Source organism: Phocoena sinus, chromosome 8 (genome assembly GCF_008692025.1).
Source record: "Phocoena sinus isolate mPhoSin1 chromosome 8, mPhoSin1.pri, whole genome shotgun sequence".
NCBI classification, from domain to species: domain Eukaryota; kingdom Metazoa; phylum Chordata; class Mammalia; order Artiodactyla; family Phocoenidae; genus Phocoena; species Phocoena sinus.
Window position 1 is genome coordinate 96,087,067 of NC_045770.1, and position 288,358 is coordinate 96,375,424.

General features: G+C 42.6%; 5 protein-coding genes and 1 long non-coding RNA gene across 44 annotated transcripts; 2 read left to right on the forward strand and 4 right to left on the reverse strand.

Moving 5' to 3' along the window:
* Positions 1 to 12,298: 12,298 nt before the first annotated feature.
* On the forward strand, positions 12,299 to 21,788 carry MAPK8IP1 (mitogen-activated protein kinase 8 interacting protein 1). The gene is made up of 12 exons (XM_032641191.1): positions 12,299 to 12,369; positions 13,542 to 13,647; positions 15,645 to 15,956; positions 17,517 to 17,598; positions 17,901 to 18,713; positions 18,880 to 18,955; positions 19,503 to 19,675; positions 19,891 to 20,000; positions 20,103 to 20,219; positions 20,314 to 20,384; positions 20,504 to 20,602; positions 20,967 to 21,788. The coding sequence occupies exons 1-12, from the start codon at positions 12,299 to 12,301 to the stop codon at positions 21,037 to 21,039; spliced, it is 2,103 nt and encodes a 700-aa protein (XP_032497082.1). The 3' UTR covers positions 21,040 to 21,788.
* C8H11orf94 (chromosome 8 C11orf94 homolog) lies at positions 19,391 to 22,994 on the reverse strand. The gene is made up of 4 exons (XM_032639717.1): positions 22,462 to 22,994; positions 22,231 to 22,304; positions 20,126 to 22,015; positions 19,391 to 19,957 (listed from the first exon to the last, which is right to left on the reverse strand). The coding sequence occupies exons 1-3, from the start codon at positions 22,563 to 22,565 to the stop codon at positions 21,912 to 21,914; spliced, it is 282 nt and encodes a 93-aa protein (XP_032495608.1). The 5' UTR covers positions 22,566 to 22,994; the 3' UTR covers positions 19,391 to 19,957; positions 20,126 to 21,911.
* Positions 19,391 to 34,663, reverse strand: PEX16 (peroxisomal biogenesis factor 16). Of its 7 annotated transcripts, none has more exons than XM_032639710.1 (14): positions 34,413 to 34,662; positions 34,268 to 34,330; positions 33,029 to 33,129; positions 31,509 to 31,597; positions 30,872 to 30,907; positions 29,959 to 30,035; positions 29,478 to 29,611; positions 29,240 to 29,340; positions 28,217 to 28,297; positions 27,923 to 28,069; positions 27,761 to 27,833; positions 27,512 to 27,631; positions 26,013 to 26,077; positions 23,043 to 25,222 (listed from the first exon to the last, which is right to left on the reverse strand). In XM_032639710.1, the coding sequence occupies exons 2-14, from the start codon at positions 34,325 to 34,327 to the stop codon at positions 25,080 to 25,082; spliced, it is 1,227 nt and encodes a 408-aa protein (XP_032495601.1). In that variant the 5' UTR covers positions 34,328 to 34,330; positions 34,413 to 34,662; the 3' UTR covers positions 23,043 to 25,079. The 7 variants fall into 7 exon arrangements, with proteins under 7 accessions (XP_032495603.1, XP_032495601.1, XP_032495602.1 ...); XM_032639711.1 differs by lacking the exon at positions 23,043 to 25,222 and adding an exon at positions 25,346 to 25,507 and having other exon boundaries at positions 34,413 to 34,656; XM_032639712.1 differs by lacking the exons at positions 31,509 to 31,597; positions 33,029 to 33,129; positions 34,268 to 34,330; positions 34,413 to 34,662 and adding exons at positions 19,391 to 19,957; positions 20,126 to 22,304; positions 31,108 to 31,502 and having other exon boundaries at positions 24,793 to 25,222.
* A 694-nt stretch (positions 34,664 to 35,357) lies between these two features.
* Positions 35,358 to 40,734, forward strand: LARGE2 (LARGE xylosyl- and glucuronyltransferase 2). 5 transcript variants are annotated; one of them, XM_032639676.1, is made up of 15 exons: positions 35,358 to 35,483; positions 35,578 to 35,737; positions 35,822 to 35,937; positions 36,280 to 36,362; positions 36,542 to 36,665; positions 36,915 to 37,086; positions 37,214 to 37,318; positions 37,803 to 37,915; positions 37,984 to 38,109; positions 38,208 to 38,363; positions 38,490 to 38,650; positions 39,067 to 39,345; positions 39,674 to 39,823; positions 39,926 to 40,121; positions 40,376 to 40,734. In XM_032639676.1, exons 2-15 carry the CDS (start codon positions 35,641 to 35,643, stop codon positions 40,583 to 40,585), a joined length of 2,088 nt encoding a protein of 695 aa, XP_032495567.1. In that variant the 5' UTR covers positions 35,358 to 35,483; positions 35,578 to 35,640; the 3' UTR covers positions 40,586 to 40,734. The 5 variants fall into 5 exon arrangements, with proteins under 5 accessions (XP_032495567.1, XP_032495569.1, XP_032495565.1 ...); XM_032639678.1 differs by having other exon boundaries at positions 38,208 to 38,293; positions 39,135 to 39,345; XM_032639674.1 differs by having other exon boundaries at positions 35,578 to 35,937.
* LOC116757680 lies at positions 37,337 to 38,976 on the reverse strand. Its single transcript, XR_004351053.1, has 3 exons — positions 38,747 to 38,976; positions 38,227 to 38,309; positions 37,337 to 37,683 (listed from the first exon to the last, which is right to left on the reverse strand). It is a non-coding gene; the product is annotated as an uncharacterized LOC116757680 (long non-coding RNA).
* Positions 40,735 to 40,976: 242 nt separating the features above from the next.
* On the reverse strand, positions 40,977 to 236,155 carry PHF21A (PHD finger protein 21A). Of its 29 annotated transcripts, none has more exons than XM_032639686.1 (20): positions 235,624 to 236,133; positions 232,576 to 232,696; positions 205,376 to 205,416; positions 203,906 to 204,017; positions 198,296 to 198,439; positions 194,145 to 194,177; positions 191,902 to 191,988; positions 96,732 to 96,932; positions 90,247 to 90,498; positions 88,898 to 88,987; positions 84,520 to 84,813; positions 65,856 to 65,954; positions 63,001 to 63,052; positions 62,174 to 62,253; positions 61,644 to 61,704; positions 58,915 to 59,078; positions 49,126 to 49,281; positions 47,764 to 47,839; positions 47,261 to 47,364; positions 40,977 to 45,925 (listed from the first exon to the last, which is right to left on the reverse strand). In XM_032639686.1, the coding sequence occupies exons 5-20, from the start codon at positions 198,347 to 198,349 to the stop codon at positions 45,656 to 45,658; spliced, it is 2,073 nt and encodes a 690-aa protein (XP_032495577.1). In that variant the 5' UTR covers positions 198,350 to 198,439; positions 203,906 to 204,017; positions 205,376 to 205,416; positions 232,576 to 232,696; positions 235,624 to 236,133; the 3' UTR covers positions 40,977 to 45,655. The 29 variants fall into 29 exon arrangements, with proteins under 29 accessions (XP_032495577.1, XP_032495593.1, XP_032495597.1 ...); XM_032639702.1 differs by lacking the exons at positions 58,915 to 59,078; positions 235,624 to 236,133 and adding exons at positions 59,153 to 59,175; positions 233,375 to 234,995 and having other exon boundaries at positions 232,576 to 232,799; XM_032639706.1 differs by lacking the exons at positions 58,915 to 59,078; positions 235,624 to 236,133 and adding exons at positions 59,153 to 59,175; positions 233,375 to 234,993 and having other exon boundaries at positions 90,247 to 90,495; positions 191,902 to 191,967; positions 232,576 to 232,799.
* Between the last annotated feature and the right edge of the window lie 52,203 nt (positions 236,156 to 288,358).

The following is a 288,358-nucleotide window of genomic DNA, read 5'->3' on the forward strand; positions in this document are numbered from 1 at the left end:
ACTGTGGGGCAGGTGCCTGCCGCTCCTTTCTGAGTGCTAATCGAAGGGTCGTGCCACTGGGTGGCACAACCAATGGACAGTCTAGATTTGCAAATAGGATTCCACAGCTGTGAAGCAGTTTGCTCTGCCCCTTCTTCAGAAGGACAGGACCTCTGTGGTTCTCAGCTGGCCAGACAAGCCAGTGAGGATTGGCCAGAGGCTCTATGACCCACCAAAGCTGGGGGCCTCGCCGTGGCCAGCAGCCCGAGTATCCAGAAGTCCATGCTCTGTGAAAGAGCTCACAGGCTTAGTCCTCTTAGGGGAGAGAAGACCAGGAGGAACCATGGCCCAAACCTAGCAGGGGCAGAGGTGCTGGGAGGAGCAGGAAAACCACCGGAAGAATCCCAAGAAGTCAACTGTGGGGGCAGGAGGACAGGCCCCAAGTCTGAGAACGTGAGAAGCTGGCTATGGGGCATCTGGGTGCACAGAGGGGGTGCTCGGCAGGAAATGCAACTGAGCTGCTAAATGAGAGGGAGAAAGCAGAAAGTCCTGACACAGGGAGGAGAAGCTGAGAGTCAGAAGCCAAAAGGAAGGGTTCAATTCACCATTAGAGGTGTTTGGGGCTGAATGGGGGGCTTGAGTCAATCTTTAGTGAGGAGACACTCTGAGGAGAGTTCTTGGGACAGAGGGTCCCCTCAAGGTAAGGGGACAGGGTGGGGTTAGCCCTGGTTCCCAGCTGGAGGTGGGGCGTTCCCAGCCTCCAGTGACAACACATTTGTATTACATTTCATCCTCACAACCGTGAGATGGACCATTATTGTCCCCATTTCACAGATGAGAAAAATCAAACCTTAGGACTTTTGTCACTAATGCAAGGCCACACCACCTATTCACTTGGAGAACCAGGCTGTGATTTCACACCACCTGACTCCAAATCTGTCTGCTCTAGGAGCCAATTCCCAACACCCACTCGCCTTTCTCTGCCTTCCTCCGTGACGCTCATTTCCTGACCCTCATTTCCTCGCCTGCAGCGAGGGAGTCAACTAGGGTCCTAGGGACCAGGGACCCACCATTAGTTATTCGATACCCAGGCGCTAGGCCCACACCGAGAAGCAGAGACCGCATGGGCATGGAGGGCTTTGAGGGAGGAGGAACTGGGCAGAGGAGTCGGTGTGGGATTTAGGGCGGGGCTGGGCCAAACCCGGGGACCACGGGGCGGAGACTTCAGCACCTTGGAGAGCGCGCGCGGGGGGGGCGGAGCTCGCGGGGCAGGGGGCGGGGCGCACGAGACCCCGGCACGGAACCCGGGGGCGCGCGCGGTGGCGCTCGCGCCAGTCCCGAGAGCGGTGCGCGGTCTGGAACTGCGCCCTGCCCTGCGCAGGTGCGCCCGCCGCTCCCTCCCCAGCCCTTTACCCGCGGCGGCGGCCTCTCGCCGCGCCCCCGCCTCCTTCCCCTCCGCCGCCGCCGCCGCCGCCGCCGCCGCCTCCGCGCCGCGCTCCGCCCGGATGGCCAGGGCTGTGCGGGAGAATGGCGGAGCGAGAGAGCGGCGGCCTGGGCGGGGGGGCCGCGTCCCCGCCTGCCGCCTCCCCGTTCCTGGGGCTGCACATCGCGTCGCCGCCCAATTTCAGGTGAGAAACTCCGGCCGCCGCGACCCGCCCTTCGGCCAGGATTGACCTGCCCGGGCTCCCCCACCCCAGCGCCCCCAGCTCACAGACCCCGGGAACGAGAGGGCGGCGTGGGGATGGAGTCTCCTTCTGAGACAGAGCGCCCAGAGACCCCCCTCAGCCTCAGGTCCAGACTGATGGCCGCTGCATATCCGTGGTGCGGCTGCCTCCGCCATTCCGTGTCCTAGGCGAGGAGATCGTGAGCTGGAATTGGAGGAGTGGGCGCGGAGGCCGCCTTCTCCCCGACGTTGGGCTGCGGCGAGGCCTGGCGTGCGCGTTGAGATCCCGGAGGAGGCAGGCCGTCTGGGGCTTTGCCTGTGCCCAGTCAGAAGGCTTCTGAATAGAGATGGGAGCAGGCCGGGGTGCCCCGCGGGTCCCAGTTTCCTGGGGCGACCGACAGCCTTGGTGCAGGAAGGAGGGAGTCGTAGGCCCCTCCCCCAGTCCTGCTTGGCCAGAGGGGCCCAACTCCCAGGCCTGGCGTGGCCAGGACCCTCCGTGGACTGGGGCAAGCCCTGATCTGGTCAGGTGTGTGCAGGTGCAGAAGAAGGCCCAACCCCGAGATCCTAGGCCCGGCTGTGGGAGAGAGGGAGTCTGGTTTGGAGCACCCAGGAGTAGCCAGGGGTATTGGTGGGATGGTTCCTGCTGGGGTAGCTACCCAGGACCCTGATCTGAGCTGCTCCTTCACCTCTCTCCCTGCCCCCATCTGGTGTTAGGCAGTTGGGAGGTGGAGTTCAGAGAGTGGCAGAGGGTGTTGTGGGAGAAGGGGTGAACGTCCCTCCCTCCTAACCTGGCCCTCCTAACCCGGCCGGTTGGAGAGGAGGAAAAGGAGGGTGTCACTGCTCCAGAGCCTCCGAGAAAGAGGACTCGGCATTCCCCATTGTTTCTCCGGCTAATGAGCTGGCGCCTTCCCTTCTCCTGGGGCCCCCACCCCAGCCAGGCCCCAGCTGGGCTCTGGCGCCAGCCCCTCTTCAGACCAAGGGGTTGCTGGCTCCCCGGCCCTCAGGTGGGCGGGGACCCCTGGGAATCTCTAATGGCATCATCAGGACTAGAAACCTCCCCCAAGGCCCTGAGCTGGGCTGGAAGAGCCCAGAGGGAGGGGACCAGATGGAGGAGGCCAAGCCTGAAGGCTCCAGGGCCGGGGGCTTTGGGGTTAGTGCCTCAGTAACGGGGCTGAGGTCTGAGACTGACCCCACTGACATGAAACACCGCATCGACACAAACGCTGCCTCCCTTCCAGGAGACCCCTCTGTAGTGGGAGAGCACCGAGCTCAGACAGGCCTGGCTTCAAATCCTAGCTCCACCACTTTCTAGCTGTGTGACCTGGGCAGCTTCTTGTCTTTTCTGAATCCCATCTGTTAGGTGAGCTAATTAATATTGATTCCTTAATGTGCGTCAAGCGGGCGCTCAACAAGTGTCAGCCCTCCACACCAGCGGGCGTTTAGATAGCTCATTACAGCTCAAAGCGTGTTCCCTGTGCTGGCTCAGGTCACCCTCACAACCACCCTGGGCATGGGCATGGGCCCGCCCATTTTGTAGATGAGGAGACTGAGGTTCAGGAAGGCAGGGTGGCTTGCCCGAGGACCCCAAGGGAGTCAGAGCCTGAGGCTGCACTGGAACCAGGGTCTGCATGTTCATTCCACTCTACCTCCAGGCCCTGCCTCTGGCCCAGAGGACAGCTTGGCCACCCCATCCCCAGGTGACAGTGCTTCCCGTTCCGCCCCAGCCCTGGCAGGCAGGTTACCATGGACGCCTTAGGGAGAGGAGCTGACGAGGCGGGCCAGCCAGGGAGCGTGTCCAGCCCTGGGCCCGGTGGGCGACAGCGGCAGTACGCCAAGGCTGAGGCGTGGGCCCGCCCTCCAGGACTCCTCGGCCTGGCCGCGTGTGGGAATAATAAGGGCAGTGTCTCCAGCCCCTCAGGGCCCGCCCCGCCGGCTCCCCCTCCCGCCTCTCCCAGACCGCTGGTGTAACCCCTGGTGGGGACTGCTCTCCAGTGGCTCTGGCCTGGGTTTCAATCCTGGCTCAGTCCTCTTAGCCACGTGCCAGGAGTGGGTGCTGAACGGCCTGAGTCTCTGTTTCTCCTCCACAACGCCGACTTTGGCCCCTGTTCAGGGCGGTCCTAAGACTTGGATGAGACAACACGTGCTGAGTGTTTCAAGGGCTGTGAAGAGCTGCGTTCACGGAGGGCTGTTCTTATCGTTGTTATTATTGCGCGTGTGTGTGCGTGCGTGTGTGTGCCCCCAGCACCACTGTCAGCTTCCAGGAGGCAAAAGGAGTCAATACCTAAACTTTGGTTTGCCCAATGCCCAGCATAGAGTAGGTGCCCAATAATGCCGTAGTGGTTTCTCATTTAATTCAAGATAAAATTGGAGAGTTCAGAGAACAGTGCACACTGTCAGAGAAACGCGCTGTAACCGCCACCGCCGCTTTGGGAGGCCCTCACTTTGCCCAGCTGCCAGTCTAAGCGCTTTCTGTGTAAGAGCATCTCGTCCTGCCCAGAACCGCGTAAACAGAGTGTTACTGTTATCCCCACTTCGCAGATGAAGAAACGGAGGCATGAAGAGGTTAGATAAGTGGCAGAGCTGGGGTTTGAACGCAGTCTGAGTTCAGAGCCACCCTGCAAAGAGAGGGCCTGGAGGAAGAACGACAGAGGAGAGTTTGTGGAGGGGGACACATGGTGTGGATTTGGGAGAGTGGCGAGCGTTTGTTCGTTGATAGTTGGTTTAAATAAACATGTGCTTTTCTTTTTTTTTTTTTCCTGATTTTAGAAATACTCCAACCAGTTACTAGTAGTTACCTTTGGCTGTGGTGTCGGGGGAGGGATTTTCACTTACTTCACATACTTCTGTATTCTTTGACTTCTTATTTTTACCACAAGCATAGGTTACTTCTGTAACTTACAAAATAATAAAAGAAAATTGAACATGAAAGTGATACATGTTCATTTTAAGGAAATTCTGTGAGAGAATTTAGAAACTTAGCAACGGATGCCTTGAGCTGGGACGTAGGAGGGGGACAGTGGGACGTAGGAGGGGGACAGTGGGACGTAGGATGGGGACAGCCCACATGGGAGGCTCGTGGGGAGTAAAGTGAGCAGCTGCCCTGGGTGTGTGGAAGGGGAGCGCAGGTGAGAAGGGCCTTAGAGGTCAGCTCGTCCAGCCCATCCTCCTCCCCTTTTACTTAGAAGGAGACAGAGAGGGTGAGTGGCTTCCCGAGAACACACAGCAAGTTGCCACAGAGCTGGGGCAGCACCAGGGCCTCAGGACCCCGTGCGGGGCAGTGGTGTTCTTGCTTCCACACTGCCTGGGGCTTGAGAGACAAGGGCCCTCCCTACTCATCTCTTCACAAGGTGCTATGCACTCAGCTGTTCCTTCGTTCATTCAACAAGTACTTGTGGGATTTCCCTGGCCATCCAGTGGTTAGGAGTCCGTGCTCTCACTGCCGAGGGCCTGGGTTCGGTCCCTGGTCAGGGAACTAAAATCCCATAAGCCGTGCAGCACAGCCCCCCAAAAAACTTACAAGTGCTTGCACTTTGCCAGGCTCACTGAGACACTCCAGAGCCACTGACAGGGGCCTGGCCCGTCGTGCAGACGTGTGGTCAGTGTAGTCAGACAGACAGACAAGGCCTTACCAGATAGGCGGTAGGTGTGCGGGTCAGGGGCCTGGAGGAGCCCTGGGTCAGGGAAGGGTCAGCTCCGCCCAGGCCTGGTGGGTGAGTGAGTGTCACCCAAGAGGAGGAAGGGTGAAGAGGGAAGAGAAGAGGGAGGGAGCGGCCCGGGGGGAGGGCCCAAGGCAGGAGCGAGCCAGCAGGGTGTGTGACGCCCGGTCTGGCACAAGCGCGGAGAGAGGGCATGCAGGAACGCGAAGGTCGTGTTGGGAACCTGGCCTGTCCGCCTGCAAGCAGGGGCAGCCAGCAGAGGTCCAGGGAATGACGGTATCAGGTGGTATCTCGGGGACTTCCCTGGTGGCTCAGTGGTCAAGAAGCACCCTGCCAATGCAGGGGACACGGGTTTGAGCCCTGGTCCAGGAAGATCCCACGTGCCACGGAGCAACTAAGCCTGTGCGCCACAACTACTGAGCCTGTGCTCTAGAGCCCGCAAGCCACAACTACTGAGCCCATGCGCCACAACTACTGAAGCCCACGTGCCTAGAGCCCGTGCTCCGCAACAAGAGAAGCCACCGCAATGAGAAGCCCATGCACTGCAATGAAGAGTAGCCCCCGCTCACCGCAACTAGAGAAGGCCCGCACACAGCAACAAAGAACCAGTGCAGCCGAAAATAAATTAATTTTAAAAAAAGATGGTATCTCAGCTGCCAGGTAGAGAGTGGACAGGGAGGCTGGGATACTGCTGGGAGGGTAGATTAACCCACTTTTGAGGGACCTGGTGTGAGGGGGGAGGAGAGACAGGAGTCTAGGATGATGCTAGGTCCCGAGGGAGGGGGTGCCTTGCAGGAGATGAGAGGTTTGGCGGGCAGGGTGGTGAAGTCACTCGGAGGCCTGCTGAATCTGAGCTTGGCGATCACTGGGGGAGCCAATTGGAGTGTTCAAGCAGGCAGTTGGTTTGGGGTCTGGAGCTCAAAGGAGAGGATGGGGCTAGGGCCAAAGACCCTGGGAGTCTCCACGTAGAGAGTGCGCGATGGTCTGAAGCCTCAGGGAGAGCGTCACACCCAGAGATACAGAGAGAAGGGTGAGGCCAGGGGCCAGCCACGTTTTGGGGTGGGGCGGGGCGGGGGGGGATGAAGAGCTGCGGCTGCCGGGGCCACTGCGCCCCAGCCCCTGGGCAGTGCCCCGGCCAGCTGCGATGAATCTCCAGTGCAGGGACAGAACGTGGACTCGCCTCACACAGCCGGTTGTGGCCAGGGCAGGAATTCAACCCCCCTTCTTGGATGTCAGAGCCTTAAATTTGGTCTCTGGATCCCTGGGGCCCCAGTGGATCCCACAGATTGGTTCCCTGGCCCCGTCCCCACTCCAGGGGCTCTTGCCCATCCTGGGTGCCACCTCTGGCCCCTGACCCTGCTCTTGGATTCGTTCAGGAAATCTCTGGGAGCGTCGACCGTGGGCCTTGCCTCATCCGGCACCAGATGCTCTCTTGGAACACCCAGGGCCTGGGTCAACCAGCACTGCCTCTAATAGGCATTTATTTAGTGCCTACAGGGTACAGGGCCTTGGGTCTCATGCCCTCAGGAAACCCATCTCTGTGAGGGGCCAGAGCCAGGCCCGGGAGGCAGCTGGTGGGAGGTGTGACCCAGCAAGGACTAGGAGAGGAGACCCCCCCAGATCCCACCACATCTCACAGCTGTGTTTGGTCAGTGTTTCTTCCTGCGTGTGAATCATCACGTGAGCCATAAGGTGACATGTTCCGTCTTCTGCTCATTGTATTGGTTGCCATTTTCTACATTAATACGCAGACTTTATTTATTTGGCTGCGTCGGGTCTCAGCTGTGACGCGCAGGCTCAGTAGTTGCGGCGCACGGGCTTAGCTGCCCCGCGGCATGTGGGATCTTAGTTCCCCAACCAGGGATCGAACCCGTGTCCCCTGCATTGGAAGGCGGATTCTTAACCACTGGACCTCCAGGGAAGTCCCAGTTCACAGACTTTATAACGTTCATCCCAAAGGAGAGTCATACCCGCTCTGCTGTTTGCCGTTACCGGGACACACATCCTTGTGTATAAAGGTCTTTCCCTGGGTGGGATTATTTTCTCAGGATAGTTTCCTGAAAGTCAAGTCACCAGATCCCAGGGTTCTTGCTCCATATCAACACCACAGTGTTTAAACAGACGGGACACACGATAACCCCAAGTAAGGGTTTTCTCCTGAGACTTGTTTCTTGGGTTGGTTTCAGTTTTCGGTGAAGATGACCTCAGTGTGGACACAGTTGAGAAGGGAATTCCAGACCAGAGGAACAAACCCGGCCTGACCCCAAGGTCAACCCAGAGCTGGGGGTGGGATGGAGAGAGGGCTCTGAGGGTGACGCTGGGCCTGGCTCGCCCCCATTCCAGCCAGTGCCACCTTCCCCGAGGCCTCCACATCCCACCCCAGACTCTGATGCAGGTGAGGGGTGGGGACACAGGAAGTTGAGTTGAAAGGGGAACTGACACAAAGATTTCCAAGGGCGAAATCTAGAAAGACCTGGGGACACCAGTGGTTCATTCATTCAACAATGTTCATTAAGTACCTGTTGTATCAGGCACCACCCATTGTTGGTCAAGAGACACGATCCTGCCCTCAGGGATGGACTGCCTCCAAGGGGAGCCCACCACTGGTTGCAGAGCCCAAAGGCAAAATTACAGTGACCCAGGACACCAGCAAGAGGGACCCAGCCCATAGGAGGGCTCTTCGGCCTGATCTGGGAGGTGAGAGGAGGCTTTGTTAAGGGAGCCTAGAGAGTTGGGGGAGGGGGGGCAATGAACTAGGCCAGAGGGGAAGGGAGGGGCCACAGGTGAGAATTTTGGCCCCTTTCCCTAAGGGTTGGGGGAAGCTGTTAGGATTCTGAGCTGGGGAGGGGTGACAAGACCAGATTTGCATTTCAAATGTTGGTTTTGGTGGCCCCTGGGAGAATGGCCTGTAGGGGAGCCTGAGGGAAGTGGGGAAGCTGCTTAGAGTAGGGCAGCCTGGGCATGTGTCCGAGAGCCCACTGGGCAGCTCTGCTCAGCACTCAGAAGGCAGCAGAGGGACAGGCTGGACCTTTGGACCACAGATGCCCCCTGTCATGAGAGGGGCCCGTGGGACACCATGGTCAGGACCCAAGGTCACTCCGCTGGCATCCTTACCTCACTCCAGGAGGAGAGCCAGGAGCAGGAAGACAGGAATGGCCTCTGAGCAGCCAGACGCCTGGCTCTGATTGGCCTTGCTCAGCTAAAGCCTCAGCACTTTACCACTTAACCCTCACTTCGCATGCACATCTAACTCCACCTACTACTGGGTTGAAACAGCAGATTAGAAAGAGCTGCTGTAGGTGGAACAAGGCGAACAGGGACATGTGACAGCACGTGGCAAGGGAAAAGGCCATGACATGAACGTCGGAACACCAGAGGCTTGTCTGTTCACTTAGGGGAGCTCGGCTCAGGGAAGGGGAGCCTGAGGATGGCATGTTCAGAGTGCAGTGAGGGGCCAGCTTGGCCAGAGGAAGGGACGGGGGCACCGGAGCAGGAGGCGATGAGGTTAACGTGGAAGAGGGGGCCTGGAATATAAAGATAGACGCCAAAGGTCAGGGAGGTCTCCAGAGACCAAACCCTTGACATCGAGTCACCAAATGCTAATGTGGATGAGACCTCAGGAACCATCTCACCGGAATGGGCAAGCAGGTCTGATGGATCAGCGACGGCTGCCTCCGAAGGGCTGGGGTCTCCAGATCTAGAGGTGGCCTCGTGGCGCTCAGGGCTCAGGTCTCCATGGGGAAGGTGGATCAGTGGCTTCAGGAGGGAACTTCCTTCCTTCCTTCCTCCCTCCCTCCCCTCCCTCCCTCCCTTCCTCCCTTCCTCCCTCCCCCCCTCCCTTCCTCCCTCCCCCCTCCCTTCCTCCCTCCCCCCCTCCCTCCCTCCCCCCTCCCTCCCTCCCTTCCTCCCTCCCCCCTCCCTTCCTCCCTCCCCCCTCCCTCCCTCCCTCCCTTCCTCCCTTCCTCCCTCCCCCCTTCCTCCTTTCCTCCTTCCTCCCTTCCTCCTTCCTCCCTTCCTCCTTCCTCCCTTTCTCCCTCCCTCCCTCCTCCCTTCCTTCCTTCCTTCCTTCCCCTCCTCCCTCTTCCCTTCCATCTTTTCCTTCCTCCCCATAGTTGCCCTTCTTGAGCTTGGAGGGACAAAGGGTCTGTTTAGTTTTCCCTCCATGAAGGGTATCCCAGGGCTTCGGTGGAGAGACCCAGAACACCTGGTGTCTGGAAAAGCAGGAGGAAAGGGCAGAGCTAGGGCTGGGGCTGGGGCTGGGGGATGGGAGGTGGGGGGAGTATGACTTGCAAAGGGGACTCCATAATCAGTAAAGCCCCTTGATCCTTGGTTGTGACCTCCTGACAGCACCTTGCAATTCACAAACACTCCACTCAGTTAAATTTACCAGCACCCAGACATGGGGAGGGTTCATTTTATATATGGGGAAACGGCGGGCCTGTGGCATCTTAAGTCTGAGCCTTAGTGCTCCTCGTCTGTAAAATGGACAGAATAAAAACCCTCTTCCAAGGCTGGAGTGAGGATGAAGGGAGATGCAGAGCATAAAGGAGGTTGGTGGCCAGGGCACAGCAGCTGCTCAGGAGACGGGGCAGCTGCTTCTCATAAGCGAAGGAATCAGGGTTTGATCTCAGGCCTCCTGCCTCCGAGCCTGATATGGCGGCCATTCCACCATCTTGCCTGCTTATGAGAAAAAAATAAGATTAAGGAGCTCCCTTAACCCACCCCACCAGAGCCAGGGATCAGGTGCAGGTTTTTTTTTTTTTTGGCTGTGCTGTGCCTGCATGTGGGATCTTAGTTCCCCAACCAGGGATCGAACCCATGCCCCCTGCAGTGGAAACTCAGAGTCCTAACCGCTGGACCACCAGGGAAGTCCCAAGTGCAGGCTTTTGAGCCCCAGCCCGGTGCTCTTTCCACTACTGCCCTCAGTTAACCTCATTCCTCATCTGATACAGCTGTCCCTGCCTGCCCCCAGACCTGCTGTCCCAGGAAGTGGGAATATCGGGTGATGCTGAGATCAGGTGTGTAGAGATGAGCTGAGAAGCCCCAGCCCAGGTCCAAGCCAGACCCTGCAGGTCTGCCCTGAACACTTTGGTTTGAGAGGAGCCCGTGGGGGCTGAGGTTGTCCTTGACGGACATCTAGCAGACACGCACTGGGTGCCTGGTGTATGCAAGATGACCTCACCAGCTCTGCCCTCCAGACCTCACTGGGAGGGAGGGGACCTTTATTCACCACCGGCTGGGTGCAGGGTGGGGGCAGGGTGTGAGCACCATCTATCTCTGGAGCCTCCTGAGAGGGGAGGGAGGGCATCTGATGCAGGCCTCATCCTGTCTGCTCCCCAACACTGCCTCGCCTCCACGCAGAGGGTGATGCCAATCACGAGCAAGGGGAATGACAGGGGCCCAGTGAGTGCTGCCCGGAGGGCTGTAAGGCACTTACACAGGGGGCCAGGAGGGCTTCCTGGAGGAGCAGGCTTAACTGAGCCTTCTGCCAACGAGCACAGGTTGAGAGCCTGCCATGTGTGCCATCCAAGCGCTGGGTTAGACACTGGGGAGGCGGGCGCCAGAGGCAGGCAGTCGCACAGGGAGCTGCAGATCTTGATGCCAGGCCGAGGAGTCGGCCACTAGCAGGGCATCTTGGAGGGTTTTGAGTCGGGGTCGAAAGGGCGGCATTTCGGACAGCTCCTCCTGATAGCGGCGGGTGGGGTGGGACGGTGCTGGCATGGGGAAACTGAGGCAGGCAGGCCAGTGCGGGGGTCTGGGACTGCAGAGGCAGGAGCTAGACCAGGCTGGGCAGTGAGGATGAGGAGATGCAGATGTGTGCAGAGGTCCCCGGCAGAGCAGGGGGCGTCTGAGGGCACCTCTGGGTTAGACACCCAGTGGTCCTGCAGCTGCCTGGTGCTGACTGAGTCCCGGAAGTGACTTCTCTGTGACTGGCCAGGCAGCTAGTGTGTGTATTAACCATTTGCTTAGTGCCCGCCACTGGGTTCTCATCCCAGGGCCAGAGATGCCGCCCTGTGCTGCTCTGGCTTCTGGGCTGGGCTGTCCTCCCCACCCTACCCCTACTTCCACACCACACCCTCCCCCAGCCCTGGGAACCTACCACCCTCGGGCTCCAGGTCAGGAGAGGCCTTAAAGAGCACAATGTCCATCCAGCTCCCCACCCCGCCCCCGCTGGTTCTCCAGGGACCTTCCAGCTTCTGCTTACGCCACCCCGCAGTGCCAGGAGGCTCATTAGCTCCCCAGCTGCCCTTCCTGCCCTGCTGTGAGATATCCACATATGATCTGGCCTTAGCCCTGGCTGTGGCGCCTCCGGTGCCCATAGGCACTTCCTGGATGGGTACTGAAGGATGGAGCCCTGGGGAGGGGCACCCAGGTGGGCAATAGAGGCAGCCCAGACCCACCTCAGGCAGCGCTGTGTGAAGAAACCTCTCTGATGAGGTATGGGGGTGAGCGAATAGCTGTGCGGATGGAGCGTCCATTTGTGGAGGATTTTGGAAGCCCCTCCATCTTGCTACCAGGAGCCCTAATTGTGGTGCTGGCCCTTTAAAGCAGATCAGGGGCTGGCTTTTGCGGGGAAACATCCCAGATTTCTGCTGTCTGCTTACAAGCCTGGGCCAGGGAGGGGGGCCACCCCAGCCCCCGACAGGGGCATTGGAAGGGCAGGTGGAGCCGTGGCATCGATTGCAGTAACCTGATCCCGCGGCGGGGAGGCTGACGGCGGCGGCAGCGCGAAGGGCCAGGGGAGGAAGCTGCCTGCAGCCGAGGGTTGGCTGGGAAGAGCTGGGACCGGGGCCGGGTCGGCAGCCGCTGCCTCTTCTCCCAGCCCATCTATTTTTAATGAGCTCCCCAGCCTTCTGCAGCGGGCTGGACTCAGAAAGGCAGACCCAGGCGGTGGAGGCCCGAGGCCCCAGCCCTGTCCGGAGCCCTGGCACCTCCACCCTTCTGGGCATGAGAGGGCGGCCCCGGGGCCCCGCAGCCCCCCAGCCGGGCTGGGCTCTCCATGCAGCTGGTGCTGAAGATGGATTCCAGCCCAGACAAAGACAGCTGGTTGGAGGATCAGTGGGAGAGCTGGTAGGGGTGTGGGGACCGGTGTGGGGGAGGGGAAGTACTGGGGCAGCTCCATGGAGCTCCGGGTCTCCGTTTGGTCTGGTTGAGGTGAGAGGCAGAGGGTGTGGTCTCCTAGGATCCTCCTGGGGCTGAGCCCACCACCTCTCCTGGGTGACCTTGGACTAGTGGGTCTCCATTCTCTATGCCTCCGTCTCTTGGTCTTACTGAAGAAAAGACTCAGAATTCTCCCCAGCTTCATTAGCAGAATTCTCCCAATGTCCCACCCACACCAAACCGGGCAGGGTCCCCGGGGCAGGGGCTGAGCAGGTGAGGGGACCAGCGGGCACCTCAGGGGATGGCACAGTCCTGCGGTCTGGGGTTGGGGCCCAGGGTTGGCCTGGGGGGAGAGGGTTCTAACACAGCCAGTTAGCGTTCCCTCGCTGAAGTGCTTTGATCTGCTTCCTGCGTTCAGGACACATCCCCCTGTCCCTGCCCCCAGCTGGGCGGCCTCCTGTTCGGGGCCCACATGCCAGGCAAGAGGATTTTGTGTTCGAATTGATAAGACCAAGGACACAGAACAGGGGCATGGTCTCTCCTAGAAGAGGCTGAAACTAGACTGACACAGACTCCCCTGCACTTGCTCCCAGGGCTTACGAGGCATGGGACTTCCTGGGCTGGGGACATGGAGCTCTCCTCGGAGGCTGGGGTGGGGCCTCTGCCAGCACCTTGGGGGTTTTGTCACTGCCGTGCACAGGGAGCCCCCCTCCAGGCATCCCTTGGAGTCTCTTCTCAACTCTCTGCCTCTTCCACGGGTGAACTGGCCTTGGCACCTGCCTTGACCCTGGGAGCCGTTTCTCTGGCAGAGCCAAGGCTCTGACCAGCTGGGCCTTCTAGGCATGGCCTCCTGATTGGCAGCAGGGTGGACAACTCCCAGTTGGGAAGAGCTGGGGTAACCTGGAGCCTCCTCTTCCACTGCCACCCTAGGAGGCCTGCCTTTTGACATGAGCCCCAAACTCTTTCCCTGCCTGTTCATTACCCCTTGCACTGGCACAGGTAGACCCCAGGTCCCATCCTCTGGGGGTTGTGATGGGCCTTCGAGGGGCTGCCCCTTGGAAGAGGTACTAGGGAGGCATCAGGGGGCCTCGGCCCGCTGGCAGCAATCCCGAGTGGTAACTTTGGCTTCTTGTCCCCACCAGGCTCACCCATGACATCAGCCTGGAGGAGTTTGAGGATGAAGACCTCTCCGAGATCACCGATGAGTGCGGCATCAGCCTGCAGTGCAAAGACACCCTGTCCTTACGGGTAAGGGTGGGCTCCCTGAGTGGAGTGGCAGGATGGGTAGGGACAGGACTGAAGGCGTCCATATCTAGAGGGGCTTTCAGGGTCTGTGTGGCACCCTCATTAAATGCAATAACATGCAGGAAACATCCAGTACAATGCTTGGCACATCTTGAGTGCTCAGATTCTTCATTTATTATTTATTTATTTATTTTGCCAGGGGCTAAGGCAGGAGATAGCTCCTTCAACTGCCCACAAGAAGGGAGAGAGCAGGAAGTCTTGAGGCCTAGGACAGCAGCAGTTAGGGCCAGAATTAAGGGAAGCCTCAGGACTACCCTAGATCCTTTCCAAAGCTGCCTTGGCAGAGGGCCTGAGGCAGAGCAGGGTGGAGTCTGGTGGAATCTGCAGTGCTTTGGGGCAGGAAAAAAGAGCCAGGGCACTCACTCCCTTGGCTACCATTGCACCAAACACACCACACAGCCTCGAAGACCCTCTCTGGCCCACCGTCCTAAAGGTCCCTCTAGAAGGTTAATCCAGCATTGCTGCTGCTTTGGGCCCCATGGCTTTGTCATAGGACAGATGGCTCTCTCGGCTCCCAAAGTTCTGACTCCTGCCAAGAGGTCCCCAGCATCTGGAGAGACTGAGTCAGATAAGGATTCCCCCTATGTCTTTTTTCTTTTTTAAATTGGAGTATGATTGCTTTACAATGTTGTGTTAGTTTCTGCTGTGAAATGAAGTGAATCGGCTATATGTATGCCTATATCCCCTCCCGCTTGGGCCTCCCTCCCACCCCACCCCCCACCCCACCCCCAGGAAGAAGGGGCCGCTAGCCAGGAGATGGAAGGCAAGTGTGGAGCTAGGTTGCAGAGCCCAGAGCTTCTCTCAGCCCCCTAGAGGGTGGGTAGCCGAAGTAGACATGGTGTTGGGAGAATGGTTAGCAAAGGAGAGCTGCCATGTGAGCTGGGATGGGGTGCCTCTATGTTGATCTCCTTTTGCCCCCAGAGATTCTGTAAGTTCTGCCAGGCAAGAGGAAACCAAGGGGTGGGGCTAACCCTCCAGTACCCTGTACTCCAACCCGCCACCCTCTGGCCAGGCCAGGAAGCGCTGGAGGCAGGGGCCACTGATTCTGGACTAACATAGCTTCTCGACTTTCACTTGCACAAGCAGAGCCTTGGAGAGGGTGGTCCTTGCAACGAGCAGGACCCTGAGGCAGTACTAGCTCGGGGCGTACCCTGTGGGGCCTTAGACAAGCTCCAGGGGGCCATCAAGTACTTTTGCCAGTGAGTCCTCACCTCTCAGGGAAGTGGGGAGACAGTTAACTGGTGGGGAAATTGGAGAGTCAGAGGATCTGTCCAAGGTGCCAGGGAGTTAATGGTAGAGCTGGAACTAGAACGGGGCTCTGAACGGGGTTCTCAAAGTTAGGCTGGCCTGAGAGAAAACCTCAGGTTGGAGGGGCCTCAGCCTGAGGACTGAGGAAGGTGGGGTGCAACTGCCTCGTCCAGGTGCCTGCCACTTGCTCCTCCCCCTCAGCATCCCTCTTCCAGTCGCGCTCAGGTCCTCCTGTCTGCACTGAGGCCCTCCTGGCTGAGACTGTTTCCTCAGTTTTCCTCCCTGCCCCCTTCAAAACCCTGTCCCCATCCCTTGTGGGGCCCGAACTCCTCGGCGACCCTGCGTCCCCATGGCAACAGCGGTGACCTCACTCTGGGCTCGGCTTACTACCCGGGTGAGGTCACTGGCCGTTGCCAAGGGAACGGAAGGGTGCAAAGAGTCGGGAAGGGGGGACAGTGGGGAGGGGAGAAATGTGGACTGCAAAAGGCGCCGCCTGACGTGGGGAGGAGGCGGCCTCGCGCATTCTCGAAGGCGCGGGAGGGCACGGTCCTCTCGCGGGGCTCCTGCTCCGTTCCCTCTGTCCCCCTCTTTGCGGCCGCGGAATGGACTCGCCCGCGTGGGGGGGCGGTGCGCGGCGGCCTTGGCCCCGCCCCTTCCCCGCCCCCTGACGCCCCTCTGTCCGCGCCGAGCAGCCCCCACGCGCCGGGCTGCTGTCTGGGGGCGGCGGCGGCGGCGGCGGCGGGGGCAGCCGGCTGCAGGCCGAGATGCTGCAGATGGACCTGATCGACGCGGTGGGGGACACCCCTGGCGCTGAGGACGACGAAGAGGAGGACGAGGAGGAGCGTGCTGCGCGGCGGCCGGGAGCGGACCCGCCTGAGGCGGAGCCCCGCCAGGAGACGGCGCCCTGCGGCCAGGGTCAGGGCCAGGGCCCGGGCGGCGGGGATACGTACCGGCCCAAGCGGCCCACCACGCTCAACCTCTTCCCGCAGGTGCCGCGGTCTCAGGTGAGGAGCCAGCGGCTTGGGGGCGGGGCTTAGGGGGCGGTGCCCCGGGGCAGGGCCCCGGGAGGTCTTCGGGGCGCCGGCCGTCTCAGGGTCCAGGCCCGGACGGGCCGGGGAGCAGGAGGGGCTGCGGAAGAGTCACTTGCCAGTCCGGAGGAGGGAGAAGTCTCGGGCCTGCGGACACCTTCCGTAGCTTCCCACGGGGGAGGTCCCTGGGGAGGTGGTCGCTGAGAGCAAGTAGCGTCTGTCCTAAGTGAGAGGGGCCGAGCGGGGCTGGCAGGGTTTGGAGCCTTGAGAGGAGAGGCTGAAGGAATGAAAGGGCTGAGAGGGGCAGTGGAAGGATTCGGGTGAAGAGAGAAGTAGGGAAGTAAGAGAGCAGGGCTTTGAGGGTGTGCAAAGATACGGGGTTCCCGGTGAAGGTGGGTCAGAAGCGGGGTCTGAAGAAAAAGTCATGTGAAGTGGTCAGTTCGGGGGAAAGTCATGGGAAATTGTGAAGAGCTGGGGATGGGGACCAGCAGCCAGTTTGAAATGTGGGCAGCTGGGGATTCCCAGAAGGCGGGGAAGAGAAATGGGAGGTGGAGCTGCTTGGCTGGGTTGGGGGCCTAGGGCCCCTGGACTGGGTGGCTGGATGCCAAGAAGGGTTGAATAGGGTGGGGGAGAGCTGGCCGGGCCCATTGTCTTCCAGGCCCAGTCTGGAGAGGTACAGAGGAGCGGCTCAGGGAGCTGGGCCTGCTGGTGGAGGGTGCAGGGGCTGCAGGGAAAGGATTGGTCCCTTTCCCAGGATCCTCTCGGGTGGGTTTTGGCAGCCAGACTCATGCATGCGAGAGCCTGTGAGGGTGTCCTCAGGGGAGGGGGCTAAGTTGTGTGCAGGGGACCTTATATGTAGGCATCGTGGAGAGGGGTCCCAGGGGGCTGAGAATGTGGGGTGGGTGGCCCCGAGATCCAGGAAGGAGGCCTCTGACAACTACATCTGTCACTCCTCTATCACGTGCTCTCGGGGGGGTGGGGAAACCATGTTCTGGATTCGTTGTTTGTATGATTCATCCCAGTCCCCCAAGCCAGGGGAGCTGCTGGGGAGAGCCTTCCTCCTGGCTCTCCTAGAATGTCCCTGCCCCTTCCCTAGGCCATAGGTTCCTGAGCTCCAGGGGAGTTGGGCTGGAAGTGGGCATCTTCCTTGTAAACCCTCCATGTCTGGGACTGGCGGTCTGGCTCTGTCCCTGGATGGCTCTTGCTTCTCCCCGCCCCTCCCCCCACTCACCACCATTCACATTGGCCATCACCACCTTTGTTGAGGCTGATGAGAGCATCCCCCTGAGCGTTGGCCAGCTTCCCTGAGCCAAGGGGGTGGTCTGTCTCGCACCAATAGCCCTGGCTGGGAGGGCTGTGACTTGCCACCCCTTCCGCCTGCTCCAGAGGGTTGGGGGTGAGGCCCTTGGCAAGTATTAAGGGGTGGGGGGAGCAGCAAATGGCCTAGGGATGGCCTGATGGGGGCAGGGCCAGGGCCTCCCTGTGCCGGGCACTGTTGAGCGCTGCTGTCACAAGGGCCTTTTGTTCCCTGCACAGGACACACTGAATAATAATTCCCTGGGCAAGAAGCACAGTTGGCAGGATCGGGTGTCGAGATCATCCTCACCACTGAAGACAGGTAAGTCGTGACCCTTTCCCTTACCTGGACCTCCACGTACCCTCAGTTCCCACTGCAGAGAGCAAACCAGCAGTCTCCAGCCTGCTGGGTAGAGGTGAACTACCGGTCGCACAGGTCTGAGCAGGCCCAGCCGCTGTCGGCTGTGGCTGGCGTGAGAGGACTGGCCTCAGAGCCTGCCGTAGGCCTACTGCCCCGGAGGCTCTATCTTGGTGTCTGTGTCCACATGCTGAGTGGAGGGAGCAGGTAGCCTCGGAGTCAGGGGCCAGGCACCTGGCTTCAGCACTGCCCTGCCTGCTCTCCAGGGGAGCAGACACCTCCACATGAGCACATCTGCCTGAGCGATGAGCTGCCGCCCCCAAGCAGCCCCGCCCCCACCAAGGATCGAGGCACCTCCACCGACAGCCCTTGCCGCCGAAGCGCTGCCACCCAGATGGCACCTCCTGGTGGCCCCCCTGCTGCTCCACCGGCTGGCCGGGGCCATTCGCATCGAGACCGCATCCACTACCAGGCGGACGTGCGGCTGGAGGCCACCGAGGAGATCTACCTGACACCAGTGCAGAGGCCCCCAGACCCTGCAGAGCCCAACTCCGCCTTCCTGCCGCCAGCTGAGAGCCGGATGTCGGTCAGCTCTGACCCAGACCCTGCCGCTTACCCGGCAAGTGCAGGGCGGCCACACCCCTCCATCAGCGAGGAGGACGAGGGCTTCGACTGCTTGTCGTCCCCGGAGCGGGCCGAGCTGCCAGGTGGAGGATGGCGGGGGAGCCTGGGCGAGCCGCCGCCGCCTCCACGGGCCTCGCTGAGCTCGGACACCAGCGCCCTGTCCTACGACTCGGTCAAGTATACGCTGGTGGTGGATGAGCACGCGCAGCTGGAGCTGGTGAGCCTGCGGCCGTGCTTCGGCGACTACAGCGACGAGAGCGACTCGGCCACCGTCTACGACAACTGCGCCTCTGCCTCCTCCCCCTACGAGTCGGCCATCGGGGAGGAGTACGAGGAGGCCCCCCGGCCTCGGCCCCCCGCCTGCCTCTCTGAGGACTCCACGCCCGATGAACCCGACGTCCACTTCTCCAAGAAGTTCCTGAATGTCTTCATGAGTGGCCGCTCTCGCTCCTCCAGTAAGTCGGCAGCAGGGAGCCGTGTGGGGACCGGGGTGAGGGTGTCCCCGGGAGGTGGCCTCAGGTCCATCTGGTTCAATGCGTTAGGACCAAGCGCTCTACCTGCCCCGCGAGCCTCAACCGGAGCTGGGACCACCCTCTCCTAGCCCGCCCCCCTCATCTACAGGTGCGGAGTCCTTCGGGCTCTTCTCCTGCGTCATCAACGGGGAGGAGCAGGAACAGAGCCATCGGGCCGTTTTCCGGTAAGAGCCCCAGGGCCAGGCTGGGCAGGCAGCAGCTGGGGACAAACCCTCCCTGCCTCTGCTGTCACCCCCTGGCCTACACCCAACCCCACCACTCAGCCCCAGGTGGACAGTGTCCACCCTCTAGGAACTCGGAGTCCAGGGACGGAGTGGATGATTTCGGAGCAATGTGTTATGCTGCCCAGAGCCCAGGACTGAGCACCTAATCTGGCCGGGGCAGGGGCCTGGGAGGGTGCCCAACAGACACCTGACCACACAAAACCCACTACCCCTCACCCTCCTCCACGTGGAAATACTCGCTTCCTGTGACCTCTCACAGTTTATCAGTGGCCCTGGTCACTTGCTCCCTGGGCTGCAAGTTCCTCCATGGCAGATGCATGTCTGATTGACCTTGGTCTCACCCCCCCACCCCCAGGGAGTGACAGGCACATGGGACGCTGTGCAAACGTTTATTGAACCAGTGATGCCGACGCAACCCCCTGACCTCAGGTGGGGAGCAGATGGCTGGCTGGAGGGGCCTGGGTGGTGAATTCCTTGTTGGGGACAGGTTTGTGCCTCGACATGAAGACGAACTTGAGCTGGAAGTGGATGACCCTCTGCTGGTGGAGTTGCAGGCTGAGGACTACTGGTACGAGGCCTACAACATGCGCACGGGTGCCCGGGGCATCTTTCCTGCCTACTACGCCATCGAGGTCACCAAGGAGCCTGAACATATGGCAGGTAGTGTTCCTTCCCCCCACCTGGTACCACTGGGTCCCCATTTGCTGCCGGGCGGACCTGTGCTTCAGATCTCAACCACCCAGGGAGGGGGCCGGGCAGTGGTGACTTCAGGTCCATTTCACAATCGAGAAAAGTGAGGCCGCCAAGTCGGGGCAGCCCTGGGTGGTACATCCTCTGCTGGGTCTGCCACTCCTCACTCCACGCTTGCTTTCCAGCCCTGACCAAAAACAGCGACTGGGTGGACCAGTTCCGGGTGAAGTTCCTGGGCTCAGTCCAGGTTCCCTATCACAAGGGCAATGACGTCCTTTGTGCCGCTATGCAAAAGGTACCTGCTCCACTGGGGAGGGTGCCCACCCCCGGGCCGGTCCCCATCCTCTCCTGGGGAGAGGGCCACCCAGCACCTCATGTTCCCATCCCTCACCCACAGATTGCCACCACCCGCCGGCTCACCGTGCACTTTAACCCGCCCTCCAGCTGCGTCCTAGAGATCAGCGTGCGGGGCGTGAAGATAGGCATCAAGGCTGACGACTCCCAGGAGGCCAAGGTGACTGCCCCGGCCCGGTCCCGCTCTCCCGTCAGACCTCCAACCTGTGCCCCTGCAGGCTGATGACCACCCTCTTCTCTCCTCCCTCCTGTAGGGGAATAAATGTAGCCACTTTTTCCAGTTAAAAAACATCTCTTTCTGCGGATACCATCCAAAGAACAACAAGTAAGAACACGACGGGGAAGAGGTCAAGGTGTGGGTGGTGGTTCAGGGCGTGGGTCCACGCGTGTGCCTGAGGGTTCTGAGCCCCCGTCCCGCCCAGACAGACTGCTGTCCTCCCACAGGTATTTTGGGTTCATCACCAAGCACCCTGCCGACCACCGGTTTGCCTGCCATGTCTTTGTGTCTGAAGAATCCACCAAAGCCCTGGCAGAGTCCGTGGGGTATGTGTGTGTGTGTGTGTCCTGCCAAGCACCCAGCCCTGTAGCCAGCCCCGGTCTCAGGCCCCGAACACGTTCCTCATGCTTGGCAGCATCCCTCAGTCCTCCCCGGCACTCGGCATGGCGTCCTTGGGTCACAGAGGCCTGGAGAGAGGGCTGGGTGGTCTTGAGGTCCGAACTTCTTGGTTGCTGGGCCCTTTCTTCAGTTGAAATCTCACTCAGGAAACACTGTGCAAAGAACAGAGCTGAGCAGCTCTGGCTGGGGGTGGCGCAGCCCCATCTGGGTACCCCGAGGCTCCAGTGTGAAAACCCTGGGTCGAGATCCTGTTCCTCCCCAGTCATTCTGGTGTGTCTGCCTGCCTCCTAGGAGAGCGTTCCAGCAGTTCTACAAGCAGTTCGTGGAGTACACCTGCCCCACAGAAGATATCTACCTGGAGTAGCAGCGCTGCCTTGCCCTCTGCATCCCCTGGGCCCTGGGGCCAGTGCCAGGACGGCTGGCTGCTGACAGGACATGGCACTGCTTGAGGAGGGGCACCTGCCACTACCAGAGGATGGGGAAGTGGGGGGCTGTTGGCCGAGGGTGGGGGAGGGTGGGGGTTATGGGGAGAGGCAAATGCAGTTTATCGTAATATATGGGATCAGATTCATCTATGGAGGACGGAGCAGGCTGCCCAGGGATTGGGAGGGAGTGGGGCTGGGGGGTGGTATTAAGCCTCTGGCCAGGAAGGGTGCCCATCCTCGGAGCGGAGGGTTCCGTCTCTTCTTGGGCCTCCCTCACTTTCCCTGCCAGGGCCTCCGGGCCTCTACAAAGCTCACGCCACCTGTGAGTGCCCACCCCCACCCCCGCCCCCAGCTCCCGAAGGGCCCTGAGCTGAGGCTGAGCCCAGCCACCTCCCGAGGGCTTTGCAGCAAGGAAAACGGCAGCAGGCAGGGGTGCAGCCCCTGTCCCCAGCCCTGTCACTTGTGTGGCTTCTGGATGGCTCCTACCATCACCGGCATGCCGGCCCCTGGCAGGGGTGCGGCCTCACAGGGAGGGAGAGCGCCGCAGGGGGCCCCGCCTCAGCAGGAAAAGGAGGCTTCCGCCCCAGCCTGGGCCCGCCAGACCCCTTGGCTGCTTCGGCGGTAGCCCCATCTCGGTCCTGTTATGCTGGCCACAACTATTAAAGTGCCATTTCCTGTTGGGACCGCAGTGGGTCTCATCTGCTTGTCTACTTGGACCCCCTCCCTTGCCCGCTTCGTTTCCATCCCAGGAAAGCCCAAGCCGTTGCTGCACAGAAGAGCTTTATAAGGGGTTCCCGTCACAGGTGTGCATCTAATACTCAGCCATGTCCAGCCCGTCCCGCTTGCGCTGCTGGGCCCAGGAGAGAGGGGGTCGAGGCCGTCGTGGCCATGGGTGCTTGGGTCGCACCCCATAGTCTAAGGAGAGAGAAGAGGGTATGAGTGAGAGAAGAAGGTACGAGTGGGAGGGAGAATCTGTTCTGCGTCCACTGAAGACGTCCCCAGGCAGATGCCGTTTGGGACGAGAAGGCCCTCAGGCTGGACCTGGGCGCCCTCTCCTAGGGCATTTCTCCCCCATCAGGTAGGGCTGGGGGCAGAGGAGGGGAAGGGGTAGGGGAAGGAGGAGATACTACCGTCCACCAGGCCAGGAAGTGGCTCCAGGAGTTCCAGGGGGGCTGAAAATTCCTCAGGAACAGATCGCTGAGGCCTGCGGGAGATGTGGGGTGCTCAGCCCAGGCCCCAAAGGCAAACCACCGCCTCCCAGCAGAGGGGGGAAACGGGCCAGGGTGGGGCCGCACTGCAGAGTCCCCACCTTCCAGGCCCCTGGCCCTGTCGAGCCCTGACCCCGTGTCCCCAGGAGTTACCTTAGCGCCTCAGGGCAGAGGAGCGCAGCCGCCAGGATGAGGCTGAGGAGGCAGCGGCTCAGCGCGGCCCTGGGGTACAGAGCCCCCAGCATGGCGAGAACCATCTTCGACTTGTGTCCCTGCTCCAGGCTTCTGCCCGCCCCTCCCCCAGCAGGACAGAACCTGCTGCCAACTCCCAGGGCCACCTCACAAAGGGTGCCCGTTCCGGGGCTCCGCGTCAGCACCAGCGCCGGGACTAGGCTGGAAACCTCCACGCTGAGGTTGGTTGTTTGATTTTACTGAGGCTATGGACCCGCAGGGGCCACACCACACCGTGTTGCTGCCATCACTGGTTACGGGCACAGGTCTCAGTTCGGACCCTGACCTCGCCTCCTGCTAGGCGGACACATCACTTCATCTCTGTGGGCCTCGCCTCCCTCACCTGTGAGGCAAGGTACACACGTGTGTACCTAGGGACTGGCACACAGAAGGCCCTGAGCAGAGGTCACAGTCACCGAACCCTCACACCTGGAGTCCCCATGGATCCCACTCAGCCTCATCCCCTCCTCCCGCCCCCACCACTGCCCCACCTCTCCCTCCCGTGCCTCCACAATCCCAGGAAGGTCCTGCCAGCTAGAGGGCCCAGAGCAGGCCACTGAGCAGAGCCTGCTCTGAGGGCCTTCCCCACGCCGCTCCCCGCAGCTTAGAAAAGCCTGGCCCCGGGACGCCACAGGCCCTGCCACCACCCCTGAGGCTGACAGGGATTTCAGGTTAGGTGGCAAAGCCTGGGACCTGGTCCCCTTGAGCATAAGCTTCCCCAGGGCAGGGACTACAGGAAGCCCAGTACTTGACACCCAGTGGGTGCTCAGTAAACACTTGTTGAATGAATAAATGCAGCGTGACGGTAGGCTGGAGACCGAGTCTCTTCACAGGCCTGCAGCAAGGCCGTGCGGCCCTCTAGTTCCTGCCCAGCCCGTTCACGCGGCGTGGACCTGGCTCACGTTCGAAGCCGCACACTGACTTCCCACTGACCACCTCCCTTTCTGTGTCCTGGACACGGCTGGCTCCCACAAGCCTGCTCAGCATCCTCTGTCCCCACCAAGGTTCCCTCCACACCCCCCACCCCCCGACCCGGCCAGGAACCACAAGTTCCAGACGTTCTGGCTCTGCCTAACTCCAAACCCCTCATTTCCTTGCCTCCGAGACGCCCGTTCTTCCTCTCTATCCACAACCAGTCCCCACGGCCTGGCTAGGTTACACCAAAACCCCTCTCCCTCCTGCCATTGTCTTCATTCAGCCCCATCCACTGTGGCAGGTCTCCAGCCACAGCGTCCTGCTCCATTTTCCACCCCTACTCACGGGCCACCCTGCACACCACCAACGCTGAGATGAGCTTTGAAACAGGTCCCCTCCCCACCGCCTCCTAAAGGCAGGTCTGAGTTTCTTGCCTGGTATTCGACGGCCCATTGGATTTGGCCCTGACCTCCCCCTCCAACCTCATCCCCTCTGCTCCCGCCGACTCCCCTCCGCTCCAGCAGGGGCTTCACCCCACTGCAACACTACGCGTGCTGTTTCTGCACACGCAGCCTCTGCTCCCAGTCTGCCCAGTGACCAACAGATGAAGTTTTACCAGTTTAAAAGCCTGCTTAAATGGAGGGTTCCCTGACCAGCGTACCCTCCGGCTGGTCCCAGCGGGCAGGCAGCCGCACTTGCACAGCTCCAATCTGACCACTTTCCCTGCACGCTTCCACCTACTGCAACAACCCAGGGCACTGATGCGTCCACACATCTGTCTCCCCTATCGTCAAGAGTGAGGGCAAGGAGCTGGGCCTGACTCATTTCTGACCGCACATCACAAGGCACAGAGCCCACTACACGGCAAGTGCCCAGCAACGCCTGCTAGGCAACCCAAGGTCACGGGTCTCGAGCGATGACCGCCTGAAGGCTCAGTACCTTCATCCCCGAGCCCAGGCCCCGAGTGGGGCTTCTCAAGAGGCACTTGGGGAAAGCAGTCAGGGAAGGGCCGGCCCCTCCCGGGGTGGAGCTGAGGCAGAGCCAACACAGTGCAGATGGAGCCCTCTTAGAACCTAAGTGGCTGCCCGTCTGGCTAGAAACTCGAGCAGGAGCATATGGTCTGCTCACAGCACAAAGGCAGCAAAGGCCGAGGAAGGGGGAGACCAGGCAGAAAGAGCAGCTGCACCATCCAAACCCCTCTCCCATCCCCAGCAGCGCGCATGGCTCCACGCAGGCCCGGCCACCAGGGAAAGCATGGGGGAGCCCCAGCTCATACCACGTGAACCTGCACCCGGCTTTCCCCGGAGCCTCTCGGGCTCCCATCCCTGCCAACCTTACCACCGCCCCGGTGTCAGCCCCAATGCTGGCTGGTGCCTGACGCTCCTTTCCCACAGCAGAACAGCCTTTTGCTCTCAAGCAGGAGTTCAGGACTTGAGGTGCCGCTCTGCACTGAGCCGGGCCCACCTTCACCGGGCTCCACCACGGAGCGGCTGGCAGGCAACAGGCCCCGGCAGGGGGAGGGGCAGACAGAGGCTCCGGCCAGAAGACACAGGGGCAGCTGTCATCCACTGTCTAGGCTCAGCCTTGTTTGTCGTCAATAGGGACCGGTGAGAGAGAAGCAGCGTTCACTCCCGCAGCTGCGGTGGCAGGCAGGTTCCCATGCTCGGTGAGGTGAAACGCCAGCTTTCTGTGGCTGGAGGAGCCCAGGTCCCAGTCCTAGCGGTGGCTTCCCAGCTCAGTGACAAGGTGCAGGCTTGTGTCTCCATCACTGGAGGATGCAAAGTCAAAAGGGTATTAGGGGAGCTCTAGTGGTGACCAGGGCTGTGTGCAGAGCCTGGCCAGGGTGGGAGCGCCAGGCACCCTGGGCAGTGGGCACGGAAAGGTCACAGGCTTGGACACTGCCAGAGTCAGTTTTATTAGGGCAGAGGGGACCAGGGGACTGAAGGGTTGAGGCACCCCCTGCCCTTCCCCACACCCCAATTGTGGAATGTCTGTCAGCCCCAACTGTAGAAATAAATTTTCTGCCAGGTAGGCAAGTAATCCATGAGTGGCCCTGCAATGACAGAGAGAGGAACAAATTCAGGGCTGAGGGCCAGACTCCAACCTGGCTCTGCTCTACCCAGGGCCCTTCTGAGCCACTGCTGCCCCAATACAGCTGCTCCCATCCACATGGCAGGAGCCCCCAACTCTCCCACCTCTTCCCCCAGCATTGGCAGCAATATCTGTCCTCGTTTACAGACAAGGAGTTTCAGGCTCAGAGCAACCACACGGCTGTCCAGTTGTACATGCTGACGGCCCCAGCCCAGTGCCTCTCTGCTGCGGTGGGATCTCCAAACAGGCTTCTCCAGCAGGCTTCATTCCTGCCATACAGTCTCCACCCACAGAAGCCAGTCTCTTACCACTCGAGAAGCTGTCACCCACCCAACCTGACCTCCCGGGCTCCCTCTCCCAACTGTGCCAAGAATCATATTACAAGGAGACAAAGAGAAAACAGGGTGATGGGCCACACGTGAGATCCGACACACTCAATAATCATCACATCTCCGCCCCATGCTTACTTGTGACCAGGCCAATGCCTGGGACATGGTCTGCCAGCAGCTGGAGCAAAAATAGGATCTTGGCCCTGCAAGAAAGGAGCAGGTTGAGTAGGCAGTATGGGTCCCTGCAAACCAGGTGCTAAGAAGCCTCCACTGACTACCTGACTAAAGGCAGCGCATCTCCGAAGACAGAAAGTCACTCTGTGGATCAAGGACATCCTCCAGGACAGAAGGACGAGACCTCTGGTCCTGCCATCCCCCAGCCACAAGCCTGGAAAGCTCACACCTCAGCCCACAACTGGAAAGCAGCCGGGCTCTAGACACTATACTGTGTGACAATAAAAAAAGGGGAAGGAAGATGCTCTCTTCCCAGCCTACACCCCAGAGGCCCCTCAGCACCCTGCTCCCTGTTCTCTGGGGAAACAAATTTCTCTGACGGGTTTCTGGACCACCCTTCTCAGTCCGGGCCACTGCCCTAAGGGTGCTGGACTGGCAAGGTCAGCAGGAGACCGAGCCAAACTGGAGGTCTGCAGCCTGGGAAGCCACCTCTGCCATTACCATCTCCCAACCCCTCAGTTTAATGAGATACTGGGGCTATAATGTTTCCTCTGCAGAGTGCAAGCAATCTGTAGCGGGGAGGTCATATGATCCAAATAAGTCTCCAGAATGTTTCCTCTAGAGTATGGAATAGGACTTGGCTTTAGCACCTTATGAGCTTTATAAACTTATCTGAAAATAGGAACTGCCAGGCAGTTACTTTCACTCAGGTGGTTATTAAACATGACCTAAGCTTACTTTCTATTGTCTCAGAAAGTAAACAGAGGTTGTACGGACAAAACGTTAAGTACGATTGCAACTGAACACTCCAGACTTTAAGCAGCATACTTGTCGTGACCTGGACAGAGGGGGTCCCGGGAGCCTCCAGTCTGTCTCACAGCCCCAGTCGCTGTACAGGGACCCCTCGTCAAATCTCGGTCTGACCTCAGGAGAGGTCTTTGGGAGACTCGGCCCCAGCAGGCCTCTCTCTGTCTGGCTGTGGCTGAGAGCTCTGGACCCTCACAGGGGATGGAGTGAGGGCTGGGCAAGGCAGGGACGGGTCAGGAGAGTACACGGACGTGGAATCTGGCTCTGCCACTGGCTAGTGGTTCCGTTTCAGTTTCCCAACCTCTTTGAACCTCAAGTGTCTCCTGTGAGAAGTGGGGTAATTCCAACTATTTGAAAGGACGATGGGCAAGCGAGCCGAGGATGTACTGACAGAAAGTTCACGCCCATGATCCCAGTGGCCCTGCCCTCAGCGAGCTACCTACCAACAACAGCTTAAGCTGCACCCAGGGCGGACGGCCCCGAGAAATCAGGGAGTGACCGCACCAGGAACAGCACGTAGTGGGTGCTCAGTGAACCCAGATCAGGAAAGGAGGGGGGAAGGGAAGGCGTGAACAGGGGTGGGGCACCGTGACCCACTTCCCTCCCCTCTGCTTCGCCGAGGGTGGGCCCTGCCATTCTAGGGGCCGGATCCTTACTCGGAGAAGCGGTCGTAGAACGGGGAGCGCAGCAGGTAGTAGAGCAGCAAGATGGTCCGGCGCCGCAGCTCCAGCCGTTCCCTCCGGGTCAGGCCCTTCCTCTCACTCAGGAGGCTCAGGCTGGGGGGAGCGGACAAGGTTAGGACCAGCAGCAAGAGGAACAGGGACCCCAGCCTGCCCAGGTGAGGCCAGGCCTGCAGCACAAAGCCCGGCAGAGGGAATGGAGCCCCCAGGCAGGCCCAGGCTCACCTGGTCACATCCACGACACCAGACAGGAGCCAGGGTGTCCACGACCGCTGACCCCATAGGCCCAGGCTGAGCACTGACGGCCAAGGTGTCAAGGATGTCTCCAGCACGTGGCCCGGCCCTGCCCACTCCCGTCTATTCCGCCCCACCCCAGGCCAAAGATACAATGCAGCAGGGGCCGGGCAATGTACAAGGACTCTGCGATGGTCTCCTGCAGTCCCAGCGGGGTGGGGGTGATGCTCAGCTCCTCGTGCTGCTGCCGTCCCTCCCGCTGCTGGGGGGCTCCCCAGTGCCTTGAGTGCAGGGACGGAGCTAGAACACAAACAAGGGCAGCAGATGAGCAGCCAGGCCCAAGCCGGGGCGGGGCAGGGGGAGGGTGAGCAGTGACGAAAGCCAGGCCCTCAGGCCCATGCTGACCTCAGCACCGAGGTGCCGCATCCGGCTACATCCTACACTTACTGTCCTGGAGAGTTCGCACCACTCGCTTTGAGCGCTTCCCCACATATGACTGCTCCCGGCTGCCCGGGCTGCGGTCACCATCTAGAAGGAACAGACACAACGTCTTACTGTCAGAGGGACATGTTTCCAGCAGAGCCTGCAAAGAATGTGCGCGCAGTGAACGCCTGTGGGCTAAGGGAAGAATGGATACGCTTGTACTAGAGCAGAAGCTAAGTCAAGGACACCACAGCAGAAGCTGTGGCTGGGACCTGTCCACTGTGGGGAGCATTCTGCAGCCCTCCCCAGCCTGAGGAAAGGCCGGTAATCACCTGTGGCAGACGAGCCAGCCAAGAAGCAAGGCTTCCCAGGCTCTGGAACAAGGCAGGGAAGACCCTTGGTCTATGGGGACCACAGCACCAAAGTGGCCATATTGGCACTTCCCTGGCAGTCCAGTGGTTAAGACCCTGCACTTCCACTGCCAGGGGCGTGAGTCCAATCCCTGGTCAGGGAACTAAGATTCCGCATGCCGCGCTGCACGGCCACACATAAAACAAAAAAAACGAAGGGCTGTATCTTCTCAGTGCTTTGCTTTCAACATGACCATGAAGAGAAGGGAAGAGAAAGAACTGCCCCCACCCAAGGTCAGGAGAGTACGGCCCAGAGGCCAACAGCTGATGGGCCCAAAGCCTTGAAGGGACAGATCTGCTGGGTACCCCGCCTCATAAAGCTGCGCTCTTGATACAGAACCAGGCCCAGAGACAAGACTGGCAAGACCCCTGCCTCCCACTGATGCTCTGTGCCCTCTTCTTGCAGCCCACAAAAAAGAATGAGGATTCTGACGTCAAAAGTCCTGAGTTTAAGATCTAATCCTGCCTCTGACCTCATCATTCTTTTTCTTCTCTAAAATACAGGGTGATGAAAACAAAATGAGTTGACGAGGACGGATGTGCTCCACAAATGACAATGCCATATTCATGTTGGTCAGCTCTAATCTACAGATCAGTCCCATGCCCCGTTTCACTCCAGAGCAGGGAAGCAGCTTACCCTGGGACTGTGCCTGGGTCTCCCTGTCCAGCGGAACGATGGGGGGTGAGGTCTGGAGACCAGCCTTGAACCAGATCAGCAGGAACATCCGCAGTACAGCCCTGGGTTGGGAGTACGGCGAGGCTGGCGTGGGGAGGTGGCTAGCCAGCAGCGGGTCAGGATTGCTCTGCTGAACACCATCTGTACAGCTGGCCTCAGGTACCCCACCCAGGGCTGGCCCCCCACATTCCCAACGTACTTGGCCAGCTGGATGAGGGCAACGACGAGCCAACGTCCCACTTCGCCCCACACCTTGGCAGCCCCCATCTCCATGAACACCTCCACGCACTCCAGCACGCTCAGCCATGTCAGCAGCTTTTGCTGGGACAGGGACTGCAAGAACCCCAGGCCAATAGGTCAGGGGGCACCCCCTAGTTTCAGCCCCTCCCCCTAGAGGACACCTCTGACGAGAGATGTGCATTTTCCTCCTTCCAAGACTAAGTGTGTAAGCCTGAGTCCTCCTGCTGGGAAAGGCTATCCTACCCTCCGACACCCAGTCTCTTCACCTGATAAGGGCACCTGAACACTTCACCAAATGCGACGGCTTGAGGCTCAGACGGATGCAGCCTCATCTTGTAACTCTATGAGATCATAACATGAGCTACCCACAGGGGCTGGTGGTTACTAGTTTGTTCCCGAGCCCCATGCTTCCCACCCTCAGGGCCTGGCCCAATTCTTACCACAGGTAACTTTCTTCGAAGCTCCTTCCGTAGGATCCCGTCGTTGAGCAGCACAAGCAGGTTAGAGGCAGAGTACACTGAGAGGTAGAGTGTGGCCTTGAGAGGCTGGCTCTGTAGCCTCTACCCCCTCACCTTCTCCCTAGCGCGGCAGGGATCACCTGTCACCTGCTGTGCTCAGCCACCCACACACTGTGGAAACCAACATGTCTCCACACCCACTTCCTCAGAACTCCACACTCCCCAAAATGATCTCTCAGGTGGGCGGCTGGAGCAAGAAAGGATGGTTTGATCTCTATGACAAAACAGCTACTGCCCTGCTGGATAGCACTGGTCATCCAGCTGCCCAGAAGTGCCCATCATGCTCCAAACAGACACAGATGTGCAGTCTCACTTCCTGGCCTTTGCTCTCTCTCTGCAGCCTGTCCCTGAAAGTTTGTTCCATCTCTACCTTTCAAAAGCTAGCTCACCCTTTCAGGACCTGTACCTCCTGTACTCACTGGGTGAACACCACTGAGGCAGTTACAGTCTGCGGAGTCTGGAATCTGGGAGATCTGGGTTTGAATCCTGGTTCTGGGACCTTCAGTGGCTGTTCCTTAACCTCATTTAAACTTCTGTCCCCTTAACTGGACAATGAGGACCACAGCAGTACCCACCTCACATGACTGTAGAGAGGATTAAGTGAGCAAAAGCAGAAAGGGTGTTTCGCTCAGCCTCCTGACCAGTCAAGGTCCCCAGACACGTCTCTCAACTATGGAGACATACATGGAGGACCTAGGATAGTGGACGCTATACCCTTGTCTGATTCAGTCACTGAACAGGATGAGCTAACGGGAAATCTGAAACGGGGTGGTCACCTCTCTGGGAAGCCCTTCCCCACCCTACCGCCCCCCACTCTCCCCAAAGCCCGGCTCACCCAGCTCTGACAGCTCGTGCGAATCTGCGAAACGACCTGGGGAGAAAGCACAGAAGGAGGCGTCGATGAGAGTTTGCCTCACCACGCGGCTTCGGGTCCCTGGACGTTCCCGCCCTACGCCCTACGGGAACCTGGAAGGAACTTCTCAAACAGAGCTATCACTACCCTGACTCCGCAGGGAAGGGGGCCAGTGGGGTCAGAGTCCCGAAGGGATTGGTCAATGGTCAGGGTGGCACCTGCCAGCAGGTAACTGAGGCCCCGCACTGCCGTCTCCAGCTGGGCCGTGGCAGCCGGGTGACGAGTCACGTACTCCTGGTAGAGGAGGCCCAGGAGCCGCAGCTTCTCCATCCTGCCCTCGGGACCGATAGACCCACGGACCTACAGCGCGACTGGCTACGGCGCCCTGCTTCCTGCGCACTCCTTCCCGCTTCCGGTCTTAGGCCCGCCTCTGCGTTGCTTAACTTCCGCGGGCCAGAAGAATGGTGACTTGAAGGGCCATTGAACCACTCTTCACCCCATTTCGTAAATCACCCCCCACCAGGGTAGCGTTAACCAACTCCGGGCCTAATCTCGCCCTCCCTACTCCTTCAGGTCATTGGTTAACACACTCTGCGCCCCCGACCCCAACTTTCCAAACCGGCTCTTCCGCCTTCCGGGTTGGCTGTCCTTGCGCCTGCGCAGTTATAGCTCCAGGAACGCTTCCCGCGGCAGTCTGAACAGTTCATTCTAGAGTGGAGACCAAAAGCCTAAGGTCTTTCCAATAGAACGCCGACAGGCTCGAACGGGAGGACTGGATTTTCAAGAGCTGCGAGGTAGCGCGCAGAAAGGAGCCTCCGTCAGACTTGGGGAGGTGCGGGGACAGCCTAAGGACAGTCGGACTGTGTGCAGGCGCGCGTTTGGCAAGTTGCCTTGTCTCCCGACCCCCACCAGAGGTAGTGCTGGGGAAACTGAGGCAGCGAGGAGTCCAGCCTCTCACGCACTCACGATCCCCTAGCCAGCACCGTTAGTGCCTCGGCTTTGGCCCCAGCACCCACATGGACTGTGCCCCCCTCCAAAAGCGCCCACCCGCAGACCCATCTTCACAGAGAAAACCCTGGCCCGGGCTTCTGCTCTCGGCTCAGGGTGACCTTAATCAGGACTTTCCCTTCCTTGGGCCTCAGGTTTCCCCATCTGTAAAATGGTTAGAGGGCAGACTTGGTCCTCGAACTCGGGATCAACCTCAAAGCGCTTTTCGGCACTCGGGTGCACCTTCCGGCTCTCAGTTTCTCCCCAAGAAATAGAGGCTTCTCCAGGGAATCTCTTCCAAAACGGGACAGCCTCCCCGAAAGGGGCGGCGGCGGGAGAGGAGCGCGCAGAGGTAGAGGGAACGGATGCTCTGGAGAGGCAGCCGCCGATTGGCTGTGGGCAAAGGGGCGGGGCATAGCTGGGGCCGCGGGGCTGCGCCGTTCTGGTACTCTGAGAATAGTACTGTACTACATTGTTTTACCTAATCCGCTCCACCAGATACTATCTCCACAAGAGGAGAGGATCCGCTTAAGAACGCCCAGTCAAGACTGGAATCCTGGTCTAGTCTGACCACAGAATCTAGGCATTTTAACACAGCCACCAAGAAACCACAGGTCATCCTTGCATTCCCTCCTGCAAGCCTCTTCCCCAGCTTAGTTTTCTTCTATATCAGGTGGGGAATCGAATCGTAACTGCCCTCCCCACCCATGCCAAGGAATGAAAACTCAGAGCCTAAGGAGAGGCAAAGGTCCTGGAGAACAGAGGTGGCGGCCATGGGCATCATCTACACCATTTTTCACCACTTCCTGGGTGCCAGGTTCACTCACACTTGACTCCTCCTAGCAACCTGTCTAGGTTGGTGTGAGCTACTTTTCACAGATGGGGAATAAGAGGCCCAAGGAGGGGAAAGGACTTGTCTCAGGAGGTCACACACAGCATGGCACTGGCCAAACAGACCACAGTGAGAGTCTCCTGTGATAGGGCCCTGTCTCCTACTGTCCACAGCTCAGCAAGAGCAGCGACTGTTGAGGCCACTTGGTCATGAGTCAAGTTAGCAACTGGGATTAAGACCAGTGCTCAGGGCATTTAGCGTGGGGCTCTTTCTCCCTTCCTCCCTACATCTCATCATCTTAATGAACTTGTTCCCCAAACCTCATCAGTGGTACTCCTCTAGCCCCTCCGTCTGCGGCTGCGGAGAGAATGAGGAAGGGAACGGTTTCTTCCGCACTCCCAGGGCTGTTGGTTCTGTGCTTCTGGGGAGGAGAGAGGCACGGAAGACAGAGGAGCAGCACACCGCCCCCCCCACCCCACACCCTTGAACAGAATATAAGGGACACTGGGGCTGGAGCCTCTTTCTCTTCCCTCCCTCAGGCTGGTAGCAGCAGGGCTGCCTGAATTTCCTCTTCAGATCCTGTGCCTGATTAGGTCTCAGAGACAAAGAGTGGCCGTGTGTGCAGGAGGTTCCCAGGGCAACCCCGCCCTACTGGGCCCCTGCCTGGATTTGGTCACCTGGCTGGGCTTTGAAGGGCCTTTGGGCAGGTTGGACCTGATCCTGCCTCCTTCACTCTGCCCTGAACCACAGGGGAAGAGAGCTAGACCAGTCCGACAGGTCTAGCTCAGATGTGGACATTGAGGCTCAGAGAGGGGGCCTGACTAGTCTAAGGTCACACAGCAAAGTCCTGGGCAGAGCTGGGTCTCGGGCCTAGAAGACCAGCACCCTTTCATATACCCATGCCTATCTTGCTTTCCCCCTCCACACCCCAGAAGAATTTCTCAGAGGCCCAGCAAGCATCTCAGCACCTCAATGTCCCCTGAGTGGTAAGGTTGAGCAAGGGGTGGGGCCAGCACTGTGAATGACTACCGTCACTCTGCAGACCCAGCTCCCTCCACAAACTCCCTGGTCAGGCCCTCCCCTGTACCCTATCTGCTCTCTTACATCTAACCCCCCCAGTCTCTGTTGAGGGGCTTGGGGAGGGATTCACCCACACCCACCCCATCTCCAGGCTAGAGATGAGGATTAGGGGACTGGAGGCTCAAAGCTCCAGACGCATGGGTGGACCCTACATCCCCTCATGTCCTCTCAGTTCCTACATGTTTGAGGAGCCACATCAGTCTCCATGGTAACCACTGCCCCTGGCCTCCAAAGGCCCAAAGCCAGACCTTCCTTGCAGACTCCCCATTTCCCAGAGAAAGGCATCCTGGCCTCAGAGCAGGAGGCTTGGGGGGAGGGAGTCTCAGGCTGGGCTGCTCTGCCACAACTTCTTTTGCGGCTGGGGCCTCTCAGACCCTCACTTTTTATAGCTGGAAGCTGGGCTGAAGGATACAGCCTGAAACCCTTTCCAGGTCACAGTGAGGTCCAGTGAGTCCCATCCATGTTCAGCACATACTTACAGGCCCTGGTTGGGTGCTGGGGTCCCAGTCCAGGGAGCAGCTACCTTCTAGGGGAGACATAGGCTATAAACAAGTCAATAAGGTCAACTTGTAAGGAGTGCTAGGAAAACAATATAAATCAAGGGATGTGAAAGGAGAGGCCTACCTTGTGAGAATCTGACAGAAGCCAGGCAGGATTCTAGGGCAGGAGACCCTTATGGAGGAGCAGCTCTGGAACTCTGTCTGAAGGGTAGAGCCGCAGGAGGGGCCAGAGGGTGTTCTAACAGGTCACTTCAGCTCTGCGGGGAGAATCATGCCTGTGTCACAGGACTGATGTGAGGGTTAACTGCAATGAGGCTGTGGAACCTCAGCATAGGTCCTGGCACAGAAGCATACACGCTCAGTCAACCGTGGTTGTTTGTTCGCAGCCCAGAACGTCCCCTAACCTCTCCAGGGCGGAAGGTCGGGGGTGGGGTGGGGGGGGAAAGGAAGAGATGCAGGCCGGGCGCTAGGCACATTCACGACGGTCTAGTGAAGGGTTGGGGATCCCCGGCCCTGCCCGGGAAGCCCAGGCCGCCTGAGTCAGTGAGGCCCCTCGCCAACTCTTGGGCAGGAGGCGACCTTCACAAGGCCGCTTTATGCTGCCAGGACACCTGGACTGAGTGGGGGTGGAGCAGACGGGGAGGAAAGCGGGGACTCCAAGTGCTCCACTGCTCTCCTGGGCGAGTCTCGGCCGGCCCCTCCTCCCGCCCCCTGAGCAGGTGTCCGGACCCGTGAGGCCCGGCCTTCCAGCCCGCCCCCTCCCTCTTAACTCCGGCTACTCCTTTGATCCCGGGTCTGGGGATACAGCCCCTCCCGCAAGGGAAGGTTCGGGGGAGGAGATGGGGCAGGGAAGAGGGGGATGGGCTCAGAGCAGGTAGTTGGGACTGGTCCTTCCTGGGTGGCTGCCCCCAAGCCCTCCAGCCATCCTGAGGGTTCCCGGGTTTCGTCCCCCCACTGTAGGGGTCCTCGTAAGCCCGGGCAGGGGCGGGGCGGGGCCTCCCTCTCCCCCCCACCCCGGGGAGGGGTCTCCCCGCCCCTTCGGATTCAGCCAAGCGGAGATGAAACCTGAACCCAGGTTGGGGGCGGGGCTGGCTCCCGCTCCGACCGGGCTGGCCTGCTCCTTCATCTCCGCTTTGCCTGCACCCCAACCGTCTTCTGAGAGAGTAAGGTCGGGATCCCCAAGACGCTGGAGCAGGTGAGGTGGCGACTCAGCGCGGGAGAGAAGATCGGGTGGCCGTCGGGCCCCACCGCCCAAGGCTGACTCTCCTCTCTCCCTCCTTGGTCCACAGGGCCCGCGATGGAGCCCACAGCCCGGGGTCGCGCCCCGCCGTGAGCACCCCCTGCCCACAGCCATGCTGCCCCGAGGGCGCCCCCGGGCGCTGGGGGCCGCAGCACTGCTGTTGCTGCTGCTTCTGATCGGTTTCTTCCTGTTCCGTGGGGACCTGGACTGTGAGAGCTGCGAGCGGGAGGCGAGTGGGGGCGGGGGTGACCCGGGATCCTTACCCAGGTCGCTAACGCCACGTGTACTTCCAGACGAGCGGCCGCGGCCGCGGGGGGCTGCTGCCTTCGACGGAGACCCGCCGGCAGACCCCGGGGGCCACAACGGCTCGGATTGCATCCTGCCGCGGCCGCGGCCGCCCAAGTGCGAGGTAGGTAGGTGCGCACGGCCCCTGGCGGTGGGAATCTCAGGGGCGCCGCGCCCCCAGCCCAGGGACCTGGACACCTGTGGGAATCCCGACACCTGGTGTGGGTTCTGGCACTGACCGGCCAGCTGGGGGCGCCTGGAGTTCACACCTCCCCTTCTCCTGGCCTGGCTTCCCCATTTGTGAAATGAGGGGGTGTACTCCCACCCTGCGGAGTCCCCCTCGACACTCCTGCCTAGCTCTGATGCCGGGTGGGGCTACACTGCCCTGGGCCAGGTGAGCCCAACCATGGGTCCTTACCGTCGAGGGGAGGAGGAGGCTGCTGCCGACCTGGTGTCCCCTCCCCAGCTCTTGCAGGTGGCTATCGTGTGTGCGGGTCATAACTCCAGCAGAGACGTCATCACCCTGGTGAAGTCCATGCTCTTCTACAGGTACAGCCAGGAGTGTCCCTCTCCTCCCTTGAAGGTGGGTGTAGGAATATCCGGAGCTGGGTACAGAAAAGCTCTTGGCAGAAGTTGGTGCTGCCACTTCTGAGACCCTCGAAGGGTAGGGCTTCTCCCGTGTAGTTCCTTCTGGGGCCTTCAGCTTTCCTCCCTTGTCCTTCCTGAAGGAAAAATCCACTGCACCTCCACTTGGTGACTGACGCCGTGGCCAGGAACATCCTGGAGACGCTATTTCACACATGGATGGTGCCTGCTGTCCAGATCAGCTTCTACAACGCTGATGAGCTCAAGGCAGGAGCCCTGACCCTTCTGCACCCATCCCCAGCCATACCCAGCCCCCTCCTTCCTCCCAGGGTTGTGGGGGATCACGGGGAGAACAGGTTAGAGCTGCCTGGGACCTCCAGTCCCATCACATCTACTGAAGCTCAAATCCCTCACCCTCCTGGGGCCCACCCCTTCTTCCCCCTGTGTCACCTCAGTATGTTCTGGCACTCGTAGGCCCTTCTCTTGCAGGCTCATGCCCTGTCCTTCCACCCACAGCCCCAGGTCTCCTGGATACCCAACAAGCACTACTCTGGCCTCTATGGGCTAATGAAGCTAGTGCTGCCCAGCGCCCTGCCCCCTGACCTGGCCCGTGTCATTGTCCTGGACACAGATGTCACCTTTGCCTCCAACATTGCAGAGCTCTGGGCACTCTTTGCTCACTTTTCTGGTGAGAGGCCTGGGACCCCACCCCAGTCAGCCCCTTTCCCTGGCCCATGCAGGCCTCCCTGTGGCCTAGCCCTGAGCCGAGGTCCAGTGGCAGCCTCAGGCAGCTCCCTCGTGCCCTCCCCTCCCAGACAAACAAGTGATTGGTCTCGTGGAGAACCAGAGCGACTGGTACCTCGGCAACCTCTGGAGGAACCACAGGCCCTGGCCTGCCTTGGGCCGGGGATTTAACACAGGTGGGGACAGTTGGGGGGGGCGGGGGAGGCAGGAGGGGTGGCCACTGGTCCTTGGGCCCCAGGGGCTGGCTAGGGCACAGAATGCTTGGAAGACCCCCCAGGAAGAACGGTTCTGTAGAAGGAACACTGGGAGAAGAGCCAGAAATCACAGTTCCAACCTTGTCTGTACATGCTGAATGACTATGGCCAAATCACTTGGTTCCTCTGAGCCTCAGTTTTCTCATGCATTAAATGGCGGTGACTTTAGCAGCCCTGGGATCACCAGATTTGAGAAGATGGTTGTGGAGGTGCTCTGTAAGCTGTGCTTTGCCTCCCCTTCACCCCCGAGAGGATGAGTCGCTGATAGAGCTAGTACATGCTCACGTCTGAACAGTGAGAAAACACCAACACGTCACAAAATAAGCATTCAAAAGACACTTTCTTGAGCCCTGGCCCCAGAAGCTGGTCGTCCCAGGTGGGCATGACGACCTCTCCCCATGAGCAGGCGTGATCCTCCTGCGGCTGGACCGGCTCCGGCAGGCTGGCTGGGAGCAGATGTGGAAGCTGACAGCCACGCGGGAGCTTCTCACCCTGCCTGCCACCTCACTGGCTGACCAGGTCTGGGGGAGCTTTTGACGGGGGTGGGGCAGGCTCTGGGCCGGGATGTGATGGCTGTCTCTGCCCAGGACATCTTCAATGCCATAATCAAGGAGCACCCGTGGCTGGTGCAGCCCCTGCCCTGCGTCTGGAACGTGCAACTGTCAGACCACACGCTGGCTGAGCGCTGCTACTCAGAGGCGTCCGACCTCAAGGTGAATGGGGTAGGGGGACCGAGTGGTGGTGATGGGCCCAGGATGGGGACTCCTGTTCCCTGCTCCCATCCCCCCGCTGATGCCCTCCCTGGTCCCAGGTGATCCACTGGAACTCACCAAAGAAGCTTCGCGTGAAGAACAAGCATGTGGAATCCTTCCGCAACCTCTACCTGACCTTCCTGGAGTACGATGGGAACCTGCTGCGGAGAGAGCTCTTTGGGTGCCCCCGCCCGCCCCCTCCTGGGGCCGAGCATGTGAGAGGGAGCCGCCGTCCCTTCCCTCGGGGAGGCTCTACCCCTCTGCTCTGGTGGGACCCGGCCTTGTCTGGGGCTTGTCTGCCTGCCCCACCCAGCCCGTCCTCCTCTCCCCCATCCCCTCAGTTGCAGCGGGCCCTGGCGCAACTGGACGAGGAGGACGCATGCTTTGAGTTCCGGCGGCAGCAGCTCACTGTGCACCGTGTGCACATCACCTTCCTGCCCCACAAGCCACCGCCCCCCCAGCCCCACGATGTCACCCTGGTGGCCCAGCTCTCCATGGACCGGTGAGGGTGCCGAGGGCAGCCCCAGGGAGCACGGTGTGGTCTGGGACTGGGGGTTTCGAGAGGAGGGTTCCACTTGGTGGAAGGAAGAGCTCTTACTGCCTGATGCTTGAGGAGTTCCAGGAGTTGGAGACACTGGAGATGGTGGAAGGAGCTTGGGCTTTGGGAATCATTCAGATGTCTGGAACTGCCCCTCCGTAGCTGTGGGACCATGGGCAAGGCTTAATATCTCTGGCCCTCAGTTTTCTCATCTGTCAAATGAGAAAGTACCCACCTTGTGGGGTAGTCGTGAAGATTAAATAAGAGCATGTCAACAAGAGCCTGGAAGGTGCTCAGCAAGTCACTTGAGGGGGTGTCTGTGGCAGCTAACGCGGGAGGCATCCCAGCCCTCCCTGGGCTGACCACTCCCCTCACCCCAGGGTGCAGATGCTGGAAGCCCTGTGCAGGCACTGGCCGGGCCCCATGAGCCTGGCCTTGTACCTGACAGACGCAGAGGCCCAGCAGTTTCTGCGTTTCGTGGAGACCTCGGTGGTGCTCTCCGCCCGGCAGGATGTGGCCTACCACGTGGTGTACCGTGAAGGTCCCCTCTACCCCATCAACCAGCTTCGCAACGTGGCCTTGGCCCAGGCCCTCACACCTTACGTCTTCCTCAGTGACATTGACTTCCTGCCTGCCTACTCCCTCTACGACTACCTCAGGTGGGCGGAGGAGGGAGAGGAACGACATGTGAATGGGTGTGGATGGGGCGGGGGAAGACCCACAGGAGCCTGGCGAGTGTGTCCCTGCTCCCTCTGGGCTGCAGTGTCCTCTGTAAAGTGGGGGCCGTGTCGTTTCTCTGGGATGCCTAGGAGAGTGACAGTCTGGGACCTGCTCCCACAGCAGCTCCACGTGTGTCCAGTGGGCTTCAGGGTGAGCTGGCCCTTGAAGTCAGGTCCTACATCTAATAAAAGTAAGAGAACCACTGGGCCCAGCGCTGGAGGCAGAGCCTTCCTAGCTCTCTCCTGTTCATGGGTGCCCCATCCTCAGGGCCTCCATCAAGCAGCTGGAGCTGGGCAGCGGGCGGAAGGCAGCGCTGGTGGTGCCCGCATTTGAGACCCTGCACTACCGCTTCAGCTTCCCCAGTTCCAAGGCCGAGCTGCTGGCCTTGCTGGACGCTGGGTCTCTCCACACCTTCAGGTAGGAGAGGTCACTGCCCTGCCCTGGGGTTCCCCACACTGACCCCCTCCAGCCACGAGCTCCTAGCCTCAGCCTGGCTCCCCACCCTATCCTGCCCCACAGGTACCATGAGTGGCCCCGGGGTCACGCGCCCACAGACTACGCCCGCTGGCGAGAGGCTCAGGCCCCATACCACGTGCAGTGGGCAGCCGACTACGAGCCCTATGTGGTGGTGCCACGTGACTGCCCCCGCTACGACCCCCGCTTTGCGGGCTTCGGCTGGAACAAGGTGGCCCACGTCGTGGAGCTGGATGCACAGGTAAGGGTCACCTCGTTGTCTCCAGCCTTGATTTGAATACCTCCAGGCTCAGGGAGCTCATTATACCGCAGTGGGGCACGCTGCCCCGTTAGGCGGCACTATCGGGCATTCCACCCCTCTGCAGAACTAAAGCCGTCTGCCTTTGGCCCTGACTTTGGCTCTTAGCGGCTATCGAATAAATCTGCTCCCCATTCCCCAGAGCTGCCATCTCCCCCCAGCCCAGGCAGCGACTGTCCGCATGCCCCACCCCCCAGGAATACGAGCTGTTGGTGCTGCCGGAGGCCTTTGTCATCCACCTGCCGCACGCCCCAAGCCTGGACATCTCCCGCTTCCGCTCCAGCCCCACCTATCGTGACTGCCTCCAGGCCCTCAAGGACGAGTTCCACCAGGATCTGTCCCGCCGCTACGGGGCTGCTGCCCTCAAATACCTCACCGCCCTGCAGCAGCCCCGAGGCCCCACCTGACCTCACACCTGCCCGCCGCCCCCCCCAACTCCCTGCAGCCAGCACACTCCCTGCAGACACACAAGCGACCTTGCTGCCGCCCCACCCTCCCTGCTATTTAAATTATTTATGGTCTCTGTGGGAAGGGCTGGGGCGGCGCCTCCCTTCGCTGCTATCCTATGGCTGGGGGTCTAGTGATCCTCTGCCCCAGCTGGTTTGGGGCTGGTTCCTGCATCCTCACCTGTGACACCCCTTTTTCACAAGTAAAGTTTTAACAGTTCCTTTTCATGTTCCTCTTGGTTTGGGGCATGAGGAAGTGAGCCTGGGGAGGTGCTGAATCTGGCACGGAGGCTGCCGGGACTGGAGTGTGTCCTGTCCACCCTCCCCTGCCCCAAACCCAACACCATGAGTCTGAGAGACTTTATTTGGCTTTATTTAGTAAAATGTTAAAATAAATAAATACAAATTGATCAGCTGCTCTGTATCCCCCCCCACCCCCTCAAAACAAAAATCAAACAAACAAAAACAAAAACTTTGAAGCACAAAACTCCAAATACAAGTTCTACCAAGACTGAAATCACAAAGGGCCTGGACAAGAGACAGGTTGGGAGCTGGCTGGCTCTTTTCTGCTCAGAGCTTGCTGACCTCCGGCTGCCCGTCCTGTCCTGCCTTACTGCAGCTTACCCTGGGCTGAGGACCCAATGACACCGGAGAGAGGAGCAGGGGCCAGAGACTGCTGAGGGGACAGTGGAGTCCTCAGGGAAGAAGAGCCTTTGGGAGTGGGGAGTGAAGTGAATTTGTGAGCCCTGCTCTTCCTTTACAAGGGCTATTTTCAAGAGCTCCACCGGGGTCAGCTTCCTTCCCCTTTACTGTGGTGGGAAGGCCAAGAGGAGTCTTCTCAAAGGCCACCCCTCACTCCCTGGAAAGGAGCTGATACTGAAGACAGCTTGAAGTCAGGGTGAGAACGGGTCTCCTGTTTCCTGCCAAGGGTGCCCAGCTGAGGGCTGGGTGTGAGGTCCCCAGTCTTTTAGACAGAGCAAGGTTGCCTCCATCCAAGAGAAGCCATGGAATCTGGAGAACCCAGGGCCTGGAAAATGTACCTGGGCCACCATCCATCCTGCTACCAAAGAGCCTTTTGCCCCTTGGGGTAAAAGTCTCCTAAATTAAGCCCTTTGGATAAATAAGAAAGACCAAACCCTAAAAGGGAGGGAAGGGAGGAAGCCACTTTTGAGTGTGCTGTGTGAGTCGTGGGTTGGCACGAGAGCGCAGGCAGGCTCCACTGGCCCCAAGAGAGTAAGTGTCAGAGATGGCTGGAGAGACAGCTGCACACGCAGAGACTGAGGTGAGCAGGATACGCGACCACCCTCACAGGAGACGTGTGGGGCGAGCAACTGCGCCCATGCATACCACCTGTCGAGCCTGAGCCAAGCAGCAGCGGGGACAGAGGCGGGCCTGTCGGGAAACCGGGCACTCACATGGCGCCGGCTGGAGGCTGCCACGGCCATGTTACAGGCCCCACACAGGTAAGGCCCACGAGGGGCTGCCCCGAGCTTGGTCTCCCCGCCAGGCACAACCAGCAGGCTTGCGCCAAAAGGGCCCGATAAGGAAGGAAGAAAGCGGAACTCTGGATGAGCTCAGCAGCGGTGAGACAAGACCCAGCAGGCTCCGCGAAAGAAAAGGGACCCGCAGGCCACACTGGCAAGAACACGAGCAGGGATGATGACAGCAACATGACCTCACTGTTTCCAGGGCGCGTCACCTGAGCCACGGGACTGACAAGGGGCGTCCTGATCCAGGGCCCGGGGGGCAGCTCCTTCCTAGAGCCAGACCAGCCGCTCCCTGGCCTCTGAAGTGACTGCAGGCCAGCTGCTCTCAGGTGTGTCTGTCAGCAGCTACACTGGGGCACGGGGAAAAGCAGCAGAAGGGAAAAAGGGGGAGGGAGGGAGGGAGAGGCAGCTCCGGTGGGGCAGTCATGAACGTGTGTCTCAGGCGTCCACAGGGACCCCACAGGTCTGGAGGGACGGAGAGGGTCTTCTCTTGGCAGGACAGTGAAGGAGGAGGAGACTGGGTGACTAGGGCCCTTTCTCTGCAGTAAGGGGTGCTTGGGAATTTTGAGTCCAGAATGCGGGTTCGGGGGCAGCGTTGCCTCGTTTACTCCATACTCGCTGACTTGCACAACAGCTTATGTCTGAACCTGAGGAAGAATCCACACCCAACCCTAGGCAAGGTCAGAGTGTGACTACTCACAGCAGCTGGCAAAACCCTGGTCAATTCCTAGCCCTGCCTCCCACCCCCAAGAACCTCCAGGCAGCTCCTTTCTGAGCAAAGGCCTCTAGTGATCACAGTTTCCCACTGCTTTCAAGAGGATAGGTATTATGTGGCAACCTCCAGCCTCTGGGCCCAGACAAGTCAAATGGGAGGGCTCCAAGACAGGGCGTACAGCCCGCCTCTGGGCTCTGAACCTCTGCCAACTATTCCTCCAACTAGTCCAGGCATCTCCCAAAGCTCCCTGACTAGACATAGCACCTGGGTTTTTGCATGAGGAAAGGGAGCTCCTTTCTTTCCCCCTCAGGCAACCTTGCAGCCAGGTCCTGACTCTGAGGCCTGTGCAGCCCCTCTTAATCCCCTCTTCTAACATCCCAGGAAGATGAACGGAAATGGTTGGTAGAGATGAGACACGTTTTACCTAAGGAGTATTTCTCTGTTGCAATTGCTTTCAGGATCCATCTCTGTCTCTCTGGGCCTAACTAGGTGAGGGATAAACTACTGGGCCCTTTTCCGCCCCTCCTAGACTCTGGCCCTTAGGGGGCGGGCTCGGGAGAGATGCTCCGGGAGTGCCCGGGGTTGCAGAGCCCCCGCCTCCCTCCTGTGGCCAGATGCGCGCAATGGGCTAAAATAAAGGTCTCCAGCGGGAGCGCACACGTGACAAAATTTATTTCCCACAAGGCAAGATGATAGAAATGGTCTGAGCCTTTCAGAACCCCGCTTTTCTCAAGAAGAAGACAGGCCAAGCCAAGGCAAGCACCGCATTCTAGCCAAAGGTCACCCAGGAAGCTTGTGGGTGGGCAAAGTGGAGTAAACTCCCATCTCCGGTGACTAGAGCCAGCAGGCAGAGAAAGCAGCTGGAGATTCAGACCTCTCTTCGAAGACAAGAAGACACAAAGGCCACCCTGGGCTCTCTGTCTCAGAGACACCATGTCCCCTCAAGACATCTCACTCCCTTGTTCTTTCTAAGCACCAAGGGCTGATGCAGCCTGCCCCCTGCACCCTTCCACCAAAGCCGGGGTGCGTGCGCACCAATGAGCTTCAGTGGCCATTTCCTTCAATGCTGTCCCCCAGGCGCTCAAAATGCTGGTGGCTGAAAGACCAAGAGCAGCACCAAAGGAAGGGATCTTATTTAGGCACCAGCCTTCTGCTCTAGCAAAAGCCGAGGAGACAACACGGAGGGCCCTGACACCGTCCACACTCCATGTGGGCTTCTGAAACAGGAGCCCAGATCCCTGCACCAAGAAGACAGGACAGTCTTTTCTGAGCAGGGGAGAAGGGTGGGAGAGCTCTGCCCCTGCTCGTCAGGGCCGCAGCCGTCAGGAGGACAGAAATCATGGAGACTAGCCCACCAGTCTTGAGACACAAACACAGCAAAATGTCATCATGTTCAGCAGGTTCTGTGCTAAAAAATTATAACTACACAGCATTTTCTCCAGTTCTGACACCTTTTTAATAGAAATCACTGTTTTTAGGAAACAAATAGCACTTTTGTAATTTTTTTTTACAATGTTTCTTACCTTGATCTTAATTTAAGTAACACTAGGAAGACCTCAATCTCTTTTATTTTCCTTTTTAATTAAAAAAAAAGTTGTTGTTGTTTTCCCCCAGATACAAAGATTTTTGCCCTTGCATAAAAAAACAGTGCCCCGAACGATGACACAAGGACTCACACAGACTCACTGGACCTCACTGACACTATGATTCCTATTCTACCATGCAAGGTCTCGACTACCCTTAATTGGACTGTCAGCCTGAAAAACAGCTTCTCTATTCCTTATTTTAGTTTTTGTTACCAAAAAAAGTAAAATAAACGACAAAATAAAACTTTTTTTTAAAGAAGAAAGAACAGAAACAAAAATTTAAAAAAAAAGAGAAAAGCAACGTCTCCATTCAATTCACACACACCTGGGTCGCGTGCTGCTTCGCTCAGGATCTTCTCTTCTTATAAATATAGAAAAGGGATGGAGCTTGTTTTCAAGTAAAATCACTGATCCACCTTTTTTCCTTCCTCGACACACACACCCTTCTTCCCTGCCCCGGGCAAGGGCCACCTGAGGCCTGGGTCTGCTTGTTCTTGGAGAGGGAAGGTAACCGGACGGTGCCGATTTGCCAAAGCAGGAAAGGAGCTTGGGGAGGGGTGGGGGAGCGGAGTGCTCCGGAGAAGACCCCGGTGGCTGTTCTTGGTGTCCATCTCTCCGTGCACTGTGCCCGCCCCAGACAATATGAAATACTGCTTATCTGATATACTTTTCCCCACCCCGGCTCCCTCCCATTCCCTCCCCATCCCTTCCTCTGGGCACTGGGGTTGGTTAAATCTCGATTTCCTCTTTTTGGTTTTATAGTAGTGAAAGTTTAGAAACAGGAAAGCCCACGCACTCTTTGGACTTGTCTTCTCTACCTAAACAAACAGCTCAGCAAATAAGGGTCTGGAACCTGCTCCCCCCCACCCCGCGGCCCGTCCCCGCTCCCCACCCAACAAAACAAAAGCGAGCCCACGGTGGTGGTGGGGGCTGCCGCAGGCACACACTGGCGTGTAACAGGGAGAGCAAGTGTATTATCCACTCGGCGTGGTGCTGGCCCAGAGCCTCCAGCTGGCACGGTTTCATGTGGCGTGGTCCAGTCTTTGCATGTACACACAGAATAAGAAGGATCAATTGGCAAACTCTGGTGCCACCCGGCACAAGCATCTTCTCTCTCTCTGGAACCAAAGAACCGAAAGAATTCTGTACTTTCCAGAAGAAATCCGGCTTTGCTTGTCTAGAGTCTTCAGTGTTTTGCTCTCCTTGCCACTGGGATCCCGTGGCTTCTCCTAGCAGGGCTCTGTTATTTAGTCTCTTCCCCCTGGTTACAGTTCGCTGTGCAGCTCTGGTTGGAGGAGGAGGGGGGCGGGGAGGGCGCCGGCGTGGAGGTGCTGGCGTTGGCAGGGGGAGTGCAGTCCGGGCCGTTGGAGACGGCCCCCAGAGTGGCCTCAGAGTCTACGGGTTTGGAGAGGTCGATGCCGTGGATGAGGCGGATCAGCTGTTTTACCTTCTCCAGGGAGCTGTGCATCTCCTTCTGCCGGGCCAGGATGGTGTTCTTCATTTCCATGCATTTCTGCAGCCAATGAGAAGGGCAGTGGCACTGAGCCTCCGGCTTTTCTGACAGGCCTGGCAGCCCGCTCCAAGACAAAAGAATCCCTGTTGACTAGTGTGCGGCCCCTAGACCTTGTTCTGCTCCACACCGGAGTGGCTGCTGCTACCCAAGGGAAGGAGGAGGCCCAAGAGGCAAGAGACAGAGGGCAAGTGAGTGGTTTAAAAGCCCGCTACTTGACACTAGGACTTAACACCAAACATGAACTACCACTATAATACTGCAAAATAAAAGCCATTAAGAAAAAGCTCTCACAGCTGGGCTGAAGCTGGTTTGGGCAGGTCTGGGTACGCATCTACCTTGCTAATGGCGCTGATATGCTCAGGGCTGGGCTGAGCTTCTACAGGGCAGACACAAGCCAGTGGTATCTGGATTCAGTCTGAGGGCCTGCTGAGGATCATGGGGTCAGCAAGATTTTAGAGGCAGGGCCTGGGGTGGTATACTTAGTGATATTTAGGAGAATCAAAGACTGCAGCCAACAGAAGGCCTTCTGCTTGGTCAGGGACTTGTAGTCTTTTGCCCTTTTGTACTTGGCCTCCCACACCTGCTGGCTTCTGTTCTAGGCAGGAAAAGCGATGTGAAACCTGCCAGCCACGGGCAGCATGATGAGGAGAGACAGCGTGACGGCCACCAAGTCCAGGGCACCACCTGGCGTCCATGAGGGCGGAGGCCACCTCACTCCAAGAAGGGGACCTACTCAACGGAAAAGAAAGCCTGCTCCTGTCAGGAGAAGCCTCTGAATCCCTGCTGCAAACACAAACCCCTTTCCCACCTGGTCAGCCAGGGGTAGTATGTACTTCCAGTACTTGTCTCTAGAAAGCGCTCTTCCTCAGGCTGGTCAGATAAACCTGGAGAGGCAATCAGCAGGGCATGGAAGAGGGGGCGGGAGGAAAGAGCCATGCAGGTGGACCCACTAGCTAGGGTGACTGGGAAGAATTACACGCGGGGGCCTGGTCTGTGTCAGGCGGCTCCACACCCCTCCCATACACACTCAGGAGCACGCAGGGGTGCTGGCTATGCTGCTGTAGCTGCTACTTGATCTCTTCAGCCAGAAGACTGAAAATCTTCTCTCAGGTCAAAGCCAAGAGGATGTTCCAGAGCTTGGCTAAGGCACCGTATACCAAATGGCCACCTGTACCTGAGGGCCAAACTCTAACTGGAAGCAAACTGCAACCACCCAGGTTAACAGTGTTAATAAGCGGAAGGCATGGATCAGCGCTTGAGAGCCACACGCACTGTTATGTACACAGAAAGTTCTGTACCTCTGTACCTATCACCGAAAGCATGAGGTTTACTTACACTTATAGAATTGCTGAGCTGTTTCACCTTCTGCTCTAGTTGTTCTCGTTCTTGTTTTAAATCTGAACTCCATTTAAGTAATTTCTGTTTTTCTTCTTCTTTTGCTGGGAAAAAAGAAAAAGGATCTTGTTTTTGACAATAAATTCTGTGAAAAGGCCACTATGTTCAGAAGGCTTGCCAAAGAAGATATCTTCCTCAAAGCTCCCCAGGCCCCACAGCCAGTGCACAGAACCTGCCCACTTAGACTCTCCCTTTTATATGTAAAGGGACGCTAAGAAAACTGTCCGTGGTGGCTTGGGCCTGGCTTTACATAAATATCACTTCTCATTTTTCCCCCCCAAGAAAGTGCTACAACAAACTTTTTATTTCGTTCAATAAAAGCTTTTCATTTTTAAATTTATAGTTCCTTTTGAAAACAAAACAAATACTGTCTCCTAGTACTTGTTTGTTTTTTTTTAAACAAAGGGAGACTTATACAAAAGGCAGTATGGATAACTCTTTACCTGCTTTATAGGCAATGTAGGAATGAACAATTGCTAAAGTTCCAGGCCATGGAATTGCTTCTTCCTTCTTCAGCATCTGAAAAGATTTTTAGAATTTTACCCTTGAGAAAGATATGTAAACACACATCCACTGTGTAGTAACAAGCAACAGTGTCTGTAGCTATTGGCAGACAAAATCCAGGAAGGACTTACGGTGGCAGTGTTGCAAAACCCTGGTCTATAGTTTCTGGACTACAAAGTCCCAGTTTATCAGCCTGAAAGAATGAGGGTCAATGGCAGGAAGAGCCAAGCCACCTGAGCCCTGGCTTAGAAAGAGGCTGGGACTTGGCTAGGCATTCCCGTCTTTTCATGCCTGCTACACGACCCCCAACTACTCCCAACCGTCAGAAACATCAGCACAGAAGCTGCAGGTCTGCATAATGGCAGCAGCCACTGGCAGCTTCGTCCTTCGCCTGACATGGGCTGCCTGTCGCAATTTTAGCTTATATGTGCCTCAAAGACAGCCTGACCAAGGAAATTAAGTATCAGTTCCAAGTACTGAAGTGTAATCTAGACCCCGAGTAGAAAATTATCAGAGGGTCACAAAGCAGCATCAGGAAGAGAACAGAGAGAACTGTCTCTGCTACATCATGGAGACAGTAAGGGTGAAGACCAAGATTTAAAGGGGAAAACCAGAATTCCCTCAACTCAGGATTCCAGAGAACCGAGCAGGACCCCAAAGCTTGCTGAGCTACTGGGCTTATTATCTATTTAATATTTATACTTTTGCCTACTTCCAAAAAGGTCTCAAGACAGCTTATAATAAAAACATAAAGACATAAAGATACATGGATAGTTTAAATAAAAAATCAGAAACTAAACAGAAAAGGGAGGGAAGAGGCTTTCTCTTCTTTCAAATCCATGAAATATTAAGACAGTACTTTTATAGTTAGTCCTCTGATCCTGACGATGACACAGGTTAAAAGTAAAACTGCTCTTATTTGAATTAAATGGTCAATTGGGCACTTCCCTTTAAGGATTTTATTTCCAGAGTTTCAACCATATGCTGAGTTTGGACCATTTTTAGAGAATGAGGCAGACAGTCTTATGGACTTTTAAGGGTAAAGGTAATGAAAAGATAAGTCATTTCAAATAGAGGGAAGCAGTTAGGGTCTCTCCACCTGTACATGAGTCACTGCCTCATGAACAGAGAACCTCTGAGAGGAGGGATGCTGTGGGGGTGAGTGCTGTGCTGTAAACAGGGCAGATGTGGCTCGGAGAACTACTGGAGAGGAAAGAGACTCAGCCACTCCCTCAGCTTAGAGGGGAAAGGAGGTCCTTCTCCTCCTCTGTCCCTCATCCTTTCTGACGCACCCACAGTACCTGGTCCTGACATCTGGGACAGATCCACATGCCCTTGGGAATCGTTTTCAGGGGAGGGTCCAAGCAGTCCAGATGATATACACGGGAACACGTGTCACACATCAGCAACTGGCCACTTTTTCTGCAAACACTGCAAAAATCCTCATGGATATCACCCTATGAAATTGAGAGGAAAGGTAAGAGAAAGGACAAAAAGGTAAAACTGGAATGTTAACGTGCACATTCTGGATACATATAAATGTTTTAGGACAATCAGCGGTGCCCCTCCAACTCATTGCAAGAGTGTTCAAGAAAAGCAGGAATTACCAATGGTGCAAGCCTGCTCTATAGAGTTGAGGTTCCCCAGGTGGGGCTAGTATTCTTAACCTTAAAGTAGAGTTTACAAGCAACTGTAACTGTGGGGTCACCTAGGCCAAAATTAGCTTTACAGGTGATAACTCAGCATTTAAGTCTTGGTACAGTCCAACTCACAAATCATAAAGTTTAAAGACATTGAAATCCATTCATCATCATTTCCCATCATCAATGGGAAAGAAGACAGACAAGAAATGGAGGTTTTCGCTAAACTCTTTGCTTGCTCTGGGAGAAAAACTATAGCCAAAGTTCAAACAGGAAAGTATTAAGTCAGGAGCAAAGTAAACTCCTATGAGTTTTCTAACATGAAGAATTAAAAAAGCCAAACAGCTGGCAGTGTTCTCTTAAAACCAGTATTTGGCATTCGCTGTTCAATGGACCGTTCTATTCCGGGAGGTTTTATTCCTCCCTGTAAAATGCTTCACCAGATAGATAAAGAAGAGCAGCCTAAGTGCACTCTGCTAGTCTCTCCCGCCTCCATCAGTGATGGTTCTGGTACTCAGGTGAGTCTGTGGGAGCCCTCTCAACAAAAGGCACCATCAGAAAAAAGCAGATCTATTTAAAATTTGGACAGAACATATTAAAAAAAAATGAGGTATTAAAGAGGTGTGTTTCAGTAAGTCAATCCCTGGCCTGTTCTCTAAACAGGATTAACGCTGCTGATAAGGACACCAGGGAAGGGAAGACTGAAGGGTCAGGCCAGAGGTTAACTAACAAGGCAGCACCTCAGCTTGGAGTAGACCCCGGCCTTTTCACTTCCAATGTGTTGTTTTAGAATTCTAGGCTATTCTGACAGAAGGCCTATTACAGAAATTTTGCACAAGAAGCAATGATACAGAAAGCGATGCCCAGTTCTTCCTTTCTATGATATAACCCCTCAACCACGATTGCTGAAAGGAACACATCTTCCCAGACCTACTACTTCTATCCAAAGGAAAGGAAAGGAACTATCTGGCAGTATCTACATATCTAGGGTATCTGGTGGCCTAGAAAACTGGCTGCAAAAAGTTGTAAGCTACTTCAAAGTGTGGATGGATGTTAATCTCTTTTAGTAAGACAATGTTACCTCTGGGCAGTCAAAAAATAAGATACTTAGTACATGTGTAAAAATACTACATAAGAATGCAGCCTAACAGTGTAACTTCAAGGCACCAAAAGATGTTAAGGTTTCATCCCTAGATTAACTGTGACTTTCTTCTTAAAATCAGCCTGAGGGTGGCTCTCCTCTAGAGACCTAGTCTTTCTTGAACCTTCGCCCCATGTTGTAAGTCTGCATCTTTAATAAGTTTATAATAATTTTATGGCTTCAGAAACTCTTTTACACGAACCACAGGTAAAATTATCACTGATGAAGTAAATGAGACAAACTGGACATCTTATTCCAAATACCTATCTTATTTGTTGGGTAAAGAGCTCTGCTCACTTTCCTTTGCTCCAGAGTAAGGAGAACATCAGGAAGTGGAAGGTGGAGAGTACATAAAATAAAGGTTAAATAATTTCTTTCAAGTTCCTAAAGGAAAGAAAACTTCTATCCTATTTACATATCCTGTAGCAGCAGTTCATAAGCTTTTCAGTGTCAGGACCCCTTAGTAACTCTTAAAATTACTATAACCACCTCAAAGTGCTTTTGCTTATGTGAGTTGTATCTATTGCTACTTATTGTACTAGAAGTTTTAAAACTTTTCTATTTTGAAATAAATAACAGAATCACAGGAAGTTACAAAAATCATGTATTGAAGAATGTTAAAATCCAAGAACACCCAAGGGCACATTCAGTTAGCCCTCAGAGTGCTATCACCACTTATCATGTAGTACCTGGAAAACCCCACTGTCCTACTTTTGAGAAAATGAGAATGAAAATGGCAAAGAATATTTTGGTATTATCATGAAAATATTTTTGATTTTATATTTTGATTGATATTATATTTTAAAATACATAAAATTATATTTTATATTTTGACCCCCTGTAAGAGTCTCAGTATCATACCCAGACCACAGATTGAGAACTACTGCCCACAGAAATGAATATAAAATGCCAAGATATGTATTTCATCCACGTAGAATTGGTTCTTTGCTTAAAGAGAGCAGAGGAAGTCCCACAGAGTTGCTGCACCAGGTCCAAAGGGTTAGGCTTTGGTGACTGACCAAATTACTACCATAAACCAAATAGTAAGTTGAATGATGGCTGACCCATGATCCTTTGCTAGGAGCTAAAGATGTATGTTTTTTGGAAACACCCTGGCTGTATCAATTGCAACCTCATCATCTGCTAAACAAATTTTATAACTGTGTCAACATATCTTCCCTTCCCATAAAAATGATGATAGTGGCAACAAGATACATCCTAAAGATTAGTGACCGGCTGGGTCTTGTATTACCAACTCCTTCTAGATGGTTACTGATCCCCAGGAAATACCTGCCTTTCAACTGTAATTGTTTAATTAACATTGCTGGGGCTTATGCTACCCAGCAGCAAACACAGAGCCCTGTGTGTTGATTTTAATCACTGCCACTGTTGGGACACTGTAAAAGTAGAAGTCAATTATCTTTAAAGAAAATCCATTCCACTAGGTTTAACCGAGAAAGTTCTCAACATATTTAATGGTTTTAGAAAAGCTTTCTTTTACCTTTTGATTCCTGAAAAGAACAAAGTTTCCATTTTAAGACGAAACCTGGCAAGAGCATTTAGTTTGTGATTTGATCTGAGTGGATCCTTTGGGTTGAGCCTCTCAAAGAAAATCATAAACCTCCTCAGCCAAAAGTCACAAAAAAGAAAAACAACATATTCTTTAGGAAAGATACTCACTTGCAGACCCACAATCATCTGTCTCCCAGCATCTGTGCATCACCTTGCAAAGGGATCCCTACCAAGAAGCCATGAGGTGGCAATACCTCGGCAATGCTTCAACTGAGGAAAACGGAGATAATCTTTGGTGCAAACAAAGTTTCTGACAGGGACTCCTGGTGCTCATTAACAGGACAGGTAGAAAACCTGTGACAATCACTAATGCCAAAAACCAATGCTGAATCTTGAGAGCAAGACTGGGTCTGTAGCCACTAGCTATTGCCCAAGGAAGGAAATCTGCCCGAGAACTCTTCTATGACCCTGGTCCTCCGAAGATGACACTTCCTTTGTTGTTTCTGGAACTGTAACTCAGGATGTGCATACGGTATGCTTTTGCTATTTGAAGAGGGGTAGACCTAATTATTAAGTACTAAGAAGCTTCAAGTTCAAGGGATTTTACCTGAAGACGATCCTAAAGACAAGCTCTGTAATTCACAAAAGAACTGGGATGTGCACAAAATGAAACTCTTGGTTTCCCTCCTCAAACCTGCTCATCTTCCAGTAAATGGCAGCTTTATCCTTTAAGTTGTTTAGGCCAAAACCTTTGGCTATTCTCTTTTTCTCACATCCCCTTATCTAATCCTGCTGGCTCTTCAAAATATATGCAGACCCCATCAGTTTTTTCCATCTCTACTTCCGCCATTCAATCGGGCCAAGCCATCATGAGCTCTTCCCAGGATGACTGCAACAACCTCCTAACTGGTCTCCCGGCTCCCATCCTATCCTCCCCACAGTCTCTTCTCCGTTGTCAGACACAGTGATCACTCTAAAATCCAAGCCAATTTTGCAAACGCCTTAAAAATAATAAATGCACAGGATAGCTCATACCTTGGGTCACAAATCAAGCCTTGGTAAATTTAAGAAAATTGAAATCGTATCAAGTATCTTTTCCGACCACAACATTATGAGACTAGATATCAATTACAGGGAAAAAGCTGTAAAAAACACAAACACATGGAGGCTAAACAATACACTACTAAATAACCAAGAGATCACTGAAGAAATCAAAGAGGAAATCAAAAAATACCTAGAAACAAATGACAATGAAAACACGATGACCCAAAACCTATGCGATGCAGCAAAGGCAGTTCTCAGAGGGAAGCTTATAGCAATACAATCCTACCTCAAGAAACATCTCAAATAAACAACCTAACTTTACAAGTAAAGCAATTAAGAGAAAGAAGAACAAAAAAACCCCAAAGTTAGCAGAAGGAAAGAAATCATAAAGATCAGCTCAGAAATAAATGAAAAAGAAATGAAGAAAACAATAGCAAAGATCAATAAAAGTAAAAGCTGGTTCTTTGAGAAGATAAACAAAATTGATAAACCTTTAGCCAGACTCATCAAGAAAAAAAGGGAGAAGACTCAGATCAACAGAATTAGAAATGAAAAAGGAGACGGCACAACTGACACTGCAGAAATACAAAGAATCATGAGAGATTACTACAAGGAACTCTATGCCAATAAAATGGACAACCTGGAAGAAATGGACAAATTCTTAGAAAAGTACAACGTTCCGAGACTGAACCAGGAAGAAACAGAAAATATAAACAGACCAATCACCAGCAGAGAAATTGAAACTGGGATTAAAAATCTTCCAACAGACAAAAGCCCAGGACCAGATGGCTTCACAGGCGAATTCTATCAAACACTTAGAGAAGAGCTAACACCTATCCTTCGCAAACTCTTCCAAAATATAGCAGAGGGAGGAACACCCCCAAACTCATTCTATGAGGCCACCATCACCCTGATACTAAAACCAGACAAAGATGTCACAAAGAAAACTACAGGCCAGTATCAGTGATGAACATAGACGCAAAAATCCTCAACAAAATACTAGCAAACAGAATCCAACAGCACATTAAGAGGATCATACACCATGATCAAGTGGGGTTTATCCCAGGGATGCAAGGATTCTTCAATATACACAAATCAATCAGTGTGATAAACCATATCAACAAATTGAAGGGTAAAAACCATATGATCATCTCAATAGATGCAGAAAAAGCTTTAGACAAAATTCAACACCCATTTATGATAAAAACCCTCCAGCAAGTAGGCATAGAGGGAACTTACGTCAACATAATAAAGGCCATATATGACAAACCCACAGCCAACATCATTCTCAGTGGTGAAAAACTGAAACCATTTCCATTAAGCTCAGGAAAAAGACAAGCTTGCCCACTCTCACCACTACTATTCAACATAGTTTTGGAAGTTTTAGCCACAGCAATCAGAGAAGAAGAAGAAATAGAAGGAATGCAAATTGGAAAAAAAGAAGTAAAACTGTCACTGTTTGCAGATGACATGATACTATGCACAGAGAATCCTAAAGATGCTACCAGAAAACTACTAGAGCTAATCAATGAATTTGGTAAAGGAGCAGGATACAAAATTAATGCACAGAAATCTCTTGCATTCCTATACACTAACGATGAAAAATCTGAAAGAGAAATTAAGGAAACACTCCCATTTACCACTGCTACAAAAAGAATAAAATACCTAAGAATAAACCTACCTAAGGAGACAAAGGACCTGTATGCAGAAAACTATGAGACACTGATGAAAGAACTTAAAGATAATACAAACAGATGGAGAGATATACCATGTTGTTGGACTGGAAGAATCAACATTGTGGAAATGACTATACTACCCAAAGCAACCTACAGATTCAATTCAATCTCTATCAAACTACCAATGGTATTTTTCACAGAATTAGAACAAAAAATTTCAAAATTTGTATGGAAACACAAAAGACCCCGAATAGCCAAAGCAATCTGGAGAAAGAAAAACAGAGCTGGAGGAATCAGGCTCCCAGACTTCAGACTATACTACAAAGCTACAGTAATCAAGACAGTATGGTACTGGCACCAAAACAGAAATGCAGATCAGTGGAACAGGATAGAAAGCCCAGAGATAAACCCACGCACATATGGTCACCTTCTCTTTGATAAAGGAGGCAAGAATATACAATGGAGAAAAGACAGCCTCTTCAATAAGTGGTGCTGGGAAAACTGGACAGCTACATGTAAAAGAATGAAATTAGAACACTCCCTAACACCATACACAAAAATAAACTCAAAATGGATTAAAGACCTAAATGTAAGGCCAGACACTAGCAAACTCTTAGAGGAAAACATAGGCAGAACACTCTATGACATAAATCGCAACAAGATCGTTTTTGACCCACCTCCTAGAGAAAGGGAAATAAAAACAAAATAACAAAAAAAACAAATGGGACCTAATGAAACTTAAAAGCTTTTGCACAGCAAAGGAAACCATAAACAATATGAAAAGACAACCCTCAGAATGGGAGAAAATATTTGCAAATGAAGCAAATGACAAAGGATTAATCTCCACAATATACAAGCAGCTCGTGCAGCTCAATATCAAAAAAACAAACAACCCAATCCAAAAATGGGCAGAATAGCTAAATAGGCATTTCTCCAAAGAAGATATACAGATTGCCAACAAACACATGAAAGGATGCTCAACATCACTAATCATTAGAGAAATGGAAATGAAAACTACGAGGTATCACCTCACACCGGTCAGAATGGCTATCATCAAAAAGTCTACAAACAATAAATGCTGGACAGGGTGTGGAGAAAAGGGAACCCTCTTGCACTGTTGGTGGGAATGTAAATTGATACAGCCACTATGGAGAACAGTATGGAGGTTCTTTAAAAAACTAAAAAGAGGGGCTTCCCTGGTGGCGCAGTGGTTGAGAATCTGCCTGCTAATGCAGGGGACACGGGTTCGAGCCCTGGTCTGGGAGGATCCCACATGCCGCGGAGCAACTAGGCCCGTGAGCCACAACTACTGAGCCTGCGAGTCTGGAGCCTGTGCTCCACAACGAGAGAGGCTGCGATAGTGAGAGGCCCGCGCACCACGATGAAGAGGGGCCCCCACTTGCCACAACTAGAGAAAGCCCTCGCACAGAAATGAAGACACAACACAGCAAAAATAAATATTAATTAATTAATAAACTCCTACCCCTAACATCTTCTTTAAAAAAAAACTGAAAAGAGAACTACCATACGACCCCGCAATCCCACTACTGGGCATACACCCTGAGAAAACCGTAATTCAAAAAGAGTCATGTACCACAATGTTCACTGCAGCACTGTTTACAATAGCAAGGACATGGAAGCAACCTAAGTATCGATCGACAGATGAATGGATAAAGATGTGGCACATATACACAATGGAATATTACTCAGCCATAAAAAGAAACGAAGTTGAGTTATTTGTAGTGAGGTGGATGGACCTAGAGTCTCTCATACAGAGTGAAGTAAGTCAGAAAGAGAAAAACATATACCGTGTGCTAACACATATATATGGAATCCAAAAAAAAAAAAGGTTCTGAAGAACCTAGGGGCAGGACAGGAATAAAGATGTAGACGTAGAGAGTGGACTTGAGGACACGGGGTGGGGGAAGCGTAAGCTGGGACGAAGTGAGAGAGTGTCATGGACATATATACACTACCAAATGTAAAATAAATAGCTAGTGGGAAGCAGCTGCATCTCACAGGGAGATCAGCTCAGTGCTTTGTGACCACCTAGAGGCGTGGGATAGGGAGGGTGGGAGGGAGACGCAAGAGGGAGGGGATATGGGGATATATGTATAAGTACAGCTGATTCACTCTGTTAAACAGCAGAAACTAACACACCATTGTAAAGCTATTATACGCCGATAAAGATGTTAAAAATAATAATAATAAATGCAGGCAAGAACCTTCAAAGACTGCTAAAACCACTAAGTTTGCTGGGGAACTGGATATTTTTATAGACTCGACACTATCTTCACCTAAGGAAACAGGCATCTTTAGGATTAGAGGTATTTGATTGAGTCTATCTTAAGAGATGAAAGCTAATATCACCAACAATGGGACAGATGGACAACATGTGCCTCTTGTGATGCACTGAGAATCAGTGCATCATCAAGTATCTAGTGCTCCTACAAAAATGCATACCCTGAATCTATTCTTGAGAAAACAATCAGATCATCCAAATGGAGGGACACTCTATACAGCAACTGGCCTATCTTTTAAAAAATGTCAGTGTCACGAAGGACAAAGACAGGCTGAGAAACTGTTCCAGAGTAAGGAGACTAAAGACAAAACACCATAAAAATTAATGTCAAGAGTGATCTTGGGTTGGATCCTGGAGCAGGAAAAACAAAGTGCCACTAAGGCATTTATTGAGATAATTGGAGAAATCTGAAGATGGGCTGTATACTATAAAAATAATGTTTTGTCATATTAAATTTCCTCAATCTGATAACTGTATTGTGGCTACGTCAGAGAGTGTCTTTGTTTTTAGGAGATATACACGGAAGTATTTTGGGTGAAGATTCATGATGTCTTCAACTTCTTAACTAGATCAGCAAAACAAGTGTGTGGTGGTGGGAAGTAGCATATGTGGCGAAATTGTAACAATCGGTGAATCTAGGAGGAGGGTATATATTCCTTCCTTGTGTTGTTGTTGCAACTTTTCTGTAGGTTTGGAAATTTTCAAAATAAAAAGTGAAAAGTAACGTCACTCCTCTACTTAAAACCCTGGAGCATCTCCCATCTCACTCAGAGTAAAAGCTACAAGGCCCTGCGAGACGGGCCCTGCCCTCTGAGGTCACCTCTCCCACTGCTCCTGCCTGCCCACTAAGCCCTTCTTCTCTACGCCATATACACTTGCTCCAACGAGCAGGGCTTCTGCACTGCTGTTCCCTCTGCGTGGAATGCTCTTCCCCGCCCCAGATACTCCATTCCCACCAGAGAGGCTGTCTCTTACCACTCTTCATAAAACAGCAACCTCCTGCCGTAACTCCTTATGCCCCTGATTCTGTGTCAAGTTTTTTTTCACAGCACTTATCATGACCTGACATTTAAATGTTCATTTGCTTATCACCTGCCTCTGGCCGTGCAATACCAGCTCCCTGAGCGCAAGGAGCTGGTTCTGTTCCCTGTTCCGTCCCCAGTCTCAACAACAGCGCATGCTCAGCAGAGCAGTGCTCAGTATTTGTTGAGTGAATTCACCGCTTTGTAAGCACTCATTTAAAAAGAGGGCACTAGTTTGCACTCCTGCAGCCTCTGGGGGAAGGGCTACTAAGCATCTGATGCTTTTCCCAGGAGCCTGTTTCTGACCAATTCTGATGAATAAAGTTGCTTTTCGGAAAAGTTGTCTTGAATTTTACTTGAAGCAGGAAACACGGACTGCTAGGCGAATGTACACCTTTGTTCATTATCCCCACCCCCCAAAACTGACGACAGACACCTGCACACCTCTCAATTATACGACCTGACTTCCCCACCCCATCCCCCTTCCTGAGAACTCCTTCACCGCAGATAAATTCCAGACTTTGAAAACCCTGACTGAGCCTCCTAATGTGGTATTTAATATGATTCTCAAGGACATGGCAGGACCTGGGACCCCAGCAGAAAGCTGCCTTACGTGGCACACAGTGTCCTGTAGGGATTACTGCTGTTCCAGGGTTAGTCAAGGAGATGCAACTGGTAAGGAGACAACATATGATAACGGTTTCCCCGATTTAAGCTCTGAGAAAGAGAGTGAGCTTTTCCCAAGTTACTTACGTCTGTGGAGGTGGGGCTGGGCAGGGACACAGGCTGAACAGGTGCAGGGAAAGTGAATGTGGTCTCTGTCTTTTCATTTTCAGGGGAGTCAGGATGACTGGATGGGGGGGATGTTGGGGTTAGGGCTCCAAACCCCAGCACTGCATTGTATTTTGGAGGACGACCTACAGACCGAGAAAAGGGAACAAAAGGGAAAAAAGGGGGAGGGAAAGAAAGGGGGAAAAATGATCTTACATACCTTTGGCCAGTGTTCCTCATTGGCTAGCATGGAAAAGGAAGTGAGGTAGCAGAGAGAAGGTTAATACAACAGTCCCAGAGAGAGGAAAAGAAGCAAAGATTTAAATGTCATTCGAAACAAATGCATGAGTGTGGAAGGGAGGATAAGAGAGCCTCAGAGAATGACAGGAGATACTGGGTTATGTTAAAGGTCTTCGCCTTGGGCAGATTATGGAGACATTCCTCAACTATCACAATTTGAGATTTCTAACGGGAGAACAAGATATCAAAGCCCAAGAGGAGCCAAGGCCAGGGAGAAGAATTTATTTTCTTTTTCCATATCTTTTACATATTGTTTCCTAAGGTTTTTCTGCAATCGTTATAATAATATTAATGATTCTCAGTTCCCACAAACAGATTGGCTGAGGATCTCTGCTTTTCCTCTTCTCTCCTGCCCACATTTTGGTTACTTCATGGCTTGTGAGGGTAGAGAAAGGCAAAGGGAGGAGGCAAAATTCAAGTTAACTATTCTTACCCCTTCTGGCAGAGCTAGGAAGACATATGTTCTGGGAGTAGCTGGAACCTAAGAGCTAAAAAGACCTTCTGGGCTTAACAGTGAATTTAAGTAAGTCTGGACTCAGATACCCTTCCCAGTTGATCAAAAATCATCTCCCTGCTTTCCATCACAAACATTCCAGTGAACTACATGTCTTAGAACTGGGGTGTTCCAAAGTCTCAGGAAAAGCCCTGTCATCAGCAACAGCTACCAGAAAGAGCTGATTTGAGCAGAAGCATTTTGAATCAAACCTCATGGCTACAGAGAATCTACAAATGGGCCCCAATGTGTATGGGAAGTCCAGGTCAACCACTCTTGCCTTATGATATATCTAAGTCAGGGTCCTTGTCTTCTAAGGGCCAAAGGTCGTAGCTTCTAAGCTGTAAGTGATCAAAAGTGCACGCCCAGCACACCATAGGCAAAAGAAGAGCCGGAGAGGTACACAACTGCCTACGAGCACTGGTGGATGCTATGTGGGATCATGACTTTGCCAACAGTTATAATTTATACTGGAATTATGCACAAGAGTCATGATTCTGTCAGCCATTACACAAACATTACCTATCTGCGTTAAACCGGCACTGTGTGCAGTACAAAGACAGATCGCACCGGTCTGCCTTTTCTAGGGTATTTAGTGCTGCTAGAAGGGTAAGTGGAAGATAAATGCTCTTTGTTTACCCACAGAAGGCACGTCCTAGGCATTGTGAATGCAGGCTTTCGTCCTCTGACCTTGGCAAGAGATGCCACGGTCTTTCTGGCTCATTTAACCCCTATCCTCTCAGCAGATACTGCCCACTAGCAGGCCAATTAACTGTGGCTTCTGGCTGGGGGGCTCCTTTCTGAGAACTGTGTCAGAGGTCACTAAAACAACTCCAAACAAAATAAAACAACAAAAAATAACCCATGACACTGGTTACTGTGGCCCAGGAATCAATGTGAAACAATGATTTAGGGATTACCATCGAAATATGTTTTGGCTTCTTGAAGGAGGGGCTGATGAAACACTAGCGTGGGTGTGCTATCTCTCTGAGGGGAAGAGACGGTAACCACTGTACCACCGGTACAGTGCTAGCCCTCCCTAAGGCAGACAGAGGGTCGGGATGACCTCCTAAGCTTCCAACGGCTCTGAGATTGCTGTGCATACAGAAAAATTAGCATGCTACTCCACTCACTCTGCAACCTTTCTAGCCTGGAACTGTAATTCAAGGACACATTATCACGTGGAGAAAAGGACCTTGGGATGTATTACTGACATCAAAGAACCATTTCAGAGCCTTGTTTATAAGCTCAAACTCTGAGCTATTAAGACCTATTTAGACCTGCATGGTGAAGGCAGCTGCTGACCTGAGAGTGAGGTGGAATGCCCGCCCTGGAAGGTCTGAAATTGGGGGATGGAGCTCTTTAGGAATTTCTGCTTTGGGAAGCCTGTTTCGACAGTGATGTTTTCTTCTTTAGTTGCAGGTGCTCTCTTCTCATAGATTCAACATTCTCAGTGTGGCTACCTCTCTCCTTCCTGCAAAGTCTGCAGCTCACAGAAGCTTAAGAGTTGTGCTCTGTCCTCACTGGCATCAGGACAACTTAGACACTACTAAGAACACCTTGGCAACACCAGTGCTCTGTTGTGCTCAATGATGCTAAAATGCTCCCTTTTACAGGGTGTTCTGTTCATTGTGCTATTCATCAACAGCCTGAGGGGCCTGGGGCAGAAATCCTGCAATAAGCCATTCCCCTCAGCCAGCTTTGCCAGAATCCCAGGAAGGGGAGCTTTTGATTCAGTATACAGAACTCTAATAAGAGATCTCACTCTCTTTTCCCCCCATTCTCAGAGAACAACAACAAAACTATATTCAAGGGATACAGGAGTTAGGCTCTAGGACAACGGGAGGAGGGAGGGGAAAGAAACACAACACAGAAAGCAAAAGCAACAGCAAAGGAGAGATACAAAAAAGGTACTCACCTCTCTTCCGGGTCCCAGGATGCATTGTACTGTTCAGGTACGTGACTGCACTCTTCTTACGCTTTCGGGATTGAAGAAAGAAAGGTGACTGGTTGAATAGCATGGTTACTACTAATACCGGTACAAGCCAAAGACCAAGCACAGCATGCCCGTCAACATGCCAACTAGTTAGTGCTAGTCACCCAAAGGTCTCAGTGATAACTGGACTTATCATATGTACTTGGCTCTGAAAGAATATTCCAGAGAGGTACGTCTCTGCTTCAGAAGAAAGTTGTGTTCAGATGACAGGATGAGTTAAATTTTTAAGGTAGGTTTGTATCTACGTAAACTTCAGGAAAAAACGAAGGGGGAAATAGCGAATAATAAAGATGAAATAATGTTCTCAGCCAGAGAAAAATCCATCATTTTACAAAGCTGGCCAAGTACAATCAGGGTACTGCTCGTAAGCAGCTTTTCAGATGGGAGGTGCTGAACAAGCTCTAAATAAAACTGGAAATGTGAGGGAATGGCCAAGTGCTGGCCAGGAATACCTCTGGCTCAAAGACCGCGCCACTGTACACTGGATTTGCTGTCGTTCTTCTTTTTCGTTCTTGCCGCTTGCTTTGGATTTCTTGGGAAAGCAAAAGGTCTGGATTAGAAGAAAGGTATGGAGAACCCCCCCAAACTTAACTTCATTGTTTACTTATTGGTTTTCCCATGACAAATTAGAAATGAGACTAAGTCTCTTGGTTTCACTGCAGCCTCAGCAAAGGGAAGCACGTTGCTGGGAGCAAATACGTAGGACCATCCACTCTCACCTCTTGGAAAGCAAGGCCATGCTGTCCTACAGTGTGGCTCTCTGTGATTGAGAGCTTAACAGTAGACAACACTTGTAAAAGTGTCCTGATTTACTTTTAGATCACTGTAATTATAGGTGTGGATGAACTTTATCCACAGACCTAGATTGAGTAATCATAGTTCACCATTCTTGAATTAAATCACTAGAACAGGTATAGCTTTGCAACTATTCTTAAGATTCCAATAATCTAGAGTGACTGAAAAATACAGACAAAGACTTGCCAGAGGGGCATTTGCTACTTTATGCTGCCAAAAGTTTCTCTAAGTGAACGGAGTCACCTTAATGCAGGCAACTAGGGAGCTTGCCCAGGACAGCAGTGTGGATAAATAATGACAGGAAGGGGAGGGGCTGAACATTAGATATAAGGAAGGTAAGTTTACTCCAAGAAAAGAGTCCATACTGGTTGAATCATACTCTGCTTGTGTTCCAATTTTCAATTCTAACAATAAATCAAACAACATTTTCAAGAACAAAGCCCTGGGCCAGAAGCAAGGTAGCGCCATGAATATCTTCTCTTACCTTCTAGATGGTCATGTGTTACCAACCCTAGAGACACCATGAAGGCAAGTTTCTGTGCCAGAGAAACAAAAGAAGAATATACTTCAGTGTGGGTTCTCGCAAAGTCAGCTGCATATTCCTAGTTAGACACCTGGGGAAAGCCAGCTGGTGGCTGAAAGGAAGCTGGGTTCAGGTGAACAAGGAGTGGGCACCCTCCACTCTTAGCAGCTATGGAGCCGCTCTGGAAGCTTTCTGATCTTACAGGGATCAAAAGAGAAGGACTGGGGCCTATATCTTCCACTCTCTCAAGGGCGGAAATCAGTATCTTGAATGACCTAAGTTTTTTCCAGAAAAATTCACAAGGAGGGAAGAGGACTTCACACTGAAGAAACACACAGAGGGTTACAAACAGCCTCCCATACAAGCAGCTCCAAATTCTAAGTACTTCATTTGTCATACCAGGTCAGGGGTTCTTATATTTTTGCTACCACTGATTGGACAATAACTCAAAGCTAAGTGAGTTTGAGGAATGACAGCAGGTGGTTCTGCTTAAGACTACGATTTTTCAATCAACCGTGGACCTACAAATTATAGAGTGCTTTCTCTCTGACCACCACTCTCAGGGCTCCATCAGAAGCCAGACTGATCAGAACACTGTACTCCAAAGCTGGAACGTTAGATGCTTAAAAATGGAGAGAGCAACAGATTGATTACTATTTTGCTCTTTGGTTGCATGTGGTCTGGAAAGTACGCCTTTATTTTCTGCTGTACCACCGCATGCAGCTGTTAAATATGCCACATAACGTATCATCCATTTCTCTCAGTGATGAATAAGGAACATCATTAGCTGTCAGGAGACATAAGCCTGCAGAATTATTCATACCACAATTTGGTCTTTGAAAATCCTGGCATTTTACCCTCAACTTTAAATATCATGGTATTCTGGCCTGAAGTGATAGGTTCAAGCTATTCGAGGTACTGAGTGTTTTATAAAGATAACCTTGAACAAGCCACTTGAGAACACAGACATGTCCTTTACTGGTATCCACAGAGTCCTGAAGAAATGTTTTAATTTTATTTCTTATTTCAGAAACTAGGGTGGGCACCTATCCTCCCGACAGCCAGAGTACTTCAGTAACGAAAAGCGTCTTGGACGTGCTGCCCGTTTTCTACATTGCATACATTTTGTGGCTGCCAATTAACTACATTCCTAATTTTCACTATTCCTTCAAAACTTAAGATTAGAAGGCCGTCTACCAACTGTTCTCTGTTAGTAAAGCAGTGTGTGAACTGACACTCAGATGCACCTTCTTTTAATCAAGTAACAGCATCCTTCTTGGCCACTCACACCCAACTCATCTTTGCCAGTCTAGATCAAGCTCATAAAAGAATTATTAAATGGAAAAAAATCTCTTCTGTAGAACAGATTTTAAGTGATAAATAGAATAAAAAGCTGTCAAGAACTTTTGCCTTATCTATGTACCACACATATGCCAATAACTAATTTATTCCCTTTATGGCAGTGATTCTGTCCAATTAGAAGTATGTGTTATTCCACATGATGCTACTTGCTTGCCCACACTGTGCCATTGACATAAGATATCCTTTAGTTTCTTGGTTTTTTTAAATAAATTTATTTATTTATTTTTGGCTGCATTGGGTCTTCGTTGCTGCGTGTGGGCTTTCTCTAGTTGCGGCGAGCGGGGGCTACTCTTTACTGTGGTGCACGGGCTTCTCATTGCGGTGGCTTCTCTTGTTGAGGAGGACGGGCTCTAGGTGAGCGGGCTTCAGTAGTTGTGGCACGTGGGCTCAGCAGTTGTGGCTCGTGGGCTCTAGAGCACAGGCTCAGTCGCTGTGGCACACAGGCTTAGTTGCTCCACGGCATGTGGGATCTTCCTGGACCAGGGCTTGAACCCGTGTCCCCTGCATTGGCAGGAGGATTCTTAACCATTGTGCCACCAGGGAAGTCCTCTTTTAGTTTCTTTTGATAAGGAAATTTTGCTAATTGCTGTTTTCCCCTCTCCAAGCCTAATACTTCTCATTAATTTTGCAGATTATTTTATAAGTTTCTCAGCAATATGCATGACTAGGACTTCTTTTAGGTTCAAGTTTTGGTCTCTTCTTTAAAGACAAATTAAAAATTAATTCATTTCATATCAGAAAGTATTATAATTTGTACTTGCTTTAAGAAAAACCTGAACTGGCTTAATAAATCACTGCTTCAAAAAAATGACATGAAGCTTTGATGGCTTTATGCCACTATTTGACATGGTTTCATTAAAAAGAATGCACTGAGGATCGAAGGAAATGGACTGCTGGATTTTATTAAAAATCCAACTATCATATATTCATCATCATATTACCTGTCCACATTTTTCTTTTATAGCTGCTTGTACAAAAGTATCAAACTAAAACATCTCTTGCCTAAGGACATACAAATTCACATTCTATATTTGTACCACAGTTTTGTTTGCTATTTAAGTTTATAGTTCTATCCTAAGTTGAAGTACAGATGCTAGTATTTTCATCCCTACTTTTATGCTTCAATGAACTACTTATGAGCTACTGATACATCTGGGATTTGGGGATCTAATGCAATACAATAGTAATAACAAAAATGCACGTGTAACAATTGTAATCGATAACACAGACCTTAACTGAGTGAACTGGACATCCTTTAGATGTTGGCTGAGACAAACGAAACATAATGATCATTAGGAATGCAGTGGGATACTGCATTTGGCAATAACATTACTGAATAGTGAGAAAGCACAAGACAAGGATATCAAGTGATTCAGAGAGCAAGTGTCCCTCATGATGCATGTGAATAAGTCGCATCACATAGACTGAGCCATGCCTTGGAGGGCTGGGCCTACCTGAGGGTTCTCCTCCCGTTTTGGTTTGGGTGCAGTAGGTGGAGTGACGGTGCGGCTCTCCGTTTGTTTCTCATCTGTTTCTGTGTGGGATTTAATTGTCTAGAAGAAGAAAATTAAATGAAACTTCAGAATTCACTTTTTTATTAAAAGAATAAAAGAAAACATAGTTTGACTGTTGCCAACAAGAAAGAAAAGAACATACTCAAATTGGAAACATATTAATAAAGGAGATAATACGGACTTCATTGTAGAAGGGGGAAAAAGTAAAATGGAAGGCCCCAGTTGAAATGATTAAATTACATGACTAGAATAGCTATGAATCTATAAACACAACAGTCTATTTCAATGTACTTTAGGAGGCAGGGGTAGTTTCCCAGAAGTAAGTCCATTCTTGTTACATATGGGTCAAGCTCTAGTTCATAGCATGCTTAGGATCTGAATGATGTCCAAAAAAATCTTAGATACACACTTTTCTATTTCAGAACAATTCTAATCACAATCTAAGAGAGGTTGCAGAACTATCCTTACTTGGGATATTTAAAACCTGCCTATATCATCCGTTAGAGGAGAGATGCAGTTGCCAAGGAAAGGCCATCTTGTAAAAGGCTGCCATCCTGATTACGGCCAAGCTCATCTTCCAGATGCGTCCATTCAAACAAAAGAAACACCAGTAGCATTACCATCTTCAGACACAAATGGCAGCTAGCAAACTAGCAGACTGGGTTTGCATTACTATTCTTATCTTGACCCAATGGCTAATTCATTTCATGAAACCCTCTGTAAATACTGAAATGATATTAGAACAGTGGATATAAAACTATAAACATAAACCTAATTTACATTTTCAAAATTAAAAACCATGCAGAAAAGGATTATAAGAGACTACTACAAACAACTATATGCCAATAAAATGGACAACCATGAAGAAATGGACAAAGTCCTGGAAAGGTACAATTTTCCAAGACCGAACCAGGAAGAATTAGAAAATATAAACAAATCAATCACAAGTAATGAAATTGAAACCATAATTAAAAATCTTCCAACAAACAAAATCCAGGACCAGATGGCTTCACAGGTGATTTCTATGAAACATTAAGAGAAGAGCTAACACCCATCCTTCTCAAACTCTTCCAAAAAACTGCAGAGGGAGAAACACTCCCGAATTCATTCTACGAAGTCACCATCACCCTGATACCAAAACCAGAAAAAGATATCACGAAAAAAGAAAATTACAGACCAATATCACTGATGAACATAGATGCAAAAATCCTGAACACAATATTAGCAAACAGAATCCAACAGCACACTAGAAGGATCATACACCATGATCAAGTGGAATTTATCCCAGGGGTGCAAGGATTCTTCAATATACGCAAATCAATCAATGTGATACACCACATTAACAAATTAAGGAATAAAAACCATATGATCATCTCAACAGATGCAGAAAAAGCTTCTGACAAAATTCAACACCCATTTATGATAAAAAAAACTCTCCAGAAAATGGGCATAGAGGGAAGCTACCTCAACATAATAAAGGCCATATACAACAAACCCACAGCAAGCATCAGACTCAATGGTGAAAAAGTGAATGCATTTCCACTAAGGTCAGGAACGAGACAAGGATGTCTGATCACTCTCATCACTCTTATTCAACATAGTTTTGTAAGTCCTAGCCACAGCAATCAGAGAAGAAAAAGAAATAAAAGGAATACAAATTGGAAAAGAAGAAGTAAAACTGTCACTGTTTGCAGATGACATGATACTATACATAGAGAATCCTAAAGATGCCAAGAACTAATCAATGAATTTGGTAAGGTTGCAGGATACAAAATTAATGCACAGAAATCTCTGGCATTCCTATACACCAACAATGAAAAATCTGAAAGAGAAATTAAGGAAACACTCCCATTTACCACTGCAACAAAAAGAATAAAATACCTAGGAATAAACCTGCCTAAGGAGGTGAAAGACTTGTATTCGCAAAACTATAAAACACTGATGAAAGAAATCAAAGATGACACAAATAGGTGGAGAAATATACCATGTTCTTGGATTGGAAGAATCAATATTGTGAAAATGTCTCTACTACCCAAAGCAATCTACAGATTCAATGCAATCCCTATCAAACTACCAAAGGCATTCTTCACAGAATTAAAACAAAAAAATCTTAGAATTCATATGGAAACACAAAAGACCCCGAATAGTCAAAGCAATCTTGAGACAGAAAAATGGAGCTGAAGGAATCAGGTGCCCCGACTTCAAACTATACCACAAAGCTACAGTAATCAAGACAGTATGGTACTGGCACAAAAACAGAAATATAGATCAATGGTACAGGATAGAATGCCCAGAGATAAGCCCATGCACATATGGGCACCTAATTTACGACAAAGGAGGCAAGAACGTACAATGGAGAAAAGACAGCCTCTTCAATAAGTGGTGTTGGGAAAACTGGACAGCTACACGTAAAAGAATGAAATTAGAACACTACCTAACACCATACACAAAAATAAACTCCAAATGGATTAAAGACTTAAATGTAAGACCAGACACTATAAAACTTTTAGAGGAAAACATAGGAAGAACACTCTTTGACATAAACCACAGCGAGATCTTTTTTGACCCACCTCCTAGAGTAACAGAAAAAAAAACAAAAATAAACAAATGGGACTTAAAAGCTTTTGCACAGCAAAGGAAACCATAAACAAGACAAAAACACAACTCTCAAAATGGGAGAAAATATTTTCAAATGGAATAACAGACAAAGGATTAATCTCCAAAATATACAAACAGCTCATGGAGCTCAATGTCAAAAAAACAAACAATCCAGTTAAAAAACGAGCAGAAGACCTAAATAGACATTTCACCAAGGAAGACGTACAGATGGCAAAGAGGCACATGAAAAGATGCTCAACATCACTAATTATTAGAGGAATGCAAATCAAAACTACAATGAGGTATCACCTCACGCTGTCAGAATGGCCATTATCAAAAAAGCTAGAAACAATAACTGCTGGAAAGGGTGTGGTGAAAAGGGAATCCTCCTACACTGTTGGTAGGAATGAAAATTGATACAACCACTATAGAAAACAGTATGGAGGTTCCTTAAAAACTAAAAATAGAACTACCATATGACCCAGCAATCCCACTACTGGGAAACCATAATTCAAAAAGAAACATTCACCACAATGTTCACTGCAGCACTATTTACAATAGCCAGGACACAGAAGCAACCTAAATGTCCATCAACAGATGAACAGATAAAGAAGATGTGGCACATATATACAATGGAATATTACTCAGCCATAAAAAGAAACAAAATTGACTTATCTATAGTGAGGTGGATGGACCTAGAGTCTGTAAGACAGAGTGAAGTAAGTCAGAAAGAGAAAAACAAACACCATATTTAACACATATATATGGAATCTAAAAAAAAATAAAAAAAGGTACTGATGAACCTAGTTGCAAGGCAGAAATAAAGAGGCAGACACAGAGAATGGACCTGATGACATGGGGTGGGACAGCAAAGCTGGGGTGAAGTGAGAGTAGCATCGACATGTATACACCACCGAATGTAAAACAGTTGGCTGGTGGGAAGCAGCAGCATAGCACAGGGAGATCGGCTTGGTGCTTTGCGATGACCTAGCAGGGGTGGGATAGGGAGGATGGGAGGGAGGCTCAAGAGGGAGGGGATATGGGGACATGTGTATGCATATGGCTGACTCACTTTGTTGTACAACAGAAACTAACACGGTATTGTGAAGCAATTATACTCCAATAAAGATCTATTAAAAAAAAACACAATGCAGATGCAAATGGTCTTTTTGTATGGCAACAAGTAATTAAATAAATGAGTGAAACTGTCTGATTATTGATGAGTAGGAGCCAAATGAAAGACTGGTTCTACAAACAGGATATCAAAATTCTCAGAAATCATTATGTTGTGAAATATTTTACTAGATCTGAAAAACTAACATAATCACTTTATTTTTTTCACTTTATTTCTTGGCCATGTCCATATTTTCCTTCTGCTTCTCATATTATTACTTTAGGAACGTGTTAAGTATCTGTCTTATCAATACTGTGGCAACCACTGTCCTGGGGCATAAATGCTACCTTGTATTTTTTTTTTTCTCATCAGGGTCCTATCTTATTTCCACCTCCAGACTATATAAGCTACTTGAGAGCAGGATTGTTCTACACACTTTTGCACCCCTTTGTGCCCAGCACAGGGCCTCACCGTAGAGCAGGTATGCTGTAAAGAGACGTTGATCTTCTGAGTGGGGAGTATGACCTACCAGAAGAATCACTTGCTTTCCTCTCTCTCTCACACACGCTTTTTTTATTAACCAAAAAGGACACATTTCCCCCATAAAACAAACCACCAAACACACCTACAAAGGAACACAATGGGAAAGTAGTTTATAGTGACATTTTTAAGGTCCTGGGTATCCAGGAAGCTTATTTCATAGCTCCGTGAATTGGAAGAACAGGAGTCTGACAGGGGAGGGAGAAGAGAAGGTCAACTATAAGGGTTTGCTGCTCCATTCCAAGGCTGTGTGATGTCCCTGGGGGTCTCTTGCTTCCATCTCTAGGGCTGAATAAGCAGGCAGTGGTGATGCCTCCAGGGAAGATCAAACCAATTCCTCTTCACTAAAAGAATTATCCAGGGTTCAAATTTTCTCTCACGCAGAAGAGTACAATTATCTCAAGGTTGGATAAAGAATACCAAAAGCACCCAAGAAAATAAAGATAAAGCAATTGCTGGTGGCGCATTGGTTAAGAATCCGCCTGCCAATGCAGGGGTCACAGGTTCAAGCCCTGGTCCAGGAAGATCCCACGTGCCGCAGAGCAACTAAGCTTGTGCGCCGCAACTACTGAACCTGCGCTCTAGAGCCTGCGAGCCACAACTACAGAGTCCGCGTGCCACAACTTCTGAAGCTCGAGTTCCTAGAGCCCGTGCTCCACAACAAGAGAAGCCACCGCAATGAGAAGCCCGTGCACTGCAACAAAGAGTAGCCCACGCTCGCCAAAACTAGAGAAAGCCTGCATGCAGCAACAAAGACCCAACACAGCCAAAAATAAAATAAATTAAAAAAAACAAAAAATGTATTAAAAATAAAGCAGAACTCCTTAAAAAAAAAAAAAAAAAGAGATAAAGCAATCGAAACAATGGGGAGTGGGGAGGTGTCTTTCTCTCATGGACTTTCCGCTCCAGGGGAAGCCAGCTGCCATGCTGTGAACAGCACTATGGAGGGGCCTATGAGGTGAGGAACTGAACCTCCTCCAACAGCTAGGGAGAAGTGAGGACTGCTGACAACCATGTGACTGAGTTTGGAAGTGAATTATCCAGCCCCAGTTGAGCCTTGAAATGACTGCAGTCCTGACCAACTAGTTTGAATGCAAATTTGTGAGGGACCTTGAGCCAGGACCACTGAGCTAAGATGCAACCTGATTCCTGATCTCAAAAACTGTGTGAGATAATAAATTTTTGTTGTTTTAAGGGTTTGACATCACAGAAAACAGGGAGTTTTAGAATCAGTCCTTTCACTAAAGCAAACATTAAGCTGGCAGAAACTGACAGAATCAACTTTTTAAAACTCTGGAATCTAATAAAAAACTAAGAATAACCAGGGGGGGCCACTTACTGAAGAAAGAGGCTGCTAAATTTTATTAAGAAATCAGTTTTCCTTACCTACCAACAAATCCATCCCTTAGTTCAACAGAGGCTGTGGAGATGGTAATCTGTGTTCCTGGTGTGGTTTGCTGAACCTCGTTTTCAACTTGTGGCTGTGTATTCTGACCAGTCCGGTAATCCCCTAAGGACTGGTGCAGGCTGACCCTTGTTTGCCCACCCAAGGCTGGAGCGGCTTTCCAGGTGCCATCTGATGAAAGCATCTAAAGACATATGTTACCTGTAGTTACCTGGTGCAAAGGATGGGAGGTGGAGTATGCAGCAGAGAGACCCAAAGGTCTAGGAAGAAGGAGGCTGAGGAGGAAGATCCTTGGAGGAGTAAGGGCTTTGAAGGGCTATCACGTGTACTGGGGAACCCCAAGTGCACTGAGCATTCCCAGGGCTAGATGCATACTCAGAAAAGAGCTGAGAGAACCCTAAGCTTGTACCTCTGGCTGATCTTTGAGCTCTGTCCAAGAAAGAGGTGAAGTCTAAGACAGTTACAGGTGGCCTGGCTTAGCATTGACGGAATACCCCCTGCTCAGAGCCAATCTGCAAAGACCAAGAAAGGGTTTTCTGTTTTTGTTTTAGTTTACTTATTATTACCTTTTTCTTCTTTTTGGCTCCAGTTATTTAAGTAAATCTAATAGAACAGAAATTTCAATAACCACACATGACAAGAAATAGTATTTGCAAAAATAGTTTGGAAAAGGCACTAAACAAACAACTGCAGCTCTCAACAATTAACAGCAGTAAACCCTGGGGTAGGAGGAGAACTGGGGTAGCAGTCAACTGCCTTAAATATGCTCAAAGAGCTAAAAGAAACCAGGAACAAAGAACTAAAAAAATTCCAGAAGAGGGCTTCCCTGGTGGCGCAGTGGTTGAGAGTCCACCTGCCGATGCAGGGGACACAGGTTTGTGCCCTGGTCTGGGAAGATCCCACATGCCACGGAGCGGCTGGGCCCGTGAGACATGGCCGCTGAGCCTGCGCGTCCGGAGCCTGTGCTCCGCAACGGGAGAGGCTACAACAGTGAGAGGCCCGCGTACCGAAAAAAAAAAAAAAAAAAATCCAGAAGAACAATGTCTCACCAAAAAGAAAATGTTAATAAAGACATAGAAATTATTTAAAAGAACCAAATAGAAATCTGGAGCTGAAAAATATAATAGCTGAAATGATAAATTCATTAAGGGGTTCAGGAAAAAGAAAGAAACAGTGAACCTGAAGATAGGATAACTGAAATTTCCAGTCTAAGGAGCAGACAGAAAAAAGAATGTAGAAAAAGTACAGAGCCTAAGAAACCTGTGAGACATTGTCAAGCATTATAGACTCCCAGGGGGATAGGACAGACAGAAAGAAGCAGAAATATTTGAAGAAGTAACAGCTGTAAACTTCCCAAATTTGATGAAATACATGAACCTACAGGCATACCTCACTTTATTTATTTATCGCACTTCACTTTATTGTACTTCGCAGATACTGCATTTTTTACAAACTGAAAGTACGTGGCAACCCTGTCTCTGTGTCAAGTTTTGGTAATTCTCACAGTATGTCAAACATTTTCATTATTATCATACTTGTTATGGTGATCTGTGATCAGTGATCTCACTGCAACAAGATTATAATGTGATAAAGGCTCAGATGATGGTGAGCATTTTTTAGCAATAAAGTATTTTTAAATTAAGGTATATACATTGTTTTTTTGACATAATGCTATTGCACACTCAGTAGACTACAGTATAGTGTAAACATAACTTGGATATGCACTGAGAAACCAGAAAATTCATGTGACTACCTTTATCTGCTTTATTGTGGTGGTGTGGAACTGAATCCACAATATCTCCAAGGTATGCCTGTACACATCCAAGAAGCTCAGTGACCTCCAAGTAGGATAAACTCAAAGAGACTCGTACTGAAACACAGTATAATCACACTGTCAAAAGCCAAAGAGAGAATCTTGAAAGCAGCAAAAGCAAAATGATGCATCACATGTAAGGGTCCTCAGTAAGATTAACAGTCAATTTCTCATCAGAACCAGAGACCAGAAGGCAGTGGGATGACACATTTAAAGTGCTGAGGGGGCTTCCCTGCCGGTCCAGTGGTTAAGACTCCACACTTCCACCGCAGGGGGCACAGGTTCCATCCCTGGTCAGGGAACTAAGATCCTGCATGCTGTGCAGCACAGCCAAAATAAATAAATACACAATTAAGGTTTTGACAGAAAAAGGACTATTAACCGAGAACTCCATTTCCTGCAAAAAGCAAAGGGAGTCCACTGCAAGTAGACCTGTCCTAAAAGGACTCCCTTTAGAGTTCTTCAGGTTAAATAAAAAGACCCTAGACAGTAACTTGAAGCCAAACAAGAAAAAAAAACTCCAATAAAGGTAACTACATAGGTTAATATAAAATCCAGTATTACTGTATCTCTGATTTGTAACTTTTCTTTTTGCTTCCTATATGACTTAAAAGAGAAATGAATGAAAAAATTATAAATATGTATTAGTGGCCACACAATATATAAAGATGCAATGTGAGACCGTAACAACATAAAAGGGGGCAGGCCAGAGCTGTATAGGAGCAGAGATTTTGTATACTACTGAAGCTAAGCTGGGATCAAATTAAATTACATTGTTAAAAATTTATGAATGTTATCTATAGTCCCCATGGTAACCATTAAGAAAATAACTAAAATATACAGAAAAGGAAATGAGGAGAGCATCAAAAAAGTACATACACTGGTGTAAAAAAAAACAAAAAACACCACACAAAAGATGGCAGTATTGGAGGAACTGGGGTCCAAAAAAGACATAAGACATGTAGAAAACAAAGAGCAAAATGGCATAAATCCTTGCCTATCAGTAATCACTTTAAATGTAACTGGATTAAACTCACCAATTAAACAACAGAGAGTGGCAGAATGGATTAAGGAAACAAGATCCGGGACTTCCCTGGTGGCGCATTGGTTAAGAATCTGCCTGCCAATGTAGGGGACACGGGTTCGAGCCCTGGCCTGGGAAGATCCCACGTGCTGCGAAGCAACTAAGCCTGTGCACCACAACTACTGAGCCTGCGCTCTAGAGCCTGCGAGCCACAACTACTGAAGTCTGCCCGCCTAGAGCCCATGCTCCGCAACAAGAGAAGCCACAGCAATGAGAAGCCTGCGCACTGCAATGTAGAGTAGCACCCCCTCATTACAACAAGAGAAAAGCCCACACAGAGCAACAAAGATCCAACACAGTGAAAAATAAATAAATGTTAAAAACAAAAAAACACAAGATCCAACAATATGCTATCTACAAGAGATACATTTCAGAGCCAAAGACACAAAAAGGTATCCATCAAAGGATGGAAAAAGATACTGCACACAAATAGTATCCAAAAGAGTACAGAGATGGCTATGCTAATATCAGACAAAATTCACTGTAAGTCAAAAACCATTACAGGAGACAAAAAAGGTCATTATATATTGTTAAAAGAGTCAATTTATCAAAAAGATATGACAATTTCAAATATATATGCACCAAACAACAGAGTCTCAAAATATATGATGCATATACTGACAGAATTGAGGGGAGAAATACACAGTTCTATAATAATAATTAAAGACTTTAATACCTCACTTTAAATAATGGAAAGGACACGTAGAAAGAAGATCAATAAGGAAACAGAGGACTTAAACAACACTATAAACCAACTAGACCTAAGAGACATAAAGAACAGCCTACTCAACAATAACAGAATACACGTTCTTCTCAAGTACACATGAAACATTTTTCAGGATAGACCATATTTTGGGCCACAAAACAAATCCTAATAAATTTTAAAAGACTGAAGTCATATGAAGTATTTTTTCTGCTGACAACAGAAAGAAGCTAGAAGTCAATATAAAGGAATACCAGAAAAATTTTAAGTATGTAGAAATTAAACAACATACTTTTATTTGGCTGCGCCGGGTCTTAGTTCTGGCATGCAGGATCTTTGTTGTGGCATGCGGGATCCTTTTCTCTTTAGTTGTGGCATTTGGGACCTTTAGCTGCAGCATGTGAACCTTTAGTTGCAGCATGTGGGATCTAGTTCCCCAACCAAGGATCGAACCTGGGCCCCCTGCACTGGGAGCGTGGAGTCTTAGCCACTGGACCACCAGGGAAGTCCCTAAAAGACATACTTTTAAACAACCAGTGGAACAAAGAAGAAATCACTAGGGAAATTTTCTATCTCCCTGAAGAATGAAAATGAAAATAAACATACCAGAACTGATGAGATGCAGTGAAAGCACTGGTCAGAGGGAAATTTAAAGCTGTAATAGTCTGTACATAAAAAATAAGAAAGCATTCAAATCTAAATGCTTATAACCTAAATAACCTAAATTTACAGCTTAAGGAACTAGAAAAGAAGAACTAAACACAGAGCTAGCAGAAGGCAGGAAATAATAAAAACCAGAGTAGAGATAAATGAATTGGAGAATAGAAAAACAACAGAATTAATGAAACCAAAAGTTGATTCTTCGAAAAGATCAACAAAATTGACAAACCTTTAATTAGACAGAATAAGGAAAAAACAGAGAAGACACAAATAACGAAAATCAGAAATAAAAGTGGGGACATTACTACCAATCTTATAGAAATAAAAAGGATTATAAGAGAATACACTGAACAACTGTACACCAACAGGTTGCCAAGGCAGACGGGATTGGGGAAGGGATGGAGTGAGAGGCTGGGGTTAGCAGATGTAAGCTTTTATATATAGAATGGATAAAAACAAGGTCCTACTGTATAGCACAGAGAACTATATTCAATATCCTATGATAAACCATAATGGAAAAGAATATTAAAAAAAATAATGTATATATATGTATATATATATGTATAACTGAATCACTTTGCTGTACAGCAGAAATTAACACAATACTGTAAGTCAACTATACTTCAATTAAAAAAACAATCAGATAACATAGATGAAATGGATAAATTCTTATCAACATACAAATTACCAAACTGACTCAAGAAGAAATAGAAAATGTCAACAGACCTATAACAACTAAAGAGACTGAAACAGTAATCAAAATCCTCTCAAGGGCTTCCCTGGTGGCGCAGTGGTTGAGAGTCCGCCTGCCGATGCAGGGGACACGGGTTCATGCCCCGGTCTGGGAAGATCCCACATGCCATGGAGCAGCTAGGCCTGTGAGCCATGGCCACTGAGCCTGCACGTCCGGAGCCTGTGCTCCACAATGGGAGAGGCCACAACAGTGAGAGGCCCACGTACCACAAAAAAAAAAAAAAAAAATCCTCTCAAAAAAGAAAAGTCCAGGACCAGACAACTTCTCTGGTGAATTCTACCAAACAGTTAAAGAATTAACACCAATCCTTCTCAAACTTTTCCAAAAAATAGAAGAGCAGAAAACACTTTCTAACTCATTCTATGAGGCCAGCATTATCTGATATCAAAGCCAGACAAAGACACCACAATAATAGAAAATTACAGACCAATATCTGTCATGAATACAGATGCAAAAGTCCTCAATAAAATACTAGCAAACTGAATCCAACAGCATATTAAAAGGATGATACACAATGACAATGTGGAACTTATCCTAGGAATGGAAGATATTTTTAAAAAAATCAATGTAATATACCATGTTAATAAATGAAGGCAAAGAAAAACAATATGATCATCTCAGTTAATGCAGAAAAAGCATCTGTGAAAATCCAACACCCATTTGTGATACGAACACTCAGAAAACTAGGAACAGAAGGGAACTTCCTCAACTTTATAAAGGGCATTTATGTGAAACTACAGCTAGCATCATACTCAATGGTGAAATACTGAAAGCTTTCCCTCTGAGATCAGGAACAAGAGACGTATGCCCAATTTCATCACTGCTATTCAACACTGTACTGGAAATTCTAGCCAGAGCAATTAGGCAAGAAAAAGAAATATAAGGCATCCAAATTGGAAAGGAACACATAAAACTATCTCTTTTTGCAGAGAACATGATCTTATATATACATAAAATCCTAAAGAATCCACAAAACAACTACTATAGCTAATAAATGAATTCAGGAAAATTGTGAGGTACAAGATCAACACAAAAACCAGCTGTATTTCTAATACATGGTAATTCATGATAGCAATGAACAATCCTAATAGGAAATTAAAAAAACAACTCAATTTACAATATCATCCAAAAGAATAAAATACCTAGGAATAGGGACTTCCCTGGTGGTGCAGTGGTTAAGAATCCACCTGCCAATGCAGAAGACATGGGTTTGAGCCCTGGTCCAGGAAGATCCCACATGCCACAGAGCAACTAAGCCCGTGCGCCACAACTACTGATCCTGTGATCTAGAGCCTGTGAGCCACAACTACTGAGCCCATGTGCCACAACTACTGAAGCCCGCGTGCCTAAAGCCCATGCTCTGCAACGAGAGAAGCCACTGCAATGAGAAGCCGGCGCACCACAACGAAGAGTAGCCCCCGCTCGCCACAACTAGAGAAAGCCTGCATGCAGCAACAAAGACCCAACACAGCCAAAAATAAACAAATAAAAAATAAATTACAAAAACAAAAAACAAAACAAAACAAAAACAAAAAGAAAACAAAACAAAACAAAACAAAAAGAAAACCTAGGAGTAAATTTAACCAAGGAGGTGAAAGACTTGTACACTGAAAAGTATAAAACACTGCTGAAGAAATAAAGAAAACCTAAGTAAATGGAAAGACATCATGTTCAAGGACTGGAAGACAGAATATTGCCCAGATGGCAATACTGTGCAAAGCAATCTACAGATTCAAAACAATTCCTATCAAAATTCCAACAGCCCCCTACCCCACCCTTTTTTTTGCAGAAAGACTGGAAAAGCCAATTCTCAAGTTCATGTAGAGCTGTAAGGGTCCCTGAATAGCCAAAACAATATTGAAAAAGAAAAAAGTTGGAGGATTCATACTTCCCAATGTCAAAACTTACTACAAAACTATAGCAATTAAGACAGTGTGGTTGGTACTGGCATAAGGACAGACATATAGACCAACAGAATAGGATTGAGAGTCCAGAAATAAACCCATACATCCATGGCCAATAGATTTTCAAGAATGAGGCAATGATCATTCAAATGGGGACAGAATAGTTTCTTCAACAAATAGTGCTGGGAGAACTGGATATCCACCTGCAAAAGAATAAAGTTGGACCCTTGTTTCACCCTATATACAGAAATTAAGTCAAAATGGATTACTGACCTAAATATAAGAGCTAAAACCATACAACTCTTAGAAGAAAAATTAGGGATACATCTTCATGACCTTAGATGTGACAATGGATTCTCAGTTATGACACCAAAAGCACAAGCAACAAAAGAAAAAATTTAAAAACTTTTGTGCATCAAAGGACATTAGAAAGTGAAAAGACAACCTATATATTGAGAGAAAATGTTTTCAAGTTACATATCTGATAAGGATCCAGTATCCAGATTATATAAAGAACTCTTACAACTCAACAACAAAAACATGAACAACCCAGTTTAAAAACCGGCAAAGAACTCAGAGATTTCTCCAAAGAAAATTTACATATGGCCAACAAGCACGTGAAAAGATGCTCAACGACGTTAATTATTAGGGAAATGCAAATCAAAATCACAATGTGATATCATTTCACACCCACTAGGATGGCTATAATTTTTTAAAAAAGGAAAATAATAAGTGTTGGTAAGGAGGTGAAGAAAATGGAGCACTCATACCTTGCTGGTGGGAATGTAAACTGATTCAGTTGCTGTGGAAAACAGTTTGGCAGTTCCTCAAAAAGTTAAACATAGAATTACCATATGATCCAGCAATTCCACTTGTAGGTATATACCCCAAAGAATGGGAAATAAGTGCTCAAACAAATACTAGTGCATTAATATTCACAGCAACACTATTCCCAATAGCCAAAAGGTGAAAATAATCCAGATCTATCAGTGGGTGAATGGATAAACAAGTTGTGGTATATACATACAAATGGAATACTATTTGACTATTAAAAAGGAATGGAGTACTAATACATGTTACAATATGGATAAATCTTAAAACATTATGCTAAGTAAAGAAACCAGATACAAAAGGTCACATACTGTATGAGTCCATCTATATGAAATACCCAGAAGAGGTAAATTTATAGAGACAGAAAGCAGATTGGTGATTGCTAGAGGCAGGGGAGGAGCAAATGAGGAGTAACTACTTAATGAGTACTGAGTTTCATTTTGGGGCAATAAAAATGCTTTGGAACGAGACAGAGGTGGTAGTTGCACAACACTGTGGAAGTACTAAATGCCACTGAGTTGTTCACTTTAACATGGTTAAGTTGATGTGATGAGAATTTCACCTCAATTAAAAAAAACAATTAGGTTGGGAAACAAACAAACAAAAAAGATTAAGCTAAAAGTATGGTCTCTATCAGAGATTATAAACCACTATCCAGAGGTGAAGCTGTCCGGCAGGTGTTATTTTTTGCCTACATGGTGTTTAAACAGTTACTGATATATATATATATACTTTTTATTTTTTATTTATTTTATTTTTATTTGTTTTTAATCTCAAAAGTATATCTTGAAATCTCTCAAAATATCTGGATTTCTGGCTTTTCTTGAAAAAGTTTTCATATGATAAAAACTGGCTATTGTCAAAAAGTTGCTGCCTCCTTGAGATGGAGTATATTACTTTGCACTTTACCACAGTCTCTTCTACTTTCTATTATCTTCTTGACAACAAGGACAAATTGTCGATTTTGTCAAACTTGTCTTACTATTTCAAAGAAATTAAGAGTGGGATATCTCTTGTACTCATGTTCCCATTGGAAGTGAAAAAAAATCTACTTGTTTACTCCCAGTCTGTTTTACTCGTTTATTGATATATTTCCTACTTTGCACCTGTACGAATTTGCAAATCCTGTTCTTTTTTGATTTTACAAAGATAAAAACCAAAAACTCTGGATAGAACTAAATTAGCCATTTATACCCCTGAATTACAAATTCATCTTTTAAGGCTGGGCTGCATGAATAATGAAAGTTAGGTGCTTGAAAATTTTTTAAATGTACTAATAGTTTCATCAATCAAGGTTAAAAAAATTTGGATTGAGGGCAAAGAGTTACCACCTCAAGTTTCCTTAAAGAGAAGACTGGGATTTGAGGCTAATACATTGGATAATACTCTCAACTTGGAAGTACTCTTTTTTTTAGAGGACACTGTGTAGGTTCCTATACAAAATATAGATGGAAGTAGGGGAATGGGTGGCAATCTGACAAATTTTCCCATACAACCTAGGATTTTTTTCAGTAGCCTAGCCTTAGGGACATACATAGATGTCTTTGTTGCAGGGAATGGAGTGGGGTGACGTGGATAAGAAATGAACATAATCCCTGAGAACTAAATGCGTCAGACACAGTCTAACAGACTTTAAGCTCTTTACGTCAATCTGCCATCCACAGGTTGTTTAGCCCCATTTCACAGAGTGCTGGAGAGGACAAAGACATAACAGGAGGCAGTGTGGGGGCCATGATATAAGTCTGTCTGGCTTTACCTGCCTTTCTGCCTAAGTATGTTTCTAGCCTCAAAGCTCTTTAAACTCTACCACTCAGTTTCTCACAGCCACAAGGTAATGTGGCTTCTGATAAGGGATAAGACAGGTTCTCTTATCTAGGGTGGATAAGGAAGTTGGGGATGCCTGATGGGGGTAAGGAGAAGTGAGACCACTGTTGTTACAGCTGACGCTGTCTCTCCCTTTCCTATGCCTACGTGAAACTACACGACCTGCCATGCTTCCTCCCCTGGAGGCAGAGCCATAGTGCCTGCCCCAGACCAAGCTCTGTGAGAGTACAGGCTTTGACCTCCCAACCCTTGTGTTAGCACATGCCGCATGGCAGCTGGCACAGAATCAACATTTTTTATTAAGTGACTGTTATCACCCTAAACAAAAGAGTAGCAAGCAGAAAGGAACCCATCTAGCCTGGCCACAGAGAGAATGTTGGACACAGGTTTTGATAACTCTATGAGTAGGCTGTAAGTGGTACTTCCATGGCTACATAATGCTCATCTATGGGATCTCTTAACAGCTATAAATAAGATACTGGAAATGAAACATGGAAAAAAAAAAGAGGATAGTAGAAAGATCTGAAGAAAGAGAATTCTGAGAATGGAGTCTAAAGAGAATCCTTGCTGACTGAGCTTGACAACCTGTAAGAATGCTGCGTCAGGTGGCCTGCTAAACTAAAACAGCAATGACTACATTCCTCTATTAGATCAACAGGAAGACCATGGAATTCACTGCTAGAAAATAATTTTTTTTGATTTTTAAGAATTCATGGGTACCTTTTTATGATATTTTATTTTTGATATTTTTATAATTGAAATGAAAAGCTCTATCAATATGTAAGCCTGGGATATGAAAAGATATTCAAGATTTAATAAGAAAAAAAAAGCAAGTTACAAAGTAATATACAGTTTGATTTTGTCTTTTCCTTTAAAAAGAAAATATGTGGAGGAATATAATCTAAACTGCTAATAGCAAACTTTGGAGGGTAAAATTATGGGAGAAATTTACTCTCTTCAATGATTATGAGGGGATACATTTCTACAATATATATTTCTGTAACGTTTGAGCTTTCCTTTACGGTAAACAGGTATCATCTTTGTAATCAGAAAAAATAAGAAATGTAAAAATGAAATGAAACTGAAGATTCTTGTCTCCTAAAAATATCTTTATCAAAAAAGAGGTCAAAGAGAAATAACATTTAATAATTTAAAATAACGTTTCGAGGGACTTCCCTGGTGGCGCAGCAGTTAAGAATCTGCCTGCTGGGCTTCCCTGGTGGCGCAGTGGTTGAGAATCCGCCTGCCAATGCAGGGGACACAGGTTCGAGCCCTGGTCCGGGAAGATCCCACATGCCGCAGAGCAACTAGGCCCGCGAGCCACAACTACTGAGCCTGCGCGTCTGGAGCTTGTGCTCCGAAACAAGAGAGCCCGCGACAGTGAGAGGCCCACACACCGCGATGAAGAGTGGCCCCTGCTTGCTGCAACTAGAGAAAGCCCTCGCACAGAAACGAAGACCCAACACAGCCAAAAATAAATAAATAAATAAATAAATTAAAAAAAAAAAGAAGAATCTGCCTGCCAATGCATGGGACACGGGTTCGAGCCCTGGTCCGCGAAGATCCCACATGCCGCGGAGCAACTAAGCCCGTGCACCACAACTACTGAGCCTGCGCTCTAGAGCCCGCAAGCCATAGCTACTGAGCCCACGTGCCACAGCTACTGAAGCTTGCGCACCTAGAGCCCATGCTCTAGCCACAACAATAGAAGCCACCACAATGAGAAACCTGCACACCACAGCGAAGAGTAGCTTCTGCTCACCACAACTAGAGAAAGCCCACGAGCTGCAACAAAGACCCGATGCAGCCAAAACTAACTAACTAAATAAATAAATTTAAATAAATAAATAAATAAAATAATGTTTCGAAACCACATTCTTTACAACTCTAATGCTCCGCAGAGCTCGTCCTTTGAGAGCCAGCACCGGACATGATGGCAGCTGGTCTACAAACACGCCCCCACCCAAACTCCTAAGCTTGGGCATCTTACTTTCATTATTTTAATATTGAAGTTCTGCTGATAATAAATTTGAAAACTCCTGATCTAAAATACATGTAAGTAATTTATCTCTAAATGTTGCTCAAAGCATTTTTTGGGGTCTGAGTAGCCTCCCCAGGAATAGAGATGTGTTCTTGCTGGTATTTCTTTTTTTTTTTTTTTTTGAGGTATGCGGGCCTCTCACTGTGGTGGCCTCTCCCGTTGCGGAGCACAGGCTCCGGACGCGCAGGCTCAGCAGCCATGGCCCACGGGCCCAGCCGCTCCGCGGCATGTGGGATCCTCCCAGACCGGGGCACGAACCCGTGTCCCCTGCATCGGCAGGCGGACTCTCAACCACTGCGCCACCAGGGAAGCCCTTGCTGGTATTTCTTGATACGAGATTTTGGTACCCAGGTTCTTAGTGCCAGATCGGCTGCATTTATGAGCTGCCTGGGCAGAAAGCTGGTATTCCATGCATAAGGCTCCTCTGTTCAAGGTGGCCAAGGCAGCAGGAAGCCTTCTCATTCCCCACCATCTGGCCAGCCTCTCTGAATCATGGTCAGCCATCCAGAAGCAGAAGATTCAGGATCACCAGAGACTATTTTCAGATGAATGAGAACTCAGGCCTGAGCAATAAGAAATAGGGCAATGACTTTTTAAATCAACTTTCTTGAAAGAGCTTTTCTTTCCACAATTCTTCTTTCTTGTCACTGGTCTTTCTTTAAATAGAATATGGTGACTGCCTATAAATCCATTTTTCTTCGTTTTAGAAATCTTTCTGTCATAGAACCCTTATGTATCTGTGGAGGTTACCTGTATTTCTACAGACTTGTGTTTTTAGGAGAAAATCTGATTTTAGAAATATAAATGAAAGCCTTCAGTATCTGAGCTAAAATGTCTGTATCCTCTAGAGTTAAAAGAATGAATTTTAGAAATCTTTATTTTTTCATTGGCTCCTCATTGTCTGTAATAACCAGGGAAAACCTTTGAAATGAAATCCTTTTCCTTGCTTTGTTTATTCTTCCTAACTTTCATAGTGATATCCTCATCTGGATTCTTACTGGGCCGAAATGAATATAGCATTTTCTGTTTACTACCTTATCTGTGCTTCCTGACGGAGGGCAGCAGAACCCATCTGTGAATTTCTGCTTCAGAAGCAGCAGGGGGAGCTCATTCACACAGGAATCAAAATTCATGTATAAGGGGATGGTGGGTAAAGCAACCCAACTTTCTTCAGTAAGAACAGCCGTTTTGCATTGTGGATAAAGTATCACATGATAAGTAACAGACAATGGTGCTAGCATAAGGAGCCATTGAGAAGATAAAGACCCCTTACAGACTGACCAGCCTCCATGGCAAAGCTACTGCCCAAAGCAGGTGCATACTCTGCCTGTACCTGTTTTTCAAGGCTTGGCTTGCTAAGCTGTACAGTTTGAGGTCCAGCGAGTCTGGTGCCTGGAGTAGCTATCACAATGCTGGTGAGCTGGGCCATGGGGAACGTTTTGGCTATGGTTGCAGTCTGCCCATTGACGACACGGACGGGGTGGATGGAATTCTGGGAGGTAGGGAGGGTCGTGGGAGTGAACTTGGTCAGCATGACAGGCCTCTGGATAAGTTGAGGAGCTGCAAGCATGGGAGGAGGTGCTGGGGCAATAGGAATGTTATTCTGGGCCACAGGCTTAGGTCGAACCTATGGAGAAAGAAAGAACAATTATTGCATTACGTAAACTTCTCAAGTCCTATAAATCTTAGACATTGCCAGATCCTCTACACTATATATGTGAGTGAAATGGTATTCAGTACAAATATTAATATCCATTTTAGTATTATCAATTCTATAGATCTCAGCATATATAATATTACAAAGATGCATCAGCTCTTAAGAGGATGCAAATGTTACCCCAGAATGTAGTTTTTCTGATTCCAAACCGTAGCTCCCTCTCCTATACCCTGCCGCCTCTTCGGGCTGAGGTCAAATGCCTAATCCAGAGACTGGTCCCACCCAGAACTTGTGCCCAGTATGGTAATAATGCTGCCACTGCCCTTAATTCACGTTCTAAATTTCTTCATATCCACAGCTCAGTTCACTCCCATCTCTGGCCCTCTAACTCCCTGTTCTTGGGTGCTCCTTCTCTAAGTCTCCTTTGTGGCTTCCTCTACCTGTGCCCAATCCAAAATATAAATATTTCTCAGGGTTTTGTCCTGGTACCCCTTTTCTTCCCAATGTCCTCACTCCTCCTGGGAACTCTCACTGCATCCTACAGCTTCAACTACTATCGATATACTAAAGACTTCCACACTTGTATCTCAGGACCACACAGTTCCTTAACTTCAGAGTCATTTGTTCAACCCCCTGTTATACATCTCTACTTGGAAATTTCACAAGAAGTTCAAAATCAGCATGTCCAAAACTCATCAACTTCTTCTTCCAATCTTTTCTTCTTCCTATAATCATTACATCAGTAAATGCCCCTTTCGTACTAAAAAAACTTCACAATCATTCCTAATGCTTCCTACTCTACCTCTACTTCCTAAATCCTTCTCAGATATGTCTACTTTCTATCCTCACTACCACTTCTCTAGCTGTGTTTGCTTTACTGAAACAGTGGCAGAAAACTGTGATTAAAAACATGGGATCAGCCTTGCCTGGGTTCAAATTCTGGTTCTACCACTTACTAGCTAGCTGTGTAACCTAAGATAACACACCTAATCTCTCTAAGAGTATTTTTCAAACTTTCTAAACTGTGACCTGTGGGCAAAATCCTTTCTCCTTATGCATAAGAATTTCACCTTCAGTTAACTCTCTAGCTGTATACCCCTGGAAACCTGATAAGGGAAGAATGTCAACTATGTTAGCAGGCAACACTGCTTATGGTACAAATGACCTCTTGCTGCTAAATCAAATCTAACATTTCCATTACTTGCAAAAAGCAGAGATGGAAATACGTTATTAAAAATAAACATTTTTAAGTTGTTTAAAAAAAAAAAAAGACGATGAGACACCCTGCTTTGAGCTTCCTGAAATGGGGTGACTCTTATAACTGTGCCTGTCCACTGCGGGGACTTTGAAGCCGTAGAGACTATTATATGGACTGCTATAGGGATTCCTACTGAAGAAGCTGTCTTGCTGGCAAGCTCTGGTTTCTGTCCTATGTCATTCCAAGTAGACTGGTGCCAAGTGTGGCCTCTGATAGTCTTGTGAGTCTGAATACTTAGCTGCATCTAAGACAACCTTATAGTGTGTGCTGTGGATACACAACAGGAAATATGTTTCACGCTGTAACGAATACGCATACATAGATACTTATCTATACCTCTCTAACATAAAAACTTCATGAAAAAATACTTATGTGTTACATACTCTAACATTTCCTATTGTCTTGTTCATTTTACTTAAAAACTCTGGTTACAATCCACTAAATTGATTTCACAGCCTACTAATGGGTCATGCCCCACCGTTTGAAAAACAAAGACTAAGCCTTAGATTCTTATTCTTAGATTCTTACCTGAATACCTACTTTCACAGAGTTGTTGTGAGGATTAAAATAGATAACCCACGTACAGTGCCTAGTGCAGTAAGTGTCACATTAGCAAGATTCTCTAAATGTTAGCTGTTGTTATTGCTGACAATGTCCTGTTTTTCCTGCCACATTCTTGACAATCTCCAATCTATTCTCCACACAGTGGTAAGAGGGAATTTTCTAAAGCAAAAATCTGATCATGTCAAGTACCTGTTTGAAGGTAATTTAATGGAGCCCCATAGCCCAATAAAGTTTTTTAAAAAAAAAAAAAAAAAAAAAAATGGAGCCCCACTGTTCCTAGGTAAGGCCCTAATTCCTATATAGCCTACAAGGTTCCAAAGGCTTTGGCCTATGGGCTTCTCCAGCCTCACCTTACTCTAGCCTGAGTCAGCCACATGGCCCACTGTGCTCAGCCACACCAAATTTCCTTTGGTTCCTTAAGCCAACATGTCTCTCTGCATTGCGGACTTGCATATAGGCTCTTCTCTCTGCCTGGGACATTTTTCTTCTTCCCCCAAAACTTTCTCAAGCTAACTTCACTAGGATTTTAGGTCTAAGATGGAATGTCAACTCTTCAAGGAAACTTTCTGTAATATTCTAAGAATGAGCTGGCTGTCCTTCCCATGAATTCTCAGACTACCCTGTACTTCCCATAATGGACACAGTAATTGCCTGTACATGTGTCTGAAGCTCTATGAGGCTGAGAACTATCTTGAAAACTTCATATCCATAGTTCTTAGTGCTCTTTTGATACCTAAGGTATTCATTAAGAATTCATCTGACAGACGACTGAAATAATCTTATGTTAGCATTGCCCATCCCCTCCCCACAGGCAATTCAGAAATCACTTATGGCCACTGACCACACACATCCTTTCCCTTCTCTCTTTGCCTGAAAGCTGAGGCTTCAGACAGAAACACCCAATCTTTCTACCAGGCAAGTCGACTCCTCTCAAGGTCCAGACTGGGACAATCAAGACATTCTGCCATAAGAATGGTGAGTTCAGCCAACTGCTGGAAGGATACTCTCATGAGAATATGGGTAGAGTTGCTTGGGTCTAGGTAGAAAGTTCCCTGTGCAGCTTCCTAGTCTGAATCTTTATCATCAAGACTTTGTGTTTAAGAATGATGCTCTAGGGGCTTCCCTGGTGGCGCAGTGGTTGAGAGTCCGCCTGCCGATGCAGGGGACGCGGGTTCGTGCCCCGGTCTGGGAAGATCCCACGTGCCGCGGAGCGGCTGGGCCCGCGAGCCATGGCCGCTGGGCCTGCGCGTCCGGAGCCTGTCCTCCGCAACGGGAGAGGCCACAACAGTGAGAGGCCCGCGTAACGCATAAAAAAAAAAAAAAAAAAAAAAAAAAAAAAGAATGATGCTCTATGTCATCACTTTCCAGAGTAGAACCGAACGCTTCCTACCAGTTAGTGTCACTATTGTCTCCTTTCCTACTCTCCCTGGCATACAGCGAGTGGGGTGGGAGGTTGTGGGGAAGAAGTGGTAACTGCGTTCCTTCCCCACTGGCAGGCAGTTCTGGCTAAATTCTTCCAGTAAGTCAACATTATAAGGTTTAAAATGGTGCTATCTTAATTATTTTAAATTTAGGAAAATTTCCCTTTCCTTACATCCCTCTGCTACAGCCTTTCATCATTGTTAAGAAACCCTGATGATAAAACAAGCTTCTTCTCACACAGATGTAGAGAACCAAGGGGGGAAAGGGTTGGGGGTGGGATGAACGGGGAGACTGAGATTGACATATACACACTACTAAATATATAACAGATAGCAAATGAGAACCTACTGTATAGCACAGGGAACTCTACTCAGTGCTCTGTGGTGACCTAAATGGGAAGGAAATTCAAAAAGGAGGGGATATACGTATATAGCTGTATATAGCTGATTCACTTTGCTGTACAGCAGAAACTAACACAATACTGTAAAGCAACTATACTCCAATTAAAAATAAATAAAGCTTCTTTTGTGGGACCTCCCTGGTGGTCCAGTGATTAAGACTCGGAGCTTCCACTGCAGCAGGCGTGGGTTCGATCCCTAGTCAGGGAACTAAGACCCACATGCTGTGCAGTGCAGCCAAAAAAAAAAAAAAAGCTTCTTCATGGTATAGAGATCAGCAGCTAGAATCCTTAGCTAAGTGGGATCTGAATACAGCTGAATTGACAAGTGCGTTACGGGCTGCTTAGAAAGGGCTCACAAAGATTTTCGTCCCACCTAACCCATCACTGGGCTTGTCAACTGATTTACTCACCTGTGGAAGAAAGTTTGGACGTGGAGTGAGTCTAGGAGGGGGGATAAACTGTGGTACTTTGATGGGCTGAGGAGGTGTTGCCTGAACCTGCTAAAAAATGAGAAAAGTAAATCAGAGAGGAAAATAATTATTCAATATCAAAGATGGTATTCTTAAAGTATTTTCAGCATCACTATTCTCTCAATCAGACAATATTTTCTATAAGCTTTCATCGTAGAATTAATCATCTGAATTAACACTGCCTTAAGAAACTTGTTTACTCTCCTGCTTGCAGGCTTTACCCCATAAAGTAAACCAACCTCATTTCTGTTTCCTTACACAGCTAACGTAGAACACAGCAAGCTCAGCAATCACAATTTCCTCTGACGTTGAAGAACTCTTGCACTTATGTATTTTATTTTATTTTATTTTTTTAACATCTTTATTGGGGTATAATTGCTTTACCGCACTTATGTATTTTAAAAGTCAACACTGGATCCAAAGGAAAACCAAACTTGCTGCCTGGACAAATGGGCTTTTTCCTAATATAAGAGCTTTACATAACAGTGAACGGCTTTATTCCTATAGAGAATGTTCTAACTCTCAGCGTCCAGCTGAGTGAGTTGGTTACTCCCCTAAAGATTCCTGGGTAAGTAGTAAAGCTTCACTTTAATGCCCTCTAGTTTCACTCACCACTGGTCATTATTCGAAAGCCACTAAGAGCTCTTAGCTTCCATTTTAAGAATGGACATTTAAACTACAATTTGGGTATATTCTGAAAACAGTTTTTAGACAGTTTTACCCTAGAAATCTCAAGAACAATTTTTATTCAAGTGCTTCCTCCTTCTAGGGATCTTTTTTCTGATGGACCTTGGACATGGACACTGTTATTTGTGAGTTTCTTGAAAAATTTTTAAGTGCCCAACTAACTCCAGTACTTCCTGAGTGCAATTTCAAGGAAGAGTGTACTAAAAAAATTCACAGCATTTTCCCCAAATTGGTAACATAGCACCAGAGAGTTTAAGCACTCTAGTTTCACAGGAAGGAGTGTGGTTAGGATAGAGGGAGAGATACATGAAACAGTGTAAATGCCTCTGTGAAGGACATTTTCCCCCCTTAAGTCAAGTCATCCTTTGGCCTCAGATAATACCTCAAAGAGTTTTGATCCCTGGTGTAAGAACACCTCTATAGTTATTTAAATAGATAGCAGGAATGCCATATTCCCTTGTCAGCCCCGAAGGGGAATCTGGTATGATAGAAGAGTGATGGAGACTGAAAAATCCAGCAGGAGCATAAAATGGATATACTCTACAAATGCATATCCTGAACCCTCGCATGTGGGCACACATGAGTAGCAGCTGCTGGCTTACCAGAGTGACTGTGTTTTTTGCCACAATTTGGACAGCCTCTGCCCCAGGCCCAGTGACCTTACTAGACGTCTGGAGGTTGACTGGTGTGTTCTGCACATCAGTGCTGAGCACAGCCTTCTGACTGTTGATGGCGGTCACCATAGCAATGGTAGGTCTCTGGCCCACAACAGAGGCAGGCATGGTCGCAGTTGCTGCTTTCAAGACGAGAGGTAGTGTCTTTGTGGTAATCATAGAAGCTGTAGTTACAGTCTTCTAGGAGACATGGAGAACAGACATTAGGACGCTGAAGTGTCATCCCACTAAACAAAATGCTAGCCTCCAGAAGAAAACAAAGCAATAATTCTCATCATCAGTCAAGTTTCTTGGTGTAACAACATTTCTTTTGTGTACATAAAGCACAGTTCTTACTATACGAAAAGGCAATCTCTAGTTTGCCAGAGTTCTCAAATTTAGCTTTAAGTTCATAGTAATAACTGCAGACTAATATGGGCACAGGGTTCTCAACAAGGAAGGGGGTGGGTTTACAGATACAGAATATGAGTATACCTATTTCTTCTGATTTTTCTAATTCTTTGCTTGCTCTCAATTAATTTAAATTTTGTAGAAGTTGCAAATCAATGAGGTACACACCATCTCTATCATTAATTGCTACCACCTCTTCAATATGAAGAAAGCTATCATATAATTCTGGATATCTGCCTCCTGTGACACAAAGGCTGGGATAAAACGACAGTGTCTTTTAATTCTTTTGAGTGCCACCCTGGAGAAGAGGAAGGGCAACTCACATAAGAATTAGTACAATTGTTGCCTCAAAGGCAGTAAATCCCAAACTCTAGATAATGAAACCTATTAACCAACTAGTATAGTAAATACCAGCTCTTGATACCAAAGGGATATGAATCACAACCTACAATCTTTGCTCTGCAGGACTGCTGCAGAAGTGAGGAAAGATCCAGAAAAAGGCGACAAGGTGGAAACAAACACCTGAGTTTCAGAAAGTCTTATAGATCAGAGTCTGAACTGAGCTGAGAGGACTTGACTGATGCTCCACAAGCGCTACTGCAGCTTTGAAGCTGTATTTTTCTAGACTTTCTATTAGAGTAATTAAAGGAGCCAGCTACAAAACAAGAAAATATAAACAACCTCATTTCATGGCATACACACCTATCGAATGCTACTAGTCACTCAAGATAGAGATGTTTCCGAAACGTGAAAATATACCTGGTCTAACTTGTTGGTTCTGATTTTGATATCATTTCACCTGTTTCTTCTTACTTGCACTGTTCAGTTTGGTAGCTAATAGCCTCATGCAGGTATTCAAATTTAATGAAAACAAAATAAAAATTAAAACATCAGTTCCTCAGTCACACTAGCCACATTTCACATGTTTACAGCCACACATGGCTAGTGGCTACCAAACCGGACAGTGGAGCTTTCCAACACTACAGAAAGTTCTATTGGACAGCACTGCCCTCGACCAGGGAAAAGGACCCCACTCTCCCTGACACAGATCTGAACAAATTCCTTTGTGAATTTCTATTTCAGTGTCTATGCAAGCCCTTGTGTATTGTTTGGTTCTAAGTAATTTTTCTACCTTAAACACATACATGCATGTATTATCTAATATTTTAACAACTTTTTTTTCTTTTAACCTAAACAATGTAATAATCTGGCCCTGTCTATCCCATCACAGCCTAATGAGCAATCCTTATTGGTGCCTGCAATTAAAATCACCCAAACAGGTTCCTCTTCTCTAAGTCAACAATACAGAATGGCTCATTCTCCTTGCCGTTGTCCTCTCAAGCGTGAAATGGGAGTAAAAGGGGGAACACGGATAATTATTTATTTTGGGAGGTAGCAGGTCATCCTGCCTATCAGTGATGAAAACCAAATAAAAGCTAAGTGCTATTTATCATCAGAAATGTCACAGTAGTGTAGCAGCGGGACTGACTTTGTATTACCTGCTATTTTTAATATGTGTTTTTAACCCAGTGTGATATTAGCTCTCTCCATCAATTTAAAACATTCAAATACGAAGAACTTTTTGAAGTGGTGAGCAAGTCACACCAGATGGCATTCAATCCTGGTGCCAACACAGGTTATGGAAGAAAAGCTCTAGTCAGCAGAACTCACTGACATGGATTTTAAACACAGTCACGCATGTTGGTTCTACTTTAAAAGAGGGTCAATATACTTTTGTTTAAAACATCCTTGATCAGGTAAGTCATTAACAATCTTTAGAATAATTTTTCTTAAAAAGTGAGTAAAACCTCAAACTCACCTGATTTATATACTTAGCATTACCTGCAACACTAACAAGCACTGAATTCTAACAAGTCTGTTCATATGTTAGGTTAGCATTTTTATTCTACTTTATAAATATTTGGTTGTAGCTAATTTCACTCCATCTATTCTAGCATCTACATAACTCTCTCTGTGTACAGAGGCACAAGACCTAGGACTATATGCACTGATGAAAAGCTTTTGAAGACTACATTTATTTGCAAACCATTTACTGACACCAGGTTCTGACACAGGTGCTGCTTAGATCTTCACTCCTGGTCTGGTGCTTATCCTACTGTTAAGTACTAGGGAACATAAGTCAAACTCCTGGAGTTCTGATGACAGAGAGTATCTAGAATTTTGATATCCAAACCTAAGGAAAACCTCTGAATTGTTCTGGCAGGAGGAAGAGAAGACAGTGAGGAAAGGTGCCCAGAAAAAAAAAAAAAAAATATTTTTATGGAAGCTGTCATTAGTCCTTGGCTGGTTGATGCTATCCAAGTACGATCACCTTCAAAAGATGACAGCAGTTTCCCCAGTTTCATGAAGGGGCTCTTTATGAACAAAACCCAAACTGCATGAACTAGAAGTTAATGCAGAAAATACATGGCAAGAAGCACTAACAACAAAATCCTTTTATTTTTTTGCTAAGTTTTTTTTTTTTTACCTGCAAAGCATGAGGTATCGATTTAAAAAAGATAAACTCCAACGTACAAATCAGAACTTAGAGGCATTATTACTATGGGCTCTAATTAACTTCCACAACACCTATTTTAGACTATTTGTTTAATTTTTTTTAAATTTTATTTATTTTTGGCTGCGTTGGGTCTTCGTTGCTGTGTGCAGGCTTTCTCTAGTTGCAGCGAGCGGGGGGCTACTCTTTGTTGCAGTGTGCGGGCTTCTCACTGCAGTGGGTTCTCTTGTTGCAGAGCATGGGCTCTAGGCACATGGGCTTCAGAAGTTGTGGCACGCGGACTCAGCAGTTGTGGCTCGAGGACTCTAGAGCACAGGCTCAGTAGCTGTGGCACACAGGCTTAGTTGCTCCACGGCATGTGGGATCTTCCTGGACCAGGGCTCAAACCCGTGCCCCATTGGCAGGCGGATTCTTTACCGCTGCGCCACCAGGGAAATCCCTATGTGTTTAATTTTGAATGGAAGGTAACTGTCGTACACTCGGACAACTATCAATAGAACCCCTCCTCCTTCTGTCTATGAGGGTTTATTTTCTGTTTGGTTTTATTAGCTGCATGCCTCTTTACATTTGTACTCATTTAAAATGGCAGAGTTGTGAATTTAAGTTGAAGGGTACGCCTGTGTTCAACTATTCTTTCTTTTTTTTTCTGTAGTTTGGAAAAATTTCAAAATATACATACAAACATAAGCTGGAGTTAGCTGAGTAAAGGGGACTGATCCTCCCACCGCCCCATGGCTTGGTACATGCTAATCACCTGACTTAGAATAAAACGCTTTCTCATTCTAGCCCTTCCTCCCTGCCCATGCCGATTGCTAAATTAATAGGTAATCCTTTCTGGACTTAGAAATTTAGTATATGCCGTGTATTAAACTTCCCATTTGTCCTTGACCTCATGAATCTTTAATGACTCCCTATGACTGCCAAAACCCCCAAAAGTTCTGCCACATATTGGAGGGCTTCCACAAGCTAGCCTCTTCCCACCTTCTGGCTTTATATCCCTCTCCACCATTTCCTGGAATCCACACTCCAGCCACATCAGCCTACTTGCTATTTCCAAGACACGCGTTTACTTTTTTGAGTCCATACTTCTGTTCACATTGTTCTCTACACCTCGATGCTCTTCCCCCTGTGCTCCATCACTGAAATCTCACTTATCTGTCAAGGCCCTGATCAAAAGCCACCTCCTTTATGAAGCACTCTCTGATCCCTCTAGTCAATATTGCTGTCCTCTGGTATTTTCACAGGTGCTTTCATTTTATTCTTCTTTGTTAGCTGTTTACATCTTCCTCTCCTCTAAATTTGTTATGTTATTGAAGACAGAAATTCTGTCTTATTTACAAGACATTGCCTAACAGAAAGCTTGCATATAGTAGAGACTCAATAAGTATTTACATAATGAATGAAAATAATTATCATAGTTTACCAGATTCTAGGCAGGGACCATTACTACCTCTTAATATACCAGAAGCTCTCATATAAGGAACATGTGATAAATAATGATTGACAGTTTACTATAAAAACAAAACCCAATAACCTAGAGATCTTATGGCTTTTAACATTAAACAGAACAAAATAATATAAAACAAGCTTAGCTAAATCAATTAAATATATCAAGTGGGCTACCAGATGGAGGGATGCCACATAACACTGTTTTGGGGATAGCCCTAGGCCCCTTACTATTACCATCCCAAAGCAGCACAGAACTCAGATTACCAGGGAAGGAAATAGCTATTGTAAGTATTATATAAGTATTTTCTCTGATTTGTGTGATATGGAATGGTACTTGAACAGAAAGTTTCCACGGGTTAGGAGAGAAAATTCCTAGTACCAGGAAACAATGAATTCTACCACACTCCTTCCATGTAAACACTTTCTGATCAAATTGTACTTTGAGACGAGAACAACCAATCCAACTCTGTTTAAAACTCCAAAAAAAGTAAACTTATAGGCAATCTTTTAGAAGAAATATAAATGCTGGTCAGGGGCGGTTTAAAGTCAGTTTGAATGCCTAATTTCCAAATAGCCTTGGAGATTAGGGTAAAAATGATGTAGGCCACTCTAGCTACCTGATGTACAACAGGGATTCTTCATTTTCCTTCTTCGGCATTTTATATAATGTTGGCATTTCTCTTTTTGGTATTGTATGGCAGTCTACAGTAGCGAATGGGCGGAATTTTTAACCAGAACATCTGGGTTCAAATCTTGGCTCCACCATATAATAGATATATGATTTTAGGTAATTACTTAATCTTTCTGTGCCTTAGTTTTCTTTTCTAAAAAACAGAGATAATAATAATACTGTCCTTAGTAGGATGGGGTGAGGACTCTGTATGGTATACATGTAAAGTGCTTAGGACAATGCCAGTATATGGTAACCTCTATTAACTGTTAACTATCTTTAGTAATCTTCAGTATTTTTGTAAGTAATGTATTTTTCATTTGCAAAATATTGTATATGAACCAGCCCAATGTCCATAAGTGGTGACTAACCAAGTAAACTAAAATCTTTTTCTCTACATATAGATACAGTGAAGATGGTGTTGGTGGGTAAGAGGTGTCCATGCTTAGGTTTCAGAAGATCCCAAAGTCTTTGAAACCATGTGCAAAAATGACTGTATTAGGTGTGAGTGTGTATTTTTCCAAGGAGGGAATCCATGGCTTTCAACAGTCTTAAAGGAGCCTGGGACCTCCAAAGATCAAGAACCACTGCTCAAGTGTCCCATTTTAAAAGGTATGCCCACACTACATATAAGTTTGTGGAGATCAAGCTTGAATACTTTTCTTAATAGAAACATTCCCAAATATGTCCTTTTCGTGTGTCTTGATTGCCTCGATATCCTTACATTATATGGTAGTGTAAATGCCCTTTTCAGTAAAATCATTTGCACAGCTACACCAATTAGCATATTATTAGGCTTCCCACCCCTTAGTGCTATTTTTGACCTGTAGCTTCCATTTCAGATTTCCTTTAGTATATGAGAACAGATACATATTCTCATATGAGACGAACCGGACTTGGAAATGAATATTTCATTTCTATGAAATATACCACCTTCTAAATGCCTCTTTCTACCTGGTTCCATGGGTATTGATCCTGGAATATCTCCACATCTAAAATTGCTAAGAATTCCAGAAAAACAAATCCTGAGGGTCAAGTCACAAAGACTTTTAGAACAAGTGCAAATAAATACTTCCAGAAGTTCAAAAGAAGACGTTAATTCTGTTCTAATACAGAGAAGTGATATTTTGTTGTCACTGATTACCTTTTCTCCTTCTTTGGACAGATGGGAAATCAGTTTAACTTTTACTCCTTGGTAATGTCATTTCCTTCAGGCAATGAATTTCAAGTGATTATCATCCCAGTACAGTATAAAAAAGTAACCAAAATAACCTTTGTTTAGTGCTGGTTGAGGTTGGTAACATAGTCTGAAACAGGACCTAGTTCTCCATGACCCATAGCAAATCAGCCTACAGCACGAAGCCCGAGGTGCTCCATCCACACTTGTACCTGTGAAGCAGTGAGGCTGGGAGAGGATGCAGCCGACTGGGCGTGGTGGTGGTACTGCTGTTGCTGCTGTAGCTGCTGTAGTGGTTGCTGCTGTGCTGTTTGTACTTTGTTTTCAGATTGTGGCAATGGCTGTATTTGGAACTTGTCTGGTTGTTCTTGCTTTACTATCAGGTTCTTCCGAAGCTGTTCAACTACTCTTTTCTACAAAGGAGGACAAAAAAGAATAAAATCTATCAGAATATTGTTCTATCTCAGCTGTACAGAAATAGGCAGGAATTATATGCCTCTGACATCTTTTCTGTAACTAGCTTATTCTAGATCTTGTTATCTCTAAAATTTACAGATTAGACAACTGAGGAGAAACCCATGGCATAAGTAACGTTTTATATCAATCTATAAAGGGAAACGGAGGCACAGATGAGAAGAAAAGCTAATGGAGGTCGCATAGCAGAGCTGAGACTCCTTGACTATTATTATTTAGCGTGCTGGGCTGGAAGGGCAGTATAACGTAGCAGTGAAGACACAACTCTGCAAACATACTGCCTCAATTCAAATTTCAGTTTTGCTACTTACCAGCTATATGATGTTGGTCAAGCCACTTAACCTATCTGTGCCTCAATTTCCTGTTCTGTAAAGGTGAGGTGATTAATAATATCCTTAGGATTCTTACGAGTACCAAACTGCCTCACGTAAAGTACTCGGAACTATGAGTGGCACACACTGCTGGTCATTTATTTATTTTTTTTGCATCTGGTAACATACATACCAGTTATACTACAGTAATTTTTGTTAATCAAACAAACATCATGTATCTAATGGCAGTTTCATCATGTATCTAATGGCAGTTTCAAACATTAAACAGACTTTTAAACAAAGAAACCTTGATCCCAGCACTATGCAATATACACGACAGACACTGTAAATAACTGAAACGTAACTCATGAGCACTGCTTTGCTGGGACAGGATCTGTGAAAACACATACATTTGCTTAGGCAGAGTAGTGTTTTAGCTATACGGGATGAAAATTTTTAATTAAGGTTTTTGGAATTTTCTGGCCTTGTTGAAATCCAAGAAAATGGTGCATTTGGAAACCTTCATTACTATAATAATACATTTCAACAAAAGGTAAGCTCCATGTGGGTACGGATTTATTTTGTTCACAACTAACCTCTGCATCTAGAACTACAGTGGCTAAGTAAATGTCCTCATTCTCTTCACATGATGTGTGAAGTGATGGAACCAAAGACCAGCAAATGGCTCAGAGAAAATACAATAACCATTTGGGGTCAGACCTGGGTTCTGACTCTCCTGCCCTAATGGCTGGAAGAAAGTATAAGCAGCACTCCTCGCCTACACTTTCAAGTGAGTTCACCAGCTGAGGTTTGTTATTTCTGACAAAAATAGATTACTGTCTTCTCATATAGATTTAAATAGAGAAGAAGTAAATGGAGATCTTTAAATAAGGGGTTAAGTGAAACCATAAGGGCCGGGTTGATTTCACATTCCTGCCTATGATTCTAACCAACTTCACTACACACACTCTCTAAAGAATCCAAACCTGCAGGTTACTTCCTTGACATATTTGAATGTTAAAACATTTACAAAATGGATTTTTAAAAACTTTAAGTCAATACAAAATACATTCTTGAGAAAAATTTTAATATTTTTATTACTGATTCTTTTTAGGCAATGAAAATATCACATAAAGGCCAATTTGGTGCGGCGGGGGTGGGGGTGGGTCTGCTATACTTTGTACTCTGCTAGCACCACCTCTTTGAGCAGTTAAATATTAAAAAGAAAAGATGTAGAGTCCAAAGTCTTTCCAGAAACCATCTGCAGAATACTAAAAATACAAATTAATAAAAAAATTCTTAAAAAATAACTTTCAAGTCTTCAAAATCCTGTTTCTCAAGTGTAAAACTTAGGCAATTGAATAGATATAGTTTAAGAGAAGGGGAAGTAACAGTAGCAGTGGCATGGATAATCCTGAGTACCACACGTAGACTTTATTGCTTGGTGACTGCCAGAACAATAAGACATTTAACAATTAAGTAATTATTTAGAGTTGCTTCCAGTCCCCCTCCCCAACATATTAATCGGCATTAATCGAACATATTAACAAACTAGCTAAAGTACGGCATCATTCTTAGTCCCTTTACCAAAACAAAAACAAAACCCCCCAGCTCCAGTCAGGGGGAGGAGAGAAACCAGGAGGAAATAATACAAACATAAATGTGACACCTGCCAAAAAATAAACTTTGAATAAAAACAGCACAGGAGGGCTTCCCTGGTGGCGCAGTGGTTGAGAATCTGCCTGCCAATGCCGGGGACACGGGTTCGAGCCCTGGTCTGGGAAGATTCCACATGCCGCGGAGCAACTAGCCCCGTGAGCCACAACTACTGAGCCTGCGCGTCTGGAGCCTGTGCTCCGCAACAAGAGAGGCCGCAATAGTAAGAGACGCGCGCACCGCAATGAGGAGTGGCCCCCACTAGCCGCAACAAGAGAAAGCCCTGGCACAGAAACGAAGAGCCAACACAGCCATAAATAAATAAATAAAATTAAAAGAAAAAAAACAGCACAGGAAACTAAATAATTACTATACCAGGCACAAAAGGAAAGGGTGTTTTTCTCCTCTATAGCCGTTTTTAGGAAATACAGTGTGCTCTCCTACTTACTGCCTAACCGGGTTAAACTAGAAGCAAGAGACATAGCTTGGAACCCACTCCCAGTGTTTTGTACAACAGAGGGGAACAGTAGGGGAAAGAACAAGAAAGGGACGCAGGCTAGAGTACTCTGAAGCCATATGGCTAGAGCAAGGTGACAACCAATCAGAACCAGAATCAGAAACGTGGGAGTCAGTGAGTCACGATGCATTCACAACTGTTCCTCCCCCAGGGCCTGAAACTAAGCGAGGAGGGGAGATGGGATCAAAATACTCGCAAACTTTCATTAGTCCTTGAGAAGAGGAAAAAAAGAGAGAGAGAGCTGTGCAGATTGGACACGGGTCAGATCATATGAGGTGAGTAATGCTTTCTTTGAAAGAAGGCGCTGGCATATTTCAGAGAGCCGCTCAGAAATGCATTGTCCTGGCAGTCCTTGCTGTGTTCACCAGAAGCCTAGAAGAATACCCAGAATATAGTTGTGCACGTCTGAAATTTTTTAAAAAAATCAACAGTCAGGGGAAGGACTGCTGCCTTCTGTCAAATAAACTATTCACTGCATTTGGAAAACCAATGATCTAAAGTTAGGTGAGCTCTGCAGTGGAGGCGCTCCTTAGGTGTACAGAGACCCTGCACACTCTTTTAAGGACCAACTAATAAAGGAGAGTTGCCCTGTGCAGTAGCTGGCTTTTCTAGGCTCCACAATCCAGTCTTGTTCTAGTTCAGTCTTGCAGCTCTGGCAAATACAACAGTCACATTAACTCCAGCAGGACCCCAATCTGGGTCAGTACCAGTTCTGGGTGGCGGTGAGAGAATACAGCTATAATATTTCATAAATTTTAGCTTGTAGTATCAAGCAAAGTTCTTAAGAAGCCTCATCTCCACAGGAAGTGAGACTATATTCTTCTACCATTTCTTTGTCTTAAACAAAGAAATCATGACTTCTGCTGGTCACTGATGAAGGTTATACTGGCCTAAACAACTGGATGTTTTCAATGTTGTTCACATATAAAGGAGACCTTTAAACATAGCTAATTATCTTGGAACGTTATTCTGAAGCTTTCAGAAAAGGCTAAGTCTCACAAACTGGCCATTCATCACTCACTAACAAGTTAATGAGAGCTAAAAAAGGAGGGGGGGGGTAAAGGAATTACACTCCAATAAAGTTGTTAAAAAATAAAATTTAAATTTAAAGGGGGGGTGGGGAACAAAAGAAAGGAAAAAGGAAAAGCTGGAAAGAATGAAGGCAGAAGAGAGAGAGAAAAGTTAACAATTTATTATCTTCTCTCCTTAATATATTTTCTATAAACAACAGGCCAATGTGCCAGGTATCCAGAATGGCAAGTACCGCCCCCCTCAATGCATCTATCAAGAACTGCTCCATAAACCCAGAATGGGATTCCAAGCCTCCAATTCCCTTGACATGCGCATCGCTAGGTTTCATCAGGGCTTGTTCAGGCAGAAGGGTTCACAGAGCCTCTGACACTTGAAGTCACAGTTTCTGAGACAGGTAGTCACCGTGATCAATATTGTGACATTCAGCGATACTATCAACGTGTTCACACGACAGCAAGACAGATTCCAAAGAAAAACACAAAAGTTTATCAGTCCGATTCAACAGAAAATCGGGTTCGTTTTTCTGCTATGGAAGTCAATCATTCCAAGTGCCATGGCCTTGGTCAATACAGAAGGGAGACGGAGTGGTGGAAGAACAACCCCTACCCCTCCAATCAAGCCACCAATTTATTTCCATCCAATCCTCACACAAATCTTAGAAAGCTTCTCTCAAAAGCAAATGCAGGGCTTCCCTGGTGGCGCAGTGGTTGACAGTCCACCTGCCGATGCAGGGGACGCAGGTTTGTGCCCCGGTCCAGGAGGATCCCACGTGTGGGCCCGTGAGCAATGGCTGCCGAGCCTGCGCGTCCGGAGCCTGTGCTCCGCAACGGGAGAGGCCACAACAGTGAGAGGCCCACATACCGCAAAAAAAAAAGCAAATGCAGGCACAAGCCCTGTCCTCCACAACTGGACGCTGGTGCTTCAAGGCTCCGTTTTTCCACACAGTCACTCAGCTTGCTTGTGTTCCACTCAGCATTATCTGTTCTTGAATCAATTATGAGAGGGCCACATCCACCCAGACATCTTCCTACACAGTACTGCCTTAAAAATTCATCCTTGTTTCCTCTATGATCAACCACACAATCAGAAAATATAACCTCCCCCCTCATACCAGAAACTGGTAGACTTGTACCTTGTCACAAATCCAGAAAGTCAAGAACAAAGCCTACCCATCTTCATACCTAAAATGCAATGAAAAATCTTTCCAGGTCTTCAGACTCACCAATTGCCCAAATGAAACCAGGGATACTACATTTTTTGTGTGCATAAAAACTAACATGGAGAAATTTACATTTCTTAATAAAATCCGAATTTACCCAAAGAGAAGAGAGGAGAAAAATAACCTTTCTACTGTCCAAATGAAAGTTAACCGACTGTTTTTATAAGTAACACGAATATTCAACAACACTGAAGATACAGGAAAGAGATTACAGGAGTCTTCAGAATGCTGCCTCATAATTATCCTCTAAACAATAGGGTATGTTACCGGCATAACATTAATGACAAAATCACAATCCAGGGTAAAAGGTATGTGCCGTTTAAAGAAAATAGAAAATTAAGTGAAGATTCCACCATTTTATGAACAAAGACACAGGAACAAGAAGCAATAAACTCAAAATAAGCTCCTTCTTGATGTAATATATTACTGAAATTCAATGAGAGAATACGTACTGAAGTTATCAGAGGGAATGTTTAGGGGGGACATACAGGATAGAATTCTGACAGGAGAGTAGGAGGAAAAATATTGGTGGCAGCATCTATAAAAATATACTTAGGGGAATTTCCTGGCAGTCCAGTGGCTAGGACTCAGGGCTTTCATTGCCAGGGCCCGGGTTCAATCCCTGGGTCAGGGAACAAGCTGTGTGGCATGGCCAAAAAAAAAAAAAAAGTGTGTGTGTGTGTGTGTGTGTGTATATACACACACACACACACACATACATGCATACTTAGATAAAAATAACTGTTTCATTCATTTTGTAAGGCACTAGAAGGTTTTCCCCCAAACTCTCCAATATTCAGTTTCAGGGTTAGAATTAGACAAATAGCTTCTAACCTTATAAGCCTTATTTAAAAGGAATATATTCTTGAAAAACACTACCTGCTTGACAGAGCAGCATCTACAACCTCATCTTATACAGTGAACTGTGTATGCTGTCTTCTAAAGAGGATTTGTTTGGCCATAGAGAGTTGGGAACATAGTTATTTTATAGTTCTTCACAAGGTGTCATGGAATTTGAACAGTATAATTTAGATGAATTAAGGAACAGCAGCAGTTGGAATTATCAGGGTTTTTTTTTCAGTAAAGTTCAAAATTCTCTACATGGATGCTTAACAGATGGTGGAGAATGCATAAGTCATGATACTGATTAGACTCTGGCTTCTTTAATTAAAAAAATATTCTTTGGGGTTTACTCTTCCTTCAAAATACACACACACACACACACACACACACACACACACACACACACACACATACACACGCTGATATGTACCATCAATAGGTTTTACATCCCATCTCCACAGGAGATTAGACCTTTTATTCATATCAATGGGATTTATATCCCATTTCCACTGGGGATTAGACCCTTTATTTGACAGTCTGATTGAAATGCAGTTTACTTTTTTCTTATTTAGCTCATTCACGCTCTAATAGGTAAACTCAACCCCACCTTCCCCCAACTCCTTATGCATGACTCTAAAGAACCGCTATAGTCAAATTCTGTCTAAATCGAGGAACCCTTCTAAGAACTTGGGGACTGTCTTTAATTTGCATCAAACAAGAAAAAGTGTAGCTGTTTACTCAAGAGAGATGGGTCCCTGGAGAACTACAGTGCTTCAATATGTAACATACCCAGATGCTAGGACAAAATAGTACCAACACAGAGACAGACTAAAAAAGAGCACTGCATGCTGGGGATGGTAGTTGTAAAATATTTCTCTATGATAAAAGACGAACGAAGCCAAAATCAGAACCCAGTTTGCTTGCATTTAAGTTCTCTATGTTTCTTTGAAGTACTAAGCTATACTGTCCTGCTTGCTTCAGAAAGATGTTGAAGATCAAATGAATTAATGGTAATAAGTGCTTAGGAAATTGTTGAGGGCAATGTGAAAATCAGAGATGATAACCCATAAAAAATACAATTTCTCTAGTGTGAATTTTCAGCTAAGAGCAGCAGCTAATTAAATGTGACTTTTCAATGTCAATTATCTTTCTTTTTTTTCCAATTTTTAAAAAAAATTTCTATTTATTTATTTATTTATTTATTTATGGCTGTGTTGGGTCTTCGTTTCTGTGCGTGGGCTTTCTCTAGTTGCAGCAAGCGGGGTCCACCCTTCATCGCGGTGCACGGGCCTCTCACTGTCGTGGCCTCTTTTGTTGCAGAGCACAAGCTCCAGATGCGAAGGCTCAGTCGTTGTGGCTCACGGGCCTAGTTGCTCCGCGTCATATGGGATCTTCCCAGACCAGGGCTCGAACCCGTGTCCCCTGCATTGGCAGGCAGATTCTCAACCACTGCGCCACCAGGGAAGCCCCTCAATTATCTTTCAATCATTTTATTTTTAACACCTAGTCAAACGTTTTATGTTTGTTCAAACCTCGTTTTTTTTTTAAACGAGAATCACCAACAAAAGTACAATTAAGAAAGAATGCTACCTGTTGCCTTTTTATCTCATAAATCAAGGTTATTAGGGAATATTTTCCTGTGTAGAAATCTAGGTATGGCCCAGATTTCTTATACCTCCATTAGTGGTTCAGGGCCATATTCTGAATGCATAAAATAGATGTCCAATTTAAATGTAGCCTGACCCAGCAAAGACCCTAAATACAGTAATGAGAACAGCGGAAAAAAACATAAGAACCATTTGTAATCTGCACAATTTAGCTGTTTGCTAATATAGAAAAGTGTCTGAATCACTGTTTGTACCACAGTGAGATATGACACAAAGGCTATTAATTTGTAAATTAAACTCCAGTTCAGTAAAATGCATGGCCCTCTGTAACTATCTGTTACAAACCTGCACATACCACCAGCTTGTCATTCATCATTCCATGGCTCTACCCCCCAACTTAAAGAGCAGCATTGCCTTGTTAATGTCAGAGCTGTCCCATACACTATAGAAATTCTCTCACTGCTCTGCCCTGAAGCTGTTATGGCTTCAAGAAATATGACTGGAAATGGCTGCACAGTAGCGGTCCCTGACAAGTTGGATATGAAAATACAATTTAAGCACAATAATGATCCTAAAATGGGGGGAGGGAAAAGGAAGAAGAAAACCCAAAACCTGTATTATTTTACAAAATACTGCTCAGATACAACAGATTGTTTTGCTTACTCCAAGCCCTGGGTACACTGGAGATAATGTAGAAAGCCCTCTTTTCACAGAAACACAAGACATAATCAGATTCTGGGAGAGGTAAATATAATAGATTATCTAACCAAATTCTACACAGAATACACGTACTAAGTCATGGATCAATCATTTCCAAAGGCAAGGATATATTTTAACAATCCTCAATTCTGCAGTTTTTGCTTAAAAGAGAGAAAAAAGACAGACAACAGTATTAGAACAATATACTGTGTCAGGCAGGATATATCAGGTAGAAAATATTTTTTATAAAATGTAATGTTTACCTTACATTTAAACAAAAGTAGGTCTTATAAATCACTAAACACTGATATTCTGAATAAATATTTTAACAAAAGTACAACCTGAACAATACTCTTGATGCTTAAAAACATGTTTTTTATCATCTGCCATAATAGGATAAACACGTAGATTAAAAAGTTCCAAAGCTACTGAATGAATATCTTTTAATTTCACAAAAAGTATTCAGCATTTCAGTAGTTTATCACCAAGTACTTGTTACAATCGCTTAAAGGAAAAAAATGAACAGTGTTACATATTTACTTTCTGACAAGACCCCACATAAAACAACAGAGGAAGCAATTCTATCACCTACGTAAGCTGCCAAGATGAGGGATAGTCAACTTCAAGGGACTGGACCTTCCAAGACACGTGACAGAGGATGATTTGCACTACTTTGTAGTTAGTCTGAGCTTTCTGCATCAGAAAGAGAAGAAACCTGAACTCATCTTTCAGAATTTCAGAGCAGGTTTGATTTTTTGTTTTAAACTGTCAGTACTAGAAATATTACTAAAGAGAGAGAGAGATTCAGCAATATATGAAAAAAAAGCATGAACAAAGCATTCTGTTAAAAATTTTTAATTTTTATTAAATCTGAGGTGTGAAAAAAAAACATTTTTCATAGGTTATGAAAATTACTAAATCCAATTCACAAATCTCTACACAAATATTTCAGGTCTTTACACACACACACATACACACGCAAGCACATACTCTAACTTTCAGAAAAGATGGAATGGCCACAGTAAAAATGATTTATTTTTATCTTCTTTTAGCATATTTTTTAGTACTGAAGGTGTAGTTACTCTTTACTACACTGTTCTCCAGTTTCCACATCCAACAAAATTACTGAGGTGCAGCGCCAAAAGAGAAGAGGACATTGTACTGAACATAAGATACGTCCCCCCCTTTTTTTTTAAATTGTAGCCTGCTTTTCATTTTTATATTTTATTTTATTTAGTTTATTTTTTCACTGAAGTATAGTTGATATACAATATATAGAAGTGTACAATACAGTGATTCACAGTTTGTAAAGGTTATACTCCATTTAAAGTTATTATAAAATATTGGCTATATTCCCCGTGTTGTACAATATATTCTTGTAGCTTATTTTATACCTAATAGTTTGTACCTCTTAATTCCCACCCCTATATTGCCCCTCCCTCCTTCCCTCTTCTCACTGGTAACCACTAGTGTGTTCTCTGTATCTGTGATAGACTTAAATTTTTTTTTTTTTTTTTTTCTCGGTACGCGGGCCTCTCACTGTTGTGGCCTCTCCCGTTGCGGAGCACAGGCTCCGGACGCGCAGGCTCAGTGGCCATGGCTCACAGGCCCAGCCGCTCCGCAGCATGTGGGACCTTCCCGGACCGGGGCACGAACCCGTGTCCCCTGCATCGGCAGGCAGACTCTCAACCACTGTGCCACCAGGGAAGCCCCTAGACTTAATTTTTTAAAGCAATTTTAAGTTCACAGTAAAACTGAGTGGAAAGGGACTCCCTGGTGACGCAGTGGTTAAGAATCCTCCTGCCAATGCAGGGGGCACAGGCTCGAGCCCTGGTCCGGGAAGATCCCACATGCCACGAAACGACTAAGCCCGTGCGCCACAACTACTGCGCCTGCACTCTAGAGTCCACAAGCCACAACGACTGAGCCCACGAGCCACAACTACTGAGCCCACGAGCCACAACTACTGAAGCCTGCGCGCCTAGAGCCCGTGCTCCACAACAAGAGGAGCCACCGCAATGAGAAGCCTGTGCACTGCAGCAAAGAGTAGCCCCTGCTCGCCGCAACTAGAGAAAGCCCGCACCCAGCAATGAAGACCCAATGCAGCCAAAAATCAATCAATCAATTTATTTTAAAAAGACGATGATATAATCACTGCACACCTATTAAAACAGCTAAAAAAAAAAAAACTGAGTGGAAAGTACAGAGAATTCCCACATAGCCCCTGCTCCACCACCCACAGTCTCCCTATCAGCAGTCCATCAGAACGGAACGTTTGCTAAAACTGATGAACCTATGTTGGCACATCATTATCAGCCCCAATCCATAGTTTACCCTAGAGTTCACTCTTCTTTTAAAAACTAAAGGATAGTTTATTTACAGTGTTGTGCTAGTCTCTAGTGTACAGCAAAGTGATTCGGATATACATATATATACATATTCTTTTTCATATCCTTTTCCAATATAGGTTATTACAAGATACTAAATATAGTTCCCTGTGCTCTACAGTAGGACCTTGTTGTCATCTATTTTATATATAGTATTTGAATCTGCTAACCCCAAGCCCCTAATTAATCCCCCCCTTTCCCCTTTGATAACCGCAAGTTTTTCTTCTCTGCCTGGGAGTCTGTTTCTGTTTTGTAAATAAATTCATTTGTATCTTTTTTTTTTAGATTCCACATACAAGTGATACCATATGATTTTTGTCTTTGTCTGATTTACTTCACTTAGCATGATAATCTCTAGGTCCATCCACGTTGCTGCAAATCATATTATTTCATTCTTTTTTATGGCCGAGTAATATTCCATATATATATATATATATATATATATATATATATATATATATGTACACCACATCGTTTTTATCCATTCATCTGTCAATGGACATTTAGGCTGCTTCCATATCTTTTTGGTGATTGTAAATAGTGCTGCTATGAACACACTGGGGTGCGTAATCTTTTCAAATTAGAGTTTTCTCTGGATATATGCCCAGGACTGGGATTGCTGGATCATATGGTAGCTCTATTTTTAGTTTCTTAAGGAACCCCCATACTGTTCTCAATAGCGGCTGCACCAATTTACATTTCTACTAACAGTATAGGAGGGTTTAGGGTTCACTCTTAATGCTGTACATTCTATGGATTTTGACAAATGTACAATGACATGTATCCACCATTGCAGTATCATATGGAATAGTTTCATTGCCCTAAAAATCCTCTGTGCTCTGTGTATTCATCTCTCCCTTGCCCAACCTCTGGCATCCACTGATCATTTAACTGTCTCTATAATTCTGCCTTTTCCAGAATGTCATACATTGGCATCATACAGTAGCCTTTTCAAATTGGCTTCTTTCACTTAGAAATACATATTTGTCCTTCCATGTCTTTTCATGGCTTGATAGCTCATTCTTTTTACCCCTGTATAATATTCCATTGTCTGAATATACCACAGTAGTCTCGATTTTTAGATACAGTCTAATGCGGCAGCTGGTGAGTTCTACAATGACTACAATAAAAACAGCAGCAACACTATCAAATAGATATCACCTGCCAGGTAAGACACTAAGGCTCTGAGCATCTAAGTGACTTGACCTAGGTCTCAAGTTATGGGCAGAGTCAGACTTAGAAGTTCTAGTTCCTGGTATCTAATTTCTTATCTTTCCCCTCCCCCCATTATTTTACTTGCTGGTAAGGACTTGAAGCTCTCACATCTATATACTGTATAATATGGCAAGCCACAAAAGCACCTAGTAGAAAACCTTAAAAAAAAATACCCGCCTCCCTCCCATTCTGCTTTTAGGAAAAATAAGTAGAGAGGCAGTATAGTACAGCAAAAAATAATACAAACGGTCAAGAAATCTGGGTTCTGGTCACATATCTGTCACTACACTAGTTTTGTGACCTTGAGTAAGTTATTTACCTGATCTTGGTCTCAGTTTCTCCACTCAGTCTTCAATATTCTCTTCTGTTAAAATTCTGTGAATCTCTAAATAACAAGAATACAATCTCTTGATCTTTACTTCCCACCTCTACAAGCACAGTACACAAAAAACTACTGGCGCTCACAATGATGATCTTGACACACTACAAAGAAGCTAAATCATTAAAGAATAGTTTCATTCAGGGATTAAAAATTCACATGAACAGGGGTCAAGCAGGTAATGCATGTGAAAGCAGCAGGCCAGCTATGAGACAATAGAGAGTGATGGGAACTAAAGTCAACTGGAGAGGGAATGACCTGTCTAAAGGCACTAATGTAAGGATTGCTTTTAACATTGTTAAAATATCTTTGTTACTTAGATTAAGCCCATGGGTTACCAGTTTTCAACCTCTAGGCAGTAACTACATTCACTGAACTGTAGCTCCTAGGAGAGGAATCAGTCATCACTTAGCAATTTTTTCAACAATAAAAGGTGAGTCAAAAAAGAATTTCAGATAACCAGAAAATTCAAATGGCTTTCCTGTTAAGCAAAATCTTAGCATTGTTAAACAGCTGGGTTGTGACTTTAGTGGGAAGAAGCACAGACATAAAAGCAAGTGATAAATGGGTATTAAGAAAATACGGTAAGATAAAATATCTTAAGATATGAGAGACAATATACAAAATATAAAAGAATAAAAAATTTAGTAATATGTTCCATAATTGTGCCAATTTTATCCAAATAGCTTAAAGTACCTTACAGACAATTTAACCTCCTCCCATCATGTAACACCGATGTAAGAATGAGCTAGAATCAGTTTCTCTACCACCCAACCGTAGCTGTCCCTAGGGCTGAAGAAAGCAGCTGTTTAAACAGCCACACTGTAGAGGTCAGAAAAATGAAGACTACCTTGTTGAAGCTGTCCAGGGAATTACAGAAAGCAAAACATAATCATCAGACTTGGAATCCAACCAGAACACTAGAAACAACTCCTACACTTAACTGGTTCTTGTTTCTGAGTACTGGGGATTTTTCAAAATCACTTAGTTTACATGATTAAGGAAAAGGAACTTATGTTATAAACATACGTATTCATTAATAATTTTTCAAGAATCTTACTTTCTGAGTGAACCCTAAATGAAAAATAATGATACCATTTTCACAAACATTTCCCTAATAGTGTGATTTTTTTAGCTTAAACAATCATACGTTTATATAGCACTTTCTAGTTGTAAATTTTCACACCCTCTTATCAAATAAGATTCTCACAACTACATGGGGTGAATTAAGGCAACTGTCTTTGATTCAGACAGGGAAACTGAGGTGACTGACGACTAACCAAAAGTTACGCAGTTACCTAACAGTAAAAAGGGCACTAGAATATGGAATCCCTCTCCTCTGGAAAACTAGTCTGTTTTTCTTTTGTGCTGAGTCTAGTTTCACTTGCTCATAGGGTTCCTGCTATGTGCAGAGGGCTCGCACCCGGCACTCCTCACCAAAGCTCCCAGTGCGAAAAGCTGGAAAACTAGTCTGAATGAAGCTCTGTTCACTGAACAAAGAGCTGGAGCTCATTTGTCTGAGCCAATACTTCTGGGGCCAACAGGAGGTTGGATGATATCCAAGTGGACTGACTAAATGTAGAGTATATTGGTGTGGGGAGCTCGGCCAGGGGGAGAGATGTCCTTTGTTGGACATCCGTCTCTAGATATAGTTAACTGTCTGGAAACAAAGACAGACTGTCAAAAGCCAAGGAAGAAGAATAACCTGTGCAACAAACTGAAGGGGCCAAGCAGGAGAGGAGCCTGAGGATGCGGTCAGGTAGGAATTGGGACAGCCGGAGATGAAGCATGGATGGCTTGAGAGATGGGTCTGGAGCAAATTATACCAAGAGTGACCATCCTAAGGCAAATGTCCTATAAGCTCTGAGCACCAGAAGGGCTGAGAGTGTTCTTAAAGGGACTGGGCAGTGCTGGATAACTTGCTCCAAAATGCCAGAGAGACTGTATTTCTATCATCAAAGATATTCTCTCTGGCAGCTGAGGAGGGATACACGCTGGAGCCAACACAACAAGAATGATACGCTTCCTCATCTATGGAGTATGATGGACAATTTTAAGATTCTGTTGCTAACCTTCTACCTCAAGCCAAAAACTTCAATTCTGGAACAATGACTTCAATTTAATAAATGTAATGGATGCTGGCAACATTTAGACTGGTAAAATAGTGGGTTCCAGTATTTAAGGGAGTAAATCACAGCGAACTTTACATACCAGCCACTAACGTAAAGCTGGATTTAAAATTTTTATTCACTAACAGACTTATCCTACTGCCATAAAAACTATACAGCTATTTTGCTTTTAAAGTAGAGCACAGATGAGCAAAACCCATACGCAAAGGGGCTGGGGAAATAACATCATAAACCACACAGAGAGGTTTTAAAATCAGCCTCCCTGCTTTCAGAGCCGCTGCTAGGAACCCTGGCTGCCCCTCCCTCACCGCCAGGCAAGACCAGGGCTCAGTCAATAAGACTGCTGTGCAAACGACACAGCCATCACTTCTGCTTGGCCTCCACAGGCCTAACGTATGTGATGCTGAATTTACTTATCTCAGTAGGCTGCACAGCCTCGCCAGGAATGGTTATATTTTAGACTTTGTAAGAAAAAGATGTCAGGGGTTTTGTGGTGGTGGCATCATTCTGCAACACCTTATTTCAACTCTGCGCTGAGCTGGCAAAAGCACTCAATCAACTCCGCTCCATCGTCCAGCTCCACTTACCCTTCAGATGTTCCAGTAGCAGGATGAATTCGCAATACTCACTGGCAACGTGACATACTAGTACACAGATTTGTCCACTCATCACACCCTTTGAATGTCTCCTTGGTCCTTCTCTGTCCTTGTACCTCCAAGCTGTCATTTTCCTTTCTAAATATTTCCTGTGATATTTTCATCCAAAGGAACTAAGGATCTAACTCCATCTCGAGCCCACTGAAATGTGTGTAATAATAATCTCTGCAATATGGACATCCCGGGAGAAAAACCCATCAGACGGTATTTGGGCTTTCTACAGCCTACTCTGCTTAGATGCTGAGAATGAGAAGAGACGGTTGTTTCCATCCCCTTTAAAAGAACCCAGTTGATTTAAGAGTGGCTGTAAGGGCAAGCACGACAGACCTGCTTGGAGAAAGCAAGGGTATTGGTCATCTGAGGCATACAGTGGAATGGACCTACTCGTGTGCAGGCTGTCAGCCTTGCCACTAATCAGAAGAGGGAAAGCATCTTTAGGAAAAGAAAATGGAACAAATTGAGTGGAAAAGAAGAAGTGACACAAAAGCACAATGTTTAACAAGGAGCTTTTCTTGATGGTTGAAGGTGCTCCTTTCCTGAGACTTCCTGTAATAGGAAGGAATCATTCCTACACAGGGGTGCATACCTATACTTCACAGGGTGTTTGTTTGTGTGACAGTTATACTGTCATAATTTTAAATGGTTAAACCTCTGCCCCAGGGTTTATAAAAGATCAGAGCACTTGTCACTCTTGGTGCAGGTAGAGTGAGATAGAGTAGTTGAGCAGTTCATTTTTCTTTATAATTACACTCCATTAACCTTCCACATGAGAGCTCCCCTGTGCCTCCATACCAGCAGCACCAACTGGCTGCATTTGATAAGGCTCTACAGAGTCTGCAAGACCAGCACATGCAACAAAAGGAACACTTTAATACTGCAGACTTAAGCAGAAGCTGAATGCAGCTCTGCAGCTCCTCTACTTATTGGCACACATATTCAGCTCAATTATACATGTGTAGACAAAAACAAACCAAAACCGTAAAGTCTTGAAACCAGCAAACAGATGATGGGAGCTTATTCAAACCAAAAGTGATTCAAAATCTTCTGATCATCTTTACAATATTAAAACCCCAAATTTATTACTAGTTTTCTAACCTTTGATAATGTGGCATCCTATAAGAAATGTACTCAATATACTAACGCTTACAGGGTGACACAATCACTGGGTGACCTGTATTACAATTAGATCACTTTGGTGTCTACAAGCTGCATGTTGTGAAGGTAATTTACTCAAGTATTTCTCCTTAGGTATCTCTCAGTAACTCATTAAAAAAATTGGTTAAGGGCTTCCCTGGTGGCGCAGTGGTTGAGAGTCCACCTGCCAATGCAGGGGGACACGGGTTCGTGCCCCAGTCCGGGAAGATCCCGCATGCCGCGGAGCGGCTAGGCCCATGAGCCATGGCCGCTGAGCCTGCGCATCCGGAGCCTGTGCTCCGCAACGGGAGAGGCCACAACAGTGAGAGGCACGCGTACCGGGGGAAAAAAAAAAATTGGTTAAGAACTAGCACTAAGTCTATCCTTATCCTCCTTGACAGTGCACATATAACTGATTTCCCTTTTCCCTTTTTTGAGAGAGAGAGAGAAAAGAGACCTATCCCATTAATAATGCATTCTCCTGCAGTTTTTAATGCAGTGCCCTGAACGCTTCTTTCCATCCGTAGATTAGTGCTCCTACCCTGAGCAAAGACCAGGTGGTACATGCTTGAGCAGATAAAACGAAAGCCAGTTTGGGAAATAGGTGCAGGCACAATTAATCTTGAATAGGTTCCCAATTATTGGGGAAACAAAAAGCAGCCAAATGTATACCTCTGCTCTAACCAATGGCATCCACAGCCCTCATAGCATCTCAGAATAAGGTTTCCACCACTGTAGTTTATGTTTCTGGATACATCCCTAACCACAGTGATCTAAAGAAGGTCGACAGGTACCTTGACAATGCTACTCACTACTAACTCGCTTTCTTTGGCTAATGTATGCACTGAGAGTGTTGGTCTATGGTAAGTGTAATCTGACAATCAGAAAATTTAAGTACCAGAATTCAGTGGTACAGCATTTTCTTCATCAAATGTTACATTTAAAACACTTTTCTAGAAATATAAACTACAGCTAAACCTTGTTTTTGAAAATTAATGAGATACTTAGTACTTCTGAAAGTATCTGGCAGAGAAATGATTGCTTGCATTTACATTTTGAAGATGGATGACTGGATCTGGGAATTCCACTACACTCCTTTTTTTTTTTTAATGCTTTACATATGAAACTGAAGGATTTTTCCACTAATATTTTTCTTTTGCTTGATACCATTACAAACTCACGTTACTTTATGTTTGTATGACACTTACCACCGTGGTATCCTGTTTAAAAAATTCTCTTCTTAACCCAAATATCAGATTTGTCTTGCAACTAAATAGTTCATAATTCTTTAAAACCCAGTATCAAAGACATAATTTTAAGATTTTCTTGCTGCATATTACAGCAAGCATTACAGCTGAAGCATTCAGTACAATAATACTGAATGACCAAATGCCAAAAGATAAAGCCAGCCCATGCCTATAGGACCCAGCTCCTGAAGATGTTGGGTTTCAGTGTCCAGATCCAGTGACAGATTTCTCTTCTGCCTAATGATGCGTATTTTTCACTTCCTAACGAGTAGAATTTCTTTCACTAAGTACTTATTTTTCAGTTTTAGGAGTGGTAGATGTTAAAATTCCATTCCCTATAACCATGTCAAGAATCAGGCAGAAGCCAATCTACCTGCTCCGGACCTGTGGCTCTGACTCATTGTTGGGCCATCTGTTTATGTGTGCTGCTTGTCTCATGGTGCGAATCAACCTGCTGCTGGGCAGACCTGCCTCATGCAGCAAACTCATTCTGCAATTTCAACCTCCCTCACCAGCAATCGGCCCTCTTGTCGGAATCTAAAACTACCACTTTAATCAACTAGAGTCAGACCTTACTCTACCGCTCTTGTACCAAAAAATGATACACCACAGGCCCATGTGCAAACAGGTCATCTCTGAACACTGAGCTCATTAGGAAGACAGCAACACAGTTTTGCTCCTATCCAAACATTTTAGTACCATCAGCAGCAATCAGCCTGCTACCCAGAAATATACATGTACTACTGTGGACAGGCTAAAAAGATTACTGAATCCCAGAGGACAAGAGTATGAACTACAAATACAAACCATTCTGGTCTTCTTTGTTTTAAAGATTGGCAACTTATCCAGAGATGGCTTTCCATCTGTGTGATTAGCACACAAATTTAAAGCAGCATTCTGAGAAAAGGTTCTCAGAACATCCTTTGAATCACCCACAACTATCAATTTGCTTGCTGTTTTGCACGCACTTTGCTAATCATTCTTTCATCTTAGATTTAAAAGGATGTCAGGGCCATAATAGGTTGTATAAGGTTTGAAGACATTATTTATTGAATATATCTACAGAGCATGTATTAGATTTTGAGGTATAATATTAAAAAGTTAAATTCTTTAAAAAGTTTATATAGCTATTTCAGGAAACAGAAGATGTGTATGTAAAAGAACTATAACATTTCTTATAGATTATTAAAAGAAAGTACACAATTACCAGAACTAGCTAACAGTCAAATCGTAGATGTTAAAGACTTTAATGTTTTCCTTTTGAAAAACAGTAGACTTAAAACTGACCAAAAACTCACCAACTACAATTGTCTAATGATTTTTTAATCCAACCCTTCTGGAACATTTCTATTAGGATATAAACTTACAGGTCAGATTTTCATTGTTTATTTCATAGAGGTCACTATGTGTGTTATTTTCTAAATGCAAAACCTATGTTAAAACAAGAATTTAACACTCTAAACTTTGAGTAATGCCACATCAATAGTTCAATAAATCTTAACCATCAAACCTAGACATTTTGCTAAAAAACGGAAATAGCACACTGGAACTTATTAGCTGCTTTAAAAGCAGAAACATCATATAAGTCATGTATAGTTCTGGTAGGAAAGCTGAAGGGAATGTGGAAGTTGAAAAACCATCAAAGTCAAGTCAAGGATTCTGTGACTACCAGCGTGGTGGAAATGGGGCAGTGTTTTAGAATTACGTTTTAGAATCAGGGCTCTACAATGTTTTAGAATGGCTAATGATATGGCCATTAGAACTTCCATATCAACAAACTTCTTTTCCAATGAATTAGTGCCATGTACTTAACCAATGGGCCCATAGGTTCTAATGAGATAAAACCACGTTCACCTGACCTGAAAAATAAATGAGACTAATAATGAAAGCCACACTTGTAGTAACTAATCAGTGTTTCCACCACGTGTCCCACAGCTTCAACAGAACAGCTAATAACACAGGGGAGAAAACAAAAACATTGCTAGCTAACACTGCATTTTTGTACAAGAAAAGAGCAGGAAGGGGATTAGCTGCATTCTTTTTTTCCCCCTGATGCTTACATTTTAAAAATTCCATTAGTGTCTTGCCAGATTTTCAAGAGAAAAACTGCATGCATCAGAGTTAACTGGTAAGATAGGCCATGGGAGAATAAAACCAATAAGAAACCTTTCTCTTCTGCACTTCACAGGGCTGTCACTCGTACTAGAAAAACGTCACTTTGAAGCCCTGTTTGCATTCCATTTTTAACTAGAGGGAAGAGGATGGAGGTCTTTGGTTTCTATGACAACCCAGATGGGCCATAATACAAGATACTTACAAATGTTCAATTGCAGGGATGCCAAATCAAATTAAGGCAGAGTTAGCACTACTTCATAAAAACTAGATGGAGGAGAAAACAAAATACTTATGGCAAAATGATGCCATTTCTAGAAGTGGTTCTGAAAGATTTCATGAGGAAATATAAGAAAAAGAATGACTATTTTTAGTAAAAACAAAACGGCAAAACTAATATATAAAAATAAAGCTCCAATTTACATGAGTAAATGTTTTCATTAAATTTGACTACTGGAAAATTACTACCTCGCTTAATGTTTAAAAAAATTCCTCTAAAACAACATGAATTTCATTAGTGATTTAAATCATTACAATCTGGCACACTGGCTGGGCTTTAATGGTAAGTTGAGCTCCTTTGAGCAACTTTTTCCTTTGCTTCATCCTTAAGATCTGTTTCTATATTTGGCTTTCATAAGTAGGGTACTTAGTCCTCAAAATAAATGTGGAATGGCTAATGTTTCAGAAAGGAACTAATTTGTAACTTGTACTTACAATAACTTGTGAAATTTATTAACTTTCCAATAGAATACAAGAGTAATCTACTAAATCCCTTTCCATTTATAAATTATGATTCCCCAGCAAACACTTCTAGCTTTTAAAAGCACTATTCTGAAAAAAAGGTATTCATATGTGGCCCTCTTCATTTGAGGGGAAAAATGAAATGCTTCATATTCAATCCTAGTAAGTGATCTGATTTAGATCATGATCTTACCAATGGGGTTACATCTTTAACGCCTTTAACATCATAATGAAGAACCATGGACCTGGCCTCCCAAAATGCCATAAGTGTAAGAATATATACACACACATACTGCACACATTTCAGGGAGTTTACAGCCCCACCTTCACCCCGAACAGCCTCCAAAAGCTAGTTCACATCCTTATTCAGGTGCTTTCTTCCCCAAAGCCAAAATCACATGCTTGTAATAATGGAAGTCCCCCAAACAAACAAAAAAACACTTAATACTTTCAACAGTAAATACACTGATGGTACATTTTTACTTAAAACACAGGCCACATAAAGTAAATTCAAATAAAATACATTAGTTTATGGACTTCCCTCGTCGTCCAGCGGTTACAACTCCACGCTCCCAATGCAGGGGCCCAGGTTCCATCCATGGTTGGGGAACTAAGATCCCACATTACCATAACTAAAAGCCCGCGTGCCGCAACTAGAGAGCCCGTGCACAGCGACTAGAGAGCCAGTGCACCGCAAGGAAGACCCAGCACAGCCTAAATAATTAATTAATTAAATTTTTAAAAAATAAAGTGCATTAGTTTAATAAATATGTATCTGCTGCAAAAATTTTACTAAAGCTTGAATACTATAGTTCCAACTCTTTGGGACTTGCAATACCAGGTGAGTTTGTTTCGTGCCTTTTTCTTCTCCCCCGAAAGGCATAAACCCATTTAAAATTATTTTGAGAGATTCTGAGATACGAGAAGGTTGTAGAAACAGGACTAGAACAAGTTTCTTGGTAGAACCTTTTAAAAACTCAAATGTTTCTTGTTTTGAAAGAAAATCTGCATATGAAGAGTTCCATTTAAACAAAAGTAGCCCTGAAAACATTGTACCTACTGTACTGTACAAGGGAAGAGCTTGGGTTGAAAGCTAAAAAAACTTTACCAACCAGGATGCTGGTTTTCCTTTCACCCCATCTATATGACTCTGGTCATTACTCTGCCTCTCTTTAATATTAGTAGCCTCTGTGATAAAATTAGGATAATACCTATATATTCCCCACCCCACTCAAAGAAAAAAGAGAAAAAAACCTTAAAAAATAAAATTAGAGTTATAAAACACTCAGTATTCCTAGCACTGATAATGACACTAAATAATAAACTGATAGTCTAAAAACGCTGATGAACTTGATTTTTAAAACACCATAAAGCTGCCTGCTGCCCATTATTATGATGACATTTTCACAAAGGGCAGTGAGAAAAGGCTGTAATTCTCACTAGGATGATGACTAGTACTTACAGAAGATTAAAAATAAGAATGATATATTATGTATAACAGAAACAAAGACGGAAATATACGCTTGGCTCAGGACACTATGGAGAATATCATATTTAATTTGAAAGGTACTGTCAAGACCTTGCACACAGGCCCATACAAGTGCCTTAGACTCTGTGGATACTTGCCCTTCATCAATTGCTTCCTATACCAGGATTTCCTTTTTCACTGTTGCAACCTAATATTCTTCACCCAGGCAACCACGAGCCTATTTTGGAAAGGTTCCCTATTTCAGAAGCCTCAGTGCTATTTCCATTTGGAAACACATCTTTATGAAAATATGTATCATCCCCAGAACTAAAATGCTTAGATATATTAAGTTTCAGCTGTAAGTGATATTTTTAGAAAAGTGGTAATTTCAGAATCTCTACTTCAAAATTACAGAGTTGGGTTTTTTTTTAATGGAGTCACGAAGTAGAAAATTAAAAAGATATACCAATGCTTAAAGTCCTCTCCTCTCTTTTTCTAGTCCCATTTTACTTAAAAATTTTTAAACTTTATTTTCCTTAAATTTTAAAAATCACCAAATTATGCATACTAGTAAGAAATTTAATCAGACATTCGTCTTCATAAAAACCAAATAACTCAATGAAAAAGAGCTCTTAACAACAGTCAATGTTCTCAGAAATGGTCTGACATTATGGATGGTGCTCCTGTACAACACAGTGAATCAATCTGAGATGGCTTGTATGCAGCAAACTTTTGACCAAAGGAAAAGGATTTCACTTTTAATACATAAGAAATAAAAAACCAATATGTTATATGCCAATTACACTTCAATAAAAAAACTACACAAATATAAAATCATTATGTCATACACCTGAAATATTGCTATACGTCAATTATACTTCAATGAAAAAAAAAAGAAGAAAGAAGAGACATGGGGGTGGGGGCAGAGAAGAGAAGGAACTCCTTGTTCTAAGATTGTATTAAAAGCTACTTAAAACATGTAAGTGAGGATACTTCATGAACTAAAATATTTGATCAGTGGCTAACAGAACATCCTGTATCCTTTTCTTCAACGTAACAGTTTTAAAGAACCGTGCTCATTTGACCTCTTATACAACAGAAACTCATTTTCCTTCATATTGGTTTGCACAGCATAGGAGTATTTATTTTGTTATAGTAATTAAGTTTTACTGTGGATGAGTGCTATATCCTGCCAGCAGTGGATAGCATACCACTAAACTGTCTCCTCAAGACAAAGGACTTATCACCCAAAGATCTGTTTGCAAAATAGAGTTAATGCCTCCTGAAAAGATGATCTTTCCCTCTCATTCATTATACTCATATACCGGCATACACTCAAATTTTATTCCTCTTCTTATGTCTACTCCCAAAGAAAAAACACACCACGTAGATAAGCTCCAACTGTCATGCGACACTATTTACTCTTCCCCTCTACAACAGTATTTCTCTGTCATCAGAAACTTCTCTGGGTACAGAAAATGAGATTATGCAGTTAAATTTTAATACATGCCTGTATGACACCTGTAAATACAAACATGTGCATAAGGTGTGATTAGAAAGAAATGAACTAATTTTCAGAAGTCATCAAAAAAAAAAATCAGTCACAATACAGTTATGCCTTGCATATACTAAATTACCTTCGGCAGCTGCTATTTTTTGGTTAAAGCTTCCTAAGATCATAAGAAAAAGTAAAACCCTCATTTCAGATACTGATTTGATTAATGGGCACCGTGTACTCAGATCTTCCTGTTCTGATTTATAAAACATGTTATTTTGTCCATTGACAGACAAACGGATAAAGAAGATGTGGTATATATAACCCATGGTAATCTACAGAGTCAATGCAGTCCTTATCAAATTACCAATGGCATTTTTTATAGATCTAGAACAAAAAAATCTTAAAATCTGTATGGAAACATAAAAGACCCCAAATAGCCAAAGCAATCTTGAGAAAGAAAAACAGAGCTGGAGGAATCAGGCTCCCTGACTTCAGACTATACTATAAAGCTACATTAATCAAAACAGTATGGTACTGGCACAAAAAGAGACATATAGGTCAATGGAATAGGAGAGAAAGCCCAGAAGTAAACCCAGGTACCTACTGTCAATTAACCTACAACAAAGGAGGCAGGAATACACAATGGAGAAAATAAAGTCTCTTCAATAAATGGTGCTGGGAAAACTGGACAGCTATTACATGTAAAAAATGAAATTAGAACATTCTCTAACACCATACACAAAAACCAACTCAAAATGGATTAAAGACCTAAATGTAAGACTGGATACTATAAAACTCTTAGAGGAAAACATACGCAGAACACTCTTTGACATAAATTGCAGCAATATCTTTTTGGATCCATCACCTAGAGTAATGAAAATAAAAACAAAACAAAACAAAAAAACAAATGGGACCTAATCAAACTTAAAAACTTTTGCACAGCAAAGGAAACCATAAACAAAACGGAAAGACAACCCACAGAATTGGAGAAAATATTTGCAAACGATGCAACCAACAAGGGATTAATCTCCAAAACATACAAACAGCTCATGTAGCTCAATATCAAAAAAACAAACAACTCAATCAAAAAATAGGGCTTCCCTGGTGGCGCAGTGGTTGAGAGTCCGCCTGCCGACACAGGGGACATGGGTTCGTGCCCCGGTGTGGGAAGATTCCACATGCCGCGGAGTGGCTAGGCGCGTGAGCCATGGCCGCTGAGCCTGCGCGTCTGGAGCCTGTGCTCCACAACGGGAGAGGCCACAACAGTGAGAGGCCCACGTACCGCAAAAAAAAACAGAATAGGCAGAAGATCTAAATAGACATTTCTCCAAAGAAGACATATAGATGGCCAAAAAGCACATGATAAGATGCTCAACATCACTAATTATTAGAGAAATGCAAATCGCAACTACAATGAGGTATCACCTCACACCAGTCAGAATGGCCATCATCAAAAAGTCTACAAACAATAAATGCTGGAAAGGGTGTGGAGAAAAGGGAACCCTCCAACACTGTTGGTTGGAACGTATTACTAGTACAGCCACTATGGAGAACAGTATGGAGGCTCCTTAAAAAAACTAAAAATAGAGCTACCGTATGATCCAGCAATCCTACTCCTGGGCATATACCTGGAGAAAACCATACTTTGAAAAGATACATGCAGCACTATTTACTGCAGCACTATTTACAATAGCCAGGACATGGAAGCAACCTAAATGTCCATCAACAAATGTTCACTGCAGCACTATTTACAATAGCCAGGACATGGAAGCAACCTAAATGTCCATCAACAGATGAATAGATAAAGAAGATCTGGTACAGATAGTATGGAATATTACTCAGCCATAAAAAAGAATGAAATAATGCCGTTTGCAGCAACATGGATGGACCTAGAGATTATCATACTAAGTGAAGTCAGACAGAGAGAGATAAATATCATATGATATCACTTATATGTGGAATCTAAAAAATGAACTTATTTATAAAACAGAAACAGACTCAGAAAGCAAACTTATGGTTACCAAAGGGGAATGGTGGGCGGGCAATAAATTAGGAGGTTGGGATTAACATATAAACACTATTATATATAAAATAGATAACCAACAAGGACCTACTATACAGCACAGGGAACTACACTCAATACTCTGTAATAACCTATATGGGAAAAGAATCTGAAAAAGAATGGATATATGCATATGTATAACTAAATCACTTTGATGTACACCTGAAACTAACACAACACTGTAAATCAACTATACTCCAATATAAAATAAAAATTTTTTAAAGATGTGCTATATATAAACAATGGAATATTACTCAGCCATAAAAAAGAATGAAATAATGTCATCTGCAGCAACATGGATGGGCCTCAAGATTATCACACTAACTGAAGTCAGAAAGAGAAAAACAAATACCGCATGATATTACTTATACGTGGAATCTTAAATATGACACAAATGAACATATCTACGAAATAGAAGGAGACTCAGATATAGAGAACAGACTTGTGGTTGCCAACAGGGAGGGAGGGTGGGGGAGGGAAGGATTGGGCGTTTGGGATTAGCAGATGCAGACTATTATATATAGGATGGATAAAAAACAAGGTCCTACTGTAGAGCACAGGGAACTATATTCAATATCTTGTGATAAACCATAATGGGAAAGAATATATATATGTATAACTGAATCACTTTGCTGTACAGCAGAAATTAACACAGCATTGTAAATCAACTATACTTCAATAAATTTTTTAAAAAGCATATTATTCTGACTCTATTGGCAAAAGCCCTTGATTGTTCTCAACTTTTTTTATTATAACCAGTGGATAAAACTATTGGCAATCTTTTTACTAAGAAATGTGAACTACCTTATGTTGGAATAGTTACATAAACATTAAGGGAACCATCAGCACCAACCACTTACTCCCGATGAGCGATGAATAAAAGTATAATATTTGTAGCGCAATTAAGCCTCTATGGCTCAAGACGGATCATCCCATCAATTTTGAAACAATTTTATTCTAGCTATATGAATCTGATTATAAAGAAAAAAAATCACTTCTAATGAAATGTGGAACGACTTTTTTGCAAGTGAAATGTATTCATCATCATTTCTTTAAAAAAATTTCACGTCAGAATTCTTAAGAACAGAAGAAAATAAAACATATATGGAAAAAAAGCTTAATTATTTATTTGGGGCCTACAAACGACTGTGGAAAAGCACAATTTTTAAACTTTGAAATTGACTAATCTGTAATATAAAATGGTCTTTGTAGATAATAAGTAATCCAAATTCACATAAGAAAGAATTAAAGAATTGGGATGTTTGTTTTATTTTACATTTATGACTGAAGAACCAGAATAACCCACAAATGAATCACTGTTGATCTAGTCCTTACAAATAAGAACCAAATTATTTAAAATTAAATCTGTTATAAGCTCTATGCTTTAAGAAGTATCTGCTTCCCATTTTCAATTGTTTTCCAATGTTTCCAGAAGCCCAAACAGGATTATGATAATAGGGTGATAAACTATGAGGAAACAGTAAGTTCTGAATCTTTCAGTTGGATATATAATTAGGGCACAGGCTAAGTCAAAGCTAGATTAATTAGCACCTAACAAAATACTGTAGTTTATTACAGTTTTTTAGTTTGAATAAATCTGCCCTCAGCCTTCTGGTCTTCCTAGTATTTCCAAATAGCCTCCACAAATCACTATATATAAACAGCAAAGAGTCCAAGAGTACACTGCCACACTCACCCTGTAAAGATACTCAAATCAGTTGAACTACATAGGAGGCTGTCTGCTTAAGTTAGAGGATGAAGATATCACTTAATGAATTAACGCCATCTAGTGGGATCAGTGAGATTTCAGCTGAATCTGGTTTACTCCAGGTTACTACAATCTATTATTCAATTGGTCAAATACCTGGTCTTAAAATATACACTTGTATTAATAAGTGAACTATCTTGAATGCCTATTGTAAGAATGTGGTAAAGTTGCCTACAATAAAAAAGGCACAAAAATATTTTAAGATCAGCAATCTTAGAAGGGAATAATATTTCTATTCTTTCCTTCAAAGGCACGAAATATAAACCAACACTTACTAACAATATGTATTTTCAAAGATCAGAAGAAAAGCGAAGTTGAAATCAAAACATTTGGTCAATAAAAAATTTTAAATAACAACAATAACAACTATTACTTATTTATTAGATGCCTAGCATATACCAGGTATTGTCACCAAGTTTTCATCTTTTTTTTTAATAGAAAAAGTGCCATATTTTAATAGAAGATCACCATTTATCAGAATGCATACCAAAATACTACAACAAATTGGTCTTCAACAGAAACAGCACAATGACAGAAAACTCGATATGCTACACCTCTGAGGAGTCTGCAACCAGGCTAATTGGAAATCAACACACAACTCCCACTATCCCACACACAAATATGTACAGATCTTTAAAGCTATCTTGCAATGTAGTTCTACAGACAAGTCCGTTACAAGAACACTTACATCCAGAGTGACTAATCAAAAACGTGATCCTTCTTCCCTCTAACCATGATGTGAATATCCCATCTATCAACACCAGCTTACTATATGCCCAGAAACATGCCAAGAGATGAGGAGGTTCTAAGAGAGGAAGAAGAGTCCCAGCCTTTGAAGGAGCCCAGGTTCAGCTCTGAATCCAAGAATCAGTGGCACTTTACAGAAGATACTTACAACTACCTTTTATCACAGTTTCACTGTTAATTTTATTCACATTAAAAATAAACCGCCAGCGTGAACATTAAATCCATCATGATTTTGATTCACTGACATAATGTAAACCAAAAATTGTTGAGAAAAAGATGTGCACCCTTCATATAGCCCAACAATACAAATATCCGTATTTTAATTTCTATAAATATGATCTATTTTTATCATTTGCAAGTCTTAGGATAATGTGAGACTCTCCCATAAGGTACAGTATCTATCACAGCAATCAGCGTTACTAAAGTTATTTACATTCCTAACAGCATATTTGCTTCTACTTCTCTTCGCACTTCTTGGGATTACCATACTCCCAAGGAACTTTAAGTAAAATGTGTTCATTGTTTTTCTACTCACCGGTAGGTGGGAAAATAACACAGAGTGACATTCAGACAAGTAGCCTGCAAACTATTCCATTTTCTAAGTGGGAGTGTTAACTTTAACACTTCAGCATCTTCTCCTATACCGTGTATTTGTTTATACACACACACTCCTACACTCCACCATGTCAAATATTAGATTAATAATATGTAACAATGTCCAGTTGATAATTCAATTAAATTTAGCAAGTTTTGTAGAATCTTTAAGGGTATTAAAATTTTCCTCTGTGTGTGTGTGTGTGTCCTTATTAAAGAAAGTACAGAGCAGAGTTCCATACTATAAAGCATATCCGGGGCGCTATGAACCATACATGGCCTCAGGTCTGAAAAGAATGGTAAATTTAATCAAAACTCCTCTCTTCATTTCCTGAAAGAGTCAGGAAACAGGTGGCATACATTTCATCTTGACCCAATTTACTTCACTAGAGAAGTGCCAATGGCCTGAAAACCACTCCAGGGGTCAAAGGTAGAAGATGGGAAAAGAGCCTACCTGACTGGCTGAGTTGACTCTCAAATCTACCCGTACATCTAGCAAAGGAAGAGAAACAGCAAGATATAGAGGAATGGGGCTGGGTTTGGTGTGAAAACCTGATGCTGCTGGACAAGTTACACCTCTCTGAGTTCAAGTATACTTATTTATAAAATGAAAATGAAAATAACAATAATAAAATGTATGTTTATGTCACATAAATATATCTGAATAATAGTTTTGTTAGATTTAAGTGACATAAATAAATGTGAACATATAATACATGTGAATGCAAACTGCAAAATGCTATTTTCAGCCTAACAGTCTTGTCTACCCTATCCACTCTCATCCCACCACTGATCTGAACAATATTCACCCTCCATCTTATCCAGATCCTTTGATAAGATCGGTCTCCTTCCTGCTCAGTGAACTTAACAAATTTGGTCCCATTTTTAAGCTTTTGTTGATGATATTCCCTGGGCCTAATTTACCTTTCTTTCTCTCCTCTGCCTCTGTCCATCTACCCTTGGAAGGTTCTGATAAGTACCACCTCCTCTATAAAACTTTCCTTGACTCTACCTGCCTAGAATGATCTGTGAAACCCTATTATACCAAGTGACTGAATCATACATAATTTAACATCTAAACATATAATAATAGCAGCTGAAAACGCATACAGTACTTACTATATGGCAGGCAATTCTAAGCATATTATGTAATTTAGTCTTCAAAGCAATCCTATGATATAGGTATTATTAGTATCCCATTTTACAGATGGAGAAACTGAAGCACAGAAAAAAGTAACTTTCCAAGGTTCCAAAGTAGTAAGTGGCACAGCCACAGGAAGATTCTAACTCAGGCAGTCTGGTTCCAGAGCCCATGTTCTTCTCCACCATACAGCACGGATTCTGCTTGTTAAATGTTTTACGTGCTTTTGTCTTTTGACCCAGAATGTATGATCCCTAAGGATAAGGGCATTTCATTTAGTGTAACCCTTCCATAACCTTGCATTTTTCTGGGCTATACAATTACCCAAGGTGCTCAGTGTTACCTTGAAAGTAGAGATGGACCATCAGTCACTTTATATTCTGGGGAAGGGACTTCAACTTTACAATGAGTCATTCCAGACTTCAGTGTTTTCATTAAATAAATATACTAATTTGTTAAGCTTCTGATAATAGATTATTCCTGTTTCTAGCCTAGAATCAAAAAATTTAGGGATGTCTGAGGAACATTACTTTAGTCACTTAACAATAAGTAACTTTAAAAACGGTGAAAAATATGCCTAGTTTGAGAGTTAGTTGCAGGAATAAGGACAATCTTTTAACGATAAAAACTAAAGCTCTCTGATTTATACCCACAAAGCAGTCTCTTGAGCATCTGTAAGGAAAATTAATAATGGAGATTTAATAATTCAATGATTAAGTCACCTGAGACCAGGTATAGCACCAGTCCAAATATATGACTATTTTTAAAATGTCAGCATTCTGTAACTATAACTGACATTATGGTTTACAAAGACTTCTCTTTTAATTACATTATGTTATTTGCACCTCACAACAATCCTGTGAAGACACCTATTTTAAAGAAGGATAAAGTGAAGCTCAAGGAGATTCAGTGATCTGTCCAAAATTACACAGTTACATGGCAGAACCAGGACCCAAATCTTTGTTTTCTGATTCTAATGCCTAAATTCCTTTCTGCTTTACAACACTGATGGGAATAGTGGTGTAGATAACTCAAAATGAAATTAAGTTTGGAGTATGTTTTTTGGTGTCTCATCTCTTGGTAATTCATAATACTGCAAGTCAACAACAATCATAAAGCAAAAATAAAAGCAGTCTTGGCTCTGGAAGAAACAGCAGGTTTCCTAAGCCACTGTGTAAAGCCCTGGCCCACAGAAGTTAGAGAAGAACAAGAAGTCAAAACGTATGTGTGTACCTCTCTTTCTCCTTTATTTTTTTAAGTTTACTGTTCCCCCTCCCCTAACAACCCCCGCTTCCAGCCCAGTGGACTGGGGGTAATAATGATTAGTTGATTTTTTTTTCTTGTTCATTTATCTATTTATTTATTTTGGGCTGTGTTGGGTCTTCGTCGCTGCGTGTGGGCTTTCTCTAGTTTCGGTGAGCGGGGGCTACTCTTCGTTGCGGTACGCAGGCTTCTCATTGCGGTGGCTTCTCTTGTCGCGGAGCACGGGCTCCAGGCACGCAGGCTCAGTAGCTGTGGTTCGCGGGCTCTAGAGCGCAGGCTCAGTAGTTGTGGCACGTGGGCTTATTTGCTCCGCAGCATGTGGGATCTTCCCGGACCAGGGCTTGAACCCATGTCCTCTACCTTGGCAGGCAGATACTTAACCACTGTGCCACCAGGGAAGTCCCTGATTAGTTGATTTTTTTTTTTTTTTTTTCGTTACGTGGGCCTCTCACTGTTGTGGCCTGTCCCGTTGTGGAGCACAGGCTCCGGACGCGCAGGCTCAGCGGCCGTGGCTCACGGGCCCCGCCGCTCCGCGGCATGTGGGATCTTCCCGGACCGGGGCACGAACCCGTGTCCCCTGCATCGGCAGGCGGACCCTCAACCACTGCGCCACCAGGGAAGCCCTGATTAGTTGATTTTTAAGACTGAGTTGCTAGGTGCACTGGAGCAACAGGAGTAACCAGACAGTGAACAGTATCTCCCTCTTCACTGGCTTCTTCCCCTCCACGTATCAACAAGCACGCTCAGGTCTCCTCTATATAAAAAACAAACACACTCTCCCTCTTCCCAAGGCTGCTATTCTCTCTCCTCTCCTTTCCTGACAGGTGAAAATGAAATGTGTGATGAGTAGGGTGCCCAAAAGAAAATGGGCATCCACTAAATCATAGTTACCACTCCCCTTTCTCACTAAACTCTGTTGTTGTTGTTATTTTGAAATATTAATTTTTTAGGAAAGCATTTGATAGTTTTATTAGATTATATAATCAGTCTCTTTATTTTAAAACTACGTGCCCTGAGGACATCAATTAAAATATGGGTTTTTTCATCTGTTCAACAAATATTTGAGCACCTTCACTAAATTTCTTAATGGAGTTACTGGGCTCTTTGATCTTCCCACTAGACTGTGAGCTCCCTGAAGGCAAGAATAAACTGTTTCAACTGGTAGCTTCACTTATTAGCTTGCCAGTAGTAGGGTGTTTAAGAAGTGTTCAATGAATCAACTGTTGAAATAAGAAGACTGCAATTCCTAAGATATCTTCTGGCTCTTGAAGTGTAGGATTTCATGACATCTCCCACTTGGTACTAAGCATTGCTTTTCATTTCTAAATCCATGAAAGAGTTTTGACTGAGATCCTTTTTCTTCTCTGACTTCTGCTGAATAGTGATGTTATTTCAGGCAATGTCTTTAGCTAATAGTTTCCCCAAAGCAAAAAATATGGGTGCCCGTGAGTTTGGCACAGCAGAGTTGTACAGCAGTTTTTATTTACTGATTGACTTCCATAATAAAGGAATTACTATGAATTTTTTGCCTTCTTTTAATTTAAAAACCATATACGCAACACACCAAAACAAAAAGACCAAAAGCTTCTTTATTAGTATAACATTAATTTTTAAACTTTGTGCATAAAAATTAGAAGCAGGCTGCACACCACAGGTCATTTCCTTCACTCTCTCTAGACTTGCAGACTATGAGTCAGTCACTGCTTTCAGTACTTCCTATGCATCTTGGAACCCAGACTAAGCTACTTCCACTATGCTCTGCCTTGCACTAGACCCCCTCCTCCTTTTGACCTTAACAATCCTTATTCCTGAGCTGCTCATTACTACTGGAAAGAATCCTTTAACCAGGCCACGGGCTCTGCCTCAAGCTCACGCCATCTTTACCTTCACCTTATGGTCACCCTTAGGTGATCATCTATCGATTGCCCTCAAAAGCTATTCAAATCTTTGTCTTCCTTGACTTCTTTGGGCTAGTGCACTGTTGACCATGCTCCTCCTGGGATCCTCTGCTCACCTGTCACTATTACTTGTCATTATTTTCTTGTTTCTCTTTCCCATAGCCCTGAAAGTTCCTTTAAGTTTAGATCCTCTTATATTCATATGTTTTTTAAGTTCCTATGCTAAGACCTCTTCCTCTCCCTCTCTACACTCATTCCTGGGTACCTACATTCAATTTCAATGCTGCAATTATCTCCTTCATGGAACAATGGAAGTCCACATACCCTGGATAGAATTTTGGCCCTTACGACTAGCTGTAAGGCCTCAGGCAAGTTAATTAACTTCAGTCTGTTTACTCACCTCTTAAATGGGGATAACAGTATCTATCTCCCAAGGCTGCTGTGAATATTAAATGAGGTAACAGTATAAGGTACTTACCTAACTGTTTGGAACACAGTAGAGGTCAATAAATCTATATCTCTAGGCCTGGCCTCTCTTGAACCCCACACACCCACATCTCTAATTGTATGATACACGTTTCTACCTTAATGCCTCACCAACACTGAAAATTTGGCCAAGACCGAATGCATCACTGTCTTCCCCCCTTGCAGTTTCCTACCTTAATAACACCCTAATAGCTCAAGCTGGATCCTGTGCATGTTCAGTCCCTCACTCTTAGGTCTAATTAGTCCTTGCACGGTCTTGTACTTCTATCCCACTGCTGTGATTCAGGCCTCTTACCAGGACAATTTGTAACATCTTCCCAACTGGTATCTCTCCCATCTAGAGCAGATACATCCCTTTGCTAATAGAACACTTTCTCAAAAAGGGATCTCACCATGTCATTTCTCTGCTTACGATTTCCCGTGTCTTCTCCCTAGTCACTATGGAATAAAGCCTAAACTCCCAGGTGAGGCATTAAAGCCCGTTAACAATTGTACCTCATCTCCCACTATAGTCATTCCTTCAGCCACTGAATTATCTGCTATTCCCAGAACTTGAAATGCTTCTTCTTGCCTCTGTACCTTTGCTTAAATCAGTTCCTCCCTTCCACCCAACACCTCTCCTGCCTGTCTAAACCTCACTCATTCCTGAAGACCTAGAACAAACACTGTTTTTTACACAAAGCTTTCCCTAATCCCCTACTCAGGATTAACTAACATCTCTCTTCTCTATGTTTGCAGAATACCCTGTTTATAACTCTATAATGGCATGTACCATAATCTACTTTATACTTCAATTTATAGGTTATACATTTGTCTCCTCTGCTATGCTGCCAGTGCCTTGAGAACAAGGAGACTAGGTCCTATGTATTTTCGTAGTCCATTGCCTGGAAATTGGTAGCCCTCATAGATGTTTGTTAAACTGAACAGAATAATTATATGATTCTATCATCTAGAATGCAGACCTACAGCACTTAAAAAACTAACTAAACAGAAACTAACTAAACCAATAATCGAACTTAATGTCACTGATAACAGGGCAAATGGTCATGGTGTGCCCTCCTGTGATGAAGACACGAAGTACTCTAAGTAGTATTCTTAAACCAAAAATGTTTAATGTGGATTTACTAATGAGGAACCAAATCAGATAAATCAAAACTGCAGGACATTCAGCACTGCAACTGGCTGGGACTCTTCAAAACTTTCAACTAATGAACCTCTATCCTTTTCCCCCTCCCCCCACCAAAAGGCCATGAAACTGCTGTGGATTAAAGATCAAAGAGAAATGGCAACCAAATGCAATGTGTGATCCTTGATTGGATCCTGGATTAAAAATACTAAAGAACACAGTGGTCACCCACTGGGGAAATGTGATTTTGAGATTAGTACTACTCAAAAGTATAGTCCATGGGCCCAGGTTGATCTGTAAACTATTACTGATAAGTGGTAAGATAAGTATAAAAGTTGAGAACAAACATTTAGAAATGTTTAGAGGAATGTGACAATAATTTTATGTCTGTTTAATAATAAAACAATTGGGCTTGTGCTTTGTATATGTGCTGTTTTTTTAAATTTCATTTTTCTAGTAATCCATTTTATTGTATATTACAAAAATGCTGGTGATGGACTGGAAGTTTAAAAACAGATCCTTTACCACAGATAGTCTGAGAAGTACTCTATTAGAGAAAAGTACTGTATCAATCTTAAATTCCCTGAGTGTGATACTTATACTGTGGTTATGTTAGAGATAAACGCTTAAGTCTTTAGAGGTGAAATATCATGATGCTTACAAACAGCAGCAAAAATAAATTTAAGTAAACATGTATACAAAGAAAGTATACATCTCGATAGAGAAAAAATTAACTAGACTTTTAAATCCAAAAGATGTATACCTGTTAATTTTTTTTTTTTTTTTTTTGCGGTACGCGGGCCTCTCACTGTTGTGGCCTCTCCCGTTGCAGAGCACAGGCTCCGGATGCGCAGGTTCAACGGCCATGGCTCACGGGCCGAGCCGCTCCGCGGCATGTGGGATCCTCCCGGACCGGGGCACAAACCTGTGTCCCCTGCATCGGCAGGCGGACTCTCAACCACTGCGCCACCAGGGAAGCCCACCTGTTAATTTTTAAATGACACGTTTGCTATCTTCTAGCTCTAGCACAGAGAAAAATGAGATTTTTATTAGCACTAAGAGTGAGTAAAGATGTAGGAGATGTCAGAGTATACTGAAAGCTAACAAGACTGCAGACCACTGCTTGCAGACAGTACTCAGATGTACTCTCTTCCTGCCCCGTGGGTGTGGACTGCAGACACTCTATCTGCAGTGGTAGTGTTCCATGAAGCTTGTTTGGTAATCTGAAACTCTGACAATGAAGAGCTCCAGATTTTTAAGTAACACTTCAGGATTTGCACTTTTAAAAAAAACCCAAAACCAAACTGGGAAAGAGATCATTATCCTTACTCACTATAATATTTTATTTCTAATTTCTACAAAATTAACAAAGATACACAGATCAAAATGCAAGTGGTTTTGTCCCTGAAAACCGTTAATTATAAATATGTGGACTAATAGGGAAAAGATTAATTTCACCAAATTAAAAAAAAAAAACGGAGACAGCAATTGATGCTTGTAGAAAAACTGATGATGCTGTACTGAGAATGACTGCAGGTAGGAGCAGATGGCAATAACTTGCTTAATGGCACTGCTTACTGCATACCATGTCACACACGCTCACAGATGTACATCACCAATCTCTAAAATAACATCTCAGAGTAATGCAACCCAGTGCAAGACTTTTTACGGCAAAATCAATGTACCATCACTGTAAGGAGCAGAACACACAAATCATGTAAGAAGCTAAAATTGTGTTTAAAGACAAACTCATTTGGTCAGAAATAAGGCAAGAAAACGAAAGGGAGAAGAAAATAAGACTTTCCCAATCTGGAAGCTTAGTCTACTTTTTTTTTTTGTTTGTTTGTTTGTTTGTTTTTAAATTTGGACCCTTTTTTTTGAATTTTATTTTACTTTTTTATACAGTAGGTTCTTATTAGTCATCAATTTTATACACATCAGTGTATACATGTCAATCCCAATCACCCAATTCATCACACCACCACCACCACCCCCACCCCGTGGCTTTCCCCCCTTGGCGTCCATACGTTTGTTCTCTACATCTGTGTCTCAACTTCTGCCCTGCAAACCAGTTCATCTGTACCATTTTTCTAGGTTCCACATACATGCGTTAATATACGATATTTGTTTTTCTGACTTACTTCACTCTGTATGACAGTCTCTTGATCCATCCACGTCACAACAAATGACCCAATTTTGTTCCTTTTTATGGCTGAGTAATATTCCATTGTATATATGTACCACATCTTCTTTATCTATTCATCTGTCAATGGGCATTTAGGTTGCTTCCATGACCTGGATATTGTAAATACTGCTGCAATGAACATTGGGGTGCATGTGTCTTTTTGAATTATGGTTTTCTCAGGGTATATGCCCAGTAGTGGAATTGCTGGATCATATGGTGATTCTATTTTTAGTTTTTTAAGGAACCTCCATACTGTTCTCCATAGTGGCTGTATCAATTTACATTCCCACCAACAGTGCAAGAGGGTTCCCTTTTCTCCAGCATTTGTTGTTTGTAGATTTTCTGATGATACCCGTTCTAACTGGTGTGAGGTGATACCTCATTGTAGTTTTGATTTGCATTTCTCTAATAATTAGTGATGCTGATCAGCTTTTCATATGCTTCTTGGCCATCTGTATGTCTTCTTTGGAGAAATGTTTATTTAGGTCTTCTGCCCATTTTTGGATTGGGTTGTTTGTTTCTTTAATATTGAGCTGCATGAGCTGTTTATATATTTTGGAAATTAATCCTTTGTCCGTTGATTCGTTTGCAAATATTTTCAAATTTGGAGCCTTTGAAATGCACATACTCCATTTTTGAACTTTTGTGGATGCTAATTTCTCAGTTACTGGTTTTTGCTTTACCTTCTCTGAAGAGGCAAAGGAAGACCTGCTTCTAAATATTTTCTAGGAAATGGGAGAAAAGACTGTCAGCTTTTTTTTTTTTTTTTTTTTGCGGTACGTGGGCCTCTCACTGTTGTGGCCTCTCCCCTTGTGGAGCACAGGTGCCGGATGTGCAGGCTCAGCGGCCATGGCTCACGGGCCCAGCTGCTCCACGGCATGTGGGATCTTCCCGGACCAGGGCATGAACCCGTGTCCCCTGCATCGGCAGGCAGACTCTCAACCACTGTGCCACCAGGGAAGCCCAGACTGTCAGCTTTTAAACTTGGCAATAAAGGCACTTTTTGATGAGTGTAGGATCTGAGTTTCAAATAAAGTCATATCAAAATTAAGCGTAACATCAAATCAATCTTAACTGTTTTCACTTGAGACCTAGATTAACCTAGAAGCTAACTTTTACTGATAAATATACAAGCCATGCCAAAAAACAAGATGGCCCTTTAGAAACTAAGTAGGAATGAACCAGGCCCACACAGCACTTGGATATGACCGATTCTAGGCAAAGTCTGCTGAAAGTAGGCATCAGAGGAATTTAAAGACACCCTGCCATACTCTTAAGTTCTGGAGTTGGTATTATGGAGTATCATGTTCTTATTGATGCTATAAACTGCACTCTACCCACTTGAAACAAAGTTTTTCAAGACCTAAATGCTTTACTTTTGTATTAACTTAGGCAGTAAGACTACATTCCAGTCTTAGCAATGAAATTGAGTCTCATGGGTCTGTTTGGATTTGACGGGCTCCTTTGTTTTTGTTTTTCGTACTTCAGCTTGAGAGCTAAATAGCAGCTCTGCTCTAGAAATGCCAGCAAAACACTGAAATATGAGTTACATTTCCTGGTAGCCAAGGACCACATAACCATATAAAGCAGGAAAACCAGTGTGCTTGACTTTCAGGGTTCCTAATAATCTTAACCATCATGTCATAGCATCTCAAATCCTCTTCCTTTAAGGGCATACCACTATTGTCTACATTTTAACTCTCCTTTTTGGGCTATCATTTTGAAGAGACTGCTTGACCCAAATGATGGGATCTTAGGCCAACTGTGATGAGCAAAGCTACTCCAGTGAAAGCAAGTCTTTTCCTACTCCATTTTATTCCTCCTGGTTATTTACTACCAGTAAACAGGCAATTCTGCCATTCAGAAATACTCTGACTGGAAATATGATTACCTTTTCTTGGATCTGGTCCCTATTTTCTGGCATCAGTGGTGTCATTTCCCAATGTCTTCTTTTGTTCCCTGTTGACACTCTCAGACACAGCGTTTCATTCACACATATTGCATCTGTAGAGTAAGATCCTGTGACGTGTTTGGGGACGACACTAGAATTCCCTGAAGTGGCTGCTGATATGCTGCAGCAAACCAATTTTTCATTAGAACTGCCACAAGGAACGGGAGCACCGGCTCTGACACTGCCTGACTGGCCTTCACGCAGCGGCGGCAGGGAGCACCTGGTCCATGTGCAGGAGATGAGAGTCCTCTCTAGGCACATGTACAATTGCTGTGCCTTTCAAAGCAGTCCCTTGGCACAGCGGACTCCCACTTCCACTTTTTCTCCTCCTCTTGTGTCTAACACTATCTGATGATCTAGAATATAAAACACTATCCTCTTTGGTCCTATTTACCTCCACCAGTTATGGAACTTCTCAAACATGAACATGACTCCTAGCTCCCTACATCTTAAGTTATCTCTTGGGAACCGCACCAAGTGTAACTGATTCCACGCTCTAAAGTATCGTGTTTTGAATGCTGATGTGCTAATAAATACATGATAGTTATACCTGAAAAACATTATCACAAATCTAAGCATTTCAAATACATGGAAGGGACCAATAGATAGATTTTTTTTTAATACTTTCGCCAAATTTTTAACTATTAACAAGTATACATCACCACCTCTGTTAGTATCATGAATCTGTGAACGGTGTCATGCTGGGCTGAGCATCACAGAAAGTGTCACAGAAAACAGTCAAAAGTCAAAATTATCTTCCTTGAGCTCACATTCCAGGAATTCCTGATGAGGGGAAGAATAATTTACTTCGCAAGGAGAAAAACCACCACAAGAACAGAAAATGCAGGCAACACACTAAGTGGAAATGGATCTGTGTATGCGTGTGAGGTGTTCTAGTGAAACAGAGATAATTGTATGTCAACAATATCTTCTTTAAAGAGACACAAATGCTGTAATGAAACAAATGAGTATGACATAAAAGAACTAGAAGTTCAACATATGCATATATGATTCTGTAATTTTTCTATTATAGAATAAAACCACGTTCTATTAGTTTTTATTACTGTATATCTAGGCTGAGGTCTCACAGCTGGAATGATATGTGGAAAAGCTGGAGAAATAACAAAAATAATAAGAAAAAAGATTAGAAAATAAACAGAGAAAAGTTAAAGGAATTTGTACTATTTAGTCTGGAAAAGGAACAAGTGACTTAGGAGAGGACCTAGTGTAAGTCCAAGTATTGGCTTTCCAGCCTTCTGTAAGACAAGACAGGAGCTGGCAGAGTGAGGGATGGACAATTACTCAGGTCCCTCCCACTTTGAACAGTCTATCCTACACAATGCTGCTTTGCAGAGTAGGAAGACCTAAGCAGAAGGGATTTAAGCAACATGTCAGAAACTAGACAAACATTTTGGAAGTGCCAAAATCCATTCCCAGAAACAGGTGAGGAAATTAAGAAGGAAGACTGCTCTCTCCCCCTAGAAAGGCTTAGGTCAGCAATCCCAAATGGCATAATGAGGAATAGTGGTATCCCCTGAGATACGAGGTGTGTTCCCGGAAAGAGGTTAATAAGTTTGCCAAAACCCAAGTTAAATACAGTTAATTTCTTTACTGTAGAATTTCAGAGTCTTTAATTGCTAACATACGTTAAGAATCTCTAAAAGGCAGAGAGTATGAAGAATTTCTTAAAATTTTCTAATAACAGAATGCTTTTTTCATGAAAACCTGTTAATATGTTGGAGCTTTAATGTTCCAAGGAACACAGTTTGGGAAACGCTGGTTTAGGTGCAACTGAATTAGAAAGCGAGGAAAGGACAAGGTGGTACCTGGGGAATGTCTCCCAACTTTATGATTTTATGTATTTGGGCCAACTGGGATGCTGATCTGCTTTCTTTCTCCTACTTCTCATTTATGCCTTGACCTAGGCATAAGTCTACCTTCCATCAAATTATTATTTTCTCTGACTTTCCCAATTCTCCCACTGACTTGCCTAGACTATCAAAACTTTTCTTCCTTTCCTCTTTCCCTCCTTCCTTCCTTCGCTTTCTTCTTCCTTTCTTTTTCTTGTTAGTAGTCCTCTTTCTTCCATAAAAGTGCCTTCCTTTGCTTTCCATTTGTTAATAAGCAGTATCACTTTTCTTTCATTAACAAACACTTGTCATTGCTTTTCACTTAATACTAAGTTTCACTTTGATGTAACCATCTAGTTCATATTCTCTTCTATTTTTTCACCTATAATTTACTTGTATAAGACTTAAGGATTTCTCTAAGACTAAACCTGCTGTTCTGATGATTCTCTTACCTCCCTTTTCTCTACCAGAATGACTCCCTATCTCTAGATTAGTCTATGAAGCCATCATCCCTTATCACTGAACATCCCTTCCAATAAATAATTCCTTACAGAAAGCTCTTCAAGGTGAGCATTATGCAATGCTGTTGCAGTCTTGATTCTTAATCTTGTCATTATTAGATACTATTCATCAGCTATGTAGTGGTGTTCTACATACTTTATGAAAATAAGTATGCACTACCTACCCACAAGGAGTTTTCTCTGAAAGAGATAACACTGAGGTGGGTTTTCTCTCAGACACACGTGTAAAGTTTTATTTTTTAATTTTAATAAATTTATTTATTTATTTTATATTTGGCTGCATTGGGTCTTCATTGCTGCACACGGGCTTTCTCTAGCTGCGGTGAGCGGGCTTCTCATTGCCGTGGCTTCTCTTGTTGCAGAGGACAGGCTCTAGGCACACAGGCTTCAGTAGTTGTGGCACGCAGGCTCAGTAGTTGTGGCTCGTGGGCTCTAGAGTGCAGACTCAGTAGTTGTGGTGCATGGGCTTAGTTGTTCCAGGGCGTGTAGGATCTTCCCAGACCAGGGCTCGAACCCATATCCCCTGCATTGGCAGGAGGATTCTTAACCACTGCGCCACCAGGGAAGTCCTAAAGTTTTATTTTTAAAATCTTTTCTCCATCTCCCAATAGAGTACAATATTATGCCATAGATTTTTAAAAGGGAGGAGTCCTCTCATGTCTTAACACCACTAAGTTTCTTCTTCACCCAAACTTGTGTCCCCTTCACTTGGACATGACCAACAGGCAGGTAAACATTTCAGTTAGTTTTCAGATGAAAGTCAAATTCTTGCTGATGAAGTAGCTATCCCCTTCCTTCCTGCTTAAGCATTAAGTCTAGACCTTCCATGATAACAGATTAAGTAAGCAGAGATGCCATTCTCCTAGTAAGACAATAATAAAACCCTAATCATTTGTAGTTCTGGGCTAAAAAAAAATCATTTTATCTAAGGAGTGATTCTCTGATAACCTGAAAACATTCCGATTTGATTAATTATATTTTTCTTACAATTTCAACTTATTTTTTCTTTAAAATTTTTCATTTTGACATAATTTCTGACTTACAAATAAGTTTTAAGATGGCACAGAGATGTCACTGTTTGCAGATGACATGATACTATACAAAGAGAATCCTAAAGATGCTACCAGAAAACTATTAGAGCTAATCAATGAATTTGATAAAGTAGCAGGATACAAAATTAATGCACAGAAATTTCTGGCATTCCTATACACTAATGATGAAAAATCTGAAAGAGAAATTAAGGAAACACTCCCATTTATCATTGCAACAAAAAGAATAAAATACCTAGGAATAAACCTACCTAAGGAGACAAAAGATCTCTATGCAGAAAACTATAAGACACTAATGAAAGAAATTAAAGATGATACAAACAGATGGAAAGATATACCATGTTCTTGGATTGGAGGATCAACATTGTGAAAATGACTTTACTACCCAGAGCAATCTACAGATTCAATGCAATCCCTATCAAACTACCAATGGCATTTTTCACAGAACTACAACAAAAATTTCACAATTTGTATGGAAACACAAAAGATCCCGAATAGCCAAAGCAATCTTGAGAAAGAAAAATGGAGCTGGAGGAACCAGGCTCCTGGACTTCAGACTATACTACAAAGCTACAGTAATCAAGACAGTATGGTACTGGCACAAAAACAGAAATATAGATCAATGGAACAGGACAGAAAGCCCAGAGATAAACCCACGCACATATGGTCACCTTACTTTTGATAAAGGAGGCAAGAATATACAATGGAAAAAGGACAGCCTCTTCAATAAGTGGTGCTGGGAAAACTGGACAGCTACATGTAAAAGAATGAAATTAGAACACTCCCTAACACCATACACAAAAATAAACTCAAAATGGATTAAAGACCTAAATGTAAGGCCAGACACTATCAAACTCTTAGGGGACAACATAGGCAGAACACTCTATGACATAAATCAGAGCAAGATTCTTTTCGACCCACCTCCTAGAGAAATGGAAATAAAAACAAAAATAAACAAATGGGACCTAATGAAACTTAAAAGCTTTTACACAGCAAATGAAATCATAAATAAGACAAAAAGACAACCCTCAGAATGGGAGAAAATATTTGCAAATGAAGAAATGGACAAAGGATTAATCTCCAAAATATATAAACAGTTCATGCAGCTCAATATCAAAAACACAAACAACCCAATCCAAAAATGGGCAAAAGACCTAAATAGACATTTCTCCAAAGAAGATATACAGATTGCCAACAAACATGAAAGGATGCTCAACATCACTAATCATTAGAGAAATGCAAATGAAAACTACAATGAGGTATCACCTCACACCAGTCAGAATGGCCATCATCAAAAGATCTACAAACAATAAATGCTGGAGAGGGTGTGGAGAAAAGGGAACCCTCTTGCACTGTTGGTGAGAATGTAAATTGATACAGCCACTATGAAGAACAGTATGGAGGTTCCTTAAAAAACCAAAAATAGAACTACCATAAGACCCAGCAACCCCACTACTATGCATATACCCTGAGAAAACCATAATTCAAAAAGAGTCATGTACCACAATGTTCATTGCAGCTCTATTTTCAATAGCCAGGACATGGAAGCAACCTAAGTGTCGATCAACAGACGAATGGATAAAGAAGATGTGGCACATATATACAATGGAATATTACTCAGCCATAAAAAGAAATGAAATTGAGTTATTTGTAGTGAGGTGGATGGACCTAGAGTCTGTCATACAGAGTGAAGTAAATCAGAAAGAGAAAAACAAATAACGTACGCTAACACATATATATGGAATCTGAAAAAAAAAAATGGTTCTGGGGGCTTCCCTGGTTGGCGCAGTGGTTGAGAGTCCGCCTGCCGATGCAGGGGACACGGGTTCGTGACCCGGTCTGGGAAGATCCCACATGCCACGGAGCGGCTGGGCCCGTGAGCCATGGCCACTGAGCCTGCGCGTCCAGAGTCTGTGCTCCACAACGGGAGAGGCCACAGCAGTGAGAGGCCCGTGCACCGTAGGGTCAGGACAGGAATTAAGACGCAGGCGTAGAGAATGGACTTGAGGACATGGGGAGGGAGAAGGGTAAGCTGGGACGAAGTGAGAGAGTGGCATAGACATATATACACTACCAAATGTAAAACAGATAACTAGCGGGAAGCAGCCACATAGCACAGGGAGATCAGCTCGGTGCTTTGTGACCATCAAGAGGGGTGGGATAGGGAGGGTGGGAGGGAGACACAAGAAGAAGGAGATATGGGGATATATGTATATGTATAGCTGATTCACTTTGTTATAAAGCAGAAACTAGCATACCATTGTAAAGCAATTATACTCCAATAAAGATGTTAAAAAAAAAAAAAAGATGGCACAGAGTTCCCCTATAACTTTCATCCAGATTCCCAAAATGTTAACTCTGACACATCTGTTTTATTCTTTTCTCTCTCTCTCTCAGACACACACATACACGTTTTTTCCCCTGATCCATTTGAGAGTAAGTTGCAGGCATTACATGCCTTTCATATTTTGCTAATAAACAAGCAGACAGATAGGTAAATAAGATGGATGCACGAACAGATGTGATGAAGCAAGTATAGGTAATGGGCATATTTTGGTGTTCATTATAAAATGCTTTCAACTTTTATTGTATGTTTGAATTTCTTCATAATAAAATGTTATGGAAAAAAATCAGAAAATCAACACTGATACAATACTATTGATATTTTCTGCAGACCTTATTCAAATAAAGTTTGCCAATGTCCCAGTAATGTCCTTTAAGCAAAAGAAAATCCCAGATCAAGCCTTGTACCTTATTTAAATGTATCCTATTTTCTCTATTTCTCTGATGGGGCAACAAAGCAAGTCAGCTTTCTGATTATTCATGATTATGTGAGAGACCTAGGCTAAGGATAAATCAAAATACCAGAATGTCCAAAACTGTTATTTTTGGCTCATAAATTGTCAGGCTTTTAAATGGTCCTTTGGGGGTTAGATATATCTCCATAATTATGGTTTGACTGAGTTTTAAAATTAAAATTCCATTCGAATGTTCTGAAAACACCCAAGCTCACTGGCACAAGAAGTGTTTTTGTAGTAAAGTTTGCCTCGAGGAAAACTGTCCTCAGTGGAAAATTTAGTTGCAGACAGTCTATGACGTAGATAGCACGCCCAAGGTGCGTGAAAGCTGACAAGACATGGACTCGAGGATGCCATTCCAATGCTTTACAATCCTTTGCAAAAACAGGTGTCAAGGTTATTTTTATTAATGTACCTTTTTTTTTGGACCCTTAAAATAAACCTAAGGAAGGGTATTGAGGAGGGTTTTTTCCCCTCTTCTCAGAATAAAAATGTGGAAAAGGTTTAGCTACTTCTACTATACCCTACTTGACACTCAAACAAGTTTATGTGGTAAACTGTCTCCATACTGAATGGCTAACTGCCTTTTATAATCTGAATTAGAAAATGCAAAAAAAAAAAAAAGTCCTTTAAAGTCAAACAGTGGAATTAACATATGAGCAGAGCTCCTGTGGGCATTTAAATCCGTAATTAAAAAGCCTGAGACACGTTGGCTTGGCAATCGTTATTGTCTAACGTGCACAGATAGCCAAAAGGTACTGAAATGCGACATTCTGTCCCACATGACTCACTCACTCAGCAGAGGCAGCCTCATGAAGAATGCCGAGAAGGCCTTACATCTTTAAATGCCTGGCCCACCAAAGGTCTTTCCCCCAGCACTGAAAAATGCCCAGAGGTCCTGGCGAGAGACTGTTGAGTGTTTAGAACTCAGAAAATCTGCTTTTGCTAGCATGCTCCATTTCCATGCAGGAAAAGGAATCCTTTTCCAAAAAATTAAAAGTCGGAGAGAAGGAACACACGCACATACGCACGCAAATCATCATTCCTATCTGATGTGTGAGAGCACAGCACACAGCACAGCAATCTAGCTACGAGCCTCCTAGATTATAAATAGGCCGCCAATCCAAGCAGCAGCTGTCTCACATCGCTCTGCTTTTTCTCCCTGATTTTATTATATTTCAAAGATGAAGCACAGATTTCTACAAGTTTTCTCTATGTTAACAGGTACAACACGCACAGGCCAAGGAAATTTGTTTTTAAGATTATTCACATCAAACAATATTCCATGCTAACCTGCCATTGTTTACCTTATTTATACATGTATAAGGGGTTTAACAGGTTTGTACTCCTGCATTTTCTGTTATAAATTAGGCCCTCCATATTATAATTCTGCACTCAATCGCAGTCAACCAAGAAATTGCCTTTATAAAGGCAACTGAGCACCGTGCCCTTTCTGGACTTTGAAAACAGTACTACCTACACCTGAATGCAGACGCCTGCACAGAAAACACACAAAATACAATGCAATTTGATGAAGTCTTTAATGCATACAACTCTTTCAAGAACAAAGCAAACCAATCAACTAAATGTGCTACTTAAGATCTTTATACCCAAGTTCTAAAGACATTCCCAATTCACCTTCCGTCACATGAGGACTAAGCCAAAGCTACTGAGAGACACCTTTTGTTCCCATATGGAAAAGCTTCCTTCTCAGAAATCAGTATTCAGGGGACACCTTCTAAACAATTATTCCTATCTCCTCTTCATCCTGTTTTCAGCATATAATTCACTTTGGGAAGATACTTAATAGGCAAAGTGGCCATTATTTTACTTTCTTGTTTATGGTCAGTACACTGAGAATTCCTACTTGGCTGTCACAGAAATGTCACCCCCTATCCATGATGGACCCTATATTATGCCAAGGGAAAGCAGCCTAAACTACCATTTTCTTTCTTGGCCAACAAGGAATTCACTTCAGCCTAATAACACAAGCAGGGTTAACATTTACTACAGTTGGAATTAATAGAGTGGTAGTTAATTCTCTAAATGCTTGAGTTGGGAATCTCTGGGGACAAATTTTTTTGAAGGGTGGGCTTTGGGGGAGTACAACAAAAAAGGATTTGAAAAAGTTGTCTTACCCAAAAAACTACACTTGTATTCTTAATTATCCTGAAAACTTCAACTTCCCAGCATTTGTTTGGTGTCAAGATACAAAATTATTTCAGTTTTCAAGTACATGCACATACAGTTGTCATCCTGAACTATAAAAATAAAAAAATACTGCACATTAAAATATTAACAGTTGAGCACTAAGCTTACAAGCAAATTTTGCTTTGCTGAATTAATTGAAGGTTTTACAATAAAATATATTATTTTCATAATTAAAATAGTAATTATAGTAGCTACTATATTTTGAGGAAAAAATGTTTTCCCCTCCTCATACTAAGGCTTCCTGATTCAGCTGCAATGCTCACGTTAAAGTCTGTATGTTAAAAATACTTCTTTACACTTTAAAAGCTTGCCTTTTAAAGCCATTTTTAATTTTTCACTTGCTTTAAGTGTGTATTAACACATCCCTGAAGGACACGTGAACAAAGGATGAATCCTATTGGATCTCCAAATTGAGCAGAAGTCCAACGTTGATGTGATCATGGTTTATTAATCTGAATTTCCCTTTTCCAAAACAAAACATATCTGCCATGACAAACTAAACTTTGGGGCTATCAAAGAAATAATTCAGGAAGTCGATGATAACTTCTTGTCTCATAATCTTTGGCAAATTTTTTGCACTTAATGTCCTGAGATACTTTTCACTAATTAATTCTACTTGATACTTACTGAGTTTCACAAAGTTTCATGAACTACTTAGGTTGAATTTTTCCTCATATAATAGATTCCCCAAACAATATATTCTCTATTCTAGAGCCCCAACTAAGTACCTGTTCTGAAAACAGACTTTTTTTTTCCTACTCAAGGTTCTCTTTGAGCTTAAGGTTCAAAAAATTCTTCACTGTCTTCATTGTTAAACTATATTTCCTTAAATATAACCTAAAAACCTAGCAATAAATTCCACGTCATTTCCAATAGTACACCTGAAATAAAAGCAATAAATCGTCACTGGAATGCTTTTAGTTAAAAGTAGTTCAACTTTACTCCACCTTACCTATCCTGCAGTTACACAGTAAAAATAACAAAGGCATAGAAGAAAATAAAAATGTGAACTTCTAAGTTGGGAGCGGGAGACGGTTAAAATACTCTATTTATAAAAGTGTTTTAAAAGACGTATCCTTTGAATGGTGTTTTACAACTTGATTTGATAATTATCCTTCTCACTGAAATTTATTCTCAAAACTGGAATGTAATACTACCTACTGCAAGAAGAAAGCCCTGACATATAGGACTGATACAGTAGGTTGTTACTCATAACAGCCTTTGGACAAAGAATCAACATGAAACAATAGAGCAAACTGCTGACTCTATCTGGAGAACATCTTGCTAATAAATTAAAAATTACTGTAGGTTTAGAATCCCAGCCTCTGAAAAGAACTATCCAGAGAATATGACCAAGCTACATTTTTGGTTTCTATTCTCTGATTTCCTTAAGTGAGTATCAAACAAACAAAAATTATTTTTTCTTTCTATACGCTCTCCTGCTCCAATCAAGAATGCTTCTTTCACTGTAAGAGGACAATGAACACTCTTTTATTCTAATCATATTATTTGCCCAGGTTTTTAACATTTGTCTAACATTATGATGATCAGATTCGTCTTTGAATCAGTGGGGGACTAAAACCGGAAAAATAATCTGAAAACAGACAATGGTCAAGTATTTTTTTTCAGCCCAAAATGTACAAGTAAGCTACTTTTCATTAGTCTACCACTCTCTGAATGTTACTAAAATTTAACTTTTTTTTTTTTTTTTTTTTTTTGCAGTACGCGGGCCTCTCACTGTTGTGGCCTCTCCCGTTGCGGAGCACAGGCTCCGGACGCGCAGGCTCCGCGGCATGTGGGATCCTCCCGGACCGGGGCACGAACCCGCATCCCCTGCATCAGTAGGCGGACTCTCAACCACTGTGCCACCAGGGAAGCCCCTAAAATTTAACTTTATATAACAACCTTGAACACAAAACTCAAAAAAACTTTTAACCCCACAATATTGTAAACCAACTATACTACAATAAAAATTAATTTAAAAAAAGATCTTTTAACCCTAAAATACATACTTCTTAGATCTTTGAAAGAAACAACCTCCAACATAAACATAATAAAATTTGTGTTCACATAATATTTTATGCTTTCATTCAACTATTTTCACTTACATTTTTTAATCTGCAATTTTCAGAACTTTAACATCATTTCTTCTAAACTACATTTTATGAGTGTGTGTGTGTGTGTGTGTGTGTGTGTGTGTGTGTGTTTATGCAACCAATTTCCACTATTTTGGAGTGGGCTGGGACTAGAAAAGAATGTTGATTTCAGAACCGTAGCATCTATCCATATTTGCTCATAAGTAAATAAATGTTTTAAATAGCAAATAATGCAGAACCAGAAGGAGCTAGAGACTATATCACTGAGTGGAGTTCTACGAGAAATTCTTGTACAAGAGCGTACTTAATAAAGAAGTGCCCTCGTGCCATACATTTTTAGCCTCCCCAGCTCAAAGTCTCAGAATCATCTCTCATTGTTTCTTCATCTGCCTTATGGCCCAGTTTCAACCAATTCCTAATCCTGTTGATTCTTGTTCACCTCCGCAGTCCTATTCATTCCAAACCTCTCTTCCTCGTGCTTCTTGCCCCTTACCTGTGTCAGAAATAATTTCCTTATCCCTAAACTGCAATAATATGATTCTAACTCTACGTCTGCACCCCATTTCTCCCTTTCAATACAATGCCGTCAGATTAATTTCAAGAAAGCATAACTCAGATCGATTATGTCATTTCCATGGCCAAAAAAAAAACCAACAGCAAAGAATCATAGACTATTAGAGTGGGATGGAGCCCTTGTGGTCCCTGAAACCATGTGCTGAGAGAGAGGAGGAAGGGAAGGTAATGGAGCTGAAGCCTAGAAACAGGAACCCAAAGACAGTCCACAGGACACAATGAGGTGGACATCTGGCAGGATTCAACCTAATTGTTTATGCAGACTGCACAAATTCATTTCCTATAAAGTCTGTAATAAACATGCATAACAAGGCAGTATATATTTTAAATTGTTTAGTTAGTAGATTCATTTCTCTTTAGATTAACAGGCACTCTGAGGCAGGTCAAATCAAAAGGGTTTGGCCGGGACTCTTCCTCTGGTTTTGTCTGTAATGCCTAACAGTGCCTAGCAAAGGATGAAATAATCTTATTTCTTTCAGAGACTTTATTAACACTATACTCAAAAGCTGGAATTATTCTTAAGTTTTCAGAAGTGACACTTACCCAGAGACTGTGGAAATGGGGTGAGACATAAATGCTTAATTAAAGTTAGCAGCACTATTATGAGTCCAAGGTTCTGGATTGGATTGTGTCACACAATTACCCAATTTCCCCAATGCATGTCTCTGCCCCACCCCCCTGCCTCCTTTTCCTAACCAAAATGAAAACCATAGCTCTATAAGCTGATAGCTTAGATCACAGTCAAAGCCAAAATCTTAAGAGCTGCTTTAAAAAGAAAACTGTCCTAATCTATAAATTTCTCAAAAGGAAAGACACTAGAGTTTGACTTAGATAACTTCTAGAGCAACATCCAGTGTCCTTAGGACCCTGTTACATGAAATGATGCCTATCTCCTAAGAAAAAAGGGGGAATATCCTTACATTTTCCTGTTTATAAACATAATACAATTTCATTTAAAATGTTTCAAAATACTAAAATATCAAGTAATCATCCGTCTGCCTCAGAGATAAGCACTGTTATTTGTTTGATTTATTCTTTCTGTTTTTCTAATTTTATATAACAATATTGGGATTGTATATCATACATTGTTCTGCCCTTACTTTATTTAACAATATGTCATGGATGTGTTTCACGTCGATACATGTATCACCTACTTCTTTTTCTTAACAACTGCACTTATGAATACATCATACTTCATTTAACCAATCCACTAGTGAATGTTGTTTTCAATTCTCCACTGTTATAAAAAAGAAAAAAAGCTTTAATGAACATCCTTGTAAATATATCTTCATTTATTTACCTGAATCTTTCCTGAGAATAAATTCTTAGAAGTTAGGTTGCTAGGTTAAAGGGTAGTCCAATTTAAAACTTGGATTCCTTTTCCAAAACTGCTCTCCAGAGAGGCTGTGTATTCTCATCAATAGTATGTGAACTGCCTGTTTGTCAATTCCTTACAAGTCCATGGATTTGACACCTTTAAAATATTTTTACCAGTTTGATAAGCAAAAAATATTTCATTATTGTTCTAATTTATAATTCTTTGATTAGTGAAAATGAGTAACACTTCATATCTACTGGTCGCTAGTGATTTTAGTACAGCAAACAATTCATATAAGAGTATGAGTGTATGTGTGTATGCATATGTATGAATGTGTATGTATGTGTATATACATACATACATACATATCTCTAATAAACAGGCTATTATCAATATTTTTACATCCCTGTGAGCCCCTCTCCAACTGCATCCCTCCCCTTCTGCCCAAGAGGTAGTTACTATTCTGAAATTTTTTTAATTATTCCTTTTCCTTTATAACTTTACCACTTATGTAACTATCCACCCACAATATTTTATCAGTTTCGATATTTTTTCTGTGACTTGTATTTCTTTTTTGCCCAATATTGTGAAATTCTCCATGTTGATACATATGCCTGTAGTTCGTTCATTTTTTAAAAAAGTATAGATAGTATTCCACTGTGGAAATTTACCATAATTTATCTATCCTGTCAAAGGACATCTAGATTGGTTCTATTTTCTGTTATCATTTAAAAGGTTGCTATGAATATTCTAGTATAAGAGGGTCTCTAGAGCTGCACTGTCCAATACGGCATCCACTAGCCACACAGGGCTATTGAGCACTCGAAACGTGGCTACTTGAAGTTATGTTGTAAATGCAAAATATACACACCGGATTTCAAAGGAAACATCTCACTGGTAATTTTTAATACTGATTATATGTTGAAATGATAATATTTTAAATATATTTATATCTAAAGAAAGTTTATAGTTAATAAAATTTAATTTAATAAAATATACAATTAAATTAATCATTATGATATAATTACAATTAATCATCTGTTCACTTTTTTGTAATGGGGCTACTAGAAAACTTTAAATTACATATGTGGCTTCTGCTCTATTTCTATTAGACAGTGCTGCTCTAGAGTACGTACCTAGGAGTACAACTGGTGGGTCACAACATATACACGTCTTCAAATTTGGTAGAAAACACAAAATTGTTTTCCAAAGTGGCTGAACCAGTTTACATTTCATCCAGAAATGTACACGGTTTCTTGCTGCTCTATCTTTGGCAACAGTTTTTGCTGTTGGATATTTTAATTTTTGCCAATCTGGCAGAAGCAAAGTGGTATCTCATTGTGATTTTAAATCTCATTTCTCTAACTACTAATAAGGTTGATCAACTTTCATATATTTGTCCATTGAGGTTTCCTTCTCTCTATGTATACTAACATGTTTCCTTCTTTTGTGAACTGCCTATTAATGTCCTTTGCCTAATTTTCCCTTGGGATGCTCATCCTTTTCTTAACGATTCATAAGAACTCTTTAAATATAAGACTAATAACCCCTTGTAAGACATGTGTTGAAAATATTTTTCTTGGGTTTTTTTTTTTTTTTAATTAATTTATTTATTTTTGGCAGTGTTGGGTCGTCGTTTCTGTGCGAGGGCTTTCTCCAGCTGCGGCGAGCGGGGTCCACTCTTCATCGCGGTGCGCGGTGCGCGGGCCTTTCACTGTCTCTGCCTCTCTTGTTGCAGAGCACAGGCCCCAGACGCGCAGGCTCAGCAGCTGTGGCTCACGGGCCCAGCCGCTCCGCGGCATGTGGGACCTTCCCAGACCAGGGCTCGAACCCGTGTTCCCTGCACCGGCAGGCAGGCTCTCAACCACTAGCGCCACCAGGGAAGCCCTTTCTTGGGTTTTTTATTGCTGTTCTTGCATTCTGTTTTTACTGCCTGTGCCTTAAAGAAGGCTTTTCTTCTTTTTTCCCATTATGTTATTTACTCTTTCCCTGTATGGTTTCTGGTCTTCTTATCATGCTAAGAAAGTCTTCCACACTCCAATATTTTTTTTAAAACCAACAAAACTGTTTTCTTCTAGTATTTTTATATTTTACCTCTAATCCACTTTATTTTTCTTATTTTATTTATTTTTATTTTTTTGGCCTCATTGGGTCTTCATTGCTGCGCGTGGGCTTTTCTCTAGTCGCAGTGAGTGGAGGTTACTCTTTGTTGCGGTGTGCGGGCTTCTCATTGCGGTGGCTTCTCTTGCTGTGGAGCATGGGCTCTAGGCCTGTGGGCTTCAGCAGTTGTGGCACACAGGCTCAGCAGTTGTGGCTCATGGGCTCTAGAGCGCAGGCTCAGTAGTTGTGGCGTGCGGGCTTAGTTGCTCCGCGGCAGGTGGGATCTTCCCAGACCAGGGCTTGAACCCATGTTCCCTGCATTGGCAGGCGGATTCTTAACCACTGCACCACCGGAGAAGCTCTCTAATCCATTTTAAATGTATTTCTTGAGTATGATGTGAAATAGAGGTAAGAGCAGACAAAAACTAGAGTGACCGTCAGCTCATCACAAGTCCCTGAGCGGCTGTGGCTGTGCTCCCTACTTTCCTTTTTTTGAGAAGGCTTTCTTCTTACCACCACCCTCCTTCCAATGCACACAATTACACACACACACACATGCCCCCACAGAAACCAACACACACTCAGTGTAGGAGCTCACATTACCCTGTCTCCCTGGACATAGAAATTGCTCTAAGCCTTAGATGGGGACTGTGGGCAAGCATGTGACCCAAGCCACAGAAATCAAAGTACTTCCTCAGGGATGTTCAACATGGAGATAAGACTAGAGAGTACTTTTCTTTACAAGGTGACAAAGTTTTGAGCCTGGAAATTGCTGGAGGCTACATTCCCTGCCACACAGTTAAGTCTACCATAGGAGAAAATAAAGCTGAGAACATAAGATGTAAGAGAAAGAATATCTTAGCTATCGAGTCCATGAGGGCTAAGAGGTTTGCTGCTTCTTGAATTCCTGAAGCTTAGTTGTTCAGCTATTCCCTCCTTTCAATGATACCTCTAAATCCTTCCAATAAATTCTTTTTGGCTTAAGCTAGTTTGAGTTGAGTTTGCAATATGCAACCAAAGCAGTCCTAACTAGTGTATGAATCTCACTTGATATTTTTCCTTAAGTGGATAGCTAATTGTTCCAATATCATTTATTAAATAATCCATCTTTCCCTACTTCTATAATACATTAAATTCCAACTTATATTAAAGTTTTGTTTTTGAGTTTGTTTTGTTCTGCTGATGTGTTTGTTCCTGCCAGCATAACACTATTTCCCCTATTATAACTTTCTAGTATGTTTTTGATTCTGGCAGTTAATTATTTCACTACACACATTTACTGAACACATTACATTGTACAAGGCACAGAGAATATCCCCTTGAATAAAAAGATGATGTCCTAACTCTCACTGGAGTTTAAAACCTAGATCCAAGAAAAGATAAAGAGTTACAATAAAATAAAATGAGTGCTAGATTAAAGGGAATAGGATGCACTAGGGGAACATCCAACAGTTGGACCTAACCTGATGTAGAGGTCAGGGAAGGCTTCCAGGAGGAAGTGGTTTTTACACTGAGACCTGAGGATGGATATGAGTTTGCGAAGGTGGGAAGAACAGTACCTCAGAAGGAAGAACGGTTAAGTTCAAAGGCACAGAGGATCAGGGTCCATTTAGTTAGTGAGAGAAGCCCCCAAATGGCTGGTGTTTGGAATGAGAGAAAGAGTAGAATGAAGAGAGGGTGGGAAAGGTAGGTGAGGATCATACAGGTTTTTAAGTCATTTGGGGATTCTGGACTTGGTCCTAAGAGCAAAGAGAAGACATTGAGGGGTCTTAAGCAAGGATTCAGATCTGTGTTTTTGAAGACTCACTCAAGTTACAGTAATTGGAAGGGAGGAAGACTGGAAGCAAGGAGATCCACAAAGAGCCTCTTTTAATAAGCCAGGCAAAAGATGATAATGGCATGGACTAAAGCAGCAATTATGGAAAGAAGATAGACTTAAGAGCTATTTAAGAGGAAGACTGGCAGGACGTAATGACTGAATTTTGGAGATGAGTAAAAGGGAACAATCAAGGATGCCCTTCAGGTTTCTGGCTTTAATATTATAGTAGACAGTAATATTTAAAGCAATAATATTTAAAGCAATAAGGAACATCAGGGGAAACAAGCTGGAGAGAAGATAATGAGACCAGTTTGGGACATCCTGAGTTGGAGGAACCTGTGGGACATTTAAGTGAAGTTGTTCAGTAGCAGCTGGATTACAGGTCTGGGCCAGAAGTGTACCATCCCCCATTACTCTTTTCCAAAGTTTCCTTGGTTACATTTAGGTGAACTTTATTTATTTATTTTGCGGTACGCGGGCCCCTCACTGTTGTGGCCTCTCCCGTTGTGGAGCACAGGCTCCGGACGCGCAGGCTCAGCGGCCATGGCTCACGGGTCCAGCCGCTCCGCCGCAGGCAGGATCTTCCCAGACCGGGGCACGAACCCGTGTCCCCTGCATCGGCAGGCGGACTCTCAACCACTGTGCCACCAGCGAAGCCCTAGGTGAACTTTAGAATCAATCTGTCAAATTCCTCAAAATATCCACTGGAATTTTGAATGGAATACTATTAAATGTTTAGATTTCAGAAGAATTAACTTCTTTAAAATGTTGACTCCATCCAGAAAGAAGATATAGATCTTCATTTATTCAAATCCTTTTATATCCATAAGTATAGATAAAGGTACAGGTATTATACATTTCTTGTTAAGTTTATTTCTATCTTTTAAAAGATTTCTTGCTTTTGTAACTAGATAATTTTTTCCATTATTATTTCCTCACAGAATACTCGTGATATAAAGGAAAGTTCTTGGCTTTGATTTTATCCTGTAGGTGGCCACCTTATTGTTATTAGCTGTAGTAATGCTCATGGATACTCCTGGTTTCTCTAGGTAGACAATCACATCATCCACAAATAATGACAATATACATCTATTGTTCCAACAGTATTTTTCATGCCTTTTTCCGATGTTATTGTACCATCTAGAACATCCAGAATAATCTACTCTCTTTTTACCCCTTGGTCAGTATTGCTAATGGTTTGTTAATTTTGTTGATAACTTCAAAGAATCAACTTCTGGTTTTGTTTACTGATTCTTTCTTTAATTCTGACTACTTTGATTGAAGCGCATCCAACCAAAGTTTTTCAGACAGAAAGTTTCTCGGAAAGGCTATATGAAAAGTATACCTTGTGAGTCCAAAAATGTCTTTTACCCTCACACCTAAATGACTCATATCCTAAATATAAAGTTCTAGCGTCACAATCCTGTATCTTCATGCTGATGAAAAATGTAATGTTCATCTGATTCTTATCCCTTTACAAGTAACTTTTCTGGTTGTCATTATTAACTATTGAGAGGTTAGTGGGATTCTTCTCCTTAAGTACTTAACATTTTTAGCAATAGGATGAGTCCTTTTTTCCCAAAATAATCTCACCTGATGCTAAGCTTTACCTATCTGAAGCTTTCTTTCAGCTCAGAATTTTTTTTCTTCTGTAAGTTCTTTGATCAGTTTTTCTTTTGAAACTCCTATTATATAGATATTAAATCACTTAGATCTAGTATCCATGTTTATTTTTCTCTCTCATACTTCCCACCGCTTTGACTCTTCGCTATGTTACAGGAAAATTTAATTTTCTTTTGACTTACGATTCATCTTCTTGCAGAGTCCACTGTGTTATTCACTCCCTCTATTACATTTACTTCTGAATACGCCGATTCATTTCAATCTTTCAAAAACTATTTACTGAACACCTACCATTTGCCAGATCACACTCTAGTCTCTTGAAGGAGGTAAAGCTGTGTGTCTGTTTAAGAGCTTCCCAGGCACAGAGAATGGCCACTCTAAAGCCTGAAGGTGGGAACAGCCCAAAAGGTTCAAGAATAGCAAGGAGCCCCATGTGGCTGGAGAGGAGGAAATGAGGACAGGCCATGAGACCTTACGGGCCACATAACTGACGGTAATAAGGATAGCCTGTTTTTGTTTTACTGATGAAATAATATTCTCTCAAACCTCAGTGAGAATACTAATGAAAAATTTAAAAAGTTATCTCCTGTTTTCTCACATTAGCTGCATTAGTAGAGGCGGGGTGTGGGATCTGGTTTGACTGCTCGGCTTCATTCCCCACTTTCAAGCTGTTGATTCTCTTCATATAACTAGTAATTGTTTCTCTTGTCTGCTTATATGTACAAATAAAGGTTTAGCTAATCAATATATGTGTGGCCAGGAAAGTCCAGAAGAAGGCTTTGTCCCAGGCAAAGTGAATGTGTGGGGAAGTCTCCGAATACACATGTAAGTACAGGGCCCATCTTGAAAGGAAGCAGTTCACCATAATTTTTACTGTAATATTAATTCTCAGGAAGCATGTAATGGTCAGCACAGGGAGCTCTAACTTAAACCTAGAGACCTGTACTCTAATAGTCATACGCTTCATATCAGTCAATAATATCTTAAAAATCAAGATAGGTATGGGCTTAGTTGTAGATTATAACGACTGAATTCAATTCTGCATTTCACTCCACCCTTCTCAGTAGTAAAGACAAAAGGTCAATATTATAAAGAGCAAACTAAAAGTACAGAACACTATCAGGACCTCAGTCAAAACTGTGCAATCTGCAGCTTTCTGGACTCCTTGACTAAAGTCAGAGAAAATAAGTTAGAATTCTCCCTATGATTAAAAATATCTGCATGAATGAAAAACACTGAATGCTTATCAATCTGTTTCCTTTTCTGCATCTTCCCAACACTTCCAAGCAACACCCTCAAATAAGTTTACTATTATTTGATACGAACAGCATTTTCTGGGAAAAGAGATTAGACCTTTTATAAGCCTAAAGCACATGTAACTGAAAATGTTCCAGTAGGAGAATTTAACCTTCCAAGTCATTTTGTGCTGGCTCTGAGTATGAACTATGCCAGATATAACAGGGTTACTAGATTTGGTTTCTTCTGAACAACCTCTGGCAGTAATCCCAAGTGACTTTTCACTCTACTCTTGTATTTTAGTGGGTAGAATATAAGTCACATAGGAAACAGAATTTCATTAAACCTAGTGGTCCAACCTCAGTGGTGAATGGTGGTAGGATGGAGGCAGGGTTGGCGGGTAGTGGAAGAAAATACCTACACCACTCAGCAATGATACTACTTGTAGTTATAAACAAAGAAAAACACTATGTTACACAAACTATAATAAAGTTTTTTAGGGAATCTTTCATTCCAAAATAATTTAGCAATATAATTACAAGTAGAAGATACAATTTGTGGATAGCAATTTTAAAAACATGGGGAGGGAGAGGGCTTGTGGCACTATGGCGCTTGTATAATCTAAGGTGATTTTCAGAGTAAAACAGCTGGATTACTCATTGTAGTATATTAGCGTTTAGCCACTAATATGATCTAGTGTATGGAAAATAAGAGTATCTGCTAAAGGACTACTTTAAGAGGTCCTGTTGGTAAACACTTGCTCACAATTCAATCCTGAAGCATCTTATACAAAATTGCATACTATGGTGAGGAGTGGAGAAGTCTATAGATGTTCAAGTTTAAATACCACTGCAATTTTTTCTTATAGCACTGATTCTCTTTCATGAATTGATTATTTAAATAGTAAAAACCCAGGAAGAGCTCCCCCATTCCTCTCTGGTTAAATGTAAATCTAACATGGGAGCAACATAAGTGTCCATTGACAGATGAATGGATAAAGAAGATGTAGCACATAGATACAGTGGAATATTACTCAGCCATAAAAAGAAACGAAATTGAATTATTTGTAGTGAGGTGGATGGATCTAGAGTCTGTCATACAGAGTGAAGTAAATCAGAAAGAGAAAAACAAATATCGTATGCTAACACATACATATGGAATCTGAAAAAAAAAATGGTTCTGGTCAACCTAGGGTCAGGACAGGAATAAAGACGCAGACGTAGAGAATGGACTTGAGGACACGGGGAGGGGGAAGGGTAAGCTGGGATGAAGTGAGAGAGTGGCATGGACGTATATACACTACCAAATGTAAAACAGATAGCTAGTGGGAAGCAGCTGCATAGCACAGGGAGATCTGCTCGGTGCTTTGTGACCACCTACAGGGGTGGGATAGCGAGGGTGGGAGGGAGACGCAAGAGGGAGGGGATATGAGGATATATGTATACATATAGCTGATTCACTTTGTTATACAGCAGAAACTAACACACCATTGTAAAGCAATTATACTCCATTAAAGATGTTAAAAAAAATGTAAATCTATTCACCCTTAGGACTACACTGACAGGGCTCAGAGGAGGGTACTACACACCCACACCCACTCACACACCACACAAGATTAAGGTTCTTGATCTAGCAAGACTAAGGACTTCCCAGGTTGGTCCCATCCTTTGTCAGTGTACCAGATTTAACCACGCCTGTACATAATAAATAGGTCATCCTTGCTGATTTTTCATGGTGAAGATAATACAGTGAGCACTAGATACACGCATTCATTTCTCTCTCTCTTCATTAAAACACATGCAAAAATCCAACCTCCTGTTCTCCTTCCTTTTTCCATCATCTCCTTCCCCAATGACCCCCCCAAACACACTGTGAAACACAGAAGCAAAACTGGTCATATTTTTAAAAACTGAATTTTCATAACACACACAAATGCTTCTCAAACACAGTAAAAGTCACTAAAAAAAGGAAAAAAGTTAGAAGGATGGAAAAGACAAGTCGTTAACAAATGAGATCTTAGAAACATTGGGATGTAGAGAGAAAGTACTATGTTGACTACTGATTTGTGTGTGGTTATTTCTTTTGAGCAATGACTCTTTTTGCTGCACAGTACTAAACGCTTCCGAAAACGGATTCTTTTTTAGTCATCTGGGTCAAATTTATCTTGGGTACATTAACCAAGGGGTTAATCTGAAAGTCAGAAGTTTCTTCTCCTTGGTTTCAACTACAGGCAGGCCAAGATTACCTGCTTCTTTCAGCGGTGGTGTGATCTACTTAGTAAAGTATTCATGTCAGGATTCTGAAGGTACAGGTTCTGCCCAACTTGCTGCTTTGTAAGCATACCTAATACATGAAGACCCAGATTTAAAATAAATTAGGAAGCATTTCTTGGTTTTATTTTTATGACTTTTTATTTTGTAAAATTTCAAACATACAGAAAAGTTCAAAGAATAATACAATGACCCCTTCAATAAACCAATATCCATATATCCTCCCACCCCTCTCCAAATCATCATGTATCTTTTTTCCCCGAGAAGCATCTGAAAGTAGACAACACAACACTTCATCCTTAAAACACTTCAGTAGTAGGCATTTCTGTTACAGAAAGATTGCGTGCATTATAGTAATGATATACCCCAGAAGATCCCTGAGAACAGGATTCATCTAATTCATTTTTTAAATCCTGTACATCTGTTTAACTATTAAAAATGGCAATTTCCCCTACTATATTTAATATGGTTTTGGATCTTCAGAACAATCTTTTGGAACACACAGTCTAAAGAAAGGTAAATAAGTAACTCCTCAGAATTACCAGTTCAATAATATTCTCGCTATTTTCCAGGGCATCAGGCAAATAAATATAGTGCTTATCATTTTAATAAAAGCAAACACATCTTGGGTCTGTGGGAGAGCCACATGACCGACCATATTCCTCAAGAGAGCATATTTCAAAATTTTAGGGATTCTTGAACCAAACTTTTAGAACACTGGACACGTCTTTGGGCATTTTAAAGTGGGAGTTGGAATTTGACAATGATCAAGAAGATCCTAGAAGAAGCCATATTAGCTTGTGTGATCAGTGCAATTCTGGAAGAATCCATCACCACTCAAGTTGGTCTAAGATCGGGTACAGGACAGGCCATGGACACATTATAAGACTGGACTGAAACCAGACTTTTTTGTAAATCCTGGGGAACTGAAGGAAGAGACTGGTGAAATGTGTAACATTTCTCCTGGACAAGTAATTTGAACTCTCTCAATCTCACTTATGTCCTATGACTAAGACACGGTAATCAGGATCTCCAGACGATCTCCCTCCCTCTAGTACCTCATATTATTCTAACACTCCCTTTCTCATCTTACTGTCCTACCCCTCCTTTTCATAAGAGATATTTAAGTTTTTAATTTTGTGAGGATAAAAAAAATGACATTCATGTTTAAAATGCCTTTTGGGTCCCTCAGATGTTAGAAACTTAATCAATACAAAGTACACTTTATATAATCATTAAGCTTAAATAAATAATGTAGGAATAAGATTCACAACCTAACAATGATCCCATTCTCTCGAAGCACTTCTTTCAAAAGTTATCATATTCAAACAGAGAAATAAAACAAGTTTATGCAATTATGGGATTTATTCCGAAATATCATGCATCTGAAGACACAGGCTACTGCTGTTTACTTAAGTCGTCACCTTTATCATTCATTTACATATAAAGGTTTTTCCCAAATTAATCCTTTCTGGCTAACATACTATATTCTACATCTAGAAAAGCAAATAGAAAGGCAAATAAAGCCCATATCACGGTCTTCTGGCTATTAATATCTGCAGTGCTCTCTCCTCACACTGGCCTAGTGAAGCCTTGGCCCCTGAAGTGATAAAGATGAGCTCTGCCAAACTATTCCCCAGCTCTAAGGTGGTATTAACACGATGCAAAGTGCCAAAAGGGCCGTTACAAAAAAAAACTGACCCACTTTTAGAGGTCAGCAGCTTTTTCCTTCTGGTGAAGTATGAATATTTAAATCAAGCAGACAAGTCAAGGAGCAAACATTCCATCCTGAATGCAATGTGTGCATCTCCGGCTCAGAGCTGAAAGGATCCCCCTGTCATATACCAACATGGAAATGAGTGCTCGCTTAGGACTCCAGAAGGGCAGTTTTCTAATCATTTCACTGTCTTTCAAACTTGAAGTTCCATATTTGGATGTGAGAGCAGAAAACAGTAAAAGATGGATCACAGCAACTGCTTTAAATTATATCTTAATGATTTATATCAGGCATAATATAATTTAATTTGTAGTAAATCAAGCAAACTGAGGAAAGGTTAGATTTGTGGTTAACAGCTGTAAATTTGTTTTTACCTTCATGATATAGTAACAATGCTTTAGAGGAGTACTAGATTTGAGAAGATGGTAAACTTATCATAATAAAATCGACTAGAATCAAGTTTCAACCTAAGCACTACTGTTTAAATGAGATTAATAATAGCAACTGTCAACACAACACAAGATACAGGAAAACGAACTGTAAAATACACTACTATTCAAAAGCCTACCTACATTACAGGTATAGGCTCCTTTTGGCTTTACTGAGAATATATTATTAAATGAAAATATACCTTAAACAAGTACAAAAACAAATAATGAAAATTCATATTAAGGTAAAAGATACAAGTGGAAATTTTAGGGTCATCCGTTCCTACTCAAATCTAAAATTATAATTTACAACAGACATTCCCAATCTTTACACTGCCAGAGCCCCCTGAACTACTACCCTCCTCCCCCTCCCCTCCCCCACTTGGATCTCATATTTTACCTTTCAAACAGACAATATTTCTATGTGACACCCTGTGCAACTTACCAGAGGTAAGATTTCTCTTAGTCCTTCAGGCAACCCCAGATCAGGAAGCAATGTCATAAGTCAATTTTGCTTCAGCAACAGCTATCCAAACTCTTTTAAACTTTAAACCCATTCTTTCACTCACAAACATTCTCATTTATAAGGAAACAGGCCAAGATTTCACAATTAGGAAACAAAACTCCTTCTAAGGGGAAAAACCCTGCTCTCTTAACTTCCTTCTACAAGATGGAGAATTGATGTAGTTCCGTGAATATGTTGTTTCAAACAGGCCAATGAAACCTTACTTCCTCCAAATACAAACTCATTCCACCCTTCAGCTGCTAAAACATTCCATTCAAAGACAGGTACTGACCAAAGTTCTCCGAGCAAGTCTAGTTCTAGGCTAAGGACAGTATGGTCAATTAAAGCCTTCTGATACCAGGCCTTATAATAACCACTCAATCTTAATTTTCACTGTTTCCCAACACATTTTATGAAAAATTTTAGCATACAGTCAAGTTCTTATGTTTGTTCTTACATGTCACTTTCCTTACTATATCCCTGCCTCTGCTCACATGCTTCCTCTTAGAATGCCTCCATTCTTTCTGCCTTTCTGGATCCAGGTCCTATCTGGGTTTCCTAACCTCTCACTTCTCATTATCTATACCACATACTAACTCTATTATGCAGTGTCCTGTTCTGCTATGTATGTGTTTACTCCTTTCTCCCTACTGAAGATCACAAGCATTAGCACACATCTAGATATTAACACAGAGGAGGGCTGAAAAAACACTTCCTGGTTGACGGATTTCATATAAAAATACACAGTTGAAATTTGCTGAGTGGAGCTGGGATGGGTGGAAAAAAGAACAGAGAGGCTGCCTGATTCAGCAACTGATATGTTTTCAAGACTCCATTGCTACCCCAGCCTGACTACTTGCTACATTTTACCCAAGTAAGCAAGATGAGAATTAGAAAAAAATTATTTTTTTCTTATATAAGCATTTTAGGTCCTAATAGAGTCACAAGAAGGATCCAAAGCACTACAAAGTATTTCAAAGAAGAGAGGTTGGAAATCAAGATTCTCTCTCTGCACATTTAGTTAATGAAAAAGGGCAGGGGCCTAACTTCAAAGGAAATCACTATCTGTTCTCTGAAACATGTAGGTTACTAGATTTTTCAAAAGCCCTACTCTCGCCTTCTGTGAGTTCCCTTTATGCTGCAATGAGGATATGGCAGCCACATGTCTTAGGGAGAAGACTCTGGACAAGGTTTACCTACTTGGCATGTGGTCACCAGGGAAATGAGGAGAAACTCCACTTTGGGTTAGACCCAGTGGCCCATGAGTGCACCACTGGCTCTGCTTTCTTGCTCAGAGAGATAAAGCACCATATTAAAACTCAATACATTTGGGGAAGAAAAGATAAAAACACAAAAAGTGCCTGGCTTATCTTCAGAAATGTAATTCTCAGCTTTGTTAAGTTCTGGCATTCAGCTAGCCAGATTACCAAGCTTATTTAAAAGCTGAAGGCTTTACCTCAACTTCATATTTTGCTATTTTCAGGGTTTGTTTCCACGAGTGCGCCTGAGCTTGTGTACATGTGCTTCACTCAATTCACACACATCAGTGAACAGAGGCTGCAGAAACCCAGTCCACAGCAGGAGGTTTAATTAACTGTACACAGGACCGTGGCAACAGCACTGGGGCCGTCTCCCCTGGGGCAGCACACCAACAAGGCTAATATGAAGGAAAATCCACTCTTGGGGGGAAAAGTGCACCTCCATCAAGTAAGATGAGAGATAAATATGACAAAAAAGAAACTCCTCCAAAAAAAACCAAACAACCAAAGCAACTTGCCAGGACAGCCTCAGCAAGAAACTACAGCTTCTCTTAACACAAGGAAAGAGAAAAGCCGAATTTACTATTTTCCAATAGATGGGTCAGGCTTCACTCTGCTATCTGGTGGGTTATTAGAAGCTACCCTAAGGCAATCTCATACAGGCCTTTCTAATCATCTTACACATTCCTCACATATATATTCTCTGTCAGAAGGGTTGGTAATGGCATTAAGCCATAAGACCAAAATAATATTAAATGATGACGGCGGTGGTGAAGATCTAGGTTGTAACGCAGACGGTAAATGAGCTTGCTACATGTAAACATACTGTAAAACTCAACAACTTGGAAGGAAGTCTGCCTTCACTCTGTTAAGAGTGACTGGACAAATGAGAATAGTTTCCGAAGACTCATCCAGGATTTCACCTGTCTACACAGCAGGGCAAACAGTTGGCACCGTACCCCATAGTGAATGATCAAATCAAAAGTATATATGCAGGATTTGTGCACTGTTTTCTAGGCTAGATCATGGTCCAGTGGTTAAGAACCTGACTTCCAATGCAGGGGATGCGGGTTCAATCCCTGGTCAGGGAACTAAGATCCCACATGCCGCGGGGCAACTAAGCCTGCACGCCACAACTAGACAGTCCACGCGCCACAACTAGACAGCCCACGCAACACAACTAGACAGCCTATGTGCCACAACTAGGCAGCCTGTGTGCCACAACTACTGAGCCCGTGTGCCACACTAGAGAAGCCCGCGCACTGCAACGAAAGATTCCCACATGCGGCAACAAAGATCCCGCGTGCCACAACTAAGACCCAACACAGCCAAATAAATAAAGAAATAAATTCATTTATTTATTTAAAGATAAATAAATTTATTTTAAGATGAATAAATAAAATAATAAATAAATTTATTTATAAATAAATAAACTAAAAAACAAACAAACAAAAAAAAAAGAATGACACTGTCAGGTCAAAATAAACAGCTTTACCCTCAATAAAGTTTAAGGTGATCTAAAATGATTCAGGAGGGCTATTCAGGCATTGTTTTCATGTTTAACAAGTGACAACCTCATAGAGAATAAATGTAATTGACCAAATAAATACCACCAGAGGCAAATAAATGAGCAGTAAATATAGTATAGACCCAGACCGAAATAAAGGCTTCAGGCAAGTTACTTCATTTCTCTGTACTCTTGGTTCCTCTGATACCAGCTCCCTATGTAACTCACGGGGATGTAGAGAGGATTACTTTGATAGTGTCTGTAAAATGCTTTGAGCTCCTTAGAGAAAAGTGATATAAGTGGTTATTACTACATCCCACTGAGGTCGTGAGTTTGTACAATATAAAGGAAAGGAAAAAACAAGACTCTTTGATAGTTTGTTATAAAGAATTTTCATAGCTTGGCAAGATGTTTCATAATTGTTTTTTATTAGTCAGTTTTTATTATATGTCCATGAGATAGGATACATTCCTAGCTCCCTCCTTTAGAAAAAGAAACCAAGATGGGAGATGGGAGATGGGAGACATTCTTATCTCTATTTTCCAGATAAGGAAAGCAAGACAGAGAAAGTGAGTGACTTTTCTAGTCATATTCAAGAGGTGAAAGGGTTAAGCATAATTAAGAATCTGGAAAACATCAAGGGTCACACCATTACCTTCTTTGCAATTCTGACATTGTTCTGACCAGCGTGCACTGACTAGGAAACAGAAAGCCTGAGATTAAATACTTGCTCTACCATTTACTGGTTGTATAATCTTAGAGAAGTCACTTTTTCTCTATGTATGTCACTTTCATCTGCACACTAGGGTTCAGTGGGGATCAAATTAGATGAAGCATGTGAAAACTAAGGGCAAACAAGGACACACTGTGCAAATAAGTTATTACCTTTATTAGATTGGTATTCTTGTTGGGAATATGGGTTCTCCTAGCCTCTACAACTTTAGGAAAGACAATTCAATTCAGTGCCCTCAGACCAAATGAAATATGTAGTGATAATTTTTAAAATAGCTTTATTGAGACATAATTCACATACCATACAATTCACCCATGTAAATGTACAAATTCAATGGCTTTTAGCATATTCACAGAGTTATACAACCATCACCACTATCAATTTTAGAACATTTCTTCACCCCCAAAAGAAATTCCAAACATATTAGCAGTCACTCCCCATTCCCCCATCACTCACACACACACACACACACACACACACACACACACACACACACACACACCCCTCTGCCTTGGGCAGCCATTAATCTACTTTCTGTCTATGTAAATTTGCATATTCTAGACATTTAATATAAATGGAATCATAAAGTATATGGTCTTTTGTGATTCGATTCTTTCACTTAGAGTGTTTTCAAGATTCACATGTGGCAGCATACATCAGTACTTCATTCCTTTTACTGCCAAGTAATATTCTATTGTATGGGTATACCACATTTTATTTAACCATCTGTCAGTTGATGGGCTGTTTCCACTTTTGGGCTATCATCAATAATGCTGCCATGAACATTTTGTGTACAAGTTTTGTTTGGACATATGTTTTCATGTCTCTTGGGTACATACCTAGGAGTAAAATTATTGAGTCGCATGGTAACTCTATGTTTAACACTTTGAGGAACTGCCAGACTGTTTTCTAAAGCGGCTGCACCATTTCACATTCCCACCAGCAATGCCTAAGGAGAAGGTAATTGAAGGGAGACCATTAACTGGGTGCCTGCTCAGGGAATAGCTACACTAGCTCTGCAGAATGATAACTTGTGTTACTGACAACAGGGATGAAAGTGCTTCACACCAAGTTTTAGAAAGAAGAGATAATGGCTGTTGGTGTATCTTCCTCCTTCTGCCCCCCAACCCACCCACCCCCCACCCCCCGGCCTTGCCTAGGCCCAGGTTAAGACAAGGAATATAAGCAGCTTTTTTATACGCAGACTAATGTTGTTCCCATCTCTAACAGAAAGTAATTGCAGAACTTGCAGGGCCAGGCTTTGAAAAGTCTTCTATCATTTCTCAGATCTAGGCAGTAAGATACATTGTCCTTTTCTGTTTAGTAGAATTGGTGTGTAAAATTTATGAAATGTTATCTGCCAGGCCCTCAGCATTCCCTTCAGTGCATCAGGCTGAGCCCAGCCCAGATACATACAGGTCAGTACATACAGTCAATACATACAGGTTTAGTACAGGTCAAGCATACGTTAGCTCCAGTACAGCGTGTTCCTATATAGTGGCATCTGCAAGCCAAATAGAACTGGTAGAGGGAAACAGATGGCTTCTAAAAGGGGAAGAGAAGAAAAACGGAAGGTCAGGTAGAAGAGGGTGGGGGGAAAGAAGGGAATAGAAAGAGGATAAGAGAAAGGGGAAGCATATTTTCTGGTTTTGCTCTTCCCACCTGTCACAGCACTCTCCTTGCTGGTTGCCAGCATGCTCCCTTGCAAACGCAGCTGCAAGTGACAAAGAGCAGCCACTGTCCTACTCAGGGGGTCCCTTCCATGTTCCATGTTATAAACTGTACTGAAATGCCAGCTGCTTACAAGAAAGGGAATTATACACCCATTAGAGCCACGAGTAGCAAACTGCCGACTATATCCAACTAATTGTAATTAGCATTGAGACCCATAGGTTCCCTACAAAATAACGTTAAGACTACCCAGAAAACAGTAAAAAACAACAGAATCAAGAGATTAAGTACTAAAAAAAAATGTGGCTTATTTTAATTTTGTAGATTTGCCAGATCTGTTATTAACTCAACCAATGTAAGATCGTACTGTCATATATTCTCTGTAGTCACCACATGTTCAATTTGCTGTGGGGCTCTGCTCTTTTACAATTAAAAGAAAATTACCAAGTCTTTCCCCAGCAGAGTTAGGGACCGCCACTAGTGATTGCCAACGGAGGGAAATGCTTCACACCAAGTTTTACAAAGGAGAGATCCTGGCTGTCCAGGCATTTTCCTTTTTCTCCCCCCTTGCCGAGGCCTAAGCCAAAGCCAAATCTAAGGCAAAGGGAACACAAGCAGCTTTTTACACACAGACTAATGCTGCCAGCAGCGTTCCAGTGGCCTTGCTCACGGCAGGAGAAGGCGTAGTGCCTAATACTGCTGGGTCTTGTTGAAGAAAAGTGGCTGGCTTCCTTTGATCAGCTGAGTGGTGTGCTGATCAGTGTGATTTCCCTGTTCTGCTGACTGTGAGCGTGTTGGGGAGAGCAGGAGAGCTGGCTTCTGAGAGGCCCACGCAGGGAAGCAAATTCCACAGCTGCCGAATCACAGAAAGCAACAAGAAATAAAAGAGGGCAGAACTGGAAGCAGACACCTTAATTCTGCCAGCGTGTTACTTACTGAAATAAGGATCTCTGGGAGGGGAATGAAGTAGGTGCTTCTATAACTCTAATTCATCAACTGCAGTACTACACGTAACTATTAAACACAATATTCAAGACCAGAGTCCAAGCTCCTGAAACTATCATTTAATGGAAAAGTTTTAATCACTTCATGTTGATGGGTGAGAGGAAAAATTGAGAATTACGATATTTTTTTTTAATTAAAATGGAAAAAAACCAGGAACTCATCAGCATAGATGGCTCCTGGCATAGTTTTTGAGACAAAGGAAGTATACCCAGCACCTGTGTGTGTGCGCGGGACTACAGCTGCATACCCTCTCTCCTATTTGCCAGAGAAGCAGCTGCTGGATTAACATGAGTTAATCTGCTTGCATGCTATACAGATTTTTTCCCTAGTAAACTGCAAAATTTACCTAAAGATAAATATAGCAGTCTCCTAGTTCTCTGCTCCATTCAGCTGCTACTGAGAAACACTTCTGTTATCTCAAATTTCATCAGCAGATTGTACTCCTTCCTGGGGAACAACAGCAAAAAGTAGCTTTCTAAAAGCATAGTTAGTCTCTGAGGTAAAATACACCATACTGAAATGACTTCTTCCAAAAAGGATAACTTTCCACCTTTAAAGTTCTAATTCCTGATAAATAGAGTATGTGATTTCTTATACTAGATCTAATCAGTGTTGCTTTAAAGAGTAAATAGTTAACTGCAAATTGAACAAATTGCTTTGGCTATCCTAGTACCAGAAATGAAATGGATTAGGTCAGCAGGTGGCATGTCATTTCAGTGCTGCCTGAGGCCCCAAAATACAGTTAGGTCATTTTTATTCTGGTGACAGCAGGAATGAAAACCTGAGCATTTAACATTACCTCCCACCTCCATTCTCATAACCATCTTGGGCAAAAAAAGAGTTTCCAGAAGCCCCTGCATCTCCAGCATCTAGGCTGCTTCTAAGTCCTCCAAGGTACCCAAGCTGAAGTTGCCCAAGGAAATCTGGGACAGGATGCTCTGATTTTGGTCTTCAGAGTCACAGAGCTTCTTGTCCACACAGGTAAATGAGTTCTCCTCAACAATTCTTAAGCATGTCAACATGTAACTCCATTCTGTGGTACTTTCCTTAAAGAGAGTGATTATTATGCCTCTGCTCCCATGGGGGGAGTGACTGGAGAAAGGAATCAACTTAAGCCGACAAACAAAAAGAAGGGTGATGGGGGGTTGGGAAGACAGGCAGGAAAAGACAGGGTTAACTGGGAGGAAAGTCCTTCTGTCCAGAAGTCAGGAGCTTCTTACACAATGTTGGAAAATTTAAACAATCCAACAATAGCTTTTCTTGTTAAGCCTCCTTTCCCCCGTGTGTATTTCAAACTATTAGTAAAATTCCAAAACTACGTTGCCTTCAAAGCTTGTTCCTCTGATAACAGTCAAAATGAGATCAGATCATTTGATAGTGTCTAGTCTATGATGTTGAGATGATAATACTCAACTTGTCAGGAAGGAGGAAAATGGGTTTTGACATTAAACAATCAACAAATTTAAGATTTCATGTCCTATCTTTAGATAATTATATTTATTTTTCTGATTGTACTTCTCTTGCCATTTTTAGTAGTAGAAAGTTGAAAATAACATCAGTTCAATTATTTACTGGGGATCTTATTTTTTTGTCTTCCCAGTACCTTTCTGGAGAACTACTCTTCCCCCACTCTCAATGTACGTAATTTTTTCAAGGATGATTTCAATCTTGCTTCTGGGGTGGCATGTGACCTAGGCCTGGTCAATGAGAAGACTCCAGTTCCCTGGCCACGGTGAAGGATGACTGGTTCAAGAATGCACCTGAAAATCATGTTTTGTGCTGATACTTCCAGAAGAACAAAAAACCTTCTCTTTCCATTGGGGTCGATAAAATGGCAGGCTGTAAACTAAGAGCTGCCAGAGGCAACCACTGCTAGTACAGGACATCCTGTCTGCAGATGAAGCCGAAAGGAGAAAGTGTTCTAAAACGTAGTTTAAGTCCCTAAACATAGCCATGCCTGAAACCAGCCACATCTCTCAATTTACTAGTTGTATAAGCCAATAAATTCTCTTTTTTGCTTCAACAACTTTGAGTTGTTTCTATCCCTTGAAACAAAGAATCCTCATTAATACACCAGCCAAAATAACCTTGGACAAGTCACTCAATCTCACTGCATATCAGTTTTCTGAACTCCAAGGAGGAGGGAGAAAACATGTTTGTTTACCTTACAGAATCGAAAACTAAGCACTACATAGGAGGCATTGATATTTTAACGAAAACAGAAGGCAGGGATAGAAGGAATAAGGTATTCGTGGCGCTCCATTGCTCCTAGCTGCTACTGCTAATAACATTCTGCTTCTATTAGTTTTCTCATCATTTGCCCTGGCGGGACCTATGAAATCTGTATCAAACCAGTTAATCACCTAGTAAATCTTTACGTATTTTCCCTTTAATACAAATTCTTTTAAGTATTTTCCCTTTTACCTTCAGTTGATGATACTTTTCCACCTTCCTAGACATCTTTGATCAAGCTACCTAAGTAGTTTACCATGATGGATGGATAAGTAAAGCGATCACAGAAAGGGAAAACTAACAGCTCCATCTTCAAGGGTGTGTGTGTGTGTTAATGTGCTGGGAGGTGAAGCTACCCCTAAACAAGATGAAAACCTAAGTGCTTCAACTAATGTGCCGGACCATCCCTTCCCCCAGAGCATTAGTATTCTAAGAGCAGAACTGAACTATTAAGATTACATTTTCAATCCAGAATTCACAATCAAATGTAATGTGTATTTTGGAATTTTTTGTAATGTCCTGATAAATCCTTGGTCTCATAGAACACCAGATCACATCCCTTATGGATACCATAAAGAGTAAGAAACTTTCTGTAAGAATGTATCTGATCTACAAAACATCAATGTCAAAGGATTATTAGTGAAACAAATACCTAAAAGTAAAATTACTAACTTCTGGTCCTCTTTTGAGTGATATAAGTGTGAAAATAAGCAAGAAAAGCAAAACTATATTTTTAAGAGCTAGGAAGAAAAATAATGAATGCACTACCCTTTCAACTTTCAAAGTTTCCGGGCCTAAAGATTAATTATGAACGAAATCATTCTTAAGAGGAGGTTTTATTTCAAGACTTTTTAAATACCTTTGACATCAATTAGTTTTTGTTCATCATACGTAAAATTATAACTACATGCTATGACTGGTAAAAGGAACCCCATGGCTCAGCATTTCCTAACCTTAACCAGTGTTTCATATAAGTGTTCATATAAGCTGGACATTAATATTTTGAAGCAAATAAAAGATACGATGCTTTTCTCAAGATTTCTCACATGTTTCTGAAGGCTAAAATACCTCGGTAAAAATTACACACTTCTAACTATAGAGAAAAGTCAAAGAAGAATTCCAACCAATTCATTGTCTTTCTTAAAAATTTCTTCTCTACAAGAAAAAGCTGAAAAGTCAGATTATTAATGTGATAGTTTCTTCTCTAGGAAGATTCAAACAAATCATTAACTCTGACAAACCAACACCACATAGATTTGTCCCCAGAGGATTCAGGAATAAAAATGCTGTATCAAACTGGCACAGGGTTACCAGATTTAGTTTGGGCAATATCAAACACTTTTAACTAAACTCAACTTGCTTCTCCTGCACATCTCTGTATGTCTGGGCCCCACTCCCAGAGATTCTAACCCAATTGGTCTAAGATGGGGCCCTAGACACAGCATTTTCAAAAGGTCCTCAGGCTATTTATTCTAGGGTTCAAGCTAGGGTTGAGAACCACTAGTCTGCAGGTAGATGTGGCTTTGGCCTTCAAAACAAAGACTAGATTTTATTTTGATAACTATTCTATAACTGTTGAGAAAAATCAGTACTTTTTAAATCACTATACATTCACTAAAATGCCACTAGAAGATAAGCTCCTTAAGAAGAGAAACCCTATCAGCCTCGTTTTGCGCTGAGGCCAAGTAAAATGCCTGGCACATAATAGGTTCTCCATAAATATTTGTGAATGAATGAATTAAAAGCTGAAAAGTCTACCTCATTTTTAGTAGGTTGAAGAAATACAGTAGAAGCTCTCGATTTTAAATCAATAATGATCAGGACCAGTAATTGTTCAGGTAAGGGAAAAAACTCATATAAATGAGTAAATCATAAAAATTTGATACACCTACCTAAACATTTTATTTTAACTTAAATGAACATTCACTTACTAATCTTGTTAACATAGGACCAGGCCTCTTGTTTGTATGGGTCTACACATTCAAGAGTGTCAAAATGTCTTTCTTTCATAAATCATAACCATAATTCATCCTCCACCATATCCACTTTTGGCTTCCAAATTATAGTGAGAGATCAGCTCGGTGCTTTGTGACCACCTAGCGGGGTAGGATAGGGAGGGTGGGAGGGAGATGCAAGGGGGAGGAGATATGGGTATATATGTATATGTATAGCTGATATACTTCGTTATAAAGCACAAACTAACACACCATTGTAAAGCAATTATACTCCAATAAAGATGTTAAAAAAAATTATACCGAGAACTTAAGAACTTTAAAGCAATGAGAAAGTAGAATCCTTCTGGACATTAATAATTTACCTCATTCTTTTATAGTTGTCTTACCCACACATAACTAGGCAGCAATTTTTTACTAACCTTTATCAACTCTTTCCAAAGCATTTAACTTGGTGTTCATAAGTCATTGGCTTATGTAATAGCTGAATTACATCATTACAATAATGAGAACAAACAGCATAAACAGGTTGGGGAACAAACACAACTCATTCTTGATAATCATTCCACAACTGATGGGAGACATGTATGAGTACCCTAGACAGCAACCTACTGGTCACAGGCACAGAGGGAGTAAAGAGTGACAGTTAAGCCAGTGGAAACTTTTCTGAGCTTTTACTGTTATACAAATGCTAGCCACAGGTTTCTTCCCACTGACCTTTCCAATTCCCTAGAGCATTCAAGTCATCCCTTCAATTAGTAGATGATCTGAACTGAGACCCAACAAAATGCATCACCAGGTCTGAAAAATGCACCATCAGAGAAGCATCAGGTGTACAGGCAGCAGGAGTCATGGAATCTTTAACACAAAACACCCTAACAATACATCCGGCTTCCCTAATTCATACGTAAGGCATTTATAAGTTAACTACTTAGGGAATCCGTTTAAAATAAAATAGATGAACCTAAAATCTGAATTTTAAAAATGCTCAGCACAAGCCACTGTGGAAAACAGTATGGAGGTTCCTCAGAAAACTAAAAATAGAATTACCATATGATCCAGCAATCCCACTCCTGGGCATATATCTGGACAAAACTATAATTCAAAAAGATACATGCACCCCTACGTTCACAGCAGCACTATTCATAATAGCCAAGAAACAACCGAAATATCCATCGACAAATGAATGGATAAAGAAGATGTGGTACATATATACAATGGAATGCTACTCACCCATAAAAAAGAATGAAATAATGCCATTGGCAGCAATATGGATGTAACTAGAGATTATTATACTAAATGAAGTAAGTCGGAAAGAGAAAGACAAATACCATATGGTATCATTTATATGTGGAATCTAAAATATGACACAAATGAAACTATCTATGAAAAAGAAACAGGGGACTTCCCTGGTGGTCCAGTGGCTAAGACTCCACACCCCAATGCAGGGGGCCTGGGTTCAACCCCTGGTTGGGGAACTAGATCCCACATGCCACAACTAAGAGTTCAAATGCTACAACAAAAGATCCCGCATGCTGCAACGAAGACCCGCACCAGCAACAAAGATCCAGTGTGCCGCAACTAAGACCCAGTGCAGCCAAATAAATAAATATGTTAGGAAAAAGAAGAAAAAGAATCACAGACATAGAGAATGGACTGGTGATTACCAAGGGGCAGGGGGTTGGGGGAGGGATAGAGTGGGAGGTTTGGGTTAGCAGACGTAAGCTTCTATATATAGAATGGATAAACAACAATATAGCACACAGAACTATATTCAATATCCTATGATAAACCATAATGGAAAAGAATGTTAAAAAAAAGAATGTATTAACGTATATGTGTAACTAAATCACTTTGCTGTACAGAAGTAATTAACACAACATTTTAAATCAACTATACTTCAATTAAAAAAATGCTCAGCACATTATTTTACTTAAAGTCTTTGTAGTAAAAGCCTGAAAAGGATACAGACAAGTAGAGCAGGTCTGCTTTGCTAATTCTGAATCAGCTCCCATTCGTCAGGTGTCTCAAATGAGGACACTGGTGACAAAGAACTGCTGCCACCAGGAGGCTCTGCAATGTACCTTTTACTGAAAGTCTTGAAATTTTAAATATTCTTGTTTCTTTATAGCTAATGTGATACCTTTTCAAATATACAAGTTTTCCATGGAAACTTTTTTAAAAATAAAGTTACAGCATTCCCACTTCCTACTCCCAGGTAACGGGACCTCAGATTTTGAATTTTATCGTGTAAGAAAAAAGAGAACTAGTTAAAACTTTTTAAATGCAGCAGCAATCTTGTTTTTATTTAAACCTTTCCCAACAAAGCTGGTAACTCCAACTTTATTCCATGGATCACCTGGCAGAAGACTTTGAGAGCAAAAGAGACTCTGCGTTTTCACTGGCTTGGGCTCTATGGGCCAGCATCTATGACAAATTAACACAAATTATTTCTATGTTAAATATGAAGGTGATGAGAAGGGCAAAAGGTAAATTTTCACTTTAAGGATCTGTAAACCTGGGTCTCAGTATCACAGTCAAGATTTTAAAACAAGGACCTGGACTTCAAAAAAAAAAAAACAGGTCCTTGTTAACATGCTTTTTAAAAGGAGACTGGAGAAACTTGTTAATCTGTCAATTTCTAGGAATCTGAACTTGTTCAAGGTGAACATGTCACTTCATTGTCCACAAAACAGGCCTCTCACTGTCGTGGCCTCTCCCATTGCGGAGCACAGGCTCTGGATGCGCAGGCTCAGTGGCCATGGCTCACGGGCCCAGCTGCTCCGCGGCACGTGGGATCTTCCCGGACCGGGGAACGAACCCACATCCGCTGCATCAGCAGGCGGACTCTCAACCACTGCGCCACCAGGGAAGCCCCTCAAAACGTTTCTTAACCTGTGTGTTTACTTCACCAGTAATGGCTCTCCTAATCAAGGAATCAGGATTTAGCTGCAAAAACACAATGTAAATTTCATAGATGCTCCTGTTTAAAAGACCTTTAGACAGGGAAATGTTAAGATTAGCTACAGAATCCTTGTGCTTTGTGTTAAACAAACCATGTGCTGTCCTCCTCCCCAGGGCTCAGTTCCATAAAAGTTACATTATTTACAAACAGAATAGTTTTGCCTTTTGCCGAGCTGACAGGCTTTTCACTTACCTATTTTAAAGACTAATCAAGTGCCACATCTCATCAAGATTTTATTTGCTTTAAACATAGTAAAAAAAAAAATCAAGATAAAGTGCTGGAAAAGACCCAAAAGTTAGCACAAAAAAATAAAAATGTTATTGTTATTAATCTGTTTTGATTTACATGAAAACCATAACTGGGTTTTATCTCCCTCAAGTTCATACTGGACTTGATTAAAGGAAACAGCAGAGTAGTTCTTTTCACTAGATCATGGCCACCAGGCTACTAATGCTTGAGACTTTTTTGTTTCCCATCTTCAAATGACATAAGCAGTTGCCATATTACTGCATACTCACACAGCTATAATCTTTGGGTGTCTATGGGTTTTATGGGAGAGGGTTTCTTATCATTTTAGAACAGCCTTTCTCAACCAGGATTCCTCATTTGAACCACAGGACACTAACTTACTTTTGTGACTATTTTCTCAATTACCACAAGAATAGTACGAAACTATAGAACCATTCTAGACTCATAGGAATGTTAATTCAATACATGTAATGAATACCAAGAGCATTAGGGCTTAATTCTCCCACTGAACCCATGCTGGTTTAGAAACTGCAGGAGAGATTGAAATTTCTTGAATTATATATAGTATTATATATAATATAGTATAATACATAAGAAAGCTTACACTTTTTGTTCTCCGTGTTGTACTTTCTGAACAGAGAAAAGAGAGAACTTAGTGTCTCTTTAAAAATGTCATCCATAGGGCTTCCCTGGTGGCGCAGTGGTTGAGAGTCCGCCTGCCGATGCAGGGGACACGGGTTCGTGCCCCGGACTGGGAGGATCCCACATGCTGCGGAGCAGCTGGGCCCGTGAGCCATGGCCACTGAGCCTGCGCGTCCGATGGGAGAGGCCACAACAGTGAGAGGCCCGCGTTCCCCTCCCCCCAAAACAAAAATGTCATCCATAATATGTCTCAAGCTGAAATCAACTAAAATCCTAAATCCAGCAGCAGCAAGGAGTCTCACTAGTGCAAACAGGCAGTAGTAGGGCTGTTCTAGAGCTTGCCCTAGTTCACTTAAAGGAGGCCTGCCCCATCCAAACCAAGATCGGGTCTCATGAGAAGGCACTACCCACTAACCCTGGCTTAAAAGCAACAGATTTTCAGGTGAAAGCCAACTCGGAGCAGAAAGGTATAAAAATGTGATTCTTCGGGGAATTTTCCTCTAAAACACCAGGCTCGCACAGCACATTTTCAAACTTGTCACTCGGTGACTGACCTGTTAACCTAACTGACAGGTACAAAGCACTATCTGGAAAAAGTCTAATCTGTTTTCGATGTAAACTCAAAACATAACTCTTTTTCTACTTTGCAAAGGGTTTTCTGTCAGATAATTTTCCAACTTGAAGGAGAACTCTAGTACTATAACATCTCACCTATGAGAAAGTCTTGTTACATGTGAAGGATCTCACTTAAACTTGCAGAAAACAGAAGCAAGAGACCCATAGCCCGAACACCCCTCTGCACTCTACCACTGCCCTACCACAGAGGTGGGGGAAGGAGGAAGGATAAACTGTCAATATTCTAAGATGTCAAGCAGCATAACCTCACAACTTCCTATCACTCACTTAGAAAAAAACTGAATAGATAACCCCAACAGAGGAAACATTATGGGTGTTTCCTTTTTATAACTAGGCTTAAGTGTGCTTTAACATTAGTCAAATGAAATCTGATTAAGACTCTGAAGGGCAGTTGGAAGCGTGTCAAACTTCTCAACACAGGACTAAAAGAAAAGCTGTGACTTACAGGACTGATTACAGCTGACCCTTGAACAACGCAGGGGTTGGTACACTGACCCACCTAAAAGTCACCTCTGTGTGTGTGGCTCCTCTGTATCCATGGTTCCGCATCCAGATTCAACCAACCACAGATCACGCAGCACTGAAGTATTTACTATTGAAATAAATCCACGTGTAAGTGGATCCATGAAGTTCATGTTGATCAAGGGTCAACTGTACTCTCAGCATCTAAAAGGGTGCCCAGCATATAGGAGGTGCTCAATAAATATTTGCCAAATGGAACTGATCGTTAAAGCTTTTCATTACATTCAAGGTAGAATTTCATCCAGCACATTAAATACCGAGAGCCAGGAAATCGGTGAACAAACCAAGTGAAAATGCCTGGCCCTCATGGAGTTTACAGTTTGGGGGCTTTGACTATAGCACCATAAGGTATCACTTTAAGGGCAAAAGGGACATTATATCCTATGGAGCTAAACTTATGAGTAGTACTATGCTTTTATATGTTTTATTATTATTAGAGCCTAAATCTATTCTCCACCCAGAAGAGAAGAGCAACCAACTAAAAAGGCCAGTTTGTCTCTCCTGTAGACTCCTAAGGAATGCCTTAACCAAACTTTGGAGTCACCTTGTGGCTTATACTAATAAAAATGAAAAGGAAGAATTAAATAGGCCCGAGCAGAGTTACTAACACTGTCTGGAATGGGTGGGAGGCCAAAGCCTTAGTCAGCAGATGACCTACCTCAGGAGTCCAGGGTAATCCCACAAAGGCTAATAAACATCTTATCTAATAAGTCCAGTCTTTCATTTTTCTATTTAGTTTTTTAATTGAAGTAATACAGGTTTAAAAAATAATACTACAAGACATAATAAAAAAAGCAGTCCCTTGTACCAACCCTCTCCAACTCTCTAGTCCTACTCCTTTCAGGAAACCACTTTCACCTCTCTTAGAGATTCCTTCTTCTGTCTTATTTTAAAATATATATTCATTGTGGGGACTTCCCTGGCAGTCCCATGGTTGAGACTTCACCTTCCAATGTAGGGGGTGCGGGTTGGATCCCTGGTTAGGGAGCTAAGATCCCACATGCCTTGCGGCCAAAAAACCAAAACATAAAACTGAAGCAATATTGTAACAAATTCAATAAAGACTTTAAAAATGGTCCACGTCAAAAAAAAATCTTAAAAAACATATATATTCATTGTGATTTCTTGACTTTTCACTTTAATCATTACCTACTGAATTTCTACTACAGATAACTGAAATCTAGTTCTACTACTCCATTCCCTCTTCCCACTCCCTACTCCCACTGCAGTCGTATCACAATTTTTAGTTAAATCCATTTTAAGGTTTATTATTAGAATCATGTAAGTAACATTAATTGGTGAAACGATCAACACTACAGTTATACTTATTTTTTGGACATTTTGTTATTCCTGAAACTAAAAATGCCTTGCTTTGTCATTTGCTTGGTTTTCTATACTACTATCATTCATTCTTCCCCATACTCTCTAAAGAAGCTATAAAACATCTCTAAATAATGGCTCAAAACACATCATATAATCTATCAGTCCCTTTTTTTCTCGGCTACATCTTTCCTAGAGTCCTCCATCCTCCTGTTCAACCTAAACTGTTTGTTCTCTAAACTTGTTGCAAACAGTCATCTGGGTTTTTCCCTCCTCAAACAGGAGATTTTCTTCATCTTTTGTTTTGGATTCCCTGTTTTCTGGATCCATGTCTTCACCTTTATTGGTTTATTTTCTTGTTTTGATGGAGAACATCCTTCAGTCGCTTCCTCAAAAGGGTGCATGGGAGGTAGGTTTGTAATCTTGCGTGTCCACAATGTCTCCATTCTACCCTCAGACTTGATCATCCGGAGATGGGATGGGTATAGAACTCTACATGGGAAATCATTACACTGAATTCTAGCTTCCTGTATTGCTGCTGAGAAGTGTGATGACATCCGATCCCCAATCCTTGCTCACAACTGTTTGCTGTTGTTGTTTTTTCCCCTTTGAGAAAGCATTTAGGACCTTTTATTCACACTGTCTTTCAGAAGTTCCACAGTGATGTGCCTTGGTATGGGGGGTATGGGTCTTTTTTAACTCATAGCTTTAGGCACTCAGTAAACTCTTATTAATCTGGAATATATGCTCTCCGGTTCTGAGAAATTTCCTTGTATTCATTATTGGATGATTTTCTCTTCTCCATTTTCTGTTCTCTTGTCTTAGAATTTCTATTAGTCAGACATCAGACCTTTTGGATTGATCCTTGAAAATTTCTCTCTTCTACCATCCATCCCTTTGTCTCTTCATCTATTTATTGAAAGACTGCTCCAATTTCATCTTCTAAACCTTTCATTTTTTATTATCAAGAATTCTTTTTGGTAAACCTGAAACTAACACAACACTGTAGATCGACTATACTTCAAAAACAAATTCATTTCCTTCTCTAATTGTTCCTTTATTCCTAGCATCCTGTTCTTGTTTCAGAGATGCAATACCTTCTCTTACTGATCAGAGGATCTAAAGTTATGGTTATTTTGAATTGTCCCTTCCAGTTCTCTGGATCTGTTTTGACTTTCATGTTAGTGGCTTCCCTTAAATGGCTGGGATTCTTGGCTGTTATGTTCATATTTAAGAATAAAAGGCCAAGGATGCAGAGCAACTAGAATTCTCATGCACTGCTGATTGGAATGTAAAATGGTACAACCACTTCGCAAACATTTTGGCAGTTTCTTTAAAATGTTAAAAATATACATACCATACCACTGGAGCCACACCTAAGTATTTACCTAAGAGACATGAAAGCTATCTCTACACAAAGACCTGTACATGAATGCTCATAGTAGCTTTATTTCTAATAGCTAAAAAGTGGGGAAAAAAATCCCAAAGAGTATATACTGTATAAATACATTTATTAAAATTCTAAAATGTATAACCTGGGACTTCCCTGGAGGTCCAATGGTTAAGACTCTGCACTTCATCTGCAGGGGGCACAGATTCGATCCCTGGTCGGGGAACTACGATTCCATATGCTGCACAGTGCGGCCAAAAAATAAAAATAAAATAAAATGATGCATGTTAAAAAAAACTGAAATAAAATAAAATGTATAAACTTAATTTATAGTGGTAAAAAGCAGACCAATGTTTGCCTGGGGAAAGTAGAGGAGGAAGAGAGGGATTGCTAAGGGACATAGGAAACCTTTAGAGGTAATGGACATGTTCATTATCTTGATTATAGTGATGGTTTCACCCCATCAAAAATTATACTCTTTAAAAAATGTGCACAGTTTATTTTATATTAATTATGCTTCAAAAATTATAAGAGAGAGGGAGAGGGAGCAGGAGGGAGGGAGAAAAAATAATCCAAAATAAAAGTGGCTTTTAAAAAAATGAGGTGCTTAAAAATGAACTGAAAACTGTGGGGCTGGCATGTATGTATGTAAGAGGGCCTTTTCATTATTCAGTATGTATACTGTTTCCAGTGTGGCACTCACTCCTCTCTATACTGTTATACTGTGCCTACTATCTCTAAGTCAAGTGCCTCTCTGGTTAAACTTCTCTCAAGTTGGCAAACTTTTTCTATAAATGGCCAGGTCTTTGTTGCAGCTACTCAATAGTGCCATGTAGCCTAAAAGCAGCCAGAGACAATATGCAAACGAAAGATTTGTGGTTGTATTCTGACAACATTCACGTAATCAGGCAGCACGCCAGATTTGGCCCAGGTACCGGCCAGATTTGAGCCCATAGCTTGCTGATCCCTGCTCTACAGAATCATACTGGTCTTTCCATCTTTGAAGAACTGATCAATTTCTCTTCAGAAGTCATGGCTATAAAACGCTTTATACCTAAAGGAGACAATTAATCAAGTAAAAAGAGGAAAGCAAGTCATGGAGAGGGGATACTGGAAATTTTATAAGTTGTAGATAACCTTATCAGCTATTAACAGCATATGAGGCTCAGGGGCAGTACCTCTGACAATTTGCAAACACTGTCGCATCTGATGAACTCACATCTGGGATAAACAGAAATCAGAGTAAAAAGTATGTGTCTTCAGAAGTTTATATGACAGATGTTTACAAATGACTTCTGTTACTTTTGTCTACCTTGACTTCAGTTGGGGGTTTTGGGTGTGAGTAATAGTCTCGAAATTTCACTCCAGATGAAAAAAATCAAATAAACATTCAATGGAAGAGGTGAACTTCTGAATAATATGTTTAAAAAAAAAAAAAGACTGCTACCTCATTCTTAATTAAAAGACAGTGATGGATTAACTCAAAATCTTCATAAATCTGTCTTAAATTCACGACCAACTTCTACAATCTGTAATAAATGAGGCACACTCAGAAAAACAAATTTCAATTTCTGTCGATTAATACACTCCCCAATTTTACTCAATTCTTTTCCTTCAGGAAATAACAACATTTCAGGGTGAGTTTATCTGTGCCTCTTGACTCCATAAGAAAGGTGGTGTTAATTTCTTCTCCAATCACTGTATTAGATGACAGAAGCCCTAGATAAAACGAGATCAGCAATAATCATTCACTGCTCATAGGAGAGGTAACTTCAGAACTGATCTCTACCTTTAGTGTTCTTCTTGGTCAAAATGATGTAATTTATTTTGGCAAAAGCAAGAGAGGTTTTTTTAAAAGGTGATGGAAGTGGGTGTGGGAAAAAAGGTGACAAGTTAAACATAACAGTTGATTTCTAGGGCCTCATTTTTCAGAGCAAAGGAATATTTGGTGCTTAACTGACAGAAACTAATAATCACTCTGTCATTTTCAGACAGAGCTAGTATGAGAGAGTTTACCCAATCCCTGCTGATTCACACAAACATTTGTTTCCTGAACTTAGAGTACATCAACTCTGGGGAACTTGTCTTCTGTAAAGATAATTTTGCAGGGCAGCCTCTCATCTAACCAGCTACCGTATGAAGACAACGGTAGCTCAAGAGCAAGCTTCTTTTTTCTGTCTGGTTCTCTGTTTAAAAAAAAGGAAATGAAGGAATCTGTGATTTGGCCTGTCATTTACAGTGTTCAACCTTTTAAAAACCTGAAATCCATGAATACCATTGGGTTTGATAAACTCCGGCTTTCCTGAATAATGCAGGTGGGTGAAGGTTATTGTTAACCAAGGGATATCAGGCTGCTATGCTTCAAAGGCATGGACTATTAATATTAATAACCTGACAATGATTGTTTACAATTTTTTAATTTTTAAATATCAAAAAACTTTAAAATAATTTATAGTTCACATTTGAAATAAATTACATTATTTTCTGTATTAGATTTAACCTTACAATAATATACTACTTTAGCGAACAGCAAAATTACTTTTGCATTCCTTGCCCTAAAACAGGTTGCTGCTAGGTAGGGTGGCAAAGGGAAACCTCTCTAAAACAATCCACAAAACCAGTAACAACCACTAAGGCCTCACACATCTTTCAAATATACATTATATTTAACTTACATTAGTAGAGAAAACTGTTATAGATGGAGAGAGACTTTGCTGATTGCCTTTTCAAATCCATTATTTTCCATCTCTTCTGTTTCCTTGCTAACAAAAACGAATTTCGTTTGTGTATCCAGTGTCCAAATGTTTGAGAGGCGAATCCTCAGCTCCAGGATACAAATCAGTCTTGGACCCCACTATTCCTGCCAGTCACTACTTTAGACATTGGCATGTGACAAAACTGCAGTCAATGAGATGCAAAGTCTGTTGAATGACTTCTAATTAAGTTTTTCCTTGCTCTTAAGAAGAGACATATAAGAAGAACCGGGAGGATGTAAAGCCTGGAGCTGCAGCAGCAATCCTGTGACAACAAGCAATGTTTGCTGACTCACTAAGGGTGAGAAAGCAGAAAGATGACCAGAACGTGTGTTCTGATGGTGTTGCTGAGATGCTGAACTGGAAAACTCTAGCAACTTCTTATTAGGTGAATCAGTAAGTCCACTTATTATTTTAGCCACTTTTAGTTGGATGCTCAATTACATGCAGCTAAAAGTATAGGAACTGATGCAATTATAATGCCCATATTACAGATGAGGAAATCAATTCAGAGAAATTCAATAGGCAAGACCAGTAAATACACACAGACTAGAACACACAGACTAGAATGTACTGCTTTTCTTTGACAAGTGGTGTTTAAGTATCACTGTGTGTGAAGCACTAGGTATACACTGGATTTTAAGGATGAAAGGAACACAGTACTGAGGGACTCACAATCCGGAAGGGAGATAAGCATACAAACGAATAATTAGTGAAATGTGATAAAAGCAACAGAGCAACGAGCTACCAATTCACAAGAGAACACATTTAACAATGCCAAGAGACTTCAGGGTGGGTATATCCAGGAGATGACAAACTTTTATTCTTCAGTGATTTAAAATTTCAGAAGACAACTTCCTATGACTCTATAATTATTTTTTAAAGTTTTAAAAAAACAGTTCCAAAGAAACACATATAACCTCACAAACATTATGTTGAACAAAAATAAGCCAGACAGAAAATAGTACACCCTATTTGCTTTCATATAGGCAAAATTAACCTAGGCTGTTAGAAGTCACAATAGTGGTTTCTCTGGTGGAGGGCGGTAGTGAGTTGAAGAAAACACATGACCGTTTCTGTGGTGATGGTAATGTTCTGATACCGATACGGGTGCTAGTTACCTGGGTGTTTCAGTTTGTAAAAATATATTTGAGCTGGATGTACATATATATAAATATATACATATATGTGTAGTTTTTGTATTTATACTATATTTCAATATTTTAAAAACAAATTTAAAAAGAATATACAAAGTTAAAAGTGCCAGCGTCCTCGGTCACCTCTTTTGAATCCCACTTCTTAGAGGCAACCACTGTTAACAGCTCCACGTAAATAATTCTAGAGTTTTCCCATGTATTTCCAAGTATGAATGACCATGAATGCATATATACAAACATGGTTTTTAAATATTCTGTATTTTAAATAATGAATCATATTGTACATCTGTTTTATAATTTGCTTTTTTCCCCTTCCATTCATCTTTCTATTCAGTTAAGTACCTCATAATATGCATATACAGCTCTTATGTATTACTTGCTAATTGCACCCTGATTTATTTGCAGCTGTTTTCAATTTTTGTGTGGCTATTTCTGAACCATAAGGCCCTAAAAATTAGCTTACTGGGTCAAAGGGTAGAAGGTAACTCCAGGTTTGCTCTAAGCAAAGAATATGGGAAAGAACATCCCAGGTCAAAGAAACAACGGAGCATAACCAAGAAAATTAAGTATGTGGAAGTCTGGAGGAAAAGGTATGTATGAGTTCGGTGAAGAGGCAGGCATGGACAAGATAATGAGGGGTTTTCTGAGCCATCATAAGGAGTTTGGACTTTTCCCTACAGTACAAGGGAAGGTGAGCTACTGACTGAAGGATCTCAAGCAGGAAAGCAACATACAAGGGTTTTACTTTAGATCATCCTGAAAATAGCGGAAAAGTTGAATCATAAGACATACTAACTGGATGCAAGGCAATGCCATGGAAAGGGAGTAGGAGGGTATGGGCAATGCTGAGGAGCCTGAATAAAGAGGACTTCGTAATTATGGATGAGAGACCAAGGGAGAGTGAGAAGTCCATGATCATTTCCAGGTTTCTGCCTGGCCACTGGATGAATGGGGTATCACTAACCACAAAGGGAAAGAAGGAGAAGTAGAATTTGAAGAGGGATGGATATAGGATTCTGTTTGGAGAATATAGAGCTTTGGGACATCCAGCAGGCAGAAGCTGAAAATACACATCTGTCTGGACCTCAGGTAAGAGAGGAGAAGAGGAATAAAGATTTGGAGGCCAGTGGCATTCAGTGGTGGTTTAAGGCAGGATATCACCTACAGGGGAAAAATAGAGCAAGATGAAAAGGAAGACAAGGATAAAATACCTACAGAATATTAGTTTTTAAAGGGTAGGCTGAGGAACAACTGCCTGAGAAGGAAACTGAGCAGGTGCATTCAAAGAGGTAAAAGGAGAACCAGGAAAGGAAGGTTCTTGGTTCTCTGAAGAAGAAAGTGGTCATTAATATGAAATGCTACAGTTAGTTCAAGTAAGATGAAGTGTGAAAAACTTCCTTTAGATTTGGCAATTATGTTACTGGAAGTTTCTGTGAGCTCAACAGAGTAGAATGAAGATGGAAACTGATTGCAGTGGGGCTCATACAGGACTAAAAAAAAAAAAAAAATGTAGTACCAAATACAGCCTGAGTTGAATAATATTTAATAATTTAATAAGTTTAATAATGAAGGGATGGAGGGTAGAGAGAGATAGGACAATGGCAGAAAGAAATTAAGAAACAAAGGAAGGAATTTTGTTGTTGTTTACAAGAATACCAGGGATGTAAGCATGTTTTATAAGGTCAGGAAAAGAAACCTAAAGAGGTACTACAGAAAGAGGTAAGTGATGTAGCAATGATGCAGAGGACACTGTTTCTAGATATATTACGTTTCCAGATTGCTGGACCCAGGCTCATTTACTAGTTTATGCTACTTCACTTCATAAAAGTTTTCCTTTCCTGGAACTATGATTAAGCTGCTCTGAACTGGAACAGAGGTAATAACGTTATTGAATGTTCTTAAAGCATTAAGTAGGAAACAATATTGAGAATATTTTTTCCCAAAAAAAGGGGGAATTTAACTATTTGAATGGAAATCTCCTTTTAATGGTAAAATGTCTTAGTGGTACCTTTTAATGGTAAAATGTCTTAAAATGTCTTATGGACTTTCAACATACTGGGCCACCTTACTAGATTACTAGCTTCTTGAAAGCATAATGAATTAATACATTCAAAAATGCTTGCCTACATATCCACCATCTAGGCTTTGGGGGTACAAACATGATCAAGACACACTCCCTGTCCTCGAGGGAGCTTACAAACATATAATTACAATACAACACAATAAGTACAAATAAGAGAGGTAGACATAAACACCACGAGTACACAGAAGACGGATCTCTAACTCTGCCTGGAATGTGGACAAGAGTCAAGGGAAGCTTTAGAGGATCTTTGCTTAAACTGGGTCTTTAAAGGATAAGCAGGAATTTACCAGGCTAAGAGGAAAGAGAATTTCAGCTGTAGAGAACAGCACGTACAAGCGCATGAAGTCTTTAGAGACTCCAGTGAATAAAGGTGACATCAGGGAACTTATGGGGTATGTATGGCAGGAAAGGATGCAAGAGAAGCGATCAAGAATGAGTTGCCAGGGCTTCCCTGGTGGCGCAGTGGTGCCTGCCAATGCAGGGGACACGGGTCCGTGCCCCGGTCCGGGAGGATCCCACATGCCGCGGAGCGGCTGGACCCGGGAGCCAATGGCCGCTGAGCCTGCGCGTCCGGAGCCTGTGCGTCCGGAGCCTGTGCTCCGCAATGGGAGAGGCCACAACAGTGAGAGGACCGCATACCGCAAAAAAAAAAAAAGAATGAGTTGCCAAAGGTGTCAGGGTTAATGAGCTTGCACATCTTTTAGGTGATGACCAGTCACAGGGAAGTAACACTGTAAGGTTTTCATTCTCAGCATCTCCCATGGGCCTAGGACCATGCCCTTCACCACAGAAAACTTTCAACAAATGGATATAGAACAAACAGATAAGTCAGAATCTTAGAATGATAAAGAAATCTGAAAAGTACACAGATCCCAGGGAGAAGGGAATAAATTAGAATGAACTGATTATTTAAAAGCACAAATTAATTTACTGACACAGTGGAAAGGTAGAGTCAGAATTATACTGGCTAAGGCCCTGTTAAGCATTTGTTGTGTACACCACCTACCACCCAAGAATTAGATTAACGTTTTCCAAAGAGTCAAAGTGAAGAGTCCCTAAACACAGGGCTACAAACTTGGGCTTTGACTAGATTTTCATAGCTTGAAGCAATTGCTCTCTGTTAGGTAAGAAATGAGTAAAGAGGAAATAAATACAGTAGATACCAGTAGCCCAGTGTCAAGACATGCAACACCTGATGATGAGGATTAAAACTTTCAAACTGAATTCTTTAAGTCATTGCACTTACCAGCACCAAAAATAAATGATTAGGATGACCTGAGAAGATTACTCTAACCTACTCAGCTAGCAGACTGCTGCACTTGGTACAAGTCACCCACTTCACTTGATTTCCTCCACCACATTCAGGTAAAATGTCCTACACTAACATGGTACAATATTATTAAAATATGAGTTCCTTCATCAAGCTTTTCTATCTTAAAGAGATAATCGAATCTCTGACCAGCAGATTACAACTACCGGCCATAGAGACAACTGCACTCTGAGAATAAAGGTTAAAAAGACCCAGGAGATAACGCAGCAGTGGGAACCACAGTCACATCAAAGGCAGACAACCTTCAATCTTCAGAACCTTTATGTTCCTGCCTTGTATTTCTGAGCCCTTCATTTGTCTCATCTTGGTTTATTATAAGACAACAGGATTTCACCAGGAGGAATTTGAAATAATACATTTCCTGTATTTGGTGCAAGGGAGAAGGAACATATGCACACAAGAGTCAGTAAACTCAACAAACATTTGGACCAATGGTTTCACATAAATAGTGTGCAGGAGGGGATGAACGAGATTAAATCCTAAGAACTTTAGATAAAGATGAGGTCAGACTCCCATTATAATTCAAGGAACTCTAAGAAAATAACAATTCTAAATTCTAATGTGACAAGTCAATCACGCTAGTTTAGTTATGAATGAGAGAGGGTAACTTTCTATGGTTACTGGTATCAGAGGCTAGAGACAGTCATGTATCAGGTTACCAGTATGAAACTACAAGAACTAATTCACTTACATGACTCCAAGGCAATGGAGCTTAAAAGCAATGTAATTATTGTGCCTAATGTCCTATTTCAAAAAATATGTGATAAAGGTCCACAGAGCAATTTAAGAATATAATTTACTAAATAAAACTGAACAAATAGTACAGTGATCTGGATTCTAGTCGTGAATCTGATACAATTAATTATCTAATCGTGGCTAAGTCACAAATAGTCCATGTCCCAGTTATGTATTACAATGATGTACTCATGACTGAGTTAAATGTGAAATGTTCTAAGCTCCTTAAAAAAGCAGTACTTTACTTATAAGACAAAGGTATTACATATGAGATGAAGTTAACCACCATGACCAGAGCTAACAATTTCAATTTAAATAGAACTTACCTCCAAAAATATTCAGTGCACTCGATACATGTTCATTAACTCTTAAAAGGCATTATTCAAACATTTCATAACTAAGGAAACAGACATATTAAATTACTTAATAACTCAAAATCTTATCAACAAGTCTGAGACAGAGTAAGGAACAGAATCAAACTCTCAATGTCCCCCTGCCCCACCCCACCCCCGGCCCCACACCCAGTCCACTGTTCAAGTCACCTACTTAGCTTAAATTATGTTGTTCTATGTATCAGAAACATAATTAGTTATGGCAGAAACAGAAACTTCTCTCCCAAAGGCTTCGGAATCCACTTAACTAAAATATGTTCAAATTTTAAATGAGGATGGTTCCATGAACAGCAACTATTTATTAAACCCAGAAAAGTATTTCATCTTGTATTACGTTGAGCAATCTGTAAGGAATAGAGACTATGATTTTTAAACACAGAATCAGAAAAGCAAGCCAGGAGCAAAGACCAAAGACTATGACGGGGTCTACCTCTCTCAAAAGGATTAAGAAAAATAGAGGAAAGAGTGAAAGAAAAACAAAACCCAAAATCAAAAGGTAATTCTTTGGAATATTTGTACCATGGACAAATGGCATGAAAAATATACCTTCAGGTAAGCATCAGACACATATTAATCCATTTTCCAAATTAGCAAAGGGCTTCCCCGTTAGTGGCCCCTGCTAAGGTATCTCTTGGGGAAGACTTGTTTACTCTCATATATGCTGTTAATCTGATACAGCCTTTTCTGGAGACTATTTAGAAATAAGTAATAAAAGGTTTTTTTTAAAATATTGTAAAAGTTTTTTTATACACTTTGACCAAGAATGGTAGACGGATTATTGCTTTCAACTCTTCATATTCTCTCTGTCATAAAATTATACATTCACACCCTTTGTCATGTAATTTTGCAAGGCTTGGCCACATGGTTTGTTTTGGCTAATGAGACTTGATACCAGCAGAGGCTTAAAACATGTTCTGGTAGTTTGGCTTATTTCTTACACTCTGGTGATAAACCATGATATGACTATGCCCCAGGTAGTTGCTGCCCCTTCATGATAGGCCTCAGAACAAACACATTTAGAGAAGATCTAACCCAACCTACAGCCTGAGGCAGGCCAACCAACCCACAAACTGAAGTAGATTTGCCTGGCCAAGCCCAGCCTAGATGAGGAGAATCCAAACCCAGTGTGAAAATAAACCCTTAGTGTTGTAACTCAATAAAACACTGGTTTGTTATGCAGAACTGTTATGGCAATAGCTGACCAATACACCCAATAATCTCACACCTGAGAATGTATCCTGGCGCAATTAGAGAGAACAGATTCACATATTTAGGGTGAATTTATCATAGCAACATTTATAAACAACAGAAAACTGAAAACATTCTATCATCAAACAACAGTGTGAATAGTTAAATAAGTTATGATCTAGCCAGACTATTAAATATTTAAAACTATTAAAAATTATGTTCTTGGGACTTCCCTGGTGGTCCAGGGAAGTCCAGGGGGACTCCACACTCCCAATGCAGGGGGCCCGGGTGCGATCCCTGGTCGGGAAACTAGATCCCACATGCATGCCACAACTAACAGTTTGCATGCCACAACTAAGAGCCCGCATGCCGCAACTAAAAGATCCCACATGCCGCAACGAAGATCCCGCGTGCCACAACTAAGACCCAGTGCAGCAAAAATAAATTACTTAAATTAAATAAAATTGAAGGAAAAAAAAGAACTACGTTCTTAAAGAACACACAAAAATGTATGATAATGTTCATAATATTTAAGTTTAAAAAGTATAAAAAGCAAGATGCACTGTTTAAAAAATATCTACAAGTAGAGAAAAAGATCAGGTAGATAAAATAATTCTTTTAAGAAGTACAAATGATTTTCTGTGCTAAATATTATTTTATGCTAAATACTATACTTGGAATAAAGTAAATAAGTATGTTCCCTGACTTCTTGAAACAGTCTAGTGAGGAAGACAGATATTTAAAAAATAATAATCATATATATGTAATTACAAATTGTGATAAACTATTGTGGTAGAAATTGCTAATTATCCCCAGTATTTATTTCCCCCTTCTTACTCAGTACTTGCTCACTGAATTTTATTGGCCCATGGCCACCTGGAATGGACTATACTTCCCAGCATTCCCTGCTCCTACTTGGGGCCATGCGACCAAGTTCTGACCAATGGGATCTAATTGGAAGCGAGGCATGCAACTTCCAGTAAACATCCTTAAAAATAAAGGGCTTGCTTTCCCCCTTCTTACCAGATGGAGCAGCTATTTTGGACGATGATGTGGAAGCTTCATGCTGAGAATGGCAGAGCAATAGAATAGGAGGAGCCTGGGTTCCCTGGCACTGTGGAACCACTGTCACCAGCCTTATTACACCTACAGAGCTTTCACACGAGACAGATAAAATTCTACCTTGTTTAAGTCATTTTCATTTTGGGTTTTCAGTCATCCACAGCTGAACCTAATCCTAAATGGCACAGCTATGAAGGAAAGATGAAGGGTTCAATGAGAGATTATAATAGAAACTGTTGGTTTTGACAGGAGGAAGGGGTTTCAGGGATAGGTCCTCTGAGGAAGTAACTTTTAAGTTGCAACCTACCTGATGCCTGGCCAGGAGAGCACCAGGTGAAGGGAGGTGGGGTGGCAAACCCCTCAAGGCGGGGGAAATCAAAGATGAAACTACTATGGCCTAAGCCTGAATCTCAGTAGGAATAAGCAACAAACTGGGATGTTAAGATTGCTTCTACAATGAATGAATTAGAATGAAAGCAGAGCACTAAAGCAAGTAAGTGCATTGGCTCCAATATTAGAATATCCATTATGACAAGCAAAAGACCACATATACATGTCAAAAATGAGAGGGGAGGAGTGCAGAATGAGAACAAATGCTATTAAAGAAATTAACAGTTGCTTCTACACTTCAGTACTAGTAGTGTTTAAAATAGTTGGATTCTCTGATTAGAGTGGTTCATAAACCATAAGGAGAATGTCATTAGATTTTTAAATGCTAACCCTCCCTGGAAAAGACAAGAATTTGGTGTTAAAATTTTTTTTTAAATAATTGTTTCTTGTCTATTTCTGATTATAAAAAGGAAACGTATTTATTGTGGAGACTGTGGCAAATATACATTAAGACTATAAAGAAAAAATAAACTACCTGTAAATCATCACTTCGCAACAACATTTTATACTGACGCTGTTTTTACACACTTATATGCCTACATGCATATATACACACAACACACAAAAATGGAATTGTAATGCATATGAAGTTGCATGTGCTTTTTCATTTATTTTACCATAAGCGCATTCTTATGTCATTAAAACATTTTTGAAACCATGATTTTTAATGGCTATATAACATATAATTTACTTAGCTAATCAAGTCTGGGTTAAAACTGTCAACCACAAGGACTTCCCTGGTGGTCCAGTGGCTAAGACTCCATGCTCCCAATGCAGGGGGCCCGGGTTCGAGCCCTGGTCAGGGAACTAGATCCCACTAGCCGCAACTAAAGATCCTGCATGCCGCAACTAGGACCTGACGCAGCCAAATAAATAAATATATAAATATACTTCTAACGTTTAGGAAAAAAACCTGTCAACCACAAATTAAAGCCCTGCGGGTCAAGAAGATGACTTCAAAAACTGCCATGGGGAGCTTCTGTTCAGAAATCTCAAATTATAGGTTGAGGCACTGCAACTATCTAACAAGAGTTCACTGAAATGCACTGAGTTTTAGCCATGAAGGATGCTTAGTAAAGACTATATTTTCCGAAACGGAGTGCACCACTTCGTAATTAGTCTTGAGGAAGAAACAGAATAAGTATCAAAGACTGAGGTAGCAATAACAAATAAGAACTAATACGTGCCTACTGTGAGAATCGGTGACTATCTGCAATGTTTTATTCTTTAATAAAGCATAATAAGAGAACATATGCTTTTATTATTTCTATAATTAAGTTTTCAAGTGGATTTGGAACAATGATTATAGAAAAATGCATATAGAAAAAGAACAGAAACAAATATGACAAAGGGTTAATAGCTGTTAATTCTTGAATATGACATTCTTTGAACTTTTCCATATTTAAATTTTTTCGCACAACCAAAAATTTAATATTAAATTATTAGTCATGCGAGTAAGGTAATTCAGATTTCAGTTATTAAAGTAGAAGGAAAATCAGTAAGTTTTGCCAGAGGCTAAGTAGATCTTTTGAGAAGGAAAAACAAAAAGCTGGGCATACAGCATTGGGAGTTTGTTCTAAAACAAAACTATTTTAAACAAAATTATCAGTGTTTCATGTTGGAATTAGGTCTGAGGAAGGACCAGCTTTTGAATTTTATAGCTGTGCTTCCTTCAAGTACTATCCTACCTAAAAATGATACATATTCTGTTCTATCAAAAAGGTTGTTTCAACAGTTAAGCAAATACTTTAAAAACTGCCAAGACTGCATTTTAGTTTCTGACACTAGCTTTCTTTACTTTGTATACCTAAGATTTTCCTGATGCTACACGCATTTTTTTAAATTCTAGGTTCTAAAATCCAAACTTAGTTCAGATGACAGAGTTTGCCACTTGATGAAACGTCTTACTAGACATAAATGGTTGCAATGTTCTACTAAGTGAGGTACCTAGCAGAAAAAAAATTAAAGAATAAAAAGTTACAGAAATAAACCAAATCTTTACATCAGTTCTCATAAAAATTTCAAATAAATGTACATTTTTTACAATTGCCCCATTTTCCCCAAATGTAGCCTTAGGTTGTCTTAACTTTGTGACAACATCCCCTATCCCCTACTCCACTAATCAGTTCTCACCTTCTTTCCCTGCTAGAACACGTGAATTTTTCAGCAAAAGTGACTCATTCATTGGCATCTTGTCAAACTAACCCTGAAATTTTAAGGAGGCTCAGTGCTAACAGAATTTTAAAGCTAGAACATTTTCACTAACACACATCATTTTGACTTTAGAGAAATGAATCACTTTCAGAGCCAAATACGTCTAACAAACTCTGTTTATATTTTTCCTTACAAATTGTTCTCCACCATGTTACCTCCTCCCAATTTTAGTTTGGCAATTCCATAATCTAAAATACCTCTTTTTTCTGAAGAAGACAAAATGGGGGAATGCAGAAGCATTAGAATAGGAGAGGGGACAAAAAGCAATTGTTCACTAAGCTTGGAAAAAGATTCTATTCTGAAACATTTATGATTCGTATCTATTCCACATAGTTCTCAAAATTTATTTCTCCCCTTAGTTAAATGAAAACAGAATACAATACATAATATAAACACAATCAGGAATCTCCAGGAATAAATTACTCTCATTGCTATTATTTCACTAAATAAAAGTTTTAAAAAAAACACAAGAATCAATAACTGAGAACTATATAGCTAAAAATCTTCAATAAGATATCACTAGCATGAACTATCAATTGCAAATCACCTCATCATTTTGGTTCACACATTAATCTACTCCAAAACCACCCCTTTTAACCAGAGGGAGAGTGGTAGGGAAGGAACAAGAAAACAAATGCTTTGTCAGATTACCACAGACGTTTACTTATAGCTCTATCAATTGTCACACTCCACCTGGTGGCAGGAGCTGCCTGAATTGGCGAAGTGGAGGTCATTATACAAGAAATTCCAAAGAACACTTTCCAGATGTCCCTGGGAAAAAAAGCAAGATGTTCTTTTTTTGTCCTATATAGAATATATCTAACAAGGCTCCACCAAAGTTTTTTCACATAATAGTAGGTCAATATCTGACAAAGATTAACATAAAGGAATGACAATAATCAGAATGGGAGATCTACACTTAGAGCAATCTACTTACAACCACTCCACGTTAAGTTCAATGTCATCTCAAGCCTTTAAAACAGGTAACAAGGCACATCCAGCAACTCTAAGATTCTCTATCACATACTCCCACTAACTTTCTCTGCCCCTATCCTCTATGGGTAAACTACAGAGTTTAATTAACACAGTTAACAGCAGCCTGCCACCCTGCTTTTAGATATTTGCCAGTAACATATACCCATGGGGTACTCTAGAGACTGATTTCAACCAAAAATAAAAATAGATAAACAGATCTCAAACAAAATTAAAACTGAGTCTGGCTGCCCACACTTATTTTCACACATGAGGAAAAATAGCAGTTCTCCTAGAAGCCTCGAGCAGACATATCTTTAGAACACAATGTTAAAAATATGCCCCCCCCTCCTTTTTCCCCTACCTGTTTCTCACTCAAAGCTGTGATTTTGGCTTGAAGTTCATGAAGCTGTTTCTTTAAATCAGCATTCTGATTGGAAAGAAAAAATATCTGTGAGGAAGATATTTCATTTGTTAACAGAAGAGTAGCAAGATGACTTTATGCAAACTGTATTACAAATGATGAATCTTAAGCATTTAGCCAATCATATTTGTCATGCATTAAACTGTAGTCATATTACCACCACCCAGTGCATAGATCCTAAATGTAGGTTGCTAACACTAGAACAGGGGTGAGCTCCTTTGCAATTGCAAGAAGTTTTCTATTTCAGCGTTTTGTACTGTAATACTACTCCTTTCTACTAAAATAGTTATTCTTCATAAGAAGTAACAGTTGACAGAAAACCTAAAGCTCCACTAATCAGTTGTAAGTATGAACACACTGCATGCTTAACGGCATTATCAGTAAAAAAAAAAAAAAAAAAAGGTTTTTCTCTGCTTGCCCTCTCCCTTATTTAGTAGAGTACATTTGTTATTTTAGCCTAGATTTGAAAAGCTGTCAGTGCTGCAACTGCCTTAAACACTACATCATTCAAATTAACATACTGACTACCAGGGCAACTTCTCAGTTCTAAAATGTTAGGAATCAGAAAAGAATACTATTTTAAATGAGATACACTGAGCGTGCTTGTCTTTTACTCACATGAGAGAAAAATCCAAAATTAAAGTTTTCAAAAGCTTAATGTAACAGGATCGCTAGCAGATTGAACACCACCCCAATGAGAGACTACTTTTCCTTCGCCCTTTCACATGCAATTCTTTCAATTCATCCTGCCTGGTCTTCTGACAGGGTCGGGGCATACATCCTCCCCTTCACGTTTACTCCATGTGGTCTTTTTTGTGACAGCATGTGATATAAGACCTCTCTAATGAGATCACCCACAAGACTGTCCAGCAACTTACTGCCCCCTCAGATTCTTCACATTAAGACTGCTCTGTTACATGACTGCCAGCTATATCAGAAATGCTGAAGTTTTCTAACAATATTTCAGCTGCTGATAACATAGGTTACCATATTAAATATAAAAGAATCTATTCATCTAAGGTCTACTGACTCTTGGTTCCCTAAACCTAATTTAAATTATAATATATATTAAAAAAAATTAAAATGGAGAAGCTTCTCAAAGAAGTTGGACTGTCAAACAGGAGTTAAGTGGATATCACTGCCAGCTCTCAGAATCAATGGTTTGTGTTAAAAACACAATAGTTAAGCCACTGGGGGCTAACTTTGCAGAAATGAATATTATTTCCCACTTCCAAAAATCAATCTGCCTCAGTACCATTCTTTAATCCAAGAAGCTTTTTTACTTAACTTTACAATGAGGCATGTATGGTATGTTTAACAAGCTAAAAAAAAAAATGTGTGTGTACATATACAAATATACATATACACACACACACCCCCCACCATCAATGGGTCTAGGTAGGTGTTCTGTGAACAGATTATGAGTAAACAAATGCAAGGGAGAAATCCTGAGAATGTCTGAATAAATACTCTCCATACTTATGACCCACTGTCTAATTGCTGCAAAAGAGACACTGCCTGAAGAATAAATATACTAATTAAAGACAAGATAAATTTTTAGGAAGATTTCTCTTCAGGGATACAAAATAAAATGCCTGAGCCAAAAACCCCTATGAGACTTTAAAGAAAAGGTAACACCTGATGAATTACTATATAAGGTTCTTTAAAACCCTCTCTGAGGGCTCTTTCAAAAATGAAATTTTTAAAAATGCTTTTAAAAAATTATTCTAAAATTCTATTCTGAACATGGTGAGATTAAGTACTTAAATGTTCTATGCTATAAACTATGAGAAAATAAAAATGGTTCTGGGCCATATTCAATAATTCTGAGATTACAGAAAGCCTTGCAAACTCTGATTTTGAGTAAGTGGGCTTGTGGAAATGAAATTTAAGCTATATGAAGAGTATTAACTCTCAATTCTTTTTCCCAAAATATTCAAAGCAATTAACATAAAATACAAGCAAAATAACAGTAACAAAGATGAAATAATAGCTATATTATAATAGAATGACTGGAGCTTTCTTAATTCTTATTACATGAAGACCAATGTACTAAAAAAAATTGCTGTTACAGATGAGATAATTTCTAAAACCTAAGTATTGCCTGTATTTTAATATTTTATGGTCACTTTATTTTAAATTATTTTTATTTAAAAATTAAATGAATAAAAGTAGTATTTTACCTGTGGATCCTGCTTCATTTGAGCAACCAGTTTCTGATAATAAAAAGAGAAAAAGAGCCATCAGTCTTACATATAAACTCACTATGACTAATCAGGCTCAGCCCCCAAAATCTAGAGTTTTAAGCCCACACAAAAAAATAAGCAATACCACAATCAGAACAGACCAAAAGCTTTTGTGATCCATATAAAAAGTTAATGAAACACTCCTCTTAATAATAAAAAAAAAAATTCAAACTATCGCTTTATATTTGAAACGAAGAGCTTCCCGCCTTTAAACAAATCTGGAGATGGGCTGGGGGAGGGGAGCTTTTAAAAGACAATTTAAATAAGCTGAATGCTCCAAAAGCCAAACATCCCTTTAAAAGGTTGTCACTGTCTAGAGTCCCAAGTAAGTCCTGGAAAGAAGGTGCTCCCATACAAAAACAGGCCTGCTTGTATACAGCAAACAGATTTGGCGAGTCTGTGGGTTTGGTTCACAGAAGAAGCCTAGTGTCAGATGTGACTCTGCCACTGTCCTCTCTGTGGGGGGAGGGGGGATGTACTCAGTGGAGCAGTGATGCTCAGTATTTGAGAGTAAGGAAGCGAAGGAAAAGTAATGCAAAATTTTACCTACCTGGGTTCCTGTGGGAAGGAGAGTATTACCAGAATACTGAATGAGAAAGACCTTTACTAGGGAACACGTAAGTCCAAAAAATGAAAAACAAAGAAAAATGCATGTCAACTGACCTAACCCAACTTCCAAAAGCATCACTGCCCAAAGGTAACAATAACCAGGGACGGAAGAATTTGAAGCATAAAGGAATGTCAGAAGGCTGAGTCCTAAAAGTATCTAGGAATAAGCTGTTCTCCAAGTGAATTTTTCACATAGCTGAAAAATCTGTCCCTCTCTTTGGGTGACAAGACACTTTTAAAGTTTTTAGTCATAGGGACTTCCCTGGTAGTCCAGTGGTTAAGAATCCGCCTTCCAATGCAGGGGACATGGGTTCAATCCCTGGTCGGGGAACTAAGATCCCACAAGCTGCGGGGCAACTAAGCCTGCACACCGCACTATTGAACCCGCGCACTCTGGAGCCCACACGCCACAACTAGAGAAGCCCGCATGCCGCGATGAAGAACCCACACGCCACAACGAAGACCCAGCACAGTCATAAATAAATAAATAATAGTTTTTAGTTGTAAAATAAAACCTTTCTAAAATATATTATATACTTATCTGCCTTATTAAATAGAAAAAAAGCAGCATTTAATGACCCTTAGAGGCATGATTACCTCAATATACTATTCTGCAAACAATACAAAAAGGTCCTTACAATAAAGGCCCCAAACTGCTGTGTCCTAAAGAGTTCTTGTGCCTGCATTTGAGTTTTTCAGTCTACTCCTTAATGCCAAGCAGTCAGCTAGCAAATCTTGCTACTATTACTATGCCTCCCTCTAAGAGCCCCTGAACCCCAATTCCAATTTGCTACTTCTGAGCTGCTTTGTGATACACTCAGTGAAGTAATTCTAAGATGAGTGAATAGCCTAAGAAATCCCCCTTGAGTAAAATGTATAATCTTGTGTGACTTCTAACATTTATTCTAGCTTGTCAAAAACCTTACTTCAGGTGCTAAGGTATACATTTTGGATAGCTGAGATTGCCAACCATGTGACCTCCAAATACACAAGGTATATGTTACTATAGTCTACTTCATATATGACAGTGGTAACTCTTCTATATCCTGGTCTTAATCTACAAAATAGTAATAACACACATTCCAAGAACTCAAGGAAATAGAAACATAAGGTTTTATACATATACATTTTTACTAATGCAGCCTAAAAGGCTAGCCACATTCTTCAATGAAAAAAGTCCTTCATTTTCCTTTCTGCTTTTGCCACCAGGAAGTGGAGTACTATACTAAAGTTGCCTTTTTAAAGCTGAAAAAGGTTTTCCTCCACGACACTGAAATTTAAAAACTGATAACCAAAGTAAGTCTCTGCCTCTGGAGGAAATAAATAAGCCAACTTTTCTACCTATAATCAAGCAAGCTGCATTTCAGACCATTAGAGGCAGGACAGAACAAGCTGGGCAACTTAACTAGACCATCCAAATCCCTAGTGACTTTAAGTGACGTTGTGTGTTATCAAAGTGAAGTTACTTTCTATTGTAAGAACGCAGCAATTTTTCATGAGAATATAGTTTAAGCAAAGGGCTGGCACACTACAGCCCACAGGCACCCTGCCTTCGTAAATAAAGTTTTACTGGGACACGGTCACACCCATCCATTTATACACTGTCTATGGCTGCCCTGTGTGTACAGCAGCAGAGCAGAGTTGTTGTGACAGAGACCATAAATGATGCCCATAGTATAAAATACTTTACCCTCTGGCCCTTTGCAAAAAGTCTGCTAACCTCTGCTTTATACTATTCTCTGTTCCATGTAGAGTAAAAATACTCCAAAAGTTTAAAAAATCTGCATAAGAATAATCAAAAAGGCAATTTCCCAAAAAAGATGAGATGCCCATCACAGGCCATTATTATGTAAACATTCATTCAATAACAACCACGTGTACGTCACTACTTTTTAAATCATCTCGGTCCATAAAGAACAAAAGTATACTTCTACCACAGCAACACCAGGTAGTTTCAGGACATACCTTCTATACAGTAAGCTCATTTTCAGCCCTAGTTTCCCTAAGTGGAAATGATGAAGGGGTGGCTTCTGCCCCAGTATTTAGTCAAATGTACAATCTGACTTTGGCCTCAGCCTAATAGCCAGTGCTTACTTTGATGTCATTTCTGGCATCCCTGAACTTGTCATGATCAGTGATCATATAGGTTATCATGTATCCAATCAGAATAACAGCATCAGATTTACAAGCAAGGCATGTCACTTGGATTTACTGTTAAAACTTTTTTTTTTTTTTGGCCACACCGCGCAGCATGCGGGATCTTAGTTCCCTGACCAGGGATCAAACCCGTGTCCCCTGCAGTGGAAACGTGGAGTCTTAGCCACTGGACCACCCAGGAAGTCCCTACTATTAATACTTAAACTTTTTTTAATAGGAAAGGATTCTAAATATAACTGGAGTGAAATATCTTACATACTTTATACGTTAAAAGACTATCAACCAACACTGATAAACATAAATAAATGTTTACCATACAAACAAAATGCTATATAATAATTAAGGATGAATATAAAAGCTATTAATTTTATGCTAAAAAAACAGTTAAATATACAGGAAAATAATGTGAATATTGAGAGTGATAACTTTAGGAAGAATATTATATCCCTTTTGAGTCAATAAATGTAATTTTAAAATTTAAATTAGATTTTTAAACAATAAACATTAAATTTTTTCATAATTATAATTTTTATAAAATTGGTATGCTTGAATTAAAAATATGAAACAAAAGTAATATTTAAGAACTCTAATTTTTAATAATTTAGTTCAATTTAGATCATGAGTCTTCCAAGAAAAGTCTTATTTTGACTTGTTCACGTCTTGTGAGGATGAACTAAAAGCAGAATATTAACTTTGCCATCTCAAAATTTCTTGAGGAGTATGTCCCCAAATCACATATGAGTAAAAACTTCAGTATACATGGTAGTCAATTTAAATATCTCTTGTTATTTAAAATATGCAAGTTAACACAGGGAACTATATTCAATATCCTATGATAAACCATTATGAAAGAGAATACGAAAAAGAATGTGTATATATATATATATATATATATATATATGCATAACTGAATCACTTTGATGTACAGCAGAAATTAACACAACATTGTAAATCAACTATACTTCAATAAAGTAAATTTTGAAAAATAAACAAATAAAATATGCAAGTTAAGTCACACGAACAAAGTCCCTCAGATGAACCAAAAAACAGATAAAAAAGAGAGGTTTTTTTTAACACCTTCGTTATATGGAAAAGAATATTTTTAGTTCTTTTGTCTGGAACAGAAGTCAGGAATATTTTATTAAAGTTCTCAAAAATATTACCAATGAGTTTGTTGAGTAGTAATAAAAGGCAAATAACATGACTCTTGGACAAGTGACTGAAAAACGATTAAAAGCTCTACTAAAAATCAGAGACAGCCTGTTTACTAATTTAGCCATTACTAATAACATGATGTGGGAGAAGCCATGAATGAAACATACCTGGTGAACCTGAATTTCCACTTTAAGAGCCTCCTGTAGAGTCTGCAACTCCATCCTCTACCTTCTCCACTTTTTCTTATGTCTGCTAATTCTATAGTTTCTTCAGCCTCTGTTTAAAATAACAAACTCCTCTTCTTACTGCAGCTGTAGAGATCATAAAATGTTTTGGATCATTATGTTGGGTATAAAGGAAATATACGTTAGATAAAATAAATTACATTAGTCGAAATATTTCGTCGACTAAACACAGGGCAAAAAATTTCCCCAAACAGATTTCTTTCCAAAATGAGTAGTTTTTTTCTGAATTGGCACCAAAAATTTCTGGGTTTTATTCTCTGAGCATTCCTCTAGAAAACACTTCAAATAAGTAAGAAATGAAAAAAAAAATGTGCTTAATCTGGTCATGAAAACAGCTAAGCACTTACTAGGCGCTCAGCACCACGCTAGATACTACTTTCTGAGGATACAGAGCTGAACAAGACCTCTTCTGTCCTGGATGCGTTGGGAGTCTAGAGGGGGAGAGGACAACCATCCAGGACATGCTGTTCTTAGAAAGAGACACATAACAACATGATCATACATTTTTAACCATCACACAGAGTGAACTGGAGAGTTCAGGATCTCTCAGAGGTTAAAGAAGGCCAGAGCACTCTCACAATTTGGATGGCCTCTCACTCTATTTAAAAAATAAAGCAACTCAAAACAGGGGCAATTCTGGTATAATTTAAAGGTTTACATTTAACAAATTAATACTTAACACAAACACACTGCAACGAACTCTGCTTTCCACAAAGTTATGACAGGGATGTTAAAAAATAAACCTATCGTGCACAACAAATGATGTGGGTCTAGCAACAGAACAGACTTTTCCAGCTATACAATGAACACCATCTTCTTTTCAAGCCTGCCGGTGCATCTCTTTGGCTGCACGTATAAATGCAGGTGGAGACAATGTCAAAAGTCTAGATTTGCGAATGTGAACCTTCCTATTCTGCTCTGCTCATCACTACTGCAATTTAAATTAACTCAATGGCTAATTTCTCTTTATGTTTTTCTTTTTTCTTGAACGTGGCCTTAGACATGATTTTAGGTACTGTCCCTGGAGCAAAAGTTTACTTGAATAAATTTAAACTTTACTTCTTTCTCCTTTCTTCCTTGTATCTATAAAACTTGTAGTTAGAGCAGCTTTTCAGCATTCTTACAAACTGAGGAAGGGAACAATCAGGAAGTTAGAAGAACTGTTACTCCTTATGCCAATTCAATGAGATTCATAATCTTTATACTTTCTAAAAATTATTTATCTATGGATAAAGTCCTAAGTTTTCTTAAAAATTCTTTAAAACCTGATTTAACAGAGTTATAGTGAAATCATTAACTTCAGGCTGTCATCGTGTGAATATTAATCTTCATTATATTTGTCTAATCTCACTAGGCTTAAAACATCATTGGCAATCTCTCCCCTAGGGCTTGTATACTATGTTATGTAATATCAAAATACTCTAACCTTTTTTTAAAAAAATAATAAATTTCAAAAGTGTAAAATTCCTTCAAACTTGTATTTGTGGAGGCTAGAAAAGTCTCCTCATTATTACGGTACAATGATATTGTCAATCAAAAATGTTCATGGACGTAGTATGTTTAGGGGAGATAATTTGGAAAGTGTGATTTTGATGAACAAACCCAGGCTTTTCCAGATATTTATTACCTTAAAAAAATCTTTGGAACTAAATAAGTATCAGAATCATTAAGTTACTGATTTAGACCAAGGCTTCTGTTGTCATGTAAGTTTATTCTATACACTAAAGCAAATGTTAAAACTATACAGTCACTGTAATTTTAAATATTAAAGTAATCTCCCTACTCAAATTCCTGACTTATGTATGCATCAGAGTTCTTCCTGAAAACAGTACTTAAATTAGTTTTAAGGCTATCAGAAAATGTGTCCAAAAATGATTCCTGATAATTTCTGTCAAATTAAGAATCACCTTGAAGGGTATTTTCAACAACAGAAAGGCCATATTTTATTTTACTGGTAGCAACATATAATATCAAAGCTGAACTCAACTTATAAACTCTGGAAACAAACAGCAGGTTAAAAACATGGAGAACTTAACAATATACACAAAAAAGGGTTAACATAATTTGTACAGTTACACAGTGCTTACAAATTAATTTTTTTTAATTATGAAAAAGCAACTCACAGAAGAAGAAATAAGAATGACCAACATGAAAAACATCTATCTTCAAGAGAGTCATAGAAATATAAATTTAAGAAGACACATTTTTGTCAATCAAACTGACAAAGATTTGTAAGAACAGTAATACTCTGAGCTGTCTAGAGTTTAGGTCAGGTGGCACTTTCATAATTTGCTATTAGTTATCTCTGAGCAGTAGCACTCAGGGTTATTTACTTTCTTCTTTTCAGAGTATCAACATTTTCCATGGAAAGTATGTACTTATTTTTAAATAACAAAAAATTAACTTAGAATTGCTAGATAAAACATCAAGAAATTTTATACGGATGAAACAAAATGTTCAGGTAAAGAATAAGTAAAACCAGGGTTTAACCGGGAGGCTCTAAATGTCAAAGAGTGCCTCACCGGATGAGAAGCCTGCAACTCAAGTTATTGAGGAGGTGACAGCTTTTACTTCCTTCATCAGATTGTTGTCTGCTTATTAGAGACACACAAAGGCACAAAATTTTATTGGGCAAGGACACTAAATGCCAATTACTCATTTTATTTCAAGATAAAACTGAAGGGTTAAAAAAGGTAGTGACTTAGTATGAAGGATTAGAAGATTCATTTGATATCTTTCTTCTTCATAAAAGTCTCTTTCTGAATAGCAGTTTTAAGAGACTGGTTTCTGTCTAAAGGAACAAGTTGTATACATATATATTCATAGCCTACAAAAACAAGGCAAGCACATGTTGACTCCTTTTAAAAAATATTTGGGGGGCTTAGACAACTCATGCAGCCACCACGTGATGACCATTTGGAGGCAGTTTATAGCATTATAAAGAAGGTATTATTTGCTAAATTTATAAAAAGATGATTTAACATATTTCGACCAATTCTAGTAAGTTATAAATATCAGCTGCTGCAACATAAATATGAACAGACTCCTAAAACAGTTTATTGAGGTACAATGCCTTTCACCACCCATCAGCTCTAAATACTATCACCAGAGAAGACAAGTGTCGAACACAAAATACCAGCATTCGTTATATTGAAAACTGTACATGTCAAACGACTGGGACACCTAATAACCTCCCAGCTTCAAATAACAAAACCCCCAAAACATAAATAAAAACTCCACAAACCTAACAAACAAAATAATCAAATCCCACTAAAATAAGGCAGATGTAATGTCTAGAAAGAACATTCACTGTCTCAAAAAAAAACAAAAAAAACCCTGATTCCACTCACTGTGCAACCACTCTCAACTTTAGGTTTGTTTGCTTATAAATCAGGAAAATGGAAACGGTATCACCTATTTCATAAAATTGCTATGAGGTTTAAATTAGGTGACGTTATATGAAAAGCCCTTTGTAAACTGTAAAATTCTATGCTATTCTTAACATACTTAATTTAACTCTTATTCATACACGAACTTTTATATCAACTTCTCAACACAGCATGTTGCTGGAAAGGCTGTAGGCTTTCTTATTTTCAAATTCTCTACGAAAGGGGCTTCTAACTATTTTATCTGGTTACAGTTCTGCTTGGAGATATGTGACCTCTAGGTCTTTCATTATGATTCTAATAATGTAGTAATGCTCTAATTCTGAGTTTATTATCCAAAATCACTGCTCTGTTCCTGAATTGATATAAAGCTTTTTCCAATCAAAACAACTCACCAACCAAGTTTCTTTTTTTTTAATTCTTCCTTCCTTCCTCCCTCCTTCCCTCCCTCTCTCCCTCTCTCTCTCTTTCTCTGCGTCTGGTCTTAGTTGCAGAATGCAGATTTTCGTTGAGTCACGTGGGATCTTTCACTGCGACACGTGGGCTTCTCTCTAGTTGTGGTGCGCAGGCTCCAGAGCACGTGGGCGCCGTAGTTTTCGGCATGCAGGCTCTCTCACTGAGGCACGCAAGCTCGGTAGTTGTGGCGCACGGGCTTAGTTGCCCCGCGGCATATGGGATCTTTAGTTTCCCAACCAGGGATCCAACCTTCGTCCCCTGCACTGGAAGGCGGATTCTTTACCACTGGACCACCAGGGAAGTCCCCAACCAAGTTTCTTTAACTAACAATAAGTCTGTAATACATTGTACCCCCAGACTGAATTCCTTAAAAATGAACAACTCAGTGTTCTCTATACCATATATCTACTTGGTGTAAGACCCCACTTTTGATCTATACTCTCAAAATTGTGTTTAGAGTAGGTTTAATTAAGTTTTTAAAATATGAAAAAGTAGAAAGCCTTGACAGATCTATGTATCCTTACTTGACAGATGCCTAATACTAAAACATCAGGTTTCAGTTTGTACTAAATACTTATTGCTTACTATGTATCTAATGTGCTAGGAGATAAAATGTATCTTTAACTTTTAACTAGTGCTAAAAATGATCACAAACGCCAAAAATAAAAACAATATTTTAATAGCTCTTATTGAAAACTAACATTTACTAACTTGAATCAATAAAATGACATTAAAAAACAATGTAACGTTTTTCTTATTTTCACGGTGATATTTCTTTGGTGACACTCTACAGATCAACAGAAAACACTGCTGCACAAAGAGCTTGATTTTAGAGGTCACCCTCTGAATCTGGCAAGGTTACTATGCTCAAATCCTGTTACTACAGGTGTTGACAAAAGTCACCTCAGCTGGTAAGACTTATGTTTCCTAACCACTAAAATAAATTTATATGCACACACACACACACACACACACACACACACACACACACACACAATTAGGTTTACGGTATCTGAATGTATGGATGTCTTTGGGTATAAAATACGTATCTTTCTTTTCTCTGGTTTTTTTGGGGGCAAGGGGGCCAGGTCCTCACTAAAGAAAAGGAACACCTACACAAGTCATACCATTCCAACACTGGTATTTTCAGTCGGGTCAGGGTTTCCCCACAGCACCCTCTCCTACACAGGTCTGCTGCAGTGTCCTGCCCCTCTCCCTACCACCAGTGTTCACTCTGACATACAGGTTCTACATCAGCTTCCTGGGCCCAGGCCTGGTAGGCACACATACGCTCTTCTAGTTCTTGCCTTTCTTTACAGAAATCAAGCATGTGTACTAAAATCTTCCCAACCATACCCAACAACAAGAAAGATGAAGTATATTTAAAAACTCACAGAAATTCAAAATGAAGGAGCCTGAAGAGTAGTATAGAAGCATAGTGACAATGAGGTCGAGATTTTAGAAATGGTTGCCACATTTACCAGAATGCTATTTAATGATAAAAAATAGTCCAGACAAGCCTGGCCAGAATCATATATATAATGACTACACAAAGGATAACATAAGAGGGTGTGGTGGTCTTAGCATAACCAGTAAGTACTTAAGAGAAGTGGAAGTTATGGGAGAGAGATTTCAGATCAGTGTAAGGAAGAGCTAAGGATTAGAGCTGTACAAAAAAGGAATGGGTTACCTTATGAGGTAGTGGGCTCCCTGTCAATAGAAGTATTCAAGAATGCTGCATATCATATCCCCCTCTTGGAGATTCACAATGCACATTAGCATATTAAAGGTTCTGAGAAGTCCTGCAGTAAAGAAACCTGTTTAACTTTGTTTAAAGCAGCATTTTCCAAATTATTTGACCACAGAACATTTTCCCCACCCCCGCCCCACCCCAATAATATTGATTAATTTCTGTGGAACTAGAGTTCCTCGGAATACATTACAGAAAATATGAGCTACAGTTTTTTTAAATGTAGTGTTCAGTATGTAACCAAATAACAATATGCCAGGGACATAAGAGGAGAAATTGCCACACCTGGTAAAAGGCTGAAAGAGAAGGCCCTTAACGTCCCTTCTTCTTTAAGAATCTACGATTCCATCGCATCTCAGAGTAAAGGGCTGTAGGGTCTTGATTATTTTAAGTGGTTCCATGAGAGAAAGGCAAGTAGAATAAAATGGTAGTAAAATGTAAGATTAACTGATTCAAATGCCTCCCTTTCACGTTCAAAGCCCAATCCCCAAAAGGTTAAGAGATACCTCAAGGACCATAATTATGAAAAGAAGCTTTAACCAAATATCTACTCCACCCACTAAATTAATTACTATGAGAGAGAATTAAAACAAACAAAAAAAGAGTAGTCTTGCATTAGGGGACTACCCTATTCCAGTTATCTTGTTTGAATAATTTTTTAATCATAATACATGCTCTCCAAATAAGATTAATATTTGTTTGGTCTTTAGACACTGGACTGCCCTATGTAATCTGAATTAGACATTCAAAGAAATGATTTAAGTATGATGATTTATAAGCTGTTAAAGTAGACATTAAAGTTGATACTAGGAAAAAAATGTGTTTGCCTCTATGCCCCACACTGCTACATTTCTCTCTTTTTTTTCCTCTTCAAGAATTATACAAAACAACACACACTGAAATGCAATATCAGACATGAAGCCAACTCAACATTAAATTTAATAATATACATGCTTAAGAGTCCCAAATTTCAAAGTCAAGGTTCCCACAGTTACACTAACCTAGCCATTTTGCACATATACTAAGGCCATCAAATTTAACGCATATTAAGTAATACAAAACACAATGGGAACCTTAACGTTTGAATTTCCTGATTTTTTAATTTTTAGCCCTAACCACTGCATTAAGGACATTTTTCGCAAAGGGGACCGTTACATTTTAAGAGGTTACTGAATGCAGGAACATGCGTGCCTAGCAGTATTATTAGGAACACAAATGCATTTGAGATTTGGCTACGTGAAATTAGACAAAAATTTACTTTCACTCAGTACAAACAGCAAAGCCTCATTCTCATTTCTGGGAGAGAGCTTTTTTTGCACAAAAAAAAAAAAAAAAAAAATGTCACTGAACATTTGAATTATTATCCAACTAGCATCAGGCACACTATGGCTGCCTGAAGAAAGCACTTACCAATTTTGAGGAAACTGGCTCTCCTTCAGCTCTCTTGCTCCCTACAACAGAAGAGGGGGAAAATGGAATTAGACTACAAACACAGACTTATGACATGTCATCAAAAGCTGATTTTTAACAGCAACAACAAAAAAAACCACACACAGAAAAATGTCCAAAGTTTTAAAACCAAAAGAAAAAAAAAAAAGAGATAGGTAGTTTTTACAACAAGGAAAGAATTCAAGGGCAGTTAGATCTCTCATTTTCCAGTTTTTTTCACTTTTCCACAGCTTTTTCAAGACAAGAAAAACTAAGTAGTTGATGGCTTCCCTTTCCTAAGAGACACAGAAATGAAATGCACCTCATCTAAGTAACACAGAAATACAACCCTCATCCCCAACAAATGAACTTTCACTGTTTGCTGCTTTATGTTACAAATTAGGCTAACATCACTGGCCCTTAGTTTGGTCTACTTAAAAGGCCTTTTTTTCAATTAATCTTGAAATGGATTTCTTTTATATAAGGCTTAAAATTCACAGCATTTTATATGTATAGTCATAATTTAATTTTTCATTCACAATCTTTCACCACCTGAAACTGTAAACCACATAACACAAAAGTGACTTTCCCTATGCCACACAGTTAATCAGTGATTGAGCCAGGAAGAAAATCAAGGTTTTGGGATCTCAATCCAATGCTCAGTGATGCTTTTATCAACTGTGTGTTGTTTTTTTTTTTAAGATTAACTATACTCCATTAAGTTAATTTCAAGGTCATGTCAGGCTATATTGTTTATTTATTTTTAACTCTTCCTTGCCCCAAACTTCTTTTTTAGTTAAAAAAAAAAATTTAGGAAGCAAATATTAACACTTTTCCCTTAGTATTAAAGTATTAAGTTATTTAAACTCCACATACCATGTTCCAAACCTGAATCATCCTTATGCTTTAAACACAGTACATTTGTTGACTTATGTTACTCCAATAGGTATAATGTAAATTCTCATTTCCTTAAGGGACATTTCAAAAAATCTTCATGTCATCCAAATTATAAATTTTTATTTAATCATGTACAGTCATACCAAACACACAGTAAAATAATTTTAAAGGGCCCCGATTCATGCAGTTAACATTCATTTCCAAAAGAAATTCAATTTGCTGTTTTATCCTGCCTTTCTTTTAGCAGCAGCACTTTTTAAAGTTCTAAAGTCCATATAAATGGCAATTTTAATCACCAAGATTAGAATGACTCCCAACCGAAAGAAAAATGATGCAAAAATCTGTAGAATGATGTGGTTACTAACAAGTGGGTTCTTGGGAATTCCCTGGTGGTCTAATGGTTAGGACTCCACGCTTCCACTGCAGGGGGCACAGGTTCAATCCCTGGTCGGGGAACTAAGATCCCACAGGCTGCACGGTGCAGCCGAAACAAACAAACAAACAAAAACATGAAGTAAATGCTCAGTAAATATTTGTTAAATGAATGAATTCACTGAGTGGACTCTTAACTCTCTGTTGCAGGCTTATTTTCCCTATTAGGCATTTCTTATTAGCTCTTTCATGCTGGGGATAATTATGCATCGATCTCCCACAGCATTATTTGTTAAATGAATGACTTTGGATAAAAACAGTTGATCAGGAAGTAAAATACTGTCATTTTAAAATATAATGAAAAGACAGATAAATTGGATCAAATTAAAGTTAAGAACTTCTGTTCACCCTAAAAAACCCTTACGAGAATGAAAAAGCAATCCACAGAACTGGAGATTGTAACTGTAATACGTGTAATAACAATGGCTTATACCCAGAATATATAAAATATGTTGAAACTCAAAATGATCAGGGTGGGGTTAGGATTTTAACTTTTACTCATATGGCATTTGAGAAAGTATAGTCAAATAAACTCTTCTGAAAATCATATTCAGTAAAAAGGGACAATGGATACAACTTATCTCTGGGGCATTTTCTCCAAAAATAAACAGCAGAGTCAATCCCTAATTGACAAGGAATTTTACCATGATATCATGAAACTACTCATAAAACTGCTTGCAGGGACTGCAGAAATCACATTGGAAATCAAAGCCTGAGAGGTTAACTGACTTCCCGGAAGGTTACACAGCTAGCTGGTAGTAAAGCTGGAAAAAAATCTACAGATCCTGAGATTCCTTTGACTGAACTGGCCTTTCCACTAGACCTCACTTCGTCTTAAACAGCTGTAGCAGTTACTCTCCTAAGAAATAAACTACAATAAATGCTGACCAAATATTTTTGGGAAAATCTTCGTATAAAGTTTTAAAGAAAAATCACATAAGTAAACTATCTAGGGCAGGTTTTAAAACCTGAGATCCTTTATGCCTAAGGGATCCCCGTGAATAGGCTTCAGAGGGGTTTGCCAACTCCATGATACTATATGCTAAATTTTGAATGTAATGAGAATTCTGGGAAGAGGATCCACAACTTAAATAAGATTCGCAGAGGTTCAGATACCCAAAAAAGAGTAAATATTTTTAGACTGGTGATTCTTAAACACTGTGCATCAGAACTACCAAAGTGTTCCTTCTAAAGACTGATTATTGACTACCGCTGGGATACTGATTTAAAAAAAAAAAAAGAAAAGAAAATATTTAATTTCTGTAATTTAATAAAAATGAGTTAGCAGCAAAAAAAGATTTACATATAAATTTGTACTTTTTACGCTATCCATATGCAAAACATATAAGACTGAAATACAAGTTTGATTTCCTCATGTGAAGCTGATTCAAAGTCCACTTAATTTGTTTCTCATATTTCACACTTGTAGCTAAGGTAGTTCAAATTTTTTGCCTTCTTTGCTTATTAAATTTTTAAAATATAGACTTGTTCTTGAAAAATACACTCAAAACACATAAATTGGAGTAAATGAAATTATTTTTGCTTTTACAGAGGAACACCATCTTGCTAACATAACTTCATGTGATTTTTTGCAAACTGAAGATCATTCACCTCCTCTCCAGAACTTCACAAGCAGCTGCTTTAATTAGAGCTGGTAAAGAAATGAATCATTCAAATTTCTGATGTGGTTGTAAAATTTAAAATATCATCAATAAGTCAAAAGTGATTAATAACTACTTTGTAAGTACCTTTTGTAAAACATCTAAAACCTTTGTGTATAAAGACTATACATTAAACAAGAAACAAATTTTGTAGAGAAAAAGTTCAACACTAGATCATGTTTTAAATTAGGCTAAAATCCACCCCATTACAAATTTTGAACAATTAAGTTTATAGTCTGTGCTCAATCATAAATTTTGATAAGGGACTAGAATAGCACAGATAATTGTCATTCAAAGACACTTTAAAATGTCACCGTACGCAGAAGATTCAATCTCTTCTACTACACCAAGTTGATACACTAATTTTATATACAGTAAATTTTACTGCTTTTTATCTGCCTTTCCTAATTCTAACAGAATATAGTAAGTTTGAAATAAATTTAAAGGCAAAAAATGCTGAGAAGAAAAAGCAGAATCCTGCTAAATGAGATTTAGTCCTTTAGGCCTCAGTATCATAATCATCCCTCTTGCCCCCTTACCCTCTCATGGGCATCACTCTAGCACTTCTCCCCTCACTCTCAAGAAGCATCAATTTTTCCCTCAATACTGGATCATTTTGTTTCCTTTGTCTAAAAAAAAGAGCCTCCCGTGACTCCATATACTTCTCTAGTTATTGTCCCATATCTACACTCCCATTTATAGCAAAACTCCCTGAAACAGTTAACCAAAGTCACTGTCCCTAGTTCCTCTCCTCTCATTCTCTACTGCACCCACTCCATTAGGGCTTTTGCCTCCTTCAATTTTGTTAAGATCACCAGTGACCTCCCTGTTGCTAAACTCAACAGTAAAGTCTCAGCCCTCATTTCTCTGTTCAAACAGTATTATTTCACCCAGTTGACCATTCTTCCTTCTTGAAATCCTTTCTTCTCTTGACTCCCAGGACACCACTCACCCTCAATTTTTTTCCTAATCTCTCTAGCCACTCTTCTGGGTTTCCTTCGCTAGTTCTTTCTCATCTCTCAAGACCTCAAAATGTTGAACTGCCCCAAGGCTCGGTTCTTGGAACTCTTCCCACTAGGTAATTTCATGTAGTCTCATAGCTATATAAAAGGATCTGTACTGGTGACTCCCAAATTTGTACCTAGCCCAGACCTTTCCCCTGATTTCCAAACTCATATATCAAACTGCCCGTTCAACACCTGTCAAATTGGCTCCTCAAGCTCAGCAAGTCCAAAACTAAACTCTTGACTGCCTGTCCCCCAACCTCCTCCCCAGAGTCATCCCCATTTCAAAAAATGGCAACTCTATCCCTTCAGGCCAAAACCTTAAAGTCATCATTGACTCCTCTCTTTCCCACACTGTACATCCAATCCTGTAACTGACCATCTTGCCTCTGCCTTCAAAATACATGGACTTTGACCACTTGTCTCAAATATACTTCCACTTCCTTGGTCCAAGTCACCATCATCTTTCACCTGCATTACTGCAACAGCCTCCTAACTGGCCTCCCCACTACCACCTTTGTCCCCCAGAGTCTATTCTGTCAGTAGCCAGAGTGACCTTTTTAAAATCAAAGACAGAGCTAGTTACTCCTCTGCTCAAAATCCTCTAATGGCTTCCCATGACACTTAGAGAAAAAGCAGAAGTCTTTTACAATAGCCCACAAGGCTCTAAGTGATTTGGGTCTCTGTTACTCTCAGACCTCATCTCCTTCCCTCTCCCCATTGCTCAATCTGCTCCAGCCACTGGCCTCTGTTTTGTACTTCTGAAACTCCAAACAAGTTTCCTTAACAGGACTCTTGTGGAACACTCTCTCCCATCAAATATCTTCACAGCTCACTCCCTCAAATGTTTAGGAAATCTATAGCAGTTGCAAGAGTAGAATACTAAAGGACTAAAATATTCATCAGAATTGTTCTCCTCCCCAAACTTTCACTTGGGGGATGCTCTTTCTTATACCAAGAATACCCTTTTTTTACCTTTTCTCTGCCTACCCAAATCCCACCCAGTCATTAGGGTCCAGATAAAGACTCATGATTAATGGAGACCTTCCCAACTCCCAGTTGTCCCTTCTTTGAATTCTCTAACTGTTTATCATCTCTCTCATTCTTCTTAGAATTTAACCACATATTGTCTCACACTGTTACTTACCTGTCGTATTTCCCTAACTAGACACACACACACAAGTAGAATAGAAATAATGTCTTGCACCAGTAGTTCTCAAACTTATAATCGGGATAACTCTAAAACTTCAAAAAATATATAGATTCACATGCCCTACCCTTAAAGATTCTGAATTCATTATGTCTGATTTGGAGCCCAGGTATCTATATTTTATTTAAATTTCCCCCAGAAGATTCTGATGGACAGCCAGGATTAGGAACCGTTGCCTTGCAGTCCTCTATTTCCTTTGGTACCTGGGAAAGTGGGCCTTCAAACAGCCTAAAGCTAGAATGGACACCCCAGAGTGCCAGATCCATACCTTCATTTCGAGATCAGTGGTTCAAAAAGTCTAGATGTCTAGCCACAAGCTATAAAGATTATAAGAGGCAAAGGCCAGTCTAAAACCCAGATTTACTGCTCTCAATCTAGGAATCCTTCCATTAGACTATACACAAAGTAACAAAAATCCAAAAATTCAGGTAAGTATAGTAAACAGTGATTATCTAATCCTTGACCAGTGATTGCAATGTCCACGCTCTAAGACAGTGCAATTATTAGCTCCTACATGCTTGAAAAACGTGAGCAGCATTAGCTGACATAAAATGCTAGAGAGTAATTGTGGAAAGGCTTACAAATAAAAAAAATAAGTTCTTACAATATGTACAAAACCTTGTAAAATCATTTATTTTGTAGTGGATAAGTATTAAGAAAAATAAATGGAAAGAAGAAATCTTGCTTCATCATGTTATAAAGTACAAAAATTCTTATTCACAAGCTTCCACAGTTCACAAAGGTATAAATGTTTTCTGAGTCTAATCATCATAACATAACCTTCTTAATTACAGATCAGACTTAGTAAATCACCCCATATCCCAAGACAACTCAAACTCTTATCTTAATAATCAGTTAACCTCAGGACCAAAACTCTTACCATCACCAAAAAGAAACAACTGAGGTATCTATACAGCATTACAAAAGAGTTTGGATTTATCTTGGTGTATAGGGATTCCATAGGCACCAAGGAGGAGGATCAATGCCCAGCAGTGCATCTGTGAAAACTCTTTCTGTTGCACTAACTGCAACTACTGGGACTTGTTCTCTCAGAGATGGGATAATAGACCCCAATTCCTATGTCTCCAAAGCACAGATATAATTCAAGTAAAACTCACTAAGGAAGGTCATTGGTAAACACCTAATTTTAAAAATATACGAAAAAAAGCTAAACTAAAAGAACAATTACCACATAAAGGAAATTTTTAAAAATAGCACCAATATGCACAGAAAAAAACTAGTGAACTGCTGTAGACAAAACACCTCACACAAATATTCAACAGGATTAAAACAACTGCAGCAGAAGCTTGTCCAAAGAAACACACATACACACACACACACACACACACACCCCACAACAAAACAAAAACTCCTCCCCTGATGGAGCCCTAAGTACACTACAATCCTTGCCTTTAAAACACAGGAGAAAACTCCTGCAGCACTGATAGCCAGGAATAATCACAAAGCACTTCCAGACAAACGGATAGCAATCACAAGCTGCCAAGGATGACCAAAGCGAACTAAATAAAAATTATAGCACCTTACTGTGTTCCATACTGCCTCATTTCTCAATATAACACTGCTGGGACTTCCCTGGTGGTGCAGTGGTTAAGAATCCGCCTGCCAATGCAGGGGGCACGGGCTTGAGCCCTGGTCCAGTAAGATTCCACATGCCACGGAGCAACTAAGCCCATGCGCCACAACTACTGAGCCTGCGCTCTAGAGCCCACGAGCCACAACTACTGAGCCCGCAAGCCACAACTACTGAGCCCACGTGGCACAACGACTGAAGCCCGGGTGCCTAGAGTCCATGCTCCGAAACAAAGAAAAGCCACTGCAATGAGAAGTTCACGCACCACAACAAAGAGTAGCCCCCGCTCGCCGCAACTGACCAGAGGGCAGAGAGCCGAAGCAAGAAGAACTACAATCCTGCAGCCTGTGGAACAAAAACCACATTCAAAGATAGACAAGACAAAAAGGCAGAGGGCTATGTACCAGATGAAGGAACAAGATAAAACCCCAGAAAAACAACTAAATTAAGTGGAGACAGGCAACCTTCCAGAAAAAGAACTCAGAATAATGATAGTGAAGATGATCCAGGACCTCGGAAAAACAATGGAGGCAAAGATCGAGAAGATGCAAGAAATGTTTAACAAGACCTAGAAGAATTAAAGAACAAACAGAGATGAACAATACAATAACTGAAATGAAAACTACACTAGAAGGAATCAATAGCAGAATAACTGAGGCAAAAGAATGGATAAGTGACCTGGAAGACAGAATGGTGGAATTCAGTGCTGTGGAACAGAATAAAGAAAAAAGAATGAAAAGAAATGAAGACAGCCTAAGAGACCTCTAGGACAACATCAAACACAACAACATTCGCATTATAGGGGTCCCAGAAGGAGAAGAGAGAGAGAAAGGACCAGAGAAAATATTTGAAGAGATTATAGTCAAAAACTGACCTAACATGGGAAAGGAAATAGCCACCCAAGTCCAGGAAGCACAGTGAGTCCCATACAGGATAAACCCAAGGAGAAACACACTGAGACACATAGTAATCACACCGGCAAAAATTAAAGACAAAGAAAAATTATTGAAAGCAGCAAGGGAAAAACAAAAAATAACATACAAGGGAACTCCCATAAGGTTAACAGCTGATTTCTCAGCAGAAACTCTACAAGCCAGAAGGGAGTGGCATGATACACTTAAAGTGATGAAAGGGAAGAACCTATAACCAAGATTACTCTACCTGGCAAGGATTTCATTCAGATTCGATGGAGAAATCAAAAGCTTTACAGACAAGCAAAAGCTAAGATAATTCAGCACCACCAAACCAGCTCTACAACAAATGCTAAAGGAACTTCTCTAAGTGGGAAAAACAAGAGAAGAAAAGGATCTACAAAAACAAACCCAAAACAATTAAGAAAATGGTCATAGGAACATACATATCTATAATTACCTTAAACATGAATGGATTAAATGCTCCAAACAAAAAACACAGGCTTGCTGAATGGATACAAAAACAAGACCCATCTATATGCTGTCTACAAGAGACTCACTTCAGACCTAGGGACACATACAGACTGAAAGTGAGGGGATGGAAAGAGATATTCCATGCAAATGGAAATCAAAAGAAAGCTGGAGTAGCTATACTCATATCAGATAAAATAGACTTTAAAATAAAGAATGTTACAAGAGACAAGGAAGGACACTACATAATGATCAAGGGATCAATCCAAGAAGAAGATACAACAATTATAAATATGTATGCACCCAACATAGGAGCACCTCAATACACAAGGCAACTGCTAACAGCTATAAAAGAGGAAGAAGGGATCAATCAAGGATCAATGATCAAGGGATCAATCCAAGAAGAAGATACAACAATCATAAATATGTATGCACCCAACATAGGAGCACCTCAATACACAAGGCAACTGCTAACAGCTATAAAAGAGGAAATCGACAGTAACACAATAATAGTGGGGGACTTTAACACCTCACTTACACCAATGGACAAATCATCCAGACAGAATGTTAATAAGGAAACACAAGCTTTAAATGACACAATAGACCAGACAGATTTAATTGATATTTATAGGACATTCCATCCTAAAACAGCAGATTACACTTTCTTCTCAAGTGCGCTCGGAACGTTCTCCAGGATAGATCACATCTTGGGTCACAAATCAAGCCTCAGTAAATTTAAGAAAATTGAAATCATATCAAGCATCTTATCTGACCACAATGCTATGAGATTAGAAATGAATTACAGGGAAAAAAACGTAAAAAACACAAACCCATGGAGGCTAAACAATACGTTACTAAATAACCAAGAGATCACTGAAGAAATCAAAGAGGAAATCAAAAAATACCTAGAGACAAATGACAATGAAAACACGACGATCTAAAACCTATGGGATGCAGCAAAAGCAGTTCTAACAGGGAAGTTTATAGCTATACAAGTCTACCTCAAGAAACAAGAAAAATCTCAAGTAAACAATCTAACCTTACACCTAAAGGAGCTAGAGAAAGAAGAACAAACAAAACCCAAAGTTGGTAGAAGGAAAGAAATCATAAAGATCAGAGCAGAAATAAATGAAACAGAAACAAAGAAAATAACAGCAAAGATCAATAAAACTAAAAGCTGTTTCTTTGAGAAGATAAACAAAATTGATAAACCATTAGCCAGACTCATCAAGAAAAAGAGGGAGAGGACTCAAATCAATAAAATTAGAAATGAAAAAGGAGAAGTTACAACAGACACCGCAGAAATACAAAGCATCCTGAGAGACTACTACAGGCAACTCCATGCCAATAAAATGGACAACCTGGAAGAAATGGACAAATTCTTAGAAAGGTATAACTTTCCAAGACTGAACCGGGAAGAAACAGAAAATATGAACAGACCCATCACAAGTAATGAAATTGAAACTGTGATTAAAAATTTTCCAACAAACAAAAGTCCAGGACCAGATGGCTTCACAGGTGAATTCTATCAAACATTTAGAGAAGAGCTAACACCCATCCTTCTCAAACTCTTCCAAAAACTTGCAGAGGATGGAACACTCCCAAACTCATTCTATGAGGCCACCATCACCCTGATCCCAAAACCAGACAAAGATACTACAAAAAAAGAAAATTACAGACCAATATCACTGATGAATATAGATGCAAAAATCCTCAACAAAATACTAGCAAACAGAATCCAACAACACATTAAAAGGATGATACACCGTGATCAAGGGGGATTTATCCCAGGGATGCAAGGATCCTTCAATATATGCAAATCAATCAATGTGATACACAATATTAACAAATTGAAGAATAAAAACCATATGATAAAAAAACTAGAGAAAGCCCACACATAGCATAGCAACAAAGACCCAACGCAGCCATAAATAAATAAATAAATTTATATATATATATATATATATATATATATATATATATATGGCACCGCTGTACCCACCAGGCTAAAAACTGAGCAGGTGCCTTTCAGGCTATAAAAAAATTAGTGAGACACACACACACACACACACACACACACACGTACACACACACCAATCAGAAACACAAAGGGAATGATATTCTTTCACATGAAGGGGCTTAAGAAACGCAAGGCTTTGCTGTAAGCCTAGAAAACTAAGAGTAGGCCTTACCGCAGCAGTGAGGAAAAAGCCAAGGTTTATCCCAAATCCCCGTTCAAAGACTAAAAGAACTAACATTTATTTCACTTAAAAGGCTTTGGCAACAATCCACTTTTTTTTTTTTTTTTTTTTTTTTTGCGGTATGCGGGCCTCTCACTGTTGCAGCCTCTCCCGTTTCAGGAGCACAGGCTACGGACGCGCAGGCTCCACGGCATGTGAGATCTTCCCGGACCGGGGCACGAACCCGTGTCCCCTGCATCGGCAGGCGGACTCTCAACCACTGCGCCACCAGGGAAGCCCAATCCACTTTTTAAAGAAAGAGAAATTAAGATTTTCCCCATTTCCATCTCCCACAGAAAATTAGAATATTTTCTCTCTAACTACATAGGTTTAGCTCTACAACACTAATGAAAAAGAACCCTGACTTAAGGCCTGAAAACTAAATGGTTCCATAACATTCACATTAAAAAAAAAAAAAAAAAAATCTACGTAGTCCAACGTATTGATTCTTTACCATCACTGCTATCATTAATGAACATTTAGCTTTTTATCTGTACTTTGAAATGTCAGTGAGAAATTGAAACAGCTACAATATGCTGGGGATTTTAACTTTTGAAACAAAAACCACAGCGAAACATGAGTCTGAAGCATAAAGCCTCAATCATGCTGATAAGTAAGTGGTCCTAAAACTTGAAAGTGAAAGCAATACAGACCAGAAAAGAAGTTTGCTTGATATTAATGCTAGCCTTTAAAACCAAAAATATGTTCTGTTACAGAAGACTGAAATCAGGGCTTCCATTAACCTTGTTTAAAAAAAAAATCCCATGAGCATGGATTTTTTTCCTAAGTCTCTTCATCAGAGCAGCATGGGGTCCCATTAGGCACCCTATTTTACTTCTACCTTATAAATAACGTTAGCTATTCGCTATTTCCATGGAAACCAAGTACAGAGAAACCCACTTAAATGAATACCGGTTAAAGGAATAAGTTTTATTTTAGAAAGGTTTTGCTGCTCTAGATGAACTCTACTGGGGAATACTACAAAGTCTTCGTAAGTATAATTTTTTAAAAGATATCTTTGGTATAGAGGGAGCTTATTAAGAGTCCTGTTAAATAAGTACACTCCTTTCACCAAGTATTCCAAACAGCATCATAATGTTAAAAGATATCTTTCCAATGCACTGTACAGGGGTTTAGATGCACAACCACCAATGACTATGTATGCTTCCTCATGCATCAGCGTGGAATAATTACCCCTATGGGTCTAATTTAAACTAATAAAAGCAAGGAAATTTAGAAATAAGGCTACCATCACCTTGTAGTAACTACTAATGAACAGGACCCACAACTGGAGACACACACAAAACTTACTACTCCTCCAAAGAGAAACAAACAATAACTTAAGTTCTAACATCCTAAAAACTGTTACCAGGTCCAGGGATAGCAGACAGTCAAAATTCCCTCCTCAACAAACTTTCACAAGTTATAATATGTATTCCCTAGTCAATCAATATATACATTTGGGTAAAACAGAAATAGAATATGCAGGATAAAGTATAGAACAGGGTTCAGGGATTTCTACTTTAAGTTGACTTAAATATTGCCTGACATACTCTAGAAATGATCATTACTGGTGGTCCCCACAAACATTGCAGAGAGGCAAGGGCACATAAAATTAAATGCAACTCATAAGAATAGTAAATTCAAAACTAATAATCTTGAGTTTCTAAAGATAGAGAAGAAAACTAAAATCTTTCCAGCAGACATGGTTCTCCATCAAGTTGATGGTGGCTCAGATATCTTCAATAAGTCAAAAAACTAATGAAAGCAACATTATCCTAAAAGATGATTACCACTGTTAAATTTACAGTGTATGAAGAGTTAACATTCTGGCACACATACTTTTCCTTTGAGTATACCAACATATCTACTTGTAATACATGTTCTAAAAACATAAAATTACTTTCCTTGTTATGTTTCACATACTGTAAAGTTTGGCAAAATACAGATAATTGTTGAAGTTCGGTTAACAGGTACGTGGGGTTTGTTAATATTATTCACTCTACTTCTATGTATGTTTTTAAATTTCCATAAAAAGAATTTTTTTTAAATCCTATAAAGTTAAAGCTCTTGTCTCAAATATGTTTTTCTCTATGTGTAACTGAATAATGGATTAAATGCCTGGTACAGATCTTAGAAGCCACCAAATTTAAAACCAAGATAGCCATTACATGTAACTACAACTGATTTCCAATTTTTACTTTTCTTACCAAAACAATTCAGTTAACAGTTCAAAATCACTACAAAAAAATCTGAAATGTGTTGCTACTTGCACAATAGGTCTGCTATCGTGCAAATACCAACAATGAAATGAAAGCAATCAATGCCTAATAACAAGGTATCATAACCGCATTTTGTATTTTACAAACTAAAGAAAGAAATTCTACTAGTCCTCTCTCTACTAATAAATCAAAATACTTTCAGAATGAGCAACACCAACATTTCCATTTTCTTTCTCCAATGAGGCCCATAGGACTACAAAGGGCAATCTAACAAATTAATGCTTCCTATTTCCTTTATCTTAGTTAAGTTTAACAAGGCTTCCCCCTCCCCCTCTATGATCTCATCTCACCCCCTACCAGAAAATACAGCAACTTTTGAGGTAAAAAGGTCTTTTTCTATTCTCTCCCTTAGTCCAGACATGAAATGTTTCACAAATACTCAGTTACTTTGGAAGTGATTTTAAGCTATTATCCAACTCCTGGCTGAGGGCCCAAAATGGAGAGGTCCACAAACTGTTAAGCCTTAAGGTATTGATAACAGCTCTCTCCGTTTAAAAACTAATAATTACAAGGATGTTTTGTTTTGAAGAGAAATAGAATAAGATGGTGGTTGCTTTGGAGGGAGTGATGCACAGCAGACAGGGAATAGCACAGGCACAGTACAGACATAAAAGACTGTAAAGAAGAGGGGAGAGGAAAAGCAATGGAGGGTCGATGGCAGCATCTCTCTACAAAGCAGCTAATGCATCATGAACTGGACAGGTTCCTGCACAAGTGTAACAGGAGTTCAGCCCTGTCATAAGTAGCCCACCTTTTACAAATCAGGCAGGGACAAAATGATTTTCAAAATTGTATAATTCTTTAAATCAACCCCAAAGAGGCTATAGGGTCCACTTCTAACTCCTATATTTGTTAAAATGAAATAAATATACTTCTAAACTTTTTACAATTCCATTCACCCAAGAGAAGCAACTTTTATAGGCCCTGCATACAGGCTGAAATAAAGAAAACACAGTACACATGCTACACTAAGTCTAAGACTACAAAGCTTTACTTACTCTAGCTATTGTAAAGTAGTAGTATGATTTTTCAATTGAAAAAATTAAAATTGCTCTATTTTTAAAAATATTTGTTGAGTTCAAGTACAGCACTTTATCAAAACAAACTTGTTGGAATTTCTGCTCAGAAAGCAGAAACAATGTTTTAGGAACACAGACAAAATAAAATATAGTAGGACTTCCCTGGTGGCACAGTGGTTAAGAATCCGCCTTCCAATACAGGGGACACAGGTTCAAGCCCTAGTCCGGGAAGATCCCACATGCCGCGGAGCAACTAAGCCCGTGCGCCACAACTACTGAAGCCCGTGTACCACAACTACTTAAGCCTGTGCACCTAGAGCCCGTGCTCTGCAACAAGAGAAGCCACCGCAATGAGAAGCCCGCGCATCACAACAAAGAGCAGTCCCTGCTCGCCGCAACTAGAGAAAGCCCGCACGCAGCAACGAAGCCAACAGCCAAAAATAAATAAATAAATTTATTAAAAAATAAAATAAAATATACTAAATACTTCTATCTACCTACTAGGCCTTTATCAAATGGTGCACCTGGGTAAATGAGAACAAAAAGTTAATGGAAGCTATTATTCTATTTTTAACTCAAATGCTCACTAGTGGTAACATATACTATATTCAAACACACTTGTTGAATCTCAGGAAAAAAACTATACAGACCAAAGACCAAAAAAGTTTCAGATCTAAATTGACAGTAAATGAATAAGATTAATTATATTTCATACTTAATGATCATTCCCCTTCCCTCAATGACTGGTTTCACTTACCAGATAGATACATACATACCTATAGATACAGATACCTACATACTAATGAATATATTGAAAACTCAAAAATACATTAAAAAAACCTCAAAATATATTAAAAACTCAAATTCTTTACCAAAAAAATCTTAATTCTGAGATCACTGTAAGGCAGAGACTTAAAGCGTGGCTTTTCTGGCTTTTCTCACAATCAACCTGCTCTCAGGCCCAGTTTCCAGGCTCAACATATGATGATTAAATATGGAAAGAAAATAACAATTACTGTAAGAAAAGACTAGGCACCAGATGAGAGGAAGTTTCACAAAGGAAAAATGCTCAAAATCAGAAGGCAAATAAACTGTGTCCATCATTACTAGAAAGCATTTGTATGCCACTTTTATATCTCTGGGGTTCTACATTTGTTTCCATTAGTTCTTACACCAAGCATACGTTCTCAAGGGTTAAACAAACACAAGCAATTTGTCCTGAGCCACAGACCCAATGGACTGACCAGCTGATTAGTATTTTGAACTTGTGAGTTATAATGCCTTATCTACTCCTGCCTTGGTGCTAAGTGACCTACTATAAACACCAGTATCTTGGTGCAAAAAAAATCTTTCATCGTTAAGAGTTTTAATAAATATAAAGTGCCCTGAAAATGCTTTTTAAAGTCTCTGTAATAACTGACACCCTCCCATGTATTCTATATTTCTCTCAGCAGTTTTCACAAACAAGAACTCATTAAATCACTTTTCCCATCCATACCTTTTCTAATGACGTTTCAGGAAGAAAACTCTCCTCTCTTCCTAAGTTGTTCCATATTTAGTCTTTTCCCATAAACTTTTAGAGGGACTGTAACAATAGCAATGATAATAGCAGCTATTGCTTATAAAGTGTCCTAAGACTTCCCCATTTTATCTTCATATCAATCCAAAGAGGTTAGTATTATCATCCCTATGTCATCAGTAAAGAAAATGAAGTCCAAGTGAACAGCACAATGCTTGTTATACAGCGTGTACAGGAGACATCTTTTTTGAGAAGAGCTTAAATAATCAGTCCAAGGTCACACACCCAACTTTAAGTGGTTGCACTAAGATTCCAAACCAGAGGTCAGACCTCCAAGCTCAGGCTCTTTCCCCACTATGCAACATTTGCCTCAAGCCTTGAGAAGAGAAGAATCATCCAGAATTAAGGTTAAGTAATAATAGCTAACAATAGCTACCATTTATTTAGTGCTTACTACGTGTCAGGCACTTATTTATTCCTCGTAACAACCTCAGAAAAAGGGTACTATTATGTATTCATACTTTACAGGTGAAGAAACTGAAGCAGAGGCACAGCAGGTGAAGTGATTTGGCCACTGTCACAGAGCTAATACAAATCCAGATTGCACAGAGCAAAGCCAGGATTTGAGCCTATGCATACTCTTACTCTTAACTGGCCCATATTCTTAACCACTGTGCTCTACTGCCATGCTAAAAACTTCCCTTGTCTCGAATGGAGTGAAAACAAAACTTTTAACCTTTTCACAAAATGAGTGAATTGTAAGCCTTCATGCTTTGACTGAGAGAAAACTAGTAGTGCTTTTCTAAGCATGCGCACCAGACTTCTTTACAGGCACAGAAGATATGCCCCTAGTGATTAGATCACTGCACTGCTCAGGAAGTGGCACACTGTAAATCAGGTTAAGAGCCCCCAGCCCATCTCCCTCCACACCCAGACACACTAACCATGCACTGCAAGTTACAGGCAATTCAGAGATGTCCCTGTGCAATCTTCTATAAAATGAATGTCACTCTGGAAGTACCCAAGTGTGCGTAGTACCCTTCCATCACCCTTTCTTCCTCTTCCCAAACACCATAAAAAACACAGCAAAAGGAATGAATGAATCTAAGCTACTTAAAAATCATAACAAATGTCCAATGATAACTACAAATTTAAATGAGAAAAAAATGCAAAATTCTCATAATTTTGTAACTTGTCCAAATTCCACATTCAAAAAGCAGTAAGCCTCTTTGAAAGTCTCAATTCTTAGACTACCTTATTATCATAAATGTGCCTTGAAGGGTGCGTAGAAAAGCCCATTTTTGCCTCAGATTCTACAAATGTTGATATGCATATTTAAAACAAGAATCATTACTGTTGGATTACAAGTTATTGGGCTTTTATACTAATATCTATTAATATGACAATGTATTTAATAATAACAAATAAAAATATTAAGCATGGATTTAATATTTGTATATTAACATGTAACATGTACAGAAAATAAATAGAAAAACAGGACTGGACCTGGAGGTACTAAGAACCTGACACAATGAGAACAGGAACTACTGCAGCTCCCTCCATTGACATCGTAAAGTTGCCACATTTTCTGGGCTCTCTTTTGAATTAATGTGGCATCTGTTCCAAGTACAGCATGCTAACATTTTACTAAAAGATATTTTCATTCTACATTTGTATCTGGTTTGCTTTTTATTTGAACTCCTGTTTTATTTCAGTGGTCATTATTTCTTTATACCAAGTTGTCAATTTGGCATTCCTGATCTATCTCTCCTGAGCACAAAAAGGGTGGGGAGGAACCATCACCTTAAAACCCTCTAACAGCAAAAATTACAATATGCTTTGCATATAGATTAAATAAAGAAAATAAGCAGCACAAAGATTTTTGTGGGCTTTTTAGTATCAGGTCCTGATAAGCTAACGGCATCTGTTCCTTTCAGAAAAAGAATTCTGCTCTGGGGGGTGGGAGGGGGAGTAAACAAATACTAAACAGGATAATTCAAGTTACAAAGTTTGGTCTTCATGAAATGATGATTTCAATAATTTGCACATATCCAACTCTATCGAGTGATAATTGCTTTTTCAGATAGCCTCAAAAATGCTGCAGCAACAAGCCAAATACAACCACTTGTACTTAACATGCATGCTGCATACTCCACAATGTTACGTCATATCAGGCACAGAGAAGACGCTTACCAAGCTATCCTGCGTTCTATAAACTGCCTGACAACAACAGAAAAAGCCACTGCCATCTCCACAGTGGGAGCAGGAGCTCAGGGTAGGCCAGCCTTTTCCCTTTGGACAACTCTGAAGAAAACAAATAAGGCCTATATTTTTGTCTTTTAAGCTAACCTCTCTCAAGGCCTTTACTCTCGACCATTCAGCCTTCACAGAAAGAAAGGCTGTTTCTTTAAAATTAAAAAGCTGTAAAAGATCGCTCCAACTTAAAAGCCCCACACCTTGTACCAACGGTCCTCCAGGTGTCCCCATGGCTACCTCTTCTGCAGAAGAATAGTCTATCTCCACTGCTAGTCTCCAAGTGGGTGTGCCCACCCGGGGGAAAGAAGAGGACCGTGGGAAGAAACACAAATTATATTTTTAAATCTCATCCTTTTAAAAATTTCTAATTTCCTGTATGTTTCATAACATACACAAAATACTAGGTTCAGTAAATTATATCTAAGTATACATTTACTGGGGGCCACAATATTTAAAAGTTTGGATACTACAGGTTAAGACCAAAACCAGAATATGAAGGTCGGAAAATTAGGCTCTGCTATTAACTTACTCAAATTCTTGTCTCTACCTCAGTTTTACCGTTCTCAGTTTTACCGTCCATGACATGAACTGAGCCCTTTGTACACTTATAAAATTATCATGAGAAATAATAAAATACTGTCTAGGGCATGGTCTGAGCCACACAAAATGAAAAGCACACATGAATGCTACCAACAAGAAATAACCAAAAAAGACAGAAAGAAAGAAAGAAAGAACCTTAACATGGCTTGTTAAAACTAGTTAACTGCTACACCCTACCAGATCCAATTCTTAGAATTTTAAGGCCATGCTTTAGCACCTCACTAAATACGGGTCTAAAGAAGTATAAATCACCTTAGATAGGAGCGCATTCTAGAATTAGAATTTTTTTAAACTTCTATAACAAAAAACTTATTACCTATGAAATAAAATTTTTTAATTTAAAAATTACAAAGGTGAATTATGAATAACAACCTTATCAACAAGTCAAAACTCTCAAAGCCAGAATCAAAAGATATTTAATGCATATTATAATGTCTTGAGTATGCTTTTTTTAATATATGTAACACCAGAAAAATGAATTATTGGCACTCAATAAATTATCAGCACTTCCAATAATTTACCTTTTTTTCTTCCTTTTTTTACTGCTTTAAAAAATGCTGGGTTACCAGTATAGCATTTGAAGGTGGCTGAGTAAGTAGGGATAGGGATGAAGGTGAGTTCCACCAACACTACTCATATGAAGAACTAATTCCTGGGCAGGATATCTGGATGCCCATTAAACAGTACTGGTCTGAGCCGTTATTAATTAAAACAGCACAAGCATTTTCTTGGTTTTAAAACTCTACTTTACCGTGAAAATGTTGAATGAATCCCTCCTAACAACCAGGAAGAGAGACTACAAGTTTAAAAAGAAAAGTTATCTGAAACCACAACTGATCTCTTTATAAACAACCACCAGAATAAACTAGCAGAATTTAATTCTGAAATGATACTTTCTAAGTTACTTGTGCAGCACAGAAAACAATGTTGTCATTTTACATCAGTTAAGACTTAAAAATTTTTTAAATAACAATGGCCATTACTAAGGCATTAGGTGCAAGTAAAAAGAACTTAAAATGCTTTTTGCCCCATAGGTAATAATCAGTCTAGGGCATCAGGTTTATAATCTTAATGTACAAATCTTACCCATCTCTCTCCTTCCAACCTCACTCCCATTTCCCACCTGAGCCTTATGTTCAAAAACAAGCAAGTTTTTTAAATAGCCACCTGAAAAAAGTAAACTTCAAGAGAGTATTATGGTATGATTCTACTTATTTTGAAAATTCATATACCTTATACACAGTTAAATGCACAGGAAAATTTTTAAGTAGGTGAGAATGGGATAACTTTAGTCTTCTACTTTACACATATCTATATTGCAAGTATTACTTTTATAACTCCGATGCTCTGCCTTTTAATATTTTTAAAGTATTAAAATAACATTAAATATTAAAAGAAAGGACACTTACCATCAAACACTCTAAAATGTTGATAGTTAAATAACAACTAATTGATATAGCCAATGTCATCTATCTGCACCTACTAAAAAAATTTATAAAATAACCTATCGTGCTCCCATGCCCAAATTCCAACCTTTAAGAAATAGGTATTAGACCCCACTCCACAGTAGGCGCTGTGCTTGGCAATGGGCATACAATGATGGACAGGACATACACTATCCCAAATGCCTTCATTTCCAATCCATTCCAGTGCTTACTACTTCCAAAACATTCAACCTAACCCAACCAAAATCAGACGAAACATTCTTAAAATGATATGTCATAGCTGTGGCCGTTTCAGTAGATTGAAAAACTTCTTTAGTAATTCACTTGCTAGGTTTCTATGGGAATTGCACAGTTTAGTACAGCATTATAGACACTTAAGAGGAGGAGCTCTGGAATCAAACCTGGGCTTGAGGTAAGATTGTATGATTTGCTACCTATGTTATTCCAGGGAAGCCTTCATTTCCTCATCTGTCAAATGGGAGTAGAATAATAACAGTAAACCCTCAGAATATTGCTGTGAGGATTAAAATTAAATGAGATCCTTTATGTAAAAAGGCTTAGCACTAAACATAATAAACACTCAGCAAATGTTAATTATTATTAATAATATTATAATAGATAACTTTAAAATACAAAAACTGTCCACAACTTGCCAAATATTTAAAGTCTTATACCTATGCCATTTCTCTAAGAACAAATATGTATATTTGTGTATGTTTGTATATTAACACATAAAAATATTTTTCAATATAAGAACCCATAATTGAAACTTTTCATTACTGTAACACACCAGTACATTTGTGATATTTTTATATGTATGATATATACACACAAAGGCATCAGCACACGTTGTCAAGAACTACACTGTAAACACATGTTAAGAACTTGTCTGTTGGCCATGGTGGGAGGGTGGGGGGATCTAGATCACCAATTATGATTCTAACTCATATATTTAAATTTTTTTAAATATTAACATTGTTAACACAATATAGAGAAATATCTTAAAATCCAGCCATCTATTAGTGATTAAAAACTCAATTTATATGTATTGATACTTCTCTAGTCTATAAAGTACATTCATGAGTATTACCTCATCTAATCCTTTTAGCAACATAGTGAAGCAGGCTTTTACCATTATCCCCATTTTACTACAGTACTGGGAAAACTAAAGCCCAGTTAGGATGAATTTCTCAAATGCATAGCTAGTGATAGCACTGATCTTAAAGCCAGGTCCTCTGACACCATCACAACCATTTCATTTACATTGGTCTCAGACATTTCATTTAAAAAAAGACAGAAAACTGTGCTCAATAATTTAGGTGTGTCAGAGAACTCTACAGATAATTACGCATGGCTGCCCAGTTTTACTCTCCTTGTTTCCTCTCCTTATATCTAACTATAGTATTTCAGGAATCACACAAGTGTGCACACTATAAAATGTAGAACAGAATTCATCCAAACTTCCTGTACTGGCCAATTAACACCAGAGACCATTTTCTCCCTTACATTTAGCCCTTTGAATTTAACATCTTTGTAACCACTGATTAATTTCATTTTAATATTACATCTTGAAAAGACGAGTTAACATGAAGTAAATAAAACCATTCATAATGTGAAAGAATATCAGACCAGATACCATAAATTTATGACACAGCTAAAGAATCTATCTCATGTCTAGTATGCAAACATTAACAAGTTTCAGTTCACGTTTGTGAGGAAAAAAAGGGTAGTATTATTATAGTGGAATGGGTTGTTGTATAAACAAGTACTTAAATAATTACTACTAAAGGCAGAGTTTTCTTAAATAAACACGGCAGCCCTCAGTAATAACATTTGAGGAACTCTGCTAGAATAGAGACTGGCGAAGCAGATAAGAAAGACACTTCCCTGATTCTACATACACTCAAACTAAGGCACACAAACCACAACTTATGCTTACATTTTTCAGTATTCCCAGGTGTCCCTCTCCCTTCTCAAAAAGCTAAAAGCCATGCAGATAAAAATATCCTTGAACAATCTCAAGAGCCTAAAAGAAGTTAGTGTCCTAAAAGAGAAAAATAATATAAAGACTTATGATTTCTTTGAACCTAACATTTTAAGTACAACCCACAGACCTGAAACTACATTTTCTTTCTGGGGCTGCTGCTCACTGGCCTCCAATACATCAATCCTATAACACTGTGAACTGTGGTGACAGACTGGTTCATGCTTCTAAACACAACAGAATTTTTCCAAGGTTACATACACTGTGACACGAGGAACATTTTTGTAGCATCTTATTTTCATTAATCAACTAGTTTGGATGTTCTAACAGTGCAAACATTATTAACGAAGAAATTTTCATTATCTTTTGAACTCTCCAAAGTCAACCAAAGGCCATGGCACAGTGGCAAAGAGTACTGAATAGGCAGAGCTGACTCCTGGTGAAAATTCTGCTACTGGCTGGTTGTCTGACCTCAGGCATCTATCACTGAGGGAGAAACTGAGGTGCAAAGACATTTTAAGTACAGCAAAAAAATTCTAGGGAACTGCCACATCATTACCATAGGCCAAAAATCTCAAGGCCTTGTTAGAACATCCTGGGTTTCTGATCAAGTAATAATGTAAAAAGAGAGTTAAAAATGTAAAGCATAGTATTTTTTAAAATAACAATAACCACCACTACTACTACTATTGCTAACTCTATAAACATTTACCGAGCCTTCATTATGGGCCAGGAACTGTGCTCATCACTTTCACAGATTTTAGCGTTTAATCCCCGCAACAACACTGACAGTAGTTAACAAAGTGAAAGTATTAGAACCCTCAAAAGGACAGAAATTTTAAGTTTACAAATGAAAATATAAACAGATTATTAAAGAAACCTTCCCTTTTTCTCTACCTTCCAGCCTATACCTTTGAGTATTAAATTTACACTAAAATCACATTTATTTTCAGGAGTCTGTCTTCCATTTAAAGAATACTGAGATTCAAGAGGTTGACAATCATTACAGAAGAATAAAAAACTCTGAGCTTAAATACTGGCACCAAAAATACCCTTCCGTCCAACTTTACTGAATAATTGTCCCCATTCAAAGAAAAGAGAACAGCATACATATCCGGCCCCACAATAATAGTCTTCTAATTCTAATGCCCACACTAGCAATCAGTTAATGCTGTAATTATAGGGACCTATATCGTCACAGACAAAAAAAATTTACAATTGCGAAGTCAAGTTTTGACTCTATATACATACGTACACTATTTTACATGTAAATCTTACAGTAACTGACTTAAAAAAACAGCAAACTCATCTAAGGTAAACTAATACACTAGGGTGTTTCTGAAGACTCACTTTAGAATACCAGCAGCGTAATAACCATGATATTAGCAATCAAACTTTACTTAGCAGAAAGTTCTTAGAGGCTTGGGAAGCTGTGTATAAAATGGAGTAGACAGGAGAGAAGGGTTCCCTGTACTGTTTAAATCAACTACAGGTCCCAGCATGCAATGCTCTATTCTGGAGTTAAGCAAAAACCGCAATGCATCTTGGGACTTGTAGTAAGTAAACCACTTCCCCCTAGCACAGTAAGTTTCAAGAAACTGAACTATCTAGCACAATCTGACTAGATCTTACTATCAGGGCCTAGTCAAATCCAGATATAATTTGGTTGTTCTCTGCCCTAGCACAGATTCTTTAGCATATACTGGAAAAAGTATCAATTAACATTTAGATCTACATTTTCACATTAGAAAAACCTTATACAGGATAAGCATATAAAAGAAATCCTTAAAAAGCAAAAAGATGTGGTACAATTTTTAAATTATATTTAAAGACACAATTTTTAAAACAATTTTTTAAAGTCTGATCAGTTTCAAAGCTTTCTATTCCCCACCCCCCAAAAAAGTTTTAATTGTTTTACCAGCTTTTCTCTTAACACTCTTTCAAGTTATGTTTTTATGAATAATTTTTCTTGAAGGAAATTCTCATAAGAAAACATTTCCCGTACTTTAATACTGCCCATTAGGAAATGTATTCTTATAGCTATACACATACCACCATCACACACACACACACACACACAACGACAAAAAAACGAATAATACTTAAGTTCCTCTTTTGTCAAGTCCTTACTCAATATTTACCCCCTCCACTCCTCACCCTTCATTTCACACACACGTGTGAAAAGAACACTCGGGGGAAAAAATTCCATTTCTCTCATCCACTGACGTCTTCAAAAAAAAAAAAATTTTTTTTAAGCAATCAATAACATGTCCAAACCCAAGTAGGCAACTTTAAGCTGTAATTTATGTATATAGTTTCTACACACACCCCTATTTTCTGCAAGGCTGAAGGAGGAGGCTGGGAAAAAACTAAGTGCAATCTGCATCAGGAGGCCTAACACAGGTGGTGGGTTATTTTCAGGCAACAGCACCTTCACAAACATGCTGTGGAATACAGTCCAAGAAATTCCTAACAAGGAAAGATAAGCTGGCACACAAATTTAACATAATCCAGCTAAAAATCACCTGCAACACAAGCTACTACATTTCACCATAAAAGTGACAGGCTACTATAGGATCTGAAGCTTCATCAATACAACATACTGTCCATAAGGCCAGAGATAGTAGTTGCCATAGTTACTATCACCCACTTTTATCAGGAAATTATTGTCATTAACTCTGAAGTTTTGGGTACTTATTTAAAATTTAAAAAAACAAAAGTTTAGGGCTCTGACTGTTAACTGAATAAAAGAATCAACTACTGTTTAATACCTAAGTATGCTGCTTTAGACATGCCCATGGTTAACAATACTTGGATCTGCAGCAGAAAAAAATCAATTCCTTTCTGCTGCTCCTTCTCCTCAAGTACTGACAGTTTGTATTCTCAATGCAGCCAAAACAATAAAACAAAACCCATCTTTCTGGCTTCTGTGTTTAAGTTATTTTTCTCCCCTAGGCCCACAAACAGAGTCAAAATAAAGCCTAGATCATCAACCTGTTAGGCCCCATCCCTTTCCTATTTCCAAATTACCGGTTCACTTTTTTGTCTACTTTAAAAAGCAGAAAAACATTTCCACAGATGATTCCAAAATATAGGAAAGAATAGTTTCCTTCAGCTGAGACCCGCTCACTATTTTGTATTTAGCAAGGGGGTGGGGGGGGTGTACAATTTGCAGTGTATTGGAGGGAGAGAAGCAGAGAGGCATTCAAACTGCCAAACAAGTGTCCAGTGTAAGAAAGTTGCCTTAGAAAAGCCCAAAGGATGACTGAAACTCACATAATATTATCTCTAAAAGGGAAGAGTTCACCACCATCCCAGTTTAAGACTCAATTGGTAGACAAGCAATATAAAAGTTATTCTTAAAGGTCTATTTCAGCATTCTCACAAAAGATAACTGTTCAGAAATTCAGTACACAAATACGATGATATGAAAGCCTACAAAACAGTGTGGCCACATATACACACAAATATACAAAGAAGGAAACATATGCTATTTAAGAAATAATTATCTACAATACTTTTAATGCAGTGTTAATATATTACCTCTTTAAAAACAAAACACCAAAAAGCAGCAAAAATACACACCTGGTAAAGTTAAAGTGATCAAAACACACTGCTATGCTCCTAAAGAATACTTAGGGCCTACAAAAAAAGCCCATGTACAAAAGTTCTGAGAAGTCAACATAAATCATTAATATTTCCCATGACAAATTAATACGAAAATTCAAACAAGAAATCAGCTCTGAATATAGATATAAAGGAATTCTGTCAAAGGTCAGAGACCTAAAACTTTAATCCCTTCCTTTTCTCCCTTTCAATACTAATTAAATACAAAAGACTTTGGCAATAAAATACTAAGGATACAAAATTTAAAAGCACATTAATATAACCTTAATGTCAGTATTTCCTCAGTAAAAGCTTTAGTATTCACTGTCTGCAGGATGAAAACGTTAATATTACCCTGAGAGGTTTCATTTTTATCTAAACAGTGAAATGTTTTTCTCACCCTTCACCGAAGCAAGTTTCTACATTTCATTTCTAATTGAGGTTATTTCATAAAGAGCAGTCAATTCTAAAATTTAGGGTACTCTATCTTTTGATACGCTCATAAACATAAGAACTCCCAATTATCTATATGTCATTTTACCTTAGTCCAAATAGGTGAGCAGAGTCTATTAAGAAGGCCAGAACTCAAAAGTTCTGAGTTTTAAACTTCTGGGTTATTTTTACACAAAAAAATATTTCAGTGCACTCCTCTAGATTTGAGTAGTCATTTCCTCACGCATCCCTCTAAATTAGAAAAACAAAAATGATACACACACGTACCTAAAACTAATGCATACAAATATGTCTTTTTCACTTTGAAACAAGTTTGAAAGGTTTAGTTAGTAAGAATTTTTCAGAACGTTAGCAGGATCAGTCAAAACAATCAAAATATTAACTGTGACATCTGTTACTCTGTGTGTTAATAAGAGTCTATAGAAGAATCCGGGAGCTTAAATAATCACTAAAATCAACTACTATCACATCAATGGTGAAATGAACAAAAACTTTAACAGGGAATACACATTTCACAGGATCTACAAAAGGAAAAATGATCTTTTTTTTGAATTAAGGGAAACTGCCTAGGCAGCATTTTTTAAACAAAGCTTCAAAACTGTAACAAAGAGCTTTTTGGTAACCACAGCAGTATTTAAAAAAAAAATTCATAAAGTGTTCTGGGTGCACTTTTAATGCACTCATTTCCCAAATGATATGGAGAAAGTTAGTATTTTAAAGACAGAAGCTTCTGTCCATGTATTAATTAGCCACCTATCTCAACGACTTAACATCTGCATGGTTTCTGACAATTTACAAAGCACTTTCACATGTATTATCTCATTTGATCTTATTGAGAAAAAAGTACAGTATTATTCCTAAAAAACAAACAAAATTCAAGGCAGATTCATCAAATTTTCTACACATTCCCAAGTTTTTAAACTTTGACATAAAACTTTACAAGCCGCCACAGTAGCATGATATTTCCAGTGATAAATCAATTCACCTAACACTAACAGACTTTCAAAGGACATGTGCTATAAATGCTACAAAAATACTTTCATCTTTATGCAGTTATTGTTAAGTGTTACTAAGGGACATATCAGCAATGACCCATACCCACAGACAGAACTTTACTTCTAGCTCAAGAATCTCAGTCTTTGGAGGCCAACTCAAATACATCAACCATATGTATTTATAACGCTGAGTGCCTAAGAATTTATCTGTTAGGATCACTGTCCATAGATTGGAGGAAAAAAACACAAAAAGTCTAAAAATTTTTCCATACAATATCTCCCTTTCCAATAGTTCAAGTACTCTATATCCCACTTGTATTAACATTATAGAGATGACCATAAAGCCTAAAGTCCCAAGTCATACCAACTACTTTTGTTTATAGCCATCCATTGCACATAATTTTTAAAAATGCGTTCAACACCCCACTCACCAATATGAGAATAACCCCTCTTCAAACTAAAATAATTCTAACAGCACTCTGTACCTCAGGGCAGCATCCTTAAGCTATCCACAATAAGCAATCTACTTTGTGTAATATTGTAAGCAGGTAAAAAGCAGTCAAAAATTTGTTTCAAATGGCAAATGGAACTTTTCAATAGACTTACTCAAAATCTTTCTGGAACTTTAAGGTGTTAATCCTGTTGCTTAGCTGATGCTAAGTAGAGCTGCAATAAGTAGCAAGACCCTCAAAATTCACAGATTTCCTTTATCTTGCTGCAGCACCTCCTGCTGGATAGCATTTAGAGTTCTTCATGTAAGCAGAAGAAGAGTATTTCTGACGCAGCTCTTTCCAGATGACTGAATGGGAAAAAGGATGGACCCTTCACAGCTAAAAGAAATAGGGCCCCATCCATCACTTATACCTCTTAAAAATAAAATCTGGCATAGGCAGGAGTCTTAATTTATTACTTTTCCAGTTCCATAAAGACCCGCCAGAGTTCAAAGTGCAACATGTTTAAATAAAGCTTGCAAAATTAGCTAAAAACTATGTTAAAAAGCCTTCAGAAGCACTCAAGGAAAAGACTATTAAGACCATCCAAGCAATGCCAGTCATACTGCAAATACTATTATGTTAAGACAAGCAAAAGTATGACATGAAGAAAAACACCTGGAATATTTTTAACATGTTAGCCAAAAGTTTGTGTTTTGCGAAGTTTCTGCACTACTACTATGCTCTTCATTTAAGGATAGTTGTATACCTACAAAAGTTTTAAGTGCAGAAATTTTTTTCATAAACATGAGCATAACTGCACACAAAAATTTCCTCTTTGCCATCAAAAGATGTGTCCTGAGATTTTAAAGTGCATTCTTCAGACATTTTAAATGGCCCTTAATAAGCCAGTTTTGAGCCCACGATGTAGATTCCATATACAGAGACAGAAAAAAGAATAGAAAAGAACTTACCAAAATCAAAATGAATAATAGTATTTCCAGTAAAAATGTAGTAACAGTTTCCTACAACGCTGTGAAACCAAGTAAATTGTGAAACTTAAAAAAAAGGGGAGGGGGAGGGGGAGAGAGCTAGTCTTCAAAAACGAAAAGAAAATCTGACCTATTTATTTCCACTGCCCAAACTTGAGTGAACATCAGATGTAAACAAACAACATAAACACTGAAAAGTACACTCAGATGTCATAGCCCCAGTTTCAGTCCCCTTATCAGGCCCTCAATGAAGCTACAGATGTTGGTGAGTAACCTCTCTAAAAGGAGATATTCAAGCTCTGTGCCCTAAAGAACCCCTAAAAAGTGTGCCTATGAAAAGGTTTCCTAGAGTGCATAACTGCTTTAAAAAAAAAATTTCATCAGCCCAAATTAATGTTTCTAATATTCAGCTATCAATTATTAATATATAAATGTTCTTTCTTCTCTAACGTCCTCACCTCAAGCATCTACATTCCTGACACCTACTATTAACAAAAATGCACAGCTCGCACCCCAGTTATGGGGCAAATCTTTGCAATCCAAAACACAGTCACAAAGTTCACTGTCAAGGCCAGTGCTGAGGCCCGCATACGCCCGGACCTTAACTCACATTTGAAATTCTAGAAAGCCATACTTGCAGAGACATCATTTAAAAACAACACAATGTGGACGTGAAAAGTAAGATCCTCTACTTCAAGACCTAAACAAAGAATATTTCAACATATGACCGGAATATGATGACACCAGATCCACCAATAAAAACAAAACCTGCCTACCATTAGCAGCCGTACCCCTCATCTCAACAACTCAACTACTTAGAAATCACTCTCAGCACATCTGCACCCCACAACCGGCGTGTGGCCTTCTCCGGGGGTGCAAGTCACAAAGTTGAAAGGAGACATTCTTCCCCCGGTGCCCAATCTCGACATCAACCCCTCCCCTGCCAGGGCCACCTTGCTGCTACCCACCATCGCGAACGTGGTCAGGGGAAAAAAAGAAATCCTAACAGCACCGCTCAGCAGAATAAAGAGACCAAAGAGAGGATGACGAGAAGTGTTGGGAACTGCGTGCACGACGGGGCTGGACCAAACGGAAAGAGTCCCACTCCGCGCGCCCCTCCCCCCGGCGGGGGCGCGGGCGGGGGAGGGGCGGCTGCGGCCCCTCTTGGAGCGGCCTGGCGGCCCCGGCCAGCGCAGGGTCCCGGGGGCGCCCCGCGGCCGCGGGATGCGGGGGCGAGTGCGGGAGGACCGGCCCCGGGGTGAGGGGTGCTGGCACACTCTCCGGAATAACAAGTTGCAGAAGAAGAAGAATAAGCGGAATTTCCCCAACGCTGCTCCGGCCACCCAAGACAAATGCACCAACACACACATACACATACACACACACACACTCGGGCCCGACAGCGGCAGCAGCCGCAGCTTTTTTTTTTTTTAAACCAGATCCCTCAGTCACCAAACAAGATGGTTTTCAAAAAAAAAAAAAAATTAAATAAATAACCATAATAAAAACTTCCCCCCGACATCATCCTGGGGGGAGGGGGTAGTGAAAGAGCCCCGGCGACCACCCCTGGGCGGAGGGAGAGCCCAAGGGGGCGGACGAGGCTCCGCGCCCCCCGCCCACGCCGGCGGCCCCCTCCCCGGCCCCCCGCCGGGACAATGTGACGCCCCCTCCCCGCCACCCCCGGTGCGCCGCCTCTGTCACCCGCTCCGGCCCAGCACTCAGCGCCCAGGCTCCCGAAGCTGCTCATAAACTTACTTCCAATTTATCCTGGGGAGGGGTGGAGGGCAGAGGGGAGGAAGGGGGAGACAAGGTTTTTCCATTGTCTTTTTTTTATGGGGGGAGGAATAGGAAGGGCACGCAGGGGGGCGCCCCGAAGGGGAAGTTATTGCTCAAATCTCAAGTTGACTGAGGGGGTCCTGCCGAGAACACCCCCCTTTCCCTCCTCCCTCCCACACACCCCTCCCCTCCCCCTCCCTCCCCCCAAAACAAACTCCAAGCAAGCAGACCCTGTACCTCCCAGAGACAAACACCAGAGACAAGACAGAGAGACAGAGAGAGAGAGAGACAGAGAGAGAGAGAGAGAGAGAGAGAGAGAGAGAGAGAGAGAGAGAGAGTAGGGAGGGGGGAGGGGGAAGGGGAAGGGGGGAGGGAGGGGAAATAGAGCTACTCCAGAAAAAAAAAAAGAGAGGAGAGTGAGGAGATGAGAGAATGGAAAAGCTGGGATACTGCACCCTCCTGCTGCTGGCTGGCTGTCCCCCCTGGCAGCTGGAGGCAGGAACTCTGAGCAGGAGAAGCAGGAGGAGGAGGAGGAGGGAACTCTTCTTCATGGGGAGGGAGGGAAGAAGCTGGAGCTGCTGCTGCTGCTTCTGCTGCTGCTCTGGGCCTCTCGCACTTTTTAGATATTAGTGTGTTAAGATGGTAGGTTGTTCCCTTCTCCCTCCTCCTCCTCCTCCTCCTCTCCTCTTCTCCCCCTCTCTCTCTCACTCACTCTCTCTCTCTCTCCCTCTCTCTCTGGGCTGTTTCTTTCCTCCTCTTCCCCAGGCAAGGGGGGGTGGGGAGGAGGGGGTGGGGGGAGGAACTGGATCCTCCTCCTCCTCCAGGAGAGACACACAGGCCCCGGGCCGGAATGTGGGGGGAAAATCAGAGCAGCAGGAGAGAAACTGTGGGAGACAAACAAGCCCAACTCTTCATCCTCCTCCTCCTCCTCTCAGCAGCAGCAGCGAGCACCACCAGCCCATTCACCACCCGGCCCCGGGCCGCAGCACCTCCGCCGCCTCAGCCCGGGGATCCCTCCGCCCAGGCCCAGACACACTCGCCCGCGCGGGAGCCCGCCGCGCGGCCCCGCCGGCCCGCCGCCGCCGTGCGCGCCCCCGCCGCTCCCGAGAGCCGGGCGAGAGGGACTGGGGCTGGGAAAGCGGGGACGAGGGCGGGGGGAGAGGAGGCGCCGGGGTAGAGGGGAACGGCGGGGAGGGAGGGGGCCGCCGGGCGGAGTTGTACGGCGGCCGGCCCAGGCCCCCGCGCCTCCTCCCATGGCTTCACGGGGCGCGCGGTCCCCCCCAGGGGCGACGGGGCGGCGGCGGGAGGGGCGGTGGGGGCCCGCGGCGGCGCTCGGGCGGGCGGACTACTTGACGTGTCGGTGCGGCGAATTTATTTCACTTTGCCTAAGGAACGGGGTGTGCTGCGGTCCCCATTGCCTAGGGAAAAAACCCGGATGTAAAGTGAGTGAAACTAAACTAGAGTGAAGTAGGGCAGCAGCAGCCAAACTCCAGTGCAGCGGCGGCGGCGGTGACGGGGCTGAACAAGGAGCGGCGGCGGCCAAACTCCGGGGCCGCCGCAATGATGGGCCCCGTGCAGCGCTGCAGCTCGGCACCCGTGTAGCTGCAGCCGAGGCGAGGCCGGAGCCCGCTGCGGCCCCCCCAACTCAGCGGCCCGAGCCCAACTCCCCCTCCCGTCGCAGGAGCTGCACAGGGGCTCCGGAGCGGCCCCAACTCCCTCCAGTGCAACAGCAGTTGGAAAGGGGGAAATAAAGCCGCGAGGGCAGGGACGGAGAGAAGCGATGGGGAAGCACTGCAATGGGAGAGCGTGGTCCAGGCAACAGGAGAAAGATGCAACCTCAAGTCGAATGCAACATGCAATCCCCGGCCGCCGCTCGCCCGCTCCCTCCCCTCGCCACCCCGCCCCCTTTCCAAATAACTACCCTTGAACCACTTTATTAGCCGTACTTAGTCCCACACTCGCTTCGGGGAGGGGCGAGGGACGGGATCCTTCGCTCACCTTTATTTATTGCTGCTTTCTCCCCCCTCTCCATGTTTTTTATTCCTAAGTTCTTTTGTTCTAAGGGGGATGATGGCATTTACTTTTCTGCTTTGTGTAGCAGGGCAGTCGCTGGGAATCAGCCACGTATAATCCGGCGGTTTGTCATATTTTATTAGTGAAAGTATTTTATGCCTATTCTACCTCCAAGGACTGTAACATGGAGAACTGCAGGGAGGAAAAAAACATCAGAAGAATTCTTGTTTTGAGAGATTTCTTGGCGGGGCGGGGAGGGCTTTTTATTTATTTATTTATTTTTCCCCCTACAGGGGGGTTATTTAGATTTTCAAATCGATAGTTTTCAACTTAGAGCTGAATGTTTTTGTATGGAAATACTACTAGATTCTAAAACAACCCCCAACCACAATAACGGAAAAAAAAGTCCAAAATCTTAGATTAAAAAAAAAATCCCTGCTGGACAGTGATATTATCTGTTCTGTGTAGCACGCTGGACTTAACGTACTGTTGGCCTCCGAATGTTAAATAACAATAAGCCCGAACCTCAACTGAATACAAATGGGGGGTGGGGGTGGTTTTGTTTTTAAGGCTCAGCACTTTTGTAGCATCTGCCACTACGCATTTTCCAGGCGTTGATTAGCCATGCAACTCCCATAGACATGAAGTCCAGTTTTTGCAGATAAAGAGCAACAGTGGTGAGATGATCTGCCCAAAGTCAAAGTGAGTCAATGACAGAACCAGAAATAGCCTTGGGCTCTATTTGTTACTAGTCACATCTTTTCCATTAAATACTAATTCCTCCAAGAAATAAACAGTATTTAAAAATAAATAGACGTTCTTTACCTTGTTATGTATTTCCACCAGAGGTGCTTTGAGATCCTTGGACATGCAGGCATTTTCTTACTTCTGTGACCTGCAAAATTAAGTTTCATTTCTCAAGAGAAAGCAATTTTTAAAAATTTTGATTTCTTAAAGCTAAAAACTAAATAAAAGTACGGGCTTTATTTTATATGTGTAGGCCATTTAGTACCCTGAGCTTTACATTTAAAAAAAATTCACAGCAGAGAAAGTGTGTAAGAGTTTGAGATCGAAAATGAAAATCCCTATAAATGATTCAAGAAGCCTGGTTGAAAAAAAAAAAAGAAGAAGAAGAAGCCTGGATGGATGAACTCATAATGTTGTGAAACTAAACCCATAACACAGTCAGTACGAATAAAGGAAGGACTGCTCAGGTAGTAAGACGCAGCTTTACAATCTAGAGATAACTCTAGTGTATCTAAAAGATGAGTGAAGGCGGAGGCCTTTCAAGCAGGACCCACTAGGCACTGGACCATAATCTAATGGTGTCATTTCAAATCAGCCCAGGTTGTCAAAATTTTTTCAGAGCAAGACTACTTTAGTGTTCTTGCTGGGGAAAAAAAAAAAAAGAAAAGAAAGAAAAAAAACTTTAAAATTTTTCAAAATTTCATAGAAAAAATTCAGAAACTCAAATTGTGCCTGAATATATAAATGCTATAGAACAGGAGTCAGCCAACTTTTTTCTGTAGAAACCTGGATAGGAAATATCTAGACTTTGCAGACCATACAGTCTCTCTCACAACTTCTCAACTCTATGCAGTAGTAACACAGAAGCAGCCATAGAAAATATATAAACAAATGAGCCTGGCTGTGTTCTAATAAAGCCTTTATTTATGGGCCCTGACATTTGAATTCTATGTACTTTTCATGTGTCAGAAAATATTCCTCTTTTTTCACCCATTGAAAGAAATGTTAAAACATTCTTAGCTCGTGGGCCTCAAAAAACCAGGGGGTAGGCAGGATTGGGCCCATGGGCTGTCGTTTATCAACCCAACTTTTGACGATGAAAGCCCCTGAACTTCTTGTACGAGAAGGTGCTTGGTTACTAAGATGTTTGAATAGCAGTCAGAAATCAGTGTCATTCATGCAAACTCATGTTTTAGATATTTACACGTAATTAAAATAGTATAACCAAATAATCGTCTAATACTCATATAACTATCAAACTCTATGAAAAAGAATTCTCTAGCTTGTGGTTCATTGTTGGACCACGTTTGCATTTACATACCCTTCCTCACTCTAAGATGGTGAAGAGCAGTGGAACCAAGTAGCCTTGGATTCCCACACCCAAGAAGTATCACTCCTTCTCAGCTAAGGCACTTTAGGCAAATTACTTAACCTTTCAGAGACTTAGTTTTCCTATCTTGTAAAATGCAGCTATTAATACCTACTTTGTAGGGCTGTTGAGAAAATTGAATGAAATAATTCACGGAAGGTGCTTAGCACAGTGTCTGGCACACGGAACCACATAACATATCTTTTCCTGTGCCTTCAAATTCATTTTCTGAGTTAATGTAACTAGAGAAGGTGAACACGTCGATTCCCAATACCTGGTCAGTGCAGATGTGGCATATGGCGTCCGAGGAGTCTCGGGGTGACTTAAGGTTGTGATATATTTCTGTGGGTCTTTCTCAAGCTCATAGTGTGCCTGACATGGGGCACTCACTAGACACTCACTAGCTGTGTGGCCTTAGACAAACATTTAGGCCTCCTGAACCCTGGGGTTTCTCATACATAAAATACATATAATACACTGTAGGATTTTTGAAAAGGCTAACTGGCATAAATGCTAAAGAAAAAAGATAACAGTATAAGTTAGTGAAGATCCCAGAAATAAGCTGAGAATTCAAAGTTCACCATCAGAATCTCCTTTGAAGTAAACTGTTCAACTTTCAGACGTGAATGACGTAATAATAATAGCAAGTGCACAATGACTTAGAGTTTGTTCTCCGACCACCTAGTTACCCTCCAGAAACCATTTAGTAGTCATCAAAACCCTGTTGAGCAAAGTTGTAAATCTCAAATTTTATTAAATATTGGAGTACAGTTTTTAATTTTTATATAAGCAGTCAAACCTGTCAGTGTTTTTCTATATATTCCTCCCTTCTGTCCCATGCTTCAAGAGGTCATCCAAAGTCCAAGATTAGGGCTTCCTTGGTGGTGCAGTGGTTGAGAGTCCGCCTGCCGATGCAGGGGACACGGGTTCGTGCCCCGGTCCGGGAAGATCCCACATGCCGCAGAGCGGCTGGGCCCGTGAGCCACGGCCGCTGAGCCTGCGCGTCCGGAGCCTGTGCTCCGCAACGGGAGAGGCCACAACAGTGAGAGGCCCGCGTACCGCAAAAAAAAACAACAAAAAAAAAACAAAGTCCAAGATTAGAAAAATACCTACAATTTTCTTCTTGTATTTTTATGGTTTCTATTTTTTACATTTACTCTGTGTGTGTGTGTGTGTGTGTGTGTGTGTGTGTGTGTGTGTGTGTGTGTGTAGGTTAGGAGGTAGGAATCTAAATAACTTTTGTTGGACAGAAAATATTCAATTACTATAGGGATTCTATTAGAGAATGTAAAATGTCATTCAAAATAACAAAACAGCTATCTCCCTATAAGGACTATCAGTCTAATGCAGAGATACTGTAAATATAGGAGAAATATAACAGAGGCATTATATATTGTAGTATCATAGGGAAGCATTATATATTAGAGAATAAAGAAGTTTCTTCTGCATGTTCTTATTTTATAGTTTTGTAGTAACATAGTACATGCCATACCCTAGATATTAAGGTTTTGGAACCTGTATTTGCATATGATTGTCTCTGATATTCTGGAATTTGACAGTATTTCAAACAACATAATGACCCGGCCCCCCAAACAACTACTGGAACAGCTTTCTCATCCAGTCCCCACCACCCGCCACCTGTCCTTCACACTGTCCTTTTTTCTACTCCAGGCTGAAAACTAACCCCATTGTCTCTTAAAAGGTCACTCTAAAGAAGATTTGAACACTGTCTGAAAACCTGAGGGTCCTGCCTCTTCACTGAAGCAGGGAGGTAACTATTGGAGGTTTTTTTCCAATTCTTACTGGGCTGGAATAAATGAAAACCTGGCTTGTACCAATAAAATACTTAAATAAGGAGAGGAGACATATCAGTGTGATTTTTAAAGAATAATGACAGAAAATCCCCAGTGACTAGCAGAAGTTGAATGTATGTTCTTTCTCCCCTCTGTCTCAATGGTTTCTGATCTTTTAAAAATCTCTTTAACTGTATTGTGTGTGCTTTTGTGGTAAGCTGAAATCATCATTGGACATAGGTCAGATATAACTGGTAACTAAATAAATACTGGTGGATAAGCAGTCAACCCTCTCGAGAGTATTCTTTTTTATTTATTTATTTTATTTTGGGCTGCGTTGGGTCTTATTTGTGGCACTCAGGCTTCTCATTTCAGCACGAGGGCTTCTCTCTCATCATGGTGCGTGGGCCCAGCAGTGGCTGCACACCAGCTCCAGAGCGTGTGGGCTCTGTAGTTGCGGCACGCAGGCTCCCTAATTGCGGCTCACGGGCTTAGCTGCCCCGCGGCATGTGGGACCTTAGTTCACCAACCAGGGATCAAACCCACGTCCCCTGCATTGGAAGGCGGATTCTCAACCACCGGACCACCAGGGAAGTCCCTCGAGAGTACTTCTCAATTTTTCTACTTTGTCATAATCACCAAGGTCAATTTAATCCTAAGCGACTTCAGGTGTATGTGTTTAGTAGCACTGACTAGACCAGGGCTCTTCAACGTTGCGCTATTGACATTTGGGGCCAGATAAGGTTTTGTCGTGGGGGCTTTGTAGGATATTTAGCAGTGTCCTGGTCTCTACCCACTAGATGCCAGTAGCACCCTCCCCTCACGGTTGTGACAACCAAAAGTATCTCCAGACATTGCCACAAGTCCCTTAGGCGTGTATGGGGCAGGGAGGAGGGTAAAATTGCACCAGGTGGGGGATGGGAAGGTAGGGGATGGGGGATTTCAGGTGGTCAGGGTTGATCACCACTAAACAGATAGACGGATAAACGGATAAATGTAGGTGTGTATTTGCATATGTGTGACTCTGCCCTCCACATGTGTGACTCTGCAGATCCCAATTCCTTTTCCAAAAAGTAACGGAGGTGGATCAGGGGGCCTAGGCTGGATCTGTTGGTAAAAACTAAAATGGTTTCAATTAGAGCTGTAGAAATGTCTGCCCTAAAGCTGCTGAGCTGCTAAAAGTATCACAGGGAGATCCTCCAAGACTGGGGATGTGGAAAGAACTTTATCATCTTGTTATTTGTGCCTTTAGTTTATCTATTATCAACATAAATAAATTGTATTGTGGGCCTTGAGCAAGGATGTTATCTAGTGGAAGGCATTCCCAGATTTGGAGTGTGAAAACCTGAGCTTGGGTCTGGGCTCTGCAAATGTCTAGCTAATCACTTTATCTCTCTGGGCCTATTTCCTTGTCCAAAATGGGTAAAACAATAATACTTAATCCACTGGGTTGTTGTGAAGGTCCAAGCTGTTCATGAGAAGTAGCAGGGCTTATTCTTGAGGAATGAGGAACATTGAAATCATACAGTCCTGGGTTGACCTTGGGTAGATGAGGCAGTATTGTAAGCCACAGTTTCCTTGTGTGCAAAATATAGAAATAATCATATGACTTCATAGAGTTGTCACAGAGGTTAAATAAGTTACATGTGCTGGATAAATATTATTATTGGTCTTTGGTAAACTGCATCACATTGCACAAATACATATCATTTTATTGTTATTTCTTTTCTGTGAACACTGAAACCTGGAAATCTGAAGAACTAATTAATACAGCTATACAAGTGAAACCCTGTTATAAATATGTTACAACCCAAATTCCAAACAAGTGAAAGCAGCATTAAATTGTAGCGTGCAACCTTTCATCTTCCGAGTTAAATCAGTTAGGGCACAAGTTTGTTGCAATGACATAAGGTTCTCCTCCCCTTATTGAAATAATGTTCTAGTAAGTTTTCTACAAACTCTGTATCACATAAAACACATGGGGTCAGGCAGAGCATGCCCAGCTAGCACAATGTACGTTCATCCTAAATATTGAAATCTGACTACGTGCTGCTGTAAAATTCACCTTCCCCAAAAACATTGGCAGATTGCGTTGCAGTCCTAAAATGGGGGTGCAGGGAGGTATCTGAGGGTATCTTTTATATAAACTGTTTAATTAAAGTATAACATTCATACAGAGAAGCGTACAAATCACATCAGGAATTTTCACAAAACGCACACACCTATGTAATCATTGAGTGTTTTTAAAGGTCTGAGAATTCTGTCATAAACATGTGTTTTATCATTAGGGGTGTAAAGAAAAAGGTTATCATGAATTTGGAAGAAAGCAGTGGAGATTTCCCAGAGGAGATAGCAACTGCCTTTGCTGTCCAAATGTGATTTTGAATTATCACGTGGCAGTTTTGCAAAATGATCAGTTGGATCAGATGGCCAAAGCCATATCACCATTTACCACTTGCTATATGATTCTGGACAATTAACTTCAAGTTCCTCAGTCTTCTCATCTGTTAAATGGGGATAAGAATAGAATTGTTATTAGGATTAAATGAAATAACACTGGTAAAGGTTTAGATGAGTTCCGGCACATAAACTCTCAATAAATGTAAATTATTATCTATTTAGGGTGATGCCCCTTGGGACAATAGGAAAGAATTTACAGAGATCTCAAGAATTCTTTTAGAAAAAAAGGGAAATTTTGCACAGAAGGGGAGTTGGATCAAAATAGCTAAGGGGTGCTATCACTGAGCCCCAGGACCAGCAGGGAGGGTTGGTCTGTGGGAAAGCCTGCAGAATTAAGCCTGAGACAAAGCAGAGTACCTGGAGTTGGCAGGCAGGGTGCTGAACCAAGGAGCTGTAAAGATAGTGCGGTTCTGAACAGAAAGCCACAGGGGTGTGCCTGGCATCCAAACAGGACATGACCTGATTTTTCAGAAACCAGAGTAAGGTCTAGGAGTGATTGTTTGTTTGATGTGGGCCTATAGAGAGGAACGAGAGAAGCAGCAGCCACAGGAATCATAATCCCAGGGGTCAGATCCTTGAAAGCCCTGTCCACTGAAGGAAGGGGACTCATTTAGGGCTTTATCCACGGCTAGGAGACTGGAGCAACTTAGAGTTTAGGAATGACCTCAAATGTATCTGGCCTGGCATTCCTTCACACTGAAATACGATGGAAGGATGCACTTGAATCGACTTGGATCCTGAATAGAGAAAGATATACTACTAAAGAAGAAAAGAGAGGAGGCAGTCTGAGTCTCAGAACCCAGACATGGCAGAGAAATCTGCCCCTCTGAATGACGGCAACAAGGAGTTACCCCAAATCCAGCCAGCAGCCTGATTTGTCACAGCTGGACCTTAGAGTGTCCTTATTTCTTCTTCATTATCTCAATCTTGCAAATGGCTTATCATCTCTCTAAGGGTCTTTGAAAGGAGGCAATTTGGTTTCTTTTTCCTTGATTGGTTGTAGGAGATGCATCAGAGTATAAGATTCAGCAGGACAATTTTGGTGAATAAATGTGACCCAGTGTGCTCATTTTGAGGAAACATCTGTCACTGATGGATAAAGAGCATGAAATACCCAAGTCAGGGATGGCAAATCTGTGGCCTGTGGGTTACCAGAGGTCTGAACTTGGCCTCAGAATCCTTCTCAACACCACGGCTTGTTGAGAAGTGCATCAGCCATTACCAACTAGTTGGAGCTTGCTCAAGATAGAAATCCATTTTGTCATAGCAGGACTTACCCCTCATCCCTTGTTATAATTAATGCACCCATCCTAACCACTTCTCCCAAAGCCCAACACATAGGGTATCAGATATGTAATTTGCTTGGCTTCAACCTTGCATATTTAAATTAAGCCCTTGATAGGTAACAATTGCCTATTTAGGGACCTGTTCTCATATTTCTGAGTTTATAACTGATTTATGACCTATAAATAGTCACATCAACCTAATTGCTGAATAATTTATATACTGAGGTCATGATCTCTGGATGAACCTGATACCCATTAGTGTTAAACTCAACATCTGTGTGCATCCGAGCTAGACACACAGAGAACCATACCCCAAAGTGGTGGGAGTGGAAAAGCAGAAGACCTAGACTTTATTCTCTCCTTTTACGTCCAGCCAATGTACTTTCCTTTTAGTTTCATCCCTAAAATGGGATAGTATTTCCCCATGGGTGGCAATGCTAAGAAAACTCTTCAAATAATAAATGTTTTTAAGGCTCGCAGAACTCAAAAACTTTCGACTCAAAGCATTACGTCTATAGATGTCTATTGATGAAAGCTTTATTACTCCCCCAGGGCTAAACAGAGGTTGAACATTTGTGTTTTACACTTTGTTCCATGAATAAGCCAAATCTCTTCCACATTATGATGGTGATGAGATGGGAGAGAGGTTGTTCCCAGCTTTGGGGTACAGTCCTCTGTTGTTCCCATCTGTAAAATGGGCATGCCATACTGCTCATGTTCCTCTCTTTGCCTGTAGAGAACTGATGAGATAGAAATTGCAAAAGACTGAGTTTACTGAAAACTAGTGCTGTAAATGAAAGACAGAGGAATTCATTTAATTTTAACTTAAAATAACACTACTTCTACCATCCCAGCATCTGGGTGGGTGAATGAAACTAGAGGTAGTAGTGGGTTAGCTACTTTGGGCTAAGAATTTCACTGGTGGATAGGGAGATAACACAGAGAAGTAGGGACCAGAAACAGCAATATGTGCTCCTAACTCATTGAGAGTGAGAATTAAAAAACAAAAAGCATTTTCCAATAGCCACTTGGGGACTTTTGACTCCACGAAGGTACAGGGGTTATGAGTCTCAGAGCCACAAACACTTTAATACTACTTCCTCAATTAGCATAAGCACAAACTCGTTTTTCCAAGTACATTGTGTTGTTGCTGTTCATCTAACAGAAAAGAAAAACTCATTCCAATTCCAATCTGGATGAAGACTACATTTCCTATGATAAACATCAGTGGGCTGATGGGAACAGACTCATTCCACGCCGAAATGCTAGAACCTCAGCTTTGTGACTAACTTTGCCTAAAGACAGCTCATTTCATCCTGGAGCATCCTCGCCTCAGCAGCCTAGGCAAAACCAAAAAGATCACAGAGCAAAACCAACTGAGAGTATGACAACATTAATGTGGAGATTTTATGTTCATCTGTTATGGGGACCTAAGTCAATTTACAAAAATGTTGTTTTAAGGGAAAATGATTTGGCCTGAGTAATTGTGAATAACAAGAAAAAGTAAACAAACAAGATATGGTAGTGGGTAATACACGTGGGCCCTGCTTCCAATCTAATTTTAGATCTAAATTTTTTTTTTTTCTTTTTGCAGTACGTGGGCCTCTCACTGTTGTGGCCTCTCCCGTTGCGGAACACAGGCTCCGGACGCACAGGCTCAGAGGCCATGGCTCACGGGCCCAGCCGCTCCGCGGCATGTGGGATCTTCCCGGACCAGGGCACGAACCCGTGTCCCCTGCATCGGCAGGCGGATTCTCAACCACTGCGCCACCAGGGAAGCCCAGATCTAACTTTTAAAATTAAAGTTTCTCATTTTTCATTTTACCAAACTTAAATTTCAGAGATATTTTATCCTCATTGCTGATTGGATTTCAATTGGAAATAGCTCCCAAAATTTTAAATCTGAATTTCTCTGCCTTCTCAGGTACATTTAGCTATTTGACACATCGAAGTGTATTAAATTTCTGTGAACTTGGAATCTAAGTCCTAGTTCTGCTATTTGCTAACTGTACATTGAAAAAGCCGCTGGCTTAACAGATTTCTGTTTTTTCATCTTCAACACAAAAATATCTGTATCTTATCATACCAGGATAGTTCGGGGATTTAAAACAGGGATCCCTAAAATTTTCTTATTTTTTTTTAATTTTTGTTTATTTATTTACTTATTTATTTTTGACTGCATTTGGTCTTCGTTGCTGAGCGCCTGGCTTTCTCTAGTTGCGGTGAGCGGGGGCTACTCTTCATTGTGGTGCGTGGGCTTCTCATTGCAGTGGCTTCTCTTGTTACGGAGCATGGGCTCTAGGCGCGTGGGCTTCAGTAGTTGTGGCTCGCGGGCTCTAGAGCACAAGCGCAGTAGTTGTGGCACACGGGCGTAGTTGCTCCGCGGCATGTGGACCAGGGCTCGAACCTGTGTCCCCTGCATTGGCAGGTGGATTCTTATCCACTGCGCCACCAGGGAAGCCCCCCTAAAATTTTCTTGATGAGTTTTTTTTTTCCCTCTGTGAAGACTTACTGTTAATCATTAACAGTAAAAATAACAGCTGCCATTTACTAAGCATTCTGGGCCAGATGTTTTGTACATACTTAAAATTTTATAGGTAAGAAAATTGAGGTAGAGAGGGGTTAAGTAAATTGCCTAAAGTTACATAAATAGTAAATGGCAAAACTGGGATTCCTGCCCATGGCTACTTAGATTCAGGTTCTGCTTTCTAATGGGAATTCCCACGAGCCAGGAGGAAGGAGATATAGGGTACTGCTAGACTAAGAGATAAATCAGGCAAGGCTTTAAAAAGAATGAATGAATTCTGAGACAAGGATCTCTGAAGAAGAGCAACTCACCTACTCTTTAGCAAAAAGAGATGTAAGTAAGTCTCTATCCCAAGTAGGAAGACATATGGTATAGGAAATGTGGAGTTTGGAGTCAGAACGGCCTAAGTGAGAATCTTGGTTATTATTTAGCTGAATGGTCTTGGGAAGGTTATTTATCCACTCTCAGCCTCATTTTTCTCATCTGTGAAATAGGCATAATACTACTTGCAGAGCTGTTTTGGTGGTTAGAAATAATCCACGTAAAGTGTCTTGCACATGGTAGGCATACAATATACAACAGGCAAAAGATCATATCCTTTCGTAAGTACCTTGGCAGCATTTCCCAAATTGTGTTGTTGTTCATAGGCATTAGGTAATAAAATGAGAAAACATCAAAGAAATTTTAAGTGAGAGGGAAGTTTGGCAATCAAGTAAACCCACGAAATGCTGTTAAGCAAAGTTACACTGTTTCCTTAGTGCAGGACTTCTCAGAGCCTTTAAATTGCAAAGACCCAATAAGAATCTCCAAGAGGAAGTATTTTCCCAATTTATTTGATTATATAGCCCAGTTGTTTATTAAGCATCTTACAAGACTGATGTTCCTGTGAACACGTTAGGAAGCGCTGGTCTGGTGAGTTTTGGAAGAAAAAGCTGAGCTGCTCAGGTCCAGTCATTATGACGCATTCACTATTCTGCAGTACCTCCAGAGCCATATCTCTTCTCCATTTATTTCTCCTTAAAATAGGACTTCTCCTTTTTACAAATGTCACAGAATGAAGCTCTAAAGAGTGATTTCCAGCATCCATTCAAGTGAAAAGTTCAGCTCCCAACAGGACCAGGCAATGTCCACAAAGCAAACCAAGGCAGGCCATGGGGCCAAGGCGTTATTGGGCCTTTCAGGATGGAGGGACATGGCTTCTTCTTTCTGCCTGCCAGAAAAGCTTTAAAAGTGCAGGTTACTCCAAAGACCACCAGAAGGCACTGGCATGGGGAAAAAGAGAACCCATGTCACCTACCCAGAGAGTAAAAGGCCAGCCTATCCAGAGTGGCCCTGCTTAGGCATCTGTCCATGCACTTGTCAAAGGCCAACCAGCCCAAGGAGGGGGAAAGACTTAAATAGAGGATCAGTTTTTTATTTTCATGTAAAATGCACTTGCCCTCGGGTTATAAATGTTATTGCATTTGTGTAGCACTTTACTGCTGCCCTCAGCTGGCAAGCATCACAGGATACCAGTGGCAGTACTTTTATAACCTTTGATCAATAGCTTATTTCTATCGCCTTCAGTCCCAGCTGCCAATCCGTTCTGTATAATGTGGGAGGCAGACTTCGCCACTCTCCAGCTGGACATGTTATGAATGTAAACTGTGAGAGTAACATATGTATGTGCATTGAGTGGGGGACATGGGATTTTTGAACAAGGACTGACAAAAATGGGCCCCTTGTTCTAGGGGACTTCCACAAAACTAGGAGTTTTCTCTCTAGCGAGTGCTTCTCTCTCTCTCTCTCTCTCTCTCTCTCTCAAACCACAAGTTTGGTAGTCTTTGGTGGGTCTAGAGAAATGAGACATGATTCTTTTTGTGAGTGTTTTCATCTCACGTATATTTGAGGGTGGTGGTGAAAGGTCATATGGAAAGATGTAAATGTTCCAAGAGAGGGCCACGACTGTCTGGTTCATCACCCCTGTATTCCCAGCCCCTAGTCAGAGCCCAGCACAGAGTAGGTGCTCAGGAAATATTTGTTGACTAAATGAATGAATTCCAGTTTGCAATGGGAGGGGAGGAGGTGAGTCCTGGAACGAGAAGTTCTCCTGGGGCTGCCTGAGCAAAGAGCAAAGGACAAAGGCTTTCTGTGGCCAGCAGCACCGGGGACCACAAACAGCTACTGCGGGTCTGTTTTATCTAAGGCTCACTGCTAGGCACCATGGGAACCACAGAGAAATAAGGGTAACCAGCTTCTACTGCTCTGTTTTTCCACAGAACCAAGTGGAACCCTTAGAGGACATATACCCTGCCTCACCTTCTTCACCCCACTTCGGAAACCAGTTTTAGGACCAAGCCACTCTAGGAGAGGTCTTCAAGCAGGGCCCCAAGGCTCTCCAACATTTTTCACCACTAGGAAAATGACTCCAGCTCACAGTAAGGCAGCCAAGCCTGCCCTTGTCTGAACCTGTGCCCTTGAGACTCAGCCAAACCTCTCCCAGCTTGGTGGAGGGATGTTGAGGTGACATTCTTCTCCCTGCCACTCAGCATCTTTTAAACAATCCTCCTCCACCTCGGGAGAACATGCATGAACTCACTGCCGACTAGGGCCACGGAAGCTGAAAATTCCCTTTCTCCCTGGGAGGCGAATTCATCGCAAGTGAAAAATAAGAATCTGGGATGTGGGCAAGTTGTTCGGAAGTTCTTTTGATTGGCGTGATAGAAAGATATCCACCGTCAGGCGGAGTTAGTGAATGAGGGACCTCGTTGGAAGGATGAGCGTCTCAGGGGGCTAGATCAGTAGGCTTCAGAAGGACCTAGACTCGAGCCCTGGCAAGGGTTGGGAAGCTGGAGCAGCGGCTTCCCACATCTGCCTGCTGCCAGCTGCACTTGGGTTTCCTCCTGTGCATGGAGTTCACAGCCTTGGGGGCGTGTGGCAGGAGGGGAGCAGGAGGTTGACACAGGCGTTTTTGGCGCCGGACCACACTGCCTGTAGTGCACCATGAATTAATATTTTTAATAAATCCTGTAACTATCTTGTGAACAGATCGTTTTTGTGGCACTATATTTTTTGGTGTTAAAAGGATTAATTTGTTTCATATAGACATTAGAAATATACCATCATTTTTGTAACCTTGTTTCTTTATTTCTTAATGTACCAGGAACCTCAGGAAATAGAAGTGAGCTCTAAGGCCTCAACTAAGAGCTGTGTTCCGCTCTGTGTAGCCACCCCAAGTGGCCAGCCAGGCCCAGGCCAGCTCTCAGGCCCAGTTCTGAATGTCTAAGAGAGGCTGCTCTGCTCCACTTGGGCCAGAGGGTCACCCTGGCACAGTCCACGGTGATACTGCCAGGGCCCCTTAAGGAGGCAGAAGAAAAGGGATCCTTATGGGCTGGACGGAGACACTCCACAATGTGTCAGTGTCCACTGTCCTCTTCCTGGGCTCACCCTGTGCAGATCCCAGGATGTTGGACGTCTCCAGCTGGGAGACAAAAAACCAAAAAATTTAAATAAATGTCAGGGGTTGTACTTAAAGCCATCAAATCAACCCATCTTGAAGGCGTCTCAGGATCCTAGCTGTCCTCCAAGAGGGCTTGGCCCAAGTTAGTCTTGGTTTGTCCATCCCACCTCCCCCTCCCACCTTCCTCCTTTCTTTCTTTTGTTTTTTTTTTTTTTTTTTTTTTTTTTTGTGGTACGCGGGCCTCTCACTGTTGTGGCCTCTCCCGTTGCGGAGCACAGGCTCCGGACGCGCAGGCCCAGCGGCCATGGCTCACGGGCCCAGCCGCTCCCCGGCACGTGGGATCCTCCCGGACCGGGGCACAAACCCGCGTCCCCTGCATCGGCAGGCGGACTCTCAACCACTGCGCCACCAGGGAAGCCCTCTTTTGTTTTTTTAAGAGTAACAACTATCTTTTAAAATTATTTTTAAACAGGGAAGTATCACCAATAAAATAAAAATCATTCAATCCCACCTCCCCCCCCACCGGCCCCCGACACCCCTCCCAAGAGATAACTACTGTTAACATTTTGGTGTACAACTTTCCAGGTAATTTTCAATAAAATTAGCTCCACTCTTAAAATAACCCTACTTGAGCTTCCCTGGTGGCGCAGTGGTTGAGAATCTGCCTGCCAATGCAGGGGACATGGGTTCGAGCCCTGGTCTGGGAGGATCCCACATGCCGCAGAGCAACTGGGCCCGTGAGCCACAACTACTGAGCCCACGCGTCTGGAGCCTGTGCTCCACAACGGGAGGGTCCGTGACAGTGAGAGGCCCACGCACCGCGATGAAGAGTGGCCCCTGCCCGCCGCAACTGGAGAAAGCCCTCGCACAGAAACAAGACCCAACACAGCCAAAAATAAATTAATTAATTAAAAAAATAAAAATAAATAAAATAAAATAACCGTACTATAACATTGACTTGTATTCTATTTTTAAACTTAGCAATATCTCATATGTTTCTTTTCATATCATTGCAAATTATTCTGGAAACATTTTATTTCCTAAACTGGAATCAATTTTGTTTCTTCTGATGTATAAAATATTCAACCAATACAGAGAAATAAATTCCCTCAGATTCCCACTTCCTAAAGATAATCACTATTCTTAAAAAAGAAATCCTTCAAGTTTTTATTTATATGTATGTATATACATATGTATAAACATACATTTACATAAACAGAATCATAACACATAGTGTTTTGTAACCTGCTTTTTCCTACTTATCACTAGATCATGAATATCTTTCCATGTTAACACATATAGTAATGCATCATCCTTCTTAATGGCTACATAGAATTCCATTCCATTCAATGAATGCTCATAATTTATTTAACTAATCACCTATTGTTGGAAACATTTGAATTATTTCCATTTTTTTCTATTCTAAGGCATAATGCACTAAATATCACTGTATATATATATCTTTGTCACAAGTCTGATTATTCCCTTAAGACAATTCCTAAAAGGGAAATTGCTGAGAAAAGTAGTATACATCTTTTAAAATTTGATTCATATTAACAAATGGCTCTGTAGAAAACTGTACCAATTTACATTTCTCCAACAAGTAAGAGATAAGATGATTCTCCACACCATCTCCAGCATTATCACTCTTTTTATCTTTGCCAGTATGATGGCCAAAAATGATATTTTATTGTGATTTCAATCTGTAAGTCTTTGATTATTGGTGAGGTTGAGTGTATTTTTATATCTTTGTCAGTTGAATTTAATTTACAAATTATCTGTTTATGTTTTTTGCCCATTTTATTTTCTTATTCTCTTTTTTTCTTTCTGGTGAGTAGAGGTTTTTTTTATTAAGTAATCACCTTTATTAAGGCTATTAACCTTGACATCAATGTTGAAATTGTTTTCTCAGTTCATTGTGTCTTGTGCCATAGGATGTTTTTATTTTTATATGTTTATATCTATCCTAGGGAACAGAAAAGTCAAGTAACAGCAGTTTAAACCATTTAAAATATTAACTATTTAATTAACCTGAAATCCAGAGGTAGGTTGTCCCAGAATTGGTTAGATGGTTCATCGATGTCATCAGTCCCTTTCCATCTTTCAAATTTGCCATCTATAATGTGTTGACAGTGTCTCCCCTTGTAAAATGAGATGGCTACTACACTCCAAATACTACATCCTCTCGTGCCAGTTAGGAAGGAAGAGGATAAGGACAATTTTTTTTTCATCTCTCAGGTCTGTCTTCTCATCAGGAAGGAAAATCTTTCCTAGTGGTCCCCAGCAGATTTTTATTTACATCTCATTGGTAACCAGTGGTGTCTGCCAAAATAGTCAAACCTGTCCATCATTTCCTCCATGACTTGTGGTTTAGCGCCATATTACCAAAGGCTCTGCTCACCCCACAAATTCTTTTAAAATGTGCTCCAGTATTATCTTCTTGAACTTTCAAGGGTTTTGTTTGTTTAATTTTCTTAATATCCACATCTTTAAATTATCTGGAGTTTATTTTGGGGTGTGGTTTGACATAACTTTTATTTTTTCCCCTAAGGATATTCAGTGATACCAATAACTTTTATTAAATAGTAAATACTTTCCCCACCACACTGAAATACCATCTTTGTTATATATGAAATTCCCCTATATTCATGGGCCTATTTCCATTATCTGTCTTTTCCTGCACTGGTACCACGATGTTTTTAATCACTACAGTTTTATAGGTCATTTTTATATCAGTTAGAACAAATTATCCTTTTTTCATTATTTTCTTGGCTATTCTCCACATGTTTATTCTTCTAAATAAACTTTAGAATTAGTTTAACTAGTCCCCTCCGCCTTCCAACAAATGTTCTCTCTTGGCACTTTGGGATTACATTAAAACTACAGATTAGGGCTTCCCTGGTGGCGCAGTGGTTGAGAGTCTGCCTGCCAATGCAGGGGACACGGGTTCAAGCCCTGGTCTGGGAAGATCCCACGTGCCACGGAGCAGCTGGGCCCGTGAGCTACAAATACTGAGCTCTGCGCGTCTGGAGCCTGTGCTCCGCAGCAAGAGAGGCCGCGACAGTGAGAGGCCCGCGCACCGCGATGAAGAGTGGCCCCCGCTTGCCCCAACTAGAGAAAGCCCTCGCACAGAAACGAAGACCCAACACAGCCAAAAATAAATAAATGAATAAATAAATTAAAAAAAAAAAAAAAAACTACAGATTAATTTTAGAAGACTTCACACCTTTGCTAATGTTTAGTCTTTCCTTTCAGGATCATGGAGTGTGCCTCTCCATTTTTCAAGCCTTCTTTCATGTCCTTTAGCAAGGTTTTATAGTTTCTTTATAAACACCCATTTTCATTAAGTTTATTTGCATTTTATTTTTTATGCCAATTTTGAACAGGATCTTTTATGCCAACAGGAAAGCTAAGGAAGGACCATTCTTGCATTCCTTAAATAAACCCTATTTAGTTATGATTATTTTTAAATATTGCTTGATTTCATTTGCTAATATTTTATTTAGAATTTACTCCCAAGAGAGGTTGGGCTATAATATTTTTATCCCTTGAAGGATTTTTATAATAACATTTGCAACGTTTAAAAATGAATTAGGGAACTTGCAGTCCTTACTTGACTTTAGAACTGCTTTATCCAATACAGTGGCTACTAGCCATGTGGGCAACCGAGCACTTGGAATGTGCTTACTCCAAATGAGGACCTAAATTTCTAATTGAATTTAAATTAACGTACATTTAAAGTTAAAACTGATCCTCAATTCAGTTACTGGAAATTGTTTAAGTATGTTTGGAACAATGTGGGTATGTGACTCTACTTTTCAACTGTAAGTTTCATGAAACCTAAATCTTCAGAGATCAGTATTTCTGATGAAAATTTAGCATCCGAACTGAGATGTGCTGTAAGTATAAAATACACACTAGAGTTCAAAGACGGTGTGAAAAAATAATTTAAAATATCCCATTAATAATTTTTATATGTTGAAATGATAATATCTTTGATATATTGGATTAAATAAAATATATTATTAAAATTAATTTTACCTGTTTCTTTTTACTTTTTTATGTGGTTACTAGAAAATTTTTGAGTATATATGAGGCTCATGTTATATTTCTATCAGTCACCACTGCTCTAAATTTTTAAATAATAGCAATTATCTGATCCTTTATAGTTGATAGAACTACACTTTTTGTTTTAATTGAACTGCAGTTGATTTATTAGGACTACACTTTTTCTTATATCTACATGTCCTATCAGATGGATGAACTAAATGTGTTTAACCAATCTGTTATTGTTGAATATTTAAGTTATTGCTTCCTTTCTCTCTTTCTTTTTTCTTCCTTTCTTCCAACAATTATAAACAACTTTGTGTTTAACAAGTTGGTTGCTGTATTTTTATGTAGGGGAATGACATGATCGGATTTGCTTTCTGAAAATCATTTTGGTTATATTGTAGAGAATAGGCTGGCCAAGACCAAGCATGGATTCAGCCAGTTAGGAAGCCATTGCACAAGTTCTGGGGAGGTGGGGCATGTGGAGAAGGAAAGAAACGGACACTCTCCAGAGATATTCAGGACAAAGAGCCAATAGGACTTGGGATGAACTGAATACTGGGATCACGGCAAGGAAACCATCAAGAATGAGTCCTTCAGTTCTTGTTGGGCAACCAGAAGTTGGTGAGATAGTCACTGAGTTGGGAATCCTAAAGAAGGTCTCGTTTGGGTGAATAAGCTCTTGAGTTCATGTTAGGAATGGTGAGTTTAACATGTACTTGAGGCATCCAAGTAGAGATGTGGAATACTGTAGATAGATCTAGAGCAACAGGAGAGGAGAGGATGGACATCAAATCTGAGAGTCACTGGTGTATAGATGAAGTTCGAAGGCAGAAATGGCCTGAATGAGATTGTCTGGGGAGAGAACGTCAATTAAGAGATCTGCGTGTTTGGGGGAACCGGGGAGAGGTGACTAAGACCAAACCTCGAGGAACATCAATATTTAAAGCCAGGTGGAGAAGGAGAAGTCAGGGATGGAGACTGAAAGAGTATGACCAGAGGTATACAGGCAAAGCCAGGGCAGTGTGGTGTGGCTTGTCACAGAAGCCAGGGAAAGGGAGTATTTTAAGGAGAGAGTATCAACAATTGCTGAGAGATTAAGTTAAGATTTTAAAAGTACCTATTGCTCAACCTCACTACTAATCAGAAAATATAAATTAAAACAATAAGATATCACTGTTCAACCACCAGATGGTTAAGATTTTCAAGATTAATAATATTCAGGGTGGGCAAAGATGGGGAAGGGTTACTCTCACATCTTGTTGGCAGAAATGTAATGGTACCAACTTTGGGGTTGTTTTGACAGCATCTATAAAAATAGAAACTGCATACACTCTTAACCCAGCAATTTCTCTTCTATGTATCTGTACTCGGGAAATGCTCACTCATATACAAGAGGTTGTGATTACAATACTGTTCACTGCAGCATCGTTTGTAAAACTGAAAAACTGCTAATAACATAAATGCCATTTGGTAGAAAGAAGACAATGGCATATATTATTGAATACTGGGCAGCAGAGTAAAAGAATAATGTAAATTTATAGACGCTTAAATAGAAAGCCCCCCAAGACAGGTTGAAGTGAAAAGGTAAGTTGTAGAACAATAGATATAGTAAACTCTTATTGGTATACATTTATAAACCTGTATACTTGCGTATTTAGATTTACATGGGTATAAATACATAGACATATGTCTGGAAGAATATCTAGCAAACTGTCAACAATGATTAACCTAAAAAGTGGTTTAGCGTTAGTAAGGATCAGTAAAGGAAGACTCGCTTTTACGCTGTATACTTTGGAATGGTTTGCATTTTTCAAACAAAAATTTATTGGTGAATTGTTTAAGTTTTTATGTTTTAATGCCCATGAAATTCAGGAACATGGGGATTATTGGTGGTGAGTTTAGCCATGTTGTCTCAGGGATAAATGATGAGAGTGAAAGCCGGATTGGAAAGGTTTTCCTCTTTACTTCTGTGCTCTTATTCTATTACCCCCATTAGATCTATGACAACAGAGCCAGGCTCTGGAGGGGTGGTAGAAAAAATATGAGCTTGGTGATAGAAGCCTCAGATGGAAATTCTGGCACCAATATGTACTAGCGGAGCCTTTTCTTATCTGTTTGTTGATTGGGAGTATTCACTGGGTTTTATAAGGATTACATGAGATGATATTATATCACAAACAACATTCAGGTGGTTAATTATATTATTACTACACTAATCCTGGCATCCCAAAACTCATTTACTGTCCTGCACCTTGACCTCTTCAAGTCTTATCCCAAACAGCCAAGGCTTGCCCAGGACCTGAGTTCACGTCAGCGAGGCCTCATCTCACCAGCCTGCCCCAGCCAACTGGTAGTGACACCTTGGGGAGCTGTGTTGAGAAGGATGCAGGAAGGGGGAGTCACACACACACACACACACGCGCGCGCGCGCACACACACACACACACACGCCTCTTGTTTACACAAGGCAGTGAAACAGGCAGAGGCTGCTCTCCACCACCTTTTCCAGGAATTTGGCCCCTTTCTCTTTCTTTCCACTTTTCAGCCATTCTTACTATCAATTGGTTCTATGTAATCTTTTCCGAGGTTTAGCTTCCCTTTAAAAAGGTCTCCCAGGGATATCTGTGTTCATGAAGGGCTTCTTGAAAACAGAAAACCCTTCAAAATCCCCCCAAGTGAATCTTTAACGGTGAACCACTCGCGCAGTGAAAGGTAGTCATTGAAATAATTTTGAGCCCAGAGTTTTATCCCTAACTTTGAAATCACACCTCAAAGGTAGCCTCCTTTTCTGCTCCTTCTAAAGTCAAAAGGACACTAGAGCAGTGTAACGACCCCTATGACAGCATCCTCCCAGCCAGCCTGGTCTGGACCCAGGGTCTGCCTGGGTCCCAGGGCAAGTGTGACCTGAACGTGGTGTGGGAAAGCCCCATGGATGTCAGCTCTCACCTCTGAGACCACCGGCTTCTCACTTTGTTTCTCGCAAACTCCCATCTCTTCCCTACAGGCACTTAACAAACAAGACGATGTACGGGACATAAAAGGGCTTGTGTGCACGTTTAACGATGATGACTGTGAGGACAGCTTTTATGGGGGCTGCCTGGGACCAGGGCACAGCACCTGTGCAGGAACTTGAGCCTTTTCCCTCTTTCACATAAAACAGTCCTTCCTCACACACCCTTCTTTCAAAGATTTCTTAATCTTAAAAATGACTTTCCTAGAAGGATGTCCTTTCATTTTGTCTCTATTGTTAGATTTTTAAAATAACGATTATATGTTATTTTAAAAAAGATTTTTTCCATGGGGGTGGGGGTGGGGTGGGAGGAACAGACACTCTAATAGCTGTCTCTGCCTTCATCCTTTACAGCTGAGTTATTTCCGACTCGCTTGAATTTACTGGATGACAGCTACATATAGTTTAAAAGTATCTGTCCTCTTATCCGTAGCATTTGGTATGATTAATCCATTGGCATAAAATACAAACAACTTTACCTACATTGTTTGAAAGACTTTAGAGTGAGGAGGTATGAAGAGCCCAGCAAACAAGCCCAAAAGCTGGATAAGAATGGTATTTTGGGCTTCCCTGGTGGCGCAGTGGTTGAGAGTCCGCCTGCCGATGCAGGGCACACGGGTTCGTGCCCCGGTCCGGAAGATCCCACATGCCGCGGAGCGGCTGGGCCCGTGAGCCATGGCCGCTGAGCCTGCGCGTCCGGAGCCTGTGCTCCGCAACGGGAGAGGCCACGACAGTGAGAGGCCCGCGTACCGCCAAAAAAAACAAAAACAAAACCAAAAAAGAATGGCATTTTGAGTTTATTTGGAAATGAAGCTATCTCATTCTATTTGTCCTAAATTGCCTTTTCCTTTGTTTATTGTTGTTGGGGTTTTTTTTTTTACCATCTCTTAGTTTTCTATTGCTACGTGACAAATTATCACACATTTAGTGGCTTGGACAACATCAGTTTATGATCTCAAAGTTTCCGTGGCTGAGCATGGCTTAGCTGAGTCCTCTGCTCAGGGTCTCTGGGGCTATAGTGCAGGTGGTGGCCAGGGCTGGGGTCTCACCTGAAGCTCAGGGTCCTCCTCCAAGCTGTGTGCTTGTTGGTAGAATTCACTCCCTCACAGCTTGCTTCTTCAAGACCAGCAGGATCTTCTCTGATCTCAGGGAAGGTCTATGTCTTCTTTTAAGGGGTTCAGCTGCTTAGGTCAGTCCCACACAGGAGAATCTCCCATTTGATTAACTCAAAGTCCACTGATTAGGAATTTGAACTACATCGGCAAAAACCTCCTCACCTCTGCCATATATGTAACCTATCAAAGGAATGGCAGCTGACATATTTACACACCCACCCACACTCCAGGGGAAGGGATTATACAAAGGTCATTGGAGGTCATTTTAGGATTCTGACTATGACATCCTATTTTTACACTGAGCTATCATAGACAAATGAGAAAAATACAAGTAAGCAAAAAGAAAGATAAATTAAACAATTGGAAATGCTACCACCTAGAGATAACCTCTCTTAGCTTGTTGACTTAGCCCCCTACACGTTTCCCATGTGAATGTATTTGTAAAATGAGATCGTGGCATACATACTGTTCCGTTACTGACTTTTTCTCACCTTAACAATGTTTTGAAACTCTCTTTCTATAGCCACACACAAATATCTATTGCATCCACGCCAAAGGATGTAGTACACTCCATTTTATGAAGCTCCTATAATTTATTTAAGCAGTCCACAATTTGGGGGGGAGATTAAATAAACTTTTTATATTTAAACAGGTTTAGATTTACAGAAAAATTGTGAACTTAGTACAGAGAGACATATAGCTCACACCCAACCAAATAACAGTCTCCCCTATTATTAACATCTTACATTAATACGGTACCTTTGTTAAAATTAATGAATGTACATTGATACATCATTATTAACTAAAATCCATATTTTATTCAAATTTCCTTGTTTTACCTAATGTCCTTTTTCTGTTCCAGGATCCCATACAGGATCCCACATTACATTCCGTTGTCATGGCTATTTGGGCTCCTCTTGACTGTGACAGTTTCTCAGACTTTCTTTGTTTTTGATGACCTTGACAGTCTCGAGAAATACTAGCCAGGTCTTTTGTAGAATGCTTCTCAATTGGGATATTTGTCGATGCTTTTCTCATGATTAGACAGGGGCTATGTTTTGGGGAAGAAGGCCACAGAGGTAACTGCCATTTTCAGCACATCCCATCAAGGGTGCATACTATCAACATGACTTATCATCAGTGATGTTGACCTTGATCACCTGGGTGGTGTACTGTTTGTCATGTTTCTCCTCTGTCAAGTTACTCCCTTTCCCCCCCTTTTCCACACTGTACTTTTTGGAAAAAAGTCACTATGTGAAGTCCACACTCTGGAGTGAGGAGTTAATCCCCCTCTTTGTGGGCAGGGTATCTACATAAATCGTTTGAAATTCTTCTGCATGGGAGATATGTCTCTTCTCCTTCACTTTTTATTTTTTCAATCATCAATATCAGCATGGACTCATGGGTACTTATTTTATACTTTGGGTTATAATCCAATATTACTTTGTTTTGTTCCTCAAATTGTTCCACTTTCAGCCATTGGGAGCTCTTTCATTTGGCTCCTGCATTTCTTTGACATTCATCATTGTGGGTTTAGTCTTTGTTTCTCTGAGCACTTCCTTACTTTCTGGCACTACAAGATGCTACAGGTTTATCTTGTGTTAATATTTTTCTTGCCCCACTCCAAGAATCAGCAGTCTACTATTTTTTGACACTTGGATCATTTCCAGTTTTTTCTTTTTTGTTTTGTTTTTTTTTTTGTATTTGTAAACAAGACTGCAATGAACATCCTTGAGAATATATAAATAGGTATATTTATCTGATATTTCGTTTGAGTTATAAAAGGGCAGAAGCTGGAACTTAGACAAGACCGGTGAAAGGATTTAGACCAAACCTTCCTCTGCGTAGCCACTTTGAAAAATAGTTTGACAGTTTCTATAAAATTAAATATACACTTTCCATATCACTGACAATTCCAGTCCTAGGTATTTACGCAAGAGAAATAAAAACATGTCCACCAAAACACTAATACTAAATAGTCATAGCAGCTTTATTTGTAAAAGCCAAAAACAGGGACAGTCTAAATGTCCATCAACAAGTGAATGTATAAACAAATTGAGGTCTATCCAGACAATGGAATACAACTCAGCAATGAAAATAAATAAACCATTGCTCTGTATAACAACATTTTCCAGAAATATCATAAAAATATGTCGAGTGAAAGAAGACACAAAAGAGTACCTTCAATATGATTCCATCTGTATGGAATTCTAGAACAGGTAAAACTATAGGAACAGAAAACAAACCAGTGCCTGGGATGGGGGAGGCTGACTGAAAAGGACTCAAGGGAACTTTTGGGGGTGATGGGAATGTTCTATGTAGTAGCGGTTACACAAGTTTATACAGTTTTAAGGCACTTAAAATGGGTGCATTTTTTGGTATGTAAATCATACTTTGATAAAGTTGATTAAAAGAAAACAACAACAAAACTGAGCCCAGATTGCAGAAAAAGAACCCAGAGGAGAGGGCAGTAGGCAAGGAGGCCTTCTCAGGGAAGGGGGAGGGCCTCTTCTGTCTCTCTCAACCACCCTTCGTCACCGAGAGATGCTCATCCTGATTCTTTCTTTTTTTTTTTTAATAAATTTATTTATTTTATTTGTTTATTTTTGGCTGTGTTGGGTCTTCGTTGCGACTAGCGGGTTTTCTCTAGTTGCGGTGAGCGGGTCCTACTCTTCATTGCGGTGCGCGGGCTTCTCATTGTGGTGGCTTCTCTTGTTGTGGAGCACAGGCTGTAGGCGCACGGGCTTCAGCAGTTGTGGCTTGCGGGCCCTAGAGCACAGACTCAGTAGTTGTGGCGCGCATGGGCTTAGCTTCTCCACAGCATGTGGGATCTTCCCAGACCAGGGCTCGAACCCGTGTCCCCTGCCTTGGCAGGCGGATTCTTAACCACTGTGCCACCAAGGAAGCCCTCATTCTGATTCTGAAATGTGCCTCTCCCCGCTCCTCAGGGATCCCTCATGCTGAATCAGGGCCTGGGCTTGGAGAGAACGCAGGTTGTGGACACATAGAGTGGACCCCACCGTACCCAGCAGCCCTCAGGCTGGAGGTGCTTTGTGACACGTCTGTTTGTTGGGGTGCAGGGAAAGGGCTAGAACACATTGGGGCTTAGACAACTTTGCTTCAGGACACTCCCAAACTGAACTTGATGAAAGTGGGGCTGCCTCAGTGCCTGTGCAAATGGGCAGAGGTCTGCAGGCCTAAAATTGCCTCACCAATGGGTGAGCCCCGAGTCACCCAGCAGTGGTGTGATACCTCTAAGAGGAGGCAGCATTTGGGGCCAGGGAGGACAGCAGGCGCAGTGACACAACAGGAGACCAGGGTTTGTGGACTCTGGTCTCAAGGGACATGCCTGGGTGTCCCCCTCCACTCACTAACAGAGGTGGTGAGTGATGACAAGGGCCAGGACTTATGGAAACTTCAAGGGGAACTTTAGCGGTGTGGAAGAGCGAGACATTTGTGAAAGACTAGATCTGCTGTCAGTCAAGCAGAGTTTGAGATCTGAGGGATTTATGTAACGTAAGCTCATTCATTCCTTCGTGAACCTTTGTTGAGGGCCTTCAATGAGTCAGATGCTGATTTAGTCACTGGGGATAAAGCAGGGGCAAAGCAGAAAAGTCCCTGCTATCATGGGACTCACCTCTGACAGTTACATCCTGTCATTTCAGCTGGAGGGAGTGCTTTGAAGAAGACAAGGAAGGGTGAAGGAGGGGGGAGCCACCTCAGGTTGGGTGGGCAGGGCCCCTCTGAGGAGGGAACACTTGAGCATAGTCCTTTGGACCAATGGGCTGGAGAAGCCTGGAACATACTAGTTACCAGATAAATTCTTAGCAGGGCAATTGCTGGGTCAAAGAGCATAAACATTCTAAGGCTTAAATTCTTCTCCAGAAAGTTTCCTAGGTTGCCTTCTTAAAGAAAGGGGGGAACACTATGTGTTTTAGGAGTGCTTCAGAGTTTTTTAAATGTGTGTGTGTGTGTTTGTGTGTATGTGTGTGTGATGTCTCCTTTTCCAAATGCCACCCCAGAAGGGATGGTTCAAGTCAGTTCAAGTCTGTCAGACCTAAGATCTTAGGAGCTAAACATCCTAGTAGTTGAAATGGCAGTCAGAAAGGCCTCCATGTGTATCTCAGCTCTAGCACTGACCAGCTCTGGTGTGACTTTGGACAACTTTTGCCAAAAGTTGTGTAAGCCTCAGTTTTCTCATCTGTAAAACGGGCCTTCTAATAATGCTTGGCTCCAAGGGTTATGTGAGGGTCAGACAAGACAACATAAATGAGGTGCTTTGCAGAGTACCCAGCACACAGTAGGTGTTCGTGATTCTTTCTCTGCAAGGGCTCCAGTGCAGTCTCCTAGCCCAGGGCACTATGCTCCCACAGGACATAGACAGGGTGTAGGCCTGCTCTGTGCCTGCTTCCAGACGCCAGATCAATTGTTGTCCACTAAGATTTCCTATCTGGCCAATGTTCCCCACCCAGGTATGAGTTAACCTGACTTTAAAAGATCCTAGATGATGAGCGTGTTCGTGTGTATCTGTGTATTGTGTGATTGTTTTCTCCTAGGAAGGAACAAGGATTTTTCCACACTCCCCTAAGCGAAACCAGATGAGCAGAGTTGGCTCAAACTTCTCAAAAACAATTCACCTCTGCACTTAGACCAGATATGGAATGTTTCAACCCCAAAGTATACTTGTTGGTGTGTGTGTCTGAAAAACCACAGGTGATTCGGAAGAGGGTCAGAGTGAAATCATGAACCCAAACACCCTTCAGCTACAGACTGACGCGGCAAGTTTTGATTGTTCGCTTGTGTCTTAAAAAACAAACAAAAAAACAAACAAAAAACTCAAATGCAAATACAGCCGTTATTTTACCTGGAACTTAGACATGAAACGTTCTGCCTCCGATCTCTTCACATACTTTATACTGTGCACATCAGCTTCTCACATTTGCTCTCCAATCGTCCACCAGGTCCCCGGACTCAGCAATCACACCTCAGCAGCTCTTTAAACTTAACACGGAAAAACGCGCTGCTCTGTCACCCTCCGCCTACCCCCTCCCCACCTCAGGGCAAGGTGTCCACAGCAAGGTTAGGCGCATCTGGAAAGCCCTTCTCAGTTGTCAGTGAGGGCAAGAGTTCCCAAATGCTGATCTGTGAACCAAGTTTCCACCCATCCCTAGTGAGATAAGATAAATAAGAACAATGCAGAGAGGTTTTCGTAAGCTAAATGTATTCCATTTTTAATTCTTTTTTTTGTTTTTTTTTTTTTTTTTTTTTCTGTGTGGTACGCGGGCCTCTCACTGTTGTGGCCTCTCCCCTTGCGGAGCACAGGCTCCGGACGCGCAGGCTCAGCGGCCATGGCTCACGGGCCCAGCCGCTCCGCGGCATGTGGGATCTTCCCGGACCGGGGCACGAACCCGTGTGCCCTGCATTGGCAGGCGGACTCACAACCACTGCGCCACCAGGGAAGCCCCATTTTTAATTCTTAAATGATGTCCTCTTTATTTTTTGTTTTCAAATATTCTTTTGTGAAATTTAGTGACAAGAGATGGAGATCAGTTGTGTTGTTTTTTTTTTATATACTGTTCTTTCTTGGCAAAAGAAAAAGTTGGCCAACTTCATGCTCATCAAAATGTATTTTGAGATTTTCCTAGTCTACAAACCCCTGAAGTCTGGGAAGCACCTGGAGAAGGAACCAAGTCCACGGACAGAAAAAAAAACACATATAAACTGAGTACCTGCCCCGTGCTGTGCTCATGAGTCATTTCATCTCATCCTTACAGTAACACTGAGGAGTGGGTGATAGTATTTCCATTTGATGGATCAGGAAAGCAAGGCTTCTAGCGGTTAAGGGACTTGCCGAAGGTCACTCAGCTAGGAAGGGGGAGAGGGAAGGCTGGGATTTGAACCCAGGCTGCATAAAACTAGATCCGGAGTCCCCTCCTCCACCTCATGTCTATTCCAGAATTCCCAACACAATCGGAGATTCAGAAAAGCATCTAGAATTGAAGTAGGTGTAGGGCCTTATTCAGAAGCAACAGTGAGTAAATACATTCACAGATCAGGAACAACCCTTCCACCCACAAATGAGAGAGAGAGAAAGGGAGAGGGAGGTGAACTATGCTATTCCTTGGTGGATACACTTTTAATAAACACAGTGGGTGAAATTATGAAAGTGTTAAGTGCTGAGCCATCAGCAACAAGCTGGTTCATAATGCGAAGGGGCAGGGGCGGGGCCTGAGCACATCAACTGCCCTCTTCAGACGCTGAGAACAGGAACTGGACACGGAAGCAGCTGCCCCATTACCAGACAAATGTAGAGAAAGTGACAGTTCAGGGAAAAACAAGAGTGATTAAGGGATGGAAGAATCCATGAGTAAAGATGAAGAAACAATTGTGCACAGCTTGGCTAACTCATAAATCAAGGACGTTCATTCCATCTACAAACACCAGCCAGGTGAAAAGAACCAAAGAAAGATGGGCTATTTAATGTACATTTAAAAGTGAAACAATGGCTAGAATTGAGAAAGAGCTAGAAGCTGAAAGTCAGGAACACGTGGACTCACTGTGAAAAATCACCTCGGTGGGGGGGTGGGAGAGGGAAGCAGCCAGAACCCCAGGGGGGTTGAGACACCAAGGAGATTGGACAAAGCATCAGATAAGGCACAGTAGGGAGCAGCGCCCCTCTGGGCTGAGACGTGACCTCAGTCTTTTCCCTGCCTTCCTCTTATGGCTTCCACACCTCTCTCCCCCTCCTCCCCTTCACCTCAGGAAGATAGGATGGCAATTTGAGGAGGGAAATGGTGTCAACAAATATCGCAAGGTGTCATAACAGCAGCCCACCACTCTGTTTGATTTGGGACCATGACAGAGGAGCATTAATTATCCCCCAAGAAACCAGTCCCACAGCAGAACGACCCTGAGGGCAGAGAAGCCCCTCAAGGCCTCTCCCCTGGAGCCTGCAGGGATCAGGTGACCAGGTTCATTTACCCAGAACCAGCTGTCGCAGGATTTACTGCCAGCACACGAGGGGTTCCCCAACACTGCAGACAGAGGAAGGTGACATTTGGGCAGAGTTTGGGCTTCGTCAGCCGCTGGAATCACCTTCTGCCTCAAAGTGCCTTAGGAGCGCCTGGGCCCTGTTGCCCAGAAAAAGATGGAAGACCAGGGATTCTGTCTCCTTTCCACTGCGATAAAACCATTTGGCCCAACCTGTGAAGAATGAGTTCTTGTCCCGAAACGCCTCACTGAGGAAAAGGGGGCAGGCGGGACAGGAAGCCAAAGGGTCAAATGTGGGTTGGGGAAGAGGCTAGTACTTAAGAGATGTGGAGGGAGCAGGTGAAGGGTGGTGCCTTCTTGAGAACGCACTGAACACCAAGGAAAAAACAAAAAGCAATGGAGAGATGGAAAGACAGAGAAACCTAGTCGAGGTTGTATTATAAGCCCTCTGGGACCTAATTCCCCCGTTTCTTACATTGTCATGCATATTATTGGCCCTCCACAAAGGTTTGTCATCAACAGTGCAATTAAATAAACATAAGAACAATGCAAAGAATGGAAAGACACAGTGAGCAATGGGACACGGGGGCAAGCTAGGAGCTAAATAAGGCCCATGGCATAAATTACAAGCTTACTGAGGGCAGGGGAATCTGTCTACAAATTCTGCAGTATTTTCTCCTCCACAGAGCTCCAAGCGTTTAAGGGATAAATGATACCAGTTACAAAGTCAAGCGTTTTAAAATAGTGACAACCCCCAAGAGGTGAATTTCAGTCCTTTTTCAATTTCTCTCCTCCGTCTCTTAGTGATTTTTTTTCCCTCATAAAACGAGCACTCCAAGTTTTTAGTCTGATATGCTTCTCAGAACAGCCTGTTGGCTCTAAATAAGCTAAAGAGAAGTAATATAATAAATAACCCTGGTTTGGAACATCAGGTCCAGCCATCGATTATGTGGCCAAGTGGCCTGGCTAGAGAGTGCTGGACCCTGGGCTCTCCATCTCGGGAGCCATCATTTCGTGCTTACATCCATTCACCAAACCAGGAGCCAGCAAGCATCAGTGGTGGGCAAGCCACGGTGCTGGCCTTTGGGGAAGAAACCAAAATACACAGGACACTAGAAATGCAGGTCATCGAGGACAGGAAAGGCGTACTATTCATTTTATTTTTTTTGTCCCTCAGTATCTACCACTGGGAAGAAGGACACTGCAAGCCACCATGAGTCATTTACTACTTAGTATAGATGAAGGCTCAGAATGACGTTAGTGTAAGGGTTTTTGAGAGATAGAGACAGAGACAGAGAGAAAGAGAGAGAGAGAAAAATGGAGAGAGGAGGAGGGCGTGGGTCCATAGAATGAGGGAGCACAAGCCAGAGTGACGAGGGGAGGGCCAGACTGGGAAGACTAGAGGAAGCAAAACAAGTCATATAAATGCGTTAATTAATTAAACACACACAAGACAAAACTTCCTTACAAGTCACCTTACTGGAATCAAAGAGAAAAGATACAAGCCCAGACCCTTGGGGTGTGATATTGTGTGCATGTGATCACACAGGATACAGAAAAATGTGAACAAACATCTATAAAACAATGTGACAATTGTTACAATAAAGTTAAAGAAAGGGATAATGGATGAAATTTTAAAATGAACTGTGGATTCGAAGATGTATTTGTATCCACGATAAATACCCTGATTGTGACGACTGTACTGTAACCCCTGTAAGAGAAGATCCTGATCTTAGGAAATATACACTGAAGTATTTCAGGGTTTAAAAGAAAGTGGGTTTTGTTGTTGTTGTTGTTGTTTCCAATAGGCACGTGTATACAACATCTGAAGAGCACACAGGATGAAAGAATGACTCCAAGGAGAGAGGAAGGGAAGGAGGAGAGTAGGGAGGGGCTTCACTGAGGATTTGACCTTTGAGTACAAGGGAAAAGACAGAGAAGGAGTTCATTTGGAGAAGAGGGGTTGGAGAGAGGGCAGGCTAGGAAAAGGTCATGGGCAAAGGTGTGGCATGAAAGCACGGAGGACACGCCCTCCTGGAAACCTTAAAGAGCGAAGCCTACCTAGAGTTTCCAATCTATGAGGAAGGATGTGGGTGAAAACACAGATGGACAAGACTCTTTGGGTCAGTGAAGGGCAGGCTCTGCAGTTGGAAAGTCAAAAGCAATTCCTCAGTAGACAAAATTCTCATCTACAAAATAACCACTGTCTGTCTTGTGAGACAGAGCCTATGCCTGTAATGAGTGCAAAAAAGCTCGACTATTTTGAAAAAAAAAAAAAAAATTAAATCAGGGTCACCTCAGCCAGGAAGCACTCAGAATTGGGTTGGGTAAACTCAGTTTCCCAAACATTTATGAGCAACTTCTGTGTGCACATACTGTGCTGGACCCTGGGGATACAAAGACGGAAAACACATGGTCCCCGCCTTCAAAGTAGATCACAGGCTGGTAATCAAGAAGAGCTTCTTAGACAAAGTGAGTTTTGAGTAGGAGAGCAGGGATGTGGATGGACAATCAGCCAGACCTCCAAGAGTTTGGATTCTTCAGGCCTGCCACTGACCTCCAGGGGGGTGTTTGGTCTCTACTGTGGCTGGTACCCAGGCATCAATGCATTGATGTTAGGAGAGAAAGCCAGAATGGAAAGGCTATTTAGTAGCCAGCAGTGGTAGGAAGGGCCTTCTAAATTGGAGATAATTGACCTGTGCTTAGCTACAGTGACATATCTGTTGGAGGAATATAAAGAAATTAAATTGGTCAAGAAAATTAGAGGCCAATCTCATTTCTTCACCTAGATGCAAAAATCCTAGAAATTGAATTCAGCAGTGTATAAAAAAGATAATGTATTGTGGTCAAGTTAGGTTGATCCTAGGAATACAAGAGTGATTTAACATTAGAAAAGCTATTACTATAATTCACCATATTAATGGATAAAGGAGAAAAACCATATGGTTATCAAAACAAGTGTAGAAAAAAATATTTGCTAATATTTACCATCAATTCATAATGAAATGTCCTACCTGATAAAGAGCTTTTATCAAATAATTACAGCAAACATCATTCTTCAAGGTGAAAGATTTGAAGCATTGCTTTAAAATCAGGAACAAGACAAAAATGTCCACATCAACTCTTCTTTCCAGCACTGTACTTGAAGTCCTATCCAGTGCAATAATAAAAAAGAAATAAAATGTATAAGTTTTGGAAAGGAAGAAATAAGACATATCTTTATAGATAATATAATTGCTTATTTAGAAAACACAATAGACTAGAAATTGCTGGAATTAATTTTTAAAAGTTTAACAAGGTGGGTGAATAATATAAATTGATTGCATTTCTACCCTCCACCAATAAACAGAAAGCTTAATTTTATAAGATGTCAGTTATAGCAACCAAAATTAAGGTACTTAGGAATAAACATGATGTAAGGTGTGGAAGACCTTTAAAAAGAAAAAAATTTACTTTATTGAAAGACATTACATAAGACAAGTAAATGAAGAGATGAGCCACATTCATGGATAAAAAGTCATAATATGAAAATAACATCAACACTCTTCAAATTGATCTATAGAGTCAACTCAACTCAAGTCCTTATCTCAAGAGGGCTTTTTAAGTAATTTGACAAACTAATTCTAAAATTTATATGGAAGGGAAGAGTCCTAAAAGAAGCCAAGACATTTCTGGAAAAAAGAATAAGGTGGGCTTCCCTGGTGGTGCAGTGGTTGAGGGTCTGCCTGCCAATGCAGGGGACACGGGTTCGAGCCCTGGTCTGGGAGGATCCCACATGCCGCGGAGCAATTGGGCCCGTGAGCCACAACTGCTGAGCCTGCGCGTCTGGAGCTTGTGCTTTGCAACAAGAGAGGCTGCAACAGTGGAGGGCCCACACACTGCGATGAAGAGTGGCCCCCGCTTGCCGCAACTAGAGAAAGCCCTCGCACAGAAACGAAGACCCAACACAGCCAAAAGTAAATAAATAAATAAATAAATAATAAAACAGTTCTTTAAAAAAAAAAGAATAAGATGTAAGGACTTTCTCTACTATATATAAAACATACTACAAAGTAATGTAGTGTGATATACGTACAGGGACAGATAAATTGACCAATGGAATTGAATAGAATGCCCCAAAGCAGAACTACACGTATATGGAATCCAGATTTATGACAGAGATGGCACAGCAGACCACCATAGAAAGGAGAGATTATCCAGTATGTGGTACACAATTTGTAATTTACATGGGGGAAAAAAAGATGGATTCCTATCTCACACCATATCCAAAAGTAAATTCTGCGTGAATTAAAAGCAAAATGTAAGGACTTCCCTGGTGGTCCAAGACTCCACGCTCCCAGTGCAGAGGGCCTGGGTTCGATCCATGGTCAGGGAACTAGATCCCATATGCATGCTGCAACTAAGAGTTCCCATGCCGCAGCTAAGAAGTCCACATGCTGCAACTAAAACAAAAGATCCTGCGTGCCGCAACTAAGAGCCAGCACAGACAAAATAAATAAATAAAAATTTTAAAAGTCTTTAAAAAAGAGCAAAATGTACAAGGCAACACTTTAAAATTTTTAGAAGAAAATATAGAACAATTTATCATATCAGGAGAGAGAAGGATTTCTTATACAAGGTACAAAATGTACCAACCACAAAATAAAAGATTGATATATTAGACTATTAAAAACAAGAATGTCTTTCATCAAACTGTATCTTTTTTTTTTTTTTTTTTTCCATCAAACTGTATCTTAAAGAAAGTGAGAAGGCAAGCCACAAAGTGGGAGAAGATATCTGTAATGCACATAACTGACAAATGAATACATAAGAAAATTTTCCTATAGCTGTCTGCACGTTCATTTCCTGGTCTCCTTCAGAACCTTGCTCAAATGTCCTGTTTTTCATAAAACCTTCCCTGTCCCCTGTTTAAAAAATTGCAAGCTCACCACCACTCCCTGCCTATTGCCTTTTCCTGCCTTATTTTTAGCTATAACATTTATCATTACCATACATACTATACATGTAACTAAATCATTTGATTGCCTTCCACCCCTCTCCTCAGTAGACTATAAACTCCTAAATGAGACAAGGAATTTTGATCTATTGTTCACTGCCTTATTCCCAGCATATAGAAGAGTGCCTGGCACATAGCAGGTACTCAATAAATATTTGTTGGCTAAAACTCCTACCAATCAATAATAATAATACCAACAACTCAATAGAAAAAAAATGAGCAAAAGACTTAAAGAGGAATTTCAATAAGAAAAAACACAACTTGTCAATAAACATCTAAAAAGATGCTCGAATTTCTTAATAATCAGGGAAATGCAAATTAAGACCAAAATGAGATAGTATTTTATACTTACCAGATTGGAAAACATTAAGAATTCTGGCAATACTGAGCGCATTGGCAAGGACAAGGCACACAGGAAACTCTTAACACACCTGCTGGTGGGAGTGGAAATTATTTCCCTCTTTAGAAAACAATCTGAGATTATCTTGTAAAGGTGAGCATGTGTGTAGCCTGTATGTCAATTTATCTGTTCTTAGGTTTATACTCTGGAACATTGCCACTCAAAGTACAGTCCACAGACTTGTGCCAGTATGTGAAGGAATGATCTGATTCAAGCCAGCCACCTTGAGACAAGTACAGAAATTGACAGTAAGGATTAAGAAAATTTGATAGCAACTTGACACTGCCATTCTATATTTATTTTTAATTTTTTAGACTTTTCTATCATGGTAAAATATACATAACATAAAATTTGACCATTTTAATCATTTTTAAGTGTACAGTTCAGTGGCATTAAAAGTACATTCACACTTTCGTGCAACCATCACCACCATCCAGATCTAGAACTTTTTTTTCATCTTTCCAAACCGAAATTCCATACCCACTAAACAATAACTCCCTATTCCTCCTGCACCCCCAACTCCTGGCAACCATTTTTTCTGGCTCTATGAATTTGACTACTCTCGGTATCTCATACGAGTGGAATATCATACAGTATTTGTCCTTTTGTGACTGCCCTACTTCTCTTTAGCATAACGTCCTCAAGTTTCACCCCCATTGTAGCATGTGTCAGAAATGCTTTCCTTTTTAAGGCTGGATAATATTCCATTGAATCTATATACCACCTTCTGTTTATCATTCATCCATTGATGGACACCTGGGTTACTTCTGCCCTTTGTCTATTGCGAATAATTGCCCTACTATATTTATTGAAATATAACTTATGCCTGTTGAATATAACAAGTAAAACTGGGCTTTCTGTGTGTATGTCTTTGAATTTTTAATAATCTCATTTTCCAAGTAATTCATTTTCATGGTATTTTACAAAAATAATCTGTGACAGATTGGAAATTTTTCTAAATCTACCCACAGATAGTTCAAGAAGCACAACCCTGGAGCAAGGGTTTCCAAACTTTTCTAGCACTCATGAAAAGAAAAACTTCACATCACAGCCCAGGACACATAAACATAACTGAAACAAAAGTTTCACAAAACAATACTTAACCATTTCCACAGGAAATGCACTAAGGTAGTTATTGTTCTGTTTTATATTTGTTTGCGGTACATGGGCCTCTCACTGTTGCGGCCTCTCCCGTTGCGGAGCACAGGCTCGGGACGCGCAGGCTCAGCGGCCATGGCTCACGGGCCCAGCCGCTCCGCGGCACGTGGGATCTTCCCGGACCGGGGCACGAACCCGTGTCCCCTACATCGGCAGGCGGACTCTCAACCACTGCGCCACCATGGAAGCCCCATATTTTTTTAAAAATCCTGGTTGAATCTATTAAATTGATTTCACAGGCCACTACAAATCATGAATCCCAGTAGGAAAGCCAGTGCTCTTGAGAAATTCTTGCACATGTGTGTCAGGAGCCATGTAAGAGAATATTCCCAGTAGCATTTATTCGTGTAAAAAGAAAAAAAAAGGAAAACAACCCAAACAGGAAGCTAAATGAATAAATTGCGATATATTCACCTAATACAATATTACTGGGGCTCAATCAATGTTTATTGAATGAATTAATAAACAGCTGTGAAAATGAAGTACAGCCACATGGAGCAGTTTGGATGAATCTTAGAAATACAATGTGGAGTGGACAAAGCAAGTCACAGTTGATTCTATACTGAACAAAACTATTTTTAAAAAGCTAAAAAAGGGCTTCCCTGGTGGCGCAGTGGTTGAGAATCTGCCTGCCAATGCAGGGGACATGGGTTCGAGCCCTGGTCTGGGAAGATCCCACATGCCGCAGAGCAACTGGGCCCGTGAGCCACAATTACTGAGCCTGCGCGTCTGGAGCCTGTGCTCCGCAACAACAGAGGCCGCGATAGTGAGAGGCCCGCGCACCGCGATGAAGAGTGGCCCCCGCTTGCCACAACTAGAGAAAGCCCTCGCACAGAAACGAAGACCCAACACAGCCATAAATAAATAAATAAATACATTTTTTTTTAAAAAAAGCGAGCAAAAGTAAACACTATATTGTTTAGGGATCCATCCATGTGATAGGACTACCCTAAAAATCAAAGGAACAATAAACACAAAATTCAGGACAGAAGTTACCCCTGGGGAGTAGGGAGAGGGTTGGATCAGGGAGTTCACAGTAGCTTAACAGAATTGGAAATGTTATTAAGTCGGGTGGTTTACGAATGTTCATTATTATGCTTTGTACTTAGATATACATTGTATATATTCTTTCATCTACCAAACGTTTTTTAAAAGATAGAAATGAAGCTGATGAAATTGGAGGACAGAGAATTCTAGCCACATTGCGCAAGCCATTGATATTTAAAAATATCAGTAAAATAGGGCCCCCTGATCTTCTTCCAAGAGTGTGAAAAAAATAGCTGATGAGCTTTTTTTCAGACTGAAAAGAAGGGTATCCAGACAAGGTGTTGAATTGGCTATCATTTCCCATTATAGAATAACTGCTCCAGTTTCCTTACATCCATCCACCAAACTCCCACCCCCTAACTGTTTCCAACAACCATGGAATGTTCTTCTGCATCCCTGACTGTTGGTTGCTCTTAGAATTCTGGGTTAGGGGTCTTGGGGAGGCAATAGAAGAAGACTACAGCTCCTCAAGGGTAGGGGCCAAGCTTTATTCATCTTCATGTTTATAATTTTCAGCCCAGTGCCTGTGCAGAATGGATAGTTCTTTCCTGTACAACTGAATGAAGCACCGAATGAAAGAATAAATGACTATTGCAATTAAGCTAAGGATGCTATACCATTTCTGTCACTGCTGATAACATACGATTATTTCAGCCTGCTCTGGCTCATGATCTAACCTGAGACATGGTAATGGGCGTGGCTTCCCCAAAGGTATTTATGAATTAAAGATCTGAGGGAGAAGGTAAGATGAGGTCACAGGATAAAAGTGGGGAAGCAGTCACCTTTAAAATAAAAATGAGAAATCTTGGGAATTTTTAAAGCCCAGTTGGGCATATCGGTAAGTTGGTGATTATCTATTTTATCCCCACTTTAATTTTTATCACGGTTAATCCCAAAGTGTCACGAGCAGAGCCCAGTGGTTAACATAACGGAATGTGGAGACATTGTCTGGGTTTGAATCCAGATTCCTCCACTTACTGGGTAAGCTTGGGCAAATTACTTAACCTCCCTGTACCTCAGTTTTATCATCTGTAAATGGAGATAATAATAGCACCAACACAGAATTGTAATGACAACAAATGATTCAGTGAGTATATAGTCATAAAGAGAACAGCGCCTAGCACACAGCAAGCACCCTATCAGTGTTGTTAAATAAAATCTTCACCTAGATCGACAAATACACTCGTGTGCCCACGTGCCTCCTGTACTCGTAGGGTTAGTTGCCGTGTGGGTACTCAGACTTTTACTGTGACAAAACAATTTCTGTGGCCTTTTCCGTGGAAAGCCCTTGAGAGGTTTCATCTTTATGGAGCTTTGCTATAGGACCCTTTGCTTAATTAGCATCCTTGAAGTCCTGTTGTTGATACCTTCTAAGATTGTCTTTAATATATACATAGATTCCTGACATGCTGCCTTCATAATGCCTGTCCCACCATTCTTTCTTTTCCCTTCTCTCTCTCTTTCTCTCTGCTTCCTCTGCCCTCTTGGACTGTTGGCAACAGCCTCGTAACAGATGTCCATTCCTCTAGTCTTTGTTTCTGCCAGTTCATCCTTGGCCCCAGGGACACATTAAATCTTCCTCAGACAACCGTCTGCACACATCATTCTCACCCACCCCCTCTGCTCAGAACCCTCCACTCCTTTGCCACCATGTACAAATTCCTTAGCTTGACTATCAAGACCTCTAGTGCAAATTTAGCCTTGCTCTCCCACTTTATCTTTCTCTATCTGCCTTTACAAACTTTTTTTTTTTTGCAACCAAATTAGCCTATTAGTTGCTCTATACCAGTCATGCCTACACCCACCCAGGCAACACCATTTCTTCCACTCCCAAGCCTGGAATGCTCTTCTCGTGACTTCAGAGCCTAGGGAAGACACTCTAAGAGGTGATAGAAGGGCATCAAAACGGAGATGGGGGAATATCAAAAGCAAATTTTATGTTTCTAACTTGTTCCCTGACTTGGCCGTGATCCCAGGAATGGGAGAAGGATTCTCTCCCTCTTCTTCCTTCAAAAAAGGCACAGAGGGCTTCCCTGGTGGCGCAGTGGTTGAGAGTCCGCCTGCCGATGCAGGGGACGCGGGTTCGTGCCCCGGTCCGGGAAGATCCCACATGCCGCGGAGCAGCTAGGCCCGTGAGCCATGGCCGCTGAGCCTGCGCGTCCGGAGCCTGTGCTCCGCAACGGGAGAGGCCACAACAGTGAGAGGCCCGCGTACCACCAAAAAAAAAAAAAAAAAAAAAAAAAAAAAAAAAAGGCACAGAGCATGGAGGTTAAGGGCATGGGCTCTGGCTCTGTTATTTCCTGGCTGTGCCTCAGTTTTGCTCATCTGTAAAAGGAGGCTAGAAACAGCACCCTCTGGAGTGGATGTGGTTATGAGCCACACAGGTCCCCCTTCAAGGCCGAGATACGTATTCTCCCAGCTGTGAGTGTTGGCTGCTGACTGCTCACAGTGAGTCTGTTCCAGGAATTGCCCTTCATCAAAGGAAGCTGCACCACCCAAGATGATGCCCTCTCTCTGGGGCAGCCTGCAACCAGCGAGGGGTCAACAGTGGGTACAGAAGCCTGGCCTCTTTGCCTTGACTGGACAACTCTAAAGGGCCATTCCAGCTTCTGATCTCCCCATAAAGTTCACTGCGGCCTCTTGTGACTGCACCAGAGCCCAGCTTCTCTCTCTGCCCAATCCAGCTTCCTTTCCTTCCCCTCACAGGTGTTGTTCCCAAAACTACTCCTCAATAGACTACACGCATGCAAATATCTACTTCGGAGCCTGTTTCCCAGGAAACCTGACCTACAATGGTTGGTCTAAGAAAGCAGTCCCAAAAATGAGACTTTGGAAGCGGATCACTTGCTGGCTGACTGGCTCTGAGGACCTCATGACTAATGGCAGGTCAACAGTGAGAGCACCGGGCATGTGGTTAGGGTGCAACTGCTAAAATTTTCACTGATGATGACCTGGGATGGGACACAGTTGGACATTAACGCACCGGGGGTGCAGCTTATCAAGTGTTTGAGAGCTTCTGGTAAGAACTATTTGTAAAGACTGTAGAATGAGATGGCTGTTGCTGGGGGTTAGGGGAGGGGCAGTGGATTGATTCACTGAAGAAAGACAACGAAAGGCCCAGAATGATTAATCACCAATATAAGGCAAAGTGTAAAAGCTTGAGGGTAGCCTGTATAAGGTAGCATATAAAGAGACTCTTAGCTCCTGTACCAGAGGGCAGAGGATCAGGCCCAGAACTTAATTATAAGAAGATTGAATTCTCAACACTAGCAGAGCTGATTGGAAAGATCTGGGGATCTGATTGGAAAGAATGGGACCCTGAGACTCTCGTGAGGCTGAAAACCAAGATATTGGTCAGGGTTGCAGTCATCTTGAGGCTCAGCTAAGACTGGAGCATCTGCTTCCAAGATCACTCTCATGGCTTTGGCAGGCCCTAGAAGATCCTTTTCTAAGCTCATTCCTGCAATTGCAGGTAGGCCTTGGGACCTCGCCATGTATCCTGAGTGTCCTTACAACACAGCAGCTGGTGATCGGAGACAGAGACAGAGAGAGAACCAGAGGGTCTCCCGAGACAGAACCTACAGCCTTTTTGGATGCTAATCTTGGAAGGGCCATCCCATCATATCTGCCATTTTCTATGCATCAGAAGCAAGCCACAGGGTCTGCTCCATACACCAGTAGAGGAGAGTACACAAGGGAGTGAGTGCTGGGGGCGGGGATCATTTGGGGACCATCTTTGAGTCTGCTTCCCACAACCTAGCAGGTCTTTTCAGGTGCTAGAGACAACATGTTTTACACTCGAGGACATTGCTCTGACCCATTTACTTAGTGACAAGGAAGACTGTCAGCTTTCAGTGGGGCCCAGAGCACGAAAGGGCTCTGCAGCAGGTGCAGGCTGTGGTGCAATTGCCTCTGTGGTATTCAAGGCATCTATGGCGGGACAAGACACTGTGCGGAGTTTGCGGCAAGCCCCAAGAAGAATCACAACCTAGCCCCCTGGGGTTCCGGAACAAGGCCATGCCATCTGTAACAGAGAATTGTATATCCCATTCAAAAACCAGCAACCACTGTTCTGTTGAGCCCTGGGAGACGCAGAGCATCTGATTATGGGACATTAAGTGATCTTGCATCCAGAGCTGCCCATCACAAGATGGGTTCTGTCAGATCCACTTAGTCATACAGTCACATGGGCTCAGAGCTCTCCGTCATCAGATACAAGTGGTATATCCAGACACTATGTCCACAGCAGAGGAGGTGTGTGGTGGGTATCAGGACCAGTGAAGAAGCAGCAAGTGGGGAGAGGGCACCTGGGAGAAAAGTCTCTGTTCTCTGTATGTTGAGGGTGGCAGCAATGAATCTCCCTTTCATCTACCAGCACCACTCCCCATTCCATCATAATTGTCTAATAACTTTGACATTCATCTAAAATATGAGAATTGGGGCCTGAGAGTGACACTGAAGCCCAGCTTTCACAAAACTTGCTTAGCAAAGCAAAAGGTGTTTCCCAAGTTGGATCTCATTCTTCCTGCTTGGACAACTCCTGCAGCTGTGTAAAGACACCCTGAGTCTCCTTGTTCTCTCCTTCTCCAGTCCTTGAGGGGTATCCCAAAGCCCCATTCCACCCACATCCTCCTCAACCTGATCCTTCATTTTCTTAAGAGTCTTACCAGGTCCCACATCGATCCAGGTTGTGAGGTCCCAAGAAAGAAGGCAGCAGGCCGGCACACACTGACCCACTGACCAAGAAGAGCACCACAGTCCACTCACTCACCCCAGCTCATCTTGACAGAAAAGGGCTCCAGTCTTGCTGAAGGAGGCTAGCTTTCCCATGATTCTTCCCTGCTCCAGGCAGGAGTCTTTGGTTGCAAGCAACAGAAACAAACTTTGGCTAACTTAAGCAAGGGGATGTATTGGGAGGGTGGGGCCAGTTCACAGAATCAAGAGACAGCTGAGAATGAGGCTGAAAGAGCTGGGAACAATGACAGCCACGACATCCTGGAATAGGAGCTAATCAACCATCTTGTTAGGGCTGCTTCTTGCACAATGTTACGCTGTCCTTCTGCCATTTTGGTTAAGATCCCAAGTCCTTGAATCTGACCGGCTTGGCTTGAGTAAAATGCCCTCTCCTTTGCCACCTGGATTGACAACGCAACTGAGACTGGAGCAGAAGCAATTGCCCAAAACAGAAATTGGGGCTCTTATCAAAAGAAGGGAGCAGGGCTTCCCTGGTGGCGCAGTGGTTGAGAGTCCGCCTGCCGATGCAGGGGACACGGGTTCGTGCCCCGGTCCGGGAAGATCCCACATGCCGCGGAGCGGCTGGGCCCGTGAGCCATGGCCGCTGAGCCTGCGCGTCCGGAGCCTGTGCTCCGCAACGGGAGGGGCCACAGCAGTGAGAGGCCCGCGTACCGCAAAAAAAAAAAAAAAGGAAAAGAAGGGAGCAGAATGTTGGGCAACCAAAAACTACATGCATTCAAAACACCACCAGTCTCTCCCCACTTGCACAATTTATTTGTCTACCAAGATTCCGAGTGCTGTGTATGAAAAGTCGGCAGAAGTGTAAACTAAACCTCATGATAGGCAGGATTGAAATCAGTGGAAGGAAGCTCAGTTTCAGGAGAATTTGGGCTTTTTGGATCAGAAGACCCATATTCTAGTCCCAGCACTGCTACTAATTGTGACCTCTGTTTCTTCATCTAAGCAATGGGGTAGGCAGTGATCTCTCCAGCAGGTCACTGTAAGCATCAAAATAGATAGTGCAGCTTCCCTGGTGGCACGGCACAATGGTTAAGAATCCGCCTGCCAACCCAGGAGACATGGGTTTGAGCCCTGGTCCAGGAAGGTCCCACATGTCACAGAGCAACTAAGCCTGTGCGCCACAGCTACTGAATCCCGCATGCCCTAGAGCCCATGCTCTGCAACAAGAGAAGCCAACGCGATAAGATGCACACACACCACAACGAAGAGTAGCCCCGACTCGCCGCAACTAGAGAAAGCCGGCACGCAGCAACGAAGACCCAACGCAGCCCATAATAAATAAGTAAATAAATTTAGTTTTTAAAAAATGATAGCGTGCTGGAAGGCACTTCGAAGGCTGTTAAACATGCAAACTTGAGGGACTGTCATTGGTCGCTTGGGTTTTTCTAATTTACTTTGCAGATCACGTCATATTGACTACTTAACCTGAGATTGCATTTGGCCAGAAGCAGTGCAGTTCTGACCTTAGCTGGCAGACAGGCTGCAGTGAAGCGAGAGGAAGGAGAGAGCTCTGCAGGTAATGCAGTGGGCAGTCTTATTTCAGCCTATTTTGCAATGCAATGATCTTGAGGAAATATCAGGATGCAGTTCATAGAGAGTTCTTACTAACTCAGAAAAATCAACTCCAGCGAGAGTCAAGAAATAGAAAACTGCTAGAGTGTAGGAAATAGCCATTTGCAAGAACACATCAGATATTCAATATTCAACACAGTGGCAATGTAGCATATGCGTTCAGAACACGAGATTTGAGTCATGAAGACCTGAGTTTGAACTCTAGTCCCATCCCTTGCCTCATCTATGTGAGTACAGTAATAATCCATTAAACAAATATTTATTGAGGACTTATTATATGCCAGGTATTATTTTACGCACTGATGATATAATGGTGAACAATATAGATGACAAACCCCTGCTGCCCTCGTGGCCTTTACTTTCCAGTGGGAGAAGAAAGTAAATAAAGAACCAAAAAAGGTAAAATATATGGTATATCAGGTAGTAATAAATGCTATGGAAAAAATAAAGCAGAGAAGGAAGCCATTGGGGTGACTGGGGAAGAGTTACTATAATCTATAGCGTGATTAGGTGACAACCCAGTGGTGACACTTGATGTGATGGTGACATTTGAACCAAGAGTTGAGAGAAGCAAAGGACTGTGCTAGGCAGGTGTCTGGGGGAAGATTATTCCAAGCAGAGGGAACAGCATGTGCAAAGGTCTGGTGGTGAGAGCACACGTGGAAAGTTCAAGGAACAACAAGGCAGCCAGGACGGCTGGAGGAGACCTTACAGCTGCAGAGAAGATGGAGATTAGGGCAGAGTGTTGAAGACAGGGCAGATGCCTAGGACTGGTAGGTACAGCACTTTGGCTTTTACTCTGAAGGAGATGGGGAGCCACTGAAGGGTTTTGAACAGGAAAGTAACATATTCTAATGTACATTTTAAAGTCTCATTTGAGCTGCTATGTTTAAGTGAGGGCAGAAGAGGGAAACCAGTTAGGAGGCTATAGCAAAAATCCAGGTGAGACTTCTAGTTTCTGGTCCAGCTGTAAGGAGCTTGGGAGTTATCACTTTGTCCTAACAACAAGTAAAAGGCTGAAAAACTGAAAACACAGTTTAGATTCATCAGAGAAGTGAGGTCTCAAGGCAAACTGCTGCCCCCATAAATCTGGACAGCTAGCCAGGCCAATACATAGAATCACCACTTAGAGCAGAGACCACCAGCAGAAACATCTGTGGGAAGCAGTGCCTGGGCAGGAAAACCTGCATTGTAATTGACAAACTTCCTGAGGCTCAGTGAGCACAAGTCTGAGAGTTAAAAACTCCAGAAGACCTAGTCATGGAGAGGTGCCCACACTTTTGTGAGTTTTACCTCCAGGGACTCAACCGTGTTCTCATGTTGAATATTGGAGAAAAACCCCTCCAGCTTCCGGCTTGGGTAAAAGAAAAGAAACCATTCTGAAATATACCAGAGCATTCAGTTCTTCTTAACAAGGCTTGCCCTCAAGGGAAACTATTTTACAAGAGTCTAAACTACTGGGCAGTTTCCACAGTATAATCCACATGGAGAAAGGGAAATACCCAGCTCCAGCCCTCACTCCTCATCCTCTCCCATCTAAGCTGGGGATGGGGTGTGGGGGGGAGAGGCTGAGAAGTACTTGTGAAATTCACAGTCCAGGGCTACAGACTCACTGTAAGACTGCAACCTCATCAAGGGACTACAGAATGCTTTCTTCCCCCAATACCTTACCCTACATTACTAAAGGCCTATTTACTGCAGTTCCTTTTACCCAGTATAGCATGTCCTCCTAATAAGAAAAAATTATAAGGCATATCAAAAGGCAAAAAAACACTTGTCTTGAAGAGACAGAACACACATCAAAACCGGACTCAGAGATGGCAGAGATGATGGAATTATCACACTGGGAATTCAAGACAACTATGATTAACATGCTATGGATTCTAATGGATGAAGTAGACGGCATGCAAGAACAGATGGGTAATGTAAACAGAGAGGTGGGAGTTATAAGAATGAATCAAAGGACTTCCCTGGTGGTGCAGTGGTTTAAAATCCGCCCGCCAGTGCAGGGGACGTGGATTCGATCCCTGGTCCAGGAAGATCTCACGTGCCACGGAGCAACTAAGCCCGTGTGCCACAGCTACTGAGCCCACGTACCACAACTATGAAGCCCACAAGCCTAGAGCCCACGCTCCCCAACAAGAGAAGCCACCGCAATGAGAAGCCCACACACAACAGAGAGTAGCCCCATCTCACCACAACGAGAGAAAGCCCACGCACAGCAACAAAGACCCAATGCAGCCAAAAATAAATAAATAAAAAGAATGACTCAAAAAGAAATGCCAGAGATCAAGAACACAGTAACAGAAATGAAGAATGCCATTGATGGGCTCATTAACAGACTGCACATGGCTGAGGAAAGAGTCACTGAGCCTGTGGCTATCTCAATAGAAACTTCCAAAATTGAAAAGTAAAGAGAAAAAAGACTGAAAAAAAAAAAAAAAAAACCAGAACAGAATACCCAAGAATACCAAGAACTGTGGGACAACTACAAAAGGTATAACATACACTTAATGGGAATACCAGAAGGAGAAAAAGAAACAGAAAAAATATCTGAAGCATAAGTGACCGAGAATTTCCCCGAATTAATGTCAGACACCAAACCACAGATCCAAGAAGTTCAGAGGACACCAAACAGGATAAATGTGCCCCACCTCCAAAAAAAACTATACCTAGACATATATTCAAAATGCAGAAAATCAAAGATAAAGGAAAAAATCTTAAAAGAAGCCAGAACAAAAAATTACCTTATCATAGAGGAGCAAAGATAAGAAATACATCTGACTTCTCTTAAGAAACCATACAAGTAAGTAGAGAGCAGGGTGAAATATTTAAAGTGCTGGGAGAAAAAAACCACCAACGTCGAATTCTGTCCCCTGTGAAATTAGCCTTCAAAAGTGAAGAAATAAAGACTTTCTCAGACAAACAAAAAATGAGGGAGTTTGTTGCCAGTAGACTTGCCTTGAAAGAAATGCTAAAAGTTCTTTAGAGAGAAGGAAAATTATATAGGTCAAAAACTTTCATTTACATAAAGAAAGGAAGAGCAATGGAGAAGGAATAAGTGAAGGTACAATAAAACCTTTTACTTTTATTATTCTTAATTGAGCTAACAGAGAACTGTTCAAAATAATAATAGTAACCATGTATTCAATATGTGTGTGCGTCTGTGTGTGTGTGCACATGCTTACTTGTAAGTGAAAGGAATGATAGCAATGATACAAGGGACAGGAAGGAGGAAATAGGATTATTTTGTTATTAAAAGGTACTTGCACTACCCATGAAGTAGTATAGTGTTATTTGAAAGTGGAATTGGATTAGCTGTAAATATATATTGCAAACTCTGGTGTAATGACTAAAAAGAATAAAAAAGGAATTATAACTGATATGTTAAGAAAGCAGAAAAAATGGAATCACAAAAAATGCTCAGTTAAAACCACAAAAGGAAGAAAAGGAGTAGAAGACAAAAACAGGAATAAAGAACAAGGGCAATGAATAGCAAACGGTAACAAATATGGTAGCTATTAATCCGACTATACCAATAATCGCTTTAGAATTTAAACATCAGTGGTCTAAATAAACCAATTAAAAAACAGAGATTGTCAGAGTGGATCAACAAAACAAGACCCAACTCCAGGTTGTCTACAAGAAACCTACTTTAAATAGACAAACATAGAGTAAAGTAAATGGATGGAGCAAGATATACCATGTTAACACTAATCAAAAGAAAGCAGGAGTAGCTGTATTAATTCAGACAGAAAAGACTTCAGAGCAAGGAAAGTTATCAGAGATAAAGAGGAGTATTACATAATGATAAAGAGGTCAATTCTCCAGGAAGACATATCAATCCTTAACGTATAGGCTCCTAACAATAGAGTGTCAAAACATGAGAAGCAGAAAGTGACAGAACTGCAAGGAGAAAAAGATGAACCCACTATTACAGTTGGAGACTCCAACACCCCTCTATCAGAAATAAACAGATCCAGCAGGTAGAGAATCAGTAAGGACATAGTTGAATTCAATAGGACCATCAATCAACCAGATATAATTTACGTCTACAGGCTGCTTCATCCAACAACAGCAGAATGCATATTCTTCTCAAGTCCACATGGAACATTCACCAAGATGGACCACATTCTGGGCCATAAAACACACATTAAATTTAAAAGAATAGAAGTCATACAATGTCTGCTCTTAGACCACAACAGAATTAAACTAGAAATCAATAACAGAAAGATAACTGGACAAGCCCCAAATACTTGGAGATTAAACAACACACTTCTAAATAACACATAAGTCAAAGGAGAAATTTCAAGAAAAAATTTTAAATATTTTACTAAATAAAAATGAAAACACAACTTATTAAAATGTGTGGGATACAGCAAAAGCAGTGATTAGAAGGAAATTGATAGCATTGAATGTGTATATTACAAAAAGAAAAATCTAAAAGTCAGTCATCTGAACATTCACCTTAGGAAACTAGAAAGAGAAGAGAAATTAAATCCAAAGTAAGCAGAAGAAAAAAAAAACTATAAAAATTAGAGCAGAAATCAATGCAATTGAAATAGGTAATCAATAGAAAAATAACCCAACAAAACCAAAAGTTGGTTCTTTGAAAAGGTACATAAAATTGATAAGCCTTTACTGGGCTAAGTAAAAAAGAAAGAGGACATAAATTACTAATGTCAGAAATGAAAGAGGGCTTCCCTGGTGGCACAGTGGTTAAGAATCTGCCTACCAAGGCAGGGGACACAGGTTCAATCCCTGGTCCAGGAAGATCCCACATGCCACGGACCAACTAAGCCCATGCTCCACAACTACTGAGCCTGCGCTCTAGAGCCCGCGAGCCACAACTACTGAGCCTGCATGCCACAACTACTGAAGCCTGCGTGCCTAGAGCCTGTGCTCCGCAACAAGAGAAGCCACCGCAATGAGAAGCCCATGCACCACAACAAAGAGTAGCCCCCGCTCGCTGCAACTAGAGAAAGCCCGTGCGCAGTAACAAAGACCCAACGCAGCAAAAAATTAAAAATAATTAATTAATTTTTTTTAAAATTAATTTTTTAAAAAAAAGAAATGAAAGAGACATTACTACAGATCCCATGGACATTAAGAGAATAATCAAGGAATAGCATGAACAACTCTATGCCCACAAATTTGATAACCTAGATGAAATGACCCAGTTATTTAAAAGACACAGTCTGCCAAAAGTCATACAAGAAGAAATAGATGATCTGAATAGGCCTATGTAAATTAAAGAAATTGAATCTATAATTAATAATCCTCCAAAACAGAAAGCACTAGGCCCAGATGGGTTCACTGGTGAATTCTACTAAAAATTTAAGGCAGAAATTATACTAATTCTGCACAGTCTCTTTCAGAGTATAGAAGCAGAGAGAGTACTTCCTAACTCATTCTTTGAGGCTAGCATTACCAGTACCCTAATATCAAAACCAGACAAAGACATCATAAGAAAACTACAGACCAGTATCTCTCATGAACATAGGTGCAAAAATCCTCAACAAAATATTAGCAAAGCTAATCCAACAATGTATAGAAAGAATTATACACCATGACCAAAAGGGATTCACCCCAAGTTTGGGAGGATGGTTCAACATTTGAAAATCAATTCATGTAATCCATCACATCAAGCCAAAGAAGAAAAATCACATAACCATACCAATAGATGAGGAAAAAGTATTTGACACAATGAAACACTCATTCATGATAAAAACTCTCAGCAAACTAGAAATAGAGGGGAATTTCCTCAATTTGGTAAAGAACATGTGCAAAAAATTACAGTTAATATTATACGTAAACGGTAAGAAACTGGAAGCTTTCCCATGAAGATCAGGAACAAGGCAAGGATATCCCTTCTCACCATTCCTTCTCAACATCATCTTGGAAGTCCTAACTAATGCAATAAGACAAGAAAAGGAAATAAAAGGTACACAGATTGGGAAGGAAGAAATAAAACTCTCTTTGTTCATATATGACATGATTGTCTATAAAGAGAATCGGAAAGATTCAACAAAAAAACTCCTGGAACTAATAAGGGATTATAGCAAGTTTGCAGGATACAAGGTTAATATACAAAAGTCAATCGCTTTCCAATATACTAGCAATGAACAAGCAGAATTTGAAATTAAAAATACAATACCATTGGGACTTCCCTGGTGGTCCAGTGGTTAAGAATTCACCTTCCAATGCAGGGGACATGGGTTCAATCCCTGGTCAGGGAACTAAGATCCCACATGCCACAGGGCAACTAAGCCCATGCACCACAACTGCTGAGCCCACACACTCTGGAGCCTGCACACCACAACTAGAAAGAAGCCCACCTGACACAATGAAAGATCCCACATGCCGCAACGAAGATCCTGCGTGCCATAACTGAGACCCAACACAGCCAAATATAAATAAATAAATAAATACAGTACCATTTATGTTAGCACCACACAAAATGAAATAATTAGGTATAAATCTAACATAATATGTACAAGATTTATATGAGGTACATATATGAGAACCAAATCGAGAGCCAAGAAATAGACCAACATAAATGTAGTCAACTGATCTTTGACAAAGGAGCAAAGGCAATACAATGGAGAAAAGATAGTCTTTTCAACAAATGATGCTGGTACAACTGGATATCCACATGCAAAAAAAAAAGATCTAGACACAGACCTTACACCTTTCACAAAGATAATCTCAAGATGGATCATAAGTAGCTAAGGACACTTGAAAGAATGAATCATAGATCTAAATGTAAAAGGTGCAAAGCTATAAAACTCCTAGAAGATAACAAAGGAGAAAACCTTGATAATCTTGGCTTTGGCAATGAATTTTTAGATACAACACCAAAGGCATGATCAGGAAAGAAATAATTGATTAGCTAGACTTCATTAAAATCAAAAGCTTCTGCTCTGTGAAAGACACTGTGAAGAGAATGAGAAGACAAGTCACACACTGGGAGAAAATATTTGCAAAACATGTATCTGATAAAGACTGTTATCCAAAATATACAAAGAGCTCTTAAAACTCAACAATAAGAAGATGAACAACCAGATTAAAAAACAGACCAAAGACTTTGACAGACATCTCCCCAAAGAAGATATATATGAAGGGCAATGACCACATGAAAAAAATATCCACATTATATGTCATTACAGAAATGCAAGGGCTTCCCTGGTGGCACAGTGGTTAAGAATCCACCTGCTAATGCAGGGGACACGGGTTCGAGCCCTGGTCCGGAAAGATCCCACATGCCATGGAGCAACTAAGCCCGTGCACCACAACTACTGAGCCTGCGCTCTAGAGCCCATGAGCCACAACTACTGAGCCCACATGCCACAACTACTGAAGCCAGCATGCCTAGAGCCGTGCTCCACAACAAGAGAAGCCACCACAATGAGAAGCCTGCGCACTGCAACAAAAAGTAGCCCCCGCTCGCCGCAAGTAGAGAAAGCCTGTGCGTGGCAACAAAGACCCAAAGCAGCCAAAAACAAATTAATTAAATAAATAAAAAAGAAAAGAAATGCAAATTAAAACAACAATAAGATTCCACTGCACATCTATTAGAATGGCCAAAACCCAGAATACTGACAACAGCAAATGCTGCTGAGGATATGGAGCAACTGGAACTCCCATTCACTGCTGGTGGGAATGCAAAATGGTTCAGCCACTTTGGAAGACAGTTTGGCAGTTTCTTAAAAAGCTAAACATACTCTTAACATATGGTCCAACAGTCGTGGTCCTTGGTATTTACCCAAAGGAGTTGAAAACGTTCACACAAAAACCTGCACACAGATGTTCAGAGCAGCTTTATCCAAAATTGCCAAAACTTGGAAACAACCAAGATGCTCTTCAGTAGGTGAGTGGATGAACTGTGATACATTCAGACAATGGAATATTATTTAGCACTAAAAAGAAATGATCCATCAAGCCATGAAAAGACATGGAGGAACTTTAAGTGCATATTACTAAGTGAGAGAAGCCAATTTGAAAAGGCTACATACTATATGAATCCAACTATATGACATTCTGGAAAAGGCAAAACTATGGAGAAAACAAAATGATCAGTGATTGCCAGGAGTTGGAGGAGGAAGGGATGAATAGGCAGAGCACAGAGGATTTTTTTTGGGGCAGTGAAATTATTCTGTATGATATTCTAATGGCATACATGTCGTTATACATTTGTCAAAATCCACAGAACATACACCACCAAGAGTGAACTCTAATATAGACTATGGATTTGGGGTGATAATGATGTATCAGTGTTGGTTCACTGATTGTCACAAATGTACCTGTCTGGTGAGGGATGTTAATAATGTGGGAGGCTAGGGGCAGGCAGAGGGGATAGGGGACACCTCTGAACCTTCCACTCAATTTTGCTGTGAATGTAAAAATGCTCTAAAAAATCAAGTCTATTTTTTTTTTAATTCAGGTAAGAATCAAGGGTGG

Coding starts and splice junctions, on each gene's coding strand:
- MAPK8IP1 (XM_032641191.1), top strand. CDS start 12,299: ATGCAGCTGGTGCTGAAGATGGATTCCAGCCCAGACAAAGACAGCTGG. Junction 20,385..20,503: donor TACCATCCAAAGAACAACAA/GTAAGAACACGA, acceptor GTCCTCCCACAG/GTATTTTGGGTTCATCACCA. Junction 20,603..20,966: donor GCCCTGGCAGAGTCCGTGGG/GTATGTGTGTGT, acceptor CCTGCCTCCTAG/GAGAGCGTTCCAGCAGTTCT.
- C8H11orf94 (XM_032639717.1), bottom strand. CDS start 22,565: ATGGTTCTCGCCATGCTGGGGGCTCTGTACCCCAGGGCCGCGCTGAGC. Junction 22,305..22,461: donor CTCTGCCCTGAGGCGCTAAG/GTAACTCCTGGG, acceptor CATCTCCCGCAG/GCCTCAGCGATCTGTTCCTG. Junction 22,016..22,230: donor ACTTCCTGGCCTGGTGGACG/GTAGTATCTCCT, acceptor CTCTCTCCTTAG/ACTATGGGGTGCGACCCAAG.
- PEX16 (XM_032639710.1), bottom strand. CDS start 34,327: ATGTCTCCCCTAGAAGGTAGCTGCTCCCTGGACTGGGACCCCAGCACC. Junction 30,036..30,871: donor GCACGAGCTGTCAGAGCTGG/GTGAGCCGGGCT, acceptor TCTACCTCTCAG/TGTACTCTGCCTCTAACCTG. Junction 27,834..27,922: donor TGCCCGGCCCCTGCTGCATT/GTATCTTTGGCC, acceptor CTTGGCCGTCAG/TGCTCAGCCTGGGCCTATGG.
- LARGE2 (XM_032639674.1), top strand. CDS start 35,641: ATGCTGCCCCGAGGGCGCCCCCGGGCGCTGGGGGCCGCAGCACTGCTG. Junction 36,363..36,541: donor AAGTCCATGCTCTTCTACAG/GTACAGCCAGGA, acceptor TCCTTCCTGAAG/GAAAAATCCACTGCACCTCC. Junction 38,110..38,207: donor CAGAGGCGTCCGACCTCAAG/GTGAATGGGGTA, acceptor CCCTGGTCCCAG/GTGATCCACTGGAACTCACC.
- PHF21A (XM_032639692.1), bottom strand. CDS start 198,349: ATGGAGTTGCAGACTCTACAGGAGGCTCTTAAAGTGGAAATTCAGGTT. Junction 191,989..194,144: donor AAATGAAGCAGGATCCACAG/GTAAAATACTAC, acceptor TCTTCCTCACAG/ATATTTTTTCTTTCCAATCA. Junction 96,933..191,901: donor CAGCTTTGAGTGAGAAACAG/GTAGGGGAAAAA, acceptor CCTCCTTTGTAG/AAAAGAGTAGTTGAACAGCT.